Here is a 260,093-nt window from a genome sequence, read left to right on the forward strand (position 1 = left end):
AAGCGAACGATATCCGAAAGCATTGTTAAACAAAGGAGTGTGGGACTAGATTGAAAAAAGAAGCAAGAAGTCCGCAGGACTGCCGGCTCCGTTTCGAGCTGTAGTATTATCGCACAATACAATATGTATATTGGATTATTTCGTTTGTGCGAGTTCGGGCAGGAAACCGGAGACCAGACTCCTGGAACTCCAGGTGGGAGGCACTAATCCCCCCGTATAGAATTTCAACCAATAACAGAAATATGCGAGCCAAATAAAAAATACTTCTATGATTTTTTCAGTCCCCCGCTTCCTTCGCTTTTCCCCACTTTCCCCCACTTTCCCCCACTTTTACTCCCTCGGGGAGCTGAAGTTTGTAATTGAATTCTCCATGGAGAGCGGAGTTGGTGCTCCACTGCTTTTTGAAAGTCTTGTGCCAAGTAACTGCATCAGAAGTGCAAAAAGTTGGAATTGAGTATGCCCAGGTGGGCTGTCGGGATTAAAGGAGCGACGTCCTAATAAGGAAATTACGTGGATATGTAGAGCACTAACTTTATTATCAGCATAAAGGATGCGTTGCGAAATTTTAATGGGATTGCACGGGGCGGAGTCAAGCTCTTCAGCGACTGACACAGTTTGCGCAGAAAGTGTTTTAATTATGTTGGAAACAAAATCAAGAGTGTCCCATGGGAGGCTCCACTGATTTATAACACAATTTTAAATGCAGAATGTAGGAATGTCTTCACGAATTAAATTGTGAACAGGATTTAAACAGAACTATTGATAGAAAGTCCTAATATCGATCCCACGAAGGTCTAAGTTAACACAAAAGTATTACATAAGTAGGGAGTTGTGTTGCCTTGAATTCCCATAGTGCACAATCCGTGGGTCCTCGAAAGCCACCCACTTTATTCCGGCCCCACTTCACCATTTTCGACACATAAATAAAGCTAACATCTTTTGTGGCCTTATGGGGTTAAGCTAAGAGGATAACCCCTCGACGAAGCCAATGAGCGGAGGTCCTGCTCGCTCCGTTTTCCCCCGCTGTGACCCTTATCCTTCCTGGGAACGGTGCCCAAAATCCTGCAGCCCATTTAAAGCACTTTGCCGCTCCTCTAGTTCAGCTCGGTGTCCTGGTGTCCCGGTGTCCCGGTGTCCTTTCGTCCTTTTTTCGTACTTTGCCCCGCTTTCGAGCACTGCCAGAGATGTCAAGCTTCCCGGCCGTTTAAGCTTTCAATTTCGCTGCTCTCGTGCAGCGTGTGTGAGTGGGTAAGACAGCGCAGGTCAAGCCAATAGTACAACCAGTTGAAAACATTATTTTCGAAATAATGGAAACAGTGAAAGTGGAGTGACTTCCGTGCTGTAACTGAAACTCCTTGGACTCTTTGTTTCAATAAAATATATGTTATAGATGTATTGCTGTGACCGCTGCTGTTGGTTGGTGGCGTTGTCACCGGGGGCGCTGAATTATTTAAAACGCGAGTGTCGCGGGGGCGGAAGGGGCTGAGGGGGCGGGGCTCCGAGCTCGGCTGTTTTAAGCATCTCGCATTGTTCGAGTGCGTGTGGCAGCGAGCTTTTGGGCCTGTGTGCGTTTCGGCCAGTGTTTATTTTCCGTCTACACGTTGTCTGCTGCCTCGACGAGGCTTCCATGAATAAACATGCAAACAAATTACTATACTCGACGAACCCAAACAAAGGCAAAGCTCGCGCTTGCAAATTTAGCACCTGCGAACAGAGTTCTTGTTTGGGCTCACCGGGTTTTTTTCGAGGGCCAGCAAACAATGAAATGTAGGCTAAGATTTTAATAGCGATTTTTGTGGTGATTTTATTTCCCCGAGTTTCCTGGGGGCATTCATATTTCGAGGGGGGTTGTGTGGCGGGGGGTAATCTCTTTCAGCATCGAAGCTGCACATGCTCCATTGCACTTCTAAGCATGTCTAATGCTCGCTTGAATGGCTGGCTCAGTAGCTACTTCCCTGGACTCGGCTTGCGTCAATAGGAAAACTCACTCAAGCATTTTCCACCAGCCGAGATACAGTGGTGAGCGAAAAGGGGATCGAAAATGTATTTAAATGTATTTAAGTTTACATAGAACATATGCATCTTTAAAGCGGACGGCTTTTTCGTGCATATGCCAAACTGAAGGAGGATTAAGCGGGATGATCGCTTGTTTCGGCATATTTGATGAGTTCCACTCCGCATTTAAACCACTGTGCTGCGAAGCATCGTTAGAAAGGAGCTGAGTTTTCAAATTCGAAGCTGTCAAAAATGTTTGAAATGTTCTTAATGCACTGCCCCGCCCACCCGCTGCCTCTCCGCCTTTTCCAGAGGCTAGACATCAATCAACACCTTCGACAATTTGATTGACAGCAGCAGAACGACAGCATGAAAAATAAATCTGTCATTTGCATTTCAAGTTCCGTTTGAAATCAATATGAATATAGTACTTGAAAATCGGTTCTTGTTGCTGTTGCTGTTGTTATTCTTGTTATTATTATTGCCGCCAAAGTCAATTTGTCAAAAACAGGCCACGCCCCCGCCCCCGAAAACCGCCCACAGCATGTGCTTGTCAAAGCATTTCGTTTCGACTCGTTTCATTGCATTTTCTGTTTTCACTGCGGTCGCCGCATAAAGAAGCCCACGGGAACAGCGCGGGGAAATCCCTCAATGTTTTCCTTCCAGCTTAAAAACAGATTTTCCCCGGCTGCCCGAACCCGCCCAGTGATGTATGTAAATACAAATATGCGAGTGTGTATGATTTAAATGTATTTATTAAAACCGCATATTTAATTAATATAAAATAAATGATCGGGAAATAAATTACGTTTTTCGGCTGGTTGGCGGGGACACAAGGGCCCATATCGAATGCACCAGACCTGAAATGTTCGCCGGAAAAATATTTGTTCACGCTTTCTGGCTTTAATGTTAACGCACTGCCCACTCCCCCCGTTGGCCGGCTGTTTGTTTAAATCGTATTGAGGCATATTTGTTGTGTCGGTTAAACGCTTCTGCGATTCTTTTATCTCTCTGCGAGTCCGAGTCTCGCCGGTTAATTATTTTAAGCTTCTTCATTACAGCAAGTTGAATGGCGGGACGAAGCGACTTGAACACATGCCCGAACATATAGCATTATCCTGCGTGTAATGCACCCTTGTCCCGAGGACTTTATCTGTAGGTGCGCGGATTCAATTATGTCCGCTGAAAAACCGCGTTGGTTGAACTGGCTTGCTTATTTAATAAAAACGCAATTAAAGAATTCCATTGAAATTTGTACAAATGCACAAAATATTCATTTCGTTACCGGTTTAATGGGAATACACGGGCTTAACAACCATCTCACAGCACAATTTTTGCGACGTAATCAGAGTTTAAATTTGGTGCCCCAATATTTATGAGCCCTTAAATTCTCCTGTAACTTCGAAAGCCAAAATGCTTCCTCTTTCTCCTTTAAAGGACTGTTTATCTGCGAAATATTCAATGTGCTGAAAAAATCAGTCAACAACTATCATGTGGGCGTGCCGGTTTCCTTTGGCTCCCATTACAAGTAGCTGGTAAATTGCTGTGCACACCACCTACTTGCGAGTACAGAAACTCAGGCACACTGAGGTTGTAATTTCGATGGCGAGAATCTGGGCGAAAAATATCCTGCAGCTGATTTTTAATTACGAAAACACAAAAAGGATGTTGTTGCGACTTCGTGTGTGTAAACACCAAGTACCCACACAAACACACACACACACTGCAGGATATCCACACACACACATACATGCGCCAACATCTGCAGACATTCCTAGGACCTCAATGAAGCCATCGCCTCCTGCCAGCAGATTTCAATTTTTGTGTGTTAATTACATTGCCGGCATAAGTTCGGGCCCTCTGTTGGGCGGAAGTGGGCGTGGCCAGGGACAGGGGGCTGAGGGCAGAAGAAGGGAACGGAGGGCGTGGCCGGCCCACTTGACTGGGTTTGTGCTTGTGTTAAGCATTTTGGCGCTTGTGAATGTTTAATTATCAAAAATTTGCACTTGATCCTTGTTTTTGGGCTCTCTTCTCTTTTTCGCTCAATGGTGTCTGTGTGTGAGTGCGGCTTATGGTGATTGCGTGTGTGTGTGCTTAATGTTTTGGCAAGTGTGTGCTCCATATATTTTGCTGCGTTTATGCGATCGCTATTTGCAGTATAAGCTTGCCTACTAAAATAAAGTTCCATTTGTTTCCCAAAGTTTTGTATAAAGCGAAAAACAGTTTTGGAAAGATTCTTTCTTCGGTCGCTAAAGCAAATTTTCATTTATTTTACGGACAAATTATATTTTTATCTAATCATATTTTTCAACATTTAACTACAAAAAGCGTATAAACACATCATCTACTTGGAAATTTGTGTAAGCTGCAATTTGATTTGGCCTTGTTTGTTGCCAGTTTGCATAATGCCCCATAGTTGCTCTCTCGTCTATTTATTTATTAATGTACTTCTAAAGCGGACTGCGCCGACAAAACCAAACAACAGGCCAAATTATTTATAATTACCAGCGGAAGAACTCCAAGGGGACGGGATAAACCGAAAACAAGGCTAAGTCGCCGCACATTTTTCATTTTTATTTCCTGTTGAGGATGAAAATAAAAAGCAGCGCAGTTCCAAGATAATTTAATGCCTTTAAAACAGCGAAATGCCGTTAAGACCAACAAAGGAAATCGTTTTCCGTAGGACTCTCTCTCTGTCTTTCGCGGCTTTCTTCCCTCGGCGTTGTCTGTTATTATCCCGTTGTCGCCTGACAAATAAACACACACCGCCAGTCCGTCCTCTAAAAGCGACTGCAACAACAAGAACATTAAATTAAATACATAAATCATATTTTTTGTGCATGCCGACGGGGCGGCGATAAGGTGAGGGCGTATTATTTTCGGCTGCCTTGTAGTTGGGGGAGGAATAAAACTTTAAGGCGCCCCCTGAATGGGGAACAGGAAATAATGTAATTCTCGTTTTTTGTTTCGCTTTGTTGTAATTAAAATCGTCTACCAGTCGCAGACACTGTATATCATCTCTTTTTCCGAGGACATTGGCCGTCTGGATTAACGCAGAATTAAGAATCAAGTGGAGCAATGCACTGCGTACTTTTAATCCACAGTTGAAGCTCATCTCCGAACTAGCAGGTGAATCTATTGGTGGACATTAATCCCCTTGCTATAATTCCATGATCCACTAATGGATACAATATTACCCATCTCCGCTGTACGCACCGAATAATTAATGGGCACTAGATCATGCCACGCCCCCGCCTTAATCACTCCGCCAGATGCACGACCACACACTCTCTCTTTATTGGACGATGTATCTGCATAATTAATTGTTAATGACGATAAGGTGGAATTAACAGGCTTTCGTGCAGGCCCTCGATATTAATTTATGTACGCGGACATCACAGATTTAAAATTAATTTCATATTATTTGCTAAATCAACTGTAAAAGCGATAAATTAATAGTTCAAACAAACCAAACAGGGAAATAAATAAAGTGCTTGACAATAGGTGATGACTATATTTAATCAAATCCCGGGAGTAGAGGCATGGTTTTTAAAGCCTGCAACTTCTTTAAAATCAGGGGGCTTTTCTCTCTCTCTAGAAGTCTCCATGGAACCAAATATGAAAGGGCCACCCTGAGCCTATCAGCTGCCCTTTTCAGGAAAGGATTTATAGGTTATCCTGGGAAATCGAAGCTGCTGGGGCCAAAGACCCAAAGTGGTGGCCTAAATAAATTCACAAATCGGTTTAGCCCGAAGTTTCTGGTTGGGTTTTCATGGGCTGTTTGTCTTTTTTACGAGCTTGGTTTGTTAATGCAAAAGTTACTCCGGCGAAGGGTGTTGAAAGTGCTTACCCGCTCCCAGCACTTTGGCCTCCATTCAGGTTAACTAAGCAGCTTGGCATAAATTTGTACTGGCTTTCAAATATTTGCCTTGCATTTAACTTTGATGAGCAAATTTTTGTAATACTTTTTGTTTCGCTGCGGCTCCTCAGCTTGTTGTCACTTTTAATTGTTGCATATTTAATGTGTGTTGCCCGTAGCTCATTACTTGGCCCGGTTTTATGGCCTTTTCACGACACGGGCGCCCATCAAATTTCCCTACCGCTTCCGTTGCATATTTTAGTTTGCTGTTTGCTTGCTTGATGGCCGGGATTTCTGAACCCCTTGCCGCCTTTTTAACAATCTCCATTACGGCGGACCTGTACATAATTTCTATGTGCAGCGCTGTAAAAGTTGCATAAAATAAATGTGCACCGAAAACCTGCAATAATAATAAAAATAATAATTTGCGTTGCCAACGCAATGACCAAAGCTCAAGGGTCGCAGTCGCAGTCGCAGTCGCGGCTCGGAGTTTCCCAGGTCCTTCGTTCGTTTGCGCTTTTCTGCTTCATTTTAAACGATGATACTTAAATTTCCATTAAAGCACTTGCCGCGGCCATCAATAAACGTGGCCAAGGGGAAAGCGGGCGGGGGGCGGGCAACGACTGCGTAGTTTTTTTGCCAACCAAAGTCAAGCGTGCTCTGCGGTTCCCCAAAGCCACCCATTTATTCCATCCATCGCTGGAAAAGTCGGAAAAGTGCGGGTGGGTGGTCGGTGCAAATATTTACAGTGCACAACTTTGCAAGTATATAATAAGTTTGTATTGGCCAGAGATGCACAATTTATACCGGTCAGGGTGGGAGTGCTGGTTGCATATTCCTGAATTTAAATACAAATTGCTTTTATTGTCACAGCCAGGGGAAAACTTTAATGCCCTGTCCCCTCTTAGCTCTATTCGCTTGTCTTTCTGATGGTGTTATTACTTTTTCTAGTCTCAAGTTTCAAATGAAAACGTACTCAGAAACGAATCATCAACTAATTGTAGCTGATGTATTCAAAGTTGTGCAGAATATGACTGTTCAGAATTTCAATTCATGGAAATTCCACTCTGGCCCATCCCTGTCTGCACTTCTTTTGTAGGCCTGCCAATGCCAAACAAATGCGTACATATTTATATAATTTTTATGTAAAGCGAGTGCCGCAATGACGAGTGCCACACAATTTCATTACTGGTTTCTGTGTGAGCTGGATTGTGAGCTGCAGTGCGTTCTTTTTGCCTCGACCAGTTTTCCCGCAAATATTTGCACTTTAAAACGAAATTCACGCAGAGGCAGCTCTCGGATTCTGGCCTAAAAACGTTGCATCAGCATCAGCAGCAGCAGCAGCAGCAAAAGCAGCAGCAGGAAGAAGCCAGGTGAGGAGCCGAAGGCCTGTGGCTGCAACTGCAACTGCAAATGCGAACGAGAAGCATCGACGCACTCGGGCGGATTCGATGCAGTCCATGGCAAAATAATTATATAATGTTGCCAGCTGGAGATGTATTTATGAGCTTAGAGGAGCTGCGGGCAGCAGCCACTTGGCATTTCGATGTGACTCCCTAATTCCCGGGTTCATGGCCCCCGGCCAATGGGTGGAGATAATGATTGCTTTTGCCGACCTGTGGCAGGCCTAATAATAATGATAATGTGTCATAAGGCAATTATTCAGTTGCAAAAGGTTGCCGAAGGGAGCGCAGCGCCATAAATAAATATCCTGCAGTTATTTGGAGTGTGTGTTGACAGCGAAATTGATTGCAATTAATCGGTCCTCGTCGGAGGGTGGAGGCGCGGAGGAGTGGAGCTTCCACTGGAGAACCTTGCTACACATGCACCTATCTTCCTGTGGAATCTACTCTTGAGTCGGGCCTCAAGTGCAGCAGCTTGCGCCTGAGTGCCCGGCCTCAAAAGATGTTGACGGACAAAGCAAACAGCTACAGAAACCGAGGCAGAAACAGAAACAGAAACTGAGCCATCGGGCCACGATGCCAGCCCAGTCAGAAGTAAAGCCGGGTCAAGACATCTGGAGAGGCCTTTGCATGGCTAATCAATTAGGCAAATTAGTTGTTTATGCTTGAAATGCATAACTGCAGCTAAGTATGCCAAGGCTCTGCCGCACTAAGTAAGTTGTTTAAACAAAGACGACGGGTTCCAAAGATGCTAGCAAAACTTTTGAAAATCAATTTGGGCTTGGAATTTAAGCTGGAGAGCACTCGGAAAAAATGGCACAAAATCATGTACATCTTTCGATTTAAGCTTAAACTGCACGAGAACACATTTTCTTTTATGGTATTTTCAGAGAGCCTTTTGATACTCCAAAAGGCAAGTGTGAGGAAGGCATCTTCACTAAGAAACGCAACGCATTTTCTCCATGTGCAGCAAAGCCAATTTGGCCATGTCAACAGAGGGGAAGGACATGGAAGAATGGCAGCCCGAGGGAGTCGGAACTCGAGTCTGCGGAACTGGGACTACGACCAGCAAGCATGTAAATATTCAAATCAAAAGCGCAATTGAATGTGCGAGTAAATGTCATCGTATCTCGCATTCAAATCTTTGATTGCCAGCCATTCAGGACGGCAGGTTTATTGCACTACACTTGGCACTCAGCCAGTCGGGCGGGGGTTGCGGATGGCGGGGAATCCCCGATCCATTCACCTGCTCCCGAGCTGCCGAGAGTTCTCCGTTTCTCCATTTCTCCAGTTCGCCAGTTCGAATGACACTCGCCGGGAATTGACACAGAATAGCTGCCAAATGCCAGGGCACAAAGCGAATGAGGAAGTGTTTAAGCACGAAGCAGAAAAGAAGAACTAGGACTGCGGACCGGCCAGATATATACTCGTATATATGTATTGTATATCGGTATAGCCGATGTGCTCATGTAGGGTAGTAGTGGTCGTTGCAGCAGGAAGTTGGCACTGCCGGCGTGGAGTGGCATTGATCTTAGCATTGGACGCGGCTGAATGCTAAATGCTAAACGCTAAAGCTAAGGCTGAATGCCGAAGCTGAGGTTGAGGTTGAGGTTGAGTCGCCTGCAGGTCAGTCATACTTAATTCCAAGTGGGTTTCGAGTTGCCAACTTGATATTGAATCATGGAAGGGCCTTAGTTTCGAGTGCTGGCCAGTTCGTTGAACCGCTCGAGTGGAGAGCGTTGGAGGGTCTATGTTCGAGTATTTAATGGGGCACTGGGATTAAGCTCGAGTGCACGGGCAGTGCTGCACTTGCGAGGCAGTTAACTGGCGAGAACTGGCCCATCATTTTCGGATTTGTTGGTCTGCCTGATATCAATTCGGTTGGGTAATCTACAATCAGCGAACAGGAAAGTTGACACGCCCAAAATAACTTGACAAACATTGAAGAAACCTTCCTCTTCAGAGGGCCGCTGTTTGCTCAACCAATTAGCACCACATTGCGTATGATTGATTTAGTGTGGAGCAGTATTTATGGCTGCTGAAGGCTCGTTTATCGAAGCGCCGCGTCGAAACGGCGGTGTTTGCGCCGCAGTGACTTGCAATGGCTAATAAATATTTGTGCAACGTTGCGTATGACTAATGTGAGCGTGTGTGTTTGTGCATAAATTAAATGCCAGCCAATGCAAATAACCGAATACCAGCGCCGATGGTTGTTTGAATTGCGTTTAAATTCATTAAAATTTAATACATTTGGAAATTAATTAAAAAGCCACTCAAAGTGTCGGCTTGCTTTGCCCGCGGGCCGTTGATTTGTCCATTCGATTATGGCCAGTTAGGCAAAAAGGGCAATTAAAACTTGAACAATTGCCGACGGCAATTAAAAGTGCATGATGATTTCAGCTTTTTGTTGGCTTTTCAGTTTTTTTTTTTACCAGTATTTTAGACACATTTTTTAGGTGCACAAATTCGCATATGAAACCTGAGTTGCAAAAGGTTGCCAGGGCACTTTTCATTTCGATTGTCATCCAGTGCTTGCCATGGGGAAATTAAAAGGCAGCTCCACACCGAAAACTCGGGGGCGTGGCTGTGGCTGTGGCTTTTGTCTAAATGTGTTTTTCTTGGCTTTTCCCAGGGACTTGCTGTTTCCTATAGTTAAACACGTACGGAGATGACTTCACCGGCATTGGCATTAAGTCGCCCAAGTGTGTGTGCGTGTGTGTGTGTGCCAGCCGTTCCACTTGAGGTGTCTTTAAATGCGACGAGTCTTTATGGAGTTGCCTATGTGCAGCTTACAGAGCAGCATCTTCTCCGGCTGAGCCACAAGCACCAGTATCTGGAGGAACGTCCTATCCGCGATGCGTAACGCTGCCGGGATGCTTTTAAGGCATCGCAAACAGAGTTTCAGACTTTGTAAGGCTTGTGTACCAAACGCTGGCGATAAAGTGGGTTTGGCCTACACGAAAAGAAAATATTGTTTGGATTCAAGCGTCTCAATTTGTTAGGTAAGATGTTTCTGCAAGATACTCTTTAAGAAAGATAAACAATTAACTAACTCTCCTTTTATGAAATGTTCTCTCGGATTAGGGCATCTGAAGTTCTTGTTTCAAAATCGGAGTTCCAGTTCCCGGCTGTGTAGCATTCCCCTCCGATGTTCTGTATGCATTTATACATTTATGCTAATCGCGCTGGTGCGTCGTAATGCCGCTACTTTAAGTCGTTTGGCTCTTAAAGCCCCAGAATCGGCAGCAACGCAGCTGCCAATCCCACTCCCAATTCCTCAGCCAGTTGCATTTGGGCCGGGGCTCGAAGCCTGAGCCCACCTATGTACGAGTAAGTCTGCTGCCGAGGGATTTGGCGGCGCATTTTCTCAGCGTCCTTTCGCCACTGCAACTCCAACTGCAGCAGCAGCAGCAACAGCAACAGCAATAACCACACCAACAAGCGCTTCCTTGTCGGCGCTCCTCACAATGCGCTTTGTGTTCGACTTGTTTGAAAAACTATTTTACATTTAAGCGCGAAATTCCACACTATGAATGAATTTTTCATGAGCCCGCGGACAGGGGCACCTGGCCCGCCTCGTCCTCCCGGCCTCGGATCGCAGCCCGGTTTATCCCTACGTCATTATCATCGGCGGGATTCGGTCTGCTGGGATCCGCTGAGGAGCGAACCCTTTGGTCAGCTGCATGGCATTTTAATTGAATTGATTATTTCAGCGGTCGGGTGTGATGTTGATGTTGATGTTTGTACACCCAGGCTCGCTTCGGTTTACTTTTTTCGCCCGGCACGTAGAAATAATAATGATTTGCTCCTAGACTCCTGCTCGCCGGACTCCTTTGCATGCGAATCGCAGTCGGGGCCCCCGGCCGATTTGTGTTTTATCTGCTGCAATTTAACCCAAATTCCAGCGCTTGGAAATTGCATTTGGAGCAGAGCTTTTGGGTCCGCAGCACGAGAGTGCAGCAACAATGCGGGCGTGTCCGGGCCAGTGCAAGAAAGGCCAAGACCAAGACCAAGACCAAGACCAGACCAGAGCCACCAAACAGGGCCCAGAACAAGAGACCACCGCCAGTCGAGAACCAAGACCAAATAAGCCCGGGGCACGGCAATGTAAATTGTTTGTAATTTGGCCCCGGTTTCTATTCTATTTTTGCTTTCTTCGGCCGTCGGAGGATAGCTAGCTGGTAAGTGCTTTTGGCATTCTAACAAAATGATTATTGATCACTTAATAAGAATTTTTCATACAATGGCGCCAGAGAAAGAGAGCCGGCAATCTGGTTTTTGTCCGCGTCTGCATCTCCTGCGCGCCAAGGTCCTTGGTCCCGGTCACAAAGGCAGTTTTAATGAGCTGCCACGCAACGGTGCACTTTAATGCAAAGCAAATACGCCTGGCAAATTGGGGGGCAGGCGCAGGGAGGGGGAGGAAGGGAGAGGGATTGGGGGACATGTCAAAGGGAAAGTATCCATTACTTGCCGCCGAGTTCCGCACTGCCCGAAACGAAAGGCAGCTTCACTCCGCTTCCACCTCCGGCAAGTCAAGTCAATTCAATTCTTTCAACGCAATTTCAGCAATTCCTCCTGCGATAAGAGAACAAAAAGTGGGGAATGCTCTGCTACACACGAAAAATAATTATGTACTCCTCTACCCAAATTATGCATGCTTTTTTGTCAAGGAAAGTTTTGCTTAAGAAATCATATTGTTTTTGTTATACCAATTTATGGTTTCAAAATGTTCCTCACTTGTTGTTTACTTTGCTTCCCCTTTAATATTCAATTAGTATTAATTAAAGTTAAGGGTATCACTCCCTAATCGGGTTATTTATCTACTGTAAGTTATAATTTTCTCCCTGTGCAGCTACTCGAACCAATGCAATTGAGAACACAGACTCCAATGCCGAATGTATCTTGTCCTGATTTTTCCAACGTGCCCGTAATGATGCCGATGAAATGCCATGGCAATTGAAGGCAGCCCAGCGATAAGATATATACTCACTGACAGATGGATAGAGTGCATAGTTGCTCCGACAAAAGATGTGCTGCTGCTGACAACTTGAGACGAGATAATTTGCTACTTGAATGCAAACGATACGCAGTCGATGCGGAATCGAAGCAAATTTGAGTAGTCTTGAGCTCGGTGAATCATGGCCCAATATTTGGCCTGGCCAAATCATCGATGGCTGGGCAAAATAATTAACGAGTTGGCAATCGTTTTCAGTTATAATTGAAAACATTTTGGCAGCAGCTTAGCCCCAATCGGGGAGTCGTGACTTCGGGCGAATTGATTTAATTTACTTGAAGATTTATCAGGCAAAACAGCTTATTACTTTCTGTGTCAGTCGTTCAGTCGTCTCGGTTTTAATTTTGTCAAAATGCTGGCAAATCAAAGGAGCCAATCGAACGCAGCGTGTGACAGGAAAAGCGTTTTCCCAGCTGGAGTTTTTCCGCCTGGGCCCATGCCCATGCGAAAAGTTAATTGCTTTCGCAGCAAGCCACTTGATCAGCTTTAAGCGCCGCCTCAGATTTTCCGGCCGACAAGAGTGACCCATTTATGGTCCACTTGCAATCAAAAGTGAAAGAACTTACCTTCAAATGCACAGATAGACATCTCGCTGCAGTCGTCGTATTTGCTCGAACTGGAAAAGTATCTCATGGCTCCGTTCTCGGTCTTTCTCTTCGCTCCGTTCCGCAGATTGTCATTTGGCGATAAGGCGTGCCTGCAAGGCCCAATCTAAATGAAATCCAGATACATTTGTGGCCGCTCGACCCAGTTTCATTCATGTAACGAAAGCAAAACTACAGTGCCTCTTGTGTCGATTGACTCATAAGCAAATTTTACTTTTCCCGGGGTTTCTTTCTACCTTTTTATCTTCGCCCGTGTTTTGGTTTTTATCGTTGCCATTGAAATGGCCGTGCCTCAATTGAGGCCCATAAATTTTACAGCCTGACGTTTTGTTTATTTGTTCAAGCTTCGGCAGTGTCTATTTTTAAATGGTCTGACTAACTGGCTTTCGCACCTAAGAGCCCCAACCTACCCATTGCTGGCAATTAAACGACATTTGCCAGACGACAAGACAAACAATGACAATTACACTTACAATTGCTAAAAAGTAATAAATATCCCGGAGAGTATTTGCAATTGTTCTGCGAACTCTGGGTGGTGGAAGAAGGCTGATGACTTGGCATCGGGCAACGCCCTTAGTGCTCCATTAATTCCTTTGCTGGGAAATGTTATTGTCCAAACAGAGCGTGGCGGAAAGTTATTACACACTTAGCATAACTCAAATCGAGGTTCTGCCAAGGGGCGTGCCGCATTCGAAATGAACATTTGATTACAAGTCAATTCCATTCCGCTCGCTGCTGGCAATTAATCAATATAGTAAACGATATGCAACTTAAATGGAATTTGTTTATCAATATTTTAATTAGGCTTTGACGGCGCCAAGTGCTCATCAAGATAATTCACTCATATATATTCAGTGAATTCGAATTTATCCAAATGCCTTTTTAATGTGACAGGCATTTTGATAAATTAACGCGAATCGATTCGCGCGTTAATGTATTTAAATTATTCTGGTTTTCCAATTTGTTTCAGTTCCATGTATTACCATGTATTTAGATTAAATCATACTAACTTTAACATAGAAAATATTAATTAATAATAATAGAACATTTGATACAAAATGTGAAACTCCTTCATTTATTGCAGCAGTAAATAATTTTTCAGCTTTCAATGCTCGCTTGCTAGTAATATTTTAGGCTCCTATCAATCACATTCAAGTCAACAGAACCAATTAATTAATGCTCTGATAGCTGCTATCTGTTAGATAGGCTGCGAGTGGTTGTTGAATATTTTGGCCCATGCAACAATGCCTACTAATTGGTAGCATATTCCGACGATGTTGCAGCATACATACTCGCATATCAAATACAATTTGAGAAAAGCAATTTATATTGAAAATTCCACATGAAATTTATGCTCCAAAAAGTGCGCACAGCAGCAAGAAAATGAAAAGAAATCACATGCCGAAGCAAGGAAAAGAGCAAACAAGCTGTACATGGGAAAATCTAAATGTTTTCCTCGTTTGCTATCCATGTGTATGTGTGTACATATAAGTATAAGTGTATCCATCTGCCCTCGGCTCCTTTGGGAGCAACTGGCTTGAAAATGACACACCATGAAATTACATTTATGCCTGCAGTGCAAATACTTTACAGTTATGAACATGTCGCTTTTCGCCACACTTAAAAAAAACCTCACTTGTTTTTCATATTTAATCCATTTTTATTTTGGGTTTAAAGTATCTGCTGTATGTGCATTTATTTACTCCGCTATTCACTCATACCCTTTTCTCAAATGCTTTTTTTGGTTCAATTAGTATATAAGGTAAGTTTTTCTTTCAGTGCATGGCGGGGGTTGGGGGGCCTTCTCCACGAGACTGTGTCTAATACACTTGAAACTCTCTCGCCGGGCGTCTCAATGGGTCGTCGGCGCTCTGTGAGTCTATGAATTGAGGTTTCCAATGGGCGACGTCCCCAGTCAAATGTCACTTTTGCCACTTGCTGCCACTGTTGCAGTTGCAAGTTGCAGAATGTGTTGCAAATATTTATACACTCGCACATTGCTCACTCGCAGCGCAGGACTATTTGATTAAATTAGTGGGAAAGTGCTGGGCACGTCAGTTATTTGCCGGCAGAGTGGCACAAACATAAATGCCGCTGCCATGTTAATAATTAAGCTGACAAATTGCTTCCTGCTGGATTCCCATCCCCTCGAACTGACATGCAAATATTTTGCTGGCCCGGCAAATAACTGTGTCAACTTCTTGTTCCCCACCGACTGAATTCAAGCATTTCTGGGCAGGACTTGAGCTCTGTTTCTGGGCTTAATTAAAAGCGGACTGCAAGCGAAATTCTATCAAATTGCAAATTGTTTCCGCTCGTAATCCGAGATCCAAAGCAGCCAACAGCCAACCCAGTGAGCCAGGGCAGAAGGGCGCGGGGATGGGCCAAATTGTAGCAGATATAAGCTTGCAACACCTCATTTAAGCGCTTTGTGTTGCAAATTTTTTGCGTATTAAATTACAATTTGCCACGACTTGTTTGTTGTGCTGCAGTAGCCGCGCCAGCAAAAATAACACCCGCAAACCAAAGCAAACAGTCCGGCGTCAAAGCGCAGGGAAAAAGAGAAACAGACAGAAGCCGATCCCTGAAACTGAAACACAATGCCGGCTAAATAAACAAACAGATGCAATAAACGAGTGCGATTCGGTGTGCGATTACGGGGGAGTGAGGGGTGAGGGGTGAGGGGTTAGGGCGCAGACAGCAGATTGAAATGTATCCATAAGCCGGAGCCCAGCCCAATGTCACTGGCGTTGCAGAGAAGGTTTTAATCGTCAGGACAGACAAAAGAAACTGATGTGATCAATTAACTTGCGCAGCTGTACACATTAAGTCCCTTGATTAAAAAATGTTTCTGATCTCACTCTCATCGTAAAATAAGCAAAGGGTGGCCTTTAAAAAATAATGATTAAATGTAGTTTGTCAGATATTTGAAAAAAAAATCTTAGAGGTATGCCACTTTAAAATCGAAGTTAAATTAGTCAAGTTATATCATCTGGAAGTGCACTTCGCATTTCCTAGGAAATTTGGAAAATTCTGACATGAGCAGGGGTCAAAAAATGGACCATCACCGAGTTGAAACATTTTAACGCAGCTTGTTAGATCATTTTAAAATATATTCTTAGTGGTGTGTGACTTTAAAATCGGAGTAAGGTAAGCCAAGCATTCCCCCTGAAAGTTGGGGAAGGGACCAAACTACAGATGACTGCAAAACAGGAAGACCGAAAAGAAATTTTTATTACAAGCCTGCAGAATTATGAGTGGGAGTGGGAACCCGAACTATGCAAACATTTGCCAGCCAGAAAGAGGTTATTCTGACTTTGGCAGACTCTCGTTTAAAGCGGTAAACCCGCATCATGACCAGAAAAATAAAATGCAAATGTTGAACGGCGGTGGATTTTTCCTTTGTTTTCGCTGTGCTGCAACTTCCGCATTGTTGACCATGAATAAAAATTTAACTTCTTATTGTTGGGGACACAAGGCACGTGGGCTGCGGAGCCCAAGGAGACCAAAAAGCAAACAAACCAGCACAATCTGTCCATGTTTGCCGTCCCACGCCCACGAGCAGCAGAACTTGCGCTTCATTGATTTCGCAGGGCCCTTCCCCTTCCTGGGATCCCGGGGTCAAGTGAAGCCTTCTGCGGCAGGCTCTCTCCGACCAGACTTTCTAAATCCAGGACGCCATTAATCTAGCAAGTGTCCAGCAGTATGACTAAATTAATTTTGTTCTGGTAGCCGGCGAACAAGGCAGCAGAACTCGAACTCCGGTCGTGATTTATAGAGCACTCATTTAGAAAGTTGCTCAACAAGCACCGCAGTTGCCAGTTGCCTGTTGCCCGATGCCCGTTGCCCGTCGCCTGTTGCCTGTTGCACATTGTTTTGGCCAGAACAGTTCCTCCTTGTTACAGTTTTGTCGTGCTCCAGGCGCTGCTTTTCCTGGTTGGTGCCCGGAGGCCACTTTTCGGTCCGGCTTGTTCTGTTCGGTTTAATGAATGACATTTGCCTCGCCGGGCGAGTTTGATTGAGTTGTTTTTGACCAGCCGCGATGGGCAATTGGCGGTGGATCCACGATGGCCGATTGCGACTGTCAACTGGTTAATTGGAAGTCACATTCATCGATCGCCGCTCTCGAGACCAATTAACTGGTCGCCCAACCTGTAAGCCCCTTGCAGTTCATTCATAAATTTCTGAGCGAATCTTGATTTATTGCCGGCCAACTGGCCTCCAAAGAGCCCTGCTTTATCAGCCCCATAAATAATGTGATGCGCCTAAGCGTTTTATCGCAGTTTAAAGAGAGCGCCAGTGTTTATGACAATATTTCGGCAGGGCCCATATTCTTTTACTGTTCATATTGGCAACTGGCCAAAGTGAGCAGTGGCTGCAAAATATTTTTGTATTTTATGGGCTCTTTGGCTGAAAGCGGGTTTTACGGCTTTGTTGACGCTTCCGAGCGCCGCAACATTTTAGGGTCAGTTGGCAGCATGTGACAAGCTTCATCAGCGTTACGAGCCGGGGGAAAAGTCGTTGTAATTGTTGTCGCATTACAAGGGATCATATTCGGTGCATCATGAGCTGCACCATGGCCATGGTATCTCCACAGTCACGTCTTCAACTGGAGTACAATGGAAGACTTTTGACAGCGCTCTCTGGCTTTTGTACTTCTAAATATACCCTTTAATTGCAGGCAATGAGTGCCTGATACCCTCTCATCACCTGCTTTCTCGCTAAAGCCAAATTAATTGTTTCTAGTGACTACCCCTTTAATGCCGCAGAGTGCTCCTGATGGCCGTCAGTCCTCCGGTAGAGAAAATAAATTGAGTTTTGAGCCGGTCGCCGAGCGGAGAGACAAAGGCAGCCCGGCTGCAGGGGCATTGATGTGGCTTTAAGTGTCAGCAATCATAATGAAATATTGGCAGTGCGAGCGGGCTTTGTGCCGGCACAAAGGACGACGGCAGAGTCGGCAGGATATGGCTGGAATATGGCCAGGATATGGCCAAAGCCCCACTCAAAGGCTCAAAGCAAACAGCAAACAGCGGCAAGAATTCGTTTCATCAACCCGATGCAGCAATCCACGGGGGCAAAAACTATGTACGCAATTCGTGATAAGTGTCAGCACGGGAGTGTGGAAATTGGAATGCTCTAGAGGATGCAATAGCCCCTGTCCTGTGCCCTGTGCATCCTAGTATCCTGGTAACCAGTCCCGGCATCCGCACACGTTGCCGCATTTGATATGCCTTTTGTGTGCGGCCCGTGCAACTGACCCAGTTGACAATGGCGTGGCCAATAACCATGTCGCCCCCAGGAAGGCGCAAGAGCTGTCGCTGTGCTGTGTTGCCGTGTTGTCATTTGCGGCACGTTTGCACGCTGATTTGTTGTTACTTTCAAATTGGATAATTGCTAAATTCTTGCTTATTTTATTGTAATGGCCGGGACGATAAATGTAATAGCAGTCATTAGGAGTCGCTTGGCTTCCGTGCTACGTACTCCCAACTACCTACTCCCGACTCCTAACTGCAACTGCAAACGAGTTGGGTGCCGGGGAGCCGGGTACTTTGCCCAAGTCCCACAGATCCCAGATTCGAGATTCGAGATCCGAGATCCCAGCTCTGAGGTTTGCTTTGCATGCTGCCACTCATTAATATTGCGCCCCTGGGGCGAGCGACCAAATTGCAGTTACGTGTAGATGCTGCCGCTGCAGCAGCAACTTCTGTGTCGTCGTCGTCTTCGTGCCACTTCCACGGCTTCGATCGCAATCTGCTGCGAGATCGAAATCGAATTCAATTGGCGGCCATTGACACTTGCCATAAACAATTTGGCGTCGCGTTCTTGTCACTCCACAAAGTTGACTGACGATTGGCCAGCTGACTGATGGGGCCTCAGCCATTAGGGAAATGCCGGGAAATGCCCTTATTAACTTAAAAGGTCCTCCACCGACAAACAAACTTGGCAGCCGCAGGCAAACACGAGCGGGATAAAAGTGCAGGCTTATTGAAAAAGTTTTGCGACAACTTGCACTGAATGGCAGACAAGTGTAAGACAAACTCCGCCTCAAAGCGACAGTTTCGCTGTTGTTGCCTTTGCCAGAAGTCATGTGCTAAGACGGTGGAAATTTATATAAATTCCTTGGAATTCCAGCTCAACTACGCTGCAGTGTCTGCAAATTTAACAACAGTATAATAAATTACGTGGGTTAATAGTTAATAAACGGTGCGAAGGCCTTTATGTATACCCATTGCGGTGCAGTATTTTCAACTGAAGGGTTTGGATTACTGGGTATCTCTCAGGTGCGTAAGTAACCTGTTCAAGGGCATTTCAGTTTCGGGTATCTCCGGAGTCCTTAAGTTCCTGCCGCCCTTTGAAGTTCATCACTTGAGCCGAACTTTGGAGACAAGTGGCACGCCTCGCAGCTGACTGGCATTTCAATTTCACTTGGCAAAATAAATGTCCCCTCCAAGCGGCGGGCTCCATTAAACAAATGGCGGAGGCATCGGAGCGGAGAGACAGCGGGTCGCATGATTAATTTTAAAGCTTTGTGTAGTGATTACAAGGCGTCGTTCCACTTAATTCGTTGCCGAGTGTATCACTAATGACTCGGGGCTTGCTCCAGTTTCGCCTGACTTTTGTGCCCGCTCTAACGAAATTATTTAGCACGGAATCCAGTGAATCTGGCGCACAGGCGCCTCTGCCACTGCCTCCGCCTCCGCCTCATTACTCAGTTCTCAGTTCTCAGTCCTGGGTTCTTTCGGCTCAATTGAAACTGTTGCCACCGGTTTCGGATCACACGGCTCCCAGCAGCGCCACCCACTTGCCAGCACTTGACTTCCGCTCCACAGAATTGCAGCCTGTGAATGCAGCCAAAGAAATGCCAGGTCTCACATGTGCACTTAAAACAAAATAATAAATAACTGGGTATCTGAAAGGAGCTTTGAAAACATCGAGAATGCTGCTTAAATGCAAACGTATTTTATAAAAACTAGTTCTTTCCTTTTTCTAGACAACATTTGAGCATATTTGAATAGTGAAACATTTTCTTCGAGTGCGCACAAACACTCCACATTACACACATCCCATGAGCAGCACTTAATTCGCTTGATTTGCTCGAACTGCTCCCAGAGACTTCTTTCAGTCGGAATCCGGATGGAGATAAGGTGCCAAATCCACCGCGCGCATCTTCACTTGATAAATTCATTATTTTTTGTTCGTTTGTTCGGGTCTTATTTATGCCCACATATGTCTTGCTGAAATCTTGCCGTTTTACTCGCACTTTATCCCCGCCGAACCCTGACAACTGTTGCCATTAACAACTCGCCCCGAAACCGAGAACGTACCGCATTTTACACGTGCCACATGCCACATGCCACGTGCTCCATGCTCCATGCTCCACGCTTCTAATGCGTCTCCATGGCCTCGTTGTGCGTGTGCTTCGCTCTGGTTTGACAAAGTTTTTGGCCATTTGCGGGTGTATATATATTCATGGGCTGCTGGGAGTCGGCAATCCGACTCCATTTGAAGCTCCAGCCGGAGAGCAAACAGGGGAACCGCTGCACGGCTGCCGGAATTCAAACAGAAACCGAAAAGTGCGAGCTGGCAGACAAAAAGTTTCGATCCGGCCCAAGTGCAAACAAACAATGCTCTCGACAGACTAATTATCTTAGCCGGGAGCAGTCCGACTGGATCGCGGGATGAAGACACAAACTAATCAAAATATTTTCGCAACTTTCCATTATGAAGTGGAAAGTTGGAGCCAAAGACGAAGTCGCTCTCGTCTGGCTGCGTTTGCACTCGCATTTGCATTAACAATGAAAGGCAAATATTTTGCTGCTATTGACATTCATCCAGAGGGTCCGCATTCAATTAAGACGAATTATGAGCGCGTCCTCTCGCATTTCAAGATTCAAGGGCTTTCGTCGGCGGAGACATCTGCTCCCTGTCCAAGTCCAAGTCCAAGCTCAAGTCCAACTGAACGGGAATGGCAGATGACGGAGATGATGGTGATGGCTGGTTGACAATTGGCAAAGTGGTCCTTGGACAATTCGGATTTTACTCGTATTTTTGGGCTCAAGTTCCCGGACTCTCGCGTAAAGTTGTTTTTGAGGCTGCACAGGGAGAAAACTAATGGAGAATTTAATAGATCAAGTAAATAAGAATAAGCTACTAATGAATTAGCTGACTATGAATACGCTTAAAGTATTCTTATAATATGCAGTGCATGCCAATGTTTAAATTTCACACTTGGCATGGATCTCTCCTCAAGAGTGCCTCTGGATTTCTGTGGAACTCGTCCAGACATTGCTCCGAGTTGGTGCTGATTTATGAATTTAATTAAAAACGGAAGACGACACAGGGCACTTTAAGTGTGTTGCGCGACCTGCGGACAAAGCTGCGTCTTTCTGCCGAAGAAGGTGCCCCCCGCCCCTCGAAGAAGTGTTTTTATGACGCAAGAAGGGGAACCAGTGGCGTCCGAGCTTTGGGTTTGAGTTATGGGGGCACGTGTTTGTATTTAATTAGCTGCGGCCATGCATCTTCAGCAATGTGCGTTCGCTTTGTTATTCTGCCATATTTAAAGTGCGCCTTTTGGCAATTATTTTGGCCCGGCCATTGTGGGGCTTCGCGATTCGACTTTGGCCAACGAGATGCGGCAACAAAGTTGCCAGAACGTATATGCAGTATCTTATTTTGGCTGCAGCTCCTGCTGCTCTTGCAGCTCCCTCTGAACCCACATAACCAAGACAAAGCCAGGAGCAGCACGACAGCCAGCAGTCCCCCCAGTGCCCTTGCCATTTCATCTTGGCCCTGCTCTTTGGCTCTGCCATGTTTATCTTTTAACTAATTTTTTCCATGTTGCCTTCTGGCCCGCGTTCCTGGCTTTGTGAGCGCGTGTGTGTCGAATATCTTTTGGCGGAGTAATGGCCAAGTTGCGAGCTGCAGAAGTTCGTTTTCTGCACCCCGCTTGTCTCAAAGGAGCCCCGAAACTCACTGCCACAAAGCCAGAAGAAGCTTTATCTGCGACCAGACTTGCCGGAGAGTCTGAATCATTCACAAATGAGTCGCAAATTAAATAGAAATCTTTTCAGTAGCTGCTCTCGTTAAATGAAAGATTCATAGAGTGATTTGAAGAGAAGTAACGAGGACATCACTTTAAAGAGTGACCTTGTGTTATCACAAGTATGATGACCAGTAGTTTTCAGCTTGCTATTTGCACAATTTAAATTTGTACATTAAAACGCATTGCGTATGTTGAAGAGGGACTTAGGTTAACCCTGCTAGTAATATTTAAAATCGGTTTAGCGTTGTCTCAAGGGATTTGTAGGCTGTTGTTTTAAAAACGGAGCTGAACATGAATTCCCTGAATTTCGCAATAGGCGTAATATTTGGAGAAGCTGTACATGATTTACTGCCCAGACAGTCCCAGTCATGCTTGTTTGTCTCTGGAACAGTTTTCGGTGGCTGTTAGCGCACTTGGCGCGATAATCACGACAGGTTGATGCCTTTCTTGATTGCCCTTCCAATTGACAACGTGGCCGAGAGAGAGCTCCACTGCGACTTTGGTGGCGCCAGGCTGCTGCACTTAGACTACCGATATCGTGCTTAATTAGAGCCAACCTTGAATTAGAAGGGCTGGGGTCCGAACCCTGGGCACCGGTCCATAAATTGCGGATGAGCGCCAGCACATCATCCGGCCAAAGTTGGCCAGCCCGCAACTCGGCCGACTCAGTTCCATTTAAGATAGTGTCACACAGCGAGCAAAACATTTCCGATAAGATCAGAGCGCGTTAACGTCGCCGGCTCCATTTTCGTGGGGCACTCCCCCGCCATGAAACGCGGATGCCTTTGTTTGGTACACGTATCTATGACAAATGTACGAGTCGAGTGCCCGGCGATAAGCAGATACTAATTAATAACTGGGGTCGTCACATGGCTACCTGCAAAGGTATAACCCAAGGAAATGGCCAGTTCAGCGATCGATCGTGGGCTTAAGGGCGTGGCGAGAGGGGGAAAAACCAGTTGCATTTACATGGAGAGAAAAGCGTAGTGGAAAACCGGTGATCACTTTGTAAAGTTGTATTTTAACAGTTAAATAAAGTAATTCTTTGGGCAATTCGAAATAAAACGGCCAGAGTATCATGCAATTAAATTAGTTACTCTCCTTCTCCCAGCTTTTTTCCTTGTGGCCTTGCAATTTTCATTAATTATGACCGCAGGAGGGGCGCCAGTTTAGCGGCTTCATTGGAAAAACGTGCAAAACGTTGGGGCCTCTGGCGATTCAAGGCTCAAGCCAAGTGAATGATTCGAATCTGTGCCGTGTGGTGGTGCACAGGCGCCACCGGTGGTGCTGCTTTGCCTGCCGCGGTTGCACGCCACCTAATCGCCCGGCGCCATCGTCGAGTTCGCGGGGAGATCACCGTGGGTCAAGGCAGCGAACCCAGTTGGGATCTGCGAGATGCATCCACGCACATCCACTGCGTTTGCATTCCATTAAATTAGCCGCCAAGGCAGCTCCTTATTAGCACCATAATTTCGAATGCACGCCCACTTCTGGGGCTCCTCGGCTGGGATGGGATGCGGTCCTCCAGAAGGGGCGGCTACTGTGCGGTCGCCAGTTTTGTTTGCAATTTGTTAATAGGTTGTGGCATGCTGCACGTACGAGCAAATACCTAATGCAGGCAGCCAAGACCCAGAACCTGGACGTGGACCCGAATCGGGGGATTGGAGACCAGACTCGGAGCTCGCAGCTCGAAGTTGGAAGCTGGAAGCTGCTGCATTCTCATTAGCCATGCGGTTTGTCCAGACTGGCAACTTAATCCGCTGGGCGAAGGCTTATGCTAATGCCCGCCATGATGTGCATTAAATTTGCACACGGCTTTGGCCAAATTAGCCGCTATTGGCCAGTTATTTAAGGCATCTATTAGTCATAAAATCGATTGCCAGCTCTCGGGTCTTTTGGGTTTGAGTTTGAGTTTGGGTTTCAGCTTGGGTTCGGGTTTGGGTTGGGGTTTGGGCTCATTCGCACGCTTTGGCCAAGTGGACGGCAATGGCTCGTACTTGACTTCTGAACCAGCGCCCACCGAGCGTGACTGGACTGGAAATGGAACCTCGTAGCGAACCAGGCCCAGACGGCTGGCCGAAAGACAGGCTTCAAACAGCACAGCACAGAAATCGGCTGGCAAAACCAACAACAATAAGACTGCTCCCCTTGTCTCGCGGTCGCCGTTTCTGTTTCAGATTCTGTGTTCAGATAGGCGAGATCCGAAGTTGGGCGCTCCGAATGCGACTCGAAATAGAATTTTTCCCACCATCTAAAAATAAACCGACTAATGCAATGAGTGTTTACTTGGGGAGCGATCTGGACCACGACTTCGTAATGCCCTCCGAAAATAAGTAGTTCATGAAGAAGCGCTTCTGGAAGACAAATTGCCTGTTTGTATTTGGGTTGTAAACAAGATGTTGTGTCATTTATTTTCCTGGATTAAAAGTAAGCGAGGTACTTAACAGATAGATGCATCCCTAGCAATTATTTTCTTGATAATTTGTATATGTATTTTGTTACTCTATATCCGTTTATATCGATAACCTTTCTAAAATAAACAGAGAAATATTTCTAGCAACTACTCAACGACCATTTGTATTCTTGTCTTCAACTCGCAGCACTTCCCAATCCCCAATTCCTGCAGAACCCATCGCATGATGGGAACCCCAGCTCAGAGTCTAAGTAACGCATTATAATAATTGTGTCTTTCGCGGTGGTTCTTTGTTCGTTTGTTTATTAATTTACCCACTTATGTGTAGTTTTTCCCGCTTGCGGTTGAGTCGGAGTCGGAGTCGGAGTCGGTGGCACTTACATGCAACTTCATGGTTGAGGAACGCGGGTCGGCGGGTGGGAGCCCCGAGCGGTCGCAAGTTGCAAATTACACGGCCGGACCTCATAATAATAAATGAAAATGTCTGTAATTCTCATGTGCAAAAAGAGGGGCCGGGGGAGAAAAGGAAACAATCGGACTGGAGCACTCGCTTATTATGCAGCTCATTTGCGAGGGCCAGCGGTTCCCGCGCTCCCTCGGATTCGGATTCGGTTTGTGTGTTTCCCGGACTGGGGATTCGGAAGTCGAGCTAAGCAAATAAACAAGCAAGCGTGTAAACGTGTAAATGAACTCCGGCTGACCCATTGTGCGCCCAATCGATAAAGAAAAGTGCTGTTGAGGGAGTCGAGCCTGCCGGGTGCCTGGTGCTTGGGTTTACAGCCCCGTCGATTCGGGAGCCGATTGATAAGTACCCGCGGACAGCTGTTCGGGCATCTATCATGCGGCAGGCTTACCGAGTGACATGGGAACATCCGGCGGTGGAACGCACCGAGCGGCCCTCGCTGCGGGTTCAACAAACTCTCTGCGCCTCAAAAGTTTCGGCTTGCCACCTCCTCCAAGAAAGGGAAGAGGCTGAGTGGCCAGAGGTCCGTCGATACACTTAATTTTGACAGATTACATCTCATTATGTACACCTCGCGGCGGAGTAGGTCCGAAACGAGTTCGGGATCGAAAGAGCCGAGATTGATGGCCAGATAGCGGCTTTGCATAGCAATGCAGCGGCAGCCTGCCTGGGATCGATCTAAGTTATGGACACTGGAAATTAATTCCCACTCTCGCCGACGAGCAGCGAAATTATTCGGCATCTAGCCGGGATCGCAATACCACATTGTTTATTGCCCGGCGAATTGGAGTTCATTTATAAGGCAATTTAAAATCAATTTACGTGCTGCATGAGCCGTTAATTTATCGGAGCAGCCGCTCGCTGAAAACGCTGAAAAAGCTGTGGCTCTGCGGACTCCGCGGAGGAGCCGCCACCGCTAGACTTTCAACAGTCCCATCACCACGGGCAATTAATTAGGAACCGAGCTGCTGCAGTGGGGCGTGCTGGCATTATGATTTTTTCATTGATACAAACGCAACTCCTGACTGCCCCATCATCGGCCGGGTTTTATGGCCTGCCCGCCGCTAATAGGAGCGTATTTATCAGATCTGTACGTGCCCAAGTCGGAGTCGGGGGAGGTGTGGTATCAAAACATATAATTTATTAGAACAAATACGGACTACATAGCACGCGGGCCCGGCCCAATGGGGGAGCTCCGTCACCTGTCGGGGATTTGTGGACCAGGGCGAACGACACTTGCTCCAAGTTCGAGGAGGGGGTCATTAAAAATGATCGCAGTTCGCAGCTAAAAAACCTTTATTGCAAAAACTACTACTGGTGGTAGGTGACTCGGCCGAACCTCAAGCAAGTGTCATCGCGCCCTGGGAACTAGGGCTAGTGAGGCGACGGGTGGGGGCTCCGGGATCACAGAATGGCTTTCTCTCCGCCGGGGGAACTCCTCAGAGGCAGTACACCAGGGTCCAGAACAGGGCGTTGAAGACGACGAAGGACAGCGGGAAGACGAACCGCATCTTGCGGTCGATCCACAGGGAGACCTCCTTGGGCGTCATCGTGGCGAAGGTCTGGGCGGGCTTCTCCTTGGGGGAGTCGCCCGACGACGACGAGGAGCTGGAGCTCTCGTCCTGCTCGTCCAGGCTGATGGCCGAGTCCTCGCGGCTGAGGCTGCCCCCGATGATGATGGGCGTCTCGATGGTGATCACCGTGTTGTTGGGCCCGCAGGACTTGTCCAGGCTGGTGGTGCTCATGGTGCTCATGGTGCTGTCCGTGCGCCGGTAGCCGTGCCGGCGGTGCTTCTTCAGGTTCGGGACGAAGGTGGACTTCACGATGTACTTGGTGGTGCGCTTCTTGAGCTGCAGGTCGTTGTTCCGCCGCCAGATGGTGTTCACGAAGGCGAACTCCACCAGGCTGCCGAAGATGAAGATGGTGCAGACGAGGAACCACACCTCCGACATGGTCACGTAGCTGACCTTCATGAGGTCGTTCTCCTGCGACAGCGAGAGCGTGATGAACGACAGCAGGGTGGTGCAGCCGAGGGTGGTGCGCGCGGGCGTCTGGTCCGCCTGCAGCCAGAAGGACACCCACGAGATGGTCACGATCATGATCGAGGGCAGGAAGTAGTCGATGACGTAGTAGCCCACCTCCCTGGTCAGCAGCACGGTGAAGCTGATGACGCTGTAGTTGCCCTCCAGGGAGCCGTGGGTCATCACCGACCCGTTCGACACCCTGATGGACTCGTTGTAGAGCGAGCCGATCAGGTTGTACTCCGTCAGCTGGAGCTGCTCGTCGAAGCTCACGGGGTGGTCCGTCTCCCAGTGCAGCTCCACCAGCGAGGTGTTGTACATCCAGCTCTCCAGCATGGTGGTGCACTTCTGCTCGTCGAAGGGGAACTTCTGGTAGTTCATCCAGCAGTAGAGGGTGGCCTGCAGCCGCGTGGAGATCAGGACCGTGCCGTCCGGGTAGACGGTGGTCAGCTCGTCCTTGGCGCTGGTGCCCAGCACGTTCGACGCCTGCTCGTTGCTGATGAAGATGTGGGGCACCCAGAGCAGCTTCTTGATGCCCGCCTCGCCCATGATCGGCTGCCTCCGACCGGGCAGGTAGTCGGCAAAGGCCAGCCGGGGGTCCTTGTAGCGCAGCTGCAGCAGACCCTGCACCATGAACTGCAGGTCGGTCGAGTCCAGGTTCTTCATCACGTAGATGTAGAACCGCGCGTAGATGTCCATGGCCACCTCCTCGCCGTCCGCGTTGAACACTGTGGGCGGCACCATCCTGTCGTAGCGGCAGTTGGCAGTCAGCCGGGTGAGCAGCTCCATCTGCGTCATCGAAGCCGCGTTCTCCAGCGAAGGACAGTTGTTCACGGTCGACTGCGACAGGTTTATGGACACGCTGTAGGCGTCCGAGCTGTTCAGCGGGGCCAGCACAACAGATCCATTGGCAGCTGGTAAAAGCGATAAATTACAAACATTTAATTTTAGGAAAATTACCCTCTGAACTTTAACTAGAATTAAAAGGACATAGACATTTGCAGATGACACGAGCTGTTGAAATCGCCAGACTATTTTTGCACTTGATTGATACGTTTTTTAAGTGCAGATAATTTTTTCGATATTTCACAATAATCTGGACAAAGTTAACATCAACGTTGTCTAACTGCGATAAGGCAAAATTAAGTGAATTATATTTGCAAATGTAACATGTCAATATACTGAAAATGTGCAAAACAGGCAAATCACTTTTACGAAAGTCATCGAATCTCTTTTGTTTTCCAATCACTATTCCTACCCTAAATGAGAACAACTAAATTTTGAAATTAAATTTATAATTCTGACTAAAATTTAAAATTTCTTCTAATAAATTACTTATAATGTGATAAGTTTGGTTAAAACAAAGTATATTATTTTTTCTTAACAAAACCGTTCCAACATTAGAAATAAATCTAAAAAAAATTATAAGGACCCAAGGACCTACCCAAGTCCTGCTGAAGATCACTTAGGTCCACCCCAAATCCAGTTGATAATCCCAAGCAGCTGAGGAGTACGAAAATTCCACGAATGTCTATTTTCCGCTGTTTCATATTTCACAACTAGTTTTTTCAGAATCACGGGACTCAATTAGTAATTTCCCAGGAGGGCGGCGAGTTCGCGACGATTTGCTATTTGCTATTTTCTTTTCGCGCGCTGCGTTTTCACGGCCATCCGCTTGGCCCCTTCTCGATCAACTATTTAACTTTTGGCCAAAAGTTGGCGAAACGCCTGTCCGGTTAACCAGTAGCGGAATATCTGATGTCGGTGGTTTTGGCTTCGGGTTCGGCTCTTCGGGGAGCGCTTCGTTCTACGTAATATCTATTACTAACTTATTTATTTTAATTGCGAGCGGCTTTTAATTCTTCGCCACTCATGACAGCTTGTTCGGGCAATTATTGTTGGGTGGCTCTCGGCCTTATCGCTGCCGGCCAAAATCGCCTGTAAGTGGCCGGCTTTTCCCCCACCTGCCGTGTAATGCCGTTAATTGCGGTTATCACTCCGCCGGAGAGTACGGGCTAAATGTTTGCTCATGTCTCCGGACTTTGATTAAGTGGCCCGGCGAGAACGCCAGCGATTGTCGGCGGTCGGTCTTATTTATACTCCCAAAGATATACGCTGTCGCACTTCAGGTAAAGAGCCAATCGCATAATTGATGATGACCCGTCATCAGAAGCGGTTCGCTGGCGGTCTATTTTCGGCACAGATATTTCTGCAATTCGGCGAGATCAGATTTGATTAGCCCCTGCTATCCAACGGATGTCGCCGAGCACTTTTGTCAACAGTCACCCGAACACTTTAACTGGTTGGCAACAGATCCATTTATTGAAAACTGTTTTGTTCTGATTAGAGCATTTAACAAATATATTATGCATTGTATTCCAAAAATGCGTTTTTTGACTCTGGGATATAGAATAGTATTGAATCAGAAGAGGCTCTGTGGAAAGTTATGTGTGTGTGCATCTCAAGGCGTAGTTCTCCAGCCCTCATCAGCACTTTAATCAACCGTTCGTCCACTTTTACCAGGAACAAGACCGCCTCCTGCTGTTCGCTTCACGAGGCCCATAAAAATTTATGACTACAAAACAGAGACGCACAAACAAAACTACGCCGGAGTGCATTACGCATGGCTGCGACTGCTGAAGCATCCACACCCCATCTTCCGATTCCCCCGGTCTGCATCCAGAGGGTCGTTGGCAGTCGGATAGTTCCTGAATCACGAGGAGGCACGTGCCACGTGCAGCAGGCCCGTAACTTCGTAGGTAGTTGGAAAATCGCGGCAGATTGTACTCTTTAGCTGGCAAATGGATGGCTGTATCAAGTGTTTACCCGTCCATCTAGTCTGGTGAAAATTTAATTTATAACATTTGCTGTTCGATAAAGGAACCATTGAATACACTCCTCTTTGCTAATAAGAATTGCTACTAATTTCACGAAAAGATATTTGTGCTATTATGTTAAGAAAATTACTATATACACTATCACATATACTGAATGAATAGATTTTTTTTCAAGATGTAAAACGCAGTATATGTTTTTGGAAACAATTATTGTAACAAAAGCTTTCCCATTGAGCAATTTAATAGTGAGATCAATAATTGGGCAATAAAGATTGGAACTTTATGGCCTGTAATCTATACATATTGTATCAGAATTTATTTTCTGGCTGGCAGATAACCCTCAACGAGGCCCATAAACCACACGACTTTCCCATAGCTGATAGTGAGGGTATTCGACCAATCGCCTTACAACAATCTCAGCACTAACAAGGCAAATTAAAAATGTTTACAATCTCATTTTCACAACACTTAGCAGTGATTTTTACTGAAAGTGGGCGTGAAAGTGGTGTTGATTAGATAGAGCCAACTCAATGGCTGTCCAGTGTTTATGGCACTCGGAGAAGGTAAACAGCAGTAGCTGGTACTGGTGGCTATTAGCTGGTAGCTGGGCAACTTGAAATCAATTAAACTCACTCACCGGCCATATAAATGCAGAAAATCCGTTCAACTATTTAATCACCTTTCCGTGAAGACTCAAACCCGCGATGCTGCCACCACTCCCTTTCTCCATTCTTCATTTTAGTGTGCGCCAATGCTTTTTGTTTTGTTTGAACGAAGTCCCTGCTGGCGCATTAATTTAAGCCGCCTGGAACATAAAAGCTGCTTGCAAAACTAAGCCGATTTAAGAGCACATTTGAATTCAAACGCCGCACGGCGGAATAAAAACTAAACGGATCCCCCTTGTCCTGCCATTCCCTTCTTTCCCCCCGCTCACCTCTTTTTAAAAAAACTCCGAACCGATCCAAAAGGGAGTTTAAATGGCACAAAAACTGTCTGCAAAGTTTGCGTCTGAAGTTTTTAGTTTCGGCAATGCAAAAATTATAATCCTTTAAATGGCAATCGAGCGTTTCGCTCCGCCCGAAGATTAAGCCCGAGGAGTGCTCTCTAATTATGACCTGTAATCGAGGCAGATCAGGGTTTGTATATGTTGCTAATATAAAAAACAAAAGCCATAAAAACTCCAAAATGATGATTAGTTTCAACCTCGCATGATACAATTTTAGATAGTATATCATATTTGTATCATATTAATCAATTTTATTATTTTACCTAGTAAACAATCTTATTAATTTAACAAAGGTACAACAAATATTGGTATCGATTCCCGGAATTGAATGGCAGTCTCGTTTCAGGTGTGACACCCTATCTCGCCCCTTGTTTTTTACATCGAATCTTTCCTGTACAAAGAGGTGAGTAATAGTCGTCGCCTCTGTAATTCAGGGACATGGGGCAGGAGTAGGGCGTGGGGGCGTGGCTGACCGCCAGAGCAATTAAGGCTGGCCAGACCTGCCGCAGACGCTTTGCAGGTTGACATCGCCGGACAATGGAGCATAAATCACACGAGTCGCCGGCTCACAAGGACACGGGTCCTTGTCCTCAGATCGCGAAAGTGGTCCGAGTTGGCGGACTTGTGTCATGCATTTGATTCCCGGCGCTCGTTTATTACTGCTCGGCTTTTTACTACTGTTTCAGCTGGTGCTTTTCCCCTATTTTATTATTTCTGCAGATTCTCGCTGCTTTTATTGGGTTTGCGTGGGCAGCGGATGCTGGCAGCGCTATTTTCCGCTTTTCCTTTTCGATTTTGGCCCCGCTTCTTTGTTTCTGCTGGTGCTCCATTATTGTTTCCTTTGATTTATTTTCGGTTTCAAGTGATTTCCGCCAGCACTCAACACTTTATGGTTGTTTTCGTCTGGTTTTTCACTTTTTTGGGTCTTTCTTGTTGCATTTCAGGCAAAACTCTCAGTGCAAACATTTGTCATTTGCGGGCTTGCGTTGGATTTCTCTGGGGTTTCCTCGTGGTTTCCTTTTGCACTTTTGCCTGGCTTTTGATTTGCGGTGCTTAATCGTTGGCAAGCGTCTGCGGACTTTGTGTTTTAAATGCATAGCTTGAGCATAGCCTTTCTGTTCTGTTCTGCTCTGTTCTGTTCTGGCCATAAATTTGTTTGGCTCTGCTTGAATTTTTTTGGTAGCCAGCACACGTAATTGAAAGCAGCAGGGCGGCTCCTGCTGCTGCTTCTGCTGCTGGCCATTTCGGTGAGCCAGTTTGCATTTTCGGGCCGATTGCCGGTGGTTCAATGGCATCGCCTGCACTGAGGCCATTGATTAGGGTTCCTTGCCTCGCTCTCGGCTGGTGGCTTACCAAAAAGCCAAAAAGATGCCTTCGGGCCGACTCGCTGCCTTGTAATCTGTCAAAATTGGTTGCGTTCCTGCTAAGCGGAAGTTCGCACAAAAAATGTGCCACACTAAACTGGTTATTTAATGTTGCACCGAAAGAAAAGAGAAAAGGTTAGTACTCTAATCAAATCTGATCAAATTTTTCCATGATAAACTCCGGTGAGATTAAAACCAAAGTATACATATTTTTATTGTGTTTGGTTTGATAATATGAATGATTTAAGACTTTTGCTAACCCTTAGCTTACGTGTTGAATATTATATTTTGGAGTGCACCTTCGGTTACCCAGCTCGCAGTTCAATGTCCTCGGTGGGCGTGTCGATTGACTTTGAAATCCGCCAGCTACTTCTTCGCTTTTTGCCCTGAGAATGTGCATTAATGTCTGCGGTGATCGAATAACTGGCACTTGAATGGAGCCAGTCTCACACTCACTCATCTCCGAAACCGAAAGTTTTAAGCCCGGCTCTGCAGACAAATATTATTATTTTAGATCCCAGGCCAACTTTCACGGCGAGTCAACGACTCCGTATCTGCGGCTCAGCCGCTCTGCCAGCTGTAATTGATCACGACGTGACAAATATTTATGCAAGGAAGGAGTCGCAGTATCTTTAAGCTGCACAAATAAACATGCGGAGCACAAATTCGTATTGAGCGATCAATAATCGTGGTAAGTACGCCAGAGTGACGCCACGGGCGATAAGGCCACAAACCGAACAGAAACAGAAACAGAAACGCAGCAACGCACCACGGAGACTGTGAACTGGGAACTGCGAACTGGGAACTGGGCCCAGACTGGTTTTGGGCCTGGCTCGGTGCAGATAAACAATAGAAGAGCTTAGACTCCGAGGAAGGGTCAAGTGCCGGAGGGCTGGGGGAACCAAGGGGGCAGGGAGGCCAAGAAACCGCAGAGGAGGAGGCTGGGCCGCAGCCCAATGATGATGATGATGAGCACAGCAAATACAAATTATGGCTGGCAAGCGCTACGTAAATACTGCAATCATTTTAATAGACCAAAAACGGCGGCGCATAAACCATAAACCAAACGCCACAGAGCCACAAAGACCTCGCAGGAGGTGGAGGAATCTCTGGCCGCTGGACAAAAGTGGACAGCCGAAACTTTTCTATGGGAAGTCGACGAGGTTGGAGGCGTTCTCCGATGCTGCAATGCTGCAATGCTGCAATGTTGCAACAAACTGGCACGCGAGCGGCGAATTGCAGGCGGCCAATGATGCGGTTTCCTGGGCACTTGCCCAAGTTTAGCTGGGAAATTAGCGTAGATAAATATTTCCTTGGAAATTCCGCAGCCGATGACCACTGATCGATAGGCAGGGTGTGTGCTTGGAGCTGTGCCTTTCTGGCTCTCGTTGGTGGGGGACGCGCATTCCTGAGTGTCCCGGCCACTTGCGGTTTGCAAATTGCAGACGCATGAGGAGCGCTCCCCGGATCTCCGGGGAGAACTTTTCCAGCGGATCAGCGGCGTTCTATGGGGTGATTTCTGCTGATAGACAGCTACAAGCGCACTTAATGCCCGTGGATGAGGGACGGAATGTATCTTTAGCTATCACTCGGCGTGCAAGATACAAAGCAGATGCTGACTAACCCCAGTCGACCCCCTTCCCCTCCCCTGGTGTGTTCTTCCCCCCAAAAGAACTCATCCAAATCCAACTGCCGCCCCTGTCAATTTCGTGGAGTTTATTTTCGTGGTCTTCGCCGGCCTCACTGCTCTCTGCTGCTCCAATCTCTCTCTCTCTTTCCAGAGTTTTTGCTCCCAGTGTGCGCATGCGCTCTCCAACTCTCCAACACACATCCCGCGGTTTGTTTTGCTCCACTCATTCGTAACATGCACATGGAAAGGAAAGTGCAGATAAAGGGGGAAAATAAAATTTAAAAATATTTTCATTTACTTGGAAAACATTACTTGCATAGTTCTTAATATTTAGTACAAGCCCAAAAAAAATATTGACTTTTAAAAGCTAATAAAAGTGAAGCTTGTGCCTATAACATAGCAACTGAGAACTTTTATCCAAAATAAATACTTGTAATATATTTTAATGTTTAGATTTAGCTTTAAGCCCATCCTAACTGGGAACCATTTGCCCACGTGCCCCAGCTCTCTCTCTTTTTCTCTCTCCAGCCAGCCGGCATTCGAAACTCTCCAAAGTTGGCGCCAAAAGTGGCCGCCTACTCCACTCCGTGGAGCAACACCATCCACACTCGCGGTCCACGCAAAACAGGTTCCACCCGGGGGCTCAGCAGCGCGGCTCCAAGCGGATTCCCAAGCAGTTGCTGTTGGACCGTCGCACGTATCGCACGCTGCAGCGGAACTCTGGATTTTGGTTCGGATCGGGAGTCGCCACACGTTTGGTCTCGGTTTTCGTCGGTTTGTCGGACTTTTGTCGGTCGGTTGTGCGCTTGATCGGTTGGCCAACTGCGAGCCCAGCGGTTTTTCGGGCACTGCACTCGGCAGTTGTGGTTGATGGACTGCAGTTGCTCCGCCAACTTTGACCTCTGACCAGCGGACAATTTAATCAAGTGACTCCAGGCCCATACGGGCCCTTTTACGACGGTCCCTTGACCGATTCCAAAAACCCATCAACGGAAGAATATCCAAATAAAAGTTCGATTCGCCTTTTTTTGTTGCCGGGCCCGGGCTGCTCGGTCTTCGTCTTCTTGTTTCGCATTTGGAGCTTGTCGACGTCGTGTGCGCGGTCTTCATAAATTATACAAGAGCGCATTTGCGAACGACTTGCAAATAAATAAGCATTTACGCTTTTATTATTGCCCGGCGTGTGTGTTGTTGGTGAAGAGTGTGTGTCCTCCGAGCGGGCGTTCCTCGGAAATCGCTCCCATGTGGCGCAAGCCGGAGGAATAAAATAAAACCGAGCCAAGGGTTCCCCCCTCGAAATATCATTTTTGCATACAATCAACATCTAGCCATAAAGTGTGTTCCCCCTATAAATATTTCGGCATCCGCTCTGATTTGTGAGTGCTGATAAGCCAGTGATTGCGAGGCAAAAAACTCCAGCGGCGAGTTCGGGTTTGAAGCCCCCATAAAGATATCTCAAGCAGGTAAGCAGCGGGAACGCCTATGTGCCACACATACGAGTGTAACTCATCACGCACATTGAACTCGAGCGGAGCCGCAGTGCATTGACATCCCGCCGTCATTATGCAAATGTGCAAATAGCGAAATGAGCAGCGTGTGCCTGCATCCTGATGCATCCCCATCCCCATCCCCATTCCCATCCTCATCTCCATCTCCATTCCCATCCGAATACCCACCTCCCTTGCCAGCTGCTGCAGCCTCGGCCCCAACGATCTGCATAATTAGAGCACACAGCGAGCTGGGTGTCTCTAACTGGCTCTAATGAATAAATAAGTGCCACTAATAGTTTTCGCACTTCCTGTTGTCGGCCAAGCGGTGCCCATCAAGCCGCTCGCAGTTCTCAGCTGCAGGAATTGAATCATGGCCACAAGGAGCGGCACATCTGCGGCAGCGACTTGCAACCAGCTTCCATGTTGACAATATTTAATTATGAAGCTGCAGTGGCGATAACCTAACTGTCTGGCTCTTTCTTCTATTTCATTCACTGCCTGGAAAAAAGTTCTGTGGGCTGGCTGCACTGAAAAATATGCTAAGCACGGTAGTAATTATTGAATAATAGTGCCTCAAAAGATGTTACTACGCTGTAAATAACACTTTTACTTCAAACAATTTTGTCAGTGTTCTGGAAAATGAAATTGCAGCTTGTGAATGTTGTCTAGTGATCAGCTTTTTTCTATCAAATCCAAAATTGTTCTTAAATTTTTGTGCTAAGCAATCCATTATACAAATTTTAACATTTTCTCCCTGTGCGGATAAGTCAATTGCGGCATTGTGGTTCTTGCAACAGCAACTTTAACTGCTGATGTTGCTGTCGTTGTTGCTGATGCCGTTGTCATTGTCAACGTCATAATCATTTTTTCGCTGCTCTTTCCCACACAAATCGGCATAAAAATGTTTTCATTTTGCGCAATTACTTTTTCTCTTTGAGCGGAGCGAAAAGAATTTTTTCTATGGAAATCTTAGCAGTTGCCATGGCAAATGTTTGCGCAATTATTCTGGCAATATTTTTATGGCAAACTTTCCGAAGCTCTAGATTGCTTTTTTATTTTAGGGAAATTTCTTTTATTAGTTTAGGATGTGAGTGGGAATTTGGTTTGATAGCTACGTACGTAGCATAAGCTACGTAACTTTGCATGCGAATTTTTCGTTTGCACCTCGGACAAAAACATTTCCTGTACAACAATGTTGTGCAGCGGATGCGTCCAACTGCCCCATCATAGTTCCCCCGATAAAATCAGCCAGACATCACGGGCAACCAGAACGCTCGACTGACACGGAATGACTTGCGCAAATAGCCGGAGTGGGGAAAAGTGAACACAAAGTAAATACAATTTTTCAAGGAATTTTCCTGACTTCCTCATTTGCTTATCAGTGCCAGGGGAATTCCTCATCTGGGGGGGAGGGAGATGGCTCCGCTTGATTTCACTCACGCAGACTCATCAACTTTTAATTAGTTGTAATTTGTAAATTCAACGCAAACACCGACCACGCAGTCAGTCAGAAGATGTCGCCGCCTTTGAAGCTGCCGCAAATGCGGATGGCGATGATGATGTTTGCCCCACTGACAGATTGCTGATAAAAGCCCAATCCCCCAATCCCCCAATCCCCCTTCCCATTCGCTGGTTAACCCTTTCAGCGCCTCTAATCGCGGCAAAGCCAAGCCGCGAGTCGCGGTCGTCCCACCAAAAGCTGCAGAACGCCCATCCATCAGCGATGAGCGGCAGCTGTCAGCGGTCCCCGGCCAAAAGGATTGGCCTGGCCCCAACAATCGAAATTTGACAAAACTGTTTCGATTATAAATGGTTCTTTGATGGCCATAAACGGTGCCTCTTGGAGGGAAATTGGTTGGGGAAGAGGGGGGCAGCTCGTTCGGGTGCCACATTAAGCACAAAGACAAGACACTTTAAAGGCTGCTACCCACTTCTCATATCGCTAATCACTGGCGAGGGTCGTAAATCTACTCGGCTGATTCCCATCTTCAGCAATAAAATAATGCCCCTCCAAATTACTTCAGGTTTGTATCCGCCTTTTTAATTAGTGACATTATAAATGGGGGTATGTGTGTGCGAGTGTGTATTTGGATGTGTGCATGGATGGGGGCTGTACTAAAAACAAAACTTTACGAGCTAATTTTATGGCTCTTGCAAATTTATAGACTTTTGGCTCATGTGACACAAAACTAGCAGCAGAGCTCTGCGAAAGCAGCAGCAACTTTCCTAACAACCTCGATAAATCCCCCGCTCGCAGCGAGGCACTTAATTAATTTCTGTAAAAACTTTAAGAACAAAGGGCTGTTCACTGTTGCAGTAGTTCGGCTTTGCTTGGCTCGGCTCCTGTAGCCCAGTTGTAGCACGTTAATTTCCAATTCGGAGCGGGGAGGAAATGGGAAAATGGGAAAAAAGCGAACAAGTAATGTCATACACAGCGGCAGCAGCAGCAGCAGCAAAATCAAAGCCCAAAGAAACAACGACGACGACAACTTCGACGGCGGACAACAGTAGAACTAACTGCGAATTTGCAGCAGTTCTGCAGCCCCGCAGAACAACAGCCGAGCTGAAACGCAGCAGCAAGCTTGCACCAGTTTCCCAACTGCAACATCAGCATTCAGCCGCTCTCGAGTTGCCGTTGGTTGTTGTAGTTGCGAACAGTTACCTGGGCGCTAAACAAAAAAGACAAACACTGAAACGGGGGAAAACCGAAAGAAAGAATCGAGGGGGAAACTGCGCACACTAACCAAGTGAACCGGGCTGAGAGGAGATGAGAAGCTGTACACTTGGAAAAACAAATGTTGGAAAACTAGATCGCAGGTCTGGAGGGCCTTACTTTACGGTGCAACCATTGCAGTTTCACAGAGTAGAGTTTTGAATAACTACCCAAGCAAATCCTAAAACTATATTGTTATAGTAAATATTTACTGTGTAGCTTTGGCTGCTGGCGCGGCGGGGAAAGGCTTTAGAAAGTAGCCAAGGAGGCGCAGGCAGGAGATAGATGGCAGCAAACCCGTTGGCAGTTGGCAGTTGGCAGCGCGACTCACTTCTTGCCTCGCGTGATGCAATTGCAGCGCCGAGCGCCAAAAGATTGAAGGCAAACGACAGCCACGTAACTAGAACACTTGACGGTGCTGCTGCGGATGCCTCTGCTGCAACAATTTCCAATTAAGGCAGTGGCTTGGGGATCTGGGAGTTGAGCCGAGAGTTCGGAGTCGAGATCTGGGAGCTGGGATCTGGGATCTGGGCTCTGGGAGTTGCAGTCGCTTATGTGTCGCTTGCGCAATCATCATGCGACGGCCACTTCTGACAGCTCCGACTGCTCGGCTCGGCTCGGCTTCTATTGGGCTTCTATTGGCGGTGGAAGGCAGTTCCCTGCGACAGGAAGCCATCCGTAATGGGCCTTAAAACACACATTTTATGCCCAGCTAACCATCCCCAATTAGAGCCCGGGTTAATTGCAGTGACGCATAGTTGCGCATTAGATGGCCAGCTCCGCGGGCCCATAATCCAATCCATCCATCCATCCATCGACCGGCGATTGGACGCTCCCAGTGGACAAGTCGGAAGCTAACGGCAGCGCGATTCGAGCTAATTGATCATTAGGTCTGTTTCCGCCGCGAGATGGCAATGACTCGAGGTTGTGCGCTTTTCAGCGCTTTCGGTTCAGTTCTTTCCCCTGTCAGTTGTTGGCACTTTTTTTTTCATAAGTAAGCCATAAAGTGGCAACTTTTATGACAACGGTGCGCATGTTGCACGCAACCACCTGGACTGGCCGAAAATCCTGCTTACTTCAGTTGGGCTGGGCCGCTCTGCCGCTCTGCCGCTCTGCAAGGCAGATTTCCCCGCATCCACGGGGCAATAGTTTTATGGGTCTTTCAGCCAGAACAGAACAGAACACAGCAGAAACGGATGGCCGTAAAAGAAAATATGTGCGCATGTAAGAGACTCGGGGAAAAAAAACAGAGAAGAACTGGGTGAAATCGATTTGTATACGGTGTGTAGTTCTTTATTACGGTTGCGGCGAAGAAGTCCGATGAAGACTTTTGTGGAACTCAGCAGACGGGAAAAGGCGCTGTGGGTGGGGAAACTGCGATTTGTTTTTCCATCGATCGGAGGGGCGGGGGCATCTGGCCTGGTGACTAGACAAAAGCCACATCCATCCGAGGAGAACTCCGCCAACTGCCCACCAGGCATCAGAACGTCGACTGGGCTGACTGATAGATAGATTTCCCGCCAGTCACTGACCCACTGCCCACATGCAAATGAGTCTGGAAACTCCGCAGATGCGTGTGTATCTGGAGTTGCAGTTCGATGCAGATGTGGTTGTGGATGTGATGTGGATGTGGTTGTGGAAAACTGGGTCGGGGGATCTGCATCCACGTACCCGGTGCGTTGGCGTTGAGTGCAGTCCGATGGCTGAAGTCTGAGGTCTTCGCCTCTCCGTTTTTGGGAAAACACGAGTAAGTCGAGAGGAGCACCTTCCCCAACCCTCCGCAACCAAACTCTTCAGTGCGCTCTGTTGTTTCTGGCTGAATCTTTTGTTTACTTCTGGCTATTTTTTGCCGCCGAGCACATTTGGTTTTTGTTCCACGAAAGACGATGCCAGGAGCCGAGAAGAGCGGGAAAGTACAGAACAAGCGATCTTAATTTACGTTAGCTCGTTAGCTGGAACTACCGTTAGGCGCTCAAGTGCAGGCCCCTGCATCCTAGCCCGGTTTCCCGAACTCTGGTATCTGTGGCCAAAAGGCCGATACCTTTTTTGGGCATTCTTACAACGCCTCCGAAGCCCCATTGTGTCTGGCTGGCTCTCTGCGGTTGGAGGGCGCGTGAAAAGGCCAGTATCTCGGCCTGGTAATCAACAGTTTGTGGTCAACAAATAACGAAACAAAAAATGGAAGAGGTAATGCTATTGGTTTCGCATGCTTTATTGCCAATTGGAAAGTTGGCTGCCGAGGAGAACAAGAAACTCAGAAAGCCAGAAAGCCAGAAAGCCATTGAAGCCGCTCGGAGATTGGTGTTAGAATGTTTTACGGGCCATTGTCTGGAGCTGGCCGTAATTGGAAGGCCCGTTGTCCGCTGCACTCTATGCAAAGTCATAAATATGGCGGAGAGCCAGCTGGAGGAGCAGTTAAGTAATAAATTGTGGACGGCAGGTTGGGGAAAATTGATTTAATAACTGCGCATCATTAAAGTGCCTTAATTGCATTCTTCCGCGAACCGAACTCGGAGTTGCAATCGTACTCGCTCGTCGATCAAACGTCTTTGAGAATCCGTCAAATGCCGCTTTGAATGCCAATGCCATAATTTTCCCAGCTACCAGCCAACAGCCACCAGCCAGTTTTCCCCGCTCTTCGTGCAACCAGTCAGCAGTCAGGTGCCGCTGAGTCAAGTCAATCAATTAGGCATTTCAACACATGTTGTTTACAGTTCTAATTCTGGCAGCGTTTCATTTAAATGCCATCGTGTCTGCAGCAGAATGCAGCAGAATGGTCGAGGGTGGGGCGAAACTATTTAAGGCACGCCGCTCGCTAACGATTTCCTGTAAAACCGAGCCGCGGCATCGGGGAAAACATCTTCTAGTTAGAGCTAATCAGAAGAAAGGGAATCGGAAACCGCAGAGCAGTCGTAAAGCAGAATGACCGAAAATTAAGTCTTAAATAGCCCCCAGTCACGCTTCATCTCGGGCAATATACTAATGATTATGTTTAGACCGAAAGGCCACTCATCATACTAATACCGCTTGAGAGCCGCCTTCCGCTGCCAAATCGACCCCTTAACCCACAAACTCTCGCCCGCGAAAAGAGGCGACGGTTATCAATATTTCCCAGCTGCCCAGCTGCCCAAGCGCTCAATAGCTCGTTAACTGCCTGGATTTTTGGACCCGCTCGACTTGGTCGGTTCCCAGAACTCTTGAGGAATCTCCGACGGTCAGCACTTTCGCTGCAGGCGAAATGAAAAGTGTAAAGCACCTCTAATTTGGGCAGGGAAACCGGCGAAACGTGTCTGTGGATGCAGTTGAAAAATCAATTAGTGGGCCAGTGATTAACGATGTGCCAGCTCGACCGATCCACCGGGGGTTTATCCATCGCAAGTCGACATTGACAGCTGGCATCAAACGGACTTCTCGGTTCTGGCCAACGCGTTCGGGCCGGAGTTTGCTTAGGCCAGAGCAAGTTTCCAGTTATCTGCTAGACAGATTTGATTTATTCGAACGCCCACCCACGAGCAGCAGTTCCTCGGCAGCTCGGAGTTTATAAATGTTTTACGAGCGGTATAAATTTAAATTAGCAAGCGCTGGTCTCTAAAATAAACAAGGGTAGATCTTGATGTTGGAGGAGGAATACGCTTCAAAAGCTTGGTCGGTCACTTTTCGTAGAACTCGAATACAAATAAACGTATTGGCTGCGAAAGCCATAATTTCAGTTTTTGTTTGCTCGGGGTACAAAATGGTATATTCCATTCAAGAATAGTTTCTGCCTCGCTAATGGTCTTTAAATTTTCAATACTTCTCTTGGGCTTTTTGAATAAATTATAGTTTGGTTTCTTAGGTAAGTTCGTGTGTCATTAATTTTAATTAACTAGTCCAATATCATTAGATAATCACAACACAAATGTTCTGCATAATTTGGCATTTAAATTCAATCTTTATGGCTTGGAGCCAGCAATTATTCAATAATTGTAATGGGCTTTTTATATTTGCGATTTCCACTTGGCCAATAAAAGTCTATGGCGAGAACAGTTAGGCAGTGAGCCATGGCTTGGACTCTGGGTTTGAGAACCTCTCACTGATCGCCCGATCATTTCCTAATGAATATAAATTGCACCGTCGTTTGCAGCCGAACACGAAAATTTCATTTGCGCCGAGGATTTATGATGACGCATTAGTGCGAATACTTCTGGCGGCGACTGTGGGGAGTTGCGAGGAGAAAGGGGTTCGCCCGGCTCCACTGGATATCTGGATATATCTGCGATTGACCGTGTTTCTGGTTGCGCTCGTGCCGACAGGCGTTTAACCTTGACACCAGTCCCATCCCGGCGTTCTCCCCTCTCGCTCCCACCACCGGCAGGGGTCAAAGGGGGCCGTTCGTTTCCCACTGCCGTTAGATCTGGTGTAATAAAAGTTTCCCCTTGCCTTTTGGTCTGTCTTCTGCTTTTTGGCCTTTTTGCGCAACTTTGGCTTCGCTTTTTCGCTCAACAATCGCCGGGCATGACTCAAAAATACAGAAATACAGAAATAATCCCAACGAAATAAATTGCAAAATCTTTCGCAGGCCAAAGGAAAAGTGCGGCATTTTTTTATGATTCTGTTTGTTTGCCTTTTGCCTCGGATATCTTGGTGTAATTTTATAGTTAGCTGTGTCTTGTGGAACGTGATGCTATTCTCTTTCGCCGGGCTATTCCCGTTTTTATTGTCCGGGAAAGGGGAAGGGGAAGGGGCAGGCTAAAAGAAATCATAAATTCGCAGAAGCCAGCAGTCTGAATATTTAATAAAGTCGATGGGAATCGAGGCAGGAGGTCGAAAATAGAAATGGTTTCCAATGAACGGCAATTACTTTCCTGCACTGGCTCTTTAAAAATGTATGTCAATTGGTCAATTTCCGCCCCTCGGCGAGTGTGGGCCAATTAAATGTCATTTACCTTACGAGCTGACCACCAACTCACCCCGAGTCCCAACTCCCGACTCTCGATTCCTGACTCCAGTGCCATTAGCCATTCGCAAAGCAAAGCCTATTAAAATATTTATAACCAGGCTGTCCCAATCCGAGCTCTCCCCTCATTTGGCCAAGCTGCAGTGGGGCTTTTTAATTAGGCAAATGGCCGATTTGCCTTCATAAATGCCGACATGCAAAAATTAGCGAAACTGTATCGCAATGCCCCTCCGGCGATTGACAGTTCAATCAACTCCGGGCGCAAATTGCCGATGCATTTGCAATAGAAAATCAAATATTACGTATACGCCCCGTTACCCCTCTCCCCCGGTGTGCCCCGTTCCGTTACCCGTCGAACAGCTACGACCCATTGTTGTGTCAGCGATAACCAAAAAAAGGCAAACAAACATGATGACGACGGCGGCGACAGCGACTCCAACACCTTTGGAGTGGCAATTTGTTGGCGCTGCCACTGGAGCCGAGGGGCAGGCAGGCAACTGCTCCGGTTTGGCGACAAGCATACTGCAACGAGTGCTTTGAATGGCCAACAGAGGCGAGGCGGCGATACCCTTACTTCGGGCTTTCGATTCATGAAGGCAGTTCAAAGAGCGCCGAACAGCAGGCGGCCCTTATCGCATTACAATGTGATTGATGCGTTTGCTGTCGATTTAACGCAAATTAAGTATTCCATTGTCACTCGTTCACCAGGAGGGTATTCAACAAAAAGGGTATCTGGGATTCGAGCGACCAGAAGCGCAGTGCTATTGCATCGGGACTTAAACCCGTTGTGGTCCAAAGTCTATGACTCAAGCAATCAATTGCCATCGGCAACAACAATGCCGGCCATACTTGAGTGGAAAATCAGCCATCGAGTATCTCAAGAATGACTTAACGGCAGGGAAAACTTTGCAGTAGCAGTGGCAAAAGCAGAAGCATAAGCCGAAGCAGAAGCGAGGAGGAAAATCCACAATGAGAGCTGCTAATAGCTTATAGCTGGCAACTTTTGAGTCGAGATGGCGATTGCGTGAATGCTTTCAGACTTTCAGACTTTCAGACGTGTTGCACTGCAGTTCCGGCCAACTCCAGCCCGAGTCGCTGGCGAGGGTAAAATTTCACGTCGTGCTCCGATGTGTCAAATGCATCGATGAAAATATCAGTAATTTGAATCGCTTGAAAAATTTCCATTCGCATTGCGCAAAACGGCAACGGCAAAAACTGCGCACACAAACAATTATTTGGAAATGGCAGTTGTTGCCTTTGCTGTTGCCAAGTTGGCCATAAATTGTAACAACTGTCGTTTGCATATAAGCACCGATTCGTGGGGCACTTGGATGGATATGCAAATGATCGGAGAACTGGAGCACAGGACTGTCGGCCCCAAATGTCACTTTTCAATGCGTTTATTGGGTGCGAGAGCTGTGATGAAACACACAGCCCTTAAACTATCAGTGATTGTAAGCTATAATGGTGGCTATAAATAAACTATTTTCATAGGTAGGTTATTCTTCTTATGAATCTCAGTTTCTATTTGCGTACCTTTCCATCAATAGAATTTATAATAACCAAATCTTGACTTGTTCTTCGGCAGCTGCCGGGCGAATACAGTCAATTAATAATTCATTAAACATATCCTGTCATGGTCTCCATTAACTTCCAACTCTTTCTGGCCGTTCCCAGTCACAAATCAAACATATCCATCGCCCGTTCGCCTCTTTAATTAGGCACAGAAAATAAATTGAATTAACAGCGTGAGCGTAGAAAGAAGCGAGCTACATAATTGCTACCACGGCCAGAAAATGTTTAATTTGTTTATTTTCGGTTTCGGCCCCGCTGTGTCCGTACCGCAATTTATTAGCAAGCCGAGGGAAACAAAGAAAAAATTGATTGATCTACCAACTAGGCAGGGTTCAATCAAAATGTGTAATGAACGAGCCGGAAAAAATAGGAGAAAAAAGTTAAACACACAAAATTCTCGCCGAAGTCGGTTTTAGGGAGGGGATTTTCGGTGTGGTTCGGTTTGGTTTGGTTTGGTTTTCACTACGCCACCGCCGCCGCTCGTAGCGGGTTCTCGTTTTAATGATACAATTTAAAATCAACGCAGACTCATGATTTTGCATATTCCGAGCATTAAACTCGCCTCGTCTGCTGGGGAGAGCATAATTCAGGAATGGTTACCGCAGTTTCCCGGCTTCCCAGTAACAACAATCAATGCCCGACGCCCGCTGTGATTTGACCAAAAAACAAAAAAAAAAAAAAGAAACAAAAATGAGAAATAGAAAAACTGACGGACCGGGTCTCTAGCTGCCAAAGCCATCAAATAAATAACCGCGGGACCCGCAGTGAAAGAATGGCATGCCGGAATGGGTGTGTCCTAAACGCCGCCCCTTTTCCTTGTTCTCGATGCTCTGGATGTTCGGGATGTTCTGGGACGGCAAAGGAAAAGCGGAGGAAAGCATTCTGCCTAAATGGGAGGCATTACTTTTAATTAAAAGCAGTGCGGAGCGTTCGCAAAAGTTAAACTTGAACTCCGCGAGCGTGGCTAATGCGGAGTCTGCACTCGGAGCCACTCGGGGTCCATGGACACATGATTACCCATAAGCTGACATCCCAGAACGCTTCACGGCTCCGACTCTAATCAGTTGGCCACGGCAGACACCACAGCCACTACTGCCACTACTGCCACTACAGCCACGCGGCTGACATTTGATGTTAATTTGCACTGAGCGGGACATTGAGCATACGCAGCGTTGTCCGTCAGGCGGTAATTACCCGCTAGCTGGCTTTACAAGCCATAAAGCACACACGACATCTCGTAACGTATACATTTTAATCGCGAACGCATTAATTAAACCACATGTAAGCCACCTCCATACGTGTAAATAAAACAGATTACGGACTGAAAAACAACGACGCTATTGAAATAAACAAGTTTTGAGCGCTGTTCCAAATGCGTTTTAACAACCCAGAGGCGTCTGGGTCGATTCCCGACTTCGAGCGGCCCACGCCCGATTTCGCAGCAAGTAATTAGCATAAAGCACGTGCGCCCGCCTCATTGGCATGCCACTGGCTCCCCCGGAGGTGGATACTCGTGGCTACCTGTTGGTGGCCACCTCGTTCCCACCTCGCAGGTGCGTACTCGCCACGCCCCTCGCAGTTCGGAGCTCGTAGCTCGCAGCTCGGAGTCCCGGCTTAGCCCGGTCCGCTGAACCTGGCCCAAAGCATCTGACTGACCGGGCTGGTAAGCCCGGCTCAACTTGGCAGGCATTTGCACAATCCATTTCATTCCGTTCTGCTGCATTTCGTTCGGACTTCCCTCCGCCGCCTGATTTATGCCCTGCGGCCGAGCACATGAATCACAGCCGAATGAAAACCTCCAAAATCGGTGCAGGGCATCGTTTGGTACTGCTGATATCCTCTAGAAGAGGTTGGGAAAACTTTTTCTATTAAAAATCTAGGTTTAATTTAATGATAAATACATTTATCTGTAAAGTAGAACTATATTCAAAGGGGTCTTCTCAAAACGGAAATACATTTATCAAGATCCCAAGATATAATAATACCGTGCTAATTGCGATGTTAACTTTTTATTAAGCACCAGAAAAGCACTTGTTCTACATGGGTAATGCTCTAATTACCGCGATTAATCACCTCAACCCAATTACAGGGTACGAGTGCCGTGCCACGCTGACATTTCTAGTGCAAACTCTCGGCACAAATAAAGTCAGCGGTGTTTTGGAGCGGTAAGGGGGTATTACCGGGCTTTCGGGAGCGGGGGAGCGGCGCAGATCATTGCATTTATTGTCTACCTGCAGATTTATGATCATGCAACGGCGTGCCGCTTCCACGGCACCTATTCCCATTCCATTGTGGCGCGCTGCGGCTCAGTTTCGGCTATTGTTGCTCCGCGGAGAGATACGGCTGTTGCTGGCTATTGCGGTCTGTCCATTTCACGCTTTGCCAAATTGCCAACTTGACCGGCTCGAGATGAAAAACAGATAAAGTAATGAAAATGCGGGCAGGCGCTTGCTGTCCAGCGGAATCTCGGCCAGTGCGCGAACATAAAATGTTATTTAAGGCGAGTTTCGGCACAATTTGTTGTTAATGAATGCACCGCCACTGCCGGCCGCCTGCCACAGATTTTGTATAGCAGATTTCCGAGCAAATTGCGCCCACAAATGAGGTCAGGCAGCCGCACAATGAGCGCCCGTTAGCTGCAGCCTGCTCACGTGCTGACTTGTGAAAGTAAGTGCCCCAGCTGGGCTGGATCGGATCTCTATACTATATATACGAATATATAGGAATCTGTGTGCACAGCAAACACATCGCACCTCGCACTTCGCGCTCAGTGGGGCAACCTGCATTCGCCGGCGATTCCGTGCGAGGCCGCCACTAACCTTCACATAAATTATTCCCATCAACAGCTGCAGATACGGAAAGTCGGAAAGACGGGAAGTGGCGGCGGCGGAGGAGTGGATGTGCTGCAAGTCGGGCAGCTAGGCGGCAGTTAATGCTCAAGACATCGTGATAAGCGGCAGATACTTATCTGGCCAGCAAATTACACGAGGCAACGCCTCGGAAGGCGGCGGAGAGCGAGTGTCGGCATGCAACATGTGGCTGCAGCGAAATTGGGTGTCGAAACGGCGGTTACCCGCTGCTCATACGCCCCGTGGTACGTGAGAAATAGGCGAACTTACTGTGACCTTGGGGTGGCTAATTTCAGATTCGTTTAGAGAGTCAGTCGTGATTGATTCAAATAAATCATAAACAAGTGTTGGAACTTACAAGAAAAAGAATTGAGAACCTATCTGGCTGACTTGCAGACTACATGACATATTGTAATACTTTACAATCCAAGCCAGAATCGTTGATGTATGGCTCTTGGAATGCTTTTAATGAGGCCCTCAAAACCTACTCTTTAATTGGCTGCCAAGAAACCCATTTCCATGTACACGAATATTTGCGTACTTATTGTTGGCAATACAGAGGACAGCCAAGCCCATATTTTCGTCCATAGGCCGAGGTCTACGTGCACTGGCAATCATTTCGATAACACTTGAATACAGAATAAGGGTCATTAATTTTACAACAAACCATGTCGGCCTGCCGTGGCAGCCGGGGCACACGGGCACTGGAATCACTTGAAATCCCCATTTCCAGACGGCCGTGCGGCTTATCCGCCTGCCAATGTCGCCTGTCCGACAGTCAGTCAATCATAACCCGTTTCGGCTGCCTCGGCGAGCAAATCAAAACTTGTTATCGTTCCGAAAAGATCTCTAGGACCAATAAAATATGTGCGGCCAGCCCCCTGCCCCTCCTGCCCCTTCTGCCCCGCTTTGCCTGCCACTCACTCCGTGGAGTTGGAATTGTCAAGCTTACGTGTTCGCCCATCAAAATGCTGCACGCCTCATCGGGCGAGCAAAGAGTCGGGAATCGGCAGTCGGCAGTCGGGAGTCGGTGACACTGTCCGCTGGCTGGCAGCAGTTTAATTGCAGCGACTGTGGTGCCACTTCCATTTGAACCCGGAGTCGTGGTGCCGCTGCCATCCTCTTTTTGGGTCATGTCAGGCTAATCAAAGACTAGCTGGGTCACGCCCACGGCCATTTATCAGCATCAGGCTCAGTCGAAGTAGCAGTCGCAGGCTCAGTAGGAGTCATCGGTGTCCCGGCTCAGATGTTGCCTTTATTAAACGCTACTTTTTCTGTGCACTGAGGGAAAATCTATAAATTAGTTAGTCATTTTGGTGAGCGAGCCTAGTAATTGCAGGCAGAATATTTGCAAAAGTTATGATACGCAGATAAACAGATATTATGCAAAGTGCTTCGACCTTTTCTACTAAAGGGTGTTTATTATTTTACTTAATTTGTTTGCAGTGTAGCTGTACACATTTTTGTTTCGCTGCGACCGTGGCCAAACGTGAGCTTATGGTTTATTTTTTTTTTTTTTTTTTTTTTTTTAGCTTTATCTTTATTTATTGAATCTTCTCTTGAAGAGACTTACAATAAGAATTCAGATCTTAACCTATACTATGTATTATTAATGTATATTATTTATTTGTTATATTATGATGATTATTAATTGGTCAACAGCCCTCAATTGGGCAGGAGTGGGCGGTCGTTGCGCTGTAGACGAGAGTGGCTCCTGAGCCGCCTGAGCTGCCTGGCTAGTTGGTTTGGATGTATTGATAATCTATTTTCGTATTTCAAAACTTTACTATCAATTTCTTCTTTGACGGGTTTTATATCCAGGTCCCTATGGATGTTTGCGTTGCGAATATACCAGGGGGCCCCCGTTATTGTTCGCAGTATCTTCGACTGCACACGTTGGATGATTTCTATGTTGCTGCTGCTTGCGTTCCCCCAAAGTTCAGACCCGTACGTCCAGGTTGGCTTTAGACATGAGTTATATAGTAGAACTTTGTATTCCAGCGGAAGAGGTGAGCGAGGGTTGATGAGCCAGTGGAAACTATTGGCCTTGAGTTTTAGGGAGGTCTTCTTCGCTTCAATGTGCCTTCTCCAGGTAAGCCGCCTGTCTAAGTGGATGCCCAGGTAGGTGACTTCGTTGACTTGGGGGATTTGTTTGTTGTTTAGGGACAGTGGTGGGCAGGTTTCCCGATTAAGTGTAAACGTAATGTGCTTACACTTTTGATCGTTGACTTGTATGCGCCAATCTGCAAACCATTTTTCCACGTCGATCAGATGGTTTTTTAAGTGAGCTGTTGCTGTTTTTGGATATTTTGAGCGACTGATTATAGCTGTGTCATCAGCAAAGGTGGATAGAATTGTTTGACTGCTTGTAGGAATATCAGCCGTGTACAGGACATACAAGATCGGTCCGAGCACACTTCCTTGGGGTACTCCAGCCTTGATTTTGTGGTTTTCAGAGAAGAAATTTTTGCATCTTACAGTAAAAACTCTATCTTTGAGGTAAGATTCAAGCAACTTATGGGTGTTTTGTGGCAAAACGGTCTTGATTTTGCAAACCGAGCGGAGGGGGTAGGGGTAGGGGGAGGGGGAGGACGCCCGGCACATTAGGCACAGCGGCCGGGAAATCTGGGGAAGCTGCAGTGGAAGCCGCGGAGCTGGGGAAGATCGGGGATGCCGCACGATGATAAACAACCGAAGCGTTTTAAACGGCTTCATTAATCTTATTCAGCTCTGCGCTGCGCTTGTCTATTAAAGCCTTGTAATGCCTGCGAACCCCGACTGCCAGTGTCCAACTTCCAACTTCCAACTCGCAACTCGCAACTGATGATGAGCAGCTGTGGCAACCGCAATCAGCGAGCTGAGGCTGAAAATCTACTACCTGTCAGCTTCATGTCATTCCGGCATTTTATGAGCTGTTGCTGGAGCTTCAGACGGAGCCTCGGATGGATCTGGAGTTGGCCAGGAGCAGGGGGCATCCCCTTCGAGTGGCAGTGGCATTGACATTGGCGGCTTCAATGGCAAGGAGTGGGATTGTGGCGTAACTGTTACTGCAGACGGCTCACCGCTTACCAGTTACTGCTTACTGGTTACTGGTTACTGGTTACTGGTTACTAGTTACTGTCACCGCCAGCGGTTTCAGCTGCTTCCAACTGGCTTTCTTTCAGCTGTCTCGAAGATGAGCCAACGCGAGGTGTTGGGCAATAACTCGCCTTTCTAACAGAAGCTGCAAATTAGCATTTCGCTAAGGTTCTTTCCTAGCCTTGGGTAGGGTCTAAATTAGTGAGCGATGATATATGGTATCCATAAATTAAGTTTCGAGTTTATAACTCAGCTTATTTTCATAGTAAACTACTCCATTGCATGTCCATTGAGATGTTGGGGTATTCGACTCATAAGTAGGTACTTGAGAAGTAAGGTACTTTACTCAGTGTTATGGAAAGGCATGCTTATTTCCTGAGTTTCTATCCTGAAACTCCTCTTTCTTGTCCAAAGACTGGTCGGGTTGCAAGTGGCCAGCATCCCGACTGATGCGACGTCTGCCTTTTCTTTGCCCGGCCGCCGCCGCCTCATCATCATCATGATCAGCGGCCCAAACATGACAATTTCCATGGGCTTATCACTCCGTAATGAATTTGTTTTGTCAGCCAATAAATTACGGGCAACACGCCGCAGGTCTGCCTTCCAGCCTCCGAGCCGCAGCCACAGGGTTGGTTGCAGGCCGCAGAACACAACTACGTACATCATAATCGTCTAAGCAACATCATCGGCGCGGCATAAAAAGCGATGTCTTGGCCTTTATCGTGAGACTCGTTGATTTACTGGCCCGCAGTTTGTTTAGTTATTAGCTTTTGCCCTTTTCGGCCCAGAACAAATTGCATTTTGATTTATACGGCCGGAATGAGGTTTATCTACACGCGACATGGGAAACCAGGAGTGGGCAGGAAACGAGTGTCAGGCGGCCGCCCACATCAAAAGGCTGGGAAATAGGAGGAAAGTCGGGGGGAGGCCAGTTTCCAGCCAGTTTCCCGCCCGATCTGGCCACATCAAAGGGCATTAAAATTTCAAATAGGTAATTAAGTAAAACGCATAAACCGCACAGCACGAACGGGCGATTATTTACACTCGGAGGAAGCGTTCGGCGGCGGCTGAGTGTTCGGATTTCAGTGTGTCAATCAATTTGCCTCCATCTGGCAGCGCGTCGCCCTGCGCTTCCGTGTTCAAGTGCAGCACACAGCGCACAGCACACGGCAAAGTGTATTAAATAAACCGCAAAACGAACGCTTACCGCTCTACTCAAACACACGGCACGGCGTGCAAAGTACGGAAGGGCCAAACGCCAAACAGCTTGAGTGCCGCAAACAACCGGCAGCACACAAATACGGCACACAATTTGTAATTGAGTCGCAGTGCCGGGCTGAGGCTGAGGCCCTGTGAACCAGAAACCAGGAACCAGGAACCGAAGTCCCCAGGCCCAGATCCGAACTCATTATGGCTGAGGGCGCTCCCTGGAAACCGTTGAACCCACGGATCCAGAAGCCAGAAACCAGCCACCAGAAACCGAAATCCGGAGCCAAAACGAAGCGAAAACCAGCCGTCTGTAAATATTTGGCCGTCCTTCGGCACTTGCTCCACTTTTCCCTCTTGCCGCAATTAAATACATTAACGGGGGACATTTTTTACTGGCTAAATGGCGGCGGCCCAGGCCGAAATGTCTGAAGCGGCTGACCCCGATCCCCAAAGGCACTTTCAACTTTGCGTGGCGCTGACCACGTTTCCCCGCCGTGTTTGCCACTGTTTGGCGTCGTCAAATTCGTTGATTAAATTTATATCGCGTAATGCCATAAAGGGATCTGTTTTTACGACGGCTTCACTCGAACTGTCCGCGGCTCTTATCGACTGTCATCAATCTGAGGTTGGCCACTGCCAACACCCCTGCAACTGCACCTCCTCTTCCGGGCTCCTCGTTTATTGAATTCGACAGCTGACATGTGCCCAATTAAAAACTACACAAAGTCGGGGGGTTTCAGTGGTACTTTGCCTTCAGGTGATTCACATGGGAATCCTCTTCGGGGTGCAGTAAATATTAAAAAATGCCCGAGCTTATGCAGCTCGAAACAAGAGTGAATGACTCTAATACTAAATACTTCTTATCGAGAATTCCTACTTCATTAATCAGATGCCAAGCCGAAATTCTCGAGAGGGTAATCTAATCGGATTGCCTAATTGCGGCTATTATGTGAATGAAAGTTAGCCAACTCGTTTTTCACTTTATAAATTATGCAAATTGATTCACCATTTCTGACCCGCATTCGGCTTTTGTGTGAGTGGTTCACTGAACTGCCCCTTTCTCCGGCTCTCTTTCTCTACTCAGTCGAGATTCTTCTGAGAGCCGGAGAAATGGGTCAATCGAACGAAACGAAACGAAACCTGCTGTCCCACCAATAAAGCTGCTCCGTATCAGAGTGTCTCTCGGCTGACAGGGAATTTGAATAAAATTCTTATTAACGTGCAAATGAGCCTTGCCATTTGACACTTTTGATTTGGCCAAGAACAGGCTTTATGGCCCAGCATAAATGTGTGCTAATGGCTCTGGGACCTTTTCCCGCCCCGGCCTGAGTTTTATGGCCGACTTGACCGCCTGAAAAGACGCTGATATGACAGCGAGCCCTTGCTTGGGGCCATAAATGCAGGCCGAATTCGATGCAAGATGAAGTGCCAGATTCGGGCCATAAAACCGGGCTTGGGGGAGTGTTTGCTGCTCAAACATAAATTAAGGCGGGCGGCTAATTGGAGAAGTAACTCCTTGTGTGTCGCATAGTTGGCGGATCGCCGGAAATCCAGCGGAGGAAGGAGGCAGTAGCAGGTGCGTCGCGGAGGAGAACAGTCACTCGAATAAGTAAATTGGATTTACCCCGGCCACAAGGCAACTTTGCCTGATTGCCTGGTGGATTGGGGACTCGCCTCGGGCGCTCCAGCGCCTCTTGGATCCCGCTCCTCGAGCCTCGAGCTGTTCTATTGCTGCTATTCCTGCTACTTTTACAGCTCAGCTGACAATGTTGCCAATGTTGTACGGTAATTTTACATAAAAGCACATAAAGTGCAATGTTTGATCGTAAAACTTTTTTACGACATTTTTCCTGTGCGCATATATAAAAATGCCTTTCAGCCAGCTGACTCCTCGGTGGGTATTTTCCTTTATCTGTTGTGGCGCTTATATTACACCCCCCGCCCACTTCCGCCTTTCCCCCCTTCCCTCCCCGAAATTGTTTGCTCATATAAAATTTGTAACACGTGTGCCGGAAGGTGGCGGAGTCCGTAGATCTGGGAGCTGAAAGTATCCACCTCTAGGTAGGTGGACCCATCTTTGCATTTCCACTTGGTGCGTAGGAAAGTTTATGTTGGCCGGGTTTATTGTTCGGCAGCAAGCGAAACACTTTGGAGAATTGCTGCTACCAGCAAATCGAAGGTGAGGTGGTTGGGTAGCTGGGTGGCTGGGGAAACCGAGGAGGCGCTTCAAGGCGGAATAATCTCGGTAATTTACCCAGCTTGGCCCCATAACTGCAATTGCAGTTTCCGTTACCTTGAGCTGCAGTCTGCAGTCAACATTTAAGCACTCATAAAGTTAATGACATGCAGGGAACACCGGGGCAGTCGAGGTGGGAAACACCCTCACTCGGCAGCCAGAGTGCCTGGGATTCCATTGTATCCCGGGTATGCAGATGCAACTGTCCCATTTAGTTGCCGCTGGATGGGAGTCATTAAAAATAAAGCCATTTTCACGCATCTGCCAGACCGAATAGAAAATAAAGTGCATTTTCCGGCACATGACGAATGGGTTGATTCTATTTCACAGTTTCACAGGCAGCCCATCCGCTGCTAAAGAAATGAAAAGCAGAAAGAGTATTTTTCTTTTATTTATAATAAACTTTGGCACAAAGGAAAAAACACAAGTGGCGGGAGGGGAGCGCTGTTGCAAGAACGATGACGTTACCTTCGGCTGCCACCGCACGAAGCACGATGGCCAAAGGCTGCGGCATACCTTCTAAATGGAGGGGCATGCCCACTTCCCTGCGAGCGAAAATCCGTCCCGAATCAAGCATTCACTTGACCGCATACACCTCGAGTGCACACAGTGCTGGGTATGCGGGACATGCCTCAACTTCGCCTTGAGGCACGCCCCCCACAGACAGCCAGTCAAGATTACCTCCGCACCAGACTCGGATCCAGCATGAGCTATAGCTGCACTCGAAAAATATACCTCGTTTTATTTTATATTTAAAATCATTTCCTCTATTTAACTAAAGGATTTCTACCTAGAACTACTAAGTCGCCTCTTTGACATAGTTAAAAAAATAAGTGGGAATTAATTTAATAATTTTTTAAATAAATAATATAACCCCTTTCCTTTGAGTGTATTGCCTTACCTCGGTTTTGAACCCTAGCCGGCGTTTCCAAGTGCAACTGCAACTGTGACTGCAACTGCGACTGCGGCTGCGGCGCACTTTAAGCGAATTTCATTTGTCTGCAGCGTCAAGCACTTGACAATCACTCACGTAGCCGTGCAACCCCTGCCCGCTTTTCCCCCTTTCCATCCCCTTTGGGGTGCCGCCCCCTCGTATTCCCCCTGGCAAACCCGATCCCTTGGCGCCCGTCTGGGCCTTAGCCTCGCGCAGTCTGGGCCCGATTCTGGGACGGATTCTGGGTCTGGGTTGTCGGCTGGCTGGTGTTAACAAGTTTCCATGCAACCGCTTAAATATTAACGCATACTCGGCGACACACGCGCTGATTCATTGGAGGCAGCTGTCGTCGTCGCTCGTCGGTTGTCGCTTGTCGGTTGACGGCAACTGTAAATAAATACTCATGCAGCATGCACCATGCAGCATACAGCATGCGGCACACGGTGCAAAAAATCTTGTGTGTCATTGCACTCGACAGCGAGGACTCGGCGAAAAAAGCGAGAGGGGTACGCGACTTTAGTGGGGGCAGGGATATGGCAAAATATTTGTCCGCAAACCGCTACAAATCATTAAAATCATCGAAATGCCAGCGAGGCATAATTAACTGCAACTCAATCAGTCCGAGGAGTCGACTTGAGGCACGAGGTATGAGGCATGGGGCAGGAGGCATGGTGCATGAGGCAGGAGGAATGTCATTCCGGGGCACAAGCGTCAATGCAATTAGAGCCTGGCTGGCTGTCTCGGACAATCCAATTGGGTTCCGCAGGCTCATTATGTGCCGAAAATAAGTGAGAAAGAAACTGGCGGGCTGGGGATCTGGCTCTGATTGTGCCCCCGTCGAAAGTGGGCGCCAAGACACGCCGTCGACCGTGTTAATTGCTGCAAATGCCTCAAGGTATTCCGAGGCCCACGCCCAGTTGCCCCTGCTCCACCCTTTTGAGCCATATGTTATGTGGCAATTGTGTGTGAGGTGGCTGTAAAATTTATGCCCGCCTGCGGATTGCCAACTTGCCTTTGCCTTTGCTCTCGCCTGCTTTGTGGCTAAGCCCATGCACTTGGGAAAATTCCTTCAAAATTTATCATAAATTCCGTGCAACTCCCCTGCCTGTCAACGAAATATTTCGGATAACAACAGAAGGCCATTCACGATTGCCCAAAACCCAGAGTAAGCATTTTATTCCAATCAGCGCGAGTAGCAAGCTTTAAGGTGGACATGCAACGAGTTTCCCGCTTTTCCCAGTGCACCTTTCAGCATGCATATTGCTCCGAAGGAATGAGCCGGCTAGAAAATTCCTGGAAATTAGCGCCGGAGTCAGAAAACGAGACGAGACTAACTCGTGAACAAATATTAAGTAATTTTGCGCACGCATATCTCGAGAGGAGCGTCGAGGGCCTTCGCCTCGAGTGGGGAATATGTTTTTCCAACTAATTCTGGACGGGATTATGTCATTGCTGGGCCTCGAGATGCACGCATCTCCGAGAACCCTTCCACATCTGTCGGCGTGGAATTTCCCCGAAGCTCTGGCATGCCCACCTTCCATTAACTCGCAGTCATTTGCAGTCGGGAAATAAATGCCTTGCCCTTGGCTTCAATTTTCCAGCTCATTTGAGAGTTATTTACATCTCACTGCCCGCAGCCCTGAAACCAATAGCTCCAACATCTCCAACCGCTCCGCTCCGCAGTCAAATCAGCGAACTAAAAAAGGAGCAAATCAGAGCCAGGAGTGTGGCCTCTGTGCCTCCAGTATTCGTACATCCCTCTAATGCCCGAAACCCGGAGCGCATTTAATCATCATTAAAGTCTGAAGGTCTGGAAGTCTGGCACTGGTTCAGGTTCGCCTTCGACTCTGAGTTTGGGCAATCCTTCCTCATCCGAATGTGAATCCTCATTCGAGTTGGAGTCCCGCCCCTGGTTCTCACCTTTTTGCCATTTGCACTCCTCGATGCTTTCACGTTTTTCATCATCATTACCAGCAGCTTCTACGCACACAGGCGGTAATAAATAATTTCGTTTAGCCAGAATCAGACGACCCCTCGCCTGGCCCAAACCAAACCAGATGTATGTGCTGAAAGTTTGTTTGCCTTGGCTGGGTGTTACTTCCGCAAACATGAAATGGCTGAAGGAGAAAGGCGGGAACGAGGGTCGGGTCCTGTGATCCATTGAAATATGACAAAATGCTGTTTGAGACATTTTCAGTTATTGATACGCCCGTCCGTCCGTTCGTTCGTCTTTCGGCAAAAAAGCTGAATGAATGCAAGTGGGGAGTTTATGATGATGTGAGGAGCAGAGTTTCTGGCAAAATATTATTAATACACCAGCAAAAGAAGAGGAGGGGAAAATAAAGAGCCGGCGACGGCAGAGAAAGTAGTAAAATCCCCCGGAAAATTGAAAGCAAAGTTTTCGTCTGATAAATAGGCAAAGGACGGGTGGTTTCTGCCAAATGCCACACGCACTTTATCACAAATCAAGCCAAGTTTTTTCCGGGGTAACGACTACCCAAGGGGGTGGGGTTTCGGCCAAAAGTCACGCCCACCGCCAACCGCCCGCTGCTGCTGTGATAAATTTGATGGGAAAAGAAATTATGAGGGTGTCGCTGGCTCAAGGAACGCTGCTCCTGCTCCTGCTGATGCTGATGCTGATGTTGATGATGTCCTGTAAACACAGGCTCGGGCATAAAGATATGGCGCTATAAATATGCCGGGCGATAAATTTGGCGAGTGTCAGGGAAAGCGGGGGATGGGACCGCTGCTCAAAAATCGATCAATGTCATATTTATCATATGTGTGCTGGCGGGATTCGGGATTTCGGGGACCAGTTCGCACATGGGCCTGCGGTTGAGTTGGCCAAAGTTATGGCATTTGTTGAGCGATTTCGATTCAACTTTTAAGCGATTTCTGGGACCTGAAAAGGGTGTTGTGGTTGCCCATGCAAAACGGGAGGAGAAACCTGATTTACAAAAGAATTTTGAACGGCTTTAAGACGCAGTCAATATTTCGGTGACTCCATAAATAACCTAGAAGACACGACTTTCAGTACAACCCGAAGCTTCTAGAGAAGAAGGAGAATGCAAGTATCGATTTTAGGAATTCCAGCGCTGTGTTCCCCTGGAGGAGAACATGGCAATGAATTAGTTTACGAGCGCACAAATTGCTTTCCATTTAAATGTACATAATTTCTAGACGGGAGCTCAACGAGATGAGCATTAAATTTAAGGAAAATGCGGAAAATGCCATCGTAAAAGTGCGGCACATAAATGTAAATTGTAATTTCCGCTGTGCGTTCGAGCGCCGCCACTTGTGGGAGGCTGTGAGGGGAAAGGGGGAGGCGGAGGGGGCGGGGCTGCAAGTTGAATGAACTTGTTGTTGCATGCGTTTGGCTGCAATTAAAATTACATGCAGTGCATTCTCCGCCCTCCATTCACAGTGGCTGTCATTCAGATCCAGCGCAATACTCGTATGCATTTTAATTGATGCCGCTGCCGATGTTCATTCCTTTGCGTTGCTGCGTTGACAGAGTGACCAAGTTAAGACAGATGTATGACAGATGTCAGTCAACTCGGCAGCCGACTTTCCATTAATTAGGCATAATATTTCATTAGTGTAATGAGCTGGCGCTGGCAGTGGGAAATGTGCCAGCTAGTAGCGTCTAATGAAAGCATAGGCGCAAAACACAGGCGGCCTTTGCGCTACGCTATCCTACACAGAAAGAAATTCGATAGTGCTACGAGTAATTTAGGTGCTCAATCGATTACGACGCCCAACTACTTTGATTACACACGCGACTTGTCATGCATTATCCACTGCTCGTTGCTGGCTAACCGGTTGCCGGTTCAATGTGACCCACGAATTCGATACCCACCCGTTTCTGTCGGTGTATGCAAAACAACAGACTTGAGGTCTGGCCATGTGAAATGTGTGAAAAGCTGGCATGTTTTCAGCTGCTCCTTTGCCGGCGCTGCCCCCTCCCCTGTCGCCTCGCCTGCCGCCTCCCCAGCTGCTCATTATGCGAGTGCACATTAATTATTTTGTAGTTGCAGCGCCCGAAAGGCGAACTCTTTTCTTTCTCCGCCCGGCGGCGAATGTTGTGTGAAGTCGCCGGAGATACCAGATACCAGTTGCCAGATACCAGATAGCCGACACCAGTGCGGAACACGGCAGACCTGGCGCGGCTTAGTTTGTTTGGGGCTCAAACTAATTTGACGGGCTCAACGATTGAAATGTTAGTCTTCAGTCTTCGGTGCTCGGTCTTCAGCCTTCAGCCTTCCCGAACAGGAACTCGCAATCTTAACATGTTAGTCATTGCTTTACGGGGGCGTCACATGCAGTTGTCCATCATACTTAAGTGTGCTTAGATTCCGCGCTTATCAGCCGCACTTCTCCTTCTTTTCGGGGGGCAGCCCGCTGATTCAGGTTCCTCTGCACCGCGAATTTCGTCACGGGGGGCTTCAAACTACTGGCAGCCTAAGCCCGGCGCTCCACCTCCCCCTCCCCCTCCCCTCCCTCTTTCCACTCCTCTCCCAAAGGCCCTGTACCGAGGCTCTAATGACATAATCTGCTTTTGGCCAACGCACACACAGAGACCCAAGAGCCCTTTAACTAATCCGCTTAAGTGACTTTGTTGGTGTTGCGTTTGCCGTAGGTGATTCTTCGCCAACTCCCCCACTCCACCACCCCACCACTCCACCTCGCCACTTCATGCATATTAAACTTATCGCCGGCAAACAACCGCAATTATAAAATTATAATGATAATGCCCGACTAGGGAGCGGCAGCCGTCGACAGTCGGACTGTCATTGCCGCTGATGATGATGTTGTTGCTGTTGCTGTTGCTGCTGATGTGGCTGTGCCGCTGATCTGCCAGCAGATAAGCGCCGAAGCCAAAAGAGTTATTAAAACAAGGCCTAGTGGCTCGACTCGGCTCGAATGCCGGGGATACTTTCGGCCGTGTTTGCATACAAACGCGAACCAGTTCGCCGCTGCAGATGCAGTTGCAGTTGCAGTTGCATTGCCACTAATTGCCAGCTAATTACCTGCACGATATTAATTGCCACTTTCTATCTTTGCCGTTGCAGAAAATGCCCGACCATCTGGGAGACTCCGCGGCGTATACTTAATCTTGTCAACGGCCAAAGCGAGGCAAAGAAAGCAACATGAACTGCCTCTGCCGCCCCTCGCGGATTATGTCCGTGCGCATTAATTTGCTGGATGAAACCGAGTTTATACACGAGATCAAGGTAAGTCCGCCCCCAGCTCTTCACCTCCCCAGCTCTTTATCCCTCTGCAAACACGGCGAACACGGCAAACTCTTTCGCTTTCACTCCGTGTGGACCGTGTGTCATCATCATCATTACCCGAAGAGCGTTTTGTGGCCACAAAGTGTTGCACACCCTGCACGTGCCTCGGATTTTAGGGGTGCCCTCCGCCCCTCCACCCGTCCACCCGCCAACCCGTCCGTCCTCATCAATATTTAGTGCAGGCCCTGTGACTCGGCAAACATGCAAAGTGTCATCATTCACACGTCCAAAGCCACAGATGTCTGCCGTTTTTCACCGCCTTGCCAGCCAGTCCCTCTTGGCTGAAAACTGCTCACGTTTGCCAAATTAAATGGGTCGTCGGGCGCATCCCTTTGTCTCCGTCTCCATTCAGTCAGCTCGGCTGGGAAAAATTGTGCTGATTTTGCACGCCATCTCATAGTTGGCATCATTGTGCGGGCAAATCAAATAAATTGTTGTGATTTTTCTCCACTGGCTGGCCTGGTTTTCAGCTCTCTGATTTCAGCATTTCAGCAAACCTCGGCAAAATCCCGCCGGAGTGTAACCCACACGAAAAAGGAGACTCCCAGCCCCAGCCAGTGTGTTTGTGTTTGTCTCTGGCCTTTAATTGAAAAATATTCCGATTCCGAGAACGGAACCGAGGGCATAAATCAGTTATGGACGCCGGGGAGGGAATATTTCATTAAAATGCTATAAAATAGTTCGATGACGTCCAGTCGGAATCGATTGCGGATAAATCACACACAGAAGACATTTGCCGAGCAGCAAATTGCCATGAAAACTATTAAATTCTTTTTGCTGTGATTTGAGTGGTATCGTAATGGAAAGTCCTAAAACAAAACCACAACTGATGGACCAATCAACATCTAATTGTCGAGGGCCGATATAGAAAGAGTAATGAGCTATTCTTGACCTCCCTGAAGGTCGCTATGAATAATTCAGGCCAATCTCACGATGCTCCATGCGAGATAAGGTTCGACTGCGACGTGCGACATGCTGCCCCATCATATTCAATGCAAATTCTTGTCATCTGCGATGCGATGTGCCTGTGAGGTCTGCGACATAATTAGCAGCGACTTAAAGGGCCGCCAGTTAATTATGCAGATGCCGTGGAGTCGGGCCGTGCGGATATATAGTATACCAACTATATCGGGACTGGCAGTGTGTGCGAGGTAATTGGACCAGTTGAGCGTGAATCGCCCACGGCGCTGAGTGCAGTTGTTGCAGCCACTGCCTGATTGATCGACCGGCGGAATGGAGTCGAGAATCGGGAGTCGGGAATCGGGAAGGGGGATCCAGGAAGGGGTAACCCGACGACGACAGACTAGTTTAGCCATTCCGGGAACTGACTAATGACAACTCGCAGACTCGCAGCAACTCGTGGCGTGTGTTGCATGTGCAAAAATTGGAGCACGTAAAACGCTAATAATCACAGCTCATCAGGGGAGATTTATAATAATTTTACAAGATCTCAGCCGCAAGCCGGGGGCAGTGGCATTAGGGGGCGTGGCCGCAATTTGACATCGACCAAGTGGCCGAGACGCCGCGGGGGTCGCCATTAATGAGTTCGAAAACTGGCCAGGGCAAGTGCTCGCTGGCACAACTTATCGCCTGTCATTATTGGCGGAACGGCGACTCACCTCGGCCACATGATTGATAAAAGACTCGCCGCCGACAAATTCCGAAAACCCAGAAAAAAGCCACGACAAACAACGTCGAAAGCCCAGCCATGAATGAAAACTCAAAGAGCCGCGCTGCGTCGATGGCGATGACGATGGGCTGATATGCAAAAATGGCAGCGGAAAAAATGCGTGTGGCCGCCAGCCTCAGACGTAATTTTATTTACACGACGGAGGGAAGGAGTCCATTCGGAAGGGAAGGGAAGGGAGGGGAACGGAAACGGGGGGCACTTGGGCGAACTGTCTGTCAAATCGCCACGGCGACGTTGTCGTTTTGGCCGTGTTGATTTTGACGGCTTCCGATGGCACTAAGCGCACGCACTTAAAACCACCAAACGGCTGCAGTCAACCAATAATGATAAAGCTCGGAAGCAGGGAAGTGCAGATATGTACACGGAAAACAATTAACACGATTTTACATATTTGAAAATACCAAAACGATTTTCTTAGAAATACCAGAAGCTATATAAGAAAGAGGAGCATAAATAGATCGTTAAAAGTATACATGTAATTAAATGGATAGTCATATTTTCTTGCAGTGCATTCGCATGAGGGGTGCTCTCGGCGGTTGACTCGTTTCGCATTTCATCTGGCGCCCAGCCAGTCGATGTTGCAACACACATCTCCGGGCCGCCGTTGCGTAATCGATATTTCATGGCCACGACAAGAGCCGCGCCAAACGTTGCGTATGAGTGATTATTCGGAATGCGTTATCTTGCGGATTAAATTTAAGTCGACAAGCGGAAAACAAACAAATTCATGCAGATACACGGCCGCAAATAAAAAGCCACAAATGTTGTGAATGAAACCCGCTGGAAATTAATTTAGCTGAATCATAAAGGGATTTATTAATTGCAAATTTTTTAAGGGCATGTAAAAAGGGGATGCAGACAAATGTTATTAAATTATAGTTATTCGCAATGGATTAACCACTAACTAAACCAAGCCACAGACCATTTATTTCGTTAACATCCAATTATTAAATGTCAAAAACTTGAAATTTGTTGCACAAAAGAAGCCATACATCACAACTATACAAAAATACTTTTTAAAACCAGTGCCTTGTTGCTCTATTATTCCCATAAAATCCCCATTAAAGCTCGACACTGATTCCGAGAGGTCTTAAAGTTGCCGAGACAAAAGTCTGAAAAATGGAGTTGAACCCGCCGAAATCGGGACAAGACCTCTGTCGCAGCCCTGGAGACCAGTCACTTAAAGGCTGGCAAAACTGTGACAAATGATTTTGACGACTTCATGCCAGACTGGGAAGTCTACGTGCGCATGTAGACCAGAATCCGCGAGTCTGTGGGCCATTTATCACGCTTACCATGCTAATGACATTTGGCCGAACTCGTACCGCAGACTCGGCCACTTTTCGAGTGCTCCCAAGCAGATCGGCTCTGCTAGCTCTACTGGCTCTTCTGGCACTCTGGCACTTGAGGCGGCCGAAATGGCATAAGCTTGTTACCGCTGGATAAGGTTATATAATTATTTCTTAACGGTTAAAGCCGTTCCGAGCCGGAGTGTGTGGGCATTGTTTGTCCAGCGCTTGATTCTGTCAATACAGGGTGCCATTGGAGAATTTATGTAAATCATTCCGCGCCGCAACAGCACTTCACTTCACACCGGCCGCAATGACAGGCCGATTCGGAAAATGGTTAGTTCGAGTGGCTCACGAGCAAACACTCCACGCCAGCTATTCGAAATGGCCATATTCGTATCGGGGGCCCAAGCGTGGGGCCAGAAGTTGGCCAGGCCCCCGAGCGACATTTAATTAGAGTCCGCGACTCGCAGCACAGCCCGCGTCATTGCTGGCCGAAATAAACCTGCAGTTTATGGCCAACATAATTAAGTTAAAAGCTTTTTTACAGCGGCGGGTCGCTCTGAGCCGAGAACCGGACAGAGCTCGCTCAAATTGATAATGAAAATGAAAATAAGCAAAGCCCATGAAGCGTGTTTAATGGCTAAATAAATGCCGGCGTCTAGATTTCAGCACCCACACCTGTGTATCTGTATCTGGCTATCCCGGTATCTGTGAGCTGTGTTCTGTGTGCTTAAATTTAATGTTGGCCTGGCCAGCAGTTATGGACGGTAATTTGGGCCGTTTTCCAAGGCCAGGCCATTGATTTGACCCGTGAAGTCGAAATGAAAATGGCTGCATTTCCATGGCAAATGCCTAACGACGGTAAAGATACTCCGACAGAATGGATTATGCTTTCGGTTTTCGGGCAGAGAGTAAGTGATTAATATTAAAATGGTGTACCCCACTAACTTAATTTGTTATCCAAGTTTAAAAGGGGCTTTAACGAGCAGAATAAGGACTCTCTTTAGCAAATTGAAACGTTGCCAAAATATGTGCCACAATTTTTCCACTGTGTAGAGCCCAAGCGAAAACCAAATTTTACAATACTCCCGCTTTCAACCGTATTAAATGACGTAATTAATAGGAGGCAAAAGGTTAGACCCAAAAACCCCGAATATTTTCCCCTTTTGCCAAGCTCAGCGAAACAGTTTTCCGGCGTTGCCCCTTTTTTCTGCCACTGCCACTTTTTGGGGCAGCTGGGGTAATTACTTTATCTGTTGCTGAAGTTGCGCTTCGGTTGGATAATAGGATTAACAAAGCGCCCCTTGAAAGAAACTGAAATTCGGAAACTCGAAAGCCGGGCCAAGCTGGCCAAGAGTTTTTGCGCCGCTCGTTGCCTTTCGCAGCTGTCAGAACCATAACTCAGTGTCAAGTCGAGACTCGCCGGCTATATCTGAATATCTGAATCTGAATACCCGAATGCGAGTATACCTATCTGCGTGGCCACAAAGCCCCCGCACCGCAGACAAGACAAAAAGCAATTGTTCAATCGTGGGGAAAGGGGTACAGAAGTGAGGGGCGGAGGCCCGGAGAAATAGATTTGCAAACAATTTGCAACAATTCAATCAAAAAAACTTTAAACGCAAATACAGAACGGACAGCCGGCAGCGGGAGGCCGCCTTTCTGGTGGGTGGCAGGCGGGCCGGCTTGACGGCCATCAGATAACTCACTCACCTGGTGGTCCGACGTCCAACCGCCGTCCTCCTCCGTTCCCGGACCGCGGAGCCCGACTTCTTTGCGCCCTGTGTCGCTGTCAGTTGGCTCCGCCGTTTGTTTGCCGAGCGTTTGAATGGGCCAGCGAACAAAGCGCCGAGGAAATTCAAGGTGAGTGCGGACTGCTACACCCGGAAAAACGGGGGTTTCACCAGCATGATTGGCCAGAATTGAGCCAAGAAGTCTGGTGTGGATGATTAATGATCTGGTTATGTCATTTCATGTTGAGTACTCATCACATTTGGAGACCAACGGTCCATTGAAATACTTGTGCTGAGTTATTTCAAGGTGAACTAGTTAACTTGTTCTTTCGATCATGTATGGGTGTTCAAGGGGTCTTATTAGTCATAGTTTTCTGGCAGTGCACACGTCCATTTCTTGAGTTTTGTGCACAGTTGGATAAGAGCAGAAATATTTGCCAGCCAAACAATGATATCCAGCGTTTGCACAGACGTCGTGCGAATGCGATTGCGACTTGTGGAAAATGCAAGTGATGCCTCTGCGGCGGAAGTCGTAGCTCTCGCCGGAAAAGCCGGAAAAGCTCGAGACAAGTTCAACAGCTGGAACATCTGGGCATCTGAGCGTCTGAGCATCTGAGTTGCACGTGCAATATTTCACCGGATTCGCGGCACCAGAACGCCCAGATGCGTCGATAGCACGCCCCGGAGTTTGGAATTAGCTCTGCAAAAGGAAACTGTCCTCAAAGAGAATCCAAAAAAAAAGAAAAAAAATATGTGCCGGAAAGCTGCGACAAGCGACGACGGGCCAAAAAACCAGCGACTGCAACCCAGAAAAAACGGCCCAAACATGCGGCAGAAATGGGAAAAAAAAACTGTTCGAAAAGCAGAATGGGAAGTGCCGCTATGTGACGATGAAAATGACGATGATGCACCAGAACCCACAACTCATATCGCAGCTGAGGCCAAAACCCCCGGCCAGAGCTGATTCCTCAGCCAAAGCCAAAGCCGAGGCTGAAGCTAAAGCTGATGGTGATGCTGATGCTGAATGCCGAGTGCTGAACCTGAATGCCGAACCCGAGTCCAAAGTCAGAGCCAAAGTCAGAGGCTGAGTCGCAGCCATCCGCATCCAGCATTGTCAGGCTTTGTGCCGCTTGCCGCATGCCGCTTACTGCTTGCCGTTTGGCGTGGCATGCGAAATAAAACTCTCGTAAACAGACAGCGACGTTTCTAAACCGCCAGCATCTGGGGAGCAAGGAGCTGACTCAACCGAATCTTGGCGGAGAAACGAATGCAGGATACCCTGGGATTTAAAGCTGATTACCAACATTAAATGCTTGAATACTTAAATATGCCTAGAGGTGATCAACAATTAAATTGATTTCGATGCCCAATAAAATGATGCAGGGTATTCAGCACTCGGTGATGGAATGCCTGGAACCAGCATCCTCAGCAACAACAACTACAACAACACACAGTCTGACAACAAACATTGCGAGGAACAAGCAGCCGGCAAACAACAAAACAACAAAAACGGAGACGAGACGAGAAAGCTTCTCCTCGGCGCTGAGCTGCAGGAATTACGCAAATCTCGTTTGTTGAATGTGTTTTTCAGTTAGGTGAAGATGCGCCAATATGGGATGAGCAGGGAGGATCACGGGACGGGGATGGAAGGGGGGGGAGGGGTCCTGGGGCGGGGGACATAAATCTGCTTTAGCATTTGGAAACGCTGCCTGGTTTTTGTGCATAACGACGACACGATGTTGCTGCCATTGCTTTTCTTTCATTTTGTCGCCGTTTTGTCTGTGACATTGCACTCGCTCCGTCCCTCTCCGACTCTCTGTTTTAGCCTCGTTTGTTTGCTTTGAGCCTTTTATTTTTATTTCTCTTACTTCTGCCCTGAGCTTAAGACTCATAATGCCGTTATAAACACAAACGAATGCAGCTCTCAGCTCTCCGTATCTGTTTTTTCCTCCTAGCTGCTTTTTGCTGTTTTCCTCGGAGTTGTGTTTTCTTGTTGCTGTTGTTGTTGTTGCAGTTGTTGTTGTCAGAGGTCAGCGCACGTTTAAGCCAAGCATCGCAATTATACGCACAATGCAATTGGAGAGGCTGCACACAAAAAAATGGGAAAGCTCACATTGAGGGCATTAAGTATACGACCCGTGGATGGAAAAACCTTTTGGCAGCAGATGCCGGGCATCGTCTTCCACATCTGACCTGACCCTCATTGCCAGCGACTTGGACTTGCTTTTATTTTTCCATTTCTGCCAGCTTTGTCTCCGCTTTCCGGCAAGGCAATAAGCTGGCGTTTCTTCAAGTTTAAACAGCAGCAAATGAGATTGCGCAAGAGAAGAGGGTGTAATCTGGCTGGACTTGAAACTGCACAAGAATTACTGCTCTTTAAGTCATGTGTTAATTGTGTTAAAGGGACTTGCAGCAGATTTCTGCAGCACGCAGGAGGCCGAATTCGGGTTAGTCACGTACTTAAAGTTAGCCAGCAGGCTGATTGCGTTTCGGGAGAACGCGATGCTGGGATTTCGCCCCCGAAAAGTGTCCCCCGAGGGTGGGAAAAACTCTGGCAAGTGGGGTGGCTGGTGGCCAGACATGTGTGCTATATTTTCCGGTTTACCACTTGGCGTTCCTAATTAAGTTGCATGGCAAAAACTTCCTCGTTCTTCAGTGTTGCCGTCAGCTGACAAGAAAAGCAGGCAATCGAGGTTGAGAGGCGGCTGGAAGGGAAGGCGGGGATGGGGCCAAAATGTAAGCTCATTAAGTGTACTTGGCCAGGATTCGATGTCCTTTGGCTGCGAGGGAGGTCCTTCGAGCAACATCAAAGTAAGCATAATTTGATTAAGACATTTTAGCCAAAGACCTAATCATCATTAGCATCAACATAATCATCGTGGGGCACATCCGGCGTCTCCTTAATTTTTTTTCGTCCTCGTGCTCCTTCGCTGCGCTGTCAGCATCAGGATCATCCAGAGCCTTCATCCTTTGATGCCCCAGACATCATCTACGTCACTGGTCCGGGGAAAATCTAATTTATTGAACTCTGTCAGTGAGTGAGTTGTGTGGAAATTGGCGAGGGGAAATGGAGTTCCGCCTCCCAGCGCTCGTCTGGTCCTGGAAAACCTTTCGGGACCCAAACACTTTTGTTTGCCCAAGCTTTTCCGGCCAAACCCCCGTGATTAATTGCGGTCCTTACGTGTTTACGTTGATTTCTGGCCATAACTTAGGCGCTGAACGAGTAGTTCATTAGGCCGACTGTTATTCTGTGGGTCTATTAGTTGGGATTCCCGGGACTCCAAGGAAAAAGGTACACAATCCAATAGCCACGGATCGATAAGGAAGCCCCTCTCGCTTTCGGCAAAGTTTGAGGGATACTGTCTTGCTCCACTCTCTCCTCATTTGGAATTCCATTTACGTGCACATGCATTATTAGCTCCGGCTCTCGCTAAGTAAACGACAAACCGACAATATGATGAACGCTCATGTCCTTATGCATTTTTAAAATGCACTCTTCTTCTCGTGTTGTGTTTTATGGTAAGAGCTTTGACAGCAAGGCAAGGGGGGAGGCGAGGGAAGCGGGGACGAGAGCTTTCGGAGAAAGGATGAAAACAATAAGGACACGACTTGTGCAGGAAATTTCACAGACCATTGTTTTAATGTCCTTGCCCACGTTCGCCTCAGTATTTGTAATGCAATTTGAGCAGCAGGACGGCGGGACGATGTCCTGGCCCACTCGGCTGCAGGCTCACGTTCGCTTTGCCACTGTCGCCGTCAATTCACTGTCACTGTGTCACTTCGTCCTGCTAACGACAGTCCTCTAATGCAGTCAACACAAATGCAATTAGTTTTGACACACACGCACCGAATCTCCTCCTGTTGCCCGGGGCTCCTGCAAAAAGCAACCGCTCGGCATTTGCATGCGGAGTACGTTGTGATACTTTAAAGAGTTATGGTTTACACCATTCAAACAGAATATTCTTGAGATTAATACAACTTACTTGTAACAGAACCGAGGGAACAACCAAATGTGTGTAAGTATCCCACAAAAACTTGGGAGCAATGTATATCAAATATCGTTTCCAATACAAACCTCTATGCCATCCCCGTTCTGACTCCATCTTTTGGCATTTACAATTCCCAGACGGCAAGTTAAGCAGCTCCGTTCGGAACTCGAGTCCGGTCAGCAGAATGTTTAACATAAATTCAAAACGAGTTCGAGTCCGGCCGAAGTTGCGAGTGAACTGGCAGTTACACCGAGTTCCCACTCCGGAATCCCAGTGTGTTCACACTTGCCAGCCATTAAGTTTATTACGCAACAACAATAAAGCAGGCCAATATGCACGCGGAGGGGAAGTGCCGTGCGCAGGATGCGGATGTGGATCGGGACGGGGATGGGGATGTGGATGCCCCCAAAGGGATCCTTCGACCAGCCAGAAACACCATAAATAAAACATGGCAGCGGGTCGAACACACAACACACAACAAAAGGCAAAAGTCAGTGTCTGTTGGTCAGCTCCCAAAAAAGAGAAACACATGAGACACACTGCAGACAATCGACGAGCCGTTCCTTCCTCATCGGGGGCGGGCGGTAAGCGGGGGGCGTGGCAGGCAGCAGCCTTTGCGGTTAACAATAGCACACCCTACGGCCGTAGTTTGGGTGCTTTTTGCGGTTCCTGCAGCTGCGGCCACCTTTTTCGGGGTGATTCGCAGGTCTCCCCGGAGAATAAACTCAATTTATTATTGCCACCAGACAGACAGAGCGGGAAAAGAGGAATTGGCGCTTTAAAGCCTTAACAAATTAAATTAAACCAACAGCAAAATCGTTGATTGCCCGGCGATGACTCCGACTTCGGCCGCCTTCGATTTGCCATAAATTGTTTGGTCAAGAAGAACGGGGGCGTTTTCCTATTTTCCCATTTCCCCATTTTATTTTATCAGAGGCACAAAAAAGGCAGCAATTTTCCAATTGAATAATTGTCACTGGGAAGTTTTCACTTTTGTCGGCGCAGGACGAAGCCGAGCTTCGATGGAATAGGACGATGGAACGCAGGACGAACGGAGAGCAGAAATGGAAAGCGGGGACCGTGTCTGTGGCCATTCAATGGCTCAACAGTTTGCCAGTGTTTCCAGTGTTTGCAGTGTTTGCCTTGCCTCTCCTGCTTTTGCTCCTTTATCCTGCTCCGGAGCCTGCTCTGTTTTAACAGCAATTTTCTTGTCTATTTTCAGGATGATTTGCCCGGCCAGGCTCTGCTGGATGTCGTCTTTGCCAGGCTCAATTTAATCGAGACCTCATACTTCGGCATTCGTTATGTGGACGAGGAGAACCAGACGGTAAGTGTGTGCGGCGAGGAGGAGGCCGCATCCGCCGGGCAAACATATTGGTTCGGAAATTCATTTTCGTTTTCATTGAAATTCACTCAGGCGCGTCAAGCGCTGAAAATGAAACAAAAAGCCGGCCGCCAGACCAAGGCAACTCTTTGAGTGTCCCTTGGCTGCGGGCCAGGTTACATAATTTCGCTTTCATCGCTCCTGCCAAAGTGTGTCCCCACCTGGTTGCTCATACGCCCCGTGGTGCGCCCTTGAATTACCCATTTTATCTATTTCTCTGCGTTCTTTCAGCACTGGCTGGACCCCGCGTCCCGCATTTCGCGGCAACTTAAGCCCAAGTCGGATCCCTATGACTTGTACTTCGGAGTTAAGTTCTACGCCGCCGATCCCTGCAAGCTGTTGGAGGAAATCACAAGGTGAGTAACACAAAAACCGAAGCTTGTACTCAAAAGCAGTTTTCTAGCTAACCAAAAAACACGTTCTTTAAAATCGGAGTCAAACTATCCAAGCTACAGCCTCTCAAAGTTCAGTGCGCGGTGTTGAATTGATTTTTAATGCTTAAGCATTTAATATTTAAACATTTAATATTTAAGCATTTAATTTGTGCCATCCCAACTTTTGGTATGCCGCAAATTCGATAAATTGAATTTGGCAAATTTAATTTGTTAATTGAGGCACACAGACGCATAATTATAACGCAATAAACAACAAATGAAGCGAATTGAGATGCACGAGCCGAGGACTGTGAACTCGGCCTGCCCACTCAACTAGCGGATAATGCATTGAGCAATTAATGCATTTATGCGCGCACATCAAGCGAAATAAATTAAAATAACGCTGGTGGAAAGGCCATCAGGCCGAAGGGAAAGCGCCAAATGTCGCAAATGCGAAGGGAAACGGCGGGGAAGTGGGGAAAAGTGCGGAAAAGTGACCCTGGCCATGGTTTTCATCGCCACGTCATCGGGAGTCCGAAAGTCCGGAGTCCGCGAGTCTGGTGTCCTGGGGCAAGTGCTGCATTTATCAAGCATTTGGTGTGTGCAAATATTTGCTCTCCATACGGCGACACGTTCGCCATAATCATCGGGGAAAGCCGGGAAAACCCACTGGCCAAACATCATCAAAATCCACGCCAACTGCCGCTGAATCCACTGCTAATATTAGCGCATATAAATGCATCGAAATGCACTTCTGGCCGAGTGCAAAGTGCAGAGTGGAAAGTGGAAAAGGGGCGGCGCGGCGGCGATGAGTGCGGGGCGTGGCAATGCAATTGCCGTTGCCGTGGCCATTGCTGTTGCTGTTGCATTATGGCAAGTGCACTGTGGCCCAAAGAATATTGTGTTATTTTAGCTATACAAAGTCTGCGGCGCACAATAAACGGCAATTGACTTTGGGCAGGACAAAGTTGAAAATTCGAACGAGGGGCTTAGAGAGAGATTGAGGATTGGTGCAAACAGACAGCTTGAAGCACACACTGCGCCTGATTTTAGCAAATAATTGTGAAATATGATGCCGGCCTACCGTCTGCCGTTCATTTGACTCGTTTCATCGTCCATGGTTTCAATGATTTCAATGGTTTCAATGATTTCCATGTTACGCCCAAAGTCAACAAGTCGGCTCTGTTTGTTGTGGACAAACATCCGAGGGGATCAACTAATTTTATGCCCGGATTCTGTTTGCCCACTTGTTAACTGCTTGTCGCCTAGTTATCGGCTTTTCGTTTTCCTGTTGGCTAATGAAATTTGTCCATTGCAGGTATCAGCTTTTCCTGCAAGTCAAACAGGACGTTCTGCAGGGCCGACTGCATGTGGCCTTCGAACTGGCCGCCGAGCTCGGAGCCTTTGTGGTGCAATGTAAGTAAAAGGAAACGCAGTGGACCACAGGTGACGAGTGCTTTGAACCCATTCCCCGAACCCCCTTGAAGTCCCTTGTGTTTATCATGTTTACTTTGCATGTAGATTTCCCTTAAAATAAGTAATCTCAAATGGCATACCCACTTGTATCCATATGCTTGTTCACTTGCAGCGGAGCTGGGCGACTACGATCAGCGGCGCCACTCGAAGGGCTACGTGTCCGAGTTCCGGCTCCTGCCGAACCAGAGCAACGAGCTGGAAACCCGCGTCTCCGAGCTCCACCAGCAGCTGAAGGGGATGTCGCCCTCCAGCGCCGAGCTCAACTATCTGGACAAAGTCAAGTGGCACGACATGTACGGCGTGGACCTGCATCCCGTTCTGGTAAGCGATGATGTGCTGATGCTGTTCATGATTCTGGGTGAAGCGGGGGAGTTCCGAGTCCCACATGGGACCAAGTTCCGAAACCGCAGATGGGATGGCTCACCAGACAGGCGGGCCTCAACGCTCAGCCATCCGGATAAAAGGGGTCAGAGGGAATGCAAAGTTTAATTTCATTTCGAGGCAAATATTATAAATCATTTGCTCACATTTCGGGGGGTGATTACCCCGAAAGCGAGTCTCGTGTGTCTACGCTCCGGCTGCGTAAGTTGGCACTTCATTTGCATTTTTTATTGCCCTTTACTTTGATATCAAACCTCAATAAATCACCAGCTGTGTTTGTGCACCCCGAACCCCCATGTGTGGGGTTGGGGCCTCGCACCCCGAACCCCGAACCCTTGAGCTTCATGTGGTTGGGTTGTGTGGACTCGGCCACCCCTTCGCTCGCTCGTCGCCGTGTTTGTTTATAGACACAAATCATTGACTATCGCGGCGCCAGACCGCCGTCTTTTGAGCCTCGCCGCTCGCCTTCTTTAATTTAATTAACAGCTGAAATTACATTTATTTCGGCTTTTTTCTGGGCGGCATCGCTGCGCGAGGTATCCATAAAAATGCCGCCTGCTGCTAATGGGCGAAAACTTTCTTCTTGTTAACACATTTTTTGGCAATGGCCGAGAGGAAACTTTTCGCCGCCTTTGTTTGCCAAAGTTTCTCATCCCCCTCTCTCTCACTCTCTCTCCCTTTCTCTTTCTCTATTTTTCCCGGTTTTCCCGCAGGGCGAGGACAGCGTGGAGTACTTCCTGGGACTGACTCCTAGCGGGATCGTGGTGCTGCGCAACAAGACGACGGTGGCTCATTACTATTGGCCGCGCATTGCCAAAGTTTATTATAAAGGACGCTATTTTATGCTCAGGATAAGCGATAAAAATGTAAATTCTCAACGCGCCCAGCGCGACAATGGGAGCTGCCAACTGGTAACTCGTAACTGGGAGCCCGAAACGACAATGGCCACTGTGACGATCCCCAATCCCAATCCCAGTCCCAGTCCCAATCCCATCCCAGCCATAAATTTGTTTGCCGACAAGTGCTTTTTACAATTTGCAGTTCGTTCCGCGAGTGAATGGTCGAAAGTTGCCACTAAAGGGTAGTAGACCTATGACAAAGTTGAGTAGGAAGAGTCTTCCAGCTCACAGAGCACAAAGTTTATAGTAGAAATAGAAATACAGAAATACATTTTATTAAAAATTACTTGAGGTTAAATTATTCTCATCCAACAACTAACAGGAAAATAATATTTAAATAACTGGAAATAATATTTAGGTAAAGTTATTCCTCAACCAAGAAATGTACTCAAGTAAAGAAAACAAATATATGATCCAGCTGCAATATTTTCACAGGGTATCCTATTTACCTCAACTCCCTTCATAAGCCTTCAATTTCTTATTCCCGTTCTGCAGTGTCGCCAATTTTTCTGGGTGCCCCTTACAGTGACAACTTTTGGCTGTCAGCGGCATCAAGTGGCGCCAAGAGCGTGGGAGGACTCGTTAGACAACAAGTAGCTGGTGGCTTCGGTGGCTTCGGTGGCTTCGGTGGCACATAGCAGAAAGCAGATAGCAGATAGAAGACGCTGAATGGCCGAAGCTGCTGAAAGTTGCACACTTTCGGGTGTTAACGCTTTGATAATCAAAAAAGTTTCCCAGCCAGTTGACGCGCACAAAAGGCGGAAACTTAAGCATTTTCCTTCGCCTTGATTTTTCCCTTTTACATTCCTTTTTTCGGCCACCACTTTACACTTTGTAACTCCTCCCCCTTTTTTGTCGGCATTTCCCAGTCGAGTTGCCAGTTACCAGTTACCAATTCCCAGTTCCCTGTTCCCATCGTGACTCGACTTTAGTGCTTATCACACCTCCGCGATTGGATTCTGTTCTCTGTCTTCCCGCAGAACGAGCTGAGCACCTACGGATTCGAGACGCCCCGCAAGTCGGCCTGCAAGCACTTGTGGCGCTGCTGCGTGGAGCACCACGCCTTCTTCAGGCAGGTGCGAGTGGCCCCCCTGCCCAGCTCGCAGTCGCACGCCGCCGACCTCTTCCAGCTGGGATCGCGCTTCAGGCACAGGTGAGTACCAGCTGGGTCAACTGGGCTCCCCCCTCGCCAGGAACAGGGATTCCAGGGAGGATCCCGTGGGAGCGGTCGTGTGTGCCCCGCCCAGCGGAGGGAGCTCCGCCGCCTAATTTACTGACCAAACCCGAAAGCGCAGCCAATTAAGACGTAACAAATTTCAATGGCCAGGCACTCGAGTTCACTTCCTCGACCCCAAATGCACCTTATGTGATTAGCTCATTAAGGGGAGCTCAAGTGGGAAACGGGGCTGGGCTCCAAGCGAACAAGTGAGCTGATTCTCGAGAGGAGAAGTGGGTTCGAAGAGGTTTCTGTGTTGGCAATTCAAGTGGGGGTATTGGACTTCCTAAAAATGTTGCAAATAAACAAGTTAAATCAACAACGGACGTATGGCCAAAAACTATTTAATCAGGAAAATTCGTAATGCAAAAGTCGCCCATTATTTCCCCTTCAATAAGTCATGCCCATGCAGTCGGGATTTAATCAGCAGCCACTCCAGAAGGAACCCCTGAAAACGACAAGTGAGCTGGGCTCGCATGTCGGCTCCTCGAATTTCCCGCCAACCCAATTAGAACTCATCTCTGGCCAAGTCAAAGTCAAACCAAACAGAAGCAGGCGTGCAGTGCATCGCAGCAGTGTTCATAGATCAAGTTTACGCCATCGCCATCGCCATCGCCTGGTCAACTAATTGGAAGTCCAATAAAAATGTCGGATCTGCAGGGGAGTGGGGTACTGGGATTAGGGGCCTTCGGGCAGTCAGCCAAAAAGCAGCTCGAGTGCAAGCCCACTAATGACTTTCTGCGAAAAGGCGGCTCTAAGCTCTAAGCTCACCGAATGCAGGCAATTGTGCATGACGAATGTGGCGAGCAGTCGGGGAAATCTGGGGGAACTCAGCAGAATCTAGGGGATTCGAGGGGAGCACAGGGGGCAGATCCTTCACATGTTTATGACTGGACATTTGCGGTGACTGCGGCCGACCATTTAGTTGCTGCGGCAAACTTTCTTGCTCCGAGCTCGGCTCGGCTCCAAATGGAGTTCACGTGGCGAACCGTAACTCAGTGAAACTATTAACTTGGCTGGAGCACAATTTCTAGTGGCCAAAAAGTTTTTAGGGGCGTTTTACGGCTGCCCCAAGAACAGAGCATTTTTAATTTGGGGAACAAATGAAAGTTTTTGTTTTATTTGGCCTGTGTGTTTTACAACCTTTTTACGGTTCGCTGTTCATTATTAGCGTCTTTCGCATGTTTTTTGTTTTGGCGTGTTCCCTACTTGTGTTGTTAATATTTGGACGCCTTTATGCCTTCTTTTATGTTCCATCCACCACCACCACCACCTACTCCGCATGCCTGCCACACCCCGAACCGCACCCAAGTCGCCCGGACAAGTCGACGGAGAAGGATGCACTTTCCGCCGGACGATCGCCGCCCGCCTTCACCCGCACTCCCTCGAAGCGCCAGCCGCGCCGCGTGATTGATGACTTTTTCAACGGGAACGGCAATGGCAATGGAAACAGCAGTGGATTGGGAGCCGGAACCCCAAGTGGGGGCAGCCACATGGGCAACAGACCCCTGCCCCAGCCAGGAATGGGCACCATCTCGAAGTGAGTACTCCCGAAAAGCCCGCCGTTTGTTTTCGTTCCGAGCACAAAAGTTTTGATTTACCCGTAGTGCCCCGCGCTCTGTATTACCCGTGTGTGCACGGCAGCTGCTTCCCTTGACGCAGTTGTCCTTTTTTCGGCCAAGTCCTTTTTTCGGCCAACTCCTTTTGCTTTTTAGTAATCATTTTTGGAGCTGGCGCGCCGGAAGAGCTCTTATGTGGCTCGTTGAGAGGGTTCGCCTTTGATCTCTTTTTAATTTCAAAACATATATTTCGGCATGGCCATCGCCATTGCCATTGCCGTTCGGAATCGCCGGGTTCAATTTGAGCGGAATGCAGCCGGGCACTTCATCATCCCCGCCTTTTCCGCCTTTCCCGCCTGCGTTTGACAGGACAAACAGGACGGATGGATAGAAGCTCCTTGGCATTGTCCCGTCTCAAGTGCCCCCCGGCACTCTGGTTTCTGTTTCTGTTTCGGTTTCTGTTTCGAATTCGTGTTCAAATCCATTTAGTTGCCATTTCGGAGGCAGTTACATTGTCTAGAGTCTAGACGCAGCATTTATTAATGTTTTACGGCAGCGAAGGCATCACATTATGTGGCCAAATAAAATTCAGTCGTTCTTTGGTAACTTTGCGCAGAAATTGAGTCATGCCGCGAGATTCGCAGAAGGGGAGTGCACTCCGAGTGGCACTGAGCTGAGCAGAGTGCAAGAAGCACTCGAATTAGACAATTACCAGGGACCACTTCCAGCTGTCCGGCGTAAGTGTTTGCCCACCATCCGTGCATAAATTACACGCTCAGGTGAGGCTCTAAATAAGGTAATAGAAGCCAATCCCCGCCCGAAACGAAGAGTAATCGCTGGATGCCTAGGCGAAGCCGCGGATGAGCAAATAGCCCGCGTCATTTATCATTTGCAAACAAAGAGAAGCCAAACATCAGGCCAATCAGGCAGCCAATCCCCCATCTCCAGTCCCCGATCCCCACTCCATAGATCGCAGATCGCAGATCCCAGATCCCAGATGCCAGATCACAGATCGCAGATCGCAGGGAGCATAAATCACCGGGCACGTTCTGGATTCCTGGGATCCTCGGTGGAACTGAGCGAAGCGACGACTCCTGAGAGTACGAAATGATTGCCCGCTGATTGCCAGTGCGGCAATTACTCAATTTTGCACACGCGCATTATTTGTCTGTGTCGATCTCGGCGTGTTGGAGCTGCCTCCCCAGATCCCCACCTTCCCGCCTACCCGCCTGCCCGCCTCCTCGATTCGGATCGAATTGGACAGCCTAAACGGGCTCTAGCCGCGGCTTTAATCAACGTTTATGTTAAACAATTTAAATTTATGGCAAAATAATGCGAGATCACGCTGACTGATCCCCGCCCCCGCTCTCCTTCTCCTTCTCCTCCGGAACAGCAACTACGACAGTCCCTACCGCTCCACCTACAGCATTCCCACCAGCCTGGGCATCCGGCCCTGCCACCAGCAGCAGAACAACAACTCCAGCAGCTACAACAACAACAGCGGCGGCAACCTGCAGACCCCCGACTCCCCGCGGAGCACGCGGAGTGCTCCCTGGCCGCGCTCCCAGCAGCGCTCCCTCTTCGGGCACAACCCCTCCAGCCCGAGGTCCGTGCGGTCCGCCAGCACCGCGGGCGGGGGGCTGCACCACCACCACAGCCACCACAGCCACGGCCACGGCACCAGCCACCACCCGCACCACCCGCACTCCTCCGCGGCGGGCTCCTCCTCGCACTCCCACTCGCAGTCGCAGTCGCACCACCAGCGGCAGCGGGCCAGCTCCTCCTCCGCCTCGCACCAGCAGCAGCGGTACCGCTCCAGCTCAGTCGAGAGCCACTCCTCCAACGACTCGCGGTCCACGCGCAAGTAAGTATTTCTAGTTTAATGTTACTGTTAAGAAAAACCCATGAGGTCATTAAAGCGGGAAGTCCTTTCTTAACATATCTTATTATTTGAATAGTTCTTTTTCGGCACATATTTGCATTTTTGTAAACAGTTTGATGAACTTTGGACTGGCTAAAATCGTAGCATCTAAATCCTGAATGTCAGAAAGTTAGGAATCTAGATAGGGCACACACTTCTTTTATCTTACGAGGCGAATTAAATTCATTACCGATAGTAACCCTGCAGAGGTTAAGAACGAGTCAAGTTGTCTACTCACTGCGACTTTTTGATTCTCAGTAAAGCCTATCGCTTTCTGCAAGCGCCTAGTTTGAGTGTCAGGATACAAGTGAGTGTTTACCCATTAAATTGGGATTAATCAATCTCAAATTTCTCAATTTAACTGCGCATCAGTTCGTTATAGTTTGGTATGTGAACGTATCTTATCAGAAAAGATATTTTTAACAGAACAATTCCGATATGCAAATCATTTCGAATTTCACTGCTCATCAAATGTGCTTACTTATCTAATCTTGAGATCTTGATTTAAGGAATTTTTAAAAGTCATCGGGTTAACATTAGAGAACGAAAGGTCAGAATATTATTAAATATTTGTGAGATGAGTAATTTGTTGTTTAAGGAAACTAATTTATATAGGAAAAGGATAACTAAAATTTTGTTATCTAACCCTAAATATTCTCCTTATTAAGACACAAGCACCGCCACCGTCGCACTTCGGATAACGAAAGCGAGCTCTCGCGGGGATCGGGTCGCTCGGGAAGATCGGGCCGTTCGCACCACAGAAAGCACCGCAGATCGCACCGACACCGCAGGGACTCCGCTGGAGGATCGGACCACGACAGCACCCGGGGTCGCAGCTACTCCGGCCACAGGAGCTCCTCGATGCGGAGCGGCAGCGCCGAGCTGATCGACTCCACCTCGCAGTGGCGGGAGGTGCAGCGGCGCCAGGCGGAGGCCAGCTTGGGCCAGAGCTCCGTCCAGCAGGCGGCGGTGTCCAAGAGCAGCATGGTGGCCAGGAGCCTGCACAGCAACGACAGCCACTCGGACACCCACTCGCACCACAAGTCGAGGAGGCATCGCAAGAACAAGTGAGTTATCGGAGGATATTACTCTTAGCATTACTTTAATATACCAATACATGCCAAAGGAAGGATCGAAAAATCATCGTTGTTTTTCGTCAGATAATCTTAAATACAATATTAAATTTCATCAAAATCGGACCAATATGTATATCCTATAGCTGCCATATCGAAAATAAGGGAAGTTAATGGAAAAATTGTCATGACTTCGATGTTGTTTAGTCTCTATGTATTTTGATCGACATATTTGATGACTGCAAGAGTATATAAGCTTCGCATGTCGAAGCCAGCTTCCTTTCTTGTTTTATTATTACTTATGCTACCTATTTCATCTGCACAGATCCCCTTCGGAGTCGCGCAGTCGAATGTGGAACAGCGAGCTGGCGAAGCACCTGCAGTTCGACCTGGTGGACACGGAGGGCATGTCGGAGCAGCAGCTCCGCGAGATCCCCTACACGGTGGTGGAGACCACCTCGAAGAGGTCCAACTCCAACCTGAAGATCCACAAGAGCAACAGCAAGAGCAGTGTGGGCGCCAAGAGCACGGGATCGGGGAACACCATCACCAACGGCAGTGGATCAGGGAACACGGGTCAGGCCAGGAACCGAGTGGACCGCATCAGAGGGTGAGTATCTCCTGGCCAGCAACTCATATGATTCATCCATCTCGCATTTAACTGTTATTCAGAGTTTTAAGTTTATGATTTGATTTGCTCATCAGCTCGTATTTAACCCATATGTGTAATTGTAGACTTTACTATCAAAGCTCGCATCCTCACGACAACAACGGAGGTCCTGGAACTGGGGGAAACGCTCCCAAGAACGGATCCATCCGGTCGGCCAGCACGATATCTTCGCGGGAGTGTGAGAGGAACAACGGTTTAGTTAGGTGGGTAGTACTGAAGGTGGAACTCCTTCAAAGTTATTGATTGTTTTGGCCTTCCATTAGAATGATGTCCAGCATGAGCATGGGTGACTTCATTTCGCCCACTGGCTCCAATCTGAGTCCCCTGGAGAACTCTGCTCTGCGGGTTTCCCACGAGCACACAGATTCGGGTTTGGGAGCGGATCAGGACTACGCTTATTCATCGGAAAGGTAACTATCTATAAACCATTTTGACTTATTACTAAAGGGAATTTCTTGATTCAAAAACCTCCTTGATTGTATACTTCCTAACCCAAATTTTAACTCCGATTCAAAACCACAGGTCGAGCGACAGCACGCGCTACGGCACCAACAAGTCGTCGGGCGCCTCGAGCGGATCCCACCGGAAGTCGGGCGGCAGCGCCGGCGGCAACTACAACAACCTCATGCAGCAGACCGTGAGTAACCAGCAGCAGCAGCAGCGCTCGCTGTTCGCGCAGCAGCAGCGGCAGCAGCGGAGCGCCTGCAAGCACGCCGCCTCCTCGCCCTCCGCGTCCACTAACCCGGGCGGCTCCTCGGGCCTGGCGCCGGTGCACAGCTCCCAGCCGGGAGCTGGGTCCGGCCAGAGCCCGGGCGGCGCCCCTAACCCCCATCCGCAGTCGCCGGCCAACCGGCTGCTCCACTACACGACCTTCGAGAACAACCAGTACAAGTTCAGCCTGAACAACGCGCTGGCGAAGGGGTCGCGGGGCGTGGCCAGTGGCCAGGCGGGCAGCGTGAGCAGCCTGGCCGGCGGCGCGGCGGTCCCCGGTGGCGGAGTCGCAGGTGGTAGTGGTGGGAATGGTGGTGGTGGGGGACCTTTCAGCCGGCAGCGCAGCTTCGTGGAGTGGCCCAGCAACCCGGCCTCGCCGTACTACTACCAGGGTCCGCCGACCCACGTGGCGCAGGCGAAGCGGCGGGACGCCAAGTCGGACATCGGGGTGCCCACGCGGCGGCTCTCCGGCCAGGGGCTGACCAAGACGCAGCTCCTCTCGGGCGGGCACGCCCAGCTGGCCTCCGCCGGCTGCTACCCGCTCCACTACGCCAGCAGCAGTGTGGCGGGAGCGGGATCGGGATCTGGAGCGGGATCGGGACCGGGAGCGGGCTACAACCGCTCCTCGGGCAACAGGGCGGGCGGCAGCGGCTGCTCCTCGGCGGGATTCGGGCTGCAGCCGGCCAAGTCGGACCTCTTCCTCTCCTACATCCACGGCGGCGAGTACGAGCGACCCTACATCTACAACTACAAGATGCCGCAGATGCCAAGCGGTGTGGCAGCGGGAGGGGCGGTGGGGGGTCGCCGAAGCAGCAGACGACCGCCTACCACATCTCCGGGTCGCAGACCGCGGACCCGCCGCCGCCGCCTCCTCCCCTCTACGGCGGCACGGCGCCCGCCACCGACGTCATGTACTACCAGTTCGACAAAGGAGCCGCCGCCCCAGTCGCCGCCCCGCCGTCCGCCTCGCCGCCCATTGTCCAGCAGCCGCGGCAGTCGGGCGGGCCATTAGTGTATCTGCAACATGGCCAGAACGCGTCTGGGCCGGAGGTGCAGCAGCCAACTGTGAGTACGCGGGGAAACCTGTCGCATGTCGCTGTTGAACGTTGAACGTTGATTGTTGAATGTTGAATGTTGGTTTTGATGTCGCCTCCTCTTCAGTTTGCGCAGCTTGTCTCTCGTTTGCCACTCCATTGTGTTGCATGTTTGTGTTCCGCGCCTTAATTGAATCCGTATCTCACCGGCGTTATCGCATCCCGGCCAAAGTACTTGGCCTGTGTGTTCATGTGGCATGACTCCCCTTACCCTTCCCCTTCCCCTCCCCCTTTCCATTCCTTTTGTATTTTCGGTTCGTATTCGTAGAGAGTGCTAGAGACTAGTGTGCATCGTATTTGCACAAGTGTAATAAGTAACTGAAGCTTTTATGTTGATTATTTCGTAAGACTCATTGTGCACACAGACAGCAGACGAGGGCTGTCCTTGCCCCCGGGATCCTTATCGCACACACACTCCCCCGAAGGACTTGGACTTGGCAGCCGGCTTATCAAGAAGGCAAAAACGTAAACTTGCCGCTATCTCGGCTGCGGGTTGCAGCGAAATTTAATTAACTTAAATTAGGGGCGTGGGAAAGCGGGAGCAGCCTTTGAGCAGCCGAACGGAATAGTTCTCCGGAATAGTTAAGCGAATCTCGCCAGACATATGCCCATATATCCCAACTCAAAAGTGTGCTACGCGCTCTCTTGAGCGAAGCGAAACTTTGCCCAATTTCACGCATGCCTAATTAACATCTGAAATATTCCAACTAATTCCTGGCGGGGCACAAATAAATTACCCGAAAAACAAAAGGCCATAAAGACCCAGTCAAGACAGGCCGCCTGCAATAAAGGAGAATAAATAATAAGCAACTATTTGCGCTACATTATCCAAGTTTATATAAGCGACAGGACCCCTCGTCCTTCTTGCCACGCCTCCAGGCCGTCCAGGCAAATAATTTCAGCCAAAGTCGGGCCACGAGAGCAGAAATACTTGCGATTCTAAAATAAATTCTGGGCCAGCTTCCAGCTTTCTCGACCGGGTCACACGCATGTGTGTGTATCCACATACATTTCCCGAGTGGCGAGTGGCGGGGGAAACGGCAACGGGAGTACATAGAAACATTTTCGAAATGTTTGGCATAATTTTGCTATAAAATAAATTTTGCAAAATTGTTTTTCCTAAGCTGGGAAGCAGCTTAGTGGGGCGAGCGGGCCGAGAAGCGACGACTTCGCCCGAAATGGCAGCCAAAGCAACGACATCAGCAAAGACATCAAATAAAACAAGCAAATCAAAAATTATGACAGCACAGCAAGGGGCAAAGGCAGCCGAGGAAAATGCCAAGCACGGGATTCTTCGGCTGAGGAAATTATACTGGGAAAAACATGTAAAGCATAGGATGCTCGGAAAAACTATTTAGCGAGATATAACAAGAACAAGAATTAGTTTGGAATCTTGAATATCTATTTGTTTGGATTTGGATCGACCTACATAATTGTGATTTTTTTAATGGCAAGATTATATCATAGGCTTTTTTTCCGAGTGTAAAAGATTCAGGGACCAGGGACACCATCTTGGCCAGGCCAAAGTGGCAAAGTGCGCAGCCAGCGGCCAAGAGACAAACGCCACTGCTGACAACCCCGGAGCGAGGGGCGGCGTACGAGGGCGTGGCAGGGATGGGAAGGGAGGAGAGGGGCCATGATGTCCTCGCCCCGAAAGCAGTTAAGTCAATAAATTTACTGATTTAATGTGGCAAAAGTTTCGATTGCTGTTGTCTCTGCCATTTGCTGTGTTGTTTCAAGGGTTAGCAGTTCGGCCGGCGGCAAAGGACACACCGAGTGATGGCTTTGTCCCTGGTAAAACGCCTGCAGTTGTTATTATATCCATTGTCCGGGCTGTTTCCATTTTAGTGGCCCCGAGGAACACGCCACACTTGGCCAAATCCCAACAAATGCTAGATTAACACAATTGGCAAACAATAAAGGCAAAAACTTATTGGTCTTTAAGCGATTGCCTATTGGCAGTCGAGGCTTTACTGGCAGGGAACGCAGGACATATTGCGCAAGTTGTTCAGTGACTGGAAGTTCGCATTTAAATTAAATAAATATTTTCCCAAATGTTATTTAATTTCGCAATTTTTTCGAGCTGATTTAACAGCAAAGGTTAAAGGCAATCGAACGTTATGACAGCTTCGATCAACAGCATAAAATTTTAAATTTAGAAAACAATGCCCGAAGTAAACAATGACGGCAGCAGAATGCAGAAATGCATTCCGCAACTTGAAAAAAGCGCAAACAAAACATGGTCATAAAAAATATAGAATTGCCAATTGATTTATTGGCAGAAAACATTTTTCCATGTCAAATAGTGCGGAAAATGCAAAAAGCGAGAAACAAAGGGAAACTTTAAACAAATACTCCTTTATTTGCGCTGCATCCCGTGTGTGATTTAATTATTCATCGTGTAGGCAATTGAAAATACTAGATGGGGATGCGAATGGGAAGCGGCGCTTTTCCGACTCTAAGCGCCCCTTTGTCTTCTGACCTGCGGCGGCATATGGCATATTTTTATGCATTTTTATTTAAAATGTTTTATGCATGTCCGGGAAAGCCCGTTGGCGGGGTGGAAAAAATAGATCGAGGCAGGTAGTAATTATCCTTGGCGGCGACAGTTGCCAGACGAGGTGGTGACCCTCCTCCCACGCCCCTGACATTGGACGCGTCCTGTTCCTGGGAGCCGCGTGTTAATGAACGGGGCGTTTGACACTGGGCCACGTTTATGCCAGACAATTTGATGCATTAGCGTGTGTGTGTGTATGGAAGTGTGTGTGCTGGCCAGGGGCGTGTTTGCCCAATTAAGATACACATACACACACACCCACGAGTGGGGAAATTAATTAAATTCCTTGGCTTGCCGAACGCTCTTCAAGTTTGTTTATGCAATCTTGTACGTGTTCCATTAGGCTACAATTCAAAGTTCATTATTGAATGGAAGTGGGCGAGGCGAGCCGAGGCCTAGGAGATAAACTTCTCCCCTGCGGCGGCAACAAATACGATTTTCAAGTTGAATGCAATTTTAATTAATAGAAAATCAAACAAACTTTGTGTATACAAAACAAACTTGTGTTCTCCGGCAAACTTGTATCTCGGCTACAAAAAGCATAAGCCGCCAGCACACAAAGGCCGTAAGCTTAAGTGAGTGGAGGACACTCGTCCTCCGACCCCAGAGCATTCGAGTGTGTTTGTGCACCTTTCTGATTTCATTTACAAATGAATCCACTGGCCGGCAGCCGTTTCCCCTGATTTCCCTGCTTTTCCCGCCTCGCATGTGTATGTGTGCTTGTGTGTTGACTTTTGGCCAGAACTCGCCATCATAAAGGCATCAAACGGGCTTCGAGCGAACGTGTCTTGGGCCAAATTGAATGAGCTTTTAAGTGTATTGGGCCAGAGACAGAGACAGAGGCAAGTCGCTTCAATGCGATTAGTTACCGCACATGTCTGCCACCTGAATGGCTTAATACGACGCTTAAATGCACCGAGGAGTGCTTTATTTATCTGTATTTTTAGCTGATTAGTTGAAGTGCAAGGAGAGTCAGTGGAAAACCAAGTTATTCTGTCACAGTTTCCAGCTAAGCATGGCCAATCAATAGCTTCACTTCACGAACTGAAAACAATGCTTGCAACTTGTAGTTTTCAAGCGAGTTCAGGGTTCTCTTTAAGGCCAGTTAACTGGCCACGGAACAACAGGGACTCGGCGAAGGAGTCGCTATCCGCTGTGCAATCAACGGAAAACCGCAGGGCGTGTGGCGCATTTTGAACGGGTTTTCCCCCCGATCCCCCGTTCCACTGCTCCCCTGTTCCTCTGCGCCAATGAAACCAATCCCCGGCCAGAACCCATTTAGCTGCCCTTTGCCGGCCACCTGTGCACGTGGTTTGATTCCGGTGGTCAGCTGTTTGGCCGGCGGGCTTTTGTTGCCTTACCACCAGCCCCGGCATTCGGAATTCGGCATTTTGCATTTGGAATTGCTGATTCCTGTTGTTCCGAGTGTTTTGCGTGTAATTAAAATTGCGCAGGGCCCGCGGCCCTAATGATAAATTCATAAACCGGGGGCATGGGTGTTTTTGTAGCTGTGTGCAAATTAATTAAAATAGTATCGAATCGTATTCGGTTGATTTAGTCAATATTTTGCTATCTGAACTATTATTTACCCAGTCGAAACTGTCGATAAACAGCATGTGTTTGTGTTTGCGTCTGCCGTTATTATTATTATGATACCTGATACCTGAATGTTACCTTAAATTAGTAGGCCTAATATTGTGATAAACAGTAGATGGTAAGCTGCATGCCCCGTTTGTGCTAAACTACTGGACAATAGTGTCTGATTAGAGTCCCTGCAAGAAGCTAAACCTGTTTATATTTTCACCCCCTCCCAACCCGAACCCCAACCACCCCAAATTGGATTCGATTTGCGTGTGCCCCGAACCGAGCAGACGCACTCCTCGCACTCCTGCAGCGAGGAGGACGAGGCCATGGTCGTCCTGGAGGCGCTGCAGATGGAGGCGCAGACCACCAACGATGAGGCCGAGGACTCCGAAGACGACGAGGCCGATGAGGCCGATGAGGCTGATGAGGCCGCCGAGGCAGAGGACATGTTTGACGCCGATGCTCCTTTGATGTCCCCCACGGGCAGTCACAATAGCTCGAATAATAACAACAGCAGTGGCAGCAGCAGCAGCGGCAGCGGCAGCGGCAGCAATGTCAACAACAACGGCAGTCGCCAGGCGCCGGCGAGCAGTATTAATTTCGATAATTGCAATGCGAATGTCTACAGTGGTCAGCAGGCGAAACAACTAGGGCCAATTACCGGCGGCAGCCAAACGTTAAATTGTCCCACATTGAATGCAAATACAAATACGCATCCGAGCCTCAATCTGAATCCGAGTCTGAATCCGAATCTGAATCTGAATCTGAATCCGAATCTGAATCTGAATCCGAACCCGAACCCGAGTAGCCACACCACCAGTAGCCACTCCAATGCGAATGCGAATGCGAACCCCCCCTCCCAACTCCACCAGCAACAGCACGGCAGCAACCTTGGTTGCAGGTGCAACAGCAACAACCGGCACAGCGGCAACATCCTCTGCCAGCCTACAGCAAAATCAAAACATTTCCTCCAGCTTAGAGATAATCCTTTCGCCAATTATCCAAAGTAGTCGACGGTAAGTTTTTATTTTCAGTTCTCTTTTCGGTTCCCCCTCTTCTGTTGTTGAGTAGGTACAACCGTTTCTGTTATCTGTAGCTAACAAGAATAATACCGATACCGATACCGAAACCAAAACCAATACCAATCCGACCTGCATGATAAGAGTCAAACAACAGAGGTGACTTCACCTTTGATGCAAATTGCAATTTGTGTGTGCCTCTGCTATTGTTTCGAATTGCATTGAAGTTCTAGCTTTGAGATGTTGGCAGAATGACGAGTTGAATGCCCTTTGTCTTGCTGCCCTGTTTACTACCCCCGTTTAACGTCAAACTTTATTGAACAGCGCCCGCAATTGTAGGGCTCCATCCCCAGAACCCAGACCCCGAAACAGATACACGAACATCTTCCTTGAGTGTGCGAAAACAAAGCGAAACGAAAACATTATAAATTATGTATTAATGTGCCCGTTAGGCCCACGCAACGCGGAAATGTCGGGACCTCCCAGCTGCCAATTTTCAATTGCCTCTGGGCCAAGATAACAATCGACTTGGGGGGCAAGACAATGGCGAATGGCGAATGGCGAATGGCGAATGGCAAAGCCTCCCCGGCAAGCATTCATTTTCATTTCAATTTCACTTGCTTCTTGCTTTCGTTCTGGATTTACATTTGATTTGACTGCCTTTTCCCCCTGTTTCTGTTTTTCCTCGACGTTTTTCCGCTTCGCAGGGCAGCACAAAACGCACAAATATTTATGTTAGCTAGGAAATTCGACAGCCTATTTACAAATGAATAGGTTAATGTCACCGGGGTGGAGTCTGCTGGGGTTTGTTTACGGCGAAACTTCGGGCAAATTGACTTTAAACATGTCAATTTAAGCCCGCCACTCTCCGCCCGAGACCTTCATTACCGCCTCCCCAGAAAGTATGCTATGGCTGGCGCAGAAATATTACTCATACGCCGCATTGCACGCAGCCATTGAAGCAACGAAATGACAATTTCACAACAAATTAACCAGTCAGCCAAGCGAACAGCCAGCACTCGCATATCCAAATGGATGTGGAGCCCGGGACATTTATTGCCAGCTGGGAATTGCAAGTAAATGACCTTCAAACCCGATAAGCGAAAACAAAACAAGCGAAAGTGCTAAAAATATCCATAATTTTCAGCGCACGAGACAAAAGCCCCACACATGCACATGAAAATATGATAGGACATGAAACACACCCACAGTCACACACACACACACACACACATACACACGCAAACAAGCATGTTCGGGGCAGGAAAAGGCGAGCCGAGTAAATGATATTTCTGCCGGCTCGATGCCCCGATGCCAATGCTTCTGTGCCTCCGACCCGCACATAAATACAAATTTCAACAAAACAACAGGCCACAAAACAAAAATAAACCCACAAAAAATAAGCGATGAAAGCAAAAAGGCGCAATGTTGGCAACAACAAAGCAGCCAGTAGAAAAAAACAACACGGGCTAGGCAAACATTTCATATCGTGGAAATACTTTGGAGCCAAATAAACAACATTTTGTAGAAGCACAAAAAAAGGCATAACAAACAGTTAAAAGGGAAAATGGCTGGCCTGCGGGGTTCTCGTGGGCCTCGGGTTACTCTTTATTTGATTAAGATAAATATTTGAGGCCATCCAATATGTACAGCGATTTTCAGTGGGAATTTGAGGAGAATGAAATCAAAAATTAATAGAGTGGATTTAATAAATGAAATAGGATAGCCTGTTAAAATAAGCATCCACTTTATTGCGAGGTATTATGGCTCCTACAACCGACGAAAGTGATATTTAATTTATCGGAGATGTGTAGCAAAATTCACATACCTTGAAAGATCCTTAACATTTGTGGAGTTGAAATAAGGAACACCGAGCTCGAAAGGGTATATCCGCAAAGGGTCTGCCTGCTCGACCTTGGCACAACGACAGTTCTTGTTTTAGATTAGACCCCTCCCCCCTCGCAACCCCTTGGCCCCCAGAACTCGGCCATTTGGAGCCCATCGCGACTTGTAGCCGAGCCACACGCCAACAGCAACAAAGGGAGTCAGGCAAAACTTTACGCATTTTTGTCACAGAAACGAGTTGGAAGGAAACGAAAATGAAAACGGAGGCGCAAGGAAAAGTGCTGAAAATGGGGAAAGTGCCCGAGTGGCAATCGTAAATTTGACGCACATTCTGCCCGAGGGCGGAGAGATAAGCTTATGAATGGCTGTATAGGAACTCACCCCATTTCCACACATAATGTGGAGAGACTTTTTTCCAGGATTTCTTTTTGGTTTATGATTAAATTAAGTAATTATTTGTGGTGCGGCGCCAGCTGAAATGATAAAAAGTATTCAACTTGTGGCAGCCGCGGCGATAAAACTGGATTTACAGCGGCCATAAACTGCGTGGCGGCACTTGAACTATGTTTTTGTACATTTATTTCGAATTGAAGAGCACCATAACGCATACGCACTGTAGTCCCTGAAACAAACTAACCAGCTTTACTCACACCAGTCGCCCACACCCACACTCACACTCACACCCTCACCCACACTAACATCACCGAGCACTAGAAAACTTAAATGGGAAAATCGAATCAACAAGCAAACTTTTTCTAACATATGCAAATATTTTCTCTCTCTCTTTCTCTTTCTTCCCCTCCCCCGCCCTCTTTTCGCCCCTTTACTTCCATGCCTCGCAATGCAACTACTACAAAACTACAATGCAAACGGCAGAGCGCAATTGTAAGCGAAATGAGCACAGAGTTGTGAGAATTAGCTAAATTTAATTTGCAATAGCCAAAGCCCGCCGACCATGCCCCTGCAGCAGGAGTGAGCTGCCCCTCGAACCCGCCGCCCACTGCGTTCTGCAAACTTTGGTTGCAGCAACAGCAGAAGCAGCAGCAGCACCAGCAGCAGCAACAACAACAACACCAGCCCTCCCAGCAGCAACATCAGACAACCCAGCAGCAACACCAGCAACAGCAGCAACAGCAGCAACATCAGCTCTCGCAGCAGCAACAGCTCTTCGAGCAGCAGCAGGCCTGGCTCTAGGAAAGAACAAACACGCACAACATGTAAGTGGAAAGTTAAATGGAAACTACATGCGGGCTCAGCGTCAACAAAGGAGGAGCAACAATAAACAACATTTGAAAGCCGCCGGGACGAAAGTTGGCTCGGAACTTTCCGCCAGCACGTTGCGTTTGCAAATTAAATGCACATTACGCCGACATGTAAATAGATAATGCTGTACATAGGCAAGTTCGGGTGGAAACTTCATCGCGGAAGAGGAGGAGGAAGCCCAGTAATCTTAAGACGCGAATAATCAAAAAGCCAAAAAGCAAATGTATCTCACAGATAAACAACAGCGTTTGGAGGCCTGTAGGACAAAAGCGGAGAGCGAAAAGCATAAAAGCAAAATAAATTGTGCGTTAATGATAAGCGGCGCACATTTCAGCGGCATAAAATTTATTAAAATATGCGCACGAGCCAGACAACGCGGAAAACTTAGGAAAAGCCAGGCCCCCAAAAGTAGGCAGCACAAAACAGGCGCACACAGGCACACACACACACACAGTCACAGAAAGGACTCTGGCCGGAAATCGTTGGCGATAAATATAAAATTTTATTGTTGTGCTCCGTATCTCTGCGAGTGTGCGAGTGTGTGTGTGTGTGGTGTGTCTGGTGCGCCTGGAAGTAAATTAAATATACGTTTTTATTAACTACTAAGAACCAATTTGATACGCATTTAAATAATGCCCCTTACACGAGAGCACACAAGATTATGTTATGTAAAATTAAATTTTACTGCAGCCAGCAGCAGCAGCATCAGCAGCAGCAACGAGAAAGCCAAATAAATGTAGAAGCCCATATGTGTATGTAATCTAAATCTAAATTTAAATAAAATATATTCGTAAAGGACACTCTAGCCGTAGCCCAACTACTTACTTACTTATGCCAACAACGTCCACAGTTTCAATAATATTTACGTAAGCGAGCCACTTTCGACCATATACGTTAAGCCCATTTAGCCTAGTTTAATCATTCGCAACTAATTTAAGTCCGTCCGTCCGGTGGTTGACCTCTGCCTACTTCGCTGACCCCTGAATTGTGTAAATACCCCTCGGTTATCCATCAACGCACATTACTCACCGATTTGTGCGGTCAACTAGAGCTACGAGTAGGAACGAATACGGAATGCATATGAATATTATCGATTAACACATTTACAATCTACTGCATATTGGTGTAAACTGCAATCGAAGCGAAACTTAAATATATACGATTAAATGTCTCTAACAAGATTTTACCATGAGTGTGTCACTTTTATATATATCTAATATATACAATAAAACTACGAGTAAAAATAAACTGCAACGACATTTTATACAAACATTAACAAAGCACGTCTTATTCCTTATTCCCTACTCCTTCTGGGGGCTCCATCTGGGCTATCTCGCCCATAAAAACTCCTCCCCGGGGCACTTCAGCTGCAAAGGAGAGGAAGCTGTAAAGAGCATAGTCCTTTGATAAGGAAGTGGACAGGATGGCCGAGACGGGCAGGGCCACGTCAAGTTGGCCGAAGCCGAGCGATAAGCAGGCGAGATGCCAGAAGACAAAGACGCCAGCGCAAGTTTCGAGTCGAAAGTCGAGTCGTGGACAACAATGCAAAGGGTCCTGCGAAATTAGCCAACTTACGCAGACAAAGGAGGGCCCTCACGAATTATGAATGGCCTTGCATAAGTTCAGCTCGAGTGGTCCTGAGCTCAGGAGCTGAGGAATCACTTTCCACTATTGTTGGTTGTTATGGGTGGGAGGGCTGTTAAATACTAAGTTGCTCCTCGGACACGATTACGACTGCCATTTAGACTGAGCGGAGCATTTTGGTGGGGCTTTAAGCAAGGGGTTTAAAAATGAATTGTATGTGTGGCACCTCACATCTGTTTTGTGTTCTAGATACTTTTTGTACAAGTCCGGCAACTCTGCGGGTTTCGCATTGAACAAAAGTAGCCAACAATAAAGGCAGGTAAGTATATGTAGAGCACACCTTGAAATGTGCAATCGACCTGGATCTCAGCTGCCCTGGAAGCAAACTCAGATCCGTCAGCGCCGAGAACAAATCAAATCAAGTACGCCTGCCCCACACACACGTTTACGTTCCACTTCGTTCGTCAGCCCGTTCTACACACTGAATCCCCGCTGCCTGTTTTTGATGAGAGCTCGAGGATAGTCGAGCACAGAGCGACGAACTAGGATGGCTTCGCAGAGCAGGAGCAACGGACTGAGCAACAAGGTGACCACCGTGGTGGCCACCAACGCCTACGGCCCGGACGTGATGAGCGAGATCAGCTACACGGACGCCAAGGTGGTGGGCAACGGCAGCTTCGGGGTCGTCTTCCAGGCCAAGATGGTGCCCAGCAACGAGGCGGTGGCCATCAAGAAGGTGCTGCAGGACCGCCGCTTCAAGAACCGCGAGCTGCAGATCATGCGCAAGCTGCGCCACGACAACATCATCACGCTCAAGTGGTTCTTCTACTCGAGCGGCGAGAAGCGGGACGAGGTCTACCTCAACCTGGTGATGGAGTTCCTCCCGGAGACGCTCTACAAGGTGGAGCGCCAGTACGCGCGGGCCAAGCAGACGCTCCCCGTGAACTTCGTGCGGCTCTACATGTACCAGCTGCTGCGCAGCATGGCCTACCTGCACAGCCTGGGCTTCTGCCACCGGGACATCAAGCCGCAGAACATGCTCCTCGACTCGGACTCCGGCGTGCTGAAGCTCTGCGACTTCGGCAGCGCCAAGCAGCTCGTCTCCGGGGAGCCGAACGTCTCGTACATCTGCTCGCGCTACTACCGTGCCCCGGAGCTCATCTTCGGGGCCACCGACTACTCGACCAAGATCGACATCTGGAGCGCCGGCTGCGTGATGGCCGAGCTCCTCCTGGGCCAGCTCATCTTCCCCGGCGACTCGGGCGTGGACCAGATAGTGGAGATCGTGAAGGTCATGGGCACGCCCACCACCGAGCAGCTGCACGACATGAACCCCCACTACAAGCAGTTCAAGCTGCCGCAGCTGAAGCCCCACCCCTGGGCCAAGGTGTTCCGCATCCGCACCCCGGCGGAGGCCATCGACCTGGTCTCCAAGATGCTCATCTACTCGCCCAACGCCCGCGTCTCGCCCATGATGGGCTGCGCCCACCCCTTCTTCGACGAGCTGCGCCACGACCCGCTGCAGCAGCTGCCCAACGGGCGCAGCCTGCCGCCGCTCTTCAACTTCACGGAGTACGAGCGGAGCATCGAGCCGGACGCCATGCCGCTGCTGCAGCCGCGCCCCCAGGCCACCGGCTCCAACAGGGAGCCCGGCGGCCACCGCGCCCGCAGCACCGCCGGGGAGGAGAGTCCCCGGAAGGCGGAGGCAGCAGTGGCGGTCCCACCGAAGCCGGCCGAGGGGTTTCCCAAGACGCCGGAAGCCGCGGGCAAGATCCTAGGATCCCCGCCACCTTTTCTGCGGCACGACCTCGGCAACGGCGACCACGCCGCCGTGGGAGCCGTGCCAATGGAGACCCTGAACGTGGATGAGGAGAACTCCGGAGAGAGCGAGGCCGCCGACGAGGACGCCGAGGATAACTTGGACGAGGACGCGGCGGACGAGTTCGACGACGACGACGACGACGACGATGATGGGCGGTTCAATAGCGCCGACAGCAACAACACCAGCGACGACATGGAGGACGAGGCCTCCGACGACGAGGACGTCGAGGAGGAGGAGGACTAAATTTGCCTTAGCCGGATCGGTATTCCTCCTTTGGTATTCCCAATCCCAGAGCCCAGCCAAGCAGACGGTCACATGTGAGGCGATGATCGCTCATAAGATATAAACCAACCGAATTGCCACAACAGCAATAAAAGCACAAAAATTTGTCGTCATTGAAGTAAAATTATATATCTTATGATTTCAGAAATCATCCAGTGCGATATTAGCAATTAAATAAATAAAAATCTAATGCGAAATGTAAAGTCTTTAAAAATGATTTAAAAATGCTAAAGCAGCTTAAGAAGCGAAGAAAACTTTCTTTCAGAACCATATAGCTCTGGTATAAATATGACCCTGGCTGAAAGAGGAGCCTTAAATGGACATTTGAATGTGAAGGCTAAAAATATCCTTAATTATTTAAATGCCGACACACAGGGTGGCGCCTTTACGCGATTGTCCTTGCCGAGTTCGCTGGAATATAAATTTCCGCGCTTTATGGCTGTTCAAATACCAAAAACAGGAGTCCAGCACGCACACATGTCTTTTCCGGAGGCGAGTCACATTTCCTGCCCTCGTCCTCTGGTGTCCTTTTCCCCTCCTCTTTCCCTCTGTGTCTGTGTGTGTGTGTGTGTGTTTGTTAATGTGGTAAAATGAATTTTCAGTTTCATTAGTTAAATTGAATAATGGAAAACTTTGTTCGCCGCATTCAACTCACTATGGTTGTTGTTGTTTTTGGCCATGTCTGGCCTGGAAGCGAAAGTTACACTTCCGTTGGCAACACAAATACACAGCCACTAACTCACCCACATACACACTCACACACACACAGCGACTGGGAGCCGGGCAATAAAGCAAATTTATGCAAACGATAAATTTCGTGAGAGAGAAATTGTTTGTTTTGTTTTGTTTTTGCCAGTCGTTGTGACGTCAAGGGGAAAATTCTGGCCGGAAAAAGCGGAGACCGAGTGTAGTTAGTGCCTCTGAGTGGCAGTTACCAATTACTCACCGTTTTAGCTGCTTAGCTGCTTTGGCGATGCAACATTTTCAAACGAATGCATGATTACCTTAATCTTTGAGTGCGAAATTAAATATTTCCTAATGCAAATTAAATAACAGAAAGTTAAAAATGTTTTTTTGATTGTTACAACATTCAAAGCGAGTTCCTGATTTCAAATGAAAGTTCCTTTCGGAATGTGCCAAGTTTAAACTGTACTTTCGTTGAGCGAAAAGTCAAGCACACCGTCGCACACACACTTGGCTGGGAATCTTTCGCAACAGCGATTACCCGGCAACACTAGCAACTAACCGCAGGACCACACGGCCACGGCTGCGGCAGCAGCAGAAGCAGAAGGAGCAGCAGGACTCCGGAGGAAGGAGAGGGCCGCGGCGGAAGGACAGACACTCCGGCACGACTGAGTAATAAACACGCCGATGACTATTTACAAAGTGTTAGCTGCGGGTTCTTGTTGCGAAGGTGTTTCGGGTGTTTGCGGGAGGAGCGGGCGTGTTCTGCTGTTTCGGGTGTTTCGGGTGTCTGCAGCTGAACCTTTGACTCGAGTGAGATTACGATATGCTACATAATAGAAGCCCAGGCAACCGTGAAGAGGCGGCAGGACCTCGAAGAGCAATGAAACATTTTTGGGGAACAGCAGCCAAGGGGCACATGCCGTAACTTGCAGGCATTTTACGGCCTTTTGGGCAGCGGAATGGAGGCGCAGGCCGGGCGAGCTGTCTGCTCTGCTCTCAATGGCCACTAACAAGCAGCCGCCCAAGGTGAATGCGGTTAAAGTGTTTTCGGTTAAAGCATCCGTGGGCCATGGCATTTGCATAAACAGTAAAACCTTCGCACCAACGCCAAACGGGCCAGCAAACAAACAAACAGGCCGACAGACGCACAAACAGACAGAAGGGCAAGAGCAGGATGCGGGGATGAAGATGGCGGGGCCCCCGACTTCCTGTTGCTATTGCAACCAGAGTTATTTTATTTCCGTTTCCGGACACGCACACTTGTAGCTGGCCGGAGTCGAAATGGGAAAATGCGCCTGCGGTTGCTACCTTTCTGCGCCCAGATAAATTCTCACTAAATGCACTTTTAATGGGCTCCACACGGCGCTCCACGGAAACTAACCCCAATCCGAGGGACCCCAAACGAAACAAACCGGAACGGCCCAAATGAGCCGCCAGAGCTGCACTCATTGTTGGGCATATACTTTACTTACTATATTTAATTTAAAATTATTTATGTATAAAAAGAAGCGTTAATTATGTACCTTATTTTTTGTTCCCAATTTCTTTCGGAGGTTCAAAATGTTTTCTTCTGTAGTGCTACTCCCATCAGTTCCACGATAATCCTGGTTTGCCAAATTGAACCTGCTCATCTCTGGCTGCATTTGAAATTGTATATGTTGCTATTTTTCGACAGCACGATGGTCTGCTGTCCTGGCCCGAATCGTTTGGGCAGAGGGAAGCTGCGGCTGCGGTTTGTCCAAATAAAGCAGTTGAGTTAGTTATGCGCAGCTTGTGGTTTCGCTTTGACTATTTTTGCGTGCAGGAATGCGAAATGCCAGCGGGAGGGCGGCGAGCTCGGGCCCGTGTAAACGGCAGACGGGCTAATTAGGAAATTGTACGCTTTAATGCAGTTCAACTAAACAAACGCATAAATTTGTTATTGAATTTACACGCAAAGGCAGGGGCCCGGGCTTCGAGGGCGACAATCTGCGAAAAGTTTCGACACAAAAGCGAGTGTCCAGGACGTGGCCACATGTTGGCCATTTATGCACTTGAACTTTTGCTGCTCAAAGTTCTGGGGATAGAAAATCGAAGTTTTAATTGGATTTGCGATTCAATTAACAGATTTGTCAGCATGTAAACAGTTTTATGATGTCGCTACAGCGACGGAGCTTGCGAGCTGCCGTTGCAATTGCGTTCCACCTTTGAATGAAATTTATTGAAATTGATTTGCCATTTTAATGGAATTACTGTGGCTGAGCAGTCGGGCGAGGGACGGCATTCCCAGCTCGGCGTTTAATTGAAATCTTTTAATTAGTTTGATTTTCCAATCAAGTGGCATAGAAGACAAACAGGAGTGGCCATTCCCTGCGGTCGAGGACCCCAGAGCTCCTCGGCGAAGGAAAGCCAATTAGTTGCAATGCCTTGAAGTACGCTTTCGGGGCTGTGGGCTACTGTCTCGGTTCGAGTTCGATATCCATTATGTTGTTCACGTCGATTGTCTGTCGATTACAAAATCCCCCTCCCCCTCCCGCTCCCCCTGCCGTCCGCCCGGAAAAGCTATGCAAAGCTTTCCCTCCTCCGGAGTCGTTGCGCAACATAATCATTATCCTTGGCTTAACTCGAGTGGCAGCAGATACACACGGAGTGTGTGGCAGAGTGTGTCTGTGCCAGGCCCTGCCAAAAGGATTTCGCCTATTGATTCCACAAAGTGAAAGCCAAATCCACATGATATCAATTTGCTTTCAACGTTATGCCGCTGGCGTAAATAGCCGAGACAGTTGGCAGGGAGGGAGCGAGCACTTCCACGGGTTTTCAGGGGTTTCAGGGGTTTTCAGGGGTTTTCGGGACTTTGCGTGGGCGGTTCGGGTTCTCTGGGAAGCCGGCGGAAGTGAGCGAATTCCAGCACCCTAGCACCAGGAAGTATCAAAGCCTTGATTCAATGGCTCCCCCTGAAAAGCAGACTCTCGGCTGGGATGCTAATGATGCGCGAGGTAGACGTATCGACACTGCACCCACCTCCGGATCAATCAACTAATTAAGCTGCCAACTGAAACTATTCTCGTTTTCGATTTATATAATATATGGGTAAAGCACTTTCGAGTAGATACTTAATGATATGGGTACTTATAATGGTTTACCAGTTTAGGATGACCGAACTCAGACAAACAGATAAAAGAAACACCATTTTGAATAGCTGGGAATCTATCAATAACAATTCGCTGAAAATTTACCAAAATTCACTAATTCCCTAATTCACTATACACACCATAACTTTTAAAATTTTAGTCCGACTTTAAAGTGGCATACCTTCTAAAGGTTATATTTTGATTCTTTAACCAAGATCATCAACAACAGCATCATTAGAAATTTTTTTTTTTGGCGATTTTTTTTTCGATTTTAATGATTTATTAAAGGGGTAACACTGCATATTTTTTCGATTTTGAGGTCAAACAAATAATGTCAATTCCCAATAGATTGGGAATTGCTTTACTTTGCTAAACGAGGCATGGCATTCAGTAATTGCAGTTGAATTTCTCAATTTATGGCAAAGAAATGGTCAAAATGCGACACAGCTGAAACAGTTTCGTAATTTTTTGTGATCTATCTTTTTAATACTTCCTAGTGCTGTCACCCAAACTCACAACTATCCATAACTTACATTAGCTCATCGCAGGCGCACCCAATTACGGCTGCCTTCTTATCCCACTTAACTTCTTGCCACAACCCGCAAGCTCGAAAGCCAAAACTGTGCGGCGAGTGCAAAAAACGCAACAAGCCCGCCAACAAATCCATTATGAGCTTATGCCGCGAGCGCAGTGCAAACTTTTCACACGAATCGCAAAGCTTCACTTTTTCCAGCGCCAAGCAATTATTTTAAATGCGCCGTCAACGCCGCCGAAAACAAACTAACCAGACAAACAGAGGAGCCGCCGAGGAAGTCCGGAGTGCCGGGAGTCGGGATCCTCCGACTCCGTACTCCGTACGTGCATAATTAATTCAGCGCATAAATTCAAGACGCCGTCCCGGAAAAGGGGCGGGAGAAGTCGCCAAGGAGCTGCAAAGTCTATGAAATTATAAACTTTATCCTTTCAAGGCGCGAGTGTCAAATGGCGACTGGCTTTTTGATGTCGCCAGACAACCAGCCACAACCATCCCGCTCACGTCTTTAAATAAATTAAAAAACATGAATGATTGTGGCAAATGGAAAACGCTCCCTGGCGGTCGGAAAATTGTGCCACCTCAGGGCGGAGTCCCTGGGAAATGGGGTAGGAAAACTAATCCAAATGTGGCAGAAGTATTCGATACAGATCAAACAACTTTCAGATAATTAAAACTGAAAGGGAAGAATAAATTGTTCGGCGAAGTGAAAGATATCATGGAGAAAGGAGTCGGGGGAGTGGATATGCAAATCCCGAATCGGACTCAGAAATGGATATGCAAATTGCTGCAGAGGAGCAAAGAAAGTAAACAACATAAGTAAAAGCGGGGATAAAGAGCAAATTCAGGTGAGTGGCGCAAAGAGTCCAGATCAAATATGGAAAAGGATTGATGTCTGGAAAGCAGGCAAAAGCTTCCAATACACTTTCTTAAACAGTTTTAGGAGCCTAAATAGTGACAGCTCGAGCGTAATTCAGCGCTCTACCAAGTTTTGCACTTGGCCATTCTCATGAAAAATACAACCAGTGGCAGAATGGCTGCTGTCGCCAGTCAGCTCTCTGTTTCCCGTTTTCCATTTCCCCGGAGTTTCCCGCTTTCAATATTGTGAGCTTCAAGTGCTTTTGCTCTTTGCATTTTCGCATTGTCAGCAGACGGCGTCTGTGCTCCACATCCTTTGATTTTGATGCCTGTCAGCTTGTCCTGGCTCCTTAGACTCTTTGGTAATTGAAAACGCAAGTTAATTTCTCACTTGCCTGTTTCTTTGTTTGCTGGCTGGGTTCGAGGATCCCGGCAGAAGGAGCGACTGGGCATTGTCGCACTTATTGTATTAAGAAGATTTTTCGGCAAGTTTTCGTAATTAGTAAAGTTTTGATTGTGCGCCAGCCAATGTTCATTTGCGAAATGCCTTCCCCAAATTGATTTCGGTCCATGAAAATCATCATAATCCGACAGCTGGCAGCACTTTGCATAACTGCCCGCCATCTGAGTCCTGAGTTCCAGGCTTTTCAAAAGCAGCTTTGCACTTCATTTTCTCCAGAGTCCCTGGCTCTCTTGGTCAGAAAGTGCATAAATTTGCAGGTGGAGGAACGCCATTCCCATCGTCAAGGAAATACGTATACGTATACGTATACGTACTATTCTCTGCGTCTGCCAAACATTTATCGCAATTCGAGACAGGACTTCGGGTAGTAAGTAGCTTAGAACTCGTTTTACCCACCGAGGCGGCAAAAAGTGCGCACTTCATTGATCAGCATTGCTGGAAAATATTCAAAATTTGCTCAGGCACGAAGCGATAAGCAAATGCATATGAGTTTTTTCTAGCCAACTGTAATCGAGCATTTGAATTTGCATTTGCAAACGTGGTGTAGTGCCGGGAAAACTTTGCCGCCAACGCAAAATGACAAAAAGCGGTGCCATTGTCCAGATAGGAAAGATTACATTTAGAAAAATTGAAAAAAAATGTCTCAAATCAAAATTTTCAAGTACATCTGACACAATGAAAACGTCGCACACTTTCAACCATGTTTATAAATAAACCAATATATGTTCTTGAATGTAATAAAGTTAAAATACTGAGTTCAATTTAGTCTTACGTTTTTGTGAGTGCATCTCCACTTTTCCAGGACTGTGATGATACAGGTGCCAGGCGACAATTGTCGCAGTCACGTAAGGATCAAAAGCGGCGCAAAAAACGCAGACACAGCCATGACATAGATGCGAAAGCAAACTGTCATGTGGCAAAATATGCGCCGCTGTCCTCGATGGACAGTCCGTAGTTTGCAGTCCTGCGTCCTGCGTCCTCTGTCCCCGCCCCCGCCCCCGTCCCCCATCCGCTGTCCGTTCATATCCTGCCTGCTCGGCATCCTGTCCGTGGGCTAGGCACACAAACGAAGCTTTGATGCCATCAAATTGTGTTTGATGGCGGGTGATAGGCGGCAGGTGAGGCCATTGATTGATTTTACCCTCCTGCAAAACAAACTAATAAGCAAGTGCAGTGGGGGCAGTGGGGGCGGTTGGGGCGGCAGAGGCAGATGGGAATGGGGAGACAGCCTTTATGGCGGTGCAACAGTGCGTATGCGTGTTGCAACTACGTATACGCAACGGGGGCGCGGTGGCAAGTGCATTTATGTGGCAGCGGCAATCGCTTTTAAGCACCAAACAATGCAGCTTCCACGCATGAACAGTTCGCAGCTGGATCAAAGTTGCTGGCGCACACCGCACACATGGCCGAGGTTCGCACACTCGCACACCACCTTCCGCTTTTGGCCTTGTCAACACACACCTTTGCCGGTGGCTGAATCTGGGCGGGATTTGAGGGACTCTCCCGCCGGGCTGCATTGTGCTCCCGGATGCAACACATGTGCCAAATTCCACCGGATTTACACGATATGTTATTTACAAATAGCTGAAAGCCCTGGAGGGAAAAGAACCATAACGAGATGCGTATGAAAAGGATTAAAAAGACGCTGGGAAATATGTATTCTGAACCAAGAAATTCCCAAAGAAATATCTCATCAAAAAAAAATATATATAGATAAATATATAGATAAATATGTTTATTGAATCTAGCTTTTTGTAATGTAAGTTAAGCGAAAATGTTGTGGCTGCAAAAATACGACTCACTCAACGTAAAGACGTAAAAACATAGAAAAGGGTTCAAGTCTCAGATAGGTAAAGTATTGCTTACCGAATTCACCAACCATCAGGTAGGTAAGAGTCCTCACTTGTAAATAATCTGATGCGTATTCAAATACTTAATGTAGACATTCTGAGCCAACATATCCTCTTTTTTATTTGGCTGTGGCTTAGCTGCACGTTTATATACATATTAAAAAATATAATACATATATTATCTTATCTGTGCCAAAACCCATATACAAGATACACTGGCTTTTCAAAATCGTTTTTGAATATCCCACGACACTTAAGCTCAAAAGCTTTCGCAGGACATGCGCAGCAGGACCGCGCTGACCCTGAGTACAAGAAACAAAATGAGAAATTCCCAGAGAGCAGCAACTCAGAATTCGTTGTGCGAAGCCGAAATTTATGCGCGGGCAACAAAGGCATTTGAATCGCCGCAAACGTGAGCAGACGTTTTGGGCAAAAAGACCAGAGAAAAATCCAAGCAGCTCGAGTGCCTGGCATAATTTGAGGGCCCTGCCCATGACCAAGCCGCCAAGAACCCTTGATGAACGCCGGGGGTTGTGTGTTTCCCTCGGCCGCGAAGTAGGTAATTTGCAGTTCGCGAAAGGTTCCAAAACGTGGTCTGCCGAGGGCCAAGGCTCCTGCTCTCGAGTTCCCCCTACCGAAGAGTTGTTTCGGGAATGGAATACCTACTCTGCGGATTGCTCTCTCGCTTTCTGCGATGCTGTAAGCACGAACTGCCCGTCAGTAGAACGCGAGCTGTGGCCACGAAAGCCAAACGGGTCTTACACATATTTCCTCAAAGCAAACGACGTTAGTTAAAAGAAAAAACAATTGCTTTACTTTCACAAAACTTTATCTGATAAGGTCTGAAAATGTTTGGAACTAGCCCGTTTTAACTCAAAGTGCGCAGAGAACAAAAGTGGTCAGCAAGCCAAGCAAAAAATCAATTATAATTTGTGTGTAAGTATGCCAGAATCCATGACACTTTGTCTTTCGCATGCCCTTTGTGGGCTATTTTTGGCCAGCACGTCACAAATACATATTCCTGACGTCACAAACCGCCCACCCACGCTAACAGCTTCCGAAAGCTTTGCCAGACACTTTGGCGCCGTTTTCCGTGGTTAATCAGATACTACCTATTTATCGGAAAGAGTCTGATGCAATGTCCGCCCGAGATTTGCTCAGAAACGTCACGAAACGTGAGATAGTAGTTGAAATGCCAGCCACGTCGGTAAGTACTTGGCTTAGAGTCGATCTCTAAATTAATGTGCGTCGTTCGGCGGTGGTAAGATAATACCCACGAACCACCTTTCCTGGGAAGGTGTGTTTCCCCAACTTATTGGGTATTGGCACGCTTGTTGAGCCAGTACCAAATGCCCCACTCTTCGTCCTCACTTCGACCAGTTCAAAGCCCCACGAGGCGAAACAAACCCTTGGCCTTGAGGGAGATCCCAAAATTTATTGGCAGTTGCGCGATGCATCACAAAATTAATTTAATGAAAGCGCTTAAATTGTTTGCCGAGCCTGAAACCCGCCATTTGTCAAATCAAACAGATGTCGGAGATTAAGAATTAAGTACACAATTTCAATACGCAAGCGTGATTTGCATTCTACCCTGTGAAATTCACTTAAAAAACAGTTTGGTTTGTAATGAGTTGTTTTCACATATTTATATGATACCTTTCCTGACTGCGAAATAAGCTGCGTTGTTCTCAGGCAGCAAAGTTGGGCTTTAAGCTGTGACGTTTCGCATTCTAGCAAAGTAAAATAGAAGCATGCTTACGAAGCGAACATAAAACATATCAATCAATTGACTAACAAGTCAGGTCACAAGAGTGGAGATTTCACTTAATAGGATGATCGCACAGAGAAATACCTCCTAACCGGCCGCTGTGACGTCCCAATTGTCGTTAATTCGGGATTATATACACAAATTGCTAATAAAGGGGAGATTAAGCAACTCGATGACGGGCACTTAGCAGTTTGGGAACCGAGAACCGGCCTCGGAACTGATCGAAACAATCGGCAGTCCAATCATCAAACGCCGGACCCCTGGCTATGTACCTTTGGTCAATAAACTCGAATGGCCCGAAGCGAAATTCATGTTGAAGTAACGATGAAAGACAGCAAACATTCTCTCGGTAATACAAGTTATTTAAGTAAATTCAACAGAGAAATTGCAGAGGCGTCGCCATTGTGTTGCCATTCAGCTGGCGACAAATTGCGGCGACGGCTTTGAATAAAGACATTTGTGTGTGGATGCAGCAAAGTCTCCGGTGCGGATATATTCAATTATAGATCGGAGCAAGTGGGCAGGAATAGATTTGAATATGCGCGCGAAAATCAGAGCGTCTGGTGTATAATTTGCATGTCCAGCCGACTGTCTACACACATTCGTGTGACCGAAGAAAGACACACGGCAATTATTGTTGTGCGCACAAGATACTTTCGTACCTCAACAGAGCAGCTCCAAGTACTTCAACACCCGGAGGTTGTTACCACTCGGCAAACAAGCAGAAAACCCTCAACTAAATTAGACTTGCTCTTGAGCTTGTCCCTGTGTATCTGTTAGATAAAAGCCAGCATGTACCATTTCCCGCCCGTCTGGCAAACACAAGAACACAAGAATGAGAACCTTTTTCGGCAACCTCCAAATCTCCGTCGAAAGCCGAAAAACAAAAGGTACGAGTCCGACAACCACGATCACGGGAGCAAACAAAGCGCCGCGTCAAAAACTTGTTTCGGGGAAATTACAGATTCAAAAACACAGAATGCCGGTTAGAAACAAGCGAGCCTCTCAAACGAACATCGAACACGTTCGAAGTAGCGCAGAACTGGGCTTTAGGCACTTTTCAGGAAATGCTAGTCATTTTTATCTAAGTAGTAATTCATTAATGAATAAACAATTCCTACGCCTTACTTTAAAACCAAACTTTTTTAAAGATAACTAAATGTTTACTTAAAAGTATTAAAAATGTATTTGTAATTGTAAGTATTTATAAGTTCTGCATCCCTAGAAGGACAAGAAGTACAAGAGCTCGTGAAAACTTCACTTTAGCTCCGTGAGGGATCCCATATTTCGGCCTCTGAGTGTAGGAGATTACCCACAGCCGACCAGTGCCGAACCCGATTAACCTGTGGCTGAGATTTCCGGAGCGAAGATGCCTCGGAGCGGAGTCGAGTCGCCGGTGGCCGTCAGTTTGCTGTACCCGCTGACTGCGTGCGGTTCTAGTTCTCCGGAGCAACTTGTTAGTAACTAGAAATATCAGTTAGCAGAGCCTTAAGTTAACCGGGAAAGGTGCTCAGCCCTCCTAATCGCCTCTTAAGTACGCAGTGCTCAGCATTAGTCAAATGGCAAACGGTTCAGGCAGATAAAAAATGTTTGCGCTGCGTGCGCAACACTTGTGTTTTGGGATAAACTTCAAGAACGCAAACAATAAAAAACCACAGCATTAAAAAGTGTTAATAAAATAAGAGAACAATCGGTACGACAGCAGCGGTGAAAGACAAATTTTAATTAAAACGCATGAGGCGATTTCGGCAACTCATAAAAACGCTAGCGAAAACAATTTATGTGTGCAGAGCTGTTTTATATACAACATACCCGAAATGCTCAATTTCTGTTTAAAGTATAAATTTAGAATTGGTTTAAATGAACGACTTACTCGGACCTGTTGATAATCGACATGCGACTCAAGCCGGTTCCTCTAATTTTGGTTTTTGTGAATAAAACGAAATTCCTAAGAGCCCCTGATAAGAATTAGTTGATTGAGATGTGGCTGGTGATAATGAAATCAGTGCAAGGAAAACACTTATGAGTCCGGAATTCAGAATGAGCTGGGACCAGAGGAATCTAGATTTAGTTGAATTGAGTTTTAACAACACATTTTAATCCATTTACCATTAATGAGATTTTCCTAATGAATTTGTTTTTTCGCTTCCGCCTGAAAGTAACTCCCTATTATTTTGTTCCAATTTTGTTTGTTGGATGATATCAGTAATATTTTGCAGCAAAAAATCTAATTTTTCCACAATTAGCTTCAATTAGATGATAGCCCAAGCCAACTATGCGTATATTAAGCACTTGCCTCGAAACTGATAGCCAGTACAGTGATTTATGCGGACTACACAAAGCGTTTTGTTTTCTATACAAAAATTAATGGACTTGGTTCTTCGTGGTGATGTGTTTTTGTTTACGCCCCAGGTGCACACGAACACCATTTTCGGCGTTTTGTATCTGGATTTATGCACAAATTGGGTCAAGTAAGCGGTGGTGCCGGAGTGAAAGAGCTAATTGCCTCGGAGTGAGCTAATGACAATGCCTTTCACACGAAAAAAGAGCCCCGTGGAGGCAGTGACTAAGCGTGATGCAAACCGAGTTGCATTGTGAATTCCACAGATGTAGTTTCGCTATTTCCCCCTTAATTTTCACCTGAATTCCGCACTCATTTAGCGGAATACCCCGAATGCCGATTTGTCTACTCCGCTATTGCATCAGGCGAAATCTGGAGCAATTGGAAAATGGATCTTGTTCGGCCGTTTTCACTCCGTTCGGCTTGGCTGGCCAACTGTTAAGCCAAGAACATCAGATGGCCAAATGCCCAATTAGCGGTCGAGGGTCTCCGAGTTATAGATCTGGTGTTTATTGGTTTGTTCACCTGTTTGTTTTGCTTGTGCCGTTCTACCAGTTATTCCATAACCGAATCACACACCGCTTTTGCTTTTGTTGTTCTCGCCTTCTGATGGTATGCTAATTTATGCGAGCGTGGGTCCACTGCTTTCGCTTTGAGGAAGTCCCCACCGGCCCCTTTCCCCTTTTTTGTTCCCACCGAATGCTAAAGTAAACAATCGGCGTGACCTAATCCCATAGGTGGGCGTGGCGGGGGATCCACTTCCTTGGCTTTGTGTCGGGTTCATATAGTAGGTCCGCACGTGCGTTCCTCGGAGGCTTATCAATCAATCTTCGGGCTCTGTCAGGCTTTTACACCGAAAGGAATTACAAAAAACAATTTCGCGGGTTTAACGAACTCCAGTCCGAATTTTAAATGCCAAGTCCAATGCTTCCTCATCGACGCGCATTGGAGATAATAAAGTCACGCCCGATTGTAGAAAAATTCCACTCAACGAAGCCTCAAATTGTCCGCCATGTAATAAATCTCTGCCAACGTATACTTTTTATAACATTAAATTATAACTTACAAGTTCAATGAGATTTATCACCACGCCACTTTTTTTCCTGTGCATATAATACGTTAAAAGCTTTTGCCCAAAACAACGACGCATATATACAATAAAGTACAGGTAAAAGTAGAGCAAACTTTTTACTTCAGCTCAGCCGTTGACCTTTAATTACCTTTCGCTCAAGTGAAGGGACGGGGATCGCGAAAGGGAGAACCAGAAATCGGGGCCTCACCTTCTTTCGAAATTGACAAGCTGAGATTACGAAACGGCGGCTAACATTCGCAAAGCATAAAATTGAGACATACTATATGTTAAACCCCAGACAACATTGCTTAGCACATAATATAGAACCTAATATTTGAGATTGGATTTCCTAATTAGTACGCCATTTTTCAATGTCAATGGCAGGAACGCAAAGTTCCTCTCCCGAGACGAATGAATAATTAGCACCATTAAAAAAGCGAGTTCATTAACTGCGAGATACGCGAATCCAGGGAAAATACTTTTTCTTTTCAGAAGTTTGCTTAAATACGTACTAAGCTAAAAAGATTCTCTATAAATAGCCTTGGGATCAACTAAACACGTGTAATTTATGGGACTATAAAACCATACAGTGTAAACAATGTTATGTAATTAATCAATGGGGGCTAGATTCTGTTAAAGGTCAAAGGTGTCGAACGAAACTGACAGCTTATGGGCCAAACGGAAACCTCTGTATGAATTAAGTTCTATGCTGCATTAATAAACTGAACAAATATAAATATATTGTTTACTTACTTGGTGACTGTTGACCTATCGTTTCCAGGAATCTCCTGAAAGACCATCGCCAGTGCTGACAGCATGGAAACGGAGTCGCTGAACCGGAAGAACTCCTCCAGGAAGAGTTCCATCGTGAACGGGAACGGAGACGCCTCCGCCAAGCTGACCAACGGGGAGGCGGAGGGTGGCGATGGGGGCGGCGGAGGTGAGGTGACCCTGAAGGCCAAGATGAGCCTGCTCAACGGCTGCACCGTCATCGTGGGCTCCATCATCGGGTCGGGCATCTTCGTGTCGCCCACGGGAGTGCTGATGTACACGGGCAGCGTCAACTTGGCCCTCATCGTCTGGGTCATTTCCGGACTCTTCTCGATGGTGAGTGTGAGCCCGTTAATCAGAATAACCTGATATGCAAATGGAGCAGGGCGTTCCGTAACCTAGACACCTGTTGCCGTCGCTCCAGGTGGTGAAAACCATCTGGTGAACAACAGCTTGGCTGGGAAAGTGGGTTAGCGGATGGGGGGAGCAGGGAGAGGACTTTCCCATTCAATTACGAATGCTGCTAGAGTGCCACTGCGTCGCTTAATGAAATTATTGAAATTCCTGCACCCAATTCAACCGCCCGACCACCCACGCACCCCCGCACACACACACTCTCAGAAGCACGCACACAAACATGTCAAGTCCGTGTCAAACGCACGAGCTGCGGCTTCAGTTCAATAAAATTACGTATACGCAGCAGTGGCTCTGACAGATGACAACGATTGCGTCTTCGCTCAAGACTTTCAAGTAGCTCGGGATTGGAAATGAAAAGAATCGACAGGACGAAGTATTTTTAAAGGTCTTGAAGGCTTTTTCGTCAAAGGAAATCCAAGCATTTGCCAAACATTTTGAAGCTCAAAAGGAGTTGGATGACTTCGCTTGCCCGGTCTAAACGTTTTTTGCTTCCAGGTGGGTGCCTATTGCTACGCGGAGCTGGGCACGATGATCACGAAGTCGGGCGCAGACTACGCGTATATCATGGAGACCTTCGGACCCTTCATGGCCTTCATCCGACTCTGGATCGAGTGCATGATCGTGCGGCCCTGCTCGCAGGCCATCGTGGCCCTCACCTTCAGCACCTACGTCCTGAAGCCCTTCTTCCCGGAGTGCTCCCCGCCGGAGGACTCGGCCCGCCTCCTCGCCGTCTGCTGCATACGTGAGTTCCGCAGGCTAAATACATTGCCTGATTATCAGAGGGGGCGGAAGAACCTCCCCCAAACGCAATCTCTGCACTCGCGTACTTGACCTATAGATTAGAAGCAATTCAAATGCACCCCCGAGTGGTGGGCAAATAAGCACGCTGGAAGAGTTTGCCAGCAGCGCTTATCAGTGTGCCAGATGATTCGCAGGGGAGGAGTGCGCTCGTTTTGTTTTGATTTTAGCTTGGAAACAAGTCCAGATTGGACCGAATAAAAACGCCAGTTTAGAGGGGAAAAGTAGTAATCACATTCGTGATATTTATCGCACTAACATGAGTTGCAATGCTTAATTTTCGTTCCGATGTTTGGTATTTATCGAAGCACTTAAATAACAAGTTAAATCGAAAAAGTTTAATTTATTGCAAAATAAGCTGATGAAGTTCGAGAAGAACTCTCCGGGAATGCCAAATGTCATATAGTATTATTTAAATGGAAATTCACTTCCCAAAGTTTATAGTTTCCACTGCCCAAAGGCACTTGTTGATAGTCGGAGTTATTTACTTTTTTGCTAGTATTAATTCCGATTTAATTGTGCGGAATCAAGTGCGTTCGCGTGAGACAATGGCGGGCAATAAATAACGAGTTGTCACATCGTCACATGAAAGTCCTCGCGTTATTACATCACCCACATGGGTCGTTCGCATCCCGGACTTATATCTTCGGCGTGACTCCGAAGTCGTGATGGGGCTCGAATGTGGGTTAAGCGGCCTTCTCAATTCGCGTTCTGTTCTCCATTTACTGTGCAGTCGTGCTGACCCTAATCAACTGCTGGGACGTCAAATGGGCCACCGCTGTGCAGGATATCTTCACATATGCCAAAGTAAGTCAGATAGATTGGATCGGGTTGGCTTTCCCGGGCGGAGGCTCACTCCCTGTTCCCTCTTTCAGCTGCTGGCCCTGTTCATCATCATTGCCACTGGCATCTACCAGCTCTATCTCGGCAATGTGCAGTACTTTACGTTCGAGAACACGGACACCAAAGTGACCTCCATCGCCCTGTCCTTCTACTCCGGCCTGTTTGCCTACAACGGATGGTAAGAGGATTACGCGGGACATCGAGCTCCGAGCTCCGAGGAGGGACACTTACTAATTGGATTTGTTTGCTCTGCCGTTGACAGGAATTACTTGAACTTCATCATTGAGGAGCTGAAGGATCCCGTCAAGAACCTGCCCCGCGCCATCGCCATCAGCTGCACGCTGGTCACGGTGGTCTACGTCATGGCGAACGTCTCCTTCTACACCATCCTGTCGCCGGACGAGGTCCTGGGCTCCTCGGCCGTGGCAGTGACCTACGCGGAGCGGGCCTTCGGCATGCTGGCCTGGACCATTCCAGGTGGGTTCCCTCTCCCCTCTTCACAGACCAATGATTGCTTATACCCTTCCCTACTCCTTGCAGTCTTTGTGGCCTTGTCCACCTTCGGAGCGGTGAACGGCATCCTGCTGACCTCCTCGCGACTGTTCTACGCCGGGGCCAACAACGGCCAGATGCCTGAGATCCTGACCATGATCCAGATCCAGAGGTTCACGCCGACGCCCGCCGTCCTGGCCATGGCCCTGCTGTCCATGTTGTACCTCACCGTTTCGGACATCTTCGCGCTGATCAACTACGTGGGCTTCGCCACCTGGGTAAGCGGAAAGCAGTTCCGCCATACCTATCTATAGTAACACCTAATTCCTCCCGAATCTCCAGCTGAGCATCGGAGTGGCCGTGCTGTGCCTGCCCTGGCTGCGGTGGGCCCAGCCCAACCTGCCGCGCCCCATCCGCGTGCCCCTGGTGTTCCCGATCGTGTACCTCATCGCCACCATGTTCGTGACCGTCGTGCCCATGTACGCCAGTCCCGTGGAGACCGGCTACGGCATCCTGATGATCCTGTCCAGCATACCCGTCTACCTGGTCTTCATCGCCTGGAAGAACAAGCCCATCTGGTTCCAGAAGACCATGGGTAAGTGCTGGCCAGGAATCCCGCCAGAGACCTGCTTTCTTCCTATTGATTTCACTTATTCACGCTGTGATCCCCACCCATTTTTGAATTTCTAGGCGGACTCACGCAAGTTCTACAAAAGCTGATGATGGTTGTGCGTCCCAAAGCGGCGTCAAAGGTTTTTAAGTTTGCTATTTATCCTAGTTTACTTGGGTTTTCCATTCGACTCACTGCCTGCCTTTCTTCAGCACTGATTTCTAGCCGAATTACTAACTCCACTAACGCTCCACAAGTTTTGCAACCCCAATCTTTTCTTTGCACCCCTAACTCTAGCTAACTTGTAGATCGGCCGGCTCTATGGTATAATGCTAATCCGACTTTCGACTTCTCTGCCTTCCAGTAAGCCTCACGCGATTCCTACAGAAACTGCTCATGGTACTCGGAAAGCAGGCGAAACCGGCTCAGGTGTAAAAGTAAGGACCGTTCTTCGGAGCAACAGCAGAGATTAGATTTCCAGTTAGCCAGGGGCAGAAACAGCATTTATAAGCAGACATTGATTGCATGATGCATTATATAGACAACGTAACAACGTAACAACGTAACGCTTTTGTGTAGCCAACCAACGATATACATAAAAAACACGAAATTTTCAACCAGCTTCTGGGCGACAATACGATATATATACTATATATATTTTTATATACACATGTAAGTCTTAAGTTGAAGCAAGGCCCAGTGTCCAGTAGGTTTACGAAGAAGCCCAATTAGAGTTCAGCTCTGGAACCGTATTTTATGGAAAGACTGCGGAACAAAGGGAAAAATTACAAGGAAAAGTGTTCCGGAGCTAAGCAATAAGAGGTCTTCGGATTTTGGCATTTTGAACTGAGCTGTGCAAGCAGAACGAGTCTTTTAGGATCTTCGAGTGTTCTCAAAAAGGTGGTTAAGCAAAAACGCACTTCAGAAACTGTGGACCCCCATCAAAATATACCGATAATTTATTAATTCAATTCAATTAAGTTTTAGAGGTTCCATGCACAACCGTGTTTAGGCTTAGCTTTAAAGTAGAGGAAATAGAGGAACACTTCAGCATACTCAAATGAAGGATCTACAGAGCCAACGGAAACACCGGAAAATCATGAGTATTTTAGAGCACATTCGATTACTTTTCGTTGACTAACGTCGGCTTAGATTTAGTGGCACTGCATTTTATATCATCCGTTTGGCTTAAGTTGAAACCACGTTCAGATTGCTCAGTTTAGGTTTCGTTTGTGCACCGTAGAGAGTCCTTTCTGTACAAATCCCGGTTGAACTACCCGGTGACCCAAACAAAAACCATCGCCTAATGCACATATCCAACAAGAGAAACGATTTAAAGTTGTTGAACGAGAACAGGAACATTGCCAACATACATATTTATATACCGAGAATAACACTATATGCAAATTGTTGTCTAATTACGAATACCAGTCGAATCGAATCGATATAGCATTGACTTAACATTCATTAGTTGTTGTTGCTTTGAGTGTTGGCATTAAGTGCTGCTCATATTAAAATATTATTGCCTATTTAGCATTCAGCTAACTATTTAACTGTTACACATTAAATATGGAGCCGCAGCTGGGGAATCTGTTTAACTACTATGAAACATATTGTTGACAATAATATTGTATTTATATATAAATGTATATTATATTATATGTATACCCTACAAAACCTCTGTCTTTCTGCAAAAGATCGATCAAGTAAAGTAAATTGACAAAGTATGTGCTTCGATGTTTCCCTGGGGAAAGAGGAGTTTCACTAGACATCACGATGGCTGGGTGGCGTCTGGTTAAACTTCTACTCCCCGGAAATGCTTGAGTCGGGGGTGGTGATGAACTGAATCAAGCCGAGCCTCAGGTTCTCGATCTCCTTCTGCCTGAGGGTCCTCTCCGCCTCGGATAACTCGTAGCACTTCGTGCTGATGTAGACCTTCAAGGTAGGGGCATAAACTGTTTTCTCAGCTTCCAGCTCGATCTTCTTGAACTCCTTCTTCAAGGCTGTGTATGCCTTCCTGGAGGAGTCCAACGCGATTGGTGGCCTTTGGGGCCTCGCTCGATCGCCGCCGCTTTCATCGTTATCCTCGCTCAAGTCGAGGTTGATCGACCTGATCTCGCTGCGAAGGTCTAGACTTTTCCTCCGGTACAGGTCCACAAAGTGCTGCTCCATGGCTAGTTTGAGCGCCGCGAACTTGGAGTCGATGCGGCCGTACCAATAGGCCAGCCCGTTGTAGTCCTCGTCCGAGAATCTGGCAGTGCGGCGCCAGTGGGCCAAGGAAATATCTGATTTCACCTGACACTGACCTCCATAGGCCCTGCCTCCCTTGGTTAGGCTTACGAAGCTCTGCAAAACACTCTTCGATTCCGATTTTGCCAAAACCTTTCGGGTTCTCTCCAGGGCTCCGTAGGCCACGTCCGCCAGCTTCAGGATCTTTCGCCTCGCCTCAACCAAGTCGGGGGATATGGGCAACTCGAACAACACAACCGTTGGAGCGGGGGACTTCAGGTCGAAGGACTCCTTCAGGCAGTCGTTCAGGAGGGTGCTCCCATTCTGCCTTCCCTGCGGCAAGCTCCTGAAGAACTCCACCAAGTCGGACCGGCTCTCGCTCCCGAATATGCTGAACAGGGACAGATGGATCCTGTGCTGCTCCGCCATGCTGTCCCGGTAAACAAACTCAAAGTCCACGTATTCATCTCCCACTCCACGACTTCTCAACGGGGTGAAGTCGTTAACTATCCACTGGAAGAGCTCCCTGGTGCTGGAGACGCTCTTCCCGCACGGGGTAACCCTCCTGCGAGTGGGAACCGCTGCGGGCTCCACCAGCATGTTCACCATGTCGAACTTGCGCACGTCGAAGTAGTCGATGTTCACTGACTTCAGCCGGAAGCGCATCTCGACCATAAGCTTGTCCACCTCAGTGACCAGCAGACGGGTCAGCAGGAGGGGACTGTGGTTCCTGTGGGACGAGAGACGCAGCAGACTGCCATGACGGTGGTGGCGGAACATCTGAGTAATCAAGTCGCCCAATTCGGACCTGATATGGGGCTCAAAATCGTAGCCAATGGCGTCGAACTCCAAGTGGCGGTAGTAGCGAGGTGGCTCCACGAAGTTCGTCGACTTTCCTGCGGTCGGCTGCATCTTCAGCAAGATCGACTTGTTGTCCAAGAGTCTAACATCGCTCGCCAGACCCTGCTCGTCCACAAAGCCACGTCGCTTGGGATCCGCAAGTGCCACCATCACAATGTGGCTTTTTTTGGTCGCCGAGTGGCTGTTCATGGTCCCGAAATTTCCTCTTAATTCCACTTCACTTTATAATTTTGAATGCTTTAATTTTGATATCCTAAAATACATATATGTGCTTAGATTCAAGACAGTAAACTCATTTCATTTCAAGAGTACAACGAACAAAACGGATCAAATTTCAGCCTTCTAGGTGTGCTTTCCCATCAGGTTGTTCATATAGTGAAGATTCGCTTGAGAGGCCTGTAGAATATGCCCGAACTCAGAACCCGCCGACTGCTTCAGCAGTTCCTCGAACTGGGCCAGTTGGTCATCTAATCTCTGGCTGAAGCTCTTCAATTGCTCCGCCTTCTGGATGTACTGCACCAGACTGGCATGAAGCAGTCTGAAACGATCGCGGATCTCCTGATGATGCACTTCCAAATTATTCAGGGAGCCAAAGCTGCTGATTGAAGACTGAGAACAGAGTAGTAAGATTTCGAGGAAAATAAGTAGAAGCACTCACCACGGAATCAGGCCGGTGGGAACTGTGCTGACTGATCAGATGAGCCAAACTGAGGAGCTGGGCGTTGCGTGCATCCACTTGGGAGTTAGTGGACACCACGTGAAACAGCACAGGCATGTACAAAACCTGCCCGCGACTCCGTTTGAACACACGCATCACGAAGGATGTGAGTTCAGTGACCTGCACCGCTGAGGTAACTTGTTGGTCACCGAAGTTGCGACGGAGTCCCTGCATGGACATCGCACTCAGCTCTTCCGAGGCCACTAGCAGCACATGCAGGCGCACACTGAACTGGAGGCGCCTCTCCTCCGAGGACACCGCGTACTCCACCTCCAGGGCTTCGTGACCGGGTCCTGTGCTGCGCTCCGCCCGCATCCTGTACTGAGTTAGGAGCCACAGCATCAGGCCATGGAGGTCCTTGAAGGAACTCTGGGCTTGAAGGCCGTTCCCGTTCCAACTGCCGCTTCTTCCGTGATCCTCCTCCAGGAGCTTGGCGAACCTCACTAGGCCGTGATCCAGGTGGAGGCCCTCGCGCTGAAGCTTCGATCTCACCTGGATCGCCAGAGTGTCGAGGAGCAACATCAGGTGGCACTCGCGTTTCACCTTCAGGTGCATCAGGAACCCGTCCCGTCGCCTTTCGAAGAGGTTGCTTAGGAGGCCGGCAATCTCATCCCCGCTTTCGCTTTCGCGGGTGCACAGCACATCGAAATGGAGCTTTTGGGTGAGGAGCAGATGGGGATTGCTCGGATTGTGGCAGCGCACCAGGCTGAGGCTGTGCCGGTCCAGAACACTGATCTGGCCGCCATGTTGGAACGCCTCCGTTGACTGTCCAGAAGCCGCAGCACCAATGAACGCTTCTCCGGGGTGACTCGCTGGTTTTCCGGGGCACTTTATGTCATTAAGGTGCACCACGGCTCGGATCTCCTCCATGCTGACAATTACACAATATACACGTATTACAAGTACACAAAGAACAGGGTGTTTGAATAATTAAAACAAGTAAAGCCCTCCACTGACCAAATCACCGTTGCAGTCGAGCTTTAATGAGCAGCTTAGAGAATCAATCGATCTCGTCTGAAGCTACAGAGAAGATATGCTGAACATATGTCCATATATCCAGGTACCAAACCCGAAAAAAATCAGTTTTCGATTGGAAATTTATCAGCAAAATCTTTTTGGTAACATGTTTCTTTAATTAGTCGAGCTCTGGTTTTTGCTGTAAAATTTAATTCAAGACAACTTATTCTTTTGCCTTTTTGCTTCGCTGAAAAGTCGAAGGCACTTCTTAAATTGTTTTACCGCACAGAGGATAATAACCAAAGTAGCCAGAAAGACCAGCACAAAAGTGCCCAGGATATCAATGCTATGGTAGGCGAAAAAGTCCAGCTCCCTGCCTGCGACTCTCATGTGAGCAGCTCCCTTGTGCCGCAGGATATAGTGAGTCCACCAGATGGCCGTTTCCAGGGGTTCCATGGGCTTATCTCTATTTTTAGCAGCTGCAGCTCTCGCTGTTTCCTCGAAACTCTTTTCAGTAAGCAGCCGAATAATGGTTGACCTAAAATCTTCACCCGTCATTTTCTTTAGTCTTAAAACCAATCCAAGACCTTGGGCTTTAACATATTCCATGTTGCGGTACTGGTCGAAGAAGCAGGGCAAGCCCAACATGGGTTTTCCGTAGTGGATGCTCTCAATAGTGCTCAGCAGTCCTCCGTGGGTTATGAACAGTCTTACTTTGGGGTGAGCCAAAATGTCCTGCTGGGGAAACCACTTGCTGATAAAAACATTTGAGGGTTTTCCCGGCAACTGCTCATCCTCGAATTTCCACAGGACTCGCTGCGGTAAACTAGAAAAGGTTTCTAGTAACAGCTTTCTACGATCCTCCGGCAGGAATTTGCTCTTGACGTTGGTTCCTAGAGAGAAGTAAATGACTCCAGCCTCACCAGCGCCTTGGACAAAGTCCTCAACATCCTTCGGCAAAGCCTTCGGATTGGGAGTAACGTGCATGCCACCCACCTCGACCATGTTCGGCACATAAGGTCGTGCGGGTCCCAGGGTAAAGTGCTGATTGACCAGGACCAAAGCTACGTTTTGGGTAGTCTTAGATAGAGGCTGTCTTTTGGCGACATGGGAGAAGTATTTCCCGTAGAGCTCCTCCTGTTTCTCTACATACCGCCCTTTATAGTTCATCCAAGAGATGGCTTGATCCACAAAGTGAACTAAACGTCCTTTGTAGCTACCAAGATCATAGAATTTGGAAGAGGAGGCAGATTGGAGGTAGGAAACCGGTGAGGTATTGCCAACTAGTTCGTCGATCTTCCAGTCTGTGCCATATGGAGCCATTGCAATTATCGGGGCCTCCAAGTAAGCTGCCAGGCCGAAAAGAGCGTCGGTCCGCCAAAGATCCATTATGATCAGGTCGAAATGGGGTTTTTTTGGCACAGAACCTCCCGACGCACTCCCTCGTTATTTAGAACCGACTTTGTAAGGTTTAGGGTATACTCGTTGATGACATCATTGCTTTGCCAAGTGCTCATGGGAGTGGACGCAAGTTTTAGAATTTCTGGAACCACAATTTTAGATATTTTAAAGTATTTTTCGGTTCAGAAACTCAGGCTTGGTCTTCAGAGGTTAGCTTACCATTGAAATTTTCAAACACTTCCGGAACAGGGATGTCGTGGAAGTTCTTCACCAGTTCTCTCTGGGGGTACGGACTCACAGAGGTTATTTCATGGCCCAATGAAGCCAAGCTCTTTAAATACGGCAAGGCGAAAAAGTAATGTGAAGGACTCGGCAAAGGAAACAATGCCAAGATGCGAGCTCCCTCCATAGTACCGGGCAGGAGACATCCCAGCAAGAAAACACGGAGAGTGTTTAGAGTGAACATGTTTCGCCCCACAGATCAATCGGGAAACTGAATGGTAAAAACAGTTAAGCCCCATTCCCTTGGATGACAATGCTTATCTGCAGTGACTGTCAAATGTTTTCTTCAGATAAGCTAAACCGACAAAATTAGACAATAGAAGAAGTGCAAATAATTTACATCATCTGTCGATTACCGGACGCATACTTAATCTAATATTTGATTAAGAAAACATAACTTAATATTTGCTACAGCTATGGAGCTGCTAAGGAAAATGAATAATTTTCCTAACTCAATTTGAAAAGCTGTTTGGTTTCAAAATTTTAGAACCATCGACAATGTCTTATCGCACCTTGCGCACCTCTAGTAACTAATCGATTCCATTTTTAAAACAAATCGATAGTATCGGTGAGACATAAATTTTTCTTGCAGCTCTACGAAATACGCAAAAGGTTTTTCTTTGAAAAACTTTCAAAAAGCGCAACAGGTTGACATTTTTACGCAATAAACCGTCGGGAATTAACGCCATACCCGATTTGGCATTGATTCCAAGTCTCAGAATGAAGCAAAGTAATGCAGAAAGCAGCTGATTTGGAAACAGCTGCCAGTGCTCAATCGGAACCATTACACCGGCTGAAGTTTTTATAACACGGTAAAAAACGTGAGGAACCGCCGGTCCAGTATTTCTAGCACCAAATGTAGAGCGCTATTGACCACTTCAACTGAAATTAAATGAACAAATGGCGGATAAAATGCCTGCAAAGGAATCGTTCCGCGAGCGGCAGACCCAGGAGTTGGAGGTTATAAAGGTGAGCAGCTGTTTGACTTAAACGATGTCTTAAGCAAACTTTTCATGACTTCGGATAGTCCATCTTTGGCGGCGACGTGGAGGACCTCAGACCCCAAGCGAATCCAGCGTTGTGGAAGCCCACGGACATTCGAATACAGCTCACCCCACTAAGGGACTCCTCCAATGGACTGGAAACCTATGTCTGCACCAAACTGCATGTCACCTGTCCTTCGAAGTACCCAAAACTGTAAGAGGAGCTCTGCTATGGTTTACAAAGCTGTCATATAAATTTTACAATGTTTTCCGCTAGGCCCCCTAAAATCTCTCTCGAGGAGTCAAAGGGGATGTCGGATCAGTTGCTGGAAGCCCTTCGCGACCAGCTGCAGGCCCAGTCACAAGAACTGCGCGGCGAGGTGATGATCTACGAACTGGCCCAGACCGTCCAGGCTTTTCTCCTCGAGCACAACAAGCCGCCCAAGGGTTCTTTCTACGATCAAATGCTGCAGGACAAGCAGAAGCGCGACAAAGAGCTGCAGGACATGCAGCGCCAGCGGGAGACCCTGCAACGGCAGACGCTTATTGACGAAGTGGAGCGACGCAAAGAGATGTTTAAGACGGAGGCCAAGCGGCGCGGCGAACCAAGGCGCAGCATGAGCGAGTCGAACCCGCGGCATCCGAGCTCTTCGGAGAGCTCCGAGAACTCCTCGCCCTTTTACCGCGGCCATATATACCCTGCCAAGTGTCTGGATCACCGGAACACGGAGACCCTGTACTTCCACAAGATGGGCCGGCAAATCCAGCGAGGATGCTGTGTGGGTGAGAAGTTCTTTCTAAGAGAAGATCTTTGTTCTTACTTTGTAGAAATTTAATTAAGTGTTATCCTTACAGGTCACTCCCAGAGAGGCTGCATTGCCTACACCGGCATAGATATGCACTGCGGTCAGTTGCTCTACATCACCGAGTGGAACATCAAGTACAGCCAACTGGAGCAGCCCTGCATTGGTGGCGGGAAATGCCACTGGGGCAACGACTTAAAGTGCATGGGCAGCCATCGAGTGGACGACGTGATTGCCTCCATCGAGAAGCAAGTGTCTTCCCTGGCACAGTTGCAGCACAAAAACCTCGTCTCGTACGAGTGCGTGCTCTGCATTAAGCGGAAGGAGGGATTACTCGTCTACTTGGTGCAGGACTTCCTTCTCGGTACCAGCGTTTTTAGCATCTCCTCCTCGCTGGGATGGTGCATGGATGGCGCCCGAATGGTGGCCCGTGGCGTGCTCGATGCTCTAATCTTCCTTCACAACAAGGGCGTTTCCCACAGCCACCTGCTAGATAGCACAGTTTTCATGGATAACGCGGGCAATGTGCGCGTCTCGGACTTCTCCCTGGTGCCTAATCTTCTGGAGCTGCTCAGCGGAGCGGGGCAAAGCAGCAGTCGCGGAGACCTGCCTGCTTTGGGTGCCCTTGTGGAGAGTCTCATGCCCACCAACAGCTACGAGATGCGCGACTTTGTAGACAAGTAATTATTTAGTATTATCATTCTAATATTTCCTTTCTAATAGCGACTTCTCTTACAACGCAGATGCAACTCAGAGCGCACCATTTCCGCCTCTGAATTGTTGGAGCATCCATTCCTGCGCTTTTACGTCGACAATGGTCAGCAGCAGTTGATGCAGCTACCACAGCAACGGCATCCCAATCCTGTCCAGCGAACTGGTCCCGCCATGCCCTACCAAATACCCACACTGGCCTTGAGCCAATCCCGCCTGCGAACAGAGTTCGAGGTGCTCATGTATTTGGGAAAGGGTGCGTTTGGGGACGTGCTGAAGGTGCGCAACATTCTGGACAACCGGGAGTACGCCATCAAACGGATTCCACTGCCCGCGAGGAGTCGCCAGTTGTACAAAAAGATGACGCGCGAGGTGGAATTGCTTTCGCGGCTGAACCACGAGAATGTGGTGAGGTATTTTAACAGCTGGATCGAAAGCGTGGACGACGCTGATGCTGCCGAGATGGACAAGCTGCTGGGCGGAGAGTGGTCCCAGAGTCAGCAGGAACTCAGCGTGAAGCCCGCCAAGTCGCCGCAACTCGGACCAACCTTGGAAGAGGATGAGGAGGAGAGCTCGTCCAGCATGTGGAATGGTTACATGTAGGTGGTACTTGGTTGTCTCCGTTTCAGTCCAGCTAACTTACCCATCTTCCATAGACCCACCATGGAGGATTCGGATTCGGATGGCATTGAGTTCGTGGACTCGAATGGCAAGGTTGCTGTTTATGATGATGAGGAGGAGGAGGACTCCACCACAGGCAAGACCAGTTCGCCAAGACCCCTCATGCAGGTCATGTACATCCAGATGGAATTCTGCGAGAAGTGCACTCTGCGGTGAGTTTCGGGAAAGCTATGCCATGTTAGCACAATTTTAAATCAGAATACGCTTCAACCTAGAACCGCAATCGATGACAACCTCTACGACGACACGGATCGCCTCTGGCGTTTGTTCAGAGAGATTGCAGAGGGCCTCGCCCACATACACCAACAGGGGATTATACATCGGGACCTGAAGCCGGTGAACATTTTCTTGGATTCCCATGATCAGATCAAGATTGGTGACTTCGGTCTGGCCACCACCAGTTTCTTGGCCCTGCAGGCTCACGAGTATGCTGCACCTGCGCCAGTCCATCAGATAACTAGTGCAGAGGATGGCACTGGGACCGGCAAGGTGGGCACCACTCTGTATGTGGCTCCCGAACTGACAGGGAACGCCTCCAAATCGGTCTACAACCAGAAGGTCGACATGTACACCCTGGGCATTATTTTGTTCGAGATGTGCCAACCGCCGTTCGACACCAGTATGGAGCGGGCGCAGACCATAATGGCTCTTCGGAATGTGGCCATCAACATACCGAACAGCATGCTTAAGGATCCAAAGTATGAGAAGACAGTGAAGGCAAGTTAGGCGCTTCCCCGAAAAATTGAAATAATCAAACTTTTAAGTCGCCTTTTAGATGCTTCAATGGCTGCTCAATCACGATCCCGCCCAAAGGCCCACGGCGGAGGAGCTCCTTACCTCAGATCTTGTTCCACCTGCTCAGTTAGAAGCCAACGAGCTTCAGGAAATGCTACGCCACGCCCTCGCCAACCCGCAGAGCAAGGCCTACAAGAATCTGGTGGCTAGATGTCTTCAGCAGGAGAGCGACGAGGTGCTGGAGCATACCTACCACTTGGGCAGCAGTCGGGCGATGAAGTCCTGGAACTCGGCCATCGTCATCGACGACATAGTGTCTCTGAATCCTGTTATTGAGTTTGTCAAGGCCAAGGTCGTGAATCTGTTCCGCAAGCATGGAGCCATCGAGGTGGACTCGCCGCTGCTGTCGCCGCTTTCCGCCAGGAACAGCGCTGCTTACGCGAACGCCAACGCCGTGCACCTTATGACCCACTCGGGGTGTGTGGTGGTCCTGCCTTCTGATCTGCGCACCCAGTTCGCCCGCCACGTGGCTATGAACGGAGTCAATCTCATCCGGCGCTACTGCGTCGATCGTGTTTACCGCGAGGAGCGGGTGTTCAACTTTCACCCGAAGCAGAGCTACGAGTGCTCCTTCGATATCATTGCTCCCACTACTGGCAGTCACCTGGTGGATGCCGAGCTGCTTTCTCTGGCCTTTGAGATCGCCAACGAACTGCCGCGTCTGAGGGAGAAGAACCTCACCATCCGCATGAACCACACGAATCTGCTGAGAGCCATTCTCATCTTCTGCAACGTTCCGAAGGCGCAGTATGGAGCCTTGTTTGCGGGCACCATGGACTTCATCGAGGCTCGAATCTCGCGCTTCCAATTCCACTCGAGCATTACTGGCATAATGGAGAAGTCGAGGACCTCTGCCCAGACTCTGATGGACATGTTGTTGGCCAACTTTCTGCTGACGGGTTCCAGGAGCACGGTGGATGACTCTGCGTTGAAATCCCTGATGCGGGGGAAGGGAGAAGCGGCCTCGCTAGCAAGAGGGGCTTTGCGGGAACTGGAAACAGTGGTGGGGCTGGCTTACAGCCTAGGTGTGAAGGTAAGTTATCAGCAAACGCCTTGAGCTACTTACTATATTTCCCTTGTATTCCAGTGCCCCATCCACATATGGGCTGGTCTGCCGATCAGCTTCGATCGAGCTTCAAACGGTGGAATCGTGTGGCAAATGATAGCTGACCTCAAGCCGAACCGCTCTGGTCATCCTTCGGTTCTGGCGGTAGGTGAAAGGTATGATGCCATGCTGCACGAATTCCAAAGGCAAGCGCAGAGCTTTAATCCTGCCCTGCCCACACGTGGAGCTCTGAGCGGAGCGGGATTGTCCTTCTTCCTGGACAAACTGGTCGCTGCAGTGGGTGTGGAGTACGCCAAGGATTTCCGGGCCATCGATGTGGGCATTTGCGTGTGTGGAACTCGTCCCCCTCTCAAGGACGTGACCTACATCATGCGCCTTCTGTGGTCGGTGGGCATCCGTTGTGGCATCGTTGAGGCCTCCAGCGAACTGGGCGATGAAGCCCAGGATCTGGCGCGACTTGGAGCATTGCACGTCATCCTGGTGGCGGAGAACGGCTCGCTGAGAGTCCGATCCTTCGAGCGGGAGCGTTTCCAGGAGCGTCACCTCACAAGAAGCGAGCTGGTCGAGTTCATACAGAAGCTGTTGCGGACTGATGCGATCATTGGAGCCACGGTCGACAACTCCAGCATGCTGCCCAACTTGAGTGCTGGCGACAGCAGGAGTAGTGGCGGGAGGGAAAGGGAGCGCGGCGAGAACGGGCTTAGCACCTCTGCCTCGAGTGCCAACATCAAGAACAGCTACAGCCAGCTCCCGAATCTGCAGGTCACGTTCCTCACCCACGACAAGCCGACGGCGAATTACAAGCGACGGCTGGAGAATCAGGTGGCCCAGCAGATGAGTTCCACCCTGGCGCAGTTTCTCAAGAAGGAGACCTTTGTGGTGCTGGTGGTGGAGCTGCCGCCCGCGGTTGTAAATGCCATTGTGGGTGCCATCAACCCCCGAGAAATTCGCAAAAAAGAGACTGAACCGGAAATTAATTTTGTAATTGAGAGGTAAGCCACTGCACCTCCACTTTTTCCCTTTTCCACTTTTTTTAATTTTTTCTGTACTTCCAGATTTCCGAAACACAAACGCTATATATCCGAGATAAACGACGAGGTTGTGGACTATCTGAGCGATGCAAAGACTCCGATCGTGGCCTTGTACAGCATTTCTGATTCCTATTACCGCGTAATCATCTAACCCACACCAATTGCCCACGCCATAGAATCGGCAAATCTACTTAGTAGATTTAGTCAGTAGGTTAAGCTTCGAATCGTCACAAACTGTTTTGGCCAAAACTATGCACTTTGCTTTATTGGCTGTATTCTCCGATGCCATTTACAAATTTCGAATCAAAATTCGTTTCTACACGCTCCCTTTTATATTGAATTTTATAAGATTGTACCAGTTTCTTTGAGAAAGAACCAGATTCTGCCAATTTGTGTTTCACTACTTTAATGAGCGCTCTTATTTGTAGGTATTTGGATTATGTCTTACTAGTAAAACCCCCTTCTAAATCTGTTCCCTGATAAGTCAAAAATGAGTTCAAAACTTAAAAAACTAATTCTTAGAAATATATTTAGTGAACACATTATCCAAGACTTCAAAGGAGCATACTTGCCATTGAGGCTGACCGAATTTCGCTACAATTAGCACTTACTGGTTTCTGATCCAGCAATAAATCAGCACACTTAAACAGAGGACGGTCAAAGATGCGAGTCTTCATCCATATTTTATATACGTACGTGTTTTAAAAACAATTTTATCCTACAATAAAGTATCATGACTTGAAAGTGACTTCCCGCAGGGAACCATAACAAATGAGGACTGTACAAGTGTCTCCACATCTCACGTTCCGTTCTCGCCGGCGGATTTGTTGAGCGAGCGGGCTATGCCCAGGGCAGGTCCTTGCAGAACCTTTCGCGAGAGGCGCATGAAGCCGGATACAGGATCGCGGCCAAAGTACTTGACCTGGATCTCCTGGCCCACTTCCAGGTTAAGGGCTGACGGGTGCGCAATCTTTCGTTGGTCCAGCTGCGAGTTGTGCAACAGGGCAGGAGGCATGCTGGGATAAAGGACGACCATCACTCCGGTGTCCCGCAGTTCTGTGATTTTGGCAGTGTAGATTCCGGCGAACTCTAGGTCCGGAACTCGCTCCTTCACCATGTAGCCCTCGATCAACTCCTTGGCCTCGTCCATGGCCGCTTGGGAGGGTGCAAAAACGTTGAAGTGGCTTTCATCGGCAGCTGTCAGAGTGGCGCCCGTCTCCAAGTAGATACGTTTCATGTGCAGACCACTGGGCCCGATCAATTGAGCCCTTTGCTGCGGCTCCACGGACAAGGTCTCGCTCACTGGCCAGCTCTCCTTGGGGTATTTTCTGTTATATGAATAATTTGGGCGATAAAGTAATGAAACACACTATCTTCGACTGCACTCACCGCGGCTCCCTGATGACCTCCCCCATGATGTCCAGAATTTTGCCCTTGGCATCGGTGGCCTTCTGCAGCGACTCCATGACAACCTTCAGCGGGATGTCGGGGATCTTGAGGTCTGCTTGGATGGCGGTGAAGCCCTTCCTCGTTCCCGCCACCTTCATGTCCATATCGCCCATGTAGTCTTCGATACCCAGGATGTCGGTGAGGATGCGGTAGTCCTGCAAGTGCTTAGTGTCCTCGTTCTCAAACTTGGTGACCAGGCCGATGGCAACGCCGGCAGCCGGAGCACTGACTGGCACTCCAGCATCCATGAGCGCCAAAGAACCGCCACAGACGCTGGCCATGCTGCTGCTGCCATTGGATTCCAAAACTTCAGAGGTGAGTCTCACGGTGAACGGATAATCGTTGGGCAGGGTGGGTAGAAGGGATCTCTCCGCCAAAGCTCCGTGTCCCAGTTCCCGGCGCCCCACTGGACCGATCCGACCCACTTCACCCGTGGCGTATGGCGGAAATTCGTAGTGCAGCATAAAGTTCTTGGCTTTCAGACCCCCCGCTTTCCAGAGCAGCCAACGAGTCCAGTTTCATGGCGCTCTCCGGCGAATCCAAGCTGACCGTACAAAAAACTTGGGTCTGACCGCGTTGGAACAAAGCAGATCCATGAAGCGGCTTGTACATATCCACCTGACACGTGATGTTCCTCAACTGGTCGTAGTCCCGTCCGTCGCAACGGAGTCCCCGCTCGAATATTAGTTCCCGGAAGATGGCCCTACAGGCCTGGTTAAACTGTTCGCCGATCTGAGAGGGCTCCGTGTCGGGAAAAGAGCTCCACACCTTGTCGATCACGTTCGAACGCACCTCATTGACCGCGTTATCCCGCGAGATTTTGTCGTGCTGCGCGTCCTGGAAAATCTCCCTCAGTCGCATCTCGCACATGCTTCTCACGGCCTGCTCCAGTTCGGGATCTACTTGGGCGGGCGATTCCACCTCGCGTTTCTGCCTGCCGTAGGCCTTCTGCAGGCGCTCGATCTCGTGAATGATGAATTGGGCTTCCCGAGTGCCCTGTTTAATGGCCTTGAGGAGGTCTTGTTGGAGCACCACGTTGCCCTTGCCCTCCAACATGACCACGAGGTTCTGTTTGGTGGCGGAGACTACCAAGTCGAGCTGCGAGGACTGCAGTTCACGGCGGGTGGGGTTGATTAGAACCTCGCCATCGCACAGGCCAACTCTGGAGAAGAGTAGAGGGTTATTCTAGGGACTTAACTTCAAAGCCCAGTGACTACTCACCGCACTGCGCCTATGGGTCCATTCCAGGGAATGTCACTAAGAGAGAGAGCCATTGAAGACGCATTGATGGCCAGGACATCCGGACTGTGAACCGCATCCATGGCTAGCATGTTGCACACCAACTGAGTCTCTGTGCGGTAGTCCTTGTGAAAAAGCGGTCGCAGCGAACGGTCAATTAAACGGGCGGATAGAATTTCTTTCTCCGAGGGACCCAGTTCCCGGCGCATGAAGTTCATAGGGATCCGTCCAGAGGCGGCGTTCTTCAGCCTGTAGTCGACCACCAAGGGCAAAAAACCCTGCCCAGGGCTGGGCTTCGATTTGGCTACAGCGGTGACCATGACGGCGGTATCTCCCATTTGGCAAACGGCTGTTCCGTTTGCAAATCTTGCCAGGCGACCGGAACTGAAGGTCATGTTTCGACTGGCGAGGATAAGGTTCGTTATTGTATGGAACTTAGGGTGAGGGTGCCTACTCACCGATTGCTGAAGTTCACTTCCACGGAGGGCGCTTCTCCGGCGGAGTTGCTCTGAATCCTCCTTTTTGCATTCGAAACCGAGATACTTGGGCGTCTTAGGCGGAAATTTAGCAGCCTTAGCGTTTTCCTTGGGAAAATCATGGCCATTACCTAAAAGTGCCGGTATATTCCGGCAGAGGCGTTTCACAAATACCCTGTAGGTAATGGCTTCTTAGTTTAAATTAATTTTAAATGCAAAGTCCTAAAGTTACTGTTAGGCAGGCATTTTAATTCTAAGTTCTATAGAGCGCAACATTTGTTTTTAAGTCGTATTAAATAAAACTAATACGAAAACCGCCTACATAAAAACCGATTATGTGCGCAACATGTGTGCGCTCGGCGTTGCCACATTTCTCGTTTTAGGCTAAATCCACTCGCAATTCAAATTTGTTGGTAATTATTTTGCTTAAAATATAAAAAACAAAATTTAATCAGGCAAAAGGTTTGCGCTGATAACACTGTTCGACAAAATTTAACAAAATCTTTGTTTAAGTAACTTTTTTGATTGTTTTCGGTTAAGGTGCATAAATTATGCACAAAAATATCTATGCCACCTTTTAAGTGATACGATTTCTTTTTTCATGGAAAATTTTATGAAATTATTATTATGAAAATAATTAACACAAAATATTCTTTTTTTTTTTACTTTCAATAAACTATTATTTTTTTAAAAGTGAATTTTTTTCCTGATTTTTTTTTTTGGCTTTTTCAGAGGTATCCTCGCGTAACAAGTTCCATACGTAGTCGCCCAGAGTATAGAGCTGGGAGAAAAAAATTTTAAAGCATTGTGATAAAAGCCTAACGGTATATTTGCTTAACACATTTTAATTAATAGATATTGAACTTGCATGAACGGTTGTAACGGTGAAAAAATATTTTCCCAATATGTGATTATAAGGCTGTGAAATATGCAAAAACGCGCGTTTTTGGGACATTTGAGTGTGCGCAAAAGCTGATTGGCTATTGATATTAAAAAATCCACAAACTTATATTCTTATTTTGATTAGTAGAAGTGAAAAATAAGAAAAAATCAACTTAAACATTTTTTTGTCGCACAGTGTAATACTCTGAAATTTAAAATTTCAAGTAAGCTTTAACCTAATGGAAGTTTGATGTAAGATAAAAAATTATTTTCAACAACGAACTTATAGATTTAAATATAATAGAAATGCATAGAATATGCAGAAATGCATAGAAATACCAGATTTAACTGTTGAAAAACAATGCATCTCATCATTTCTGTTAGCAAAACTGGTGAAGCCAAGCTTCTAACCAGTGTTTAGCTAGATAACAATAGTTACGGCGGGGATGCCACTTGGGCGAAGTGACGTATTTTTTAGGCATTTACGGCTGGTCGGTGGCATTTGGGAGCGAATCCGATTCCCCGTCTGGTAACACTGCACAGAAGACTCCAAAATTTTTTCGAAAGCAGACATTTCGCGGATCCATCGTCGCTTGTGCAAAAAGCCCGTCGTGTGAAGAGCCGTCGAAACGCCGGAAGACCGAAAGTTTAGCAAGGATCGACCTTTTCTAGGCCGCTCTAGGTAAAAGCTAAGCATTTCCCCTCGTATTTTCCGAGTTTTGACCGTCAGCAAAACGCCGCGTGTGTCGTTGTGTGCGTGTTTGGCCGTGTGTGTGTGCCCGCTCGCCCATTTGTGTATGTGTGTTTGTGTGTAAGAACGCACAAGTGTGTGTGCGAGTTTTGGTGAGAGCCCCAACAACAAAACCAACTGCAAAGAAAACCAAAATCGACAAATGCGGTCAAATTGAAAAGAAAAACAAAAAATCAAAAGTATTTCTCGCGCAAAGCCAAAAAGCAAAGTCAAAACGAGGCACAAAGCCGAAAAACGCAGATTTCCCATCGGAAAAGCCGGAAAATTGCCCACTAGGCGTGTCGCTGCTTCCTCTTCTTCCCTTCAAATTGTTTATGCTGCAACAGTCGTAGTGTGCGAAAGAGAGCAAGAGAGTAAGTGGGAACGTTCTTATCAACGACCGCTGTCTTATCAGAATCCGCAGATTTGTTGCAAGAAATTCTAACTAGCAAAAATTCACAGGAAACCCGAAGGCGGTTAAAATAGAACGCAGAACAAACAGGTAAGACTTATTAGTCGCGTTAAATAGCCTGTTCTACATTCCATTTCACAACATTTGCTGTCCCTTTCTGTTGCACTTAAGCACTTAACTGAAATTTACACACGTTGGCCTCGTCTCTCCTTTCTAATTAATTGCATTAACGCCACAGGATTCGCATCATTTCTCCTTCTTTCAATCGATTAAAAAGTAAGAGCCGTCGAAAATGCTTGTCAGTTAGATCTTGGATAAAAGTTTAAAATATACAAAGGCACGTGTTTTTGATACAGGGTGGAGCATTAAATAATCAGAAGTCGTTAAGAATACATTTTTTAGTTCCAAGTAAATTTTTAAAAATTTCTGTTTTTATTAAAACTTTGGAAAGTTTTATATCTAGTGCTACATGAAAAATATTATGATAAGAATTAGAAACGTATACTGACTAATGAAAAAAAAATTATATCACAATATTTTGGTTTCATTTTTACAATCTGTCTTCATACTTTGTTTTTGACTTTTTAAACAAAAGTTTTTTAAGTCTGAGTCACTCTATAATGTATGTAATTTGAAATATATTTTGTTAACTCGCTAGAACAAATTTTTGAATATACATAAATTAATTCCATTTGGCGTTAGTCTCTTTTATTAAAATATACAATTTCAAAGGAAAAATGCAATCAAAACTCGAACCAATTAGTGAAACCATTTTCAAATTGCCATAAATCAGCTCCGTTCCCGTCAGTGCCATAAATTCCCATTCCCATTTGCAGCTGACAAATGGGAGCCATTAAAAATAGTTTTTTCTAAAGTCGAAACTTTTCCCGACATTTTTCAAGGACGACCCTCGCTATGATTTCGATGTGTTTTTCTTATCGCCTTTGCATTTTGAAATGTTATTTCTGTGGAACTCCATTGACTGCCTCTGATAGTTTCAGAATAGCCGACTGCATAATTAAGACGGACTCGATATTTTGCTGATAAACGTTTCCGCTTTCCGTCGGAGGAGTCAATGTGCCATTTGCAGAAGAACTGCCGATGGTTGAAGTCCAATATCTCCGATGTGTGACCCCATGTGGCGCCCTTTTCAACTGTCAGACAAGAACAATTGCTTCGAAGGGCTTGCGTCACAGTTTTTCGACTTGAACTCGAACCAGCAACCTATTTCCAAGAGGGTGACGTAGGCAATTGGCAGGAACATGTGTATCCTGTGCCCAGACAATAATAAACCGTCAGTTCCAACCCCATGGGCAAATAAAACCCAATCGAATATTATTATCAATAGGGGCAGGACCCAAACAACGAACCCCATTTGGTGCGAGTAGGGTTGGCCACATGCTGCTCTTCCCTGGTAGGATATCATCGGCAGGACTTCAACCCATTTCCACGGCATTCCGATTCCAATCCTGGCCACGCCCACGTGCCATCATTATCGCCTTCTGCGCTAATTTGGCGCGACTTTGACACTTGTTAGCCAATATGTTTTTGGCTCGTGTTAATGGCCCAACGGGAATTGATATTAATTGCCCCGACGCCCCCGAGCTCTGGTAAAAGGGGCGTGGCTTTTGGTCAATATTGTACGAAGTCCGTAGAAAAAACAAGAGAACACAAATGCCCCACAAATCAGCTTAAATCAATTTTTTTGGTCGCCGCCTTTGTTCACTTGCCCGTTTTGGCCAAAATCGGCTTATCAAGTTTGGTTTCCTCTGTTTTTCTTGCGTCTTTGAGTTTAATAAAGAGTCTTCTTCCCTTTTTCTTTAATTTAATTAATTCTGCAACAATTGGCTAGGAATATGGGTTCTCCTTGCCCTAAAGAAATCACATTTTCATCACTCTTATAGAGATGCTGCTCGGGAGCATTCCTTTTTTACAATTTCTGTGTTTTCCTTCATGTTCCCTAATAAAACTAAATTCAATTAGAACTTTCAGTTGAAGTTACTTGTGCGTGTGGGAAAAGTTCAAGTGAAATGTGAGAAAAGTTTTTGCGGAATATGTCGGAAAAGTGAAAGAGGTCTGCGTGTAAATGGTCGGAGGGCTCACGGCCTTATTAGTTGCCAAAAGAAGAAGTCTCTCGAGGGCATGTAAATTTAATCGAATTACTTCAAGTGAAAAGCAATTTAATGACGGCTCTTTTGCCTTGAAATCAAAAAGATGAAAAGGACGTATTTAGTATAAAAGTGGCTAATGGCTTTTAGAGTTAATTTAAGACGGGAAAGAAACCTAGTTATTACACGACGGTTTTTTCGTTGTAGATGGTTTTGATTAAGAAATTGGCGAACTGCAACCTTATTCCTATCTCACCTGGAAAATTCGAAAGTATCGTATTAGGTTTCTACCTAGTGGACTAGAATTGATTGTTAATGACTTACACGTTCTTAGCTTCTGTCAATCTCTCTGTTGAGGGCGGAACGCATTCCAGGGAAACACCAGACGGACCTGCCCAGTCTGTCGACATTTTGATAAGAAATAGAAATTCCTGGTGCTAATCAACAAGACAGGAATGACTGGCGGGCGAAGGGCTGATGGCTAAGGAGCAAATAGAAGCCAACCTGGCGTAATGACCTTGATAAACTTTGTGCCGTGCTTTTATATCGGGTAGGTTTTCTGCTCCTTCCGCTTTGTTTTCTGGGTATGTTTGACTAGCGGCTATGTTTTTCGCCCTTGTCTGCCGAAAAACGTTTTACATTCACAACCGCCCCCCCAATAACCACTGCCCCTGCGCTCCCACAACAAAAAAACTCCTAAAGTACACATAGACCAAAAAAAGCAGTTTTCTTTTGACATTTTTCTGGTCTCTCTATGCCTGTGCCCCAAATTGTTTGGCTTATGCCGCTTCGACGCTTTTGTTGTCTCTTTATTTTTCAGTTTTGATTAAAGACAAACCCTTGTCGACCCCGCCCGCGCCCCTGCTCACCTTGCTTTGACTGAGTGTTATTACCACTTTGTCGCAGCAACCTTTAAACTTTGCCATTTTATGGGGAGCTCTGCTTTGTTTTTTCGCCTCTATCCGGTTTCGTTTGTCGGCTTTTTGAGGGAGGACCAGAAATTGGATTTTTTTGGGACTGCTGCCTCTGTCAACACACAAATAGGATATCATGATCCATCACCCGACGAATAGAATAGAATTCCAAAAAATTATGCAAAGTGTCATTGAAACTTTGCAGCAGGGCGAAAAAAGGTAAAGCGTTGTCGGCGTCTCGTGCACTTAAAAACCAATCACTTGTGCATTGACCCTTGCTTTGGATTCAAAAAGCAGCCAACACCAAAGTAAAGCCATAACGAAAAAGCAAAGGCAGCAGCTGTAAACACGAAAAGTGGCAACGCAACGTGGCCAACACCTTGACTTCGTCTTCTCGGCCAAGTTTGGCGGCCTGGCAACAGCACAACATAAATCGAAAAGGGCGGAGCAGTAGCCAAGTTGAGATGGCCAACAGTAGTCGAAGAATAACACACCCTTGTTTATCAAGGAGTTTTTTATTTACTATGATAATGCAAATTTAAATCGAACTATCTGCAGACAATCAAAATATTGTGCAATTTAAGTTTCAGAAATCTAAAAACAACAAAACATTTAACACAGACAAGAACTTCTTACCGCTTTTTTCGTTAAACTAAGGCTTACACAGGATTTAAACCAAATAGGAAGCAATTCAACAGCTTTAGAACCGGTCGCAGACCAAGTTAATTTATTATGAATTAAAACATATAGGTTAAGGCCTTGAACTTTACCAAACCTGTTTAAGTTTCATTTTCGTAAAAGTCGTTGCTTATTTTTAAATTAAAATATGTCACCCAGGCTTTTCCAGCCAGGCAAAAATCTTAGCCAGTCAGATCGTAACAAAATGATTATGACTACCCGACCAAAAGGGTATAACCACATTTTTATGCAAAAACTGGATGGCAGAACAGGCTTGGCAGATCGAATCCGAGTCGAGGTCCCGACGACCATACGTGTAGAATTCATTAACAATAATGCGCAGTATATCGGGACGAAGGGATAAATGAGCAAATGAAATCAGAGGGCCGCTAAATTTCCAGGAATTTCTTTGATCCTGGGTGGTCTGCTGATTGAGAAACGGCCCCAAAAGACATTAAAACCGAATACAATGAGAGCACACCGAACATACATATATTAAAATGCATTTCATGTTAAACTCGATAACGCAGATCAGTATAATACAGTTGTTAATTTAATGTTTGCATTACTCACTTTCAGCTACCCAATTGTCAGCAAATCGATCATTTCCATTTCGAGAAGCCTAAGGTAAGTTTACCATCTCCCGAACTTGAAAATTTGTATCTGCCAATTGATAAGGTAAACTATTCATCTTATGCATTAATATATGTCATAGATAGATTATAATTATAAGAATAATTATAAGAATCGGCATTCATTCAGCAGCAGCCTGGTTGCAATTCTCCTCAAAGAAATTTTTAACCGACATCACTTTTGCAAGCTGCTTTCCTTAAGTGTTTTTTGACGTAAGATGAGTTCGTTGTTAAGTGGTCAATACCTTTTTATTCAATTTATCTGCCCCGACAAAGCAAATCATTTTTCACTGACTATATTATTTTTTTGGATTTTCTTCTTGAAATATTACCACTTATAATTTACAAAATCTATTTAGAATTAACGGAAATAAAATGATTACATTCTTGGTTTTTATCAGACAATCATGATTTTTGGAAAAGAGAGTTTTCTAACGACTTTTGAATAACAAGCTAAATTTCATCAAAATCGGACGACTATATCAAATAGCTGCCATATGAACAATAGTCAAAAATATGGAAAATTAATAGAAAAATCGTCATAGCTTTAATGTTGTTTAGCCTTTGTGTATTTTGTTTGAAATATTTTATGGCTGCAAGGGTATATCAGCTTCGGCTTGCCGAAGCTAGCTTTCTTTCTTGTTTTACAATTAAAAATAGTTTAAATCCCTTCCAATTCCATTCCTTTATTTAAACAATGCAATTACAATAAATTATATAAAGTATATCGCAAATAAACCTCTTCAGGTAATATAAAAACATAAAATAGTTACAAAAAATAAGATAATCCCAAAAACTCTGGATTCGTAATTGTGGTTTAGATGGTTTGGAGGGAGCTGCAATAAAACTTGTTATTTATTGTTATACATTTAAAAACATTTGTTCTCTCTGCTTCCACACTTGCAAAGTTGGGTCCCTTTTGTTACAACGTCGACACTTTGCTGCAAACACAGAGACACAACATTTGTTTTGTGCAACAACGAACGACCTTTGTTGATTCTTGGGCTCACATATATAGAACTTTTGCCTAGGTAATTTGCTAGCGACGCCTATAAAGGGCGGTGGAGGCGTGGTTGTTGGCAACACTTGGCTATTAGCAACAAAAAGCGAACTTGATACCAACATATTTTTTCCGAGCCGGGGGTAAAGCAAAAGTTTCTGTTGCACTCCAAATTTAGTTTTTTTTTTTTTGTTAGTCCTTCGTTTTCTGCTTTTCTGTTATTTTTTTCCGTTGCACTTGGCAAGTTTATGGGGCACTCGAAGTGACAAAGAAAATTTCTTGGCCCATTTCTGAGCATTTTTAAGCTCGCAGCTGGCATTTGCCATCGAGCATTTACAATATATCCAAACTCTCAATTCGGCAAAGTCCTAGACAGGAAGAAACGGCGACGTCATAACGAATTTTACCTAAAATGTTGATGAGCTCATAAATTTTGACAACACTGTCAGTCCAACCCAAAACTCCCTCTTTTTTGTCTACCTGGGAGTTTTTTATTCCTGTCTTTCCTTTCGTTTTTTATGCGTCTGACAACTTTTGGCACATTTGTCGTACATCAAATTAGGAGCAGAATGCCCGACGGCGCGAAATGATTGAGCATTTGCATTAAGCCGAATCAACACGCAGACACCGCAGAACCGTGAGGAATATCTTGGTCTGCTAAATGTGTCGACTTGTCTAATGCCCTGCACTTACTGAAACAAAATTGAAATTTGATTAAGTTTCAAATGGTGATGCAATATATCTATTGAACCTACGAAGACTATCAAAAAACAAAAACGATTCCCGCAAAATGTCTCTGGATTGACGAACACGTCATCATTGTCCCTTGGTAAATTTGCAGATATTTCGGTTAGCAAAAAGCCAAAGAATACTAAGACACAAAGGAAACACTAACTGTGGGTGTTGGTCGTGGCAGAGTGGGAAAAACTTTGTGCCAATATTGACTCAGTTATACAAGTTCCATTTTTATTCTTCCGCCGACTCGAGTAAATAAAGCATTTTCAAATTTATGCATATGCATGTCAACTCAACTCGGCTGAGGACAGTCGTCGTCATCGTTTACCAAAGCTTCCAACTTGGCTTTATTTTAGCCAAATCGACGGTTTTCCAACAGAAAGTAAAAGTCTCCTTGAATCAAATTTCACGTGACTTTATAATGTTTATTAAAATAATATAGTTCTCATTTTATGTGAGTTTTGCGCAACTTCCCTGGAACTTTTAAGGACATTTTTGACTATGTCATATTTAAATATATATTATATTTAAAGAAATAGATCTTTTGACGATGTGTAATAAGAGGAGCGAATTCTAGTTAATGAAATTATTCTGTCCCTTACGTTAAAAAAATAATAAATTCCGCTATCTTACCCAACGGGCTCTCGCTCTCGCTGTTCAGCTATTCAAAGCCTTGTTGCCAGCACAGGTGGCCTGAGTACTCCTGTCCCTGTTTTTGTCCATTGGCGTCATCTGCCATGTTGATTTAGCTGTCGGCCTCGTTGGGCCGTTTGGCCAAGTCCGGTGACCTGACATTTACCTACGGCCAGTCCAGGTCTTTTGGCTGACAACTGCCCGTAGCTCTGAAAAATGGTTAAGCTTTCGAGCACTGCACCATAATCTTTAAATTACAATTAAAAGCAGTCATTGGCTTGTTTGACTCTTTCAAAAAATAAACCAAAGGCAGGGAGTCAAGGGTGCAAATTCAGTTTTGAAGTATGCAACACTGGGCTTAATTGCACCTAAGTGCTTTATGCCTCCATTAATTTAGATTTCAATAACATGTTTGATGGTATTCGAATATCAGAGCAAAAGGCCTTGAAGAGTATTGATTTTAGAACAGACAAACGGATGATGAGAACTTTTGTGTCATTAGGGGAAATGGAAATTGAAATGGAAATTTCAATCCCGCTCTGATGGACAATCGGTTTACGTGCTCCCATTGCATTTATGATGGCATTTGCCTGAAAGCCGAAGGAAACACAGAAATTGTTGTTTGTTGATTGATAAATTCGTTAGCGAGGGCATGTAAAATTTAGAAAAACAAAACGGCAGAAAGGCGATGAAACTGCTAAATATTTGCCCAATCGTTCGATTTGTTTGCCGTTCGATTAGGAGGGCGGAGATTTACACGAATCGGACGTGTGGTTTATATTGTATCTTTCTGTATCAGCTGCACTTGCGACACGTCGTCTATTTGTTTATGCATTACACAGCGAAAGAGCCGCAGACCCAAACGTCTTGACCGGCGAACCCGACGAACAGCCAGCCATTCATAAAACCGCAACAACAGCAAACGACCAGCTTTTTACGCAATAGCCAGCCTTGTGCCAAAAAATAATAATAGTAATAATGCGCAAAAATAATAATAATGAATATATAAAAACGAGCGCTACAGCGGGCAAGAAAAAACACGAGCCAACGGGCGAATCAAACATTAAATGCCCCAAGTTTATTTACATAAAAATCGCATGCACTTTGTGTTGAAAAATCAATTAAAAGCGCCGGCCGTCGCCAGCAATTAATGCAAACGGTCGGAAATAAAACTAAACTAAGAGCTCTGCGAATTCGAATGAAACGAAAACATGCAACTGAGTCAAAACTCAAAGTCGAGCAAGCAATAAAAATATTTTAAGAATATTTTAAACGTGCGCTTTAATATTTCTGCATATTAAATATATGCAATTTTTTTTAGTGTTACCAAAAATTTGAACTGCAGCAAATACAAACAGTCTGCTGCAATTGAAAAATGCAAGCAATGAACTGAAATTTTCAATAAAATTCGTGAAGGGGGTACCTTGGGAAAGTGATTTTCATTTGTTGAATATTTTGTATATTGTTTTATAAGTGAAAAATTACATCTTTCTGCCAACGCTATCGCTAGTTCTTGAGCACTATATTAAAGTGAAGGACTTTGTTAATTCTGTAATGGGTTAATGAATAATATCAAAATATATTAAACAATAAAAAGTCTATTAATATAAAGAAGTCACGTGGGAGCTTGCTAGAAAGAACCTGTTTCGGACCAGGCGGCGCTTGGACTTAGTTAGACACAGTGAAGTAGAATGATTAAGTGAATGTTTATGCATTGTGTATGCTGTCGATTTCAAATGACGTCACTGTGACGTCAAGCACAAACCGCTTTTGTTTTTATTTATTTATTTCTGTTGGTTTTTTTTTTTTGCCGTTCCCCCTTGAATTAACGGCTGGGGCGGGGGGCGGAGAGCGGCTAAGCGGGACCGGCGGCAAATGCCAAATTAAAACATGTATACATTGTCAATAATACATCGTCATAGTATTCAAATGAAGTTTGACAGACAAACACCACACACACACGTATTAGAATATTAGAAGCAGTAGACACAGGTGGCCTTTTTTATTCCACAGAGCGGTTAATGCCAAGAGGCGGACTTGGTCATAGCGCGGGCTTTGGCTATTAATGTAACCAATGTTGAACCACCCTCTATATTTATAACCCTGTCTAGCCAGAGCAAACATTCGGCACTTGCCATGCAAAAGATGATCAGCTTCATTTGTGAGCAATCTACTTTAAAGGAAGACCTAGCTTTTATTTTGTCTGTTCGTACGATTGCTGTTAAAAATATCAATTCATAATTTCAGACTACTTTCATTGGCAATAATTAGCCGCTGGGGTTGCTAATAATCATTTATAACACTCCTCTGCACACCTTTTTACTTCGTATTGAAATAAATTTTCAGCAATACGTCTTATAACACTTTTATTAACATTTGCCAAAGTTAATAATTAAAACTCCAGCGAATAATTTATCGCGCCCATTATTTTTGTTCAGTGACTTACACCACGGTTGTGTTTACAGTTTAATGTAATAACGCTCATTGTTATGTAACAGAAAGCAAGTTGTCTGAGAAAATCACAACGAAAAGGCGATTTCACAACGCACAACAGTGCTCAGAACAGAGCTCGCATATCAACAGCGGATCTGTCTGCGATGTTGTTGTTTCGTTGTTTCCCAACTCGACCAAGGTCTCCCATTAGAATACTGAATCGCTGAGCCTCAGCCCGCCCCCCAATACCGCTCAGCACATAATCCGCATGAATGGAAGGCTTGACGGAGTCGTCTGGAATGTGTGGCGGCTATCACGATTGAATGGATCTGTTCAAAGCGGCTACAATAACAATAAACATATACAAATTCCACTGCCATATTGCGGCGATCAAGTCAAAAGAAGAAAACAGTCAGCGTCATAATGTATTCCTATCAATGTTTGATTCTTGTCGAAAACATAAAAATGCATTTAAATCTTCAATAGATTTTGTGTTGAAAGTGGTAAAGTTTTAAAATATTCAACTTGAAAATTGTCAATAACAAACGTTTTGTGAAAAGATTTTTTTAAAATTATATTAAAGACGATGAGGTATACCACTTCAAAATCTGCTTAAATCTGAGGGTTAAGGAACCGCACTTTTGGGAAAAATTGGGAAAGTTGGCTATGGAAGTCCAGTATTGGGACTCCGTTGTGCAAACCATAGTAAACTTAAAAAAGTGAACAGAAGTCAACAAAATCGATCTTAAAAGCTCTGACCATAAGTAAAAGAGGGTTTAAATCTGTAAAACTAGGGACTTTAAAAGAAGAAAAAATAATTGTAATACGGTAAAGTTCTAAAGTTGAGTTATTATTAAATACCACAATAACTCGTTGTTAAACAAATTGTCTGAGGTTCGTTATCAATTGATTGTGTAGCACAGTTTTCCTGCTGTACCGACCTTGATCTACATACCAATTGTAGATGAATTTGCTTTCAAAAGTGATTCACTGGTCACACCCCCATCTGCACCCACTCTCTCGGGTATCTGGAGATATGTGTTTGGCTTTGATTGTCTATGGCCCAATTGAGTTGGTCGTGCCTCGATAATTTTCGCACCATGCAAATAAGGCAGCTGCCTATTGCGACTTCAAATGATTGGTTTTGTTTTCTTTTTGCTGCTGTTATTTTGCGTACTTGTTGTCACTGTGTTGCTGCGGACTTCTAATTTTTTTTTTCAATAGGCCAAACGTTTATGACTCAGCGCCAAATGGAAAGACAAAAGAAATTATCACATGATTATCATATGATATAGCCGCCTGCCTGTGATTTCCTTGGCGGTTACACAAGTCGTTCGCTGATAGCTTAATCTAATACTTCTAATTCCATCTAGCTTCTCCTTGATTTCTGGTTCTCTTCTAAAAATACCAGAGCAGGCCATTGACTTTGTCTTTGGGGCGTCACTGGAATATTAAAGTTGCAACTCCCATCCTAAAAAAAAGCTTGTGAGCAGTGAACAATTTTTTTTCGGTTTGAGGTCGTGTTTCTGGTCCTGAGGTCTTTCTGGCAACTTATCCTGACTTGTGTTTGCCAGGCTTTCGCTCCCTCGATTCCTTCTGCCTTTGTTTTTCCCGCTTTCGCTTCTTTTGTGCTGCATACAAAAGATTTGGCTCAGCGTTGTTGTTTCCTCGTTTTCGTGTACTCGGTACTGACGGGGTATATGCTACTGGGCGGGCTTACCAAAAGATCTTGGGCTTAAAAGGTCCTGCGAAGTGCTTGAAATCCACTTGCGAGGCATGCACTATTCGCATACTCGCATTTAATTTATTCCAGTTTTTTCCCCCATTTTTGTGTTCATTTGCAAAAATTCTTCTTCCCTTATTTTCCAGCTAGGGTGCAGACGATATATATATATATTATATATATCTGATTTTGGGAGGGTGTTTACACACTCGCCATTGAAATGCAGCCAAGCATCTCAGGAGCAGTGCAGCTTCCGCCGCATAAATATTACGCTACTTGTGTGCATTCAGCATTCTGTGCAATTTATTTCATTTTACTGCCAGCTTGAAATTCAACTTCAACTTCAGCTTGCGCTAGAATCAAATTTTGAGCTAGATGTTTTGAGAAACCTCTCCAAAATTTTGTGAGCTTGGTAAGCTAGACATGAAGCGATCCTTTTTTTTTTTGCTGATTAGCAGCTGGAAAAACTCTTCCTCAATGGCTCAGGATTTTAGCAACATATACTTGAGTTTCCGTGGTCAAATGTTTTTGACCCCTCTTTTGCTGTTGGGCAACTTTCCAAGCATGATGCTGCCATTGGCCGAAACTTTGTTAGCCAACTTTAATTGCGGTTAATTGTTGTGTTGACAAAAGCAAATTTCTAATGAATAGGATTCTCTTTAAAGGCAGAAGACTTGTATCAGCTACACAGAACAAAATAATTTTAAAGCGTTTTCAAAAATACCAGCTTTGTTTGTATGTTACATGAAAATTGTGTTTTGTTTATGCTAAAATAAATTCGGTTTAAAAGTGTTTAACTGATGGTAATAAATTCATTCCATTTTCTTTTTTTATTTGCTTTAAAAAATTGTTTGCAAACTTGCCATTTTCATTTTATTAATTGCAAAGTGGTTTTGCGGAGCTTTCATGTTGTATGTGTTCTAAAAATCATTAGTTGCAGTTTCAGTCGAAAGAGCTTTTACATAAATAATAATGAAATATGGGTTGTGTGGGAAAGCATAAAGGGCAGAACAATACTTGAATAAAACATGTAGACAGAAACCATTTTGCCTTTTGTTTCGTACTTATCACTATGACTCGAAAACTATCAGGCTGCCGCAGAATTTAAGGTAAATTCAAACACTCATAAATTCCGGATTTCTAAAAAAAGTGTTTTGTTTTAGTCCGTCTCATTCAGCAAATACCTCCATTTAGCCCAGGGAAAATGCCTCTATTGTGGGCGTGGCATTGAATGGGGCGAGTAAACGTCCAACAAATTTGGTTAAAATTGTGTTTGCGGAAAATAGCTGGTGGCGAAGTTTCAATCAATAAACACAGGCCATTAGCTAGTGATGTTATTACTGCTCGGATATTTTAAATACCAATTAGCTTAGTTAAACTGAAAATAATTCGTGCCTGCGTTTTTAATGAGTTAGTTTTTCTGAACCTTAACTTTAACATACAGCTTGCACTCAGTTCGGTTTTTCGGTTTTTTCGCCAGCTAAATTATATGTGTTATTTAAATCGCTAGGGGCCTGCAGAACTTAAAACAAAAATGGCGTAATGAGTCTGCCCCACTATCTGTTTGCACTAACTGGGTTGCCTAACTAGTAACTTGTTCCGAAAGTTACAGTCATTCGAAAATGCCAAATAATGGAAGATAAATATGCCAGAGATAAATGAAAATATATACTGGGGGAAAATGCGGGGCCGAAAAAGTCAAGGCGAAAGTCGATTTGAGTCAAGTTGTGTGGCCATTTCGGTGGCCGCACAGTTTCGCCGAATTAAATCCAGTTGGCTCGTAAACCTTGAGCGCTGCAACCCTACAAATCCTCACGCTGCTTTGGCTTAAATTGTCTGAAAAAGGGTTTATGGTCATGACATTTTATGAACTCAATGTGCGAGCCAAGGAAACTGAAATGAAACGAACGAACGAAACCTTCTCGGCTGTAATCTACATAAAATTGCAAACAAGTATTTGCCCTGTACATATTTGTGAAGGAATTGTTATTGTGATTGCCTGGCCAAAAGCGTTTCGTAATAAGCTATCTGGACGCTCCCTGCTCTTGATTGGTGTTAACATGTTGTACAGTTTTCCTCGAAATTTGTTTTCTCATTGGCCCACAGGCGAGGTCCGAAGGAGATTCCCATTCCTCGGGTACTTTGTTCTGTTGATTAGGGCCACGTTCATTTCAATTAAAATGTCGCCCCTAGCACCAGAAATTAAGGCTAATCCGGAAGCCAACAGGCACAGATTTTCCATTTCTCACTAGCCCCGCTCGGCTATCGTTCGGGGGTGCACTTCCTATATAGGCTCCTGCCCTGTTTGCTTCTTAACGCGCAGGAACCATTGGGACACGCTTCCGCTTCCACAGTCTATCTGTCTGTCCTTCCAACCGTGTCCTTCCATTCTGGACTTGGCATCTGCCGTTGGAACATGTTTTTTCAATTTCTGCTCTAGTCTTAAATGCTCCCAGGCCCTTGACAGTCGGATATTATGGGTGTGTCCGATCAAAGTGCTGAATCACACTTGATAGGGGATAAAGGATACGCAAGTTTGCTTCCATTAACTGTCGCATTGCTTTAGCATTGACTAAATTCAAAAACTTAAACAATATACAAATATCTTCCATTCTTTTAATTTAAAATCATTCACTTAAATTTATTTGAAACTTTATTTGATAATAATTTTTGGTGGATAGAGTGCAGAAACATGCTAATAATGTTGTGTACTGGGTTGATTTCCAAGCTCATCCCTATTTCGGAGTACCTGTTTCGGCGCTAAGGGTATACTTTATTATTTCTTTTAGTATCTGTGAGCTTTGCCACTCCTCCCAATGTTTCCACTTATTTTTCATGGTGTTTACACTGATGCCTCCTGCCTAGCATGCCAGGCACTTTTCGCTTGTCCCGTTGGCGTGCGCGACTTTCACTCATGAATAGTTAAATCTGCCTGCCACCGCTCCCCAGCACCTCCCTGCAGCATTCCTAGGCGATGCGTTCGCCTCCCATGGCTTCTTTCCGTTTTTGCCATTTTTTATTAATGAAATCTCATGGCTCAATGAAGCGAAAACTCCCCTAAGCCAAGTTCAAGTGTCCTAGAAAGAGGCCAGCTCAAGCGGTAATGGCCCCAGCTCAAGAGCAGGCCAAACGTGTTTTCTTGTCGGCCACATCAACTTCAATTCGCTTTTATTGATGTGGGCCGCTCCTAGTTCGTGTTTGTTTGTTTTTGACTTGACCAGGATCTGTCAGCCGCTTGATTGCCTCTCGCATTCATAATCCCCGCCCATTAATAAGCCCCGCAAAGTGGCCTCGTTTGCAGTAGGGACCACCCCAATCACTGAGTGCCAAAAGCAATTTATCTAAGAGCTAATCAAAGCTGGTCTGGCATCATCAGAGCCGCAATCCTTTTCGACCGGCAATTAAAGCGAGCAGGGTGCAAATTAACTATGGCCAAGCTGGCATCAAATAGATTGAATAACTCTGCGTCCATCGCCGCCCGAGGGATGCCATTCGGGCCCCCGACTGTCTGTATTTGCCCATTTGTTTGATGCAAGCATACACAGCCCGACGACTGATGGTCGCTGGCTGTTAGCCGCAGACGCATTTTTCCAACTACCACCGAAAATCCAGCCCCGGCTCATGCTCCTGCTCCTCTTACTTTTCCCCATCCGCCCGAGGGCAAATGCTCCCGATGATTGCCGGCTTTGCGGTCCCATCGAGATTCAGCTGCTCCAACAGTCAGCCGACTTCATTATGGAAGTGCTCTATTCAATTACGTAGGCGAGCGAACCGAAATTCAGGAGCGAGTAGGGGCTGGATATCGGCGGCCATCATATTTTATGGGCGCCATAAAGCAGCAGCCGAAAGGTAGGGCTGCTTAAAGCCCAATTTATAACTTGGCCGATAACAGAGTCGCACGCACATGGCATTTACTCACTTCTCCGCTGGCAGAGCCTTGTAAATATTTAACTTGCAATTGGTGGAGCTCATATATCTTGGCTGGCTGTGAATCATTTACTGCGCGCTCGCTTTGAATACTTAAGCCTGCCTTTCCCTGTCATTTGGCACTTTTAGAACCTTCGCTTTTTATCTATGGTATTATTTATGCTCCACATTTAGAGCCGCGTTAGGTGTCAGGACCCAGCGACATTTAAAAATAAGTCCCCGAAGCATTCATTAACCTTGGGAAGGGTAGCAGAAGGTGTGTCCGCTTTTGTTAAATTTATTTTTTTTAGGGCCTTTACTGACAATCTTTTTTTGAATGAACCAATCTAAGATGTTAAAGCATATAGCATCACTTCTGGTTAAAATAAGCAATTACAAATATGGCCTTTTACATTTATTGGGGTATCTGCGAGTCGATTCCGTCAGAAAAATAAGCTTAATGTTTACCATTCTTTTTATGTTCTTTTACAATTTTTCTCCTCTTCGGCGTGCAATAAATTTCCTGATACCATCGGTTCACTGCTTCACTGTACCCCGAAGCATTGACATCAATATTGGAGGCACAAAAGTAATTTAATGGACTTTTAATCTATTTCTTTACTGCCACTGATCAAAGGACGAGAGCAGAGAGCAGGCGCCAAAAATATTAAAACGATGCAAAAGGGAAAAAATGTTTAAATTGCGTGTGTCTTTCACCCAGTCTCCTCTTTTCCTTGGCCAGAAAAATTTCATTAGCCTTGTCTCGGAGACTTTAATTGCCTGTCAATGCTTTTTTGTGGCGGCGCATAAATCGATTTTTAAGTAGCTAAGCAAAAATATGCTAATCGCAGCAAGGGCAGATGCTATAAACGTGTCAGAAAAGTATGCAAACGTGCTTGGAAAAAAGTCCATCAGAATCAGGCGAGAAATTGTGGGTATCCGTGTGTTTCGTCCACTTTGATGTTTGAAAAACTTTTGACAATGGGAAAATTTATAGGAAAAGTAAATTGCGCCAAAATTTCATTTCTGTCTTTTCTCTGCAGTCATGTAAAGATATCCTTTTTCTTTCAGTTTTTGTTTTGTATTTAGTTGCATCGCTATAGAATTATTAAATGTCTATATGCACATTGTACATACACCGCTTCACTTCACAACTTAATCCTCATAAATTGACCAACAAATAATAAAAGGGGATTCAATGGACAAAATAAATTGATGTCAACGACTGAAGCAAATAAACCAGTGATAAACTATTGACTTGCTTTTGCCTTTAACTTTTTTGACAGCTGACGAAGCGCTGCAAAGTATGCTTGGTTTGTGTCCTTGGAAACAGACCATACAAAAGCACTTTAGATTGTGGTAAAAAATTCACAGACACTGCAACTGCCGAGATACGTATTTCCATCACATTCAATTAATATTCCGATATGGGAAGGCAGCCGCATTTCCTTGGTAGCCAAGTCTTATGTTATATTCATAAATCATTCTCGCATAAATATTCGATGGTCTTTCTTAGAAATGTTGCATAAGTTTAAATACTTTTGGCCGTGGGTGGAGGCCCGCACACAAGTGCCTGTGTCTATGTTTGTGTTTGTATTTGGTGCCTATTCGGGCATAAAATCCGAAGGCTCTCCTCCCCCTGCCCCTCAGCATCCGGCCTTTGTGCCCTGTTATTGTTCCAGGGCGGTGGCAATATGTTTGCCTTATTTCACTTTGTGTTGACAGCAATGACCCACATGCATAAATCATAACTTGTTCGCTTCCCCGCACTCACACTCCCTCGACTACACACACTGAAGAAATGTTTAAAAATCAGCGAGCTGCAAGGGAAAAACATTGCTTCTGCGGAAAGCCGCTTCTAGGCAACCGATTTCGAGGCAAATAATTAGAAAGTCAACTGAAGCTTTTGCTCTATATCAGAAAATTTCTTAACTCCAAGTTGAGAGCAGCCAGTTTCTAGAAATTAAAATTAAATAACCCAAATAAAAGGTAAACCCACAACCGTAGCTCAACGAGAAACTAATATTTCCATCAGAACCTTCAAAATAGAAAATTTGTTCATGTTTTTATGATGTCCCCCTTATTTAATAAAGTCTGTCAACTCAACTTATTTAAGTAGAAAAGCTTAGAAAATCGAAATAAAAAATCGATAAAAAATGATGACTGGGAAAATCTGTTTACTTTCAAACAATATTTCTTTGGTGGCACATATGTTCTTATCAAGTAACCAGTGAGCGCTTTACCACGCCCAACTGGAGAAAAACGAGCACTCATCGTGTACAAAATTCAAATGCAATTTATTAAAGCGTAAATTAGCAGAGCGAGACCCCTGAAAGTCCTGGGAGTCAAGCGCTGACAGCGTTTGGGGAAATCAAAAGGGAAGAACATGAATAAGCAACGAGAAAGCTTTCCGTTTCCACACTCACGGAATATGCAGACATATGTGAGGGGACCTTTGCATATGCATATCTGAGTGGAGGGACAAATTATGCATGCAAACAGGTTGAAGCAGTCGGGCCAGGACATCCAGGAGATCCGAGCCAGGACCTTTGGAAATTCAATGCTCCGCTGCGCCTCGAAGTATGCAGTAGTTTTTAAATGTATCCTGCTTGTGAAGAACCCGAAGCGTTTCCAATAGCAGCACAATCTCCCAAGCGGTTTGGTCATGAGAATACGTGTTTTGCGAGTGCAACTCAATCGTTTGCAATGCTGGTCGAATCATAATTTTTTTTCTCTGGGTCTAACTCAACCCTTCTCAAACGAGGAAGAAAAATGAGCAGTGGCAAGAACGAGACCAATCAAGACCAATCTCGACCAGTCTTTCGCTTGTTTTCCAACCCATGCCACATACATACATAGCTGTCATGCCAGGAAAATTTAAAAGGGGGTGGCTGAAGGAAAAAATGGTTTACTTGGCAGCTGCACCGATGTCCTTGCCGAGAGTCTGTGGCAAGTCCAAGTTCCAAGTCCACCGAACTGGGTCATTTTTGGCATAGTTGTTGGCGCGCTGCTTTATTGATTGCCAGCAGGAAAAATGACACCAGTCCAGCATACTGGACAGGGATTATCTTGCTCCAGCATGAATCCTACAAAGTGGCTCTACACATATTTCAGGGAAAAACTGGTTTAAGTCGGTGACAAGCTCATGCAGACGAAAAATATACAAAGAAAAACCATTTTAGGATTTAAAATATTAAAGTTTAAAGACTCTAAGTTAAAAGGAAATCTTTTTAAATATCTCTAGTCATTAAGCGAGATATGTTTTTTTGAAATTTAAACCGAAGTGCGGTTTTTTATGTGCTGTACTACGGAGTATCACTGTCTCGTCTTCGATTTCCCATGACTCGGCAAAAAATGTAATACCGGTGCTGTTACACTGATTCTCGCCCATTTTCGATTATCATAAGTCAATCGAGTATTGGCCCAACTAACCGCATACTTGTGGCTGTCTTCATTGGCGACCCACCTCATTATTCCGCCTTGTTGTGCTAATGCGACTGCAATGTTATACAACATCTACTGACACGTCTTTGCGGTCGACTGAGCATTTAAATATACACAAACACGCAGTGTGTTTGCTGTCAAGCGGTGGGAAACTAATTTCAGAAGAGGGAACCATAACGTTGACGAAGTCAAGTGAGAAACTCAGCACTGGCCATATTTTAAGCAAGTTTAAAAATCAGTTGGGGAAAGGCTCTTAAAAACGTTATTTATTAGATGCAGCAGCATTCTTACAGTCGGCGGAAAAGTAAACATACACATAAAAAAAACGTCTGCACACTCATGTTAAAGTTTGTAAAACTTAACTAGACTAGTAAACCTAGTTGCATTTAATTATATAGTTAGTAAAGTTATGAATGGATCAAAGCAGAAATCCTTTCATTCCGCTTTCCTTTCAAGCAATTGTCCAAAGCCAAACAGGGAACTTTTTGTGCCGCTCTCTAAATCGCCTTGCATTTCTAATTACCGACTCATAATGCAAGGAAAAGCGGAAAGTAGGCAAACGGAAGAGAGGGCGGACAAAGCGTATAAAGTCAGCAGGGGGAGGAGCTGATTAAAATTTTGCAGCGACTGCAAATTAAAGTGAAAACATTTTGAGGGAGTCCTGCGCACGTATGTGCGACTACACAGAGGCGAAGGACATGCAGTGCCACAGGGCGCCTGGCGAAAAGTTGATCCTTGCCCGGCCAGCCAGCCAAACCGGGGAAGCCGCACCCAGCCGGAGCCAACGTAGAAATTAGGGGGAGGAGTGGGGTTCAGAGCCCACGTAGGATAGAAGAGACCGCCCACATGCACGTCCAAGTTTAACGCAAATAAATTGCGCATTCAGAGCAAAATTAACACGGCTTCAAGGAGTGCGGGGAGGCCGAGGGGGGCAGCTGAAGGGGGTGGAACAAGCATAACCAAGCTTAAGCGCAAAAATATGTGGGGACCAAAAAGTAGATGGAAAAAAGCGGAAGGCAGCAAATAAAAACGAAAGCCAAGTGGGCAATATGACTCGCTCTACTCGACTCTGTTTTTTTCCGGCTGGCGTTTTCTCCGCTTTTTGCTAGCATCAGCAGCGAAATGCAGACAGAAACAGGATGCAGGCGACTCCATAACTCACGGAGTCGGGCAAAACGCGCTGAGGATATCCGTTTTGGGCATTCCCATGATTGAGGTTGTCCTCCGTCAGTCCCAAATGCTCCTTCGTGTCGCTATTTCTGCCCTGCCTACTTGGATATGCATGGGCCGTGGTGGATTGCCAGCAAAGCCATCTCACTGAGAGAAAATAGTGGTTATCGCCCTTTTTGAAATGTAAGCCCATTTCAATAATCGCGAAGTTGGTAATGTTAATGATTTCTTTAGATTAAAAACAAGTCTCGAGTTTTTAAACTGCTTTCCGATCCTAAGAGAGTTTTTTCCAGTGCCTCGAAAGTCCTGGAGCTTCGCGTTTGGCATTTAAATTGACGTATTCCGAGGCTCTGGTTATGGCCATGACTGTCATAAATGTGATAAGGGATGATATGCCTTGTTTCTGGGCAGAGCCATTCCGCAGCTCATCCTCCCCATTCCATAATCTTTGGGCTGGCTGTTCGGGCTGACTGCTTTGTCTTAATTAATAAGTCAATAGCTTGAATGCTTGAGGCTGCTTACGCCGCCCAAACGATGGCAGCTGCTCTCCTCCATAATTTAGTTAATGCGCTCCTAAACTAAGGTCGCCGTCAGTCTGTCCTCGATACTCCCCCTGATTCTGGTCGACTCATCCTGCTCTCTGCCCAAATCTCAGATGGTAAGATGCTGAACAAAGTGGGGCATATAGAAGCAATTTGCCTGCGACAAGGTGACAAAGGTGCGCAGGTTGCCTACAAGTAAATGGTATGGAGGCCACAACAAAAGTGTCTTCGGGAAATGTGAAAACGTATATACTCAAAGGAACCCTAATTGGAGGTAAACAGGGGGGATTATCCATGGAAACTGGATCTGTAGATTGAACTATCCTAATCCTTATTCTTGGGCTATCTTTAGGATCGACTGCTAAAGATGTTTCGAAACCCTGTCATCGCACAAAATGATTGATAGGGGTCTCAAATCATTTTTTTCTTTGAGCAAAATCAGAGTGAAGCGACAAAGAAAACGACATTAGCTTTGTTGCCACTTCTCCAGGAAGTGTTGAAAAAGTGGCCGTAATGCTGCCGCTTAATTTCGTTATGAGCCCCATGCACATTTGCGCCATTTCGCAACATTTTCATAATGGCGTCGCTGGCTGCAGGCACACACGTGTGTAGATGAGGATGTGGATGTGGATGTGAGTGGATGACTGACAACATCGTTTGGCGGTTGAGTTTTTTATGCGAGCGTCGTTGTGACGGCAGCAACATCAGCATCCAGAGCATCAGCCACCGGGCCTAATGGCGCAAATGTTCAATAAAGAGGCTTTTAACGTGCGCAGCTCCTGCTCCCTCCCCGGATTCTCCCCGCCGGCAGTCGCTGAACTAGGCAGGAGGCGCCAGGACGTGGAGGGAGCAGGGGCCGTCAAGGCTCTGCAATCTGGGCCCATTCCGATGCCGCTGGTGTGTCGCTCTTTTAGTGGCCACTAGAACGCACTTTACGGCTCCGCACCTCGCTTGGAGTGTAAATGAAACGGCCATATTCATGCCCATTCGGCCTGAATAATACATGGCGCCCGTAAAAGCCATGTTTATTGGAGGGCCCCAAATATATATTTAGCTTGATTGGTCCTCCTCCCATTTGTTTGGCTACGCATTTCAGAAACAATTAATTTGGACCCCGGCTGAAAAAGTGGCTGCTTTGTTTTGGAAAATAAACACTCGCATGGCCACACTTTCATGCAGTGATTGATGTGCCTCGGCACATGGTGCGGTTTGGATGGCTTTTCCATAACAAATAGATCTAAATGTAGCACCATGAGTTCATTTTTAATTAAAATTCGTATGCGTGATCCAATAAAGGCGGTTCCTACGAAAAAAGAAACCCCGACCAGTTTGTGACGCACATAAGAGTTGATAAGTGCAAATAGCGACGCAGTCATGGAAAGCATTTCAAACGAAAGTAGTTTTAAAATCATCTGGTTGCCGAACAGCTCATGGGGCCGGCAAACATGGAGATGCCTTCACGCAGCAGAAGAAAGCTGTGTGTCATTCAATTATTTTGCTATTAGTTGCTCGTGACACTAGACTTCTCCAGGCATGCCCACACGTAGTTGCCGCTCACCCGCTCCGGCAACAGGCCCCCAGCATCCAGCATCGGCTGTAAATACCTATGAACGCCTTTTGTCAGCGGGTCCATGATTAATAAATGCGACACACTGTCGACCGCAACATTACTGACACCTCCAGAAGGCCAACAGCCATCAAGGTGGGCTTAGTATGCTGTGGCTTTCCTGCTCACAACCCTCTCCAAAGGCCCTGTTTCACTGGGCCACAACCACAAGGTGGAATTCACTCACGCCTAGAAATACACAGGAAGAACCAAAGACAGATTAATTCGTATCATACTTGCATTCATGGAGTCCCAACTTATTTTTAAACCCAGTAATGCAACTATGGAATCGCTGAAATATCACAAGGCAATTCGGGATAAGAGCAAACACTTAATTCTTTCAAGTGTAAATATGCAAACTTAACAACATCGCACGCAGCTCTTTTGTCAGAAACAGGCAACACAACAAGTACACGTAGACACAACGTGTACTAACTTCTCTCGAGAGCCGAACATAAGCCGCAAAGCGTCAAGAATAGATGATATACATGCACAGGCGTATACTTAAAGTCAAGAGCAGCCAAAAGGGTATTGTGGTTTTCGCCTGGCATTATGGGAAATATAATTAAGTCAGCTGGAAGCTGTTTCAAGTAAAAGCCTCATACTTTGCTTTCTATATGGATGATTAAGAAGTATTCCTATAATTTATTGCTATGCTGTCCCGCTAGCAAGTTTTCGTTGATACTAATGTTTTGCTCAGAAGGAATTCTAAATGCACAGGAACAATAGTTCACTGGGGAAATGCTTATATGACCCAATTGAACCCGCATGAAAGTCGAAAGGACTTCTTATCCCTGCAACCCCTTGTCAAAGCCGATTAACTAAGCTATTTATACGCCTCTATCGCTTACATTTCCTTGCAGATTGAGGAAGCCCGTTCGCCCGCAGTCCCACATCATTCAATCAAGCGCAAAGTGGTTCAACTCGAAAAGGGCACATTTTCGCCTTGCAAATTCCAATCTTGAAACTAAATGACGCCTGTGTCTGAAACAGAAACCCTGCTGCCAAATACCGCAACGCTGGACGCCAGACGACGGCCGCAAATTAGCCAGTCAGCCTTAGATTTGCAAGTCTAAGAAGTCGCTCGGTGAAAGGAAAGAGAGGATCCCTGTTCAAAGGAGCAGTCTGAGGTCAAGAGCAGAAGCAACATCAAAGCAAGGACCAGCCAGTGTGACTGCGACTATTTTTTCGAGAGCGCCAAAGGATTCATTAAAAAACCGCCAACCTGGAACTAATGGAATTAGAGAATATTGTGGCCAATACGGTCTACTTGAAAGCGAGAGAAGGTAAGTGGCTTTATTTTCCGAGGAAGTGAATATTTAAATATTTGAGAGTCGAATTTGTTTTAGTATGTGCACAAGAAATAAGTCCGCATTTACTTAGGCAGATGGGGTGGCACCCAAAGTGTTTTTTGAGCTTTATCAAACAAAAATCCCAAACTTTAAAACGTTAATATAAAGTGGCCGCCTACAGATTTCAACGAATTTTTATTGTGCTGCTTTGGGTGGTTCCCCGTCTAAGAAGCAATGACACTTAGCAAAGAGAAATAAACTGTTGGGTGTTGATGTCTTAAAGCGTCTCTTCGACTTGTTAGTTCGATAAACTTTCCCAAATTACGGCCTAATGGAATTTGAGTGTATTCCACCCATCTGCTTTAGCCGGTATCTTTCTTTCCAGCGAACTCGACAAAGCCTCCCGGTATTTTGTTTTTCGGTGGCACGTGCTGAAGTGCCCTGCGTTGTCACCTTGTCATCGATTTTTGCTGCCCCACCTGCCGTTGGGCGTTGGGCGGTCTGTTTAATTGTAGGGATTGAAGTTGGGCTCGAATTTGCCCCTCGAAGAGGGGGGATGTGGGGTTGTCTCAGCCGATTTTGTCCTCGCTGGCTTTTTTGCCTGGTCCTGGGCTTTATCTAAAGTTAATGAAGCGTTAAATGTTTGCGCTCCAGCAACTTATTCATTTTCATGCTCCGTGGTGCCGGGGCTTTAAGTGCTCTATCGGACGCACCCGCAGATACGCTTCCCTCCGTTATCGTTATCGGGTCACACTTCAATTGCAGAGGGCCCACGCCCGACCGCCGATCAAGTTCAGTGTCGTCTTGGAAGACTTCGAATACCGCCCACCGCCCACCGCCGAGTTTTCCTTGCTGTTTGGCGCCATTGTTCTGTTTATTTACAGTAGAGTCAACTTTGGCGATTAGGTTGTGGGAAATTTATGCAAAGTTATGCATTAGACGGCGAGTGAAGTTTGTGCAAGCCAACACCAGCAGTAAAGGTCACCTTCAGTGGCGTGCACTCCCCAAACGTGTTGCATGCCCCAGCTTTCCCGTATCCTTTCTGCAGGCGCCCAATCAAATATTTCATTTTAAATGTTATTTATTTTATTGCCGTCTGCCTGATAGTAAAAGTATCCCCCGTGCTCAGAAATGTCTGGCAGATACTTTGGTTCGTTTGGTTTCGGGCCGCCTCAACAGATTTAAATGACAGAAACGTGCGCAAAATTTCAATTTGTAGTAATGTAATATTTTAGAGCAGAGCGGAATGAAGATGGGCAAGAAGCTAGGCAAATGGCTTGTGGAGCGGGATGAGCATACACATTTGCAATACATTTTACGAGTCAAAAAGTGAATTTGTCTTCCCAGAAGCAGGGGAGTGGTTTGAAATGAAGTCGCGCAGCCAACTGCCGCCGGCAACGGGAGAAAAATCCATTGCCATAAACTTTTTCCAGCCTTATTCAGCTGCTTTTTCTCCTTTGTTCCCCGGAAAAGTTTGCATCTTCCCCGTCATATTTTCTGGCCAGCAAGCTATGCTGAATTTTATACTCCTCTCAATGCCGGCTGAAGTATGCAAAAAGCGAATGCAAATGTAAAGCAGGGATGATTGTTCGCGTCGGGAGAATACGTTTTTTTAGTCACTTATTTACAAGGACTTACTGCTGTCAGATTGGTGGGATGGGATTTAAAGGCTTTTTGTACATTGTTGGACACCAGAACATTTTGACCCAGTAACTGCACCTTCATGCCTTAATTAATGCTGATGGAAGTAGTGGCTCTGCGAAAGGTAAATTCGCAGCCATCCTCCCAAGCCATGGCTTTAATAAGGGGCTATCACCATCTGATTGCTGTCCATCAGCCAGCTGTCAGAGATTAGCAATTGTTTTACCGGATTGCCATGTGTCTATGCCATGTTTAATTTGGTGCTATGATATCTGGGATGACCCCGAATGAGTGTGCAGGCAAGTAGGAGTCACTGCCTGTCGGAGTTGGTCTGCAAAAGCAATTCCGACGCACCAGTTGTCAGATTGTCGCCCGTCGTTGGCGACCGTCGACCGATGTCGATGCTATCTGCACCGGGTATTTACATACATAGATTCGGATCGCGGTGGACGGGGATCAGGCTTCGGGATCGGGGTCGGGGTCGGGGTCGGGGGTCGAGAGCGACCTACGTCACTCAGCGGAAGCAGTGCGTCACAGAGCGCTCGCTTATCGCCGACGAGCTGCGTTCTTGGTGGTGCAAGTGGGGCGCTGGTGGGGCGCAGTCCGTGATTGCTGGCTCATCCAATGGCTGGCAGGCCACGCCCCTCGGACAACAACAGCTGCTCTATGAAGTTGTTTCGGCTAATTGAATGCGCATTCCTTAATGACTGCGAATGCCGAACTTCTCCTTTTTGTGTTGGCATTAGGGAAAATTATGTTTGCATTCTGAGCTGGTCTGCTACTTCGCCTCCTTCGTCTTCGCTTTTACTAGTATTTCCCATTTTCCCCCGGCTATTCTTCGTGGCATTAAAATGACGTCGCATTAAAATGGCTTGCGGTAGAGGGGGCTGGGAAAAGCGTCGCCATCGCCGCATAAATTTCACCCTAATGCCTGGTCATAATGCTGATTATACTAAGAGGCAGACGTTGAAATTCAGAGTCCTCTTCAAGTCGGGAATGAAGTGAGAAATTTAATTTGGTCCCAGCTCAAAGTTTGCCGCTGCACTCCAGTTATCAGCTGGACGAAGTGCCATAAAGAGTGGAATTTATGGTGCGATAGCGAATTAGAATCCCCCAACTAAAAGTGAACAATTAAAGTGGAGAGTCAGAAGCTTATCGCCGAGCCAAGAAACAGCAGCCGCAACTTGTTTGGCGGTGACTTTTGATGTCTCGAATCCATTTATACAGTGGTGGGGCAGTGGGGAAAAATCACGATCTAACATCTGACATAATCAAGTAGTTGATTAAAGATTGTTTTGCACTTCAGAACGTATTTTTAAAAGAGAGATCACACCATTTTTTAGAAAGTGACTCTGGGTTTTTCTCATATATAATATTTGAACTTCGTATAGCTTTCATTAAGACTTTTCTAGTCCATGTAGCAAATCCTTTTCGTCTGCTTGATTACATACTAAAATGATTTCAGTAGAATACCCAGGAGTGGTTGCCCTCATGTATAGTTAGACCGCCGAGACTACCTTGCTAATTTGAATCCGTTAGTCCTTCTCTGGGTGTTTCCGCCAGTGTTTGCTTGCAGTGTTTGGGAGCGACAGGTGCAGTTGCAGCTGCCCACTGGAAAAGCAGTTCATTGACCGCCTGGCCAAGCAAACAAGTGAGTGGCCGCCGCGTGGGCATCGAAACACAACGGGGAACACGCGAATTCATTTGAAGTGGCCCCCAGGGGCTGTTCTCTTTATCGGGCGGCTCCAACAAGCCCTAGTTATGTTGTATGTATGCTAAGCAGTTGAGAATCTAGATGTTGATTATCGCACGCAAACCTCGGTCGGCTGAAAAGGCAGTGGAAGGCCACTTTCCAGTTCGGCCACTCATCAAGCCCCACGTCTCTGGCCTGAATGCGGGATGAAGGACGTCCTGGTGGCGACAAGAGTGCTCGGGCTGCCAGCCACAGTGGTCTGTGGGCTCCAACTTTTGCGCCCTTTGCTCTCGGCTCCATCTGCAGTTGCAGCACGTACCACCCACATGCCCACGAGCCAACTAATCACGGCGAAGCTGTATCTGTGCGAAACCCTCCGCTCCCTGGTAATTGCAATCAAAACGATTGTTGTTCGGCAAATTGAAGACACATTGATTGTTGCCACGCACCACATTCGCTCTAATTGTATATGTAAAGTGCCATGAGTAAAGAGCTGCCACAATGTACACGGGGTGTGCATTAACTCCCTGAAACTAACGCCAGATATCCGAGCACTTCACATTTTCGCTGACGGGCAAAAACAATATTCATTAACACTTTAACGCGTGTATGTAAACTGCCAATTGTTATGCAGAGGAAGTGACGGCGAGACTGGAACATCGACTGTCTGCTACCATGTTAATCTACCTTAAAAAGTTTGGTGAATACAGTTTCAGTTATAGTTACTTAATAAAACTGTTAGTGAAAGGAAGCTTAATGCTCTTTGAAACCAATTATCCTGGCAAATTAATTCAATTACCAGACAGAAAAGGCTGGACTTTTGAAAAGTGTAAGCCCTTCTAACAAAGACGAAAGACCCTACTTCGATAGTTATTTGTTTACCTCGATGACAAAGGACTTTCCTATCTGTTGTGGCGATCTGAATTTCAATTACCTGCGACTATGTGGTGAGTTTGTAATTTGCTGGGATGGAAAAACTAATATACCCGGTCCTTTTTCCGAGTGCGAAACTCATGTGATGCAAACAAATCTAACCCAGCACTTTGCGTCGAGAGCTCCCTGTTTATGCGATGTCTGTTTTGGTTTTTGTTTTTCCTTTTTTGCGCTGCCGCTGTGGGAATTCAAGAGATTGCTTTTGAAAAACCGGTAGCTGCTGCCGGGGGAGTCGCAAACACAGATACACACAGTCACAAACTGTTTTTGACGTAGGCAAACAGCAATAATCAGAACGGCAAAAGCAATAATAAGAAATAACATCGAAACGTCGACCCCCGACGTTCGAGAATCGAATCGCTGTATTAAGTGACGCGCTGCTGCGTCAGCAAATGAATATTTAATCGGAATATTTATTCGCCTTGCCGATGTCGCGTATACGTAATATGCGAAATATGAGTATTCAAATACATTTTTGCCGAAGCGCTGGTCTTTCGTCTCCCAAAACATTTAATTGATTGAAATGGATATTTATGCTAGTGTATTGTCTTCAAACTGATTGAGTTTTATGCTCTTTTTTGCATTTCTGCTTCAACCTCGTTTGGAATTGTTGAATGCCATTAGCGACCACGGGAACCCCCACCTCCCACGGGGTTGTTAGTTGCCCCGTTGGAGAGCTTTCCTGTTATCCGTACCTTAGAATTAGCCCATTCTTTCCCGTCTTACCGCATGAGCCATGAGCGTAATGTAATATTTATTGTGGCGCAGACCGCAGAGCAAAACGCGGCGGTGGTGACCCAGAATCGCAGCGGTGTGACCCTAACGTACTTAAAAATGCATGCACTAATGACCGCAGAGACGACGGGTTCATGTAAACACCAGTGCGATCCTGCGACAACACCGCCAGCTGAGTGGTGGCCAGTGTCCAGCGAACTGTATGATTAATGTTTTAAAATTTCATGCGATAAATAACCGGAACTGGAAATAATTTAATCACTATGTTGAGGACTGGAAATCGATAGGGGTTAGCTAGCTGCCGGGGATTTTTGCCAGCCCAGCGCACTTAATTAAATGAGAAAAAGTTGTGGAGAGTTGTCTCGAGTTTTCTCCTGCTATTAAAACGATTGATGAATTCTTTATTATGTGGATTGTTGGTCACTTAAAAAAACTATTCTAAGAGAATACCATAATTAATGCTCTTGTTAAACTTAACGCTTTAAGTTATCAACTTTCGCGTATAATTTATAACTTCAACTCACTATTTATCAACCCGCATGTGTACCTTGTATCAACCTGTATCTTTTGAGCTCGGCACACGCAACTTGTTCGGTGGTTTGGGGGGCGTGCGGATTATACACGAAATAAATTGAAATCTATTCACTTTGGCAGACGGCTATGCCCGACGTGAAAATAAAAGGCAAAGAAGCCGCCGGCAGCTGCTGTTGCTGCCCACTGGCAGGCGGCACAGATCGACGGCAAGTCGGATTTATATAGTACATCGACGAATATAGCCAGGGAGAGTCGAACAGACCGATAAGCGAGGCGACTCTAGCGCCATTAGCCTGCCACGAGCCCACGTCCACTGGAGTCGGGACCATAAAGCAAATTTATTGATTGTTTTGACAATTAATTTTTTATACTGTGCATTATTTATATGGGGAAACAAAGGCCCGGCGAAATTCCGGGCGAAAGCTTTTTATGCTTCTTATATTTGTTTACGCTCCTCTCGGCTAGCTTCAGCTCTAATTTATTTTTATTACGCTGGATTCTTGTTTTAATTTGGCAGCGGGGTAGAGGGGGAGGCGGGACTGCAACAAGCGTGCCAGACTCATAAATTAAAAGCATCAAAAGTCGAAAAGTGACGGGAGTTGCGAAGGATTTCCATGTAGCAGTGGGCGGGGTAGCACCCCAGATTGTGATTAATCTGTCGGCAAGGCAACGCGACGTATGCGCAATGCACGCAAATACCATACCGAATACCGACAGTCAGAGAGACAGACAGACAGTCTGGGATTGGATTGGGCGAATCGGCTTCTCTGGTCAAAACAAGCAGATCCCGAGGATAACTCGCCTATTTGTCTTTGTTAAGCAGAGGCAACCTCCCCCTCCCCCGGGACATCCTTATGATTGATGTCCTCGGGCGCAGTGCGTGCCGCCTGCTTTTGGGCCCTGTCGCCTGCCATTTTACGAGCAGGAGGAACAATGCCAGAAGTGAGCCACTGAGCTTGGACTGCGTTAAATAAAAGGCAGGCGCCCATAGTTTGCCTCTTCCTGCACACCTCTCCAAGAAACGGGCGTTTTATGTCCTGGCATAAAAAGGAGCCTGGGGAGAGGCGGAACTTAACATATTTTATGCTGGCGTCTGCCATGAAAACGTAAGTGTCGCACTGAAAATTTTTGCTGATGAAAGGCGAGTGAGCTATATGGCACACTGGGCCGTTGAGTGATGCGAAATCGATAAATATTTATTTGCTCCACTCTACGATTACGCCCAGAGGCCAACCTCTTCCTTGAGGTTAGCAGCAATGGGAGATTTGAAGGGTTTTCATCAGATATCAGCCACTGTATGGCTAAAGTCACATTTAAATTTCATCCTAGCTCCGCCAGGATAGACCACTGTGCATAGAGGAGGGACTGCACAGGGAAATGAATCTCCTGTTGCTGGCTTCATCTGCTGACAACGTGTCGCATGCGCAATTTTGCCATATAAATGACAGCATTTCAGGTTTATGGCAGCCTGCGACTCTCACACGCGCTTCGCATATCAATTTCAATTCAATTTTTGACAGCACACAACGCATCCATTATCCATTGAGCCGAGGAGTGCGTTGCTGCTGCTGTTGCCGCTGCCGCTGCAGTTGGCAACTTTAATTTCTAAATGCAGCCCGGGCCTTTACACTTCATTGGTTGCCAAATGTGCCAGCAAGTTGAAATGTTGTCAGCGGCAGCAGCAACACAATTCCCCAAAGCAAATAAATAAATGTCAACGGCAAATGGGGAAACCAAAGGTAAGCCGCTCGCTCTTTGCTGCTGAGGCTTAAAAGCAATTATAAAATGCAGCGACGGCTATATAAATGTGTAATGTCGGTGTGCGCCAGACGGAGCTTTTCGATTTCCATTTAGGATACGGCATTTACCATTTAAATTGCAGCATAAACACAATAGAAGTAATGCACTGCCCCAGAACCGATGCCCATGCTCGGTCCCCGCCCCTGAAATGTTGTTTGAATTGATTTTATTTATTGCTGGCCAGCAGGAGAATCGCAAATGCAATTTCAATTAAATCGTTGATGCCACAAAACCTGGCGAGTGTGCAGTGGCGATTGAAGTCGCAGAGCGGAGCTTATTGTTTGTTTGGTGCCTGGGTGGTCGCTTGTTTAACTTGGCTGCATCGGAGTCCCCAGTGACACCTAGCTGCCATAAAAATGCCAAACCAAATTCGAGATCAAGTTGAATTCAAAACTTAAACAGTAATCAATTTTCAATCTCACTTCGCGGTAAAATTATAAAATCAAGCTTTTAAAACCGTTTTTTTTTTATATGAACAACCGAATGTTAGGAATTAGGTGCTTTGTTGAATATATGTTTGGTTATAAGTAAATGACCAGCTTCTTAACTGGTATATAACTTTCAGCACAGTAAAATAGCCAAGTCATTCCCTTGGCCTATTTGTGCTGCTACCACGTTTATCTACGGATTACACATGAGTGACAAACCAAATTACGTTACAGCAAAAGCCAGTAAAGATTCTCGATTTTATTGAGTTATTAATTCCCATAAATGATGTGCATGAGCAGGATTTATGGCACACAGCTTGCAATTATGTGCAGTAGGCCAAGTTGATTGTTGTTTCTTGGGATTTGCTTTAAATGCCATTATTTGTTACACTCGCAAGCCCTGCAGCTCGGCTTCATATTTCCCGCCATATGCTTATTATCGGTGTTGCGGCCATAAATTCCTGGGGTGAAGTTATTTCCGCCTTGCGGCATTCCAAGGCAACTAATTACATTTTCAGGATCAAGGATGCTCTAATGGTGACTGCACTCTCTGCCGCAGCGCGTGTTGCGTATTTGCGGCGCTAGTTCTGCCGTAAGCCAACGCTGCGTATGAGCAATGTCTGGGTGCCTGGCATTCGGTATGCGCATTTAATTATAATTACTACTTACAAGCTGCCTAATGCGCTGAGCGCGATTGGCGTGTGTGCAAATGGGCAAATGGGGAAATGGGCAAATGGGATGGGCAGATGTGGGAGGGGCGCCCTTATATCGCATTATAACATGGGCATAAGCCGCTTGCATCGCATTAGAATGCTCTGCCTTCGACGACTGTCAACTGGCTCTTGTCGCTGTCAATGCATTCTGGCATTGCATATTTGCCTTTGTTACTCGACAGCCACCGCCTGCTGATTGTTCGAGTGGGCGGGAGTGGGCGGCCGGGGGCTCGGCGACGTTGTGCTGTGCGCTGGGTTCGCCGGCTAAAAATAACACACCCATACGGCGGAACCCAGCGAGTGCTCGGCGATAAACAATGCCAGTTGCTCGGCCTGATAAGTCACATTTTTGCCTCTTGAAAACGTTTAACTTTGCCAAGACGCTTATTTTCGTACGCTTGCTTCTATTTATGTTGCCTATTGTTTGCACTTTTCATTTCATGTCACTTGGTTGCTCCAAGTCACTCGTAATGATTTAAGAATGGGGAACTGGCGCGCATAAGCGTTTGATTAAAACAAGCATGCGTGTTTATTATCAAATTTGTTCCCTTTTTTTTTGCTCATCTCACGGTCTGTGAATTAAAGAAAGTATGCTCCTGCTTCTGCTGCAGTTCCACTCGTAATCCCACCGGTCCAATCTGCCGAGAAGTCAGACATGCAAATTGTGTGGCGGTGAAAGTGTCGGGACATCGGAGGGAGAGAAATTGCAGGCCGGCAAGTTTTATTGGCAAACCCGTTAGATACCGGCCATCAATCAAAGACACGGCGGCAAATCGCCGGTTTATGATAACTAAATGCAAATGAAAACCAGCAGACTGCAGCCGTATGGCAGGGAAAATGAGCAAGAGTAAATAACGAGCATCGATCATGTTGTTCGGCTGTCAAATGAGCTGCCAAACAAGGCCGGTTAATGTGGGAATGCGGCATGTGTGTTTGCTTTGGCTGCCTGTTGTTGGCAAGAGCAAACATTTATCTAATGGCAAGTGCGGGTCTCGATCCAAGCGAGCCGAACTGGGCTGAAATGAAATCAAATGTTTGGCCAAACGAAAATGTAGAGCGTTTAATTGACTGTTTGCTCGGCTGCAACTCTGTCGGCGCGACTTGACTTGACTCCACTCGACTGCAATTAATGTCAAGTCGGCGGACACTGATGAGCCGCCAATGAGGGCAACTAATAAAATTCATTCATAAATAATTCAATGAAGTAGAGGAGGACAGGCACTCGCAGTGCCAATTTATAACAATTTCGCAGGCGTTGTTCGGCTTAATTGATTTGTTTTGCACCCAATAGAGGGGCAGTCATTTATACACACATGCGATACGATTATTTGGCATTTGAATGTTTGAACGAGTCTTGCCAAATTGGCGTAGATTGAGAGTAATTGTGTGTCGCCTACTCGCCAGAATCCGAATTCGTATTCGGAATCGGAATGGGAATCGGATTCCGAGTCAAAGTCAGAGTCAGAGTCAGAATCCCGACCCCGTGGCCGTGTTATCAGCAGTCCACGTCTCCTCTGCAAAGTCCGGCTATCACGCAATCTTCTATCTCGGCCATGTGCCCATGTGCCCGGCTAATGAACGGACCGAAATAGAAAAATACTCGAAAATTATACATGCAAATCCAGACTGATAAAATGGCCCAGATAATTGCCATGAACGTGGTCCGCAATAAGCCTTTGATGGAGCGAGCTGCGGAGCAAAGAAAGCACATGTTCGCCGGCCAAGTTCCCCTTAAAGGCCCCCGTATTTAAAGACCTTCCATGGCAACAGCTGCTCGCCCGCCCAATCGCTCACTTGTTCAGCGATACATTACACAAATGTTGTACAACTTCAAATGCAACCATATGTGCAACAGTGAACAACAGCTCCGGCAGCAGCCGCACTATTACTCCACAGAAATACTTTTTATGTCAGGCGTGCTCGGTAAAAAACGGGTATGATGTTTCCTTAGCTAAGCCAAAGGTCTTGCCTATGTAACAATTTAAGCATACTTTCTAACTGCCCTTAGTGAATGTGGATAGCTATGTCCGGGATAGTTAGTGCAATTTACAAGCACTTTAGTGGGTACAACTCAGTCTGAAGCAAACTAGCTTCTGTCCCCAGAATGTTTGGCACACAGCACATTTTGTTGTTGAACATTTTTCTATGCAACTAAATACTTTTCCAACAGTTGCACACACACGATGAATTATAAAACGAAAAAGTAATATAAAAGGAATGACTGAAATAAAAGCCAATGGCAATTAGACGCAAACAAGTTTGCGGACTGTGAGCATTTGCCAAGAGCCTGTGGTCCAGAGTAACGAGCTGAATAACAGCCAGTAGGAAAGAGAAAGGTTTGTCGTCGAGGAGAAAGGGGCGATTGTATTGATGGGGGTATCTTAATATTGAATGGAAATGGTGATTGAAGTGAAGCCATGCAATATGTTGTTGGCTGTGTTTGGTAGACTTACATTAAGTTTGATAGGATACATGCCGTTTAAAATCAAACTGCAACTCTGTGCAGATCCATGATTCACAATCAAATCGAACTCGATCTGGATACAAAACTGATTGCCACCCTGTTGCAAGTTGTTGAGAGAGGAATGCGATAAAATTCGGACGCTGAAATATGCAACATTTTGTCAAATACTTTGACAGCCGCAATGCAAACAGGCCAGGCTGAAACCCCGATGCTCCGGGTGCTCTGGCCAAATCGCCATTCGAGTATCAAATCACGACACGAGCAGCACGTTCGGACTGTCAGCGCTGGGCAAAAATTATTTAAATTATGTACAAACTACACTTTGGCAAAGTTGAAATGCGAGACACGCGCCATGTGCGCCGCTTTAGCTTTTTGCCGGGCCTGTGCAATTTGCTTTTGTGTGAAAAGTTTTGGCCAAGAACTTTTCGGCATTCTTGCCTGATTATTTGTATTGTTTTTGGGTGCTTTGCTTGCGAGTTGTTTTTCGGCCGGCAAAGGGAATTGCACTTTAATACCTAGAGAATGGCGATGGGAACGTGCAATGCCTTTGATCCAATTTGCAAATTCAAGTCGCTGCCTTTGCGGCGTGCCTCAAATGCTTGTGGGCCTAAGACTTTTAAGCGAGCAGCGTGCGAATGTGGAGGCATTTGCATTACAAATTCCTTTAAGGCAGGGCTCTTGGTCTGCCCGCTTTTTTATATTTAATTATCAACAAGAGGAGAAGCTCAAATTTCAGCATGGAATGCGGAACAGGAGAGGAGCCGCCCAAGGATCCGCTTTTGGGATCTCCTTCGAGGACCTTTCTAGAGGCTGGCGACAGCAGCCTTTGATGTGTTTTTTCGTCCTTTGCAAAGACGTCTAACTGGCGCATATCTAAAGGTCAAAGTCCTTGGCAACAGTTGTCTGATTTTGAGGCCGAAAGGCTGTTGGTGATTACCAGAAACATTGCCATTTCGAAAAGTTGTCATTCGCCAAAATTTCCCGTTATTATTGCGTCCAGCCTGGGCACACGCGGCGTATGATTAATCCAATGAGAGGTGGAAAACATTCAGCGAAATCGAATACGTTTTATTGATTTTTATTGCTTTTCAATTTCTGTTGCGCGCGTGGGTTATTGATATTTAATGAGAAGAAACTCGGGTCGCTTTGCCCCTGCTCACTTTTATTTTATGTTTATTACAGCATCACCGGCAAGTTAACCAGAGGCGTATTTATTTATGAGGGGAATTTGCTTGGCTGCTCCACTAATTTCGACCCTGTTTGCGCTCGCTTAATTATGGCCGACGAGCAGCTGCCAAAGAAACATTGTCACATGCATGTTTTTATTGCTGTTATTGCATGTTTTTATTTGCTGTATGATTTTTTTTTGTGCGTGTCCCGGCAAGGTTAATACAATTTCCTGGGCAATTGCCCTCGGCTCCAGGAACATTAGGGTCGGCTTCGAGTAATTACAAGTTCTGGGCATCGGGCCAATTTTCCTAGATAAACTAATTTAACCGAAAATCAATATTGGCCCAAGAAAACCAACAGACCCGAAAAAGCCCGCCCAACAAACTGCATTCTTCTGCTGATTGCCGACGCAAAAAGTGTTTAAAAAACATTTAACAACGCAAAAGCAAAGGGCGATGCCAAAAGCCGAACGGCGGGAGGGTTGGCCATAATTTCCGTTTCCTCAATCAGAAAGGACACTTTCTTTCCAAAAAGGAACGGAAAGGAAGCGCTAGGCAGACAAAATCGCAAAGGAAAGTGTTGAAAAGACCAAATCAATGTGAAGCACTTCTGTTTGTGTAATGGGAAAAATACAAAAATAGCACCCCATGAATAATTCTTAAAAAAACAGGAAACTCTAGAAAAGGTGTATGTATTTGCGATTAAAGATCTGATTGTATTCTTTGAAAAGAAAATTATGATGTTTTTTTTTTTAAGTTTGAAAGCACTAGATCCAAATGAAATTTTAAATTGCTCGTTATTAATACTTTTTTTCTCCCGGTTCACTTAGTTGAAGTTCCGGAGTTGCTAAAGTTTTTTTCAAAGTGATTCTGTACTTCTTTTATCCAATTAAACCCAAAAGACATTTCCCTAAAGTTTTCCTAAACCAATTACATCTAAAAGTTGCAAATTGAAGTTTTTCATTTTCTAAAATAGTTCGTCCGTTCGTTCGTTATCAACATCCTTTTCCTTTGCATTTTGTGCAAGATATTCTACTTATTTAGCAAAGACTTAAAATTTCAATATGTTGCCAAAGAACCTTAAAAAAGTCGCCCACCTGCGAAACAATTTATAATAGAAAAGAAAGTTTAAACGGTTGTTGGGCAGTCAAGTTGCAATTTTAATTAGCCACTGTTAATAGCCACAAACGAAGCCAGTAAAATAATTGTGTAAGCTGAAAACAATAATTATAATTGCCGGGCAATTTACGCAAGAAATGAGAATTCATGCGAACCCTTCGCAAATGGAAATTTGCGAAGCTTGGGGAGCGAAGGAAACTCCAAGAAGGGAAAGCGGTTGTAAGTGGAGCGAAATGGGAAAGCCGGCATGAAATATATTTTCAAATACAATGTCACAGAAGTAGCAAAAGCAACCACATCCAGGGCGTTCAGCCTTCAGCCCTTCAGTTTACTGCTTGGCTGATGCTGCTATGTATACATATAGATATATATATTTTTATATATATGTATAAGTGTATATGTTTGAATAGTACACCCACCGACTAAGAGTCCACGTACATATACATGGAACTAAACTTAGGTGCGGGTATATATAAATTCGAGGAGGCACCCGACCCACTCAAACATGCAGCGACAATTTCCTTGAGTAGGATACGAGTTTTCCTTTTTTAGTTTTAGTTTTCCTCTCTGCTTGTGCAATTTTTATAACAGAAACAGCAACAACGCCAACGACAGCGAATTATTATAACGAGAAATGCACTTGAACGTCGCAGCAAGGATATATTATGTATTATACGGCGGAGAGTGCAACTATGGCACACGAGTGGTTAAGTGAAACGAGGCGGGCATGCGGAAAACCAGGGTTTGCCGTGAAATGAACCTCGCGCATAGCACTAATTTAATAAATTAAATAACTTTTGAGCAGTTATAGAGTTTCCAACACTTTTTCCGCCCCATCTTTTGTGTTGGCCAGGAGGAGGCTGTGAAAGTGAAGGAGACTGTAATGACTGGGAAAATGGTCAGCTGCGATGGTGAAAAAACAACTTTTCACAACAACCCGAAACGGAGGAGAGCAGGTGGCCCACATTTTAATTAACTAATGACAAACTAGGAAGTTGTTTGTTTGGTTTTCCGAGACCTCCGCCCCAGTCAACAATCGATATTTTCTAGTCCCAATCCGCATTGTTTTCTCCCTCAATATTTATGCCAGAATTCGAAAACATTTCAATTTCATTTGATTTCCAAATCCCACCTACATCCGCTGCCGCAGAGAGTCAGTATCATTTATTTACGGCCAACGTCACGTAGTTGCACCTCTATTTGCTAAAATCTTTTTCGCAAGTTTAAAAAAAAATATATACGTTCTGATGTAAAGTCTGGCGCAGTGCGCCTGACTGCCAGTTTGGATATGATGCTTTCCAGCTGAAACAAAGCCAAACCGCAGTGCTCTCGGTGTTTTTCAGGTGTTTCAGGTACAGGGCTCGGGGGCGGTGGCAGGGCCAGGGGCGTGGCATTTGTCCTTGTTGGTGTTTGCACAATGCTTTTCAGGCCTTTGTGTCCCGCGGCGACTGCACAAACTATTTACCAGCTGGCCATGTCAAGTCAGCTGCGTCAATATTTGCAGTTCTGCATTCAACGTTCGGGCTTTAATTAAAAGGAGAAGCGGAGAAAGTGCCAGGGACCTATCAGTTTTTATGTTGGTCATTAGACCAGATGCAGGTCCTGCGAGCAGGATTCTTGTCCGGCAGAGAAGCGGAGGAGCAGCAGAGCAGAGGAGCAGCGGAGTTGTCTCTGGACATTCTCAGGTAGCTCGTAACTCGCTCGGGTGCCATTACGCATACGCAGTGTGGTGCTTAAGCACGCTTCCTCGGCCATGTTTACGTTTCGTTTATTGTGCGTTTTACGACGTCATGTACGCCATATAAAGCGCAACGGTGTGAGCCAGTTTATGCCCGTTTATTGGCCAAGTAGCGAAACCGAGGAGAAGTGGAACTCGAAGCCGAAGGCGGAGCTCAAAGGTGGAAGAATGCCTTTCGGCCACTTTGTATTCGAGTGAATAAATTAATGCACACACACATGTGAATCACAACAGGCCCGCTTGACATTTTCACATTTTTGATTCGGTGCTTACAAAGGGCAGAGCGTGTAGAGGACATCAAAGGACACGTGGACCCGAAATATTCTTATTCGTTTTACACTTAGAGGGGCTCTCCAAATAAATGTACTTTCTGGGAGCATTTAACATAGGGTCTTTGGGGACTTAAGAAGGTCTAATGGCCGCGCCGATAAATCAACTTTTCTTTATAGTTTGCCCTCGAGTTTACTGTTTTCTGCCACTCGGACGAAGACATTAAAAAACGGCCACGAAGGGCGCCAATTTTGTGTCTGCCGAAAGCAAATGAAGCTTGAAGCCCTGAAAAACAAAGCAAACGAAGCAGAAAATTGTGTGTTTCTAGTTGATGGTTGGGGCACTATGAACTGAGAAAGAAGTAAAACAAATTAATAATGCTGGGCAATAAAATATTTTATAACGCTCCCGTTGTTTTATGGCCGCTTCAGTCTAATTTAACTATTGCCCAGCAGCCGAAAAAGGCATCCAAAAAGGAGAAATTCTTTCACCTTCATCAGCGAATGTTTGTTGACCGCTTGAGATTCACTCTCCGCCGCTTTCGGCCTGTTCCGATGATGCGATTTGTAGAGCCACACTTTTCGTTTTTACTCGCGTGTGCTTCGAATTTTAATGAAAATATGTACTTCAGCTTTTCGATAGACATTTCAACTGCAAGCACATCCGCATAAATGGAATTCGGTACTTGTGACCGTAAATAAACTACACTGAAAAAATGATTCCCTTTTCGAATTGCATGAACACCGTACTTATTTGATTGCATAATAGGTGGACTCGGTTTTGGCCCACTAATATGGAAATGGTGTTAATAAATTAAGCTTCTTGGTGGCTCCACATATCCTTTTTCGGGTGTTTCGGGCTTCCGGTCGCTCTATTGCTGTAATAAATTGCTCTTAATAGCCGGAGTGTTAATTAATTGCTCCAGAACTCTTTCAATTTTTTGCCCATATCGATTTTTATATACTTACACCAGGTGTAATTATTTTATCACTCATTTAATTAGTTGGTAGTTCCCACGCCTTGTGGGCGGGTGCGGAAAGTGCTATTATGTGCATTCCGTGCGTGGCTTCCCCCTGCCCTTTGACCTTGAGGGGTGGGCAGTGCATATCGTATTCCACGGCACTGTGCAACACGCAATTAAAAGCCTTTGCCAATCAAAGGCGCATTTACATGCATTTCTTGTGGCTGCGTCTGCTTTTATTTCCCTCTCGGATTCGGCTCGACCTCCTCCCCATCGGCCACCCAGCCGCTGAACCACTCAGCCTCCCCACACACCACCCACCACCGCACCAGCGCACCACCTTGCCGCCGCACCACACAATCCATGCCCAGCCACCTTCGGGTAGGGCAGTGGCGTTATGCGACTGCCAATCAACTTTTTCGATTGCCGGCGGCGCAACTTTTACGGCTTTTATTGTTATTTTGTATTTTTATGGTTTTTTAACAGTAATAATTAATTTAATGTGCGCTTCGCTGTAGGTAAATCGACTGCACACCGCTCCTTGTTTCGTCTGACGTTGTTATTTCCTCGGCTGTCTGTTTGTTTTGCATTAGCGAGATGTGTAAAAACTGTTGTTGAACATTTTTGCCGCCGGTTTTATGAATGTTTTGTGACGCTGAACTTTAAACAATAAAACCCCAGCCGTCGCAAAAAGGAGACAAATGAGAGGTTAAGTGGGGTTGTTCGGCGGGATTGTTATTTCGTCAGCCTGTTCGAGATTCATCGGTGGCCTGCGATTTGCTTTGCATCAGTAAGAGTTATGATTAAACAGTTCCCTTTAGTTAAAAGCTTTTTACAGCGGATGTTCGCCGTTTGATAGCCGAAACATGCTTCCTCTGCTCAGTCAACAGACTCTAGTTATTTTTAATATTGCCAGGAGCTTAGGTTCGGCCCCATTTCAGCGCCTAATAATAGAATTCCCCTGTCAATTGAAAGCTTCGCGCTATGGCTCCCCAAAGGCCTTGGCCGTGAGCTTATTAGCACGCACTTAACCTTGGACCACGACTTGTCGGCCGAAATGGAGAGCCGACCGTAAATAATTGCAGCTAACAGTTGGTGGCCGCCTCTCGGTTTTCCTCGGCCGGGCTGAGAAATGACGTCCAATTTCAGCGAGGAAAAGGCGAAAGGAGGAGACAACTTGACACTTATAAATTGTGTCACATACTTCTTGCCGTCCAGCGGGAGAGCTGTTCGTAAGGATGCTGCCGCCAAGGTCCATAAAAGTTTCGAACCAAAACTTTTAATGCGAATCGATAAATCAGAGAACGTTTAATGTAAATTGCAATTGCTTTTTATTTCCCCCCGGCACCCCGGCACCCAGGCTGCCCCGCCCTTCGTAATCTAGTGTCAACTTGTTGAGTCGTAAATAAAAGGAGCTCTCGCCAGCAGAGCACCCATTTCCTCTCGGTGGTCTCCAGTCTCCAGTGATGAGTCCTTATCCCCATCCTGTGTTTTTTGCGTCCGGGGCACTCAATTAGCCGGGAGCATTGCGGCCATTGCAGTTGTCAGTCGCCACAGCTGACAAATTGCATTTGTAGCCGCTCGAGTTGGTGCAAGGGGTTAGGGCGTCGCCAAGATGGGAACGCCGTTTTTCTTATTGATTGGTTTTAATTAGAAAAGCCATCAACCGCAAATTAGCCTTGCGATGGCTTCATTAATAAGTTTTTATAGCACTTTTCTTTTTCGCTCGCCCCGCTTCCCTTCGAGGTCCTGTTACTTTTGTTTTTCTTTAGCACATCCACATGAAGCGGATCGAACGGAGCAGACCGCTCACATAAAGCGATTTATTTGTTTTGAAAATGTTTTCTTGACTCTTCGCTCCTCGCTCGTCCTGCCACAACTTTCGTGATTCATTGAAATGCGGCGTTGTTTCTGTTTTTACGCCTCGCCGAATAATTGCAAAAACTTTACACAACTTTTTCGACGTCGGTGGTTATGGTCAAAAGCAACATTTATCTGACGGCTGAGAGGCTCCCGGAGTTTCCTTCCCTTTCCCGAAGTCACTAATGATGCAAAGTTTATTACGCTAATAGCACTTACGAATAGCTTTCTGATAGTGACTCTACCTCCGACACACTCTTCGCAGACTCCATTGAAAAGTCTCGCAGCCGAGGAAACTTTGAATTTAATAAACTGAATATATCGAAGGCTTGGCATTATAATCCCTTAAGCCCGAGCTGGCACATGGCCCACACATTTCATATTTGCTTTAGAGCCGGCTCTGTCGGCTAATTGTTACTTGGGCAAACTTCGGAGAGCCCCTCGAACGATTCGTATGCCACCACCAGGACCTGGCAGTCCTGGCTTAGGGTTAACTTTTCCCTCTTCCTAAACTTTGCGCCGGTAATTTCATTTAACTAAGCGAAAAGGAAACCTCATCCTTCAGGTGGCTCCCCCATGGAAATTACGACTGCTGTTGCCGCCGCCGCTGCCCTTCAAACTTTTCAGTTTATTTTTGCATAATTGCACTGAGACTAAATTAAATGCTCACGCACTGCGAGCTCCTCGAAAGGAACTTTAAGCCGGGCCAAACTTTCGGCAGCAGACTGTTGGCAACATAAATAAGTGGCTAATGCTCTGTGGCCAGACAGGTCTGTCTATGCAATCGCACTCGGCGCTCCCAGTCCCAAACGAATGGGAGTGTGCAGTGCTGTGTGTATTTGAGGCAACTTTTCTCGATTTAAGCAGGGTTGGCTCAGGAAAATTCACGAGAATGGTTTTCTAACACTTTGTGCTAAAAGGCAGTGCTCCTTGGAGCAAAGTGTAGCATACTTTTCAGGATGCCACTCAGGCATTCGCGGATGAAATTAAACTTGTGCTCCCGAATTGCTAAAGCAGCTTCATTTTAATTAAATAAATATCGATTTACGAAGGAGTGGGTTATCGAAGGTTGATCATAACTGAAACAATGTGTGCGCTTTTCCATCGACCCCAAGTGCAACGGTCTGTGGAAAAGCGATGGGCATGTTAACCCATTTTCCTTCACCGGCTTTGTTTCTTCCGCACCCGCTCGAACATTGTTGCGAGCCCGCTTATGTTTTGCCCTGATTTCGACTGCTTCTGACATTTATGCCCTCTCACTGGGCACAGCTCCTCGGCAGATGGCTGGGCATCCACTTAATTTTCTTGTTAGATTTTATGGCTCACTATTATCGACTTGCCAGGCAGTGGATGATATAGTGATTTATTCGGTGAAATGGGGCTTTTGTGTGGTCACTTGGCACAGCAAATTAAAGGGGCACGACTGATTGGCTTGGAATCGGAGACGAAGCGGTGGAGCTCTGTTCTTGAGATCTCTCACCTCCACAGAGCCACACCCCGTAAACCGATTCATCCCATGTCAACAGCCGCTCCAACTGTCTCTAGTCACGAATCATCTGACGAGAACAACGAATTCTGCCAATGCAGTTTGTTTGTCTACTTTATGTGGGTGCATTTTATGCACTTCGCTTTGGAAATATTGTTTTTATGGCTCGTTGCTGGAGCAAATAAAACAGAATTGCCGGCAAGACGTTAAACCAGACAGGAGAAGGACAGCTCGTCGACGGGGATGCGGAGCAGCAATCAGGCCAATCACGTCCACAACCCCTTTTAGCTCAACTTACCTTTGTACCCGAGTGCCGGGAAAGCAAACACACTGTTTGCTCAGTGATGGGGATTAGAAATTCCATTCAAATTGTTATTCATAAAATGCCAATCGAGTGTTGCGGCTTCCGATTGAACCATTAAATCCAAAGTCTTTATTTGCTGGTGATAAATGATTGCAACTCGTCCCAACTGAATTCCGTTCTCCGTTGCAGGTGGTTCCGACAGCAACAAGGGAAAGAGCAAAAAATGGCGCAAAATATTGCAGTTCCCGCACATATCGCAATGCATCAACCTGAAAGACAAATTAGGTGAGACTAGCAGGTCTGGTAACCGAATACTCTGTACTTATTCCCTGTGTCTTCCCCAGACATAAGCTATGGCTACGTGATAGATCAGCAACCCATTGGTCGTGAGCTCTTCCGCCAGTTCTGCGAGAACAAGCGGCCCGTCTACTTTCGGTACATCACCTTCCTGGATGAGGTGGTCAAGTAAGTGCTGCGCTGAAGGAAGAGCTGCGGTACATTGCCTAACCCGTGCTTTTCCATTACCGCCTTCCAGATACGAAATCGAGTACATCTCGAACCGCATATCCATTGGCCATGACATCGGGCGCCGTTTCCTGGACGTGGAGGCGCAGCTGGAGCTGCGGAACGGCAGCGGAGGCGACGCCTTGGACGCCGAGACGCAGGAGGAGCTGCTGCTCAACAGCAGCAACGCCAATCCAACTGAAACCGCTGAGACTGAACACTGCAACAATACCACCGCCAACAACTGCAACAACATCAACAACAGCACCATCAGCGACATCAATCACAAGAAGCTGGACACGCGCAACCACAACGGCGACGACGCCACCGGGAACGGGAGCCACCAGGAGGACGGGGACGAGTGCCCCGACAGCCACGGCGACGCGGAGAAGGGCGACGGCGGCGGTGGCGGTGGCGGAGGCGGAGAGGGCGGAGGAAAGCCGGGAAAAGGCGATCACGTGGGCGGATATCCCGACGAGCTCGTGCTGGACGTGCTGAACGACGATCTCATTGCGCAAGTGCGTAACAAACTCAACAGCGGCGGCAAGGACATCTTCGCCCAGTGTGTGAATGCGGTGAAGGCGTTCCTGGCCGGCGAGCCTTTCCGGGAGTTTGAGAGCTCCATGTATTTTCACCGGTAAGTTGTATACCTTAGGAGTTAATTCCCTCAATTTATTATATAATTTATTGTTTTGTTGGAAGAGAAATTAAGGCAACCAAAAACTTATTTTACTTGTCAATTATCTTTTATTATTTTTTTTGGTAACACACAGCTCCATTGTAAATGGATAGCTTGTACATCTTAGCCACTCTTAAAGTGAAGAAAATGAAAAGAAAATACTCCTTAAATAATTCCCTTCCCTTTTCTCCTCCCACCAACCAGATACTTGCAGTGGAAGTGGCTGGAGGCGCAGCCAATCACCTATAAAACGTTTCGCATGTACCGGGTGCTCGGAAAGGGCGGCTTCGGCGAGGTGTGCGCCTGTCAGGTAAGCCAGAAAAATCGCCACCTGTGGCCACCTGACCTCGTTTTCACACTCCCGCCTTCCCTATTCCCTCCTCCCGTTCGCAGGTGCGGGCCACTGGGAAAATGTACGCGTGCAAAAAGCTGGAGAAGAAGCGCATCAAGAAGCGCAAGGGCGAGTCGATGGTGTTAATCGAGAAGCAGATACTGCAGAAAATCAACTCGCCGTTCGTGGTCAACCTGGCCTACGCGTACGAGACAAAGGACGCCCTCTGCCTGGTGCTGACCATAATGAATGGTGGGTATTATCCCGTATTCAGTATCCCGTTGCCTGCAGACCAAGTCGGGCCAAGCCAATACAGCTGTCGATGGCCAGCCAGTTAGGGTTAATTAAGTGCTGGGGCTCTGAATCGGTTAATCCGGTTAGTTTTCCCATTCGATGGCATCCAGTGTCCAGTGTCCATCGCTGTCAGTTATCCGAGCGTCCGACATTTGCATGCATCCATTTAAACGATAACAAATGCATGTGTAATCCCGGCGATGATTGAGTTTGCGATTTTAATTAAATTCCTGGCATTCAGGCTGCTGGCACAATGCCGAAGTCATCCCGCTGCTCATCCATGTTCAGCTGCCTGTCCGTCAGTCCGTCAGTCCGCGACCTAATTGAATTTGAACACAAAAGCCGGAGCTAGTCAGTCAACCAATAAGGCTCTCGGGACCTGTTCGCGCCATTGTTCGAGCAAGACAATCAACAACTGCCCTCTTCCTTGCAGGCGGCGATTTGAAGTTCCACATATACAACATGGGCGGCGAGTCCGGCTTCGAGCTGGAGCGCGCCCGCTTCTACGCCGCCGAGGTGGCCTGTGGCCTGCAGCACCTGCACAAGCAGGGCATCGTCTACCGGGACTGCAAGCCGGAGAACATCCTCCTCGACGACCACGGCCACGTGCGCATCTCCGACCTGGGACTTGCCGTCGAGATTCCGGAGGGCGAGATGGTGCGCGGCCGGGTGGGCACAGTGGGTAAGCAGTCGCGCGGCTGACTTCAGTCAGTGAACGGCCTCTGGACTAAGCCACTTTCCTTTTTGCGCCCCCGCAGGCTACATGGCGCCCGAGGTCATCGACAACGAGAAGTACGCCTTCTCGCCGGACTGGTTCAGCTTCGGCTGCCTGCTGTACGAGATGATCGAGGGTCAGGCGCCCTTCCGGATGCGCAAGGAGAAGGTGAAGCGCGAGGAGGTGGACAGGCGCGTCAAGGTTGGTAATCACCGTCAGCGCCAGTCGGATTTGCGCTAATCCCTCTTTCCCTTTCCCCGCAGGAGGATCCCGAGAAGTATTCGAGCAAGTTCAACGACGAAGCCAAATCAATGTGCCAACAGCTGTTAGCTAAATCGATAAAGCAGCGCCTGGGCTGCCGCAACGGACGCATGGGCGGGCAGGAGGTGATGGCCCACCCGTTTTTCCACTCCACCCAGCTCAACTGGCGTCGCCTGGAGGCTGGCATGCTGGAGCCGCCCTTTGTGCCAGACGTGAGTGGGCTCATTTGCATATGCCGATATTGGAAATGCCTGCCTGGGACGCCGACTTTAATCGCTTTTCCATCATCCGCAGCCGCACGCCGTTTACGCCAAAGATGTGCTCGATATTGAACAGTTCTCAACGGTGAAGGGCGTCAATATCGACGAGTCCGACACGAACTTCTACACGAAATTCAACACGGGCTCCGTGTCCATTTCCTGGCAGAACGAGATGATGGAGACCGAGTGCTTTCGGGAGCTCAACGTCTTTGGTCCCGAGGAGTGTCCCACGCCAGACTTGCAGATCAACGCGACCCCGGAGCCGGACAAGGCGGGCTGCTTCCCGTTCCGCCGGAAGGTGAGTGCACTTCGTGTCTGACTTCTGTCCACATTCAAATGACTCTTTTTCCATCTCAGAAGAAGCAGCCGGCTCGCACACAGCCCATTCCCATTCCCGAGCATCTGCTAACCACTAGTCACAGCGTGTCCTCCACGACGGTCGAGAGCTGATAGCACAGATCTGTCGAGGATGCCTCCAAGCGGTCGCCTGATGTAGACGTCGACTCATAGCACAAACTGCGCACAGTTACCCCGAGTCGGGGGGACTCGGCAGAAACGGAGGAACATCTTAGCACAACCTAACTACGAAACCAGAACCGGGATGATCGGTTTCTCCCTCAGTTGAAGCGCAAATAGCATTTTTTAAATTGTATTTTTACATCAATTTTTCTAATGAAATTACACGGTGATTTCGCCACATATATCTATAAATGTTTCCAAAAGACTCCACATCAAACAAAAAACACAAACAATGAGCACACATTAGAGAGTTATTTAACTGAGAAAGTGGCATTAGTACCACTCTCTACACGACTTGAGAGCAAGAGAAGCCAGTTCGTCAAAGCACCCAAATCTAAAGTTACTTAATAGGAGCGCTATTCAAATATATTATCGACCATCTAAACAAACATCGCCAGAAGCAGAAGCAGAAGCAGGACAACAGCATGATCAGCCGCTCCACTTAGACGGAAAAGTAGAGGCAACGCCAGCAGAGTAAAGTGTAATTTTTGTAAAGTAGTTTGTGCTCAACGGAACAGCGTTGGAGGATAGATGTTCTAGTTAGCATTTGTAAGTTAAGAAAGTGACATGAATACTCGAAAACTTGAATGCATTTTTAACAAATACTTAAAACATGCTACTTTATTGTACATGCGTAGATCAAGCGTACAACCTAAACAGATTGTAAATTTTAAAACCTAATATTATTTATGCGACTCCTAAGTTTTATTGCCGCACACTTTTGCTAAGCTTCTCATATTGTTCTTTGAAACTTTTCTGTTGCCTAAGTTTAAGTTGGCCCAAAGGCTCCCATGGGATAACGTTATTACTGATATTTGTTTCTTCATGCAATAATTTTAACAGCAAGTTTTGCTAACTTATGCTAATTCATTGAGATATCGATGTCAGCTAGTTTCTAAGTTTCGTGTAAACGTAGCGTAGGCATTTTGTAATTAGCAACAAAGAACGAATCACGAAAACAAAATTAAACCAATTGGAGAATTTATTATGTTAATATGGAAAATTGATTATAATTATTGAACTTGTTGGCAGTTGCAAAAGTGTCAGCTGCAAGTCTTAGTTCAGATTCTGATTTAGGCACTACTAGTAAATTGTAAGGTACATATTGAAAAACTACTACCAGCACAACCAACCCGCATTCAAAGCAGACAAACGCCACCAGCCGGCAACCAATTTAGCACTACACCTACGATAATGTAAACCAAACTGAGCAAGCGCCGAAATATTTATCTTTAGCAATTAAAGGCATATTTATAGAGCATCGTAAATACCAGATATACATACATAAATAAATCTATTCTGTAAGCGAAATGATACAAATTACAAACGCAAAGTCAAGAGAAGAACATTCAGAAACAATAAACGTATTTAACTACCACCCTCGACCGTCGTTTTACTGAGTTGATAGTGAAATAAATGTTGATCGTTCGGCCATGCCGAACATATTCAACCAAATCTCACTTTGGAATACCAGGCGAACAGAATGCAAGAGTTGATAGCCACTTTAAATTGTTCAATGTATAAGTTGCCAAGAATTATAAAAATTGATTTGAAAAGACTAGTTAAAAATGTTGGTAAGAAACACTATATTTTTAGTCGTTTTTCGGTTGTAATACAAACAAAAAGCGACTTACAGCTGAACCAAACACTGTTTTGAGATCCTTATGACCATAGTTAACGAGCCCAATCACTTTTTGGACGATTACAAAAAAATGATTTTTGGCCATTTTTCGCATTTTTGTTAAGGGGTTACATCGTCATTTTTTGCGAAAAATGGCAAAATTTCAACTTTTTTGGGTAGTTATACCATCGGATAGGAAATTTTATTGTGAATTCAACGACGTATGCCATTCCACATTTGGAAGAGTACTTCTTGAGATATTCCAAAAAAACTGGGCTTTTTTGCGTAGTTTTACGTAGTTTTCAGCGAAAAAAAACATTTTTTAATGGTAATTTGTCTGTTATTTGGGAAAGAAACAACTTAGAGCCAAACAAAGTATAGTTTTGGAAACTAGAGAAGCTCTACTAATCAATTCAATTGTCATTTTAACTTATCCCTTAGTTAGCTTCTAAAAATTGATCTAGAAAACATTAGTTCATAAATTTGGTAAAAAAGACCACATTTTTGGTTGTTTTTCGGTTGTAATAAAAAAAACAAGCGACTTACAGCCGAACCAAACACTGTTTTGAGCTCCTTATGACCATAGTTAACGAGACCAATCACTTTTTGGACGATTACAAAAAAATGATTTTTGGCCATTTTTCGCATTTTTCTTAAGGGGTTACATCGTCATTTTTTGCGAAAAATGGCAAAATTTCAACTTTTTTGGGTAGTTATACCATCGGATAGGAAATTTTATTGTGAATTCAACGACGTATGCCATTCCACATTTGGAAGAGTACTTCTTGAGATATTCCAAAAAAACTGGGCTTTTTTGCGTAGTTTTACGTAGTTTTCAGCGAAAAAAAACATTTTTTAATGGTAATTTGTCTGTTATTTGGGCAAGAAACAACTCAGAGCCAAACAAATAATAGTTTTGGAAACTAGAGAAGCTCTACTATTCAATTCAATTGTCATTTTAACTTATCCCTTAGTTAGTTTCTGAAAATTGATTTGGAAAACATTAGTTCATAAATTTGGTAAAAAAGACCACATTTTTGGTTGTTTTTCGGTTGTAATAAAAAAACAAGCGACTTACAGCCGAACCAAACACTGTTTTGAGCTCCTTATGACCATAGTTAACGAGCCCAATCACTTTTTGGACGATTACAAAAAAATGATTTTTGGCCATTTTTCGCATTTTTCTTAAGGGGTTACATCGTCATTTTTTGCGAAAAATGGCAAAATTTCAACTTTTTTGGGTAGTTATACCATCGGATAGGAAATTTTATTGTGAATTCAACGACGTATGCCATTCCACATTTGGAAGAGTACTTCTTGAGATATTCCAAAAAAACTGGGCTTTTTTGCGTAGTTTTACGTAGTTTTCAGCGAAAAAAAAACATTTTTTAATGGTAATTTGTCTGTTATTTGGGCAAGAAACAACTTAGAGCCAAACAAAGTATAGTTTTGGAAACTAGAGAAGCTCTACTATTCAATTCAATTGTCATTTTAACTTATCCCTTAGTTAGCTTCTAAAAATTGATCTAGAAAACATTAGTTCATAAATTTGGTAAAAAAGACCACATTTTTGGTTGTTTTTCGGTTGTAATAAAAAAAACAAGCGACTTACAGCCGAACCAAACACTGTTTTGAGCTCCTTATGACCATAGTTAACGAGCCCAATCACTTTTTGGACGATTACAAAAAAATGATTTTTGGCCATTTTTCGCATTTTTCTTAAGGGGTTACATCGTCATTTTTTGCGAAAAATGGCAAAATTTCAACTTTTTTGGGTAGTTATACCATCGGATAGGAAATTTTATTGTGAATTCAACGACGTATGCCATTCCACATTTGGAAGAGTACTTCTTGAGATATTCCAAAAAAACTGGGCTTTTTTGCGTAGTTTTACGTAGTTTTCAGCGAAAAAAAACATTTTTTAATGGTAATTTGTCTGTTATTTGGGCAAGAAACAACTCAGAGCCAAACAAATAATAGTTTTGGAAACTAGAGAAGCTCTACTATTCAATTCAATTGTCATTTTAACTTATCCCTTAGTTAGTTTCTGAAAATTGATTTGGAAAACATTAGTTCATAAATTTGGTAAAAAAGACCACATTTTTGGTTGTTTTTCGGTTGTAATAAAAAAAACAAGCGACTTACAGCCGAACCAAACACTTTTTTGAGCTCCTTATGACCATAGTTAACGAGCCCAATCACTTTTTGGACGATTACAAAAAAATGATTTTTGGCCATTTTTCGCATTTTTCTTAAGGGGTTACATCGTCATTTTTTGCGAAAAATGGCAAAATTTCAACTTTTTTGGGTAGTTATACCATCGGATAGGAAATTTTATTGTGAATTCAACGACGTATGCCATTCCACATTTGGAAGAGTACTTCTTGAGATATTCCAAAAAAACTGGGCTTTTTTGCGTAGTTTTACGTAGTTTTCAGCGAAAAAAAACATTTTTTAATGGTAATTTGTCTGTTATTTGGGCAAGAAACAACTCAGAGCCAAACAAATAACAGTTTTGGAAACTAGAGAAGCTCTACTATTCAATTCAATTGTCATTTTAACTTATCCCTTAGTTAGTTTCTGAAAATTGATTTGGAAAACATTAGTTCATAAATTTGGTAAAAAAGACCACATTTTTGGTTGTTTTTCGGTTGTAATAAAAAAAACAAGCGACTTACAGCCGAACCAAACACTGTTTTGAGCTCCTTATGACCATAGTTAACGAGCCCAATCACTTTTTGGACGATTACAAAAAAATGATTTTTGGCCATTTTTCGCATTTTTCTTAAGGGGTTACATCGTCATTTTTTGCGAAAAATGGCAAAATTTCAACTTTTTTGGGTAGTTATACCATCGGATAGGAAATTTTATTGTGAATTCAACGACGTATGCCATTCCACATTTGGAAGAGTACTTCTTGAGATATTCCAAATAAACTGGGCTTATTTGCGTAATTTTACGTAGTTTTCAGAGAAAAAAAACATTTTTTAATGGTAATTTGTCTGTTATTTGGGCAAGAAACAACTTATAGTTGTTAACAATGTATAGTTTTGGAAACTAGAATAGCGTACGATCTGTGTCACCGAAGGCAATTTAATTGTCATTTTAACTTATCCCTTAGTTTGTTTCTAAAAACTGAATTAGAAAAGACTAGTTGAAAATTTTGATAAGAAACACTATATTTTTAGTCGTTTTTCGGTTGTAATATGAGCAAAAGATGACTTACAGCGGAACAAAATTGACCAAATTTTACCAGTTTTAAGTCCAAAACTTTTCCAATTTTAGTCAGATCTTGAAGTGGCATACCTCTAAATGTTTGTGTTTCAATTCTATAACAAGCTCCATCATTACAAATTTTATTTTTGACCGATTTTTTTTTCAATTTTTATTAGATTTTCAAAAAATTCGGACATTTGACCAAGATTCACTAATTCTAAGCCCCTAATTACTATAATTACCTTTAACCATTAACAACATTATATTCTGAACCACAAAGGCTTGCGCCGGCAGTTGAAAATCTTGGTGGTTTGGTGTACGCCCGTGTAATCGAGGAGACACTCGGCGCCGTTGTTCTCGAAGGAGATCTCGCCCAGCCTGTACTCGGGGTTGAGGGCCACTCGCAGGATGTACCGTCTGTTCACGGGCACCCGGGTCACATCCACCCACTGACAGTCCAGCACATCTGTGTAGGTGTCTGCGCAGCCCACAGAGATGCCTGCGAAAGGATGGGTTATTGGAGCTCTGCGCCTCGGAGCTGGCTGAACTTACCCTGGGTGGTGTTGCCACATGTGTACTTCGGCCGCACTCCCGGCGTGCAGTCCGTGTCCATGAGGCAGAAGGAGGCCTTGTGGCCCTGGGCCACCTTCCGGTAGCGCAGGTCGTAGACGTCGAAAGTGGCGAAGACGTTCATGCTGTGGTAGTGCCGGTGGCACTGGTGCCACACCCAGTCCTTGTAGTTGGCGTACGGACTCACGTCCGCCGTGCCCACGTTGGACGCCTTCACGGAGAAGCGCAGCAGGATCCTGGCGGCGTTCGGCTGCGTCCTGCGGATCTCGTAGGCGTCGGCGGACACGCAGTGCTCCTCCATGGCGCAGGTGAGCCGCGACATGGGCACCGCCTCCAGGCGGGCGGTTCTCTCGATCTCCGCTAGCCCGATTTCCAGATCCGCCGAGTGGCTCACGCAGGCCACGGTGGTGACGTTGCGGTTCCTGGCGTTGCAGAGGGTGGGGTAGTGGGACTCCCTGATGCAGTCGGCCAGCCTACGCTCGGTGCCCCGGCACAAGGTGCCCACCATGGCCCAGGGGTGCTTCTGGCTGTCCCCGTGCTCCGTGCCCTGGCCGGCCTTCGAGGCGTAGCCGAGTCCCAGCTGCCGGCAGACCACGTTCGCCTCCCGCATGCTCCACGAGGTGCTGCAGATGGTGCCCCACGTGGCGCCGAAGTCGAAGCTCACCTCCACGCGTCCCTCGCGCAGGACCTGGACTCGTCCGCGAGTGGCCCCGCTGGTGGCCAGGCGCACCATCATGTTCCGGTAGTTGTTCTGCACGTTCAGCCCGCTGTTGGCCAAGCCCTGGCCCACGCCCAGCAGCAGCAGCAGCAGGAAAACCAGCGCTAGCGATTCCACCTCCATGGCTCCCCGGGCACTATCTGGTGGAGCACACCCCAATCCCTCCCCGATTTAAAGCTAGCGAAAACAAAGCCGCCGACTCGCGACAACAACTGGCTAATGGGGCTACAAGTGTGGGAGGTATATTGTGCGTTGTGCGATGTGCTTCCCCAGCAGACCGACCCACTTCTGCCAGGGAGCACGTTTGTTTGTATACAAAACTCAGCTGGCAGAATGCCTATTCCGACCGCGCGTGAGTGCTCTGGTTTTCTCGTTTCTGTTTTCTGGGGTATGGAGTGCATTCGTAAACAACAACTTCTGTGCGCCTGTTATGACTCGAGCAGCTTGCCGATGGCCTCTTTCAGTTCCGCCGGCCGGAAGACGCCGCGTTCCGTGATGATGCCGGTGATCAGGGAGGCGGGCGTGACGTCGAAGGCGGGGTTCCAGCAGTTGATGCCCGGCGCGGCGATCCGGTGCTCGCCCACGTGGGTCATCTCCCGGTCGGGCCGCTCCTCGATGATGATGTGGTCGCCGCCGGGAATGGCCAGGTCGATGGAGGTCAGCGGGGCGGCCACGTAGAAGGGCACGCCGTGGTGCTTGGCCACCACCGCGATCTGGTAGGTGCCAATCTTGTTCGCCGTGTCGCCGTTGGAGGCCACCTAGTTAAAAATACACACAATTAGTATATGCCTCTAGATTCCTCTAAATGGGTATGGTCAATTTTGAAGGTATATAAATAAATGTTGCATTAACATAAATTAAGTATGTGAGCCTCTAATGGCCAATTGTCGGTAGTCTCTATTTTTAAACAAACAATTGAAACGTTTACGTTTGGTTTTGACGCGAGCAATTCGTCAACCAAAACTCATTAAATGGTTTTTCTTCAACCGAAGGGAAGTCAAATGTTTGAAGGACCAGGTACTCACCCGATCTGCTCCCACCACGACGGCAGCCACATTCTTGGCCCGCAGCAGAGCGGCCACCATGCTGTCCAGAACCAGAGTGGCGGGGAATTTCTCGTGGACCAGTTCGTAGGCTGTGAGGCGAGCTCCCTGATTGTACGGACGGGTCTCTGTGCAGTAAACATGTTCTGGTGCGGGGAAGTGAAATCAGTAATGAGTTTATTATTTTCTTGCACTGTTTCAGGTTCCAACATTTCAGAACGTGAACACTGGAAGTTCTGCAAGGGATTCCAGCTCACCAAGTTTTCCTAGCTCGGCCAGTTGCCGGACCACTCCCAGGGCCGTTCCGTAACCCGCGGTGGCCAGGGAGCCCGTGTTGCAGTGGGTCAGCACCCGGACGGAGCCTGCAGATCCCGCCGGAGCTCCGGCCGCCTCGGCCACGCGCTGCAGAATCGCCTTGGCGCCGTGCGCTCCAATGGCGCGGTTGTCGGCGATGTCCTTCTTCAGCATCGCCTCAGTGGCACTCAGGAATCTGGAATGCAGTTCGGTTAAGCTTGACTGCGGCTCAGCGACGTGCGGATGCTACCTTTGCTTCATTTCCGCCACGTCAATGGCCTCGTCCTTGTCGAGTTCGTTGGCCAGGGTGATGAGTTCGTCGGCGGCGATTTTCATGTTCACGGCTGTGGGGCGCGCGGACACCAGGTAGTTCAACTTGCCCTCGATCTCCTGCCGCAGCGACTTCTTGTTGTCGAACTCCTCCGGGTTGATTTCCACGGCCAGGGATAGACATCCCACGATGGCGATGGCGGGAGCACCACGAACCTTTTTAAAAGTAAGGAAAAGAACATCAGTACCAGAATTACAGAAATCCAAACAATTCAAAACATCAATATCTTATCTAAGCAGTACTATAAAACACATAAATACTATTGGACAACAAATAAAAGCGACTGTTTTCCAAACACACTCAACTTATATGTAAGCCATTCACATTATCAAATCACGGATGGGGGCCATGGGGAAATTTTCGGGGCCACACTAGTACTAGGTGGAAACAAGAGCGGAGAACCGAAAGATTAGGACCGCTGGCCTATCTTGGCTTATCAGGTGACATGGCAAAAAGCGGGTAAATAGTTTACATGGTGCAGTCCAGGGTCTCCACGTGATAAGCCGCGTGCTCTTGGCCAAGCGATCTGCCACCGGGCCGATGGAGCATCATCTGGGGGCATTAGCCCAGTAAGAGCCAATCGACGAATGACGCGCGATGAGTAGTTTTATTTTTGGCAAGCGTTTTCAAAATTTTTAATTTCAATTACGTTATTTATAGCCGTGCAAACAGACAGACGACAAGCGACAAACGACAAGCAAGCGATCATGGCGCAGATTAAGAAATGTACCAATACCAATTTTAATGGCATCTAATGGCTTTCTGAGGGGAGGGCTATTAGTGGCAGGAGAGCCCGCCAGGGGCCAAGGTCGTCCACTCACCTGCATCTTGTTGATGACCTTCCAGCCATCCTCCACTCCGCGCACCACCACGTACTTGGACTGTCCCGGCAGGAGGAGCTGATCCAGGATCTCCAGGCTGCCCCGGGAGTACTTGATCGACTGCAGGCTCATCTTGTCGGGGTTGCGAGCTGAAACTGGAGCGAAATGAGATTCGATTAGTTAGGGAAACAGCTTGCGGAGATCAGGGGACGGACAACCCACACTTTCGGCGGTCAATGGAGCGCAGCCCGCGAATCGCTGGCAATTTATCAGTTATTAATCGAGCGCAGTCGCTGGGCCTTCGACGCTTTCTGCGGACGTCTGCCAGGCAAACGGATCAGTGAGCAACTGAACAGCCTCGTGGTTCTCGGGCGTCGGAAGAGTTTTCGCGCCGAGCAGCGCGAGCGAAAGTGGCGAGAACGCCGCCGGATGAGGAGGCGGTACACGGGAAAAATATGTTTCGCCTCTTCTTCACCTGACATGTGGAAGCAAGAGGTTGAGCTTGCCAGCTTAATAAACAACTAAATTTAAGCTGGAATTTATCAACACGATTTAAAGATATCTTGTTTTGCATAGCCATGACTTCTAAGATACATCCTATTACCATAAAAAAGTATTTTTCTGGGGAAAAACGTATAGAACGGTTTGAATGGATTTTAAAGAGAATAGAATATCTTGTTTGCTCTCGAGACAACATCTTTTTCAGTGTACCTAGCCAAAAGGGGCGTGCCAGGCGGAGGGCTTCGGCCGCGACATCGACATCGTCGATTAATTCAAGTTGACACATTCGGCTGCCGCTGATTTCTCTCTGCCGCTGCCGCCACTTCTCCCCAAGTGATAACACTTTGCCTCTGACGTCGCGGTCTTGTTGACAAGTGTAACTCGGCCAGAAATTAATCGCTTTGCTTATCTGTCGGCCGGCAGGTTATTGGGCAATTTTGAGTGTGCCTTAATTAATGCGACTGCAATTAGTTGGGCCGCACCGTGACAACGACTTTTCGGCTGGTCCTGTGCCAATAAACGGCCGGATGGGACGAGTGGGGAGGGATTTGCCGGAATAACCCATGCCCATCATCCGTCCATCATCGCAGCTTTTGGTGCTTTTGAGGTATCAACTGGTGGTTGCCGTAAGTTAGCCTCTTCCCCCCGGAAAAAATCCCAAACAAAAAGGGGCTCGCACCTTACGGGGATTGGGAATCGAAAATCGCGTGTAGTGGTTCGCGGTTATCGCATCGGCTACACGTTCGCCTGTCCGCACAATTACTTGATTTATTTATAATTTTGATATTTACGAGTGCGGTTCCGGTGAGTGTGGTCTTCCCTTTTTTCTCTTGGAATACCAAAGTGGGGGCCTGTTAACTGGATACTTTTAAATATTTTTTTTTGCTAGATGTTTGGTCTCTGAAAAAACTTACTTAATATTTTGAATCACTCTTTTTCATTTCTTGCTATTCGGGCTCAAAAGGTAGTTAACTGAAGTTACTATGCATTAAGTTCTGCGATGCGTTTCCCGCTATTAGTTATTTAGCTATTTATTTATCGCGCAACTGACAACACTGCTGAGGTGGCTTCCAGCTGCCGCCACCGAACGCCAGGTGGCGCTCGCCGAGCGCCAAATTTAAATCGGAGCAACCGTTCGCTCAGTACTTAAATTTCCCAGGTAATTCGTTCTGATACGTAGGATCAATCATGAGCAAAGTCGTTGGACCAAGCCTCTACCGCCTTGTGCCGTCGAAAACAGTCTTTCTGCTGTGCGACGTCCAGGAGAAGTTCAAGCCGGCGATTCCGCTGCTGAGTTCGCTCATCGAGAACACTGCCAAACTGGTGAGACAGCAGAAGTGACAGGATAATGGGCGGGTTTCTAATGGATTCGCATTCCAGCTGGCGGCCGGCAAGGTCTTCCAGGTGCCCCTGCTGGTCACCGAGCAGTACCCCGAGAAGCTGGGCAAGACCGTCTGTGAGCTGGACGTCGGACATGCCTGCGCCAATGTGGCGAAGACCAAGTTTTCTATGTTGGTGGAGCCCGTGCGTCAGCGCATGACTGATATCTTCGGAGGCAAGCCCAAGACAGCGGTCCTGTTTGGCCTGGAGGTGGGTCATCCCTTCGAGTGGCGATTCTTTTGCTAAGGGACTCCTTTCCCCGTTTTCAGACCCACGTTTGCGTGGAGCAGACTGCATTCGACCTGGTTAACGAGCAAATCGACGTCTGGCTGGTGGCCGACTGCTGCGCTTCGCGTCTCAATCAGGACAGGGACTTGGCTCTGGAGCGCCTGCGCCACATTGGCTGCACCATCTCCACCTCCGAGAGCGTGATTTTCAACCTGCTGTCGGACAAGGACAACACGGCCTTCAAGGACATTGCTCCTCTGGTGAAGAAGGTGTCCGCGGATATGCAGATCTGGCGGCCCTCAAAAAATTAATTTAGGCGGCTCTTTTCATGTACTTGCGGGCAGGGCAGTAAACCATTATTCTGGCTCATGCAGAGTGCTTCGCAGGGGGAGTTGTGGGAATTATGAGGGAATGACCCACCGGTAGGGCCGGCTCCCTGTCCTCGTCAACTCATAAACATCTCGGCCAAGTGGACAGCTGAATGGAGCAGCATTTGGTGCCAGCCCCTTTTGCCTAAGCGGCGCCTTATAAGCACCATCAAGAAACACATCCGATGGCCCATCGATAGAAACAGCAGCTCCTGCACGGCACTGCTGCCAATTTATGCAATGGCTCTGGCTTGGCCATCGGACCTGGAATTGGCTGGCGGGCAGTTAAATTTTATGATGCAATCGCGACAATCTCCAGCGCCCATCTGGCCATCTAGCCATCTTGCATCGGCGCTGCAGGCAGCTGAAGGCATCCAGCGATGCTGCGATGCTGAGATGCTGCGCTCCAGAGATCCGGGGATCCAGCGATGCTATCCGATCCAAGTGATGGTGACAATGTAGGCAGGCGTCTGATTGACTCATAACAGGCCACGCAAACATCGCGATCTTGATCGCCATTTGCATGCCAAGGAGAGGATCTCCGCCGCCTCCGGCAGCTGGCAATTTATTTGCCCAGGCCCGTGTCTCCATCTCCATTTCCATCCCCATCTCCATCTGCGTCTCCATCTCCATCTCCAGCTGGATAGCTCTAAACCACTCCAAGCCCAAAGTGATGGCGATGGCATCTTGGCACGCGATAAGTCAACAACTTATCCCGGTGCCTCTGCCAGATCTCTGATCTATCCAATTAGACATGCCTTTCGGCCGCGGCTTTAATTCCGCCCAGCTCCTCGGCGGGAAAAGTGAATTGGGCTAACGGCAGTGTGCGTAAGCTTTTCCCGCCCAGGGAATCCATAAATTTCTGGCCTTGGAACTGGTTTCTGCATTTTCAGTGCCAACCTCGCACTTGGCACTTTGATAAATTCGGTTTTCCTTTTCTGCCGCACGATGCAACAGCAAAATAAAGATGATAAATCTGTGAAATTGCCAGCTCGGTGCGCAAATGAACACGGCTCCATTTCCATTTCCACTTCCACTTCCACTTGCAACCCGCAGCCAGATCAGCGATCTGTGATCTTCGGCAGCCGAAGATTTAGCTGCCTAGCTGCTGTAGAGAATCGATGAGAGATTGGGGATTTATGTGCTGGCAGCCAGGCAAGTGGCAACTGCGGACACGCTCATAGATCAAATCGACCAAAGCGACCAGATCGACGGGGAGCAGCCGAAGAGGGCTCTTTAAGGCGAGTTTCGTTGCCTTGGCTATAAACAAACAGGAATTAGGCGAAAACCCGGTCCTTAAAATTAAGAAATTTATCAAGCAAACGCCGGGTCAGCAACCAGAGTACCAGAGTCGGAGTCCACCACTGCCCTCCTTCACAAGTTAATCCCCGAGGAGCCATTTATCCCATTTGAATGGGGCATTGAATCGCGGTTGTCCGCTGCCCCGCTGCCCAGGAATTCCGATTCCTGCATCTCTGTTGACAAATGTGAGAATCCCAGGCGGCGCCTTCAAAGGCTTCCAGCGGAGCCTTCTGTCTGCCTTCGCCTGCAGCTCCGCTCACTCAGATTGCATAATTTATGGAGCCGCCTGCCCAAATTAGCCAAAATCTTGTGCTCCCCCATTAATGAGACATCTAATGAAAGATCGCTTGCATTTCCCACACTTCGGGTCGGGCGCTTCTCATGCCACAATTAGTGCAATCGTTTCTCCATGCTAATTATTCGTTTGTTCTTCAAAAACCGCTCACCCAAAAGGGGCGTGGCGCCTGGCGGTCATAGGGAAAACTCTGCTTCGGTTTCCGCCTCTGCGTTTGGGGTCCGCGTCACCTGTTAACCCACAAAATGCATGTGGCCAGTGACCAGCAATTAGCCGAATGAGATATGTATCTCGAGCTGCTAAGTGGCTGCGAGTACGTCTAATTAGCATATGGCCCACAATGTATCGGTATCTGCATTTGTGTCTGTCTCAATCTGTATTCTGTATTCTGTATCTGTACTCGTATTTGTATACGTATCTGGGGGTGTGTTTATGGGTGTGAGATGCCCAGGGCACACGTATTAATTAGGCCCGGTTATGATTGCCGGTCTCAAAGCACCGGTGATAATCGTCCGCTAACAAGAAGCCGGGAATCGGGAATCGGGAAATGCGTTTGGAGGAACGTGGCCCCAATGAGAGATGGGGATGGGCTGGGGCAGACCTTGTCTGCCGCTCCCGCGGGTTCGTGAAAATTCACTTAGCTCTTTGGATTGTAATTTGGTGTGCTTTGTTACCGAATTCCTACGGCTTGGCTGGGACGACCTCTCGAAGCCGAAATTATCTTCTTGCCAAATAACAATTTTCGGATTACATGTTACTTAAGCATAACGGAGATTCTTGGTTTGTGTGGAGCAGGTGGGGCCCGGTCTAACCTCTGATACTTCTGAGTGTCTTCTGGGCTCCCCTTTTCTTGCAGTGCCTCCACCTGTTCACCATGCCAAGCGAATGCTCAGGCAGGGACAATGGGTCAGACTGGCCCGCGGGCCTCCTGTCGTCGATTAAGATCGCCGCTGTTTATTTGCCGCTTGTCCGATCGCTCAAACTAGATCAGGCGGAGATATGAACGCTGTTTACACCGTGTCTCCGAATGTTTTCTCTCAATCCCAGTGCTATCTTCACTTTATCAAACAATGCCGCAGCGGCAACAATGGCGCGACATTTGAAAAGCAGTGAAAGGTGGCCGCTGGCCAGCGGACTTGCTCCACTTGGAGTTGCTCCGGCCTGGAAGAACAGTCATAGCCATAGTCATATATGTAACTAATTTGCTTAAAAGCGGCCACAATTGCAGGCCATTTCGGCTGAGCGGTGGCCCACAAAAGTCGCCGAAAAAGATTTACACGAATTTCTGCCGCTCATTCGGCCCGAGTGTTTGTATATGGGCAGTTGGCCAACAAAGGCGGCCAAGTCAAACACATTTATTTGCGTGCTCTGTGGCCGATACCCTCTCTCCACATCAAAGTGACTTGGCTCGCATCTGACTTGCAGCCCGTGCAGTTTCAGTGGCCATATTTGGGCAGTTTCACTTGTTCGGGGATCTTCTTTTTTGGCAGAAGGCGGGGGACAATTAGATATGCGCCAAGCGCACTTACTTTCCAACCAAATTAGCATACGCTGCTAGCCGGCTCCTCAGTGCATTCCGCCTGTAAAGTCCATCCTGTGATTCAAAAAGAAAGTGACAAGGGGACGGCTAGGACGCGCGGCCCATAAGGAGCTGCGCTTCCACTGGCCACCGAATCGATTGATTGCCCAATCGCCTGGCTTTCGCTGACCCAGCCCCAAAGAGCGCCTGCTGCTCCGAGTAATCCACTTGACTCAAATGTCAAAGGCTGCGCCCGTGCTCTTTTCCCAGTGGGGTCGAGCCATTGTGTCACGACTGGCCATAAACACCTAGTAAAAATTGAAATGGTCGGACGGCGGCGGTTGTTATTAAATCGAAGTAATTTGTGCAGGGCCCACAAAGAAGCCGCCGACGACTCTCGGATTGGCGAGCATGGAAAGTGAAGTTTCGGACTGGCAGATTCACTTTCTGGCAGGGAAGACAAAGGCCCAGAAGCCGGCCGAGAGAAATGGGCTAACGATAATGGCCGAAAAGGGCTGTGCTCCGGCTCTAATTGGGCTTATTAGACGCTGCTCTGCTCTGTGCTGCTCTACTCTGATCCAGTTCATTGCCCGACTCCCACAAGCCGGCAGCTCTGTCAAATGCATTCAATTAAGGTTAATTTATAGCCACTTCCCCTCCGTAATTACCAGACGAAAATGTGTCAGTACGTTGGCAAAACTCTGCGGTTATGATTTGTGAAGAGCTCGCAGCCATTGTCCAATTCGGCTGGCCGTGATTAATGGAGTGTGTGGCCAGTGGCCGATGCTGGATTCTCGATGGTCGATGGCCAGTGGCCGGTGGAAATTGGCACAGTCTGCGGATTGGTGGTCAGTGAGCGATGTAGGTGATGTTCCCGGGCTCATCTGGTGTCCAGTTAGCCGGCTTTTCTTCGGCTTGTTGGCCTGTCAGGCGGCAGCGCAAAACTGACAGCCAACATTGACATCCGACGACGACATCGGAATAGGTAAGTAACAAGGGGCTACGGGCACAGGCTGGGATTCCGGGCCAGGTCTTGAGTCTCAGGTCCAGGCAACGGTAGCTCATGTCGGACATTCAAATAATGGAACGATGTTGTACCTGTACCTGACCCATATCGGTTTCCTTTGTGCTGCCTGCCTGGGCCTGGGGCTTTTCCAGCCCGAAAGAGTTCAGCAGGTCGCGGTCGGAGATTTTTGGCATATGAAAAGTGAAAACCCCATTTGAATGGGAACCGAGCAACCGAGCCACTGAGCCACTGAGCAACTGAGCGATCGAACAAATGAACAATCTGCCCCTCGGCGGACCGCCAAATGAATCGTGTTGACAGTGAAGTGAAATGTAGGAGGTTTTATGCTGATTTCCACAAACTGCAACAGCTGCTCGCAGCCCGCAATTTGCTAGGAAAAATCAAAAGTGAAGGCGTTGTGGGAGATCTTCTTCTCCGGCCAAGGCTTTCATTAAATTTCCAAGCGAGTTGCCAGCGATCAGCGGAAGAACCCGAACCGAATGCCAAATAACTTGTGGAGCAAGCAAACACAAAGCACTCAACCGCTTTTCACTCGAGCAGCATTTCCTTTGTCTTTGCGATCCGGCAAACGGGTTTCCCTTGCACTCCACTTTTCGCTCAAGCTTTGCTCGCGAGTTGGACTTTATTTTAATTTGCCCGGCAAAAGTATCCAGGCAGGGTGCTAATGAGACATAATGACATAACAGCCGCCAAGGCCAGGACAATTTATCATTGCCCCCGCCCCGGGATCCCTTTCCACGATCTGATGCCCCTGCCGTTGGCCGGGCCAATATTTCCTAATATTCGCAATCATTTAACTTAATGTGCGAACATTAATTTTCCTAGCCAAGGATGAGGACGCCGATGCCGATGCCAGTGCCAATGCCAATGCCGAGGCCAGTGCCAATGCGAATGCGAATGCGAATAGAAGGCGATCCTGCTGCCGGCCAAGGCAATCTGCGCCCGGATCTTACCGCATTCATCGCTGGGCAAATAACCGAACACGATATTCACTAATGAGACTGGGTAACGCAATGTGGGCGTGTCGCCGCCGGCCTTCGTGAGCCAGCAACAACAAACAATTCAATTTTCAATGCCCGCGGCGGCCGCCCAAAAACAAAACACTGCAGCGGGGCTGCGGCGGCGAATAAAACATTTGCAATTTATAGCTTAATGCATGCAACGTGCGTCAGATTGCACTGCCAGATTGCCGGCGGAGAGGGGGAGGGGGAGGGGGAGCTTCTATTGCCGCTCGGAGTGGGAGTGCCATCTCGGTCTTCGACTCGGACACCGGGGACCTGGAGCCCCCGATCTGCCGTATTAAGTTTCACTCGGCGGTAGCAATTTGTCACTCACAAATAAAGCGTTCCCAACCCCCAGTTGCCGATTGCCAGTTGCCAGTTGCCGAAGAGATTCTCCGGGGACTGTGAGAACTCCCGCCGCAGAGGCATCATTAAGTGCGCCGGCCCAGACACTTTTCAATGCCACTTGTGTTGACTTTTCAACCCAAAAGCGAAACGAAAACGAAACCAGCGAGCTGGCCCGTGAAAATGAAAACGATTCCAGCAAAAGAGAAAATGCGGCAAGTGTGTGGGCCACTCGGCATTCGATGTGATGGCTGTCACTCACTTGGACCCAGTGGACAACCACTGCGGCGGTGCACAGGGCACCGCGGTGGTGCAGTTGCCGCTCAGGGCTGCCCGAGTCACTAGGTCAATTGGGTGAAGGCAGAGCGAGGAGGAAAGCCCGGAGTTCGCTTCGGAAAGCGAATGCCCGAATTTGTGGGTTCTCAAACTTTGAGGTGTAGTTTTGGATCTTAACAATTTCATCTTCGCCCGTTCCTAGTTTTGTACAAACCGATTCGTTTACGGTTTTAATTTTTACACAGCATAATATAGCCAAAGTTTTCTCGGCCTGTCTCCGATTCGTTCGTTTTGTGAGCAAACATTAGAACATGGCTTGACTAAAGCGCGCAGCCGCAACAAAACAAAAGACTTGGGGCACAAACTTGGCCGAAACGCACTTGATGCGTTCTGGGCGTTATTGTGGTTATTGTTGGTTATTGTCGGTTCTTGGTTTTCGCCCATTTCTTTCGGCCACTTCAAAGAGGCCGCCGAGCAACTTGGCACAATGAGCTGCGTCTTAGCCCACTTTGAGCAGCGAAAAATCAACATCGAATTATGGCAACAACAAAATCGCAGTTGGCCTGTTCGGGCAGACAAGTGGTACAAGTGCGAGTACATCGCACGACCGTCGCACCTGCCCCCTGACTTCTCCAGCGCACAATTCTGGGCTGTCGAACATTCTAAGCGCACGCGGTGAAAGTCTAGAAACGCTCGCCGCAGCTCAATGACAAGAAATTCTGGTCTTCATAATGAGGCTTATAAATGTTTTTATGGTGGCAGCTGGGAGCTGCACAGCCCGTACACAACTAACTACAATTTGGCATGTGCACCATTTATTAGAGTCATGCGAAGACTCATGCACTTGTGGCAAATTGGCTTTTTAATTGCTCTGTTTCGTATTTCGATCTCCTCGGCCATTATGCAGGTGTATCTGCGCTCAGTTGTTTATTAATCTGCCGGATCGAAGCAGAAATCTCTGCAAATCGATCGCTCTGACGTGCGGAAAATGCGCGGATCATTAACCTGTCAAATTGAAAAAGCAAAACGCTTCCTCGCCGTAATCGAAAGATCGATCTTTTGGCTATCCGCAAGTCTAGCGATCACAGCAACAATTTGTGTCAACGATATGGCCGCTCTGTCTCCGAGATCCCTGTTCAATAAGCGATCTGTAAATGACAAGCTGCGAAAGACAGTTTTCCCAGGAGTACTGTTAAGGGGCAGATTGTAACCGCCTCTTCCGTGGAATCAAGCTGATTGCCTCGATACGCCAAGCAAATACTGCCATATGCATATATGCATTATCCGACCGATTGCCGATTCCCGATTGCCGATTGCTTCCTGGGTTATGACTTCTGTGGCTAATGCCAAGAATTAGTTGTGGAAAAATTAACACCACGCGGGAACACGGGAACACGGCTTTGACCACAAGGCTGATTGCTCGCAGTTCTCGGTGGACGGAGAGCTGAAAACAATTTACGGGAACCAGCCTTCTGCATTCTGTACGAGTATTTTGTATTCTGCATTCTGCATTCTGCACTCTGCATTCTGGATTCCTGCCATTGGCCAATGGCCAATGGCCAGCTGTTTGGCCAAGTGCATTGACCGCCTGCAAATTGCACTTTTGCAGCCAGTTCGCTGCACAAATTGATTTGAATGAAAGCGGAGGGAACGCTGATTCCGCTGGCTGTTGCCATTTTCCATTTACTGTTAGCTCATCTCTGATTGATTTCTGCTGCCGCTGCTTCTTCTGTCACCTTTGACACATTTGGCAACGGGTTGGGCCGGATCGGACGGAACTCATCATTCGGTGGCTAGGAAATTGAGTACGGTCAGGTGATCTCGGCGGCTGGGAACGGGGGGAATTCCGCAGAGCGATTTGAAATATTGGCTAGAATCGAACGGGTTTGCCGCAAGATTTGGCACGATGCGCTTTTGACAAGTAATAAGCGCTCAACTGAAAGGAAACTTGCATCCCCAGAGCCAGAGTTTAGCATTAAGTTATGTATTTTTATAATATCCCCTCATTACTTTAACGAGCGTTCTCAGTAAATTCTCTTAAAAGAGTCTACAGAGATTAGAAATATAATGCATTTTGCACATGAAATGTGGGCAGTCAACTAATTATTTTTTTCTATTACGATAACCATTTATTAGGGAATCAAAGAGGTTCTTGGTTGCATTCCCTCGGCGGGGCTTGAATAGGAACTTATTTAAACACTGATTAACTTTGTAATCATCTAAGAGCCACCTAGATTATGCAAATGCTGGAAAACGGACCGTGAATTAAAAGAAAAACCTGGTGCCAGCCTTCTGACTTCTGAATGCTGATTATGGGAACTCCGTTTTGGCATTGCTGGGAAGAATGGAATTGAGATTCGGTGTAGGAGCCAAGCTGACACTCTGTCCTGGGCGAGTCGGTCGTGGATTTGCAGCTGCCGTTGCCCATTTCTATTTTCCATTCGCCCCGACCGAGCAGCAACATCCACTAATCTCGACAATCGTCCAAAATCGACATGTAAGGCCCTTAAAATGCATGTATTCTGCGCCGGGCTGGGCTGCACTAAAAACAGTGGGCGTGGCAGGCCCGGCAGCCTCTCGAGCAGACCACCAATAGCTGGCGACCGGGACAGACCGCATCGCAGCGAACAGGGTTTCGTTTTCGGCAATTATCAAGATGATGTTTGCCAGTTGTTGTCTGCGACATTCGTTAGATGCTTCAGTTGCGGCCCAAAAGTCGTAGGACTCGGTTTCTGATCGGGAGAGAGGCTTGGCTCGGTCTGAGTGGTTCTGGGGCCCAGAGCCAGGCCGAAACTGGAACTGGGCGTGGGTGTGGACAGCTCTGGGGATAGCAATCCCTGGTCCTATCCCTATTTCCTATCCCTGGTCCTAAATCGGTTGGTCATTAGTGCGCAATCGTTAGACCTTAAAGCCCACCACGTTCTGCGGGTTCGGCGACTGTTCTGTGCTCTGTTTTGCTGCGAATATCGTACCAATTAAGTGGGCAAAACACACGCTGAGAGGCAACCAAACAGAGTGTCGAGCATCTGTACACAGCTTTAATCACGTTTCAAATGGTGATACCCTGGCGACGACGGTATGTTAGACTGGTTTAAGCCATTTTATAGGTATTTTATGCTGTAACTTGGCTAAACGCAGTCCACTGTTAAGAGGCGCACAGTTTTGAACAAGTCCCACCTAACGATCCCAGTCACTTTAGCCTGATTCTGAAAAACTCGATTTTTCGTAAGGTTTTTGGGATAATACTGGTACCACAGTTAAAAGACGTTTTGGAAAGCTGGGAACCCCAGCTATCGATCGAGGTAACTTCCGCTTGAATCAGAAAAATTAGATTTTTGTCAAATTTCGCATTTTTGGTAAGGGGTAACACTGCATTTTTTCGCGATTTTGGGATCAAAAAAATAATTTCTTCTGGAAATGCCAGTCGATCCGGAATTGTCTTACGAGTTCAACGAGGTATGACATTCTATTTTGGGACCATTATTAAGCAGGTGATGGCAAAAAGACTTTCTATTTGGTATCAATATAGGAAATGAAATGGCTTATTTAATAAATATAAGTTTATATTATATATATATATATATATAATATATTATAGCTTGCGGTATCACTTGGTCGACTCCCCTGACTCGGCAGTCCTTCTGCTCAAGTGGCCAGCCAGATCTATCATCTCAGCAGCAGCTTAATGGTTGTGGGATGCAGTGGGCTCTCTCGCATGTACAAGCAATTAGCCGATTGCCGCAGAATGAGATCGAGAGCGGAGCGAAGAAAGCAAGCGCAGCTGAAGATTCATAAATCAACAGAAAATTATAAAACAATCGGAATGCCGGTTGCCAATAAACGTTAATTGCGACTACAGGACAATGTGATGCGATGGCCATGTCCGTGGGCATCGATATGGATACTGGACGTGGACGTGGATGTGGATGTGGATGCGACACCGAAACGGCGGATTGGATGTGGAAAAAGCTGGAGCAGCGCAAGATCAGCAGATGCAAATGCAAATTGCCGAGGAGCGTTGAGCGTGTTGCGCCAATTTGCTTGGCCTGCCAACGTCTGTCAATGTCTAGAGGCCCTTCTTGGCCAGATTGGTCTAGCAGCTCCTCGGCTTCTTGGCTCCCTGGCTGCTGGTCCTTGTCGGCCATTGGCAATTACATGCAGCTCACGTCCTGTCAAAGTTGAAAGATGACAAATCAACTTGACAGCCGCGCCAATTTGCATGGCCACATGGCCAGCGACTAAGATGATGCAGATGATGACTGCACAGCAAGAAATCGGATACGATGTGGTGACCAACTAATAACCTTTCATGAACCACACTTTTAAAAACATTGATTAGTTAAGGTAAAAATCGGTACTGAGTTATGCAATGCACACTGCATCGTTTTGGACAATGAAAACATATATTTGACTTGCTTATACTCAGCTGGCATTCCACCGGCTTGGTTTTTGCGTGTGTATAGACGGTGTGGGGGCTCGAAGATCGGGGGCCAGAGATCCGGAGATCTGACTTTCGCCACCAGCCTTGACGCCCGGCATTGTGTAATAATTGGCAGTTCGTGGAAAGCTTGATTTTGAAGCCGATTAATTGGATCGTTTCTTGCAGTTGCAGTTGCAGTTGCAGATGCATTTGATGTTTCGGAATGTGAGTGCCTCTGCGGCATATCTTTGCCTGACGGAATGCTGCCCAGGAGCCAGGCCAGTGAACCGAGTTCTGAGCCAAGAGTCCAGAACCTAGCACCTAAAACCCCTTACCACTTGCAGGTGGAATTAGCATATTAATTTACGGCACCTGTTTGCACCCATTCCAGCCGATTCTTTCTCCGCGGTAATTGCGATCGGCGAACGTCCATTAGAGTAGAATTTTATTGCCCACCGCGTAAAAGCGAATTGAAATGGCTCGCGAGGCTCAGAGGGTTGCCAAGGAGCGTTTGTTTTTCCGGCGACAGCTTCCGTCAATTTAATGGCTCCTTGCAGGAGGTGGCTGGCCATCCCAGCAGGAGATTCACCTCCGACTGGGCCGCCGATCTCGGCTCCAGCTTGGCTTTGGCTTTGCCAATGCCTGTGGCTGCGGCTGCGACTCCGGCGGACACCAGCGGTAATGAAGACAACTGAAAGGCAATCCTGGGCAATATCTCAATGGTCCCTAGAATGGTCGTCCACGCAAATTAGCTACTCGTCATTTCTGTGGATCACCGCCGCTGGCGGCGAGGAATTCAGGGTGCACTTGTTCTGAGCCATAAGTTAATGCCTTTTACCGATCTTCTGTCGATTGTAGACTGTCGACGGGCTGTCGTGTGGGTTTTTTTGCTGGCCTGTTTGTTCACACGACTTTCATGTTAGCAAGTCGTAATGCTAACAGTAAAAATCAATAAGTACCAGGCGGCTTATTATGAGCCTTGCTTAGAGTGAGCTAAATAACTTGGCTCTCCGAACATGCGGCAATCATCGCAGCTCACCCCCCTCCGCAGACAAGCCATTAGGCATTAATTTGAGCCATATGCACCGGACTACAGCGTTCTCCAGGGACCTCTGGATATGTCGCACTGCAACCGCAAGAGCACGACAATGGGCAAAAAATAAATTAATGACATAACTTGGACGGAACACACGACTCCGACTCCAACTTCAACTCCTTCTCCTCCTCCTACTCCCTCTCCACTCGCTCGGGATGGGAATCAAGTTTATGAGCGGAGTGGCCGTGATGGGGGAGGCCAGAGTCCGGGATAAGCTGCACTAATTTCGCGGCGTATAATGGGAGTAACATGCTCGTGCCCGCTCATATTTGCCCGACCTTTGGCCCCGACTCCCAACTCCCAACTCCCACCTCCCACCTCCCAACTCCCACCTTTCACATCGGGAGCCGCCGGGAAGATTGGACATGGCCGGCTTATGTAAGCAACCTCTCGGGGTTAAATGCGCATTACAAACAATTTTGTAATGCCCAGTTAGGCAACAGGGCCGAAATTTGTTTTCAAATTATTTAAGTCGAGCATGGATGAGCGGATGCCGGACCGCAATTGCAATTTACGTAAATTAAAGCAACATAATGCAGGACGTGTGGGTCACCGAGTTGGCCGAACTGATTCCGAAAATTGCTCGGATTGCGAGAAGAGCTGCCTGACAAACTGAAGTGGCTTGAGAAGAATTTTAGGGTTTCGTGCAGTCGTGGGCGGGCCTTTGGAAAAGTTGGCTCCGAAGAAAAGATACCCATAGAGTGCATAATGACGAGAATGGTCATTCGAATCACAAGAATTTGACAACCTGTTGTGATCGACTGACTGACAGGCGGAGAAAACGCGCTTCTGGTTTTGAAAGTGGACAATGGAAAAGTGAGAGGGAATGCCAATAAGCCCTGGACACAAAGAAGCAAGAAAGCCAAGTCGAGAAAGCCTATGGATCTCCCTTCAAAGCGCCGAGATTTCCGCTCTCCGGTCTCCGGACTCCGATTTCCCATCTCCGATCTCCGATCTCCGACTCGGATCTCCGGGGGTGATGCATATTCAATCGACCCTGCTTTTCTGACTAACCCTCACGTGTCTGGTGCTTGTCTTTGGGAACCTGGAACATGACACATGAATATACAAATGGCCATTCACTTCTGGCCCGCGAAATGAGCTCTTAATTAAGCATCCGTGTCAGTTGTTTCTCCGCGCCGTTTTTTGAGCCTGGCATCCTTGAGCTGGTCAAACAAAGAGGGAAATACCAAAGCGACATGCAAGTTTGCGGCGAAGTCGCTTCGTTTCGTTTTTGGCCATGACTCTGGCTTGGCTTGGCCCAAGTGCAAGTGGGTCACAAGCTCCGAAGCACAAGCTGAACGGCTGTTCGATTTTCTTGTAAAACTGGCGCCTGACATCGTCGGCAGTGGCCGTGCATAAATAAATATCATACGTGCATCGGACCAGCGGCAGGCACATCTGGTTATGAGGGAAGAAAACGCAAATAGAAATAGAAATAAATAAAATGAATTTCGCCTGCAGCTTGTTTGCTCGCCGGTGTGTTTGTGTGCTTGTGTGTTGCGGGTTTGTTTGCCTTGCTCTGCCAGTCGAGCAATTTACAATTCGCACACATGCTGTGCTGTTGCTGTTGCTGTTGCCGCCGCAATCGCTGTTGCCTTGCTGCCGCAGTTGTTTGGCAACGAAACCGAAAATAAATGCACGTTAAGAGGAGAAGTCCTGTCATCGGTCAACTGGCCGCAGTTGTTTGATATGCCAGCCAGCAGCGGCAAAATCGGCAATAGGAAAGCAACAGTTGCCCCTTGAACACGAATTTGAATTGGCATGCTCTTCTCAGCGAGGGTACATTCAAAACTGCTCTCCTAAGGCATGATAAAATCTCCAGTCTCTTATTCCAAGCACATACTGTTAATGACTAATCTATATTATGAACACAATAGCTCAATCAAAAATATCTAAACTATCTAAAACTAATTAACATGCGTGTCAAAAGCTCCTAAAAATGCACGTAAAAAACAAATATTCATTTAACTCTTTTGTTGGAGGGTTATCCGCTTCTCCCTCTTTTTAACACCATAAATACACAATACTCTAGTAGATAAACCTATCTAGAAAATAAAGAAGAGTATTTTCGCTTCCATCGTTTGAGATCAACTGCGACCTGTAGGAGTTTCCCACCTCGTTTTTACTTTCAAAGCAATCGCCAGCGGAGGAGTTGGGCTTTACCTGTTTTATGGCTGCAATTTCGCGGGTATGCCGAAAATCATCAGCCATCATTAAGGTCAGTTCGTGGCTAAGATTTGCGTAAGGTTCGCCGAGTGAAATGATGCGATGAGAAAAGATGGGGTACAGTACTCAAAACTCCAATGTGTGACAATTTCAGGCAATGATCGCTGACCCCGCCGATTTCGCTAATTTGAAAACGAAAGCCGGCGGATGGGGAAACTGAACGGAATATCTGCTTGCCGTCTTTTGGAAGCCCCTTTTCCAGTTGATTTTTTTCGGGCTGGAACCTTTTACTTTTCAGATGCTTATGCAAATTGCCGAGGGTCGTCAGCGGAGCCACAAAAATGACTGAGTCTGTCACATTCTTGTCGTTTTCTCTCTGCTTTTACGACGTTCTAAATGTACTCCACACGCACTCCAGAATGTTGCTTTTTATGAGCGCGTAAAGCGACGATGACAGTAAGAATCCGACCACTTAATGACATCAACCAGTTTCAAGGTTGTTTGGGCGTCACGTTGGTGTGACACTTTCCATTTTTTATATGGGTGTTAATAGCGAAAGCTGTTATCAGTCTATTCTCAGCCATCTGGGTCTTTGTTTTGGGCCGCCCACCTATGGATGATCGCCGGCTACCGGTCGGTCCTTTCACTTTTAGACACCTAACTGTTAAAGATCGAATCTTTCGGGGCTCTGAAGAAACGTAAACATCAATCAAGCGGCAGTAAAACAAAGCGGACTCCGCCTTGTGCCAGGGCTTGATTTCGATTATCATGTTAATTCTAGTCCCCAGATGTGTCTGTCTTATCCGCCACTTCGCCGAGAGACAGCTACCTGAACGGAGTCACGGATCCGAAAAAAAGTGAAGTAGAATGGAGGCGTGCCTGGTGGGCGGTGATTCGAGCTCTCAACGTCGTACGAATTAATCAACACGTAAACGAGACGCTTTGGGGCCAGATCAAAGAGGAGACCTATTGTCCCAGTTCGAGGAGCACGCCCGCTCACATATGGACGCGGACGCGGACTCGGATGGGGCGACGATGGGAGGATGGCCTCCTAATGGGCTTTTTATTGGGTCACCAGGCGACGCAATTCACACAAGGCGGCTCGGGCAGCGTTCAGACACCTGCCAGAGACCCACATTTCATTAATTGCCTTTTAGCCAGAGTCGTGAGTGAGCCAAAATGGATACTGAGGGGCGTTCTGGCCGAGAGGGAAAGTTTAAAGTGCATGCGAGTCAAGGAGCCAGGCTAAATTGGATGTTCAGTTCACGAACTCTTGAAAGATTGCTGAAAAAAGACTTAGGAAGCTCCTTGAGTGCCCAAGAAAATGCATTAAATCTGTTACAAAATTGATTTATGGATTCCACTTGCTGGCGGAACCCACTAAAACGAATCCAAGTAATGCTGAATTTCTTGTCTTGAGATTCCAGCCGCAGATTCTGGGGCAGAATGCTGACGATTCTCAGAACTGTCAGCATCTCCGATGTCTCCGTTTACAGATCAATAGGCGACATAAAAGGCCTAATGAGTAAATTAATTGCTGACGGCCGTGATCTTGGCCAGGCTTTATTTGATCCGCACTAATTCGCAATAAAGACTCAATTAATCAGTAGAGAAGAGCGCCTCCGAACTTGACCCCACATCAACAATCGGGGATAAATTAGAGATTGGATAGCGAGAAAGCCATTAGGAGAGGTTAAAGAGATGCAATGAAAGTGCAGCGGTTCACTTCACTTTTCACTTTTATTGTTAGACTGTTAACAGTTCGAGTCTGGCCCTAATGATGGCTCATGCAGGTTACGGCGATCGATTAAAGTCGTTCGCTTCAAAACAAACAAATAAACAAATGGGAAAACAACTGCAGAGATGACCCAAGCCAGATTAGATGAGCTGCTTGATGCTGGTGGCACCCCGAGCATTCAGCTCTCACTTTTCCTAATTAACTGAGATACCCTGTAAATGGAGAGAGGGCACTGAAAGAACTCAGAGTACTCCAGGGCGCACGGTTACTGCCACTAAATTAAGACATTTACGACCTGGTCAGATGCGAATCAATAACGAAATGGCCATGCAAAATTCTAGACACAACAAGCGCAAAAGCCGCCACGGGGAATGCCGCAACGGTAAATGGGTCTCGAGAGGAGACGACTTTAGACTTCAGACTCAGACTTTAGACTTCATGACTGCAGATACCCGACTCGAGATAGAATGAATCATTCCAGGCATCCTAATTGAGTTGTGGCCACGCTGGCAGGCCGAAATATTAGCAGACGCCTGTCGATGTCCAAGCTCGAGTTTGGTCCGGGGTTTGGCTCTGAGGTGTGAGACTACTTAGCCAGGGCAGCTGAGCGGGGCCAAACGGCTGCGATTAGTCGCAGTCTCTTCACGAGGAAGTGGACGAGGCCTGGACGAAGGGCCATTTATCAAGCGCTGCTCGTGTCTCGTCTCCTTGGGCAAATTAACCGTTCCCCGACTGACTGACTGACTGACTGACTCACAGAGTCACAGACTCCCAGACTCCCAGAATCGCAGTAGAATCGGAAAAGGCAAGTTGGTGGCTAACGGGGACTCCACTTTAATTGCTCCGCCGATGCTCCACACCGAAAGTGTTATTAAGAGTCGAGATCCACAGTCTGAAACCGGGGGAATGTAGTTCTCTGGGTCAATGCGAGCACCCGAACTAATCACAGCCACTTCGAGCGAGGCACGCGCTCACTGGCAGTCAATGAGCTTTCACAAATAACTCACCAATATTGCACGCACTCGGAATGTGGCCACAAGATCTGGACGATGTGCGAACTGAGCCAAACGAATTCGATCGGGGAGTGACGAGCCTGCCTGATCCTCGACCTTAAGGGTGGACATGCATCTGTGAGAACTCTTACCCGAGCTGAACCTCACGTTCCGAGTGGCAATAGCAAAGGGTTCCAGCTCCATAAAACACAATGGAGCGTCGCCGGTCGCAGTTCTATTGTTCTATCGATGGCCATGGCTTGCAAATTTTCGGCAGCTTTAATGTTTATTCATGAATTCCGACATGAAACGGCAACGAATGCAACGAGGAAGAGACAAGTTCTCCGGCCAGCACAAGCATAAATCAAACTGGCCAAGTCAGGTCCTCTGGCTACGGCCAAAAAGCAGAAAGGCCGAGAGCCACTGCAGCACGCAGTCATGGCCAACTGATTGAGCTGTCGCGTATTTGGGTGAGGTGAGATCGCCCAGTGTCTAAATGGCCATAGAATGGCTCGTTTTGGGATGGGGCATTCCTATTTCTGGCTCCGAACTTCGTGTCTCGGCTGCTTAGGGAAATCTGCGGCGGAGAAAACGAACATTTCCATATCCCTGTGCTCTTATATGGCTCCAGATCTCTGCCATTTCCACGGACTTTTGTCATATCAAATGGCAAGCGGCAGATGGCAGATGGCTAATCTTGAAATGCCAAAACGCCCGAGGCCCGCCCACAGTTAGCCCAGATCCGTCCTGAGAAGCGGCGCAAGTGGGTCAACTGCAGCCGGCTAACGGAAGTCGATTATCAGTTTCAGGCTAACTCATATAAATGCACACAGGTGCGTACTCAGATACCGTATTTCGGCGCCGTGTTACGGGGGATAATGCTCGAATTTCCTATCGCAAAAAAGAAAAAACCGATTTAATCCGCTGCGCCGGCGAATGATCTTCATTTCGCCTTGGCGCTCCAGATTTTAAGATTAGGGAGGGGGTGCGCTCCGCCGGCGGCGGTATCGAAAATGATTTCCATGTAGGAAAGGCGGGGAAAATGGCATAGGAATCGGACGGCCAACAGTGGACATCGGGAAGAGATCGAAATAGCAATAGCAATAGCAACAGCTATAGCTATTGCAATAGCAATAGCAATAGCATTGGCTCTGGGACCGCGAGTGCGCTGCACTTATTCTATTACAAATTTTATTACACTTAAGTGCGGGGAGGCCGAAATGTGTGCCATGGCTCCATGGCGGACCAGTTGAGCCGTGTCCAATCCTCCGGCGGGCGCGCTCTTTGAAGATCTCTGGGGCTCCCCAAATTGCGCCCACTGATGTAATGTTTGCTCGATCTGGTCACGTTGCACGTAACCGCAGCGCGGCTTTTATTTAACGCGCGGTAATTGCATTAATAAAGAGAGCCCAAATCCCAAATTATATTGTACAAATTGAGCTGCGTACAACGAAAGCGAAATTGTTTGATTTCCAGCCGATTTCCAGCCAAGCTGCATCGCTTCGAATCAATCAGCCGCAAACGAAAGACTCAAGACACGAACTTGTCAAAGGCGTTTCCTGGAAAGCAGGAGGCGTTGGCCCGAGCAGCAGAAGAACCAAAGGGGAATGAACCGCATCAAGCCAAACTGTAATGGGGCTTTATGTGCTTCCCGATGTTTCTATTATCGGTTTACGACCTAACCGTATTTCGAAATAAGTGCTTGATGATCAGCGTTTAACACTTCCATTTCCTTACAGCCGCAGCGGAATGCTTTCCCATTCTGAATCTCGTCGCTGGTCGACATGATTTACGACTTTGCCACAATAAATCCAGCTAAAAACCCTCCCACAGATTAATTTCGAATCCATAACCATCTGGCAGATGCGAAGAGCCATTCGGCAATCGGCATTCAGCATTCAGTTTTCTTGTTCTGTACTCGTATTCCTTATTCTGCTCTGCAAGCCCAACTGGTTGCACCTGTTCTACTTGGCCGCGGGTCGTGTGGCCACAGAACATTTCCATGTTCAGCAGACCATTTTGTTTTACGACAACAGCGGAGGAGTCGTCAGAATAGAACAGGATGCGGCTCTGCAGGCTGCGGTGGCCGCTGCGGCCGGACTTTTGGACTCCTGTCATGTGGAACTGGCATAATAAAATGCCAGCAGCGCTTTTCGGTGGCTGCGGCGGTGGCCCCGTTGCGCTCTTAATGTTGCCATTTATATGCCATAGAGTTCTTAATGCGATTAGCGCAATTAATTGCCCGTCGCCGAAGCGCTCGGCGTGCAGATTTCTGTTGGCGGAAGTGGCCATGGCGTGCTCACAAGCTAACGGTCATTCCGGCAGAGCCCATCGATCGCCGTTGCCCATCAATAATCCCGAACCGAGACGAAGAAAGGAATGCTGCGGGTTCGGAACACCAAGGTCCGAGCGCCCTGAAAGTGAGAGTCGCCCCGGGCAGCCGAATCGATTCGGATCCATGCGTGGATGCGAACAGAGTCGCTGATTTATGCTCGTTGGGGAAATCACGTGAGAAGTGCCGAACCTGCTGCTGGAAAGCCCCTCCCACTTCACTTTCGTGTGGGAAAGTGCTGGGTGATTCAGCCCGGCGATGATGGATTCCAGAGCCTGTGCAATTACCGCCGCTTAGCATAAATCGCGCGACCCAACCGCCCTGACCCACATTAATCCGCCGCAGAATACTGCGCCCAGAGCCAGAGCGGAAATTAACTAAGCTCCAATCTGGGAAGCCCGATTCACGATGCACTCGTGAAAATTATGGCAGATACAGTTTTGAAAAAATCGAGCTTTCCCAAAAGATCAAAGCTTTAAAGTAGACATTGGATGTTGTTTTTGTTTTCCTGATTTGTGTTTGTACAATAATACAAAATACTGGTTCATTTCTTTGCGTGCATGGAATAGAAGCCGCTGCGCACGCGCCACAAGCTCGCCTCATAAGTCACCGCCGCAGTGGCGGTCTCGACTTTGTTACATATTATTTATTGTGTCGGCGCAGCTCCGACAAAACCTGGCCCCAGTCCCAGATCTAACTCCATCTGCGGCTCCTGCTCCATCCGAGTGGCGCGAGTCCCGTGGGCGTTTAACGGCATCTGGTAAGTTGCATATTTGCCGGCAAGTCCAAAATTCGTGTGCTCGGCCTGAGTATCGCTTAATGGGTGTGGGTGTCAGAGCCGCGGCTCCTCGGCTGCGGGACTACGGAATTACGGGATCGGAGCGTATCGGTGGCAATAAAATGATGTAAAGAGCAGAGCCTTTTATTTTTCGGCGGCAACAAGTGTCGATGCGAAAAGTGTGGGCGATTTCAGCAGAAGGCAGAACAAGCAAATGCAATTTGTGGCTCCATTAAAGGGGTGGATGGTTTCGGGGCGTTAATTTGGCTGAGTCGTAAAGTTTAACCCCAGCAAACAAATTAAGTAATTACAGGCTCATCTTGTGATTTATTCAAAGCGGCTATCAACAATAAAATTCTGTTTAATGCGCAGTCATAAATATTTGAACGAATCAGTGTGCTTATCCCAGCCCAATTAAATATGCCTTTTCCTAATAATATGAGACTTAAGGCTTACTTTTGATGGTCAGAGAACGATAAGTTCCCATGCGGAAGACCTAAGCCCTAGAAAATCGGCTTATGGGCTGTTTTCACGGCTCTCGAGTCGAGTAGTGAAGGTCAGGGCAGCGTGGCAAATTACACTCGTGACAAGCTAGTGTCACCTAGAACCTGTCCGTCTGAAAAGAACTTGACTTTGACAGTTCCAGAAAAACTGAAAGTTGTAATTGAAAGTCGGAAAAGAAAGTTGACGGCTTGGGACCTCCGAGAAGGGGCATTTGAATTAGAAAAGCGTGTTTGATCAACACAAATCTCTGGGCCCGGCCCGATGGAAGAAAGAAAGAACTCAGTCGGTCACACAGTAGCACACTTTGCATATTCCATACCCTCGAGAGATAGCTCCTCTAAAAGGTTTGTTTTGTCCATTTAACCTAACGGTTGCGAACATGAATGGGCTGCGTGTTAAATTTATTCACGCGGGTCTCCGATTCGCTCATGAATGGTGAGACTAGTCGACTTTTCGAAATTATCTGAACCGATTAGGCAAATTATCAAATTAGCTGCTCAGCTTCGCGGAGTTTGTTTGTTTTCTGGCATTGCGTTAATTGGCAGCTTAATTATGATGCTGGGGTCTCGTTAAGTGAAACGAAATGCGAGCTTTGCTAAGAAATTCCAGCGTTTACTCGGAACAGAACTAATTCCCAACACTCGGTATCATCAGGCAGCCGTTGACCTGCGGCAATGGAACTTCGATTAGACGGCTTAAACACATCTCAAGTAGTGCTAAATGACTTTTAATTGGAACAAGCTCGAAATCGCACTTTCCCACCCTCTCGAGTGAAAAGCCAGGCCGCTTTCTCTTTGACTTTTCATCCTGTCTGAAATTTAATCCTGTCAATATCATTTGCGCCAAGCGTATAAGCATAAGCGAACCCGCTCCACTGAATCTTTCGCAGATGTTCATGAGTTGTTGAACCCGCGAATCGAGATGAATAGCGATAGATTAAACGGCAAATTGCTTTCTGATGAGTGCGAGTGAGGAATGGCGGAGTTCACACAGCGATTCGGGACTGGAAGCTCTGCGAATTCGTTTAATGAGATTAGAGTGGCTTCTGTTTTCGGAAATCTATTAGAGAACTCCGATTTGTCACGCCCATAAATAATCGCTCTGTGCCCCTGAGAGACTTTCTTTGGCCAGCCCGCCGGGAACAGAAGCGACCTCTGTTTATCAATGGGTCTCGTGTAATTACGAAGCGGTTTCAGGCAGTCCCACAATGCAAATTGCCTGGCTGACCCACTTACGCAGAAGAGGCTCCTGGCTCCCTCCTCCCGGAATGGACTAGAGTTCAATTTAATCATACGAGCGGCTCCTTGGGCGAAAGAAGCCGACTCAGTTAACTAACTGGCACAGCACAGGAGCCGAACAGGCAGACAAACGAAGCCCCGTATGTAGGTAAACAAGCCAGAGCCATTTGCTCAATAACTCATTTAAAAGCGACGTGGACTGCGGACCCAATAATGAACAAATAAAAACCGAATCTGCCGTTCGCATGCAGCCCATCGAACAATGCCCAGCAACTAGCGGAATCGATGGATTCAACACACATGGTTCTGCTCTAAGGAGAGACCCAGTACCCAATACCCAATATCCAATACCCGATACCCGATACCCAGTACCTGAAACACAAAACCCGAAAGCCTGACCAATTGACCGCAAAAGCGGCCCACTAACGCGAACCCACAACAAACAATGCAGGCAAAAGCGAAAAGGATGTCAGTCATAAGCCGCGCTGCACTGCCTCCTGTTGCCCATCGCCAAGCTCCTTGGCTAGTGGGAGTTCGGTAATGGTTAATGTGATATGGCCGAGATGCTGCCCGGCGGCATAAATCACTGTGCAGGTTGGCCCGACCATCCAGACTTTATGATCGCAGCAAACCAACCGCACTCGCTTGAGATAAATACGTTGCCGTTTCCCAGGAAAGTCGACAAAAGAAATTGATTATGTCGATTTACATACGAGCTCAAGTCGATTGAGTATTGAGTTATGATGCCCCGACTTGCGAGCCTCCAAGAAGTTGTCCCACTTGCCCTTAACCCAGAAAGCGCCTAAATGGGTTACAGAATCGCATTTATGACAAGCTCCTCGGGTTTCGTGTCTGGCTGCCACAAATAAGTCAGGCTTTTCGGCCAGCTCGTGCTGTAAATGATGTTGTTCCCTTTCCGGGCATCAGAAAAGACCCTACCGTTCTGGGTTCTCGTTGCACTCCCAGTTGCATTTGCGACTTGCATAAATTTCGGCCGAATTTTATCGAAAGTGTGCATCTTACGCCCGCTGCAAATGGTTAGGAGGAGTCCCGCTTCGCCTGATTCCTCGTGGCCCGGCTTGCATGTCTATTTAAATCTTAACATGCCGCTGACAAAATGCTCAGCAATGAAGACAACAGCAGTAGGAAAAAGCAGCGGAATGGGGAACGGCAATAAAAAGCAACGGGAAGACGTCTGGCCTGGAAATTGTGCCAGTAGTGTAGACATGGCCACATTTAACAGGAGCAGCAGGATCAAGTCTTGTTCGAAGTCCCTCCTTCCCTGCATCCATCCATCCCAGTCCCCGATCCGAACCGACCCCATCCAGTCTCCGTACCTTGTCCCCGAGTTGTTTGCCTGGCTGTTTAGGCGATGTCAGTGCTGATAGGCGACGCTGTCTGGGATCGGGTCATGCCTCAGATGGAGATGCAGATGAACGGGAGGGGGACCCCCGGGGCCCAGAGTTCATGACATTATCCTTCTTTCTCTCCGTCCAGAAATGTTGTTAATTCTGCTTGTATGATGCGATGTTCCGCGGGGAGATGCAAGATTAAGAAATTTGTATTCCCAGATTGTGCCAATTCCTTGTCCACACGTCGTGCCCCATCCATTAATCTTTCTGCGAACCTTTCGTTTATTTAATTGTAGAAAGGTGTTCCCGAACCATTCCAATTGATGGGAGGGGGCGTGTATACGACTCCCATTCCCTTCGATTCTGAGTGACCGGGTCATCATAAATCATCTCGAGCCCGTGCTAATTGATTCGGGCGAGAGAGGAAAGCAAGAGTTGGTCTCCCTCCATCGGATTGTGGGTCAGAGCAATTTCCCAGGTTGTCAATTCTTCTGCCGCCGCAGATTTATGGCTATTTGCATAAATCTCGACTGGGGAGAATGTCATCCATGTGCGTGAGATGAAATCGAATCGAAGTGGAAACCTGTTGAAGCAGCGGGCTGAAAGTTTGAGGATAACAAACGAGAATGCCGGGTAATGATGCCTGGTGTTGACTTTACGCTTCTTGGTAATCTATTAAGCGCTGAATCTATTTTTCCAAATGCCAGCTATTATTGGCTATTAGAGGTTTCACTTTTAACCGGTGTTTGAAAAACTTCGAACACCGTTCTTCTTTGTTTCTGCGATTTAATGAACTTTCGTTTCCTGTGCCGAACATTTGCAATTCGCTGGCCGGCTTGGAATTCTGCATTGCACATATGAAACAGAATACGAAATCGAGTGTCGCCGCATTCGACCGATATTATCCGACTTCCAAATCCAATTCCTATTCCGCTGATGCATGGCCATCGCTCATCTGCCTGACTTCTTGCCTTTGTCTCTGGTCAGAATCGTGACGGGAATGCCGAGAGCAGCAAAGTCGCAGGATGCCGCTGTAGAGGAGACCTTGAGGAGGATGGAGCTGGAGTCAGATGTGTGTCGATCGGGGGTTTGATTTAGTTGAAAGCCCCGTCCGCTTGACACTCGACATGAGTGAAATGCTCGCGGAGATTCTACGTCCCCTTTCGCCAGGCATTATTTCATTAAATCCGTACCCGTTTGATTAGAATCACTTTCGAGTTCGCTGGGAAGTGAAACCTCTGCACGACGCACTTTCGATGGCACGTGAGACAAACCGAGTGCACTGGGAACTGACCACGAGTGCTGGCAACAATGGAGCGGTTTGGGAAAGGCTCTCTTCCGGAGACCGGAGACCCCGCCCGCCAGAGGGTCAGCTCGTGGAGTACCTGGTGGGCAACGAAGTGAAATGAAGATTGCGAGGCTGGGTTTCCCTTGTGCGAAGAAGAGCGGCGTCTAATCACAAGGGCAGCCAGTCCAACTCGCATCGCAATGGCGGTGCGGAGGAAACTGTAGATGCAACTGGTTGCCGAAGTGCAACGTGAGCCACATGCAACATGCAACACGAGGCCAGAAGAAAGAGAAACGGAGGTGGCTCCGAACCAGCAACAGCAGCAGCAACAAAAACAGAAACAGAAGTCACAGGAGAAGAGCCAGTCAAAGTGGCAACGGCCTGGGAATTGGGCTAATTGATGTTTAGCTGCACTTTTACCCGAAACGTGGACAAGAGGAGGCCGTGCCAATGCACATCCAGCGACAAACCCGACCAGCAGACCTGGAATCGCAGTCGAATGCATATTACATGACTCCGGAGATCCCAGTGCTTGTCTGCCGATCAGACTGCATCTTAATTAATCCGAGCATCGGCTGACTTTGAGCAGGATGGCGGCGGGGACGTGCCTTAATTGAATACAATTAATTATTGACACATTTCGCTAGGAATTCGAGGCTTTGGGCCCAGATAAGCGGAGTCGTGAGCCGACTGCTGAGCAGGGCGAATTCGGGTATGGAAATGCACTTTCTACGGACTCCCTGCAAGGAGATGCATGCAGATCGGAGCTTGTTTATGCAAACGGCAGGCCTAACCCAATTTGTTGGGGAGTCATCGGAGAATTCCCTAACCGAAAGCTGCTTAATTGCTGCGGGAGCTTCTCCCGCTGGAATGTTTACACCCAACGGTACCGAGCTGCCTTCTCGCTGGAAGACCGGAGCAATCCCGACATCTGGTGCTGCTGACAGGTGCCGCGGACATTTTTCAATGCATTCAATTGGAGGAGACACCAAACAGAAGGCGGCGAAGACATGGAGAACGTTGACAAAGTCGCGCAAACATCTCAAACATCTGCTGCCTGTTTGCGTTGAATGGAGGAGGCCATTTGAGGTTGGTGCTCCACGGAGGAGGCGGAGGAGGCGGAGGAGAGCCATCCAACGGCTTACTTTTCTCACCCGGCCGAGGGGAACATGGCCAACAATCGATTGGAATGCCAGTTGCGGGTGTCGCTTGCCAGGGGACAGGCTGGTCGTCGTGGTGACGAAGGCCCAACATCCGAGACCCGTCCAGGAACCCAGCCGAAGTCCGCTCCAGCCCGCTCCCGACGCCCCCAACGCCAACGGCCATTTGAATATCAACATTTGTCATCGTGTGTCGTGTCGCATTCCGCACTCCTCCGCTTCCCGGTTGAAATGCTAGAAAATGTGCCCAAAAGTAAACGGAATCCAATTAAAGTCAAGTGGAACATGGCCGGGCATCAGGAGCAACAGCCTCGCTTGTCCCGGCCTTTTAATTGAGGAGCTCTCATGTAGCCATGCAAATGTGGGCCAGCCGGAGGCGGAGGCGAGTCGGAAAGAGCTGCTTAAAAGCCGCGATCCTTTGCAGTGCCACTGCAATTACTTTGCGGATCGATTTCCAACACTTTCCCTGAGGAAAAGCGGCGGAGCGGGCGGGAGGCGGACCTCTGGAGCCCCGATACCGCGACAAAGGAAAGGCATTTCCAGCTATCTCCCGAAGATCAGAGCAGACCAATGAAATTTGGAACGCGTTCGCTGCGAATCGTAATTGAAACGCATTACCGCCAAATGGCAGCCACAGAGTTCGGGCTGTGTTTCTGTTTCTGTGTTTTTGGCTGTAATGGGCGTTGGCCACAGATCTCCGCCAGCGGTCGGCTCCAGACAACTACAAGCCTCGTAGGCGATGACAGCGTCGGAATCGGAGACCAAACCCGAAACACTACGCACAGGAGCAGGAGCGGGGGGCGGGGGGCGGGAACCGCGACATGGCAGCCGAAAGTAGGTGAAGCAGCCGCTAACGAAGACCGCTGGAGGACAGAATCCCAGATCCACAGATCCGCAGGGAAGGAGCCAGTATCAATGGAAGGCGATCGGACATGCGCGACGCATTGGCAGCCAACACAGAAAGCCAGAAACAAACTCGGATGTCCAGAGTGGGAGGCACTCGACTCACGCACTCGAGTTGGAAAGAGGGGGCTCCTGGGGGAAGCTGCTCTTTTAGGGACAACAATGCGCGGCTCGATTTGTTTGCGATTTGGTTGGAGCAAATTTACGGCAGCCGAGGAATGTCCACATCTCGCTGCGAATCTCCGTAGGTGGTCGACACCCAGAGCCCAGATGGCCATCAACTGGTTACCCACTCGTCCAGCCGTCGCCCCGTGGAGAGTGCGTGCGATTAAGTGGAGCTAATGAGGCTGAGGAGGCTTCTCACTCCTCTGATGGCCTCCCATTTGTCATATGCATCTCAGGGCCTCGTAACGGTTCCGTTTCGGATTGAGCCTCGCAGGTATGCAGCTTGGGAATTCGTGTCATTAGAGGAGGATCCCCGCTCCCCGCTCCCCGTAATATTCGGGGGCTTGGTCGCGGGCAGGAGCAGTGAGCGCGTTAACCTGACAGGAGTCAACAACGTGGACTCAGCTGCGATCGGCGATCGACGATCGACGATCAGCGATCCAGTTGGACCCGCGGGACAGGAGGAAGAACCGTTCTGGCCACGCGGAATCAGCAGGTTGCCGTGGTCGATAAGACATCGGGCAATTAGTTGACAAGGATGATGAGGCAGTGCGTCCTCGTGATTTTGTGACGGAGGCTCTGAATGCGAAGTTGGAGGTGACTGTGACGGCACGACGGCTCCATATCGGTAGCACTGGGGTTGCGGATCGTGATGACCGGCACGTTCGTCACTTGTTCGCCGCTCAGATCAGTTCGGATTGCCCCGGATGGCCCTCTCCTCCAAGTTGAGTGGCCTAAACGCCGTTAAAATGAAACGACTGCGGCGTTTCCCAGAAGCAAACGGCACAGAAACCGAATTCGGAATCAGCATCTGAATTAAATTCACAATTATTATGAGTTCTTGCGGCTCGTTTTTCTCGGTTTATCTCTGCTGGGAAAACTCATCAGCGATAGCTGAGCGAGATGACCCAGATTCCGCATAATTGTTCCACTGCAGCTCGGTCTCCTGATCCCCTAACCGCATATCTCCTTTCTGCGGGTTCCATTCCTCAGTCCCAAACATACAAATTCGCCCCAAGAGCGAGAAAGTTCATTATGTCCGGCGATCGTTTTCGTTTCCATTTGCGTGGTGTCGGTGGAAAATGATCCTGACACCCGGCTCCATCTAGCTCCATCTCCAGACCGCTCTCAGTCTGGTTCGGACTCGGCTCGAATGCTCCACGAGAGCCACTTGACCGTCGTCCAGGTCGACAGTTGCGTGTTTTCCAGATTTCGGTTTCGTGTTGAAGTTAATGGAGAGTGGACTGGAAGAGGGTGGACCGAGGCGTTATGTCGACTTTGATATTATAACCGCAATTAGTCGACATGGTCTCGAGTGCTATCTCTGGCATCTGCACTCCGAGGAGACTGCACCCCTCCTGCCCTCATCTTTCGCTGGATTCGCAGTGAGAGTTCGACTGGACTCCGTTTCCCCGCATTTCTCGCACTCTCGGGCGTCTCGACCTGCGAGTCTCGAGTGGCGGATGATTGGGCACGAGGAGCGGCGGACTCCAGGAGACCTCCTCCCCGGGAGTGACTCAGCCTCCTGGTTCCCCAAATTCCCCTAGATGCAGTTGGAGTGCTTTTGCAGATTGCAGATTGCCGGAGATTGAGATCGAATCGGTTGGAGTACGACCAGGAAACTTTCGATTGCTCACAGGGGTCAAGAGCACATCCTCGGAACGGGAAACTGACCGCAGGATGCCATTGACCCGCGTTCGCCACCTGAGATCTCTCAATCGATGGGAACTGACTAAAAATAAGCCATATTCGGACTGGGCCACAGCAATTTCCTGTCAATCAGGGCAGCGACTGCGACGAGCTCTCCGCCCCTTCACTGCTACCACACAGTAACTCCCGCACGCAATTAATTAGTACCTCTGTTCGAAGGGAAGATGGAGGGGGTTCGGGTGGTGGACAGTTCCAAGTCGAGTCTGCTGGAGCGAGGAGATATGCTGAGTTCGCTCCGCAAACTGCCCAGCGGAGCCCATCAAGCCACCTACGCTTACGGTACTTGGCCAGCTGCAAATTAATCTCCCCTCCCCACCTCCTCCGGGGTTCCCATGGTTGCTCTGCAAAACCGGGAGTAGGAATGGGAATGGGAATAGGAATAGGAAGCCCCGCGGCCTGCCACACTTCTGAAGTCATTTTCCAAATGTTTGACAATTTATCATTCCGCTTTATTTGGGCAATTTTTCTGCTCGTCAAGTGCTCGTGGCCGAAGGGAACGGACTCGGAAATCGGAATCGGGGAACTAAGAGTTGGCAGTGGCAGAAGTCAATGGCTTGGCCCAAAACTGGGTCAGACTGATCGGGGAGCCGGCGGCCGTCGACTGCCAAAAATGTTAATTAATTCGAATTAAAACGTTGCGGACGCGGTGCGCTGACAGAACTGCGAGTTCTCCGAGGTCTCCGCTTGTGGAGATGGCTTGGGAGTTCCGAAACGGAGTGCAGATATGCCGAAGAAGGCGTTGGCGTTGGCAGTTTACCGTTGGCCGGACTCACCTGAGCCCAGCCGCTGATAACTCGTCCTCCGATTCCCATTCCGTTTCCATTTCTATTTCTACTGCTCGACTCGCTCGGCTCGGAGCTCTGCGGTTTCTGCAGCGGACCAAAGGCCAGCCAGAATTTTGATATTGAAATTGCTACCTTGGCTCAGCGAGCAGTGGGGAAACTTCTGCCGGAGGCCGTGGGTTGATAACATCGGTCGAGAGGAGGAAAATAGGGGGAGGAGCAGCTCCCACTGTAGGACTGTGGAAACAAAAGACAACAATTCCATTTGGTAAACGCTCGCCCCCAGAGGAGAGCGGGTGCAACGCCACGGAGGAAACAAGAATGAAAAATAATCTAAAGTTTGGATGTGGAGCTGGAGTTGCAGCTCGGTTTGCGTTTGCGTTTGCGTTTGCTCTGGCCAAATGTAACTACAATTTAAATGCTAATCTGGCATCTGTTGGCGGTCGGAGGTTGGTGGATTTCGGATTTCGTATTTCGGATGGCGGACGGCGGACAATGGCACGGAAAACTGCGGAGCATGGGCAAACAGCCCGCCCCCAATCCGCCCACCCGACGGAGGGGCGGCGGGGGAGGGCGTGGACTGCAGGGGTGTAGTCACACTCAGCGGTTAGAGCCGTGATTTGCATTTGCTCATTAGCCGCCAAAACAAACCCACCGGTCGGTGGGGGAGGGGAAGGGGGAACTTCTGGAAGCCAATGCTCCCGAAGGTGCTTATTTATTGTGCAATCTGACTCCTGACTGACTCCGCTGTCTAATTAGTTTTCGCGCCTATAAACTGCCGACTTTATTTGCGGCGGATGCTCTGCATTCCCAGCAGATTGGCCACAGAAATGTCGGATCTCGGATCTTGGATCTCTGGCCGAGGTTCAACGGAACACAGAACCGCTAGGTCCCCTCCGAACTCTCTTTCTCCCTCCCGGAAAACCGCGACATTTGGCGGACTGAAAGCCAGAGTACAAATGGAGTCGGAGTCGGAATCGGAATCGGAATAAGCCGAGTAAAAAGCAAAATCAAAAGCGAAAGAACATTTGTAAACTGCCAATTATTATGAAATGAGAAGACAGCAACATCGGCCACATGAGGCGGGGAAATGGGAAAGCGGTAACGGAGGAACGGAGCAGCGGAGCAACGGAGGAATGAGACCACTGCGACATCCGAAGAACTAGATTCTAGTTAGTTGGCTCTCCACCATACGGGAAGGGGTTCCCCTCCGCAGAACAGAAAGCGCGTCACGCCGAAGTCCCGAAATTCGCTCGTTACCATTCCGAGTTCTGGGCTTTGGGTTTTGGCTGGGGACTTCAGCTTGGCCCAGCAGAGCGCCGGCTGTCGGAAGAGCAGACCCCTCGCCCAGGTCCGAGCCTCAAACTAGACTCCAGTGGACGTCTTCTTCCTCCTCTCCCGAGTCCACTCTTTTTCGGCTCGCGTGCTGCCAAACCGCCAATTACCGAACATCAAAAAGCAGTTTCCCCTCCATTCCCTCGAACTCCCTTAGTCTCTTTGTCCGAGTCTCAGCCCAAGTCTGCCCAATAATTTGCTCTTCGGTTTGTGTGTGGCTCGGCTGGCCCATGGTTTTGTCAGACTCTGACCCTTTACCTCCAACCCAATCCACTCCACTCCACTCCTCTCCACCTCACTCCCTGTGGACACCCAAAAAGGTGTTCGAAACGCCAAGAATCCGTTGCCGAATCACGCAATGGGAAATAAGAGGAGGAATTACGCGAGCAAATGGAAATGCAAATGGGAAGTGCTTTCGGAGATCTTCGTGGCTCACGACGCGATACATTTCGGGGCCAGGCCACGCCCACAGCTGCCCAGTCCTCCTCTCCTCCCCTCTTCTCTCCTCCGCCACGAGATCCGTTCTGGGCTGAAATTAATTTAATTATATCGGGCATAATAAATAAAGTGAGTTATCCAGCGCGGTCTGCCCTGCGGCGCACTTTGACATTTTAATCACGTCGGTCGAGGAGTCAGTGGCCCACTTAAGAGGCGTCGGACTCGAGGTGGGAGTTGTGTTCCGGTGTTCCCCCGAATCGTGACTGCGGAGATCAAAAGGAGGAGCAGGGAGAAGGGGGAGCAGTTCAAGAACGGTCAACGACCCTACAGCTCAGTGTGAATGCTAATCACTGCAATCGGACGGCATTATAAACATGCCCATTAGCATCGCCATTAACAGGAGCTTGATTGATAACCCACTGATCCATAAACCATCGAATGCTTCCCTCGTTGCATCACTCAACCCGCGCATTTTAATCAAGATCATTTTCATTTGCATCTGCAATCTGCTCTCTGCCCGGGGAATATCCTTTTATAGTCGCCTCCGTTTGATCAGTCCGCTCAGAAGCCATTCTGCGTAGGCCCCCGACTCTGGAGTTCCCGGGCAGCCGCGGCCATAATGACAATCACGTTCCGCCAGCCGAATCATCTCTCATCTCGCCATCATCATCTGCCGCTGAGATCTCCATGGATCACAGAACTGAACAGAGAAGAGGTTTGTTTGCTAATGTGCGAGAAGTCGGGGATCGCGTGGGTCGAGTTTTCCAAGGGGACAAGTGGGGAAAATGGAGGGAGCTACAAAGTTGCAACTTAGATTTGGTGATTATCCCAGCTGGCTTGATTAGAGCAGCCCCCAAATCATCTGCCCCGATGAGTGAGTTGCATCAGCCCATTCGAAGCTATTCCGCTACTCCAATTCAATCGGATGACGAAGTCGAATTCGGAAAATGCAATTGAAAAGCCGGGGAAACCGCCATGGAGTCGCGCTGATAAAGCCAACGCCAATTTCCCGGCGCGAATTATTGCTGGGAGATCGGCGCAAATGAAATATTTAAGGCATCCTGTTTCCACCAGCGATCAAGTGATTGGGGTCCGCGGGGCATCCGAAGAGATCCGTTTATTGCCGCCTTGATTTATGCAACATTTTCCGCAATAAAAGTGCCAACGACTCGAAGAATTATTACATCATCACGTAATAGGCCTCCACACCGGACTCGGGTTCAGGTGGTGGCTCTCGCAGGCAGCAGCCTCCTCGGAGGCGCCACGCCCGCCTCAAATTGCCCTCCGATGCCAGATCCCCTCGCACCTTCTCCCTGAGCAGCCATTCACTCCGCTCTTCCGCGCTGTCATAAATCAGTCGCCTGCCTCGAGTTCCCGCGAGAGGCAGCGGCATTAAATACTCGTACTCGTACTCGTACTCGTACTGGTACTCCAAATTGCTGCCCGAACGAACAACAGCCTCTGCCACAATGCGCTGTTAAGTGTCGTGTCATCCCCGAAGATCCATCATAATGGTCAGGGCCCCGACTGCAGAGATCTCTGGCGGAGAAGAATTTGCCTGGCACGTGTCCATCATGGCAAGTGGCACCGAGTTCCAGCGAGGGAGTGGCCCGCGATCGGAGGTGTTGGCTGAGGGGAGGCATTCCCAGATGCCGTAATAGCACTGCCAAATTGGGGCTTTCGGGGAGGGGTTCCCGTGCCTGCCAGCCACTTGTGCAGGTCCCTTAGCCAGACCCCACTGTACCCCTCGGTGGGTCGGAATGGCCCATTGTGCAGAGACACCAAACACGGAAGTCGCGGCGTGCGCACTCCCCAAATGCCCATTTAATATAATTTCTATTATTTCTGCCAACTCCGGCAACTGGAAACTGCCACCAGGTGACAGTTACAATGCAGAAACAATATACAACGACCGCGTCCCGATCCCACTCCTCGAATTCTGAGCGGGGACATTGCCACCAATCCCGATCCCAACCACCATCCCACCAACCTGACTTTGCCCACTCGATGGACCATTCGCGCAATCGCCGCAATGATCATCATAATCGTGATCGTTTTGGTATCGCGTTTGCTTTGCGTTTGGGTTTGAGTTTGGGTTTGGGTTCGGGATCGGAATCGCTTTGGTCGTCCAAGTCCAAGGTTGTCTTGTCCTCGGGGATCCATTTTTGGCATGCGTTCGGCAGCGAACACTTCCTGTGGCTGTGGGAAACACTCGGGAACTTGTTCCTTCCATGCGACATGTTCGCCACGATTCCCCCGCGGCTTTCTCCCAGTTTTCATTGGCAACCCACCCACTTGCAGAATATTCCTGCCATAAAAAGCGCACTTAGCTCGCGTTTGTATTGCAAATATTTTGGAAGCCCGCTCTCATAAATCAATTAGCCAAGTGTAACAGTTTCGGGTCGGGATGCCAGTTCTGGTGGGTTGGATGGGTGGTTGGTGGTTGGCAGTGGTGACTGTGGCTCCGTTCCACTTTGCGGTGCATGGTGCATGGTGCATGCAGCAGGCGAAGCGGTCATAAATTTCCGAGGCGATGCCCCTTTTGTGTAGCTGCAAATGGCAGCCGAACTCCGAGGTCCACTCCTCTGCCTTCTGGCATGTGAAAATTGGTGCAAATTGATGAGAATATAAATGGAAAATATTGGGAGCGCAGGGGCGGATCTCCGCAGCAGGGATCACCTCGGATCCCAAGTGGAGCCGAGGGGAGGGCCCGTCATCTGTTTGCTTTGTCAAGTGCCGCGCGGTGGAAGTTGATGGAATGGCTCCAGTTTACCGGTTCGCACACCCGCAAGATGCGAGTCTCGCCCAGGCAGTTTATCAACTCATCTCCAGCAGCAGCTCCAGTAGGAGCCGACTCCTCCGACTCCTCCGACTCAAGGTCGCTGTGCGCTGCAGGTGGAGGAAGTGCTGCAGAAACAGGTGTTGCCTCCATTGACAGTTGCCTTGATTGGCTTGTGTTGCATGTCGCACGCCTCGTGCTGCCTCCTCGGAGCCCAGCTGCTCCTCCCCACCTCCGCCCTACTCCCCATCCGCGGCCAGGCACACCCCTTCATTTGCTTCGTTTGCAGCGACCGAATCCGAATCCGAACAGGAACCCATCTACTCCAGAGACAACTGCATTTGGGCCCAGCTCGGCAGAGGAAGCCGCGAGTTGGCGACTTGGCGAGCTGGTGTGCCAACGCCCAGAGCAAATATTGGGAGAATGGCCATCATTGCATCCCATCCCACCCCCTTCCGCATGGCAATCTCCATCTGGATCCCCATAACTCGCTGCAATGTCGTTGCTAATCGCAGGCTCCGGGATTGTAAATTAAATGTGGAAGCCTCGATGGCAGGAGATCGCATCACCCTGCTCACCTATTCGTGTGTCCGGATTCATCAGCGCGGGAATTAATGATGGGAATATGAAACCGGCAATTTGCCTAGCTCCACACACGTAAGAGTTCAGTGGGAATCCTCTCGCTCGGAGAGCCAAAGAAGGAGAAATGCTTTCCAATCGCTCTCCAAAAGGAGGCAACAGTCGAATTGCTCCAGCCGAAGCCACCTCTGCGTGCCCATAACTCACCGAAGCCCCTGGAACCCCCCAACCCATGGCATCCGAATCCAACTCTGGTCGCGCTAAGCAGGAGCAAAAAGTGCGGCAATTAGAAGCAGAAGCCGCCGATGGCAGTTGAATGCTGCCCGGTGATTGAGTTGCAGCTCAGGTGGACCCAACTGCCAACCCGCCCTGCATCCCGGGCCTCCGTTCGCGGCTGTAATTGATGACGGGGAGGAGAGTGGGAGGCGACGAGCGACGCAAACAGGAAAATTCATATTACGAAAAAACTGCATCGCTTAAGTGTCATTATTGGGACCAGAATTTCAACAAGTCGCTGCCGTTGTCGTGTCTTCTGATGCAAACAGAGGTTCCAGCAAGGTGGAGGGGAGGAGATGGGATGGCAACTTTCACCGCGCTCAGAATTCCTTTGAGCAGTGGGCTTCGCTTGGAAGCTGGGGAACCAGAACCACAGCCAGACGTCGGTCAATCTCGGATCTCCTCCCCCGCGCCCCTTCGTACTCCTCCTGCGAGCGCCAATATCCGCTGGCCACAATCAACACCTCCGCACCGCCCACCGCCCCTTCTTGCGAGGTGGAGCCATCACTCAACTTCAACTGCAGTCAGTCTGAGGCCTCTCTTATCTTTGGCGATCCCCAATCCCCAATCCGCAATCCCCACTTCCGCACCCCCGAAAGTCAGCTGGTGTTGTTTTTACACCTTGCCCGTTTTTGTGGCCGTGGTCTCGTGTCGAATGGATCCCAACTTGGGTGCAGAGTGCTGTAGTGTCAGTCCAAGTACAAGTAGAAGTAGAATTACAAGTACAGACCAAGTTGTCGTCGGCTTAGGGCGTTAACTGGGTTAAACGCTCGTTGACAGTTTTATGCCGCCGACCAAGCCAAGACCACATCTAAGCCAAGACCGAGAATTCCGAGACCAAGACGAAGGCGTTGACAGTCAGTCAGTGGCACAGGCCAAACGAGACACTTACTAAGAGTGAAAATTCTGATAGAATGCTTTTTCCTTCCTCTGCATAGAAAGCTGCAATTAGAAAGATACGAAGGGAGCCATTGAAAAGTGAAACAAAACAAATCACATGGAGGCGCAATTAGAGGAGACGTCGTTACCATTCCACACTCGCCAGGTTCGTTGCCTAAGTCTTTCGTTCTTCACCTTTCGATTTGAATCGGGGTCACCACGCCGCCGTCGGGCACTTTCATTAGCCGACCGATTCGTATCGTCAATTAGGGCCCTTTCCCGAATCCCCTAAGATATCTTAAGAACTCCTTCGGGGATCTTCCTTGATTACCAACGAAAACCTGGAGAAACTTCCCTGAGAGATTGATAACTCACATCTGTATCTCTGCGTGCCATCGCAGTCCTTTCCATTTCGCCAAAAATTCCGCACATACATTCAGAGGGAAAGTAAGCCACTCCGATGAACCCACTAAAGGCATTTAAGAGTGAACGATTCGCTCCACTTCTAATGAGCAAACTTGGAATGCATTTCCAGGTAAAAACGAATCTGAGGTGGAGAGCAATCAATTTGCAAACAATCGAGACACGAGACGAGTAAACGAGCTGCATTGCTAGTTTCTGCGATTGATTGCCGGAAACATAAGCTCCTGCTCCCGATCGACCTCGGCTTTCTGGGGAAATGGAAATGGGAGGTGGGGCAGAACAGCCCACGCGGCAATCAGAAAATGTGCGAAAAATCGAAAGGAAATTTGCATGTCACTCAACTCTGTTTGCTCTGCAAACGAGCCTCGACCAGCGGGGCGAGATCAGAGGAACTCCCCAGCTTGTTCCGTCACTTTCAGCACTCTTTCTTGGCACAGTTTCTCGGACTTAGAACGCAAACAGATATTTGAGTATCGGCGACACAGAAAGCAGCCACAGAGCCAGCAGAATCCGTCGATGGCCTATTTAAGTCCACTTCCTCCCAACGGTCCAGTATTGATATATCTCTGCTCCATCCGCCGCAGTTAATCTGGCCTTGATAAGAGGGAGCAACAAACTCGCCACTCGAACTGCGAATGCCCCACAACGCTCGAAATACATCTGATACAAATACGTCAGCTTCCCAAGAATCGCACACTTATTATTTTGGCAGTGATGGCGGCAGCCGATAGCAATTAGAGCCAAACTCGGACAGTTCCAATTACTTAATCAGAAGAGTGGGTGCGCAGGGCATTATTTCTGGCAGCCCAATCAGTCCCTGGCCATCGGCAGAAGCTGGAACTGGGAGTCTCTTCACTCACACGCCGATTCAGAAGTCAAGGCCCGAATCCGAATCCGGATGACGAATGGCGATTGCAGACTTCCTATTTCGATCCCAACTCGCGGAGCTCTTCCGAAGCAGCGGGGCAGAAAGATACAATTTATGTAATTTCTTTATCAGATCGGATGGAGTGGTTCATTGTCGGAAAAATTGTATAATTCCCTCAGAGGCGTTAATCGGACTCGGGGAGGCCTCAATTACGGCCTCAGAGCGACAGTCGTAGGAGAATCGAACCGGAATCCCAAACACAATGGATCGATCGGATCGGATGGGATCGGATGCAGTGCAGCGGAGATGCGTGAAAAGACGGGAAAAGTGCGACGAGTGCAGTTCGCTGTGCTTTCGATGATTGCGCCTCAATATTTAATTGCATTATGTGACGGACAAGTTCGAGACAGCCTCCGCTTTCTTCGTGGCGCAACAGTCACTACTGCTGTTGCTGTTGCTGGTGGTAAGGTGGTGAGGTGGTGAGGTGGAGAGGTGGTGGTGCGGTTGCATAAACGCCATATCAAACCCGGTTGCCTTGACTGAGCTGCCCCCACAATCAGTGACCTCATTCCGCACTCCCCGTTTTCTAGCTCTGGCTTCGATTGTTATCGCGCACTTAATTAGCCGTGCGTTGAGGTAATGCTCGTGTAGTTCTTCTGGTACTTACAACTTTGGTCATTAGAAAGCAGTTGGGTTCTCGAGGCTCGCCCCTCCAGAAAATCACAGAGGAACTCTCCGAAGCTCCTCTCTGAGTGATCCGTGCACCTGCTGCTCTTTTATGGCCCGCTGCGGCACTTCAATTTGGCATTATTCAGTGCAATTCAATGCCGTTGCTGCGTGTCAGGCAATCGCATTAGAAAATCATTTGCCTCGACTGTTATAATTGCATTTTATTACTTCCGACAAGAACGAGAAACCCAAGGCAGACCTGCGAACCTTCGCCGAGAAAAGCTGTGGCTGTAGCTGAAGCTGAGGCTAAAGAAAGTCTTGCAGAGAAGAGAGCTCGCAGAAGAGAGCTGGCGAAGAGCGGCTGTTTGGCCATTAGCTTTCCGTCTTCTACCGGTTTTTCTTCTTGGCGAAAGAGAGTTAGTCGCTGCTGCTTCTGCCGACGTCGGCGTCTGCGGCATTTGGGCCTTCGACGGTGGCTTCCCAGCTTGAAAACGTTTTCCGCGGCCTTCGCAGCGAGCATTCAGTGTCAAGGTGCTCGAACTGGCGGTCGCAAGCGCTCCAGTGATAGAAGCTAACGAACTCGATCGGAACCGATCTCCCAGCATCTGGCGTTTCTCGAAGAGTTTCGCATAAGAACGTTTAGCCAAATCTCATAGGCGGCAGTTGGGCGCTCCATTTTCGACAGTGAGGACGTCGCTCGAACGGTTCGCGTTGTTTCGGTTTTCAAAAACAATAAAAAGACAAACCAGACAGCTTTGCTTCTGAAAACAACAGATCAATCGTGTGCGTAGTGCGTGTCCTGCGATCCCAAGTGAAGTTCCGAAACGGTTAAACAAGCCACGTTCTCGAGTGATTAAGGTAACATTGAAAACGCGTTCAGCGAATCGATTGTCATTCAATGCCTGACAAGGTGTCAATAGTCAGGCGAACAGGATGTCCACTTGTCGATCAATTAAACGAAAATGGTCAATGGATCATTAGAGAAAGCTTGGGTGAATGTCAGCGCAAGAAGCATCGAGGAGATGTCACATTAGTTTCCAAGTCTCCCAGTTTCCAAGTTTCCAGTTTCGAGATAAGTCCGAGGAGCTGGCATTTTTGCTGGCATGCCGGAAACACGGCGCGCAGAACCCGTCAACTCCCAAATGTGCAGAATTCTGCAGGCAATTAACTTTCGGCCTGGTCAAGTCATGTGCTCCTTTGTCAATCCGTTGGGAATCCTGCTGGTGGCCAGTGATTTGGGTCAGCAAACGGTTCGATGCGACCATTTAATGGCAATTAGCTGGGGCTCGGACCAGCCAAGACCTGAATGTCAAAGCGCGTAAGACTTTCGCTGGCTCCACTGGAGTCCAAGTCCAAGAATTTCTGCCTGACAAATCCCCGCACTACGTGCTCCACAACTCAGTGCTCTGTTACGAAACAAGCCGCGCTAAACGATGACCCCCGTCATTGATATTCCGTAGAAGTGTCGGGTTCATCATGATCCCAAATGCGTCCAACAGTTAGAGCGGCCTCTCCGTGAGCTCGGAGATCATGTTTATGGATTGCATAGTGCATAGATTAGGGTTTCGAATGGCTTTCGAATTGGTGCGGTTGATTTGCCGTTAGGTTGGGGCCTGAAATGAAAAGTTTTGTCAAGATTTTCCCAATGCTTCTTGTTTTTTCGTTGAGTTTTGATGCAGCGCAGCCAAGGGAAACTAGTTTTGTGGCTCTTTTGATAGTTGAGAAATTTCACTGGCCATTAATTGAAGATTTGTCGCTAGCTTTGAGAAATTTCTGCCAGCCACAAAAAAGAATTTCTATAGAAATAACTCGAGGTGACCCACATCCGAGCGATCCAAGCAAAGCGAAGCCAACTCCTTCTGCCATCGATGGCCAGCGGGTGCAGTTTTCAAATTGCCAGCCATGAAATGAAGATAGCAGCCGGGCCGAGAAGTTCCAAGTTGCCAAGTGGCTTTTTCTGGCCAAGTTGTTTCCCCCATCTGCGGCGACTTGCACACATTGCTTACAGTTACACCGAGCCGAGCAGCGTTTCAATTGAGATAAGCTCCGATGGCAGTTATGTCATTCCCTGGCACACTTTTCCGACCAGCACTGCAACCGATCACTCGCCATTCTAATTAAGTGGCAACTAGTTTTTGGCGTATTGGTGTCATAAAAGTGCTGTATCGGCACCTTGACAGCTCTGCACAGCAGTGGGATTAGCCCGAATTATGAACCAGATCCCGGACTGAGCACCACTCCATAAAGCTCGGCCAAAACAAACTGTCAAATTTGGCTGTAATGCTAAACTCGAAACGAGTTGCCAAGCTGCCTGATAAATCGTCAGACATCCCGATGCGAGCATGCATTTGTATATAAATCTCCATTCGATTGGAGTCCGCAGCAGGAGCAACTCGCTTGCCAAATGGAAATTTATGTCCATGTCGGTTAGTTTGCCACTGCGAATCTGCGGATCGGCGGATCTGCGGATTAGTTTATTGGCCCACTAAGTCGGCTGACCCACAACATTAAATTGTAACGTGAGTGGGCCAGTAGCTGGTAGTTTCCCCCGGCTGGGAGTCGGGTAATTAGAATGCGTTCCCCGCGCTTTGTTCGCTTCCCTGCGAGGGGCACGCGACTCGCTCCGCTGAGCAGTCCGTGTCATTGACCAGCGACCATGGAAATTGATTTGCAGGCAGACAATTGCATAATCGCTGATTATGAGCCACTCACGAAGCTCGGCCTCGGCCCCGACTCCACTCCACTCCACTCGATTTGAGTCCAGTCCTGTCCAGTCGAATTCGATTAGTGCGGAAACCAAGTGGGGAGCATGTGGATAGGAGGCCCGCTCTCTGTGATTTAACGCACATTACACGTAATGCATTTTCCATGCAGCTGGCACTGGGCTGAAAAGAACCGCAAAAGCCACTAACGATCCGACATAAAGCATCCAACTGTTGTGTTCCCCCGTATCGATCGCATTGTGATCGGAGCGGCAATCAGAATTCCTGCTGACCATTTCAGTTAACAGCTTGTGCTTCTGGCTCTGCAGCCCAGCAGCTTCTCCCGGCCTTGGCTTTTGTGTTTGGGCTTCCTGTGCGACTGTTCGACTGTTGGACTAGCGAATGTTCGACTGGCGACTGTGCGTGCGCCCTGGCCAAGTGGCATTATTTTAATTCCCCGAGAAGCCGTGCGTGTGAGCAGCGTTTAGATCTGAACGGCTGCCGTTTTTCGGGGTCGGGGATGCTACAACGAGCATCAGCCAAATTGATTTTGCATCTATTGCCGGCGATTAATCAAGTGCCTTCGTGCCGTGGTGGGCGTTGCAGTTGCAGTTGCAGCCGCACTGCTGGATAGCCCGCTTGCCGCATTGAGCCCATTATTAAGGCTGCAGCTTAACTGTAACTGCTGGCGCAATTAATCACGGGATAATCGCGGCGGTGGGAAGACTGGGATGCTAATTAAAGCCAAGCTCAAAGCCAAAACCTTCTTCTTCCACCCCCAGAACACCGGCGTCTGCGATGCATCCACGGTCAATGACAAGGCAGCCAAGAGGAGTAAGCATGATGGCGCTGCTCGGCCTAATGCTGCTCTTGGCGGGCAGCTCGGTGGCGGCACGCAAGCTGCCCAAGCGGCCGGCGGTGAAACCGTTGAAGACATTTCCGCGCAACAACGCCACACCGATTCCGGCAACGGCAGCGGCTGCGGCAGCGGCAGCGGCACTGGCAGCGGGACCAGCAGCGGGAGCGGTGACAGCGGCGCCGAGCGGAAGCGAGCTACCGAAACCGTTGGGCGCTGAGCCAGCGGAAGCGATTGTCGCATCGCCAGCTGGCTCCGCAGATTCCTCTGGCGCTGCTCCACCTGCCTCGCCGGCCGCAGAGACCAAGGCCGATGATCTGGGCCCCACTCCCATGGCAACACCTTCGGCGGGCTCCTCGGTGGACGAGGACTGCGAACCGGATATGATCGGCTTCGAGCTCATAACAGGGTAAGTGTCACCGCCAGGGAGCGCGGATCCTAATTGCGATCATTAGCTGCTATGAAGCCATGCAGCCATGCAGCCATGGAGCTATAAAGCCATGAAGCGGGGACAAAGCATTGGTGCGCGGAGCAGCTTTGGAGCATAAATTATACACACCACTGCCTGTTAGCACGTCGTAACGTCGCAAAGGCTGCTCCCCCATTTATAATGCCGCGATCCCACCCACTCGGGCTGGCCCCGAGAACCCAGATTTATGTGCGTTGCTTTCCGGTTAATCTCCATCTCCATCGCAGGTTCGTGCTATCGGCGCCATCGAAGCAATTGGAAACGCTGCCCGGCACCCTCATGCTGACCGACTGCCTGGAGGCCTGCCAGGCCAATGAATCTTGCAACGCGGTTAATTACGAGACGGGCCTGTGTGTCATGTTCCGCAGCACCGCCGATCAGTTGCCAGGTGAGTCGAGTACGCCGGGAGAAAAGCGGGGACCTCGCAGATCGGCTCCTGGGAAACATTAAATCCTAACGGCGGCACCCAAATAAAAAACAAAACCAGAAATAATGAGCAATAGGAGCTATAAAGTTCCCAGGATCAGGGCCTAAACGCTTCCCACATAAAAACAGCTGGCGACTTCATTATTTTGTGCGAGGAGAAGGGAAGTTTTATCGCTGCGTTTTACGGGGTCAGTGCTCAAATGCATTCCGCAAACATTAAAGGGTGGTTTTCGGCCAGATTAAGTTATTTTTTCCAGTAGTCGCAGGCTGGCTGCAGAGCACCAGCTCGGCTCTCGACCGCCCCATCACGATCTTGGGCTCGCAGCTTGTATGTTAAATGCTTCCCGCTAATCACAGCGAATGCCGCCCCATCTGGCTGGCATCTTCTGCCCCGCAGGTTCGCTGTCCCGCTCCCAGTACCCCGTGTTCACCGTCTACGCGCAGAAGTCCTGCTTCGGAGTGCGCCCCTGCTCGAAGGCCTGGTGCATCGATCGCGTCCAGGGCTACCGCCTGCCGGAGCGGGCCAAGGCCAGCCAGAGTGTGGCCACGCGGCGCGACTGCATCGAGCTCTGCCTGGGCGAGACGGAGTTCACCTGCCGGTAAGTGCCGCGATACCGTTACAACAGCGCCACCCTCTTGAACTGAAGCACCACCTCCGCTCCCCTCGGGGCACACACCTCTTCACTCCCGCTCACTGCACTCCAAACTTGGCTCAGAGCACTCTTTGCTACACGCGAAGAAGATATGTGCGCCATTCTCGTGGTAAAAACCCAATACTACTCTTGCCTATTTCCAATTCCTACATAATCTCAGTGCTTATGCATATCATGGTTATCAACAGTTAAGTCCTCTTGATATCGAATTAAAACTATATCTTTCACTACAACCAAGAGCAAGCATTTCAATCGCATCCGCCACCTCCCTCTGATTTCTTTCAATGCACCCACCCGAAGATCGGCCAACTACTACGCGCACTCTGGCCTGTGCGAGCTCTCGGACATGGATCGCATTACGCTGTCGGACGAGGCGAACATCGCGGCCTACGATGGCGCCGACTACCTGGAGAACAACTGCGCCGAGGAGCCCAGCAAGCTGTGCGAGTTCAAGCGCGTAGCGGGCCGCATTCTGAAGACGGTGGACTCGGTGCACCAGAACGTGCAGACCCTGGACGAGTGCCGCGACCTCTGCCTGACCGCCCCCTTCCGGTGCCACTCGTACGACTACAACGAGACCGGGGAGCTGGTCTGCCGCCTGTCCCACCACAGCCGGGCCACGCTGACGGACCTCTCGGAGCCGTACCTCTCCATCGAGGAGGCGGCCACCTACGAGCAGTCGGCCTGCTACAACGTGTCCATCGACTGCCGCTCCGGCGAGATGGTGACCAAGATCCGCACCTCGAAGCTCTTCGACGGCAAGGTGTACGCCAAGGGGGCTCCCAAGTCCTGCGCCGTGAACGTGAACAACTCCCTGGAGTTCGACCTCAAGATGCGCTACAACGACCTGGAGTGCAACGTGCGCCAGAGTGCGTACGGCAGGTACATGAACGACATTGTCATCCAGCACCACGACATGATCGTCACCTCGTCGGATCTCGGATTAGCCGTGTCCTGCCAGTACGACCTGACCAACAAGACGGTGGTCAACAACGTGGACCTGGGCGTCACCGGCGAGATCGAGTCCACTCTGAGCGAGGAGATCATCGTCGACTCGCCGAACGTCATCATGAAGATCACCGCACGTGACGGCAGCGACATGAAGAGGATCGCCGAGGTCGGGGATCCGCTGGCCCTCCGATTCGAGATCGTCGACGCCAACAGCCCGTACGAGATCTTCGTCAGGGAACTGGTGGCCATGGACGGGACGGACAGCGCCGAAATCACACTGATAGACGCCAACGGCTGTCCCACGGACCAGTACATAATGAGTGCCATGCAAAAGCTGGCCGGCAATCGCAAGGTGCTGCTCTCACAGTTCGACGCCTTCAAGTTCCCCTCCTCGGAGCTGGTGCAGTTCCGCGCCCTGGTCACGCCCTGCATACCGCGCTGCGAACCGGTTATCTGCGACAACGATGAGAACGGCGAGCTCAAGTCGCTGCTGTCCTACGGTCGTCGCAAGCGATCGGTGCTCAACGGCACTGATGGCGGTAAGTAAACGGTTCTTCGCGGCCAGAAGACGGACCAGGGATGGCGACGTCCGACGCCGCCGAGTGACCTCTGGCTGCAGAGTGGCGGAAGGTGGAATCTCGGGAGATGGCCGTATGGCATTTACCACTTGATCGGGAGTCTCGGGGGAAGCTTTAAAAAAGGCAGAATCATTCGAGCAGGTTTTATAACTATTCAGAGTGAGCTTAGATAGTGAGTGGGTTTGGGCAAGGCACTGACTTAAAAAGTTTTATAGCTGCATTATTTTTTTATTCCTTCAAATAGAAGTTTATTATTTGCATTTATAGGGCACTTTTTAGGGCAGCCATATAAAAAATATGTTTGCCCCATCACCGATCTGCTTTTAAACATTACTCGTTTAATTATAATGGCTCTGACCTTAAAATAGTTTCGTGGTAAACTGAGGAAATCGATATAATCATTGCGGTTAAAAAGTTACGGCTGTGTCGAATGGATTTTCAGAAGCGAGTCCATTAAAAGAGCCCATTTCATTGCTAGCACCAATACCTTTGTCATTCAGTGGAATCGGAAAGCCGAGTTATATGGCCCCCCGGGATTTATGCACCTTCCATGCTCGGCTGTTAGACACCATCCCTGGTTTGGTGGCACCACAGCTCCCAGAAAACATATTTCATTTCTTGTTTGCCTCTTTTCTCCGCTTCTCTTTGCTCAACTGCAATTTTTTGTGTTTTGTGCTTTATGCCCGATGGATGCGCTGCTACCTTTTCACAGTTGAGCTGGCCATTAAGTCGGAACGCCAAAAACGTGATGTGAGTCATCAGGCGGCCGGCGATGAGAACATTCTGCTGGTGCAATCGATACAAATCACCGATAAGTTCGCCTTCAACGGCGCCGATTCTCCGGGAGGCTCGGAGGCCGGTGGTCTGGACGGCCTGGCCAAATTGCAACTGGATCTGGGCACCAAAGCGGACACTTGCATAAATGGCTATGGTGAGTGGGGATCACTTGGGTTCAATGTGTAGCACGGTGGCAAGTCGGTCCGGCTCCATCTATCGGTATCGCCGAGCGTGGCGAATTGATTTGCGTTAATCGCGTGCCGTCGCGCCATCTAGGCCCTGACAGAGCCAGCCACGACTTGCCGACTCGCCGACTTGCCAACTGAGTGCCCAGCTAATTAAATAAGCTCGTAAATTCCCCTCAACTCTTTTTACAACTCTATCCAGGCTTCATAATTGCCGGAGCTCTGTTCCTGCTGCTCCAGCTGACGGTCATCGCTGTCTGGGACAATATGCAGAAGCGAGCGTTACACAAGCGGTAAGAACGTCAACGCCAGTGAATGGCCTTTTAACAAGCCAGCTAAAGAGGTTTGAGACGAAGGCGGAGGTGGCGGAGGAGATGGAGATGCAGATGGAGATGGAGATGGAGCTCCAGATGCAGGACACGAAACGAATCGAAGACCGAGCTGCAGGTGGAGAGGCAGAAACTAGCATGAAATTCTACTTAGCTCAAAACTTAGCACCGCTCATAATCTAGTTAGTAGATGTACGACCGAGAGATGGAGAACGGACGGAGGACGCCCTTCCCCGGACTTTCCGCCATAGAGCTGGACTCCTCTGTGAAGGGTTCCCCTTGGGAACGAACCGTAGCTTAATATTTATACCTACACCTAACTGAACACGCGCGCATTTGGGCGCCCCTCTATAAGACTTACCGCTAAGACTACTCTGAATACGTCGACATACTATCAGCTTAAGACTCGGAACTCGGAAAGTAAAGCTCCTTAGTTGTAGTGCGAACCATTCAAACCTCTCAAGCGAGCTTCGAACTGACAACCATTGCTCGTTTAAGAGGTTTGACTGTCTACTAATACTTAAACACTTAACTTAACTTAACTTAACTTAATGCTTATATATGCTAGGCCCATTCGAACACAGACACACAAAATGTAACACAGACAAAACTTCAGATGCTATAAAAGGTAAATAAACGTATTAGAAAGATACTCGTTTGCATTTCGCATTTCGCATTACTTTTCTTTTTAAACTGGTTTTGTTTGGTCTGCGGAAAACAAAATTTGCCTGTCACTGTCATTGTCAATCGATCGCTCGTTCAACTGCGTCTCTAACAAGGCCAAAACCTCAAGCCTCGGCCATGATTGTTGGTTTTGCCCTAATCAACGTTGATACAAATCAATCAAGAGCAGCGTTTAGAGCTCCTCCCCCGATCCCCCTGCGAATCGACTGAGTGCCACACTCACCAGGTGGAAAATTGGCCAAAGTGAAACTGAACCTTGGCTAAATGGCGCTGAACCCGGCTAAACGGACTCAAAGTCGAGCTGCCTGCAGTAAAAGTGACAAACTAATTGGGCGAGGAAACGAGGGCTATGAATTGCAGGTAAACAACTTCATTAACATGATTTCACCCACATTCGGAGTGCAGCCAGGGAAATGAGCTCCAGCTTGAGTGGGTGGTGTAAACTGGCTTTTACTTTAGGAATGTTTGGGCATTTGAGCATCTGAGCACCCTAAACTAGGTTAACCCGAGTAATTAAAGCGAGCCGAGTAATTAAAGCGTGTTGATTGTGCCCTATTGCACAATACAACAACTTTTGTGTATAAAGAAATTTAAACCATTCACTTATGTTTACAATTCACAATTGAGAGGTAAGAAGCTTATAAAGAAATTATAGAAATACTGCTTTCCAAAAGACCAGATTTGCTTGAAATACTTAAAAAAGAATATCCTTTTACCGAACTCACCGCTTATTTGTTTATATGGCTAAACACCAATTGCCAGCGAGACTTTCTTCATGCCATTCTTCATCTGCGCCTGGAAGAAAAGTCACCATAATTTTTAGTCATAATTATTACTGATTTTCTATCAACCCATCCCAAAATGGCAGTCGCCCCGAGAACAACAAAAAACGACACAGGCAGCAATGGTGGGCAAAAACAATTTGAAAGGAAATGTTTAACATTATCTCGAATCTGATGCTTTGAACTCGGCGCAAGTTGGCGAACATGAACATGAAAAGTTGCCAAGTCAAATGCTGTCACTGACATGGCCATCCAAATTTAGACAAAGCCTCCCGAGGAGGCGACTCCTCGAGACTCCTTTTTTCGTTTGTCCCCAGCATCTCGTTTCTAATGTCCCAGAGACTTCTCTGCTCCCCGGCACAGCGAAAGTCTTTGAACACTTTCCGTGGCTGCGGAGCACAGCATCCGCTTGGCTGACTGGCTGGCTGGCTGACTGGCTGACTGGCTGCCTGGCTGGCTGGCTGGCGTCTTTCTTTTTGTATTTTTGTCACCGCGGGACTCGCGAGGCACGGAGGCACGCATAACATAAATTCTGCAATGCGTATTTCAAAAATTGCAGCCTTCGATGTGTCGCAGGCTCTTTATAAGGAGCCGAACAGAGGCCTTGGCCATTCAGTTGTCCGCTGGGCAAATGTTTATGTCAAACGCGCAGCAAATAAAGTGCTCGGCTTGACAATGTCCGCGGCAATGTCAACAGATGGCCCTTGGGGACCGGCAATCTGGGTGGGTAGCCAGTTTTCGTGGCCCCTGCCTCATAATCTTTATGAATTGCAGGGGACAATGGCCTGACGGAAGTGCAACTGCTTGGCATTAGCAACTCACTCCGCCGGCAGAGCCAACTCCAAACTCCAAATTGAACGGGGTAGAAGGCATAATTGATAAGAATTAAAAAATAACACCGTTCTCTGGGATCACGCACGCGAAGGCAATACCCGAAACGCTCTAGATTGGGCCAAGATTGATTTGGGAGCATCAAGTGGCCAGTCGGTGGTTGTATCGTTAGTGGCATTGCGGTTCTTTCTCGTCTTCTGCTCCGCGAACGGCAGCATGGAAAATGCATTACGTGTAATGTGCGTTAAAGCACGAAGTTCAGCTTACAGCTCGGATATGTGCGCAGTATTCCACGGACCGCGATTGATTTCCGCACTAATCAAATTCGAATTTAGCATTGATTTTTCACTTCGAGCTGGCGGAAAATGCCTTGTGTGCACAGTGCGAAAAAAGTTTGCAAGTGTAAGGTAAACTTTTCTTAAATAATTTAGTATTACAAAAATAAATAGAACATTTGCAATTTAGTAAATGGGTTTGCATACTTGTAGACATAGGTATCTTGATTAATGCTTCCTGTTCTATAGAAGATTTGCCAATATCTACTCCAAAGCATGGATTGGTGGTCTTTTTACATTGATTATTGTTTCAGTGTTTTCTTCAGCGCACTCCTCTAATCAACGATTATGCAATTGTCCGCCTGCAAATCGATTTGCATGCCTGCTGCCGTCGCCAGTTCTGGTAAGTCTGGTGAGCCTGGTCAATGACATGGCCGCGGAGTCATTAGCGAATCGGCGGGAATGAGTCGCGTGCCAATGGCAGTACCGTTCTCCTGGCAAAAGAATTGCACAAAAGCGGGCCACAACACTGGGGTGTGAAGAGTCACAGATGGAAATTCTAATTACTCGATTTCTTGTTGACTCCACTGACTTACATGAGCAAGAACAAGCCGAGCCGAGAGGCTGGCGAAATTCGCAGTAAAAATGTTCGCTTTGCCCCACTCAAATTACAATTTAATGTTGTGGGTCAGTCGCCTTAGTGGGGCAATAAACAAAGTTGCAGTCGAAGTCCAGGTCCGAATCCGAATCCGAATCCGAATCCGAATCCGAGTCGCAGAGCCACGGATTCCCCGCACCGGGCTACATAAATTGACTGTGTGCACAGCTCACAAATGTTCGAATGGTTTCGGGGACTGCAGGGGGTGGAGGTGGGGCGGATCCTCGCTATACATTTTCCCCATTTTCCACCTATCCAAAAGCGGTGCGCCTTTTTGCTGCACATTGGACCCAAATTCAAATTCAGATTCCAGCTCGCATTCAGGTTTGCTGGCGATTTATTTAGGCAAATAAACAAATGGCATGTGCAGAGCGTTAATTTATCAAGTTGCCAGTGCACAGAATGGAAAATAAGTGCGAGAAAATCACTTTGCAACAGCGAAACTCCTCACTCTTCGACTCAAATCCCAGATGCCCAATGCTCAGAGGCTGTCGGATGGCATATTTATGGCCCGGCTGCTCATTTTGTCAGCCCAAAGTGCCTGCCATATATCAGGGGAGCATATCTCATTACTTTGTGATATTGCCAATGCATTTTGTCTGACCCAATAGACACCTACAAATAATGAAAAGGACGTAGATACCCCAGCCGACGTGGAGAAAAGATTTGGCAACTCCGACTGGATTTCGCCAATAACAAAACAAGAAAGAAGTGGAGATATGTCTGAGGAAACAGAAGACTTAGCGACATACTTGTGGCTTTAAAAATCGCACCGACAGTAAAAAATGTTCTTCGCTTTTCATTAAAGATTGTTACATACTTATAAGAAGAATGCAACGGTAGTACCGATTTTCGAAAAGAAATCTAACACAGTCTCCCGTTTAAAATGCCAATTTCAGCGTTACAAAAAACAAATAAAGACATGGTTACCCTTTCCGACAGCACAAATACTGTTTGTATATTGACAACAAATAACTCAAATGGGGAACTTCTCACAGAAATGCTCATACATTATAATGAAGAGCAATAAATTCATCATTAGAAGTTTGGGAGGTCGGGCTCCGCCTTCAATGCAAGCCACATCACATCAGATGAATTTTCCATAATTTATTGTTGGTCTTTTGGCCTCATTTAAATGCCGCTCCAGTCGCGCTGCTCAGTTTGTGTTTAACTGGTCTGTAAATGAACTCGACCACGTAGATCACTCATAAGCAAAAGATCTAGCTGGCCAGCATATTGATGAGCTTCTTGGCGGCTGATGCTGTAACAGTTCTTGAAATGAGAAAAGACCCTCGGGAACCCTTTCGTTGGACTCGGCACGTAGCCAAGAAACTTGTCAGTCGAAGAAAGGAAAGTGAAAAATCTATAAGCCATGCAAATAGCGACGTTTTGTTCAAATTCCAAGTGAATACATGCTGGAAGATTGTCAAGGGGTTTCGGTTTGAGTTTGGGATTGGCTCGATTCCGTTTACGCTGCATTGCTTGAAATATCAATGGCAGCCGCAGGGCGAGAAAATGGAAACAAATGGCCTTTGTTCGCCAAGGCGAATGCCACGCAGAGATTCGCCGGCCAGGCGCACATCAATTGTTCGATCTTTATTGGCCGCTTTTCAATTCAAAGGCAGTTTTATGAGTCGGCTGCGACATCCAAGCGAAAGTTTTTCCTGTCTTCTGGTGACTCTTTGGCTGGGTGGCATAAATTACAAAATCAGTTAGACAAATTGTTGTATAAATTGCCGGGAGTCGACGACAAAGTCGTCAGCGACTCTCGTTGATAATCTGCACAAAACTGGGGACCAGTTTAGCGTGGCTGTCGGCTAATTGTCTGCAATTGTTTCGTAACCGTTGCCTGACCCAAGCCAAGTGACCCAAATCTGCTGACCATCCAGCCGCATCCAGAAGAGATTTGCGTCTGAACCTCCGGAATGAGAATTGAGTTTTCTTTTTGTTTTTGTCATGCTGCGTGTGCGGCCGAAACGAAAACCCAGCCAAAGGTATCAGCGTAATTGTGTAAGAATTTTCTGCGCATTTGGGAAATGTGTCTGCCAGATGATGAACAACAGAAAACAATCCAAACGAATCTCCGAGAGTGCAGAAAAACCTTTTCCGGGCAGTGAGAATTTTCAGAGTTTTGTCGCACGAAATGCCAACGGTTCAACTCCGTTGTCGAACTGGAAGATGACACGGCGCATTGTCCGTCCGCACGCGGAGACATTCACCCATCCCATCCCATGTCCCATCCCTGAGCATTCGGTTCCACAGCAATTCCATCCCATCCCAGCTCATCCCATGCCAAACCATCTCACAGCCTGGTTTGGCTTTCTCTGCTGGAGCGTCAGAGGAGGCATTCATCCTCCTCGCGGAGATCCTCCTCATCGGCTAGTTGGGGCACGTACGCCGCATGTCAGTCTAATTTGCTGACATGATTATGATTTTGCTGGCGAGGCAACAGAAACCAGCGTTGCACAGAAAGAAACACAGCAGTATCCTTTAATTTGCTAAATATAAGTACTGTGTACCTTTGGGCTTTTTTCTGCAAATTGGTTTATTGTCAATTTTAAAAGGCGATTCCTTATTATGCGTTGAAACCGAAACTCTAACAAGCAATAATAACAATAATAGCAGGTGCTCTAAACTTAACTCTAATTTTTCCTAAATATTTTTCTCTGTGTAAGGCTTGGACTGGGGGATGATGCCAATGTCGGCAAGAGAATGGCATTGCCTCCTAAGCCGACGAGATGGGCCAACTGCCAACTTGGTTCACCGACCAGTCCAAGCGGCTTCCCTGGAATCGAAACTCTCCTGGCCTCCAGACTCGTAGCGATCTGCTCCGCTCTGAACTACTCTGATTTGAAGGCCTCCTGCTGCTTTGTTTGTTTGATTCCGAGCGGATTGATGGCGGCTCATGTCGACCAACTTGGCTGCTGGCTGGCTGAACGCATTTGAGCCATTTTTAGGCGGAAGTCGGTGCTGCTGACTTGGGCGTGACATAGTTGCATTTATTAATGCAAATATTCCGTTTAGCCGCGCATTCCGCGGATATGAAAACGAATAACCGTTCTTGGCGCGGCATTGAATTTTTCTTTGGCGAAAAGTCTGCTATATTCTTAGTCGAAGAGTACGAAAGAGCCAGGAAAATAGGGGCAGCGCTGCTTACGCAGGCATCGCAGATTCTCTTTAAAATTCTCTTGCTCTTCTCTCTTCCCAAGACTTTTCTATTCTCTTAAAGAACTTTCTCCAGAAGAAGCTTTTCCGACACCTGAAGCTTCCCATGCTCAATTCTTGTTCTCGTCGGAAGCAATAAACTGCAATTATAACCGCCGAGCCAAATGATTTTTTACTGCCACTTCGCCTGGCACGCAGCTTCGGCATTGAATTGCACTGAATAGCGCCAAATTGAAGTCCCACAGCGGGTAACAACAGATCCCAGGGCATTAGCCAAATACAGGTGCGCGGATCACTCAGAGCGGAGCTTAGGAATTCCGGGAGAGGAGAAGATTCTAAACGGGGATCGCAGGTACTTGCAGCTTTCTAATGACCAAAGTTGTAAGTACCAGAAGAACTACACGAGCATTACCTCAACGCACGGCTAATTAAGTGCGCGATAACAATCGAAGCCAGAGCTAGAAAACGGGGAGTGCGGAATGAGGTCACTGATTGTGGGGGCAGCTCAGTCAAGGCAACCGGGTTTGATATGGCGTTTATGCAACCGCACCACCACCTCTCCACCTCTCCGCCTCACCACCTTACCACCAGCAACAGCAACAGCAGTAGTGACTGTTGCGCCACGAAGAAAGCGGAGGCTGTCTCGAACTTGTCCGTCACATAATGCAATTAAATATTGAGGCGCAATCATCGAAAGCACAGCGAACTGCACTCGTCGCACTTTTCCCGTCTTTTCACGCATCTCCGCCGCACTGCATCCGATCCCATCCGATCGGATCGATCCATTGTGTTTCGGATTCCGGTTCGATTCTCCTACGACTGTCGCTCTGCGGCCGTAATTGAGGCCTCCCCGAGTCTGATTAACGCCTCTGAGGGAATTATACAATTTTTCCGACAATGAACCACAGCCATCCGATCTGATAAAGAAATTACATAAATTGTATCTTTCTGCCCCGCTGCTTCGGAAGAGCTCCGCGAGTTGGGATCGAAATAGGAAGTCTGCAATCGCCATTCGTCATCCGGATTCGGATTCGGGCCTTGACTTCTGAATCGGCGTGTGAGTGAAGAGACTCCCAGTTCCAGCTTCTGCCGATGGCCAGGGACTGATTGGGCTGCCAGAAATAATGCCCTGCGCACCCATTCTTCTGATTAAGTAATTGTCCAAATTTTAGCTCTAATTGCTATCGGCTGCCGCAATCACTGCCAAAATAATAAGTGTGCGATTCTTGGGAAGCTTGCGTATTTGTATCAGATGTATTTCGAGCGTTGTGGGGCATTCGCAGTTCGAGTGGCGAGTTTGTTGCTCCCTCTTATCAAGGCCAGATTAACTGCGGCGGATGGAGCAGAGATATATCAATACTGGACCGTTGGGAGGAAGTGGATTTAAATGGGCCATCGACGGATTCTGTTGCTGCTTTCTGTGTCGCCGATACTCAAATATCTGTTTGCGTTCTTAGTCCGAGAAACTGTGCCAAGAAAGAGTGCTGAAAGTGACTTAAAAACCTGGGGAGTTCCTCTGATCTCGCCCCGCTGGTCGAGGCTCGTTTGCAGAGCAAACAGAGTTGAGTGACATGCAAATTTCCTTTCGATTTTTCGCACATTTTCTGATTGCCGCGTGGGCTGTTCTGCCCCACCTCCCATTTGCATTTCCCCAGAAAGCCGAGGTCGATCGGGAGCAGGAGCTTATGTTTCCGGCAATCAATCGCAGAAACTAGCAATGCAGCTCGTTTACTCGTCTCGTGTCTCGATTGTTTGCAAATTGATTGCTCTCCACCTCAGATTCGTTTTTACCTGGAAATGCATTCCAAGTTTGCTCATTAGAAGTGGAGCGAATCGCTCACTCTTAAATGCCTTTAGAGGGATCATCGGAGTGGCTTACTTTCCCTCTAAATGTATGTGGGGAATTTTTGGCGAAATGGAAAGGACTGCGATGGCACGCAGAGATACAGATGTGAGTTATCAATCTCTTTTAGGGAAGTTTCTCCAGGTTTTCGTTGGTAATCAAGGAAGATCCCCGAAGGAGTTGTAAAGATATCTTAGGGGATTCGGGAAAGGGCCCTAATTGACGATAAGAATCGGTCGGCTAATGAAAGTGCCCGGCGGCGGCGTGGTGACCCCGATTCAAATCGAAAGGTGAAGAACGAAAGACTTAGGCAACGAACCTGGCGAGTGTGGAATGGTAACGACGTCTCCTCTAATTGCGCCTCCATGTGATTTGTTTTGTTTCACTTTTCAATGGCTCCCTTCGTATCTTTCTAATTGCAGCTTTCTATGCAGAGGAAGGAAAAAGCATTCTATCAGAATTTTCACTCTTAGTAAGTGTCTCGTTTGGCCTGTGCCACTGACTGACTGTCAACGCCTTCGTCTTGGTCTCGGAATTCTCGGTCTTGGCTTAGATGTGGTCTTGGCTTGGTCGGCGGCATAAAACTGTCAACGAGCGTTTAACCCAGTTAACGCCCTAAGCCGACGACAACTTGGTCTGTACTTGTACTTCTACTTCTACTTGTACTTGTACTTGGACTGGCACTACAGCACTCTGCACCCAAGTTGGGATCCATTCGACACGAGACCACGGCCACAAAAACGGGCAAGGTGTAAGAACAACACCAGCTGACTTTCGGGGGTGCGGAAGTGGGGAGTGGGGATTGCGGATTGGGGATTGGGGATCGCCAAAGATAAGAGAGGCCTCAGACTGACTGCAGTTGAAGTTGAGTGATGGCTCCACCTCGCAAGAAGGGGCGGTGGGCGGTGCGGAGGTGTTGATTGTGGCCAGCGGATATTGGCGCTCGCAGGAGGAGTAAGAAGGGGCGCGGGGGAGGAGATCCGAGATTGACCGACGTCTGGCTGTGGTTCTGGTTCCCCAGCTTCCAAGCGAAGCCCACTGCTCAAAGGAATTCTGAGCGCGGTGAAAGTTGCCATCCCATCTCCTCCCCTCCACCTCGCTGGAACCTCTGTTTGCATCAGAAGACACGACAACGGCAGCGACTGGTTGGAATTCTGGTCCCAATAATGACACTTAAGCGATGCAGTTTTTTCGTAATATGAATTTTCCTGTTTGCGTCGCTCGTCGCCTCCCACTCTCCTCCCCGTCATCAATTACAGCCGCGAACGGAGGCCCGGGATGCAGGGCGGGTTGGCAGTTGGGTCCACCTGAGCTGCAACTCAATCACCGGGCAGCATTCAACTGCCATCGGCGGCTTCTGCTTCTAATTGCCGCACTTTTTGCTCCTGCTTAGCGCGACCAGAGTTGGATTCGGATGCCATGGGTGGGGGGGTTCCAGGGGCTCCAGTGAGTTATGGGCACGCAGAGGTGGCTTCGGCCGGAGCAATTCGACTGTTGCCTCCTTTTGGAGAGCGATTGGAAAGCATTTCTCCTTCTTTGGCGCTCCGTGCGAGAGGATTCCCACTGAACTCTTACGTGTGTGGAGCTAGGCAAATTGCCGGTTTCATATAAATTTACATTCTGTTACTCCACCCCGGGAGCTTAGAGCCTCTACAATTTCTTGTAGAGGATTCGTTATCAATGATTTTCGATCGTACCGGTGATAAGCCAGTAGCGACTTATCCTAGCGGTGGGGATGCCACCTGGCGCCATCTAGGAGTGACGAAAGTTTTATTGTTGGGTCCATAGTAACGTGGACGAGGGGGTGTGCGGGTCCGGGGAGCCGAAATTTGTTACTAATGTTAAGTGAGCGATAGAGCATAGAAGTGGTGGAGATTTGGAAAAAGAGACCGTTTCTTTTTCTCGGGGAGCCTGGGGCTCGACTTGAACCCGGGCCTTCCGAACCGGAGGCCAGCGCTCTACCTGCTGGGCCACCGTCCCCATACCGTATCCCCACCGTTTCATATTCCCATCATTAATTCCCGCGCTGATGAATCCGGACACACGAATAGGTGAGCAGGGTGATGCGATCTCCTGCCATCGAGGCTTCCACATTTAATTTACAATCCCGGAGCCTGCGATTAGCAACGACATTGCAGCGAGTTATGGGGATCCAGATGGAGATTGCCATGCGGAAGGGGGTGGGATGGGATGCAATGATGGCCATTCTCCCAATATTTGCTCTGGGCGTTGGCACACCAGCTCGCCAAGTCGCCAAGTCGGCAAGTCGCCAACTCGCGGCTTCCTCTGCCGAGCTGGGCCCAAATGCAGTTGTCTCTGGAGTAGATGGGTTCCTGTTCGGATTCGGATTCGGTCGCTGCAAACGAAGCAAATGAAGGGGTGTGCCTGGCCACGGATGCGGAGTAGGGCGGAGGTGGGGGAGGAGCAGCTGGGCTCCGAGGAGGCAGCACGAGGCGTGCGACATGCAACACAAGCCAATCAAGGCAACTGTCAATGGAGGCAACACCTGTTTCTGCAGCACTTCCTCCACCTGCAGCGAACAGCGACCTTGAGTCGGAGGAGTCGGCTCCTACTGGAGCTGCTGCTGGAGATGAGTTGATAAACTGCCTGGGCGAGACTCGCATCTTGCGGGTGTGCGAACCGGTAAACTGGAGCCATTCCATCAATTTCCACCGCGCGGCACTTGACAAAGCAAACAGATGGCGGCCCTCCCCCCGGCTCCATTTGGGATCCGAGGTGATCCCTGCTGCGGAGATCCGCCCCTGCGCTCCCAATATTTTCCATTTATATTCTCATCAATTTGCACCAATTTTCACATGCCAGAAGGCAGAGGAGTGGACCTCGGAGTTCGGCTGCCATTTGCAGCTACACAAAAGGGGCATCGCCTCGGAAATTTATGACCGCTTCGCCTGCTGCATGCACCATGCACCATGCACAGCAAAGTGGAGCGGAGCCACAACCACCACTGCCAACCACCCATCTAACCCACCAGAACTGGCATCCCGACCCGAAACTGTTACACTTGGCTAATTGATTTATGAGAGCGGGCTTCCAAAATATTTGCAATACAAACGCGAGCTAAGTGCGCTTTTTATGGCAGGAATATTCTGCAAGTGGGTGGGTTGCCAATGAAAACTGGGAGAAAGCCGCGGGGGAATCGTGGCGAACATGTCGCATGGAAGGAACAAGTTCCCGAGTGTTTCCCACAGCCACAGGAAGTGTTCGCTGGCGAACGCATGCCAAAAATGGATCCCCGAGGACAAGACAACCTTGGACTTGGACGACCAAAGCGATTCCGATCCCGAACCCAAACCCAAACCCAAACGCAAACCAAACGCGATTCCAAAACGATCACGATTATGATGATCATTGCGGCGATTGCGCGAATGGTCCATCGAGTGGGCAAAGTCAGGTTGGTGGGACTGGGATTGGGATCGGGATTGGTGGCAATGTCCCCGCTCAGAATTCGAGAAGTGGGATCGGGACGCGGTCGTTGTATATTGTTTCTGCATTGTAACTGTCACCTGGTGGCAGTTTCCAGTTGCCGCAGTTGGCAGAAATAATAGAAATTATATTAAATGGGCATTTGGGGAGTGCGCACGCCGCGACTTCCGTGTTTGGTGTCTCTGCACAATGGGCCATTCCGACCCACCGAGGGGTACAGTGGGGTCTGGCTAAGGGACCTGCACAAGTGGCTGGCAGGCACGGGAACCCCTCCCCGAAAGCCCCAATTTGGCAGTGCTATTACGGCATCTGGGAATGCCTCCCCTCAGCCAACACCTCCGATCGCGGGCCACTCCCTCGCTGGAACTCGGTGCCACTTGCCATGATGGACACGTGCCAGGCAAATTCTTCTCCTCCAGAGATCTTTGCAGTCGGGGCCCTGACCATTATGATGGATCTTCGGGGATGACACGACACTTAACAGCATTGTGGCAGAGGCTGTTGTTCGTTCGGGCAGCAATTTGGAGGAGAGTACCAGTACGAGTACGAGTACGAGTACGAGTATTTAATGCCGCTGCCTCTCGCGGGAACTCGAGGCAGGCGACTGATTTATGACAGCGCGGAAGAGCGGAGTGAATGGCTGCTCAGGGAGAAGGTGCGAGGGGATCTGGCATCGGATGGCATCGGAGGGCAATTTGAGGCGGGCGTGGCGCCTCGGAGGAGGCTGCTGCCTGCTGCCTGCGAGAGCCACCACCTGAACCCGAGTCCGGTGTGGAGGCCTATTACGTGATGATGTAATAATTCTTCGAGTCGTTGGCACTTTTATTGCGGAAAATGTTGCATAAATCAAGGCGGCAATAAACGGATCTCTTCGGATGCCCCGCGGACCCCAATCACTTGATCGCTGGTGGAAACAGGATGCCTTAAATATTTCATTTGCGCCGATCTCCCAGCAATAATTCGCGCCGGGAAATTGGCGTTGGCTTTATCAGCGCGACTCCATGGCGGTTTCCCCGGCTTTTCAATTGCATTTTCCGAATTCAACTTCGTCATCCGATTGAATTGGAGTAGCGGAATAGCTTCGAATGGGCTGATGCAACTCACTCATCGGGGCAGATGATTTGGGGGCTGCTCTAATCAAGCCAGCTAGGATAATCACCAAATCTAAGTTGCAACTTTGTAGCTCCCTCCATTTTCCCCACTTGTCCCCTCGGAAAACTCGACCCACGCGATCCCCGACTTCTCGCACATTAGCAAACAAACATCTTCTCTGTTCAGTTCCCTGATCCATGGAGATCTCAGCGGCAGATGATGATGGCGAGATGAGAGATGATTCGGCTGGCGGAACGTGATTGTCATTATGGCCGAGGCTGGCCGGGAACTCCAGAGTCGGGGGCCTACGCAGAATGGCTTCTGAGCGGACTGATCAAACGGAGGCGACTATAAAAGGATATTCCCCGGGCAGAGAGCAGATTGCAGATGCAAATGAAAATGATCTTGATTAAAATGCGCGGGTTGAGTGATGCAACGAGGGAATCACTCGATAGTTTATGGATCAGTGGGTTATCAATCAAGCTCCTGTTAATGGCGATGCTAATGGGCATGTTTATAATGCCGTCCGATTGCAGTGATTAGCATGCACACTGAGCTGTAGGGTCGTTGACCGTTCTTGAACTGCTCCCCCTGCTCCCTGCTTTCTGCTCCTCCCTTTGATCTCCGCAGTCACGATTCGGGGGAACACCGGAACACAACTCCCACCTCGAGTCCGACGCCTCTTAAGTGGGCCACTGACTCCTCGACCGACGTGATTAAAATGTCAAAGTGCGCCGCAGGGCAGACCGCGCTGGATAACTCACTTTATTTATTATGCCCGATATAATTAAATTAATTTCAGCCCAGAACGGATCTCGTGGCGGAGGAGAGAAGAGCAGAGGAGAGGAGGACTGGGCAGCTGTGGGCGTGGCCTGGCCCCGAAATGTATCGCGTCGTGAGCCACGAAGATCTCCGAAAGCACTTCCCATTTGCATTTCCATTTGCTCGCGTAATTCCTCCTCTTATTTCCCATTGCGTGATTCGGCAACGGATTCTTGGCGTTTCGAACACCTTTTTGGGTGTCCACAGGGAGTGAGGTGGAGAGGTGAGGAGTGGAGTGGATTGGGTTGGAGGTAAAGGGTCAGAGACTGACAAAACCATGGGCCAGCCGAGCCACACACAAACCGAAGAGCAAATTATTGGGCAGACTTGGGCTGAGACTCGGACAAAGAGACAAAGGGAGTTCGAGGGAATGAAGGGAATGGAGGGAATGGAGGGGAAACTGCTTTTTGATGTTCGGTAATTGGCGGTTTGGCAGCACGCGAGCCGAAAAAGAGTGGACTCGGGAGAGGAGGAAGAAGACGTCCACTGGAGTATAGTTTGAGGCTCGGACCTGGGCGAGGGGTCTGCTCTTCCGACAGCCGGCGCTCTGCTGGGCCAAGCTGAAGTCCCCAGCCAAAACCCAAAACCCAGAACTCGGAATGGTAACGAGCGAATTTCGGGACTTCGGCGTGACGCGCTTTCTGTTCTGCGGAGGGGAACCCCTTCCCGTCTGCTGGAGAGCCAACTAACTAGAATCTAGTTCTTCGGATGTCGCAGTGGTCTCATTCCTCCGCTGCTCCGCTGCTCCGTTCCTCCGTTACCGCTTTCCCAATTCCCCGCCTCATGTGGCCGATGTTGCTGTCTCCTCATTTCATAATAATTGGCAGTTTACAAATGTTCTTTCGCTTTTGATTTTGCTTTTTACTCGGCTTATTCCGATTCTGATTCCGATTCCGACTCCATTTGTACTCTGGCTTTCAGTCCGCCAAATGTCGCGGTTTTCCGGGAGAGAGAAAGAAAGTTCGGAGGGGACCTAGCGGTTCTGTGTTCCGTTGAACCTCGGCCAGAGATCCAAGATCCAAGATCCGAGATCCGACATTTCTGTGGCCAATCTGCTGGGAATGCAGAGCATCCGCCGCAAATAAAGTCGGCAGTTTATAGGCGCGAAAACTAATTAGACAGCGGAGTCAGTCAGGAGTCAGATTGCACAATAAATAAGCACCTTCGGGAGCATTGGCTTCCAGAAGCTCCCCTCCCCCACCGACCGGTGGGTTTGTTTTGGCGGCTAATGAGCAAATGCAAATCACGGCTCTAACCGCTGAGTGTGACTACACCCCTGCAGTCCACGCCCTCCCCCGCCGCCCCTCCGTCGGGTGGGCGGATTGGGGGCGGGCTGTTTGCCCATGCTCCGCAGTTTTCCGTGCCATTGTCCGCCGTCCGCCGTCCGCCATCCGAAATACGAAATCCGAAATCCACCAACCTCCGACCGCCAACAGATGCCAGATTAGCATTTAAATTGTAGTTACATTTGGCCAGAGCAAACGCAAACGCAAACCGAGCTGCGACTCCAGCTCCACATCCAAACTTTAGATTATTTTTCATTCTTGTTTCCTCCGTGGCGTTGCACCCGCTCTCCTCTGGGGGCGAGCGTTTACCAAATGGAATTGTTGTCTTTTGTTTCCACAGTCCTACAGTGGGAGCTGCTCCTCCCCCTATTTTCCTCCTCTCGACCGATGTTATCAACCCACGGCCTGCGGCAGAAGTTTCCCCACTGCTCGCTGAGCCAAGGTAGCAATTTCAATATCAAAATTCTGGCTGGCCTTTGGTCCGCTGCAGAAACCGCAGAGCTCCGAGCCGAGCGAGTCGAGCAGTGGAAATAGAAATGGAAACGGAATGGGAATCGGAGGACGAGTTATCAGCGGCTGGGCTCAGGTGAGTCCGGCCAACGGTAAACTGCCAACGCCAACGCCTTCTTCGGCATATCTGCACTCCGTTTCGGAACTCCCAAGCCATCTCCACAAGCGGAGACCTCGGAGAACTCGCAGTTCTGTCAGCGCACCGCGTCCGCAACGTTTTAATTCGAATTAATTAACATTTTTGGCAGTCGACGGCCGCCGGCTCCCCGATCAGTCTGACCCAGTTTTGGGCCAAGCCATTGACTTCTGCCACAGCCAACTCTTAGTTCCCCCATTCCAGATTACCGAGTCCGTTCCCTTCGGCCACGAGCACTTGACGAACAGAAAAATTGCCCAAATAAAGCGGAATGATAAATTGTCAAGCATTTGGAAAATGACTTCAGAAGTGTGGCAGGCCGCGGGGCTTCCTATTCCTATTCCTACTCCCATTCCCATTCCTACTCCCGGTTTTCCAGACCAACCATGGGAACCGAGGAGGTGGTGGGGAGGGGAGATTAATTTGCAGCTGGCCAAGTACCGTAAGCGTAGGTGGCTTGATGGGCTCCGCTGGGCAGTTTGCGGAGCGAACTCAGCATATCTCCTCGCTCCAGCAGACCCGACTTGGAACTGTCCACCACCCGAACCCCCTCCATCTTCCCTTCGAACAGAGGTACTAATTAATTGCGTGCGGAGTTACTGTAAGGTAGCAAAGAAGGGGCGGAGACCTCGTCGCAGTCGCTGCCCTGATTGACAGGAAATTGCTGTGGCCCAGTCCGAATATGGCTTATTTTTAGCCAGTTCCCATCGATTGAGAGATCTCAGGTGGCGAACGCGGGTCAATGGCATCCTGCGGTCAGTTTCCCGTTCCGAGGATGTGCTCTTGACCCCTGTGAGCAATCGAAAGTTTCCTGGTCGCACTCCAACCGATTCGATCTCAATCTCCGGCAATCGGCGATCTGCAAAAGCACTCCAACTGCATCTTGGGGAATTTGGGGAACCAGGAGACTGAGTCACTGCCGGGAAGGAGGTCCGCCGCTCCTCGTGCCCAATCATACGCCACTCGAGACTCGCCGCTCGAGACGCTCGAGAGTGCGAGAAATGCGGGGAAACGGAGTCCAGTCCAACTCTCACTGCGAATCCAGCGAAAGATGAGGGCAGGAGGGGTGCAGTCTCCTCGGAGTGCAGATGCCAGAGATAGCACTCGAGACCATGTCGACTAATTGCGGTTATAATATCAAAGTCGACATAACGCCTCGGTCCACCCTCTTCCAGTCCACTCTCCATTAACTTCAACACGAAACCGAAATCTGGAAAACACGCAACTGTCGACCTGGACGACGGTCAAGTGGCTCTCGTGGAGCATTCGAGCCGAGTCCGAACCGGACTGAGAGCGGTCTGGAGATGGAGCTAGATGGAGCTAGATGGAGCCGGGTGTCAGGATCATTTTCCACCGACACCACGCAAATGGAAACGAAAACGATCGCCGGACATAATGAACTTTCTCGCTCTTGGGGCGAATTTGTATGTTTGGGACTGAGGAATGGAACCCGCAGAAAGGAGATATGCGGTTAGGGGATCAGGAGACCGAGCTGCAGTGGAACAATTATGCGGAATCTGGGTCATCTCGCTCAGCTATCGCTGATGAGTTTTCCCAGCAGAGATAAACCGAGAAAAACGAGCCGCAAGAACTCATAATAATTGTGAATTTAATGCAGATGCTGATTCCGAATTCGGTTTCTGTGTCGTTTGCTTCTGGGAAACGCCGCAGTCGTTTCATTTTAACGGCGTTTAGACCACTCAACTTGGAGGAGAGGGCCATCCGGGGCAATCCGAACTGATCTGAGCGGCGAACAAGTGACGAACGTGCCGGTCATCACGATCCTCAACCCCAGTGCTACCGATATGGAGCCGTCGTGCCGTCACAGTCACCTCCAACTTCGCATTCAGAGCCTCCGTCACAAAATCACGAGGACGCACTGCCTCGTCATCCTTGTCAACTAATTGCCCGATGTCTTATCGACCACGGCAACCTGCTGATTCCGCGTGGCCAGAACGGTTCTTCCTCCTGTCCCGCGGGTCCAACTGGATCGCTGATCGTCGATCGTCGATCGCCGATCGCAGCTGAGTCCACGTTGTTGGCTCCTGTCAGGTTAACTCGCTCACTGCTCCTGCCGCGACCAAGCCCCCGAATATTACGGGGAGCGGGGAGCGGGGAGCGGGGATCCTCCTCTAATGACACGAATTCCCAAGCTGCATACCTGCGAGGCTCAATCCGAAACGGAACCGTTACGAGGCCCTGAGATGCATATGACAAATGGGAGGCCATCAGAGGAGTGAGAAGCCTCCTCAGCCTCATTAGCTCCACTTAATCGCACGCACTCTCCACGGGGCGACGGCTGGACGAGTGGGTAACCAGTTGATGGCCATCTGGGCTCTGGGTGTCGACCACCTACGGAGATTCGCAGCGAGATGTGGACATTCCTCGGCTGCCGTAAATTTGCTCCAACCAAATCGCAAACAAATCGAGCCGCGCATTGTTGTCCCTAAAAGAGCAGCTTCCCCCAGGAGCCCCTCGCTCTCCCCACTCGAGTGCGTGAGTCGAGTGCCTCCCACTCTGGACATCCGAGTTTGTTTCTGTGCTTTCTGTGTTGGCTGCCAATGCGTCGCGCATGTCCGATCGCCTTCCATTGATACTGGCTCCTTCCCTGCGGATCTGCGGATCTGTGGATCTGGGATTCTGTCCTCCAGCGGTCTTCGTTAGCGGCTGCTTCACCTACTTTCGGCTGCCATGTCGCGGTTCCCGCCCTCCGCCCCCCGCTCCTGCTCCTGTGCGTAGTGTTTCGGGTTTGGTCTCCGATTCCGACGCTGTCATCGCCTACGAGGCTTGCAGTTGTCTGGAGCCGACCGCTGGCGGAGATCTGTGGCCAACGCCCATTAGAGCCGAAAACACAGAAACAGAAACAGGAACACAGCCCGAACTCTGTGGCTGCCATTTGGCGGTAATGCGTTTCAATTACGATTCGCAGCGAACGCGTTCCAAATTTCATTGGTCTGCTCTGATCTTCGGGAGATAGCTGGAAATGCCTTTCCTTTGTCGCGGCATCGGGGCTCCTTTCCTCAGGGAAAGTGTTGGAAATCGATCCGCAAAGTAATTGCAGTGGCACTGCCACTCCGCGATCCTTTTAAGCAGCTCTTTCCGACTCGCCTCCGCCTCTGGCTGGCCCACATTTGCATGGCTACATGAGAGCTCCTCAATTAAAAGGCCGGGACAAGCGAGGCTGTTGCTCCTGATGCCCGGCCATGTTCCACTTGACTTTAATTGGATTCCGTTTACTTTTGGGCACATTTTCTGCCATTTCTACCGGGAAGCGAAGGAGTGCGGAATGCGACACGACACACGATGACAAATGTTGATATTCAAATGGCCGTTGGCGTTGGGGGCGTCGGGAGCGGGCTGGAGTGGACTTCGGCTGGGTTCCTGGACGGGTCTCGGATGTTGGGCCTTCGTCACCACGACGACCAGCCGGTCCCCTGGCAAGCGACACCCGCAACTGGCATTCCAATCGATTGTTGGCCATGTTCGCCTCGGCCGGGTGAGAAAAGTAAGCCGTTGGATGGCTCTCCTCCGCTTCTTCCCCCTCCTCCGTGGAGCACCAACCTCAAATGGCCTCCTCCATTCAACGCAAACAGGCAGCAGATGTTTGAGATGTTTGCGCGACTTTGTCAACGTTCTCCATGTCTTCGCCGCCTTCTGTTTGGTGTCTCCTCCAATTGAATGCATTGAAAAATGTCCGCGGCACCTGTCAGCAGCACCAGATGTTGGGATTGCTCCGGTCTTGCAGCGAGAAGGCAGCTCGGTACCGTTGGGTGTAAACATTCCAGCGGGAGAAGCTCCCGCAGCAATTAAGCAGCTTTCGGTTAGGGAATTCTCCGATGACTCCCCAACAAATTGGGTTAGGCCTGCAGTTTGCATAAACAAGCTCCGATCGGCATGCATCTCCTTGCAGGGAGTCCGTAGAAAGTGCATTTCCATACCCGAATTCGCCCTGCTCAGCAGTCGGCTCACGACTCCGCTTATCTGGGCCCAAAGCCTCGAATTCCTAGCGAAATGTGTCAATAATTAATTGTATTCAATTAAGGCACGTCCCCGCCGCCATCCTGCTCAAAGTCAGCCGATGCTCGGATTAATTAAGATGCAGTCTGATCAGCAGACAAGCACTGGGATCTCCGGAGTCATGTAATATGCATTCGACTGCGATTCCAGGCCTGCTGGTCGGGTTTGTCACTGGATGTGCATCGGCACGGCCTCCTCTTGTCCACGTTTCGGGTAAAAGTGCAGCTAAACATCAATTAGCCCAATTCCCAGGCCGTTGCCACTTTGACTGGCTCTTCTCCTGTGACTTCTGTTTCTGTTTCTGTTGCTGTTGCTGGTTCGGAGCCACCTCCGTTTCTCTTTCTTCTGGCCTCGTGTTGCATGTTGCATGTGGCTCACGTTGCACTTTGGCAACCAGTTGCATCTGCAGTTTCCTCCGCACCGCCATTGCGATGCGAGTTGGACTGGCTGCCCTTGTGATTAGATGCCGCTCTGCTTCGCACAAGGGAAAACCCAGCCTCGCAATCTTCATTTCACTTCGTTGCCCACCAGGTATTCCACAAGCTGACCCTCTGGCGGGCGGGGTCTCCGGTCTCCGGAAGAGAGCCTTTCCCATTCGCCCCATTGTTGCCAGCACTCGTGGTCAGTTCCCAGTGCACTCGGTTTGTCTCACGTGCCATCGAAAGTGCGTCGTGCAGAGGTTTCACTTCCCAGCGAACTCGAAAGTGATTCTAATCAAACGGGTACGGATTTAATGAAATAATGCCTGGCGAAAGGGGACGTAGGATCTCCGCGAGCATTTCACTCATGTCGAGTGTCAAGCGGACGGGGCTTTCAACTAAATCAAACCCCGATCGACACACATCTGACTCCAGCTCCATCCTCCTCAAGGTCTCCTCTGCACTGGCATCCTGCGATTCTGCTGCTCTCGGCATTCCCGTCACGATTCTGACCAGAGACAAAGGCAAGAAGTCAGGCAGATGAGCGATGGCCATGCATCAGCGGAATAGGAATTGGATTTGGAAGTCGGATAATATCGGTCGAAAGCGGCGACACTCGATTTCGTATTCTGTTTCATATGTGCACTGCAGAATTCCGGCCAGCGAATTGCAAATGGCACAGGAAACGAAAGTTCATTAAATCGCAGAAACAAAGAAGATCGGTGTTCGAAGTTTTTCAAACACCGGTTAAAAGTGAAACCTCTAATAGCCAATAATAGCTGACATTTGGAAAAATAGATTCAGCGCTTAATAGATTACCAAGAAGCGTAAAGTCAACACCAGGCATCATTACCCGACATTCCCATTTGATATCCTCAAACTTTCAACCCGCTGCTTCAACAGGTTTCCACTTCGATTCGATTTCATCTCACGCACATGGATGACATTCTCCCCAGTCGAGATTTATGCAAATAGCCATAAATCTGCGGCGGCAGAAGAATTGACAACCTGGGAAATTGCTTTGACCCACAATCCAATGGAGGGAGACCAACTCTTGCTTTCCTCTCTCGCGCGAATCAATTAGCACGGCTCGAGATGATTTATGATGACCCGGTCACTCAGAATCGAAGGGAATGGGAGTCGTATACACGCCCCCTCGCATCAATTGGAATGGTTCGGGAACACCTTTCTACAATTAAATAAACGAAAGGTTCGCAGAAAGATTAATGGATGGGGCACGACGTGTGGACAAGGAATTGGCACAATCTGGGAATACAAATTTCTTAATCTTGCATCTCCCCGCGGAACATCGCATCATACAAGCAGAATTAACAACATTTCTGGACGGAGACAAAGAAGGATAATGTCATGAACTTTGGGCCCCGGGGGTCCCCCTCCCGTTCATCTGCATCTCCATCTGAGGCATGACCCGATCCCAGACAGCGTCGCCTATCAGCACTGACATCGCCTAAACAGCCAGGCAAACAACTCGGGGACAAGGTACGGGGACTGGATGGGGTCGGTTCGGATCGGGGACTGGGATGGATGGATGCAGGGAAGGAGGGACTTCGAACAAGACTTGATCCTGCTGCTCCTGTTAAATGTGGCCATGTCTACACTACTGGCACAATTTCCAGGCCAGACGTCTTCCCGTTGCTTTTTATTGCCGTTCCCCATTCCGCTGCTTTTTCCTACTGCTGTTGTCTTCATTGCTGAGCATTTTGTCAGCGGCATGTTAAGATTTAAATAGACATGCAAGCCGGGCCACGAGGAATCAGGCGAAGCGGGACTCCTCCTAACCATTTGCAGCGGGCGTAAGATGCACACTTTCGATAAAATTCGGCCGAAATTTATGCAAGTCGGGCCAGAAACTGAGATTTGCTGGTGCCGCGGAGCCAAAGAAATGTTAATCCCGTTGAAGGAGAACGACTTGAAGGGTGCTCGCCCGATGATTTAGCAATTTGTGTTTTTGTGGACTTATGCGATTTTCGGTTTTTTCGTTACCTCCCTTCGCCTGTACATAATTTACTAAGCGGCTTTTGTGTAATTGCCTCGAGAAAATGTTTTCGTCGAGTGGGAGGAGTGGGGGAAGACCACCCGAGTCGGGTAATGACAAAATAAATGTTTTGGGCCGGGCTAAAAGGTCAGCCGACTTCGCTGCATAACGGCATTCTCCGGCATCTAGAATGCAAAGCGATCTGCGAGCGAGTTCCTGGATCTGCTACCAATTTATGCTTTGGCCCAAAGCTATCTGCCATTTATCGGTTTGGCAATTAAACCGACCGAGAGTTGTGGTTTCTTTTGGTTTCTGGGATGAGGTTAGCGAGGTGGCGCTGGCAATTGTCGTCGCTTTTTGCATTTTTATCGCCGACAGCTACCGAAACGTCTATAGCGGCTTTATCAATGGCCCCAAGTTAATTGAATTTCCATCCAGTATCCAGTGAGCGCACTTAAGTGGCACTTAACCCACTGCCGCAGGTCCAGATATGATGCAGCTGCGTCGGCAACTGCAGTTCGCCGGAATTCGTATAAACCAACAGTACCCACTAATTGATTTTTATTAGCTTGGCGGTGGATCCTATCGTCCCATTACCATTACCACTCAATTAGACGAAAGCCATGGGCAGAAATCCCCCGATTTCACCCAATTGACATGTTTTCGGCCCTCCGACTAGTTGTGACGGGCATGTGCGGAATTTTAGCCGCCGGTCAAGCACTTAACAACCATTTGATCACCGCTAAATGCGTGTAATTATGGCCATAATTAAGAGGCCCACTTTCGATGGCGGAGCGAAGCGATTTGGCAAGCAGGTCAGAACCGCTCGACTCGGGGAAAGGTTGCATCTAGGTTTCCACTCGCATGGAAATCGTAAATTAATGAATTAAACGGAACTCGCCTTTTGTGCTACCCCGAATGGCGCAAAACACCTTGATGTCCAATCGGCTTACGACCAGAATTCTCGGCAATTTGCGAAAGAGCTTTACCACCAGTCTTCGTATGCGGGATCGCACTGGGTGGCCACTAATCCGCTAAATTAGATCCAAACAATGGCCGGGCGAGCATAATTGTATTTGCCAAAAGCCGTGAGCAGGGGACTCTAGCTCAAATTTGTAACGTATCCCAAAAGAGCTGGCTAACCGATCCAGAGATATGAGTGCCTTCCTCTTCGTTCCCACTTTTTGGGCCATAAACCTGAATGGCCACAATAAATGTGGCTGGCAAGCCGTCTTTGCCGGCGATCGGTGATCGGTGATCGGTGAACATGAAGCTGCCGACGACCGGTTGAAATATGTATTTGATGAGTTTGACAACAATCGGCCGATCGATCTTCTGGCTAGGAGCCCATAAACCTGGGTCCAGCTCAAGCACGCGAATGGTGGGCCATCAATTCGGAAGGCGATCGCTTGCCCCGATCAGTATCAATAACGATTTGTTAATCACCGGAGTCAGCCCTCTTTTTCGGCTCCACCGGAAGCGAAGTTTATTTAAAGGGGGACATTAAGTTGAATCTTTACAGTTAGGCAATAGGTTTCCAAAACGTTCTGCCTGAGATAAGCACTTCCGAAGGGCGATTTCTTTTGGACACTTATCGCATATGCAAAAGACCCACAAAGCATAGCAAAACAGGGCCAAGAATATTAGCAGGGTGCTAACTTTAATGGCCCCACATGACCCGGCTTTCGTTTTCGTACGCCGTCGGTAGACAAGCTTGGGAAAAACGAAAACACTTTCCAACTTTCAGTTTTCCCTGTGAGCCATTAACAAATAAATTCTCAATTTAGAATTTTGGAGTAGGTTGGCGACACTTCCGACCGCCTGAAAGTGAATACCCTATGCAAAAAATGAAAGTTGCTGCGAGGCAAAGATTACGCCACAACGAATTTGAGAAAATTATTTCTCGTAATGTTTGCAGATAAAAGATCTTCTATATTTAGACAGGTGATGGACGCTTGTTAACTAAAAACCTAAGAAAAGAAAGTTACTGGGTCTTTCTGGTTAGCGCTATCTGGGCATTCATATTCAAATCGATACGCTTTTCATGCGTTATTTTTGTGACCCCGAACTCTCACTTTCATTGATCACTTGCATTGAGGCTGGTCCCTACATGATTAGTTGCATGTGAACCGCTTAACGGGTCGACCTGACGAAAGAAAAGCCAGTCAATATTACATGATTTATGAGTCATCAATAAAGGCCAAACAAATTGGAAATATTGCCTGTCAATCGAGGCGTCTTCAGGGGCACAGCCTTTCATCTAACTAGCCATTCATCGAACCAGCGAGTCATCGCCGAGTTAATCAAGTCGAACACTGACAGCCGTCAATTACAACACTCAAATCTGCGCAATTGTTGATGCATTTTCCGTTTGCTTTTCTTACACCCTTGAATATTGACAACCACAACAGAACAGTCTACATGAAACCGAAGTATAAATACTCTGTGAATTAAAAGTCAATCAAGTAATTAGATTATTATATACAATTTGTTATTTGTTTAAGTAGGTTCGATTCGCCACGGAAACATTCGGAAAATCAAGAAGAAAACAGCCAGGTGTACCAAAAATATAAGTTTGTAAAACAAGAAAAGAAAGTAACTAATTTTTTTGTATTGTTTCCCATTATTAGTTCGATTCTTACAACGTCAGTGACAAAGTGAGCAAATAGTTTATCTGAATTTTTGCGAGCTCGTAACCCTGAAAAAATCTGACATGAACCGGGGCCAAATAAACGACTTACACCAAAATAAAAAATTTGAACGCAGATCGCTTAGGAATTTTGAAAATTTGTCGAGCTATGGGGTATGGAACTTCCGTACTGATTAATTTTTTGGCAAACCATGGAAAAATTTGACATGAGTAGGGTTAAAAAAATCGACCATCAGGAAATGGAAAACTTTAAATGCAGTTTGTTTAGGAATCCCAACACAAATGTTTAGAGGTATGCCACTTTGGAATCGGATAAAAATTGGTAGAGTTATGGGGTGTGGAAATGCCGTATGGAGTTACATTTTGGCAAACTAGCAGAAACCTGGAAACATTTCCATTTTAAAAGGTAACATTCGTCATTGATGGGAATTACATCCCAAACAGCTAATGCTTCCTCATCGAGTCATACTTTTGCGAGCTCCCACCTTTTAAGACAGCTTGTCCACCCAAGCAGCCCAAACATTCATCATTTCGCGCCTCATCAGCAAACCATTATACCGTCTATTAGCAGTGGCATGCAGCTGAATATGCGGAGTCATCGGTGTACTTGAGCATCCTCGGAAGAGTGTGAAGATGATTTGCACTTGCAAAACTATGGATGAGCCTTTGGCTACCGAACATTCCTGCCTCGAGGAGAAAGGGGCCCAGATGGTTATGGCTCTGCCTGCTTCGTTGGCAAAATCGTGCTTGGAGTTATGCAAATGAATTGTTTATTGATAGAAGTGTCACTCGTGGCTTGTTGGATAAACATTGCACAATAATTTTGACTAATTGCAAGGCAAATTGTTAGAGGCGCGCAAGAGAAGTGGCTGCTGGTCAAAAGCGGACAACCCAATTTCAGTTTCCTAACTGCATTTTGTGAGCTCAACCTGGCCGCCGGGCGTTTTTGGAGCCAGTCTTGGTGGGCGTTTTTGTGGACCACGAAAAATGGGGAAAAGCTTAGCTGGCTACTTTTTGTTTGAGTTATTGAACGAACGTATCGGGGCCCCCGGTCAGAACTAACTGTGCGCTTGAGTAAAGGCCTGCAAAAATATTATAATCTTTATGCATAAATTCACACACCAACAACAACAACCGGCGGGAAGAAACGCACAGAAACGAGTTCGAGTTCGTTACTTAAGTCTTTTGTTTGCAGTTGGCGGATATAAATAGCCACGGTCCATTGAGTTCTGCACTATAAACCCAATTTCGCCGGCTTTTATGGCATCTGCCGAATAGCCTTAATGGATACACTCGCCTAATTAACCATAGACACACGATTGTTCATTAGCAATCCGCGAATGAAGCTTAATCTCCGCCTGCATGTATTCGATTTCCAGTCGAAGACGGAGCGAGTTTCCCCGAACCGCACACGAGACATGCTGGGAATGTGCGTTCCATCGATCGGCCAGAAATAGCCAAGTCAAAAATAATACTTGCTGGGAATGTAACAAATGGCTCTGCTGCACACGCAGCTGTGACCCACAACCCAATTGAAACAACAAATCAAGAGTCAAGCAGATGTGGATTCGACTGCAAAACCACTTCTCAGTGCTTTCCCCCGACCAAGGCTAAGTTTGTCCATTATCCGTCAGTACTTTTCGCTTTCAAAGAGCGCAGTTAATGCCATTATGGGCTGGAGCCCAAGATATGATACGGTTATGTGAATGCAACTCGAATCGATCACATTACATCAGCCCGCCGCATCAAAGAAAGCGCCCGCCGGCAGCCAAAATGGAAGCTCATTCGCGGCACTTAGGAGCTGCAGCTGAAATCGTAATAGAGCAAGTGCACAATACTGGCGATTCACAGTGGTGCATCTGCATCGGATGTGGAAAATAAAACAACTAACAGCAAGACAGATTACAAGTTTGGGCGATCTTTGCCACCTCCAGTTATGGGAAAAGATCTGAATGAGCTCTTGCAACTCCAATTAAAGACTTCCTGAAGGAGACACCTGCTCAGCTCGAAGAAAGGCTACCAGATTTATCATACCCTTGATTGTAAATCGGATGAACATATTAATAATCTCTTGAATATCTCTTGCCGCTGAATTCTCCGCGACTCCATTGCCTTTATGTACACTACATAAGTTTTCATTAAAACCGCATTCGTTAATTGAGAGCTAAAATAACATTCTCGTTCATTCGCCTTTGAATTTTAATAATAGGATATTTATAAGCCGCCATTTCCATACAACATAAACCATCTGCATCATCGTAAAATAATTGCAATGCTTCCATATTTACTATTTTTGATGGGCATAATGCGTGCGTTACTTACACACAGATTTGCCAAATTATTTTATTCGCATTATAATTATTTTATTAGGTCATAAAAGAATCTCTCGTAAAATTTCCGAACTCTCGATGGAGTCCCGAACCACTGTGAAAGACTTACATGGAAAGCATTTCAGATTTTGCCACTGGACTGGCTGGCTAAGTGCGAGTAGAATAAAGGCCATTAATATGAGCCAGAATAAAATTGATAATCGTCTTTCGTTACCTGAGCAACTGATGCTGCTCCTGATGCACTTTTGTTGTTCGTGCCAGCTGACCCAGTTGTTCCCAGCGATATGAATGCATTCCGACCCAGACCAGGATGCAAGCTGATGGCCACAGTGGGCGGGCTTTTAACCATTTTCTATTTACCATTTACCATTTACCATTTCATATGACAAAAGTCCGTGGAAATGGCAGAGATCTGGAGCCATATAAGAGCACAGGGATATGGAAATGTTCGTTTTCTCCGTCGCAGATTTCCCTAAGCAGCCGAGACACGAAGTTCGGAGCCAGAAATAGGAATGCCCCATCCCAAAACGAGCCATTCTATGGCCATTTAGACACTGGGCGATCTCACCTCACCCAAATACGCGACAGCTCAATCAGTTGGCCATGACTGCGTGCTGCAGTGGCTCTCGGCCTTTCTGCTTTTTGGCCGTAGCCAGAGGACCTGACTTGGCCAGTTTGATTTATGCTTGTGCTGGCCGGAGAACTTGTCTCTTCCTCGTTGCATTCGTTGCCGTTTCATGTCGGAATTCATGAATAAACATTAAAGCTGCCGAAAATTTGCAAGCCATGGCCATCGATAGAACAATAGAACTGCGACCGGCGACGCTCCATTGTGTTTTATGGAGCTGGAACCCTTTGCTATTGCCACTCGGAACGTGAGGTTCAGCTCGGGTAAGAGTTCTCACAGATGCATGTCCACCCTTAAGGTCGAGGATCAGGCAGGCTCGTCACTCCCCGATCGAATTCGTTTGGCTCAGTTCGCACATCGTCCAGATCTTCTGGCCACATTCCGAGTGCGTGCAATATTGGTGAGTTATTTGTGAAAGCTCATTGACTGCCAGTGAGCGCGTGCCTCGCTCGAAGTTCTCGAAGTTGTGATTAGTTCGGGTGCTCGCATTGACCCAGAGAACTACATTCCCCCGGTTTCAGACTGTGGATCTCGACTCTTAATAACACTTTCGGTGTGGAGCATCGGCGGAGCAATTAAAGTGGAGTCCCCGTTAGCCACCAACTTGCCTTTTCCGATTCTACTGCGATTCTGGGAGTCTGTGACTCTGTGAGTCAGTCAGTCAGTCAGTCGGGGAACGGTTAATTTGCCCAAGGAGACGAGACACGAGCAGCGCTTGATAAATGGCCCTTCGTCCAGGCCTCGTCCACTTCCTCGTGAAGAGTCTGCGACTAATCGTAGCCGTTTGGCCCCGCTCAGCTGCCCTGGCTAAGTAGTCTCACACCTCAGAGCCAAACCCCGGACTAAACTCGAGCTTGGACATCGACAGGCGTCTGCTAATATTTCGGCCTGCCAGCGTGGCCACAACTCAATTAGGATGCCTGGAATGATTCATTCTATCTCGAGTCGGGTATCTGCAGTCATGAAGTTTAAAGTCTAAAGTCTGAGTCTGAAGTCTAAAGTCGTCTCCTCTCGAGACCCATTTACCGTTGCGGCATTCCCCGTGGCGGCTTTTGCGCTTGTTGTGTCTAGAATTTTGCATGGCCATTTCGTTATTGATTCGCATCTGACCAGGTCGTAAATGTCTTAATTTAGTGGCAGTAACCGTGCGCCTGGAGTACTCTGAGTTCTTTCAGTGCCCTCTCTCCATTTACAGGGTATCTCAGTTAATTAGGAAAAGTGAGAGGTGAATGCTCGGGGTGCCACCAGCATCAAGCAGCTCATCTAATCTGGCTTGGGTCATCTCTGCAGTTGTTTTCCCATTTGTTTGTTTGTTTGTTTTGAAGCGAACGACTTTAATCGATCGCCGTAACCTGCATGAGCCATCATTAGGGCCACACTCAAATTGTTAATACTCTTACAATAAAAGTGAAAAGCAAAGTAAAACTGACGCGCTTTCATTGCAAGTCTTTTATTTTTTCCGCTGGATTGATCACTAATTTATCGGAGTTTGTTGAGGTGCGGTGAACCCAGGGGTCGCTCCTGTTCGCTATTGAATTTGTCTTTATTTTAAGTTGGTGAAGATCAAATAAAGCCAGGACTGGATCATGGTTTCGAGCAATTAATTTACTCATTAGTCCATTTCTGTCGCATTACTGCTCCACAAACGGGAAACGCGGCTCTTCAACTGCGATGCCGACAGTTCTAGGAAAAGGCAACTCAACTTGCCCCAGAATCCGCTGATCGATTCCCAAGAGCCGGCGACTTCCCCATTACAGTTGCAGCATTTTAGGGAATTCGGCTAACAAGAAGAACTCATAACTCAATTAAGAAGCGGCCTGTAATTGCTACACCCATGGTCTTGTAGGCGACTGGATCGCATGACAAGTCTGAGACCCACTCGTAATGCGACTCCGTAAGCGTCACCTGTCCCACCGATCCGAATGCGATAGTGACAAGCCCGTCCCCACCGATTCTACCCGAAGTGTAGACCGGACAAGGTGCTAATGAAAGAGGTAGCCGGACAAGTCGGATAGTGGACTCATCTCGCGCTAGATAACCAATTTAGACGCCAACTGGTCCACCGAGATGCGTGTGCAATCGATTGTGCGAGGAACATGTGTTAATTATGCTGTTAAATGGCGTGGATTCGATGTCAAACAGTGGCCACAATTGATATTGATGTGGACAGGTTATGGGTGGGAAATGGAAATTTAAATTAAAAAATCAAGAATTGAGTGGAAAGTGGCTAGAACCAAGTTTTAAAGGGCTGACCAAACGAAAGTGTCACTTCATGCTAACCTTGAAATGAATTTAAGCCGCGGACACAAAATTTAAGCCGTTTACGGCCTGGGCTATTAGAATGACTTTTGCCAACGCCAGAAAGAGAAACTTAAGCACTTGTCTTTGCTTTTCGGCCAGAACACAAGCGAATAGAAAGCCAAATGGAAAATAAACACGATTTCATGGTCCTGGGATTTGCTTTAGTTCTACGCTACTTTAATTTTTGCCCGCCCAACAAAGGTTCAGAAATGGAAAAATAATTGTGTATAAGTTTCACACATCTGCCCCCACGCAGAGCCGAAGAAATATGCTCAATCACTCCAATTGTTAACGTACACATTTGGCTCTGGCTTTTGGGTCCGGTAGCCGAACACTCCATAAAAAATCTCTGTTGTTAAACAAATCATTTGCATGCCGCAAACAAGAGCGTTTCAGATCGAATCGCAGCTCATCAAATCAAATCGAAACACATCACGAACCAAACCGAAAGTAAGAGGTCCATTAGTCCGAACAAAAGCGGTTTAATTGCCAAAGTGGCTATTCTAAGATGGGTCTCGTTTCTCCTCGAAAGAGTCTGCATTTCTGCCGATCTGCTGAGGGCAAAGCATCAGTATCTTTTTCGGAATGCGCTCGCTTTCGTTCGCTTTCATTCACACCTCAAATTAGCGAAACGATGTA

The 260,093-nt window shown here is 47.7% G+C and overlaps 15 protein-coding genes across 18 annotated transcripts; 8 read left to right on the plus strand and 7 right to left on the minus strand.

The window, feature by feature from the left end:
• Positions 1-25,929: 25,929 nt before the first annotated feature.
• On the minus strand, positions 25,930-28,471 carry LOC108086802 (pH-sensitive chloride channel 2). The gene is made up of 2 exons (XM_017183843.1): positions 28,261-28,471; positions 25,930-27,730 (listed from the first exon to the last, which is right to left on the minus strand). The coding sequence occupies exons 1-2, from the start codon at positions 28,364-28,366 to the stop codon at positions 26,235-26,237; spliced, it is 1,602 nt and encodes a 533-aa protein (XP_017039332.1). The 5' UTR covers positions 28,367-28,471; the 3' UTR covers positions 25,930-26,234.
• A 5,871-nt stretch (positions 28,472-34,342) lies between these two features.
• Positions 34,343-87,506, plus strand: LOC108086818 (hornerin). The gene is given in 18 exon segments (XM_017183861.2): positions 34,343-35,116; positions 59,746-59,907; positions 69,894-69,998; positions 70,287-70,411; positions 71,748-71,845; positions 72,018-72,226; positions 73,000-73,152; positions 74,166-74,338; positions 75,714-75,941; positions 77,354-77,824; positions 78,550-78,948; positions 79,280-79,564; positions 79,690-79,827; positions 79,888-80,034; positions 80,147-81,108; positions 81,111-81,400; positions 85,858-86,420; positions 86,422-87,506. Coding segments are annotated over 17 exon segments (4,599 nt in total). The 5' UTR covers positions 34,343-35,116; positions 59,746-59,823; the 3' UTR covers positions 86,591-87,506.
• Positions 87,507-87,610: 104 nt separating this feature from the next.
• LOC108086819 (transcription factor asR4-like) lies at positions 87,611-90,969 on the plus strand. The gene is made up of 2 exons (XM_017183862.1): positions 87,611-89,319; positions 89,374-90,969. Exons 1-2 carry the CDS (start codon positions 89,197-89,199, stop codon positions 89,626-89,628), a joined length of 378 nt encoding a protein of 125 aa, XP_017039351.1. The 5' UTR covers positions 87,611-89,196; the 3' UTR covers positions 89,629-90,969.
• Positions 90,970-91,682: 713 nt separating this feature from the next.
• Positions 91,683-93,588, plus strand: LOC108086868 (putative glycogen synthase kinase-3 homolog). The gene has a single exon (XM_017183930.1). The coding sequence runs from the start codon at positions 91,829-91,831 to the stop codon at positions 93,344-93,346; it is 1,518 nt and encodes a 505-aa protein (XP_017039419.1). The 5' UTR covers positions 91,683-91,828; the 3' UTR covers positions 93,347-93,588.
• Positions 93,589-101,624: 8,036 nt separating this feature from the next.
• On the plus strand, positions 101,625-111,724 carry LOC108086832 (Y+L amino acid transporter 2). Of its 2 annotated transcripts, none has more exons than XM_017183879.1 (10): positions 101,625-101,821; positions 106,848-107,173; positions 107,750-107,996; positions 108,786-108,859; positions 108,928-109,073; positions 109,158-109,372; positions 109,436-109,665; positions 109,730-109,982; positions 110,078-110,139; positions 110,362-111,724. In XM_017183879.1, exons 2-10 carry the CDS (start codon positions 106,883-106,885, stop codon positions 110,362-110,364), a joined length of 1,521 nt encoding a protein of 506 aa, XP_017039368.1. In that variant the 5' UTR covers positions 101,625-101,821; positions 106,848-106,882; the 3' UTR covers positions 110,365-111,724. The 2 variants fall into 2 exon arrangements, with proteins under 2 accessions (XP_017039368.1, XP_017039367.1); XM_017183878.1 differs by lacking the exon at positions 101,625-101,821 and adding an exon at positions 104,059-104,109.
• On the minus strand, positions 111,609-113,309 carry LOC108086833. The gene has a single exon (XM_017183880.2). It carries the CDS (start codon positions 113,274-113,276, stop codon positions 111,801-111,803), a length of 1,476 nt encoding a protein of 491 aa, XP_017039369.1. The 5' UTR covers positions 113,277-113,309; the 3' UTR covers positions 111,609-111,800.
• Positions 113,309-114,793, minus strand: LOC108086834. The gene is made up of 2 exons (XM_017183881.2): positions 113,746-114,793; positions 113,309-113,696 (listed from the first exon to the last, which is right to left on the minus strand). The coding sequence occupies exons 1-2, from the start codon at positions 114,673-114,675 to the stop codon at positions 113,430-113,432; spliced, it is 1,197 nt and encodes a 398-aa protein (XP_017039370.1). The 5' UTR covers positions 114,676-114,793; the 3' UTR covers positions 113,309-113,429.
• A 109-nt stretch (positions 114,794-114,902) lies between these two features.
• LOC108086831 (UDP-glycosyltransferase UGT5) lies at positions 114,903-116,659 on the minus strand. Its single transcript, XM_017183877.2, is given in 3 exon segments — positions 114,903-116,183; positions 116,186-116,305; positions 116,383-116,659. Coding segments are annotated over 3 exon segments (1,575 nt in total). The 5' UTR covers positions 116,630-116,659; the 3' UTR covers positions 114,903-114,975.
• Positions 116,660-117,019: 360 nt separating this feature from the next.
• LOC108086829 (eIF-2-alpha kinase GCN2) lies at positions 117,020-123,263 on the plus strand. Its single transcript, XM_017183875.2, has 10 exons — positions 117,020-117,414; positions 117,473-117,642; positions 117,706-118,211; positions 118,284-118,911; positions 118,975-119,541; positions 119,599-119,775; positions 119,839-120,340; positions 120,399-121,451; positions 121,506-122,476; positions 122,540-123,263. Exons 1-10 carry the CDS (start codon positions 117,346-117,348, stop codon positions 122,664-122,666), a joined length of 4,770 nt encoding a protein of 1,589 aa, XP_017039364.2. The 5' UTR covers positions 117,020-117,345; the 3' UTR covers positions 122,667-123,263.
• On the minus strand, positions 123,158-126,049 carry LOC108086830 (polyribonucleotide nucleotidyltransferase 1, mitochondrial). The gene is given in 5 exon segments (XM_017183876.2): positions 123,158-123,843; positions 123,905-124,452; positions 124,454-125,126; positions 125,186-125,605; positions 125,662-126,049. Coding segments are annotated over 5 exon segments (2,316 nt in total). The 5' UTR covers positions 125,808-126,049; the 3' UTR covers positions 123,158-123,314.
• A 1,357-nt stretch (positions 126,050-127,406) lies between these two features.
• On the plus strand, positions 127,407-175,310 carry LOC108086836 (G protein-coupled receptor kinase 2). Its single transcript, XM_017183884.2, has 14 exons — positions 127,407-127,665; positions 127,754-127,793; positions 131,983-132,030; positions 150,091-150,513; positions 170,557-170,652; positions 170,712-170,832; positions 170,903-171,508; positions 171,755-171,860; positions 171,944-172,133; positions 172,609-172,857; positions 172,934-173,091; positions 173,154-173,363; positions 173,446-173,709; positions 173,769-175,310. Exons 4-14 carry the CDS (start codon positions 150,462-150,464, stop codon positions 173,859-173,861), a joined length of 2,145 nt encoding a protein of 714 aa, XP_017039373.1. The 5' UTR covers positions 127,407-127,665; positions 127,754-127,793; positions 131,983-132,030; positions 150,091-150,461; the 3' UTR covers positions 173,862-175,310.
• A 3,602-nt stretch (positions 175,311-178,912) lies between these two features.
• Positions 178,913-180,181, minus strand: LOC108086857 (lysyl oxidase homolog 2A). Its single transcript, XM_017183910.2, has 2 exons — positions 179,320-180,181; positions 178,913-179,266 (listed from the first exon to the last, which is right to left on the minus strand). The coding sequence occupies exons 1-2, from the start codon at positions 180,176-180,178 to the stop codon at positions 179,028-179,030; spliced, it is 1,098 nt and encodes a 365-aa protein (XP_017039399.1). The 5' UTR covers positions 180,179-180,181; the 3' UTR covers positions 178,913-179,027.
• A 91-nt stretch (positions 180,182-180,272) lies between these two features.
• LOC108086858 (methylthioribose-1-phosphate isomerase) lies at positions 180,273-183,887 on the minus strand. Of its 3 annotated transcripts, none has more exons than XM_017183913.2 (6): positions 183,837-183,887; positions 182,545-182,699; positions 181,643-181,878; positions 181,356-181,588; positions 181,081-181,244; positions 180,273-180,813 (listed from the first exon to the last, which is right to left on the minus strand). In XM_017183913.2, exons 2-6 carry the CDS (start codon positions 182,674-182,676, stop codon positions 180,484-180,486), a joined length of 1,095 nt encoding a protein of 364 aa, XP_017039402.1. In that variant the 5' UTR covers positions 182,677-182,699; positions 183,837-183,887; the 3' UTR covers positions 180,273-180,483. The 3 variants fall into 3 exon arrangements, with proteins under 3 accessions (XP_017039402.1, XP_017039400.1, XP_017039401.1); XM_017183911.2 differs by having other exon boundaries at positions 183,725-183,838; XM_017183912.2 differs by lacking the exon at positions 183,837-183,887 and adding an exon at positions 182,767-182,902.
• Positions 183,888-184,196: 309 nt separating this feature from the next.
• LOC108086804 (isochorismatase domain-containing protein 1) lies at positions 184,197-185,010 on the plus strand. Its single transcript, XM_017183844.1, has 3 exons — positions 184,197-184,368; positions 184,426-184,635; positions 184,695-185,010. The coding sequence occupies exons 1-3, from the start codon at positions 184,234-184,236 to the stop codon at positions 184,962-184,964; spliced, it is 615 nt and encodes a 204-aa protein (XP_017039333.1). The 5' UTR covers positions 184,197-184,233; the 3' UTR covers positions 184,965-185,010.
• A 37,145-nt stretch (positions 185,011-222,155) lies between these two features.
• Positions 222,156-230,237, plus strand: LOC108100781. Its single transcript, XM_017204821.1, has 7 exons — positions 222,156-222,517; positions 225,144-225,626; positions 225,914-226,074; positions 226,510-226,711; positions 227,066-228,255; positions 229,007-229,225; positions 229,459-230,237. Exons 2-7 carry the CDS (start codon positions 225,160-225,162, stop codon positions 229,551-229,553), a joined length of 2,334 nt encoding a protein of 777 aa, XP_017060310.1. The 5' UTR covers positions 222,156-222,517; positions 225,144-225,159; the 3' UTR covers positions 229,554-230,237.
• The last annotated feature ends 29,856 nt before the right edge of the window (positions 230,238-260,093 follow it).

This window comes from Drosophila ficusphila, unplaced genomic scaffold, assembly GCF_018152265.1.
Source record: "Drosophila ficusphila isolate 14025-0441.05 unplaced genomic scaffold, ASM1815226v1 contig_791, whole genome shotgun sequence".
Taxonomy (NCBI): Eukaryota; Metazoa; Arthropoda; class Insecta; order Diptera; family Drosophilidae; genus Drosophila; species Drosophila ficusphila.

What these genes read in the sequence shown, in the direction of transcription:
- LOC108086829 (XM_017183875.2), top strand. Translation starts at nt 117,346, where the DNA reads ATGGCGGATAAAATGCCTGCAAAGGAATCGTTCCGCGAGCGGCAGACC. An exon ending in ATGCGCGACTTTGTAGACAA is followed by an intron (nt 118,912 to 118,974) that starts GTAATTATTTAG and finishes CTTACAACGCAG; the next exon opens with ATGCAACTCAGAGCGCACCA. An exon ending in ATTAATTTTGTAATTGAGAG is followed by an intron (nt 122,477 to 122,539) that starts GTAAGCCACTGC and finishes CTGTACTTCCAG; the next exon opens with ATTTCCGAAACACAAACGCT.
- LOC108086804 (XM_017183844.1), top strand. Translation starts at nt 184,234, where the DNA reads ATGAGCAAAGTCGTTGGACCAAGCCTCTACCGCCTTGTGCCGTCGAAA. An exon ending in TCGAGAACACTGCCAAACTG is followed by an intron (nt 184,369 to 184,425) that starts GTGAGACAGCAG and finishes TTCGCATTCCAG; the next exon opens with CTGGCGGCCGGCAAGGTCTT. An exon ending in CGGTCCTGTTTGGCCTGGAG is followed by an intron (nt 184,636 to 184,694) that starts GTGGGTCATCCC and finishes CCCCGTTTTCAG; the next exon opens with ACCCACGTTTGCGTGGAGCA.
- LOC108086857 (XM_017183910.2), bottom strand. Translation starts at nt 180,178, where the DNA reads ATGGAGGTGGAATCGCTAGCGCTGGTTTTCCTGCTGCTGCTGCTGCTG. An exon ending in ATGTGGCAACACCACCCAGG is followed by an intron (nt 179,267 to 179,319) that starts GTAAGTTCAGCC and finishes ATCCTTTCGCAG; the next exon opens with GCATCTCTGTGGGCTGCGCA.
- LOC108086819 (XM_017183862.1), top strand. Translation starts at nt 89,197, where the DNA reads ATGCAAATATTTTCTCTCTCTCTTTCTCTTTCTTCCCCTCCCCCGCCC. An exon ending in GCAAACGGCAGAGCGCAATT is followed by an intron (nt 89,320 to 89,373) that starts GTAAGCGAAATG and finishes AATTTGCAATAG; the next exon opens with CCAAAGCCCGCCGACCATGC.
- LOC108086858 (XM_017183913.2), bottom strand. Translation starts at nt 182,676, where the DNA reads ATGAGCCTGCAGTCGATCAAGTACTCCCGGGGCAGCCTGGAGATCCTG. An exon ending in GTGGCGGAAATGAAGCAAAG is followed by an intron (nt 181,589 to 181,642) that starts GTAGCATCCGCA and finishes ACTGCATTCCAG; the next exon opens with ATTCCTGAGTGCCACTGAGG. An exon ending in GGCCGAGCTAGGAAAACTTG is followed by an intron (nt 181,245 to 181,355) that starts GTGAGCTGGAAT and finishes TCCCCGCACCAG; the next exon opens with AACATGTTTACTGCACAGAG.
- LOC108086834 (XM_017183881.2), bottom strand. Translation starts at nt 114,675, where the DNA reads ATGGAGGAGATCCGAGCCGTGGTGCACCTTAATGACATAAAGTGCCCC. An exon ending in CCCACCGGCCTGATTCCGTG is followed by an intron (nt 113,697 to 113,745) that starts GTGAGTGCTTCT and finishes CTCTGTTCTCAG; the next exon opens with TCTTCAATCAGCAGCTTTGG.
- LOC108086868 (XM_017183930.1), top strand. Translation starts at nt 91,829, where the DNA reads ATGGCTTCGCAGAGCAGGAGCAACGGACTGAGCAACAAGGTGACCACC.
- LOC108100781 (XM_017204821.1), top strand. Translation starts at nt 225,160, where the DNA reads ATGCATCCACGGTCAATGACAAGGCAGCCAAGAGGAGTAAGCATGATG. An exon ending in CACCGCCGATCAGTTGCCAG is followed by an intron (nt 226,075 to 226,509) that starts GTGAGTCGAGTA and finishes TCTGCCCCGCAG; the next exon opens with GTTCGCTGTCCCGCTCCCAG. An exon ending in CACTTGCATAAATGGCTATG is followed by an intron (nt 229,226 to 229,458) that starts GTGAGTGGGGAT and finishes AACTCTATCCAG; the next exon opens with GCTTCATAATTGCCGGAGCT.
- LOC108086802 (XM_017183843.1), bottom strand. Translation starts at nt 28,366, where the DNA reads ATGAAACAGCGGAAAATAGACATTCGTGGAATTTTCGTACTCCTCAGC. An exon ending in TGATCTTCAGCAGGACTTGG is followed by an intron (nt 27,731 to 28,260) that starts GTAGGTCCTTGG and finishes CGCTTTTACCAG; the next exon opens with CTGCCAATGGATCTGTTGTG.
- LOC108086836 (XM_017183884.2), top strand. Translation starts at nt 150,462, where the DNA reads ATGGAATTAGAGAATATTGTGGCCAATACGGTCTACTTGAAAGCGAGA. An exon ending in GCGAGGTGTGCGCCTGTCAG is followed by an intron (nt 171,861 to 171,943) that starts GTAAGCCAGAAA and finishes TCCCGTTCGCAG; the next exon opens with GTGCGGGCCACTGGGAAAAT. An exon ending in CGGCCGGGTGGGCACAGTGG is followed by an intron (nt 172,858 to 172,933) that starts GTAAGCAGTCGC and finishes GCGCCCCCGCAG; the next exon opens with GCTACATGGCGCCCGAGGTC.
- LOC108086833 (XM_017183880.2), bottom strand. Translation starts at nt 113,276, where the DNA reads ATGAACAGCCACTCGGCGACCAAAAAAAGCCACATTGTGATGGTGGCA.
- LOC108086832 (XM_017183879.1), top strand. Translation starts at nt 106,883, where the DNA reads ATGGAAACGGAGTCGCTGAACCGGAAGAACTCCTCCAGGAAGAGTTCC. An exon ending in CCTCGCCGTCTGCTGCATAC is followed by an intron (nt 107,997 to 108,785) that starts GTGAGTTCCGCA and finishes TTTACTGTGCAG; the next exon opens with TCGTGCTGACCCTAATCAAC. An exon ending in CTGGTTCCAGAAGACCATGG is followed by an intron (nt 109,983 to 110,077) that starts GTAAGTGCTGGC and finishes TTGAATTTCTAG; the next exon opens with GCGGACTCACGCAAGTTCTA.